This window comes from Typopeltis vanoorti, chromosome 7, assembly GCF_054136105.1.
Source record: "Typopeltis vanoorti isolate ZY-2024b chromosome 7, IOZ_Tvanoo_1.0, whole genome shotgun sequence".
Lineage (NCBI taxonomy): Eukaryota > Metazoa > Arthropoda > Arachnida > Uropygi > Thelyphonidae > Typopeltis > Typopeltis vanoorti.
The window spans coordinates 42891034-43179391 of NC_143555.1; the positions used below are offsets into that span (position 1 = coordinate 42891034).

General features: G+C 36.7%; 2 protein-coding genes across 5 annotated transcripts in view; both read right to left on the minus strand.

Annotated features, from left to right (window-relative positions):
- Window positions 1-780: 780 nt before the first annotated feature.
- Window positions 781-157387, minus strand: LOC150104629 (homeobox protein Meis1-like). 4 transcript variants are annotated; one of them, XM_090395231.1, is made up of 11 exons: window positions 156476-157387; window positions 142616-142757; window positions 126540-126590; window positions 125456-125507; window positions 121204-121448; window positions 103587-103722; window positions 59176-59339; window positions 49101-49177; window positions 17176-17234; window positions 5687-5785; window positions 781-1929 (listed from the first exon to the last, which is right to left on the minus strand). In XM_090395231.1, exons 1-11 carry the CDS (start codon window positions 156694-156696, stop codon window positions 1688-1690), a joined length of 1488 nt encoding a protein of 495 aa, XP_090251357.1. In that variant the 5' UTR covers window positions 156697-157387; the 3' UTR covers window positions 781-1687. The 4 variants fall into 4 exon arrangements, with proteins under 4 accessions (XP_090251357.1, XP_090251359.1, XP_090251358.1 ...); XM_090395233.1 differs by having other exon boundaries at window positions 59176-59315; window positions 156476-157379; XM_090395232.1 differs by having other exon boundaries at window positions 121204-121440; window positions 125457-125507; window positions 156476-157378.
- A 35906-nt stretch (window positions 157388-193293) lies between these two features.
- The window catches only part of Rrp46 (exosome complex component Rrp46), a 121039-nt gene continuing 25974 nt past the window's right edge, over window positions 193294-288358 (minus strand). Inside the window, exons 3-6 of the mRNA XM_090395827.1 lie at window positions 284324-284437; window positions 254073-254194; window positions 245787-245927; window positions 193294-193538 (exon numbers count right to left, since the gene is read on the minus strand). Coding sequence (XP_090251953.1) covers window positions 193350-193538; window positions 245787-245927; window positions 254073-254194; window positions 284324-284437 — 566 coding nt within the window. The 3' untranslated portion in view covers window positions 193294-193349. The remainder of the gene's footprint in view (window positions 193539-245786; window positions 245928-254072; window positions 254195-284323; window positions 284438-288358) is intronic.

The window sequence follows — 288358 nt, forward strand, 5'->3', positions numbered from 1 at the left end:
TGTATGTACATAAGAAATTATTGTAAATTTGCAAACGCCCTCTTTTTTTCTTTCCTACCACTTAATAAATGCACATTGTTTTAAATTGTTGTGTTCTGTATATATATAATGGATGTAGTTTTTAATGACATTAATAACGGTGCAATGTTTCTTTAGAACACTTGAGTAAGAAGGTATCTCGTAACTTAAAAGGGGGGAAAAAAAGCTTCCTACAAGAAATGTTCTGAACATTCAAAGTTAATGCATCTGCCTACGCTCTGTGTGTCCTGTGGATCTAAACTAAATGGAGCAAGTAAGTTTTGAAACATTAATTAGCGACCTCAAGAGGTTTAAAACTTTTTTCTTGTGCGTGTGTGGTCGATGGATGGTGTTGTTTAAGAGTCTGCGATAAAAGACTATCCACTGACAGCCGTCAAATGACTCGACGTTGGAAACTTTTTCTTCTAGCAATGTAGGAGTAGAGGCCTTTTTAGCCTCTTAGAGAAAGGATGCCGCATGGCCTTGGTTCGACCTCTTAGTGACGCCATGGGGATGTTTGGTTCGTTGCCAATGTTTACTACGTCACACGCATTACAAGGATCCAGAGAGGTCAGATGAAAGGCGCTCAATATAACTTTACTTACGTAATAGTGCTTTGGGAGAGAGTAGTACTTTATGTAATCGAAGCATCCTCCCTATTATACTCAAAAATGTAAGGGGTGTACACCAGACGTCATCGCAATACAATATTTATATAGAAAAGGTAGCATGTGGTGAGTTGAAATGCATTAAAACAACGAATACCTTTTTTTTTAAATCCCAATAATCACTTTATTTAGGTACAATACATAACAAAGTACTGGTCTGTATAGCTGACAGCCCAGTGACTATATTACACACATTGCAGTGCTCTATTCACACTTACCCTGTTAACCAGAGAACAGTTAATCTGCTTCAAGTCTGTATGTTACTTGGATCCTGCGTCTTGTTTAATATCCGGGCTACTGTAGAGATGTATACACAATAAAACAGGACGTAAATACACCGAACACACGAAAAATAATTCGGCATGTTAATAGAAATTGCTGTGCCATCCTAATATTTGCTTTGTCGGTCAGGTGAATCCTCTAAGTTCGGGACAGCGAGTACTAGGACCCATCACGGCAGTAACATAAAACCAAAAAGGGGTGGTTAGTTTAAAAATTAGACAGTCCCGGAAAAAAATAATTTTAACTTTCTAAGCAATTGACTGCTTATGTTGCTATCGTCACGCACATTGTTCAATATGACCAAAGCTGGATTCTGTCATTCCTAATATACTTTGCCGAGATGTTACCCTTTTCGGGTGACCTGACCTCGGGTCACACGAATGGCTTTGAAGCAACCTGTCTAAGAGATTAAAAAACAATAATAATGGAAGATATATATGCACATGACTAAGATGTTTGTCTCTTTTCTTTACGACATCGCCAGTACTCGCTCTCGACTACTGGTGCCTTACACACTTCAACAGTGACCAGAACTTTGCAGTCCTAAAAGTTCTTGTTTTCCGTGACTGATGTACACAGGATGCGTCGTGGTCCCCCGTTCAAAATCTCGAGCGCAGAAATCATTGCTGTACAGAGTAGCCACCTGGAGGGCGCTGTTTCAACGGCTTCCACACATGAGTAGTCCCGGCTGCTGTACACACTCTCTAACGGTCCAGCATTTAGCTGGCGTGAATATCCATGATGTGCTGACCCGATCCGTCGTAAGGTGAACCTTGAGGAGGAATGCCAGGATGAGCCATTGGTGCATGTGCTGCCATCATCATCGCATGAGGGTGACCTGGTAAAAGCATAGCTTGCGAGTGGACGGGAGAGCGCAGCTGAGGCATTTGAGAATATCCGCCCATACTTCCCATGTGGCTCATTCCCATCGATCCTTCAGTACAGGGAAGGTTTTGCATGCCTGTGGAATAAAAACAGTTTCATAAGAATATCATTTTGCATTAATTGTAAAGAAATTATGAATTAATAACCTTAATAATCATTTTGTACCTAATCTGATTCTTTTTTTTTTTTTTTTTCAGAGGAGTTCCACATTACTACCTTCTGATGATTCCCGAGGAGACTAGATTTGAAAAAAAAAAAAACTAAGCTAACAAATTGAACGATGTCATCGGTAGACGCTTAAAAATTTTTTTTTTAAATCTTATTTGAAGGGCTATATTGTAACTCACTTAGTCACGGCGACATCTGCATCACAAATCGAACTCCGGCACTGTTTACGTTGCGCAGAGCAACCCTTTCATACAAACTAACGCTGACGAAAGTTCCGGCACGCACCTATGAACTCCACGTTGCGCGAATTCATTAATGCCTTACGTAAGAAACGTGCTCCCCCTTCCTATTACTTTCTGAAACTTAACGTTTTGATCTCGAATACTCTAATGATACTACAATTCCACCCACATCAGACTAGTCCATTTCTGATAACAGCTCGTTAAATTTTGCAACACAGTGCACTCTAATCTGCATATATGATCCTTTTATATTGAAGAAAACTACCACTATGTAAAGTTTTCGCCATATGAACAGCAAATCACCAGACTCACTATTCCAACAAAAATTGGTAATTGAGTCTCCAATCACAGCAGTACATCGTAAACGGGCCATCGCGATAGGAAATTTAAGATTCTTGATAATAGAATAACTATCACTGAGATTTTGTGTTATATCTACAGTAGCATATGGACTGCTCAGTAAATTGGCAGCTTCCTCTCTTTGAGCTCCGCCACCGATGCAGAAGCGCTTCAGAAGTCCATTCTACCACCCACCCTCTTTCTCATATAATAAATTGCCTACTCTGTTACCAGTAATCATTTCCACAAACCATGCAGTGCACAGACATTCCAAGCTTCAAGATCATCTTCATACCATCCCTTCAATACGATGAAGATGTACAGAATATGATGGTAAGACATGAAAAACATCATTATAAACTTCCTATCAACAATTTTCCTCCAATATTATCAGATCTTACATTTCTGTCTTCTAAAGCACTTTTACCATGTTAATCCACCTATATCTTGGGATCTTTTTCCTGCCAACCTGGCAGAGAGTACTTATTTTACTAATCTTTCCTCTCCCATTCTGTTTAAGTGACCATACCACCTGAGATGAGCTCTGCTAACAATATTAAGTTCTTTCCAAATATGATATTGTCATTGATGCCATCCGTTCACTCCACTAATCTTTCACATGACTGACATATCTGTTGTATCTAGTCTTTGATAAAGTGTTTTATTTGTAACCTAGCTCTCAGATCCACAAGTTAAAACCAATTTTAACATTCCTGTATACAGCTCATTTCTCTCTTATTCCATATTAAATGTATTCAGTTGACTTCCTACCATATCAGCTTTATTGGTTCTGTTGTCTATTTTCCCATCTTCACTAAAAATTGTGCTTAAGTAGCTGAAATGTTTTACTTATTCTACAGGTTCTCCATTCAAGATATAGTTGATATTTTCAATGCTATTTGTTATTGCTGAACTTCATACCAAATATATTGCAACAGTTATTCAATTTAGTCAGGAAATCTTGCAGACTTGTACCGGCTTTATAACACCATCCGCATAAAGCAAAGAGCTGACATTAACATCTCCAATTCTGATATAATTTTTAATACCACTTTCTTTCATAATGTGATCCATATAGATAATGAATAACAGAAGGGATAATGTACATCCTTGTCTGTCCCCAGATTTAACATCAAACCACCTTCCTGTACTTCAATTCTAACTGCTGACTTACAACTCAAATAAAGACTAAGTATTGCTTGATATAATGCCCCATTGACACCATACAACTGTAGTGTTTTGAATAACTTTTCTCTTGGCGCTTTTTGCAGGTCAACAAAGATCTGTATTTAAGTTTTGTAATGTTATATTCCCATGATTTCTCAGCTATAAGCAAACAAAGTTTGCTCCTGAAGTATCTTCAGGACCGAGGCAACTGGTAGCAAAAGTGGACAAAGCTTCACATCACTTGCCTTAGTATCCATAATGCAAAGCACATCTTCTTGCGGACATGTATAATACTATGCATTAAGGGAAGGGTCATGTTTCGACCTTTATTGGTCTCTTTGGTGGGACCCAGACCCACTGAAGTTGAGTTGCCAAAAGGTGTCACACCTTATTATTAAGTTGCTCTGGATTAGAGAAAGATGTTGGAAGTTTTTTTCCCCACTGGGTTAGACTATAAATTATATATTTAGTTTAATCCTTTATCCAAGTGTAAGCAAACTTGCGGACATGTATAATGCATAGTATTATACGTGTCCGCAATTTCCCTTTTTATATATGGGTACTACGAGAGCTCTACTCCAATCATCTGGAATTCGTACCTCTGAACTATGCAGTGCAGTCATTGTAAGATTTCTAGACCTCCACACTTGAGCATTTTTGGTCGAATATCATCTACTCCCACTGCATTTCCACTTTAAATATGGATATATATTCCTGACTGCATGCTTTTTACCACTGTGCTGTCATCACTGCTTGTTTCAAATAATTACTCCGTACATCAAGGATATCTTTTTCTCCAATTTTCATGTCTCCTTTTGCAGCACACTTAATTTCTGAGCTTTTTCAAAAGCCTCCAGAATATCTTGCTACTTTCTTCCCATGACGTTTGTTTAGATAGTTTTACATAGTGTTTAGCGTTTCTTACATTTGTCTCTGTGTTCTCTAAGAGCACAAGCTGACTTAGTCGCCAGGAACGTTTGATATACATTCTTCTTTTCCTTCGAACCTTCTTCTTCCTGTCCTCTGGAACAGCCTTTCAACTCTTCAAGAAAAATGTCAATATTCTGAACCCTCACCTGCACATATCAAATGATGTGTTATACATCTCGTTTATAGATCGATATGAAAAAGTTTAAACTACCTTGCAAGAACATTCAAAAGCGACGGAAACTGGTATGCAGTATGTTCTAATAGTTTTTCACAACGATTGTATTATAGTGATCTGGTCTGTTACTACTACTTTACTGAAAGAAAAGTTTAAACTATTAAAATGTTCGAGTTTTTTTGTCCATCTCATGCATTTTTTAAATGTCCAACGTCGTTAGACGATCTCCACTCGGTAAGTGGAAGACTGCAGCTTATATAAGCTGACATACCCAACCATCCCTGTAATGATCGCTTCTCTACGATGTTAGGCAACACACGAAATTTGATATTTTGAGACCTTTTACTAGTGCATGTTTGACTTCCAAAAGTCAGCTCGTCGATTGTGAACAGTTATTGCAGTAAAATAAATTAGTATGAGATGCTTAAAATATTGATTACTTTTCAAATCTGAATGGTAGTTTTCATTAGGAGATGAAATTCAAAGCAGAAATTGATATCTTATAATCATGGACAGGTTCTCCTCCGACTGATATGAGTATGTCAGTGATTTTCAGAGAGCTAGGTACAATCCTAATCGATGACACGGCTTCTCTCTTTTATTTGAAGTACACCGTCTTATTCCAGTGTCTCTGCATGAACAATGACTAAAATCAATACAGGTACTGCAGAAAAAACAACCATAACTAATAATCCAACATTTATTAATCTTCAAAATGGCGCTATACTCATTGGAAATTTACTAAATCATGAACTTTGGAATGGCTCAGGTAATGAGAAGAAATTATTAATGTCATATACATAAAAATGTACCTGGTGGTCTGATGTGCATCTGTTGGCTCCCGTCCATCATGTAGCCCATACCCGAACCATCTGGACTGTAAGCGGTACTGGCACCTCCGATTGTACCTCCTGCAGAGACGAAAAAAAATATAAAAAATAATTTTGTGATAGGAACTTTAATAGGCGAGATAACATCATAAGTGTTGGACAAAAAGTATGATAATTAATGGATTTCTATCATTTCTGTGCAACATTGCCAATATTTGATTTAGAAAAAAAAAAATCAATTGCGAATCTGACGATGTGTTGCTCTCACAAGAACAATGATCCCTGTGGGTGAGAGCGATAAACAAAAGAGATGGAATTTACTGCATAAACAACCAAGGTTCTGAAGTTAAGAGACACACATAAATACATTAACAGCGTGTGTTCTGTGGGATGAAAACTCTTCCACAACCGTATATGAGATCCCCTAATTCATTTTCAGTTGGTTCATTGCGTCCTATAAGAGATTTGAGCACTTACAAATTATGCTATTTAAGATGGAAGCCTGATGAGTTTTTTTTAGAGTTTGGTGAATAACTGTTGCCATTTCTGATGATGACCTTGGGAAGAAAGAGAACGGAATAGTGTCGAGAGATGGATCGTTAATCTTTTTTTCCATAGTGGTAGGTAGAGAAAGAATCTTCTACGGACACTGTCCCAATTGTAAGGAAAGTATAAATGGTTTGTGTAGAGCTGACGAAGTAAAATCGAACGAAAACAAGAAAAAAAAAAACCTTGAATACAGAAGGATTGTTATTGATTTATGTATGTTATGAACGATTAGTCCTAAGAAGATACTTGATGACATTGAGTTGACAAAATGACTGTTGCAAGAACCATCAGTAAGGATAAGAAGCAATAAAACCAAAGGGAGGATTCGAGAAAAGTTATTGCCCCCAAAATGCATGAATACTACAAGTTTTCAGTTTATTTTGGAATTATAGTATGGAGATTTTAAATATCCTAGCCCTGGCACTTAGATTAAGAACAAGAATTCGTTAAAGTGGAATGAATATTTTCATAGCAATATATAGAAAATTATTAGTCTTCCTCAAGCTGGAAAATGAAGCACTGAACTCTCTCAAAATATTTTTCCAGTTGATGTGCTTATGCTGTTAGAATCACCATTAGAATGCGATGTGTACTGCTTATAGAACAGATGTAAATAGTTTGCGATAGATTCATTTATTACGAACAATTAAAATCTCCCGAGAATATGAATTCTCTCTAAGGAAAACATTTAAAAGAGTTGGTAGCAGGGACAGATATAAATCCATCTCCTCGCCTCCTTATGTCAAGGAAGATTAAAAAAGAGAATAATTTAGACATGAGTTATCAGAATGACTTGTGGGAAATCCATTCCTATCAGATGGCGGAAGTCCTGAAAGAGTTGCTTGCATAAAGAATAAGAAGCAATGCTACATCAGTGGTCACACAGGATCTTGTTTGAAAAGTATATATATTTACAGTTTCTAATACAAAAACCTATTAATGAATGAGGAGACACGGAATTAATCTCATTAGTGAACTTTACATAGGCACACGACATGTCCGAGAATTCAGATGAGACTGTCTCATTTGCATGGAAGGGGAAGGACATTTCAGGAGGCAGGACGGAGAACAAGTTGTTTATGGTGGTGGTGGGGGGTGGAATTCCGAAACACCATGGGATAGTTGTGGTGCTGAGGAAAGATCAGGCAAAAATCCGTTCTTGATTGTAAGGCAGTAAATGGCAGGTCTGATAAAAAGTATCCTAAGGTTCATTCTACCAGTGTATCGATTGGGGGTATTTTATGCGCCCCACGCAGATAGACCTGATGAAGGGAGTGAGAAATTCTACGAAAATCCACAGCCTGGTTTGAACTGCTTGACAAAGAAAACTTTAATGCATACAATGGGAAAGAGTACGGCAGTTAGGCCTAGAAAGATATAACAGCCTTGCTGCAAGACTGCTTGAATTTGTCCATGATGACAGATTATTTATTAGCAATGCAAAATTTTACAAATGAAAGGTGCCAGCAGGAATAAGAACATAGTATATATAAAATAAGTGAAATGTATGCGGTAATTTTTAATAAAAATTATTACTTAGACACATGGGCGTCTGCAGAGAGGAGGAACGGGCCACTTCCCCCCCGGGACCTACTTGTGAAAAAATAAATAATTTATTTTCCTCCAAGATTTGTTCCCCCTGGAAAATTTTCTGCGGACGCCCATGCTTGGACATCAAATATTGACTACATCATGCCACCGCAATGGTGGAAAGACAAGCATCTTGTGGCACAGATCATAAAGTAGTAAGATCATTCCAGAGTACCCTCCCCCCAGAGGGTTCGTGGAAGAAACCTCAAAAAGGTTACATACTCTTTGGGAGAACAAACATGAAATGCTCTGGGATCCAATTAGAAGAGCAAGAGAACCACAGATCTGTTCGTGAAATAAAAACTACATAGCATAAGATTTATCCTACCTAATGTTTTTCTGACTTTTCTTAGAAATGCCACACAGTTACAAAAAGAATGCTTGGGTCAACTTGTGTTCAAGTTCACAAAACCAAGAACGGGATGAAGCAGCACTAACTACTGCGCGTAACTGTATAAGAAAGAGGCTGAAGGAAACCCTCCCCGGTGGACTGTTGAGTTGGAACCAACTCCACTTAGGCATGAGGTTGAAAGAGCTTAATAAAGCTCCAGGTGCCGATGGAATCCATTCAGTGAGACTTGTGAAGTATCCATAACTATAGAATCACACGCGTATCAAATTTATTATGCAGATATTTCGTCTTACATATCATAAGACGAAATATCTGCGTAATAAATTTGATACACGTGTGATTAGTTAATTAAGGCTACAGGCGATAGAGGGACAAGAGAGTGTTTCATAGTTTGATTATAAAAGGATGTGGAAGATAGGAAGAAGTCAGTATTCACGCCGCTGCAAAAACTATTCAATCTCCCATGCAAGCACGATTCTACTAAATAGGATTAAGGCCGAGATGGGTACTGGATCATTTTTCTTAGAGACAAATCGCTGAGAAGTATAGAGTTGGTAATGTGCTTCACAGTCAGTCTACTCAAAAGCTTTTAATTGTATTCAACATGTGAGCAAGAAGAAGTCGGATTAATCCAGCAGTTTAAGAAGAGCATGGGGTGGCCTCTCTTTTTTTATAACACACAATTATACTTCATTTTTGATGGTATTCAAGAAGTGTCTGCTTACTTCTCTGCACTTCTAAACGTTTAGCTATTCTTAATCTACCAGTACAGGAACAAAGCTGAAGATTCTACTGTGCATGCAGTCGTTTCTTCCGCAGGTACTCATGGAACCTAAAGAAATCTGATAGCAAAAGTATAGCTGCTTGTGAGATGTGGTATCATTACAATAAAGTGAGGATCTCATAAACTGAAAGGAGGACAAATGGATGGGTTCTGGTAAGGAGCGATACAACTTGAAGACTCCTTAAGAGCATCAATGGAAGAAAACTGGAATATTTTGGACAGGGTAAAAAGGAAGTCGTAGGTGGAGTGATTGGTTTTGGAGAATTGAAGTCTCAAGAAACACCTCTAATAGGATCATCTGGCGGGAATTCGTGAGGCACCACGGGCCATTCGCTGATGCCCAGTGAAATTATAGATATCTGAACGAACAGAAGTACCACCTTTTAAAAGACGAAGCAAAACTTTTTCAAATCACTTCATGCCTCCACTAAACAAAGTTACCTCCCACTGGGCCATGAGAGTCATCTATAATTATCTCTGCCACAGTACACTTCGAGTCTACACACCCTAAGCGTTGGTGTGGAAATTCTATTAGTTTACCAATAATGGATTATTTACTTATCTCTCTACATCGCAAACTTCGTCCAATTCTTCTGTGAATTTCACTTGTAACCTACAGTACAAAATATTTTAAAAACGTAGCATGCACTTTTTTTAAATGTTTCATATCACAATATTTTGACAAAAAGTTCTCAGAAGCTGCCTTAACTGCAGTGTTTTAAGAAAAGATGTATCGTATCCTCTCTACGTGGATGAAAGTTGCATCTCAAGATGTGTAGATTGCTTGCAAATGTCATTTCCAATGAAAAATTCAATATGAAAATGGAAGGAAACCTTTGCATTTGTAACGGCATTGTTCTCGGAGATGGATGCACTAATTTTCGCTGGTGAAATAATAAAGATCGATAGCAGAGAGTCGAATGTTTTATATTCTGAAAGCGAAATTATTCTTCAAGCTGCTGGAAATTATTGGTTCTGCGCAAGTTCAATATTTTTGCTTTCTGAAGTTTATCTGCTTTTGCCGATATGCAGATTAAATAATGACCGACAAATGCAAGCCATAAAAACAGCCACTGCTATTAATTATTTAATCATGTCAGCGTTGAGGGATTAATTTAAACAGCCTACTTTTTTTTTTAAATCCTGATGAGAATTTTCCATGAAAATCAAATCTATTTCGGTGATGCATCATTCATTTGGTTAAGAGTGTGTTGGGGGTGAGGAAGACGCTCTTTTTGGAACTACGAGCATCGGCTATCTGTCCTATATTCATGTCATTTTAACTTCAAGGAGCTTTCCTCTGCCCAAAGGACTTAATGAGAGCTGCCATTTCCTGGCTGACTTCCATGAAACGCAGCGTTCTATGAGAATTTAGTCTTCACAGACAACTCGGGGAAGCTAACAGCGCTACGACCGGATTGAAATGCCATCAATCACCCGCTGTCAATTTCTGATAAAAATCCCGATAGAAGGCGGACGGAGTGCATAGAAAAAACGGGCAAGGCGCTCAGCTAGCGAGCTTTAGTCCCCCATCCACACACTCATACAGTGAGAGAGAGAAACTCACACAAAGCCTCCTGTTATCAGTTGGTCACAGAGTGAAGCTTTCAGAGATCCAGCCAGAGTAAAAAAAAACTGCCTGTCTGATTGATGGCGTTTCTAATGAGCCCGATAGAGTTGTGAACTTCTCTCGCACTCTGTAGCGCCACCTAGAGGCGAGTATGTTGCTATGCGAGGCATGAAGTTTAATTAAAATGACCAAGAACTTTTGTAGAAGATTACTCACTTTAATTATGTTTCGTTCGTTGCAGAATAATTATTAGTTTTGTTTCCATTCATTTTTTTGTGCCAAAATAAATGCAGAAACTTTTAATGCATTAATATAATGCTTTTTTTTTCGTCAACGATAGATAAAACAACAACGGGGAAAAAAAATCATCAGTAGCAATTCTCTGAATATTGCAAATCACATCAGAATTCGACTGTGCTGAGAAGAAAGAAAACACTAACGACGTAGTAATGGCAAGAGAACCATTTTGGTTTTGTTACTTAGCCTACGGTTCTCCTGGAGATTGGTGAAGGAGAGCAAATTTTAAGAGTCCTCTTGCAAAAAACATAACTCATAATAAATTACATCGTTCACTATTCTAAAATTGCGTGTTAGTTAAAATCCAATAGTGGACCAGCAGCAGATTAAATTTTTTTTTTGGTTAAGATCTTAAAGTCAGAGATATATTCCGTTATCGAAAGGGGAGAGATTTACATCTAGATATTTAATTGCAATTTGACAAAGAATACAGTGGATAATTTAGTAGTGCGTGCTTTCGATATTATGCATATATAACTATGAAAAAATCAACTTATTTAATTTATGGCACAATTCATTCTTTCCCCACTGTCTCCTTAATTATTATCACTATTAGATCAGTTCGACTCGTTGGAATATGTATAATAGCATTTGTCGGCAACCCAAGTTCATTTTTTATCGATTAACACACAAGCACAGATGGAGCTGTTAATGCATGAATTGTAATCCTCACTTCCGATACGGCATCATAGCGAATGCTTACATGTAGATCCATAAAAACATGGATACGACCAGTACTGTTTCAACCATAAACGGAGTGGCCAATTTATTAGACGTACTGCCTAAGGACGATCGTGATTATTCGTCTCTTTACCCTCCAGAACATCCTCAATCCGTGGGAAAAAATTTCCACTAGATGAAAAATTTTGAACAGGGTTGCAGACTCAAATTCTCTCAGATTTCATTGGAATGAATCCCTCTCAGTAGATCCACTAATTTATTTTGCTTGGCGCAAAGAGCTTTACCATGCAATCAGCTTGAACCCATCACTGACCTTTTCTCGTGTCTGAAGTATCGACTGTAGTAGTTGCTTGTGTTTAGCCGACAGGAGAATTTAATGAGATCATTGGCCTGTCGTACTCCATTCTAGACCGAATTCGACGTGTATCACGCTACTATTTCACTGATTATGGCTAATAAACACTCGAGTGTTGACTTACAGAATAACCAAAGCTATCTCCAGCCAGAAGACGTGAACACCAAGCTGGACAGCCATTTTCATTGCTGTGACTATCATGTCCCTTCCTGGTCACTGACGTCGTAAGATAGATTAACACAACAGAGTGCACAGCTCCATACACACTGAGCAGCCATTAATATCGTTGAATTGAAACTCCATCTACCTGAAATAATGAATATATTTTGATACTGAAACGAGGACTCATCAGAACTCGGTTAAAAATATTACGTGTACGATATTACCTATTCCTTTCCGTTTATAATTTGCACAAGTCATTTAAGTTTTTTTTTTTTTTTTTTCCCTCTTGACGCTAAGACAGCATCCAATAGATGGTCATATACACCCCACCTGAATAATGACGTCATTATAATCATGTCTAGAGTGGCCGTTCAGGACTTAAACGATGACTTATAAGAGGACGTCCTGGTTTTCTTTTTCCTAAGGGCTTGTACTTTACCAAAACAAGCCTTAATCTTTCTGTTTTCATTCTTTGAACGTGTTCCATCCACTTACGTTTATATTTTTTAAATTACTGATTCAATAATGACTTATCTGCTATATTCCGTAAATGGTCTTTTCAATAACAATCTGTCATTAATAGATCAGTTTGGAAAGCATTGTTGACAGAAAACTTATTTCATTCTAAAGCAATCTTGACTGCACCAACTTATCAATGCATCCTGGCCTATTCCTTAAAACACCTCTTAGAGATTGGTAAGAGAGACCGTTCTATGTTCGATTCTAGCTTTTTCTAATAATTTTTCCGACCCGTTCCCGGCCTCTGGCACGAACACTTGGGGTTTCCTTCCCTGAACTCAAGAAAATCAACTAGAAATCACACTATTTGAGACAATCTATAGCGTTAGAGACCACGAGGTGGCAGCTGTTGTCTGCCATATTCTCTTACTCGGATGCTAATTAAAAAGTAGTGATAGCTATCATGTGACTGCTCTCCTCTTTACCCCCCCTCCTCCATTTGCGACGAACAGTATAGGTTTGGCGCCAATTTTTCGTAGGGGGGTTTCTCAAGTATACTTGCCTAAATCTTTCTTTGGAAATTCTTCACATTTAGTGAGTTTATTAGTTTATTGCTAAAAGGTGTTAATAATAATAATAATTTATAAATGGAGTAGGCATCTGCCTATTTGAAATCGGTTCGTACCCTTCAGTCATCGCTGTTAGAAAGCAGATTACGGCAGACAAGTGCCGCGATCTCTTAGACTTTTAACGCTAAAATAGCGTCTGTTCTACCCTTTTTTTCCTTTTAACTCCTCAATCCAAAAAACCCCGAGTTCCCAGAAGAAAACTTCCTATGCTAAACATCGATGAACTCGACAGCAGACTTAGAAAAAGCTCCTTTGTTTAGGTGACTAGATTCGAATCTGTGATGGTCTTTCTTCGTGCGATCTTGTGCTGTGAAGGTAGTGACACTTTCACAGTGTAAGACATTTATAGATTCATATGGAGGTGTTATGACCTCCATGTGAATCCATAAATGGTCCGAACTTATCCTTTCACATACGTAATATCAACGTGAGTGAGGTATTAAATGAGGACAGAGATCTACAAGTTGTCTGACTTGGAGACTATAGAGGTGAGTACACAAAAAGGCCTGGAAGTATTTATAATCTATAACACAGATGCCACGAGAATTAATAACAAAGCGGTAGAGTTTATCGCCTTAGTGAGATCTGGCATCGTATGTAAATGGTACAGTATTTTTAGGAGTGTGATGCTAGTCATATAGGATGGAAAGCTGTGGCAGCAATATTCTCTTCAAGCTGACTGCTACATGAAAAACCATCTGGTGTGGAGTCGTAGGATCAACTACATGGTGGGTTGTTGCGAGATAACTTTCTAAAGCAGCATGTGACAGAAGAAAATCGAGATCAAAGAGTATTAGACCTGGTTTTAGCGTCAGAGGATTTCAGTTAAACTGTTCTAAATAATTGATGTTAGTGATAGTTAGCATACCGTACAGACCAGAGAATTGTTTCGTAAATATGTTGAACTATAAGGTAAGAAATTATGATTAATTGTAGAGAATACCCGGATGAGAAGCATTAAAAGAAAAGACTTAAATGGCCGGCCGGGTGGTTAGCGTATCCGCTCTCCAACCAAAAGGCTTCGGGCATGGACGTTTGCGATTGTCTCTGGAAAAACTAGTGGTGGTCGGTGGCGTTGGTGGAGACAGATGCAGAGCAGGTGTCCTCCCTCGATGAGCCTTTGGACTTCGTGGAGGTGTCAAATAATAATAAAATGATGCAATATTGGAATGCGTACTTGGAGCACAGCAAGCATCTGAAGTGGAAGCAGAACTATGTGCATGAGAATGATATAAAGTGCAGATCAGAAGAGTCACAACTATTGAAACCAGCTCTGCAAACTAAAGACAACTTCAAAGAATTCAGGAAATGACGAAATATCAGCGCACCGATCCTAAAAGAGTGTTTCATCTGATTTATCTATAAATACTTTGAGCCTTAGCACAGAGAAGGTTCCACAGGAGAATAATTATCTTGCATATAAGTAGTGCAGAAACTGATATGAACTATGGACGTATCAGTATCTTGGGAGTGATGGTGAAGATTTTGGAAAGTTTATAAGAGAGCTCGCATACAAAAATAGTTCCTCAGATAATCTATACTTTGCAACGAACAGCATGGATTTACTAAGGGAAGGTCATTTATGAGCAATTTGCTTGCATTCTATAATAATGTTACCACTGAGTTAGACAAGGGAATGGATGCACCATGATACCTTTGGACGTTTTTGAGAGGGTACAGCATGGCTACCTGACTGACAAGTGATGAACCCAGGATTCAGCTGTTATTCAATCTTTACATAAATATATGTTGGACAGGAGACATGCAGCTGTTTGCTTATGACGTAAAGATCGTCATCGTATGCTACGCTTTCGCGCAGGCCTACACATTTTACCGCGTAAGCTTCCGTAACCGATAATCCCGCGCAATAGGTTCTTCGACAGACATGGGATACTACCGGGAATAACCCATGTCTGTCGAAGCGTGTGTTCACGGGGAAAAAACTCTGCTGTCCACGCCCAAAACCGGCTATGGCTGAGGAAAATCCTTAAGCTCCTCACGTCATCGACGGGAATCGAACCTAGGACACCCCTTCCTCAGGCATATGGTTGCGAAGCGTGTAACCACTAGCCTAACTGCGCGGACACGTAAAGATTGGCAGGCAGGGCAAATCAGTAATGTGACAGTGCACTTGCAGACATGTGAAAATGGCTGTCAGTTCAATATTAGTAAATGCAAAGTCATGCACTCTGGTGTGATGAGATATCCAATGGCGTATTATATTGGTGGGGGTATGCTATTAGAACTGACCAGGTTAAGGCTAGATAGGAAGTTCAAGGGCCATATAGCAAAGACTGCGAATACAACTCAGAGGATAACTGCAGTGATGAAACGAACCCCTAACAAAATCATTAAATCCTTTACTAGGCTTCGATGCGGCCTCATCTGGACTTCTGGTTTCCGTTGTAATGCTGATGCAGTGAAGAGTGTCAAAGATGATACATATAGGGACTGTGGAATATGAGGAGAGATTGAGAATTTCTGGAATGCAGATACTAGGAAATCAGCGTGGTACGACAGGGACATACAAACTTCTGAAAGAATCATCCAGGATACCAGTAGATAAATATTTTCATTTTATGGAAGATGAGGAGAGGACATAATTGGCAATTGAGGAAGGATGAGAGCTAGATCTTTCTTTCACAGATCAATGCGTGACTGGAATGGCTCGTCTTTAACTGTTTTGAGTCCACAGTGTAAATGAACCAAGGGAAGGTATGACAGCTGGATTCCCTCGATGGACTCTGGTGGTAATAATATGTAATCATTTCTGGTCCAACAGCATCTGTTCCAGCTGCCTTCTATAATTCCTTCTGGATGTAAAGTCAGGAGTTCATATTTTCTACGACTCTTCTATTATAATCCGATTTAACAATTTTTAAGTAATTACTCCAGATATTCCTGGTATCTTTGACATTAAAAGTGACCTTTATTTTTAAGAATACCATACAAGGAATCAGTGATGATAGGGAAATGCTCATTCTTAGTGACCTCCATGGTATTTATTTCTGTATTTTCAAAAAAAAAAAATAGATGATTGCTTCTATGACTTCCTGTTTATCACGGAATTTTTTTTTTTCCGGATTTTTCCACAATATTAAAATTTGCTGTTCATATATGCAAGCTGTTAAAGCTTGGATTACTTTCAATGGAATATTCATTCCGATGAAAATCATTGCATATTCTTCAGCTGGTCACTGTTTTGCTGATTAAAAACTCCCATTTCCTGACAATAAAACCTTCTCATCTCTGTGAGCGCCTAACCCATCTATAATTAAATTTCTCTTATCCTAGTTGTGATCTGAACCAAGGTCGCGCCATCCATTCGAGTGACAGATAGGAACCGTTTTCTAAATATTGGTACGGAAGCTATTCAACACTTTATTGGAGCTTCCTTAATAAAAAAAAAAGTGGTGAAGTAATAATATTATAATTAACTAATCCGTGCAATGAATTATAGTGAAAGGCGATCCATCCTGCTTGTGGTACAAGTCCCAATGAAAGGCTGCCGGTAGACAGGAAAAACAGAGGTCTCCAGTAAGCCTTGTAAGCAAGCTGATGGCTTGAATTATACGTTGTAACCTTCCTCTAATTCACACCTTAAAAGGAAACATAATTAGTTGATTTCTCTTTAATCGAACAAGAGATTGATGGCCAATATCAAATCCAGAAACTGATGCATTATTATTCACTCAATTCTTAGTTTAATATTTCTTTCTCTTCTTTTCATTTGTGGGGAAGCCAGTATCTTTGGAAATCATCACGATAAAGATGCCAAGTCACCTGCTTTGTCTTAACATATCTAGAAGAGATCGAAATAACCCTCTTATTAAAAAAAAAAAAAATCTCCAGTTGTCCTCTCACATATCTTAAAAGATGTGCAAAAATAATACCGGATCTTTGTTGAAGTCAAGAAAAGAATGAGAGCAATCTTGGATTAGGTTTTTCCATTTCTTGATGTCAAAGAAAATAAAGATATTGTTGGGCATGCGCTCTTACTGCTCACTACTGAAATAAATTCAACTTTTTACAGTTGCACTTACCAGCTCGATTGGACTGGTCAATCATCGGCTGCACAATTCTTCTCCTGGCATTAATAAACCTATAAAGAGAAGAGAATAACCAATTAAAACTACTAGGAAAGGATTTATAATAATGTTAGTATACAGAAAAGAATTAACATGCGATACATTGTTTAACTATTGTTACGTAGAACAAAGCTCTTCATGGGAACAATGATAGTGTAGTAATTTTGTGCGTCATCAGTTTAGCTCTCCATCTTCCTGTTCCTCCCTGACAGTATACGGTAATTTATAATAATTGGATCCTCTTCTTGTGCACGCAAAGTTTTGTCTTTCCACTCGAAGCAAAGGGGAAAAAAAAAGTTCAAATAATTCCAAGTAATGCTATAAGCAGAGCGCGCACTTTATACTTGTCTCTGGACCAGATAGCAGACCTACATGGCTCCACACTTTATACCAACAAACATAGAAGGGAGGGTTTGTCATCACTTGCCAGACTGGGGTGGCCATAAATCACGCTAGGCTTAATAGCATCTAAGTGATCGTGTGCAGCTACAGTAGGTGGCTTATCGTTTCAAAACACAAGACAAATTATTGCACTTTCTCGGCAACTTTAGCATAAAATGTCGTTAAACAACGCATCTAGAAGGTATTCAGAGTTGAGCAGGGAGAGAAAAAAAAAAAAAAAAAGGAGAGAGAAGGAAGAAAGAAAACCGCTTATCTTGCGATGACGGTGAGCCAGGACGACACCAATACTTTCTCCCGGAGGTGCTCTGGCCAATCCCATCACAGTGGAGACTGACAGAGGTAGGGAAGAGAGCTTATCTAACCCTGGAGCAGGACTTCAAACCGTCAGGGCAGGAGAAAAATTACGTCCCCATGATGCGACTTTGATTCGGCAGCCCGGAGTGATCAGCAGTCATAAATAGCGTTACCATGGAGTTCCTCGGGGATGTCATAATGCCTGTTTTAAGGACGTTTTAATGCAATACGGTTGGGAGACGATAATAGAGTTAATGAAACATAAGACGACAGAGATAGACGGGCGTTCGCTGCAAGCCGCACCGACTAACCGCTGCGGACAAAGCCTTCAGTTGTTCAATCATTATGACCATTCGCCTGACAATTTTTCTTGAGGAAATCTTCCACAGCCGTTACCGGATTAATAATAGATAACGCGGCTGAGTAAATTATGCAGAAGATCGGTGGAGCTCGTACGTATCAGGGCTGCGTCTGTGCCTGAGATACGAGCTGTTCTGTGCTTATGGGTCCAGACACGTCTAATTCCACCCTCGCTCTACCTGGGATTTAGAGGGTATTGATTTTGTAATTTATGTTTCATGCCTGGCCAGAAAAACACAAAGGATGCATTAATTTGGTGACCGATGAAGAATGAGGGATAGCAGACGAAGCCGCTGCTTTCAAGTTACCGTTTTCTGGTCCTGAATGCGAAGAAATCACCATTGAAACCGAATGACGTTAAAAATTTCAGTTGGTGTAGTTTGATTTCACGATCCAGTGTCCTTTTTTGCTGTTTCAGTTTCGAATATTAAGGTAGAAAGTTAGAAAAAGCAACATTGATTTGAACTCGCAATTTATTCATAAGCTTGTAACAAATTTTGATTTATCTAAAACTTATTATTCTTTGTTTATGTCGTAATGGATTTTTTTAAAGTGCTTATTTAAAAAGGTAAATTTATTAATTAATTTGATACTTAAAACTCCCTAAATAATTCTTAAGCCTAACTTCGTGCTTACCAACACACTTAATTTGGTTTATCCAAAATATCTGCGACTAACTTTTTTTTTTAGTCATCTGTAATGATTAAGCAATAGATGGCGCCACCTCATGCTAATTGTAATTACATCTCGTTCACGTGAATTCGACTGCAGACGTATACATCTGTAATAGTTCGCTTTTCAAATAACACAATTTCAACAATTGCATAAGTCGCGTGTCTCTGTGGAGATTCTCTTAGAATAAAAAGCAAATATTGGATATATAACAGGACATCTGTAATAAAATTATTTACATCTAGATATTAACGTTTTAATTTCATTATTTCTTTGCTACTTGGAGCACTCACTGCTTACATAACCAGATAGAAAAGCCTTTAGAGTTAGTTCCTTATCGATCCGCACAAATACATAGAATAAAAACATAAAAAAACACCACTTTTGTCTTCTCCTTTTCCTCCTCCTATCACCTCTCTCAACCCACGTGGTCGGATGAATACTGATCACTTCCATTAACACCATCTGTGGCTTCCTCATTTTCTCCCTGTACCCCATTAGTTTGACGTTAACGCCACGCAGGTCGTATTTTTGATGCTTCTTCAAATTCTTGTTTCGTACCAACCGTGACGGCCTCTCCAACAGCTAGACAAAGCATTGCTTTTTCTAATATCGGGTACTATGTCGGTGTAATTGTGCATGTTTATATATTTCAGATGCGTTCTCAGGATATTACGCCTGTGGGAGGAGAAGGCGCGCGAGCGCGTTTTGGTTGAACAACTTTTTTAGCTTCTCGTTATCATAAGCGAAGTAATAAAATGTATGTCGTGAATGTATCCGACAGAAAAAACGCGCTTCCGGTTTCTGGCAACAATGAGAAGTTCAAATCCTAGTTAGCAGTTAGCTTATTGTTGTTAATCTGAAAGCGTTAACAATGACAATTTTTGTTTATAGAATTATTCTTGGTTTAATTGTTGTTAATATCCTCGAACTCAAGGATGATAATTAATGTTAAAAGTCCAGTGTGTTCCAGATGTAGGCTCTAATTTTTAGTAACTGAGGTTTTATGTTTCAGAAAAAATTCCCAAATGCCTCGCAGGTGTTAGATTGATGATCTTAAGATGTTCAAGCTACATAAGTCGTAACCCTTGTACGATATCATATTTCGCATCTTGATTACTTTATGTTATAGTTAGCTAGTTAAAACGTTTCCAGTTACACTTCCGATTCATATCCGATCTTATAGGCTCTTACCAAAAAAAAAAAAAAAAAAAAGGTCTAAGGGCACTCCGATTGTTGTAGGACGTAAACAAGGATAGTTTAGTTGCTTATACAGGCTCCTTTGCATACCGTAGAATTCAAAAGATTCAGAGAAACCCACTTATAGCTTCATGAAGACTTAATTTTCAGCGAAGTCATACTATGAATGCAATTCTGGGCCTATCTTCCAGGTTTCTCTCCATTTAGGATTTATTAAAGAAATCCTAAATGGAGAGATTGTAATGTCGCAAATTTATAGTCTTATTAGTTATTAAAACTTGCAATGTTACTTTTTTGGGGGAGAATATTTAATTAAAATGCATTTATACTAAAAACTCTGGTAAGATAAATATGGCGATCACCTCAAGAGGGAGCCACAGTAATGCCACTGCGAAGATTCTGAATATAGAGCAAACTCACTTTATTTCACTCTTCTTCTTAACTCCCCCACCACAAGAAGGAATTTTCTTTTTGTCAGTGCTGCAAATAGCACTAAAGCGTCCCACGTTGTGATTTGTAGAAACCAATTTACCTTCCTTTTACTTTACATATTAGGCGCGAACTATTACAGAATAATGTATAAGAGACGCATCAAATCTCTGTGGATTTGCCAAGTCCGCTGTGTCTATACAGCTTATGAATGGAAGGGGGGGGGACCTCCTACAGAATAGCTTTTCTAATCGGTCTTTTGTGGCCGCTATACCCAGCACAGCCATCGGGAACACTTTCTCCATACATTGGGTAAACTGATTACCGAAGTCGGTGGTTTTCATGTTAGGAAATGGCTCAACGCAGGAGGGTCGGACCCGGAGTAACAGCACACAGTTTTCGTGGTCCTGAACATGCGGAACGACCTCCTTGGTTACAGCGGCAGAAAATAAGAAACAAGACGCGTGCCCCCCTCATCTCCATGGCAACGGGAGAAATCACTTACAGTAATGTGCCGCTTCCCTACCCGTGGTCACAGTAGGCTTAGTTTATGGCACTCGAGGGAGCCGCAGAGTTATTTTTCATAATTTGGACCTGATGCGGGTAATCAGTAATTGCAGCTGCAGGTATTGATTTTGCAGTTCGCTGCTCCCAGCGGGAAGAACGCTAGGGAACCGCGTGTGGGTTGGACGCCTGCCTGTTACGATTGATGGGGTATTCTCACCAAGATGATCTAGTGGAAGACAATGTTCTCAGTAAATTTTTCTTTTTTTTCTCTCACTTTATGCGCGATCCATAAATACAGCCACCCACCTGTTCCAGCATCCTCCTAGAAGCAGCCAAGTAGAACCGGGAGGGCTGGCGGAAAGCGCCATGGAGAATGAAGTAGAATCACGCCACTCGAGAGACCAGACTTTCTGCTTCGTGTAGTTCAAGAATTATGGCAAATTTCTTGGGGATTCTGCTGAATATTGCAGCAGGTCCTTAAGCGTGGAACATGCGAAGAAATTTTACGGCAGATCTTGTTCTTGAGAAGCAAGTTTCCTTTTAAAGTTCAGAAGCAAAGTAAACACTCGGGCCTTTTGCATGATTTACAAGGTTTAGTAAGAAAGCATCGACTTACTTAAGAGAGACTGCTCGGTTCCATTTTCATTACAGGAATGTTTTCAAAGATATCGGAGTTTGCATCGAAAGTCGACCTATTCCAGTCCAGGACATCAATTTTAATTTGACCCTTTACTACTCTGTGACCTTCTGAAACTGTTTTTTTTTTCCCCTTCACTTACCAACACACTTACAAATTGTGAAATCATCGTTTTTTTTAAGTGAAAATGCACACCAGTGACGTCACCAATTCCCATTATTAAAATGGAGCTCAGAATTCAACTCTCCACTACACACGTGCAGTTTAAAAATAACGTTTAGTTGTAAATGAAGAAAGCCTTCGTATCTCACCTGTCAAACACGGCCCTGTTTATCGGGGGTGGGAGACACTGTGTGTGTGTGTGGGGGGGGATTTTCCATTCAGCCCTACCCCTACCATCCACCATCCGGCGCATCTATGATAAGAGGTTATTTAGCGCACAGTCGTGTGTCTCCTCCTCGCCGCTGCTTCGTTACGGGCATGACGGCATCTACCTGCTGTTTGACGGACAGCTTTAATTTCCTCTCCCAATCGATCTATCTCTCTCTCTCCCTCACTAAAATATTAGTGGTGTAGATCACATTCACCCCTCGGGCAGGAAATTCTGGAAATGGCTATAGAATGTTTTTAAACACCACACTCCGTATGAAGACGCCGTCGACGCATTCATACTTTAATTAAATAACTTTAAGGTTATCGCAGATGAGGTTATGAATTCCAGTGAAAATTATGAGACAATTTCAAAGCAAGGGACCCCCCACCCTTCCTCGACTGCATGTTAGTTAAATTTGTTTGCATTTCCACTCGACGCGGCGGCCCCGTACACAATTTTTAATGTCGATTTTCTTTATCAGATCCACTCCGGAATTGAGTTTCGGCAAAAAACATTGATCACGTTTCCGCATGCAATTATACCAGATACACTCATTTCGTGTGGTAACAACAGTTATTGATCGCCAATTTATATACCCCCTTAAGAAGGTAGTGCCGAAGGAATTTGCGAAAGGGAGAGAGAAAAAAAAAAAAAAAAATTTCCAATTTGACGAGGAAAATTCACAACAGTTTGACCTGTCATTGAAGTTCCGGAACTGTGCATATTTCAGTTTTGCCATTAACAGGAGTACTAAAAAAATAATGAGGGACATTATTCATTGCGTGCGTGCTTTTATTTTTCGGTACGTCCTGAATTTGATGTAATTTTTTTTTTTATCAATCTCATTTCACGCAAATAGGAATTTTGCTATATCAGCTTAGGAGAAAATTATGCAAAGAATCTTTCCATACGCGTGCCCCCTGTATGGTTCATGTGGAGAAACCCTTTGCATGAAGAAAGGCGGTTTGTCTGCCAAAATAGAGAATATAAATTGTTAGTATTAAATAGTTACATTGTGACGTCATAATACTTCATTATTATATTATTCGGAATTTAAATAATTCAATAAAAATAATCACAGCTGCAACCTTCTGAAACAGCATTTGGTTTAGCGTAATTAAAAGACTGCACCGCGTCTTAAAAGGGTGTTTTGGTTACTGTTGTATGTAAAGAGCGCCCTCTGCTATTTCAAACAACCATCTAGTAAACCGACAGTAAAGATGAGAGGGTGTGTTAACATCACAACAGCTACTTAGCAGCCATCACACCTCGCTGTTGCCACTTCTCAAGTGGATTATTTACAAAACACACGTGGTTTGCTTTAACGACCAAAGGTAGACGTAGGCACTTTGCGGCGGGGCGCGTGGACGTTAGACCTACTGTAGGGGCCTATTCAGCGGTGCCATTCGAGTAATAACTGGGAAGAAGTTGCACATCGTAAAAGATGATGAGTTCGGCAGCTAATGTTGCGGAGCCACCGGCTTCTAACTGGGAGACGCTACGGTATACGGGAGGGTCGGATGGCAGCTCGTGCTGATGATAACTATGTTGCTTTGCTGGGACACTCGGCTTAAATTAAACCGAGTTGGTTAAAAGTTATTGTCTCCATCGAGTCATCTTGGCGTGAAATGGGTTAGACGCAAATGTTCAACCAAGAAACGGTGGCAGCCATTTATTAAAAAACATGAAAACTAGTCCTATTTGTTTCCCACCCATCCCCTCTCCAAGATCTAATTTACTATCAGAGTAATGTTATTATTATTACTTCCGATGGCGATATACATGTATGTTTTGCCCGCAATAAGATGTTTGGTGTTTTCATGGCCAAGTGGAGCCGTACTTTGGCTAATTTACTTTATGATATCTATATTCTTAAAAAAAAAAACGTATGGCGACGACTGTGACCTTCGTTGAAAAGACCTGGGTTCGAATCCCGTCTAAAATTGGAAGGAACATTAAAAATGGACAGAAAAAAAATAAAACAAGTCCTGAGAGAGATAAATGAAACAAGAACTCTAGTTAAATGGATCAAAATTAGAAGGGATAGGTGGTTTGGACATATACTTCGACATGATGGACTTGTGAAAAGAATAACTGAAGGCAAAATAGAGGGGGAAAGTTAAAAAGAAAGCCAATGACAGAGCGGAATGGAGGAAATTGCTGCTGAGCTACCAGTCCCAAGACTGATGCAACTGCTGATGATTAATAAGGGAGTGATAGAGTTGACTTCCACACCCGCCACTCTTGCAAAACACACGGTTTCATCCTTCATAGCTTTTGTTTGGGAATGCGTCAGAATTTTCTGACACGGTGTATGTCAACGTAAATCGCTATACTCCCTGTAAGGCAGGTGTAGTTGGCATTATCACTGAAAAACCTCCACGCAAGTTTCAAGAACGTGAACTGGTTCCATTCATCGCAATGAAATTTTAAACAGGTAGGACTTCCGTTTGGGTATGACGTGAAATCTTCGATTCATTTCAAGCCTCATAAAAATCTATTTTATAGACTGAGATGCAGCAATCACTCCATTCTACCATACGTTAAAGACCGACTATGATGTAATCTAACAATCTAAAAAGCCATAGCTCAAACTTAACACTGTTTAGTTTATCTTCTAACAATGAGAGGATTTTACAATTGTTGAAACTCGTCAAACTCGCATGAGTGATCACATGATGTGGATGGATCAAGAGCTGAAAGCTTCGAGTACAAGACGCATCCGAAGAACGGAGTTATAGGATTCGACTAAATAAGGAGGATGACCCTGCGAAGATAAGACGCAATAATCTAGCACGGATTCAGAACAGAACTAAAAGGCTTTGTTGTTATCGACCGATGAAGTCAAGATTCGCACTTTGACATGCAGCTAACACCCACTTATCAGTACCATGCAGGAAAACATGGCCCAGTGGACGATACCATTAAGGGGTAGCGTGTGTTTGCGTGTCTACCGAAGCGAACACACACACACACACACACACCCCTTGTCTCTTTAGCACTTAGACACTTCCCCTGATTATTTCTACAACAGTCTCTTTGCTGCTCAGCGCCAAATAGACACAATTACCGTGAGCGGTCCCCACTGGGGGATGAGAGGGGGGGACCACACCTTACCTCTCCATAAATAGGGCAACTTTGGAGCGTGAAAATTGCGAGGGTAACTGTGATCCACGACTCCCGCCGGGACGCTGTAGTGGTGTGTGGGTGCGTCGTAATGCCTTGTGCCATCCCCAGATCGGAGAGGAACGCTGTAATTACAGCTAAAGGGCCGTCACTCTTGGCTCAGGTCAGCGCACCGGAGGAGTGCAGCAAAACGCCATTAGGGCAATGACGGCAGGTGATTATGTCCTCGGGTAGCGAAGAGAGAAAATGCTGCCCTAATCAACTGCTCGGCGGACAGCGACCGGCTGTCGAAAGACCCTCGCGAGAATGTCCTTTCTTACTTGTGTAGGATTAGCACTTCGACAGATCCTCCAAATATTTCATCAGTTGCACTCACAGCAACGAAATAAAGTTCTTCAGTTAGGTTTCCCCTTGATGCTTCAAATCAGTATTTGTTCTACACTCTTTAAACAAAGAAAAAAAAAAAACTTCATTTTCACTTCCAATTTTAAACACTTCTCTATAACGGTCAATAGTTTATTCAAGCAAACATTAAATAAAAACCGGAGTTTCCCCACAGACGGTCCTCAGGAAAACTCCGGTTTTTATTCTATATGCATCACTCTGACACGTATTATGATTCTTATGTAAACCTGCTAATATTCCAACTATACGCAGTCTTGCAGAAGGAAGTTTCCCCAAAAAGTATCGCTTCTAATACATTAGATCCAATGTGCGTTTAATTTCTCGGAAGCAACTGTGATTTTCATGTGGGTGAATATGCAGAAAATATTACTGGTATCTGTCTGTGCTGCAAACAGTCAGCACTAAAGATGCAGGTTCGCAACCAAGACAGAATGCAACACCTTCTAAACCAATGATCGGAAGAAGGGTACAATTGAAATTAAAAAAAAAAAAATCGTAACGTTAGGTACTTGCACACATACAGACAAATCAGAGTCTGTTCTCTCTCTTACCCAAGTCAAGAAATGAGGCTCCTCTGTTGGTGTAATCAATGTACCGTACTTTCATGAGGAAAGCAGGCGGTTACAGCTGCTACTTATTCGCCATCGTAAGGTGTCAACCGAAGCAGATCCTCATAATTTTCTACTGCAGTGTACTTTTCTGTTTATCATACGCGGGACCAGCGGATGCTTTTCTTCCCCTCCACTCCCTAACCTAATAAATGGCTGTCCACATAAAAACTCGTGCAGCATTCGTACACACACTCAAGAAACAAAGAGTGATGCTGTATCCCTTGGAGACGTCAACGACGTATCCTCTCCCGCCAACCAGAAGTTCGCAGGAAAAAAAAAGCTGCGGTGTTTTTTTCGTACACCGTAAAGGAAACACCGGCTTGCTTTTAAGTCTAAAAGGAGTTGGCTATTCCGACGCTTGTCTTTACGGTGAAAAAGTTGTTTGTGAGCGCTCTTCTGACGGAGAAAACAAAAACGAGGTGCTGCATCGAACCGAACTTTGGCCTTTGCTGAGAGTTCCTTAAAACTGCACAGTCGTAAGCAAGATACGGAGAGAAAGGTCACCGTCATTGGTCAGTCGCAATAGACGAAAAATTATGTATCCGAAATAAGTAAAATCGTAACAATGACACGCGCTCAGAAATCGGCGGCGTTAAGCCCAAGTGACACGATACAATCGCTGCCTGTCCGGGCGCCACGGATGAAATTACCTGCCAGTGATTTTCGATGCATTTCGTTCTTTGTCGCAGAAAGCCTCCGATGGCCATTTAGCCTGTCATCCTTCCATGTTCCGACAGTAGCCTTGTCCGTATGAAAGCAGCTCGACCGTACCAAGATTGCTACCCATGGACGGCAAGAGGTCGTCGATAATCGGATGGCGCAAAGGCGGTCGTGGGTAGAGGAAGTTTTTTGGCCTTCCGTCAATAGCGCGCCCGATGATTTCCTCCCGCTGCCGGTGACAAATGGTCATGACTACACACAGGAAGCATCGTATTGCACGAGGGAACTGGAGAATAGATGACAGTTGCGACCGATGGACTGCCCGCCAACCGGGGCGGGGTGGGGGAACGGAAGGACGCCGTACACTATCCGGGCGACTTGGCTAGCCGATCACTCTGCCGCCAAATAACTGTGTAACAGGATGACGTCAGAAGTCTCATCCGACTTCCTCGTGACTTTTCCATGACACAGAATTTCTCTTTTCCTGAGTTTTAGGATGTGGGTGTGCTCTTTGAATCCGGTATGTCACCGAGCGCGAGTCTTTAGTCTCCTTGCTCCAAAGAAGTGTCGTTTACTTCTTTGGTATGATGAACGCGTCCTATAAGGGCGCTTTCTTTCTTTTCCTTTCCTTGATGGACTTGGGTAAGGTTTTTCGACTCAGTTGATGTCTTGAAAGGCTTCTTTCTCACCAAGAACTTCTTTGGTCTCATTTTTGAGTCTGAAAAATAAAATGATTGCCTGAAGATACTAAATTGAACTTCCTTAAAGCTTAGCCACAATCCCAGCCTGTCTTAGTGTTAGATGCAAACCCCCTCTTACGAACTGTTATAGTTAATGGGCGATGAACAACAAAACGCAGTCTTCCCAACATAACATTGCAACCTTGGTCCAGTTCGACACACAATTTCATCCCAGCAAACTTTTTACAACGCAAAACCATTCTTCCAATCAGAACAAATCAAGTGTTCCCACACACAAACAAACAGCATCCTCCTTTCAAGCCCCTATCTCCCTCCCTACACACATGGTTTTTGTTACACAAACCCCCCCCCCATTCCAAGACAAGTGTAAGTGAATAAACAGACCGAAAGATTTTCTTGTCGCAAATGCCGAATCTTCAATGATAAACGCCTTCTGTCTAGAACTCTACGTGCGTGTGTGTGTGGTGCATGCTCTTGTTTTACCTAAATGTCCGTGTGTGTTCGATAGGAACCACTTTGTTGGTCGATATAAAAACGAGTTTATCCTCTCGCCATCCCCTCTCACCCCCCACCCGCTACATGCCACTGCAGAGGCAGCATATGGCGTCCGATAGACGAGCAGTTTCTCACTACCTACTCCATCCCACGTCCGTCTGCTCTTAAATCGATTTGTTCAAAGACAATTTCATTTTATGATGAGAATTCTTTTAACACTTCTTTCCGCTGAGAAACGCAGAAATTCGAGGGACCATCTTCCCTCCCTCCCCCATGATGTGTGACTGAGATAACGTGTTTCTAAATATCTACCCTCGAACTAAGGACGTTCAAAGTCGGAAAATTTGTGCTTCGTAAGCACGTACTGTAAAAATGGTAATTTCGGATCGTCAAAGAGGAAGTCAGCAATATTTTGTTAATTTGGCCGTGCGTGGAAAAAGTCTTTCTTTGTAGATGTCACAAAAGAATCTTTCAGAGTTAAGAAAAGGGGGAAAAAAATGGATTCCAACGTCAGAGTGAAAGGGTTTGTGTTTGAGATTATACAAATTGAATAGTAACAGGGAAAATGTGCTTAAAAGACATGAATACCCACTGCTGAGAGCAAACAGGTTTATTCATATGAGGAAATTATGTAGTCGTATATGTTTAGTGAACAGTGTAGGCCTAGCTAAACAAGTTTAGTTTTGTTAGCAATAATTTTTTTTTTCTTTTTTCTGCTTACAGTTTGTTGGCAAAAAAAAAAATAATTTTAAGCCGTTTAAAATCTGTAAAATACAAAAAGACTAACATAGTTATGATATATATATATATATATTCAAGAGCTACACTCAGTCTTCTACGCCGATATTAAAATAAAGTATATGAAAATTTCAATTCTTTCTTAAATAAACTCTACATTACAAGAGATTTTTTACAACTTAGCATGTGTGCATCTCATGGTACAGTCTCCCATCACAATTCAACATTCGCTCATTTATGGTCATTCGATCCAAATAATTAGCATTCAGCTTTCCCAAGAAATACTTTTAAAAGACAGCCAATTAAATTTTCATAGTTGTTTGCGTGTTAGGAGATATGCCTCAGTAGATGCCCAATATCAACAAGATGTAAAAACAGTCAAATGTTAGTTTGTGCGTAAACCAAAGAATACAAAATACACACGAAAGATGACTAATGCAAAATAAAAAAAGCTTCAAATCAGTTGATAAAAACTTATTTGTAGATGTAATTAATGCGTGTTCTGGTCTAGAACCAGAACATTTGTATACTAATTGAATAAATATACGAAGTTCAAGCAATATGAACAGTCAGAAATACAAACCTGGAGGTGATTGATCGCAGCTATCAAAAGATTTGGCAGATAGTGAGGTCACTGAACACAGGAGTGATATCGATATGTGTTTTGGGTAAGGGGAAGTCGGTGTGTTGACATGCTAATATCGACCACATGATGAAAGTCTCAACTTCCATGGACTGAGAAAAAAAAACAAAAAACTTCGAGATCAACTAAGTTTATTTTTTACTAGGGAAATGTTTGCCGTAACATTTGAATCTTTCTCCCCGCTTTGGGTGACAATCTTTTATTTTAATATTTTAGAATACCTGGACCAGATGCTCCTTTAACAAATAACAATCCTTTCCGGTTAAGTTGCTCAACTTCCGGTGACAGGCAAGGCCGAATTAGAGCACTCAAAGCATGAGGTTATTATACATTATCACCATCGCCAGACAGAGGTGTCCATTAAATGATCCTGCTTTTGGAACAAACTAGGGTGTTTTAAAATGACGTCATCAGCGTAGCATATTTCCGTGTTCGTATGGAAAACAAGAGAGGATTTTAGTCTCCGTGTCATGAGGAATGGCTGTTCAAGAACCACTCAACCAACAGAAACTCGCACTGGGAAAATGGGGGAAGCCCCCAAATCTATTTACAATGAGAATATATTATGAAACAGAATATTAGAGTACTCCGAAATTGCTAGCTACTGGAGGGAGGGGGGGGGTTCAGATAGGCTTCGAACATGGTCCCCCTACAACAGGGACCCTATAATTCTTCAGCCGTGATCTTGACATCTTTCCCAGACACGTCACACACACAGACTCGATCCTCGTACCTTCCCCCCCACACACACCTCCCCTTCTGCCATTAATGTAGCGTTTCACTTGGCTGCTCTCTCTCCGCTTTTGCTGCTTTCATACCTCATTTATTCCATCAAGGGAAATCGAACGTCATCGCAGCGAAGGCGAGAGACAGCGATCGAGGGTGACCTCCGTTTCGGTGTCGGGGCAACAGTGGACGACAACCTATCGTAAAAGGCAATGGATGCTGTGCAGCAGAAGAGTCTCCTGTACTTGCCTAACTAACTCAAATTTCCTTTAATAAAATTATCATGCATTGTCTCGTGGACAATGAAACTGTCCCATGGAAGCCATTTAATTCAGCATTGGAAGAATAATATCAATAGCTCTCGTTATGTCTATCATAGCGTGTAAACCTTCTCTTATTCCACTTTATTTCTCAAAGGGGACACTTGTTCAATATCTACATTCAGTTCAGAAATATTTAAATGTCGATGTCTTAATTACAATGCTTGCAAAGCCGAACGGAAAGATTAACATAGCTTATTATTACAGTCAATTTTACAATACATATATACCTACTCGTATTTTCATGTTTACAAATGTGAACGAAAGAGGGCGCTAGCATCCTAAACTTTTCACATGCATGCGATTCTAACCGAAGTAATATTAATCTACCAGAGTATGAATATTCTTTTTGGAGCTTTTATAAAGAACGTATTAAATACTAAGCAACCTTTTATGAATATCTAACGAGCTCCTCCCTCTTTCTCGCTGCTAGCGACAACGAGGCTGTCGCGAGATGAATAGTTGAGGCAATGCGCACCATTTCCATTGTCAAGCAATCGGTTGTAGCTGGCACGCTCTTTGGCTGTATTTTTCTCGTGTACAGTTTGCAAAAATATTCTCTGCATGTTTTCATGAAGTATACGAGATGCGGTTTATAGAAACTGCTGTGTGCACGTGTTTGTGAAAAGAGAAGACAGAGAAAGGCAGGCCTTTTACAACACTAGTTGTGGTGCATTTATAATGTTCCAGCTGTTATCGTTGTCCGAGCTATCTCAGTGGTTCGTGCTCTTTACGTCACAATAGTGCTTGAGACTGCAGAGATCGAGTCAGGTGGCGATGACAGCCTACTTGCTGCTTGTAATGAACATCAGTGCCACCTCCTAGCCACTATTCCTCGCGCCCGGCTGCTAATGACAGGTGCCTAATTTATCAAGCTCGCCTTCAAACAGGCCATCTCTTCAAGTGCTGGGAGCTCGCTGAAGTGGTTCCACACAGCATGCATCCCATCTTTGTCCTATCGCTGGGGATGGGATAGAATAGCGTAATGCAGCGGGGGTATTCGCAAACTACTGAGGCTTCAGCCACGTAATTACACCACCAGATACTTTTTATACATCGAGGGGGACAGCGCTGTGCACGAACAAAATCCAATTATCAGAACTGGAAAGTAATCGACCACACAAACATACAATGCACATCGAGAGTTGTGATTGGTCTGTTGGGGTAAAGCACGACCCCTCCTTAAAAAAACAGACGCTATAAACTAGTTAAATATTTATCGTAGCGTCACGCATATCTTATGTATCAGCGGTTGGAGTGCAAGTTCCTGAAGACATTTCGAAATTAAGCAAACCCCTCTTTGAGTCATTTCAGAATAATCTCCATTCATCTGAGCACGTGCCTTGGGCTTCCATGGATCGATTGTGCTATACTTGAACAGTTTTGTTTAATATCATAGGCAATTTATGTAATATCAATAAGTCTAAGTAACATTAAAAAAACAGTGCTGAGTACAAATAAATATTTTTATTATTCCTGAAGTAATCCAGTTTGTTTCATATGCAGTATTAAGTTAGTACTAACTTATTTAGCTGTAAATATTTGCTTTTGTAATGCATGAGTTCCTTGTTATAGCAGAATTGTCACTATAATACATTTTGTTACTCAAAATCACACCATTGAATCAATTGTCTGACAAGAGAAACAGAAATAAAATATGACTGATCTTGTTGTTAACAACATTGTTACGTATATCTCTGATTACAGCTAAATGTTGCTAAGAATCAAGGCTCGCCGAAATCAGGCTACCCGTAAATAGTGAAACGTCAGACGCTTTTTTCCAAGAAGTAGGCTAAGAGAGTTAAAGATCAATTCTAATTAATGTCGAATTGTTAAGCCAACGAGATAAGTGCACTGACTGTTGAAGTGAGTGTGTTCTGCGAGACAAATTTCTTCTCTTCCTTGATGAGATTAAGATCCGTGGATCTTAATCTCAATCAGGGAGGGGGGTCAGCTATTTCATAGGGCTGAAATCGGCGTCAGTAGAATACAGAGTTATTGTAATTTGGACGCATGTTCTAACAGAACAGGCTTGGTAATACCATCAAAAGAATGGTGTTACATGTGACCCTGATTGGAAAGGCTTGGGTTCGAATTCCGTCCAAAAAGCAAAATAACGTTTAGAACAGTTTTGATCCTAAAATCTCTGCGTATTGAGGGCTGAATAGATTAGTTTTTTTTTAATTTAAAATACACTAATTATTACAAATTACTAAACTGAACGTTCAAAACTGTAACGATAAAGGATATTTAATTAGGTTTTTTTTTTTTTTTTTAAATATATTTCGAACTATTAGGTGCTTAAAAATATCCGCTGTCAAATGTCTTCACAGCCGAACGGTTATTTTTTCCCTCTGAAGACAAACTTCACCCTTCTTCATAGTTTTATGTAAACCGCCTTAACAGTTTTTTGTTGTTCTACTTGAATTTTTTCTTCCAGCTAACTTCATTTTAAAAAATATTTTAGACGCTTCATAAAAATATCTTCAAAATTAAATTCAAGCGCTAAGTATGACGAACATGAAGACCTTTTTATTCAAACTTATTTTTCGATTAGAGTTTATACTTCCAGTTCAGTTTTAAAAAACTCTTCGAGGACAATAAATTATCATTCAACTAGAACCAAGTGCGCGTCTGAACATCTCGTTCACTTTGAGATGAAGTCTCAGCGGCCAATAAGTGACTGCCTTCATGTAAAATTATATTCATTCTTCTCTTCACACGGTAACTTCAGTGTTCTATCAAAAAGAAACCAAATGAAAATGTAAAAAAAATTGCATTCAATGGTAAAAATTAAGACTTTTTCTATGGGATCAATGTTCCACTATTTTACTAACCCTCTTCATTTAAATATAAAGGAAAAAATCTTCTTGTAACCTGACGCATCTCATCTGTTTCAAGTAACTAAGGAGTAGTCACAATTCATCTCCATCATGAATCACAAGTAGGCTTAGCCGTAACATAAAACTTGATTTTGTTTCGTTGAGAGTTTTAAGTCATTCTTGGTTTTCAAATACTGTTTCGCATCTCATCTTAAATAATTTGCGTTTTTTTTTCCCTCCCCGACAAATTGGCGGAAGAAAGATGTTGGTGGTTGGAATTGTAATAGAAGCAGCTAAGTCTACATGGCCAATATATTATTGCTAATTGTGTGTGTCTTCTTTTATCCAATTTGCCTGTTTTTGTGAGAAAAACAAGTTTTCTGGAAGAAAGAAAGCAACAAAAAGTGATCTGCCTTCAGAAAAGAAACGCATCTTTTATTGAAAACATTGTAATTTTAAGAATTATACATTATTATCTACAGGTATAACAACCCAAAAAAGTAGTAGAAAGAAAAGTGTGTAACATAAGCAAGAAAGATCATATATGGCACACTGAAATAACGAAAAACAATCTGGATTCAAAGATGTGATAGTAGCTATGACAACAACAAAAAAAGTAGGCAGGACATGTCGCATGCAGTTTGAAAGAAAATAGATGAACTTCGAGAATAACAGGCTGGTTATTATCCCACACGTAAAAAAAATCTGGTGGACCACTTAGGAGATGGGAGGATCCTATATTGAAGTCAGGAGGAGGGAAATGGAGATTGGCTTGGAATACAGAAAGTTGGAATCTTTGCGACCTGCAGCCATGGGGAAATTAAGACTGAAAACACATGTTGACCATGTGTGTTTTCAGTCTTAATTTCTTTCTTCAGTCATTTCTTTGCATTAAATGTGGATTTGCCACATTTAATGCAAAGAAATGTAACATTAAGAATGTTCAAATGGGTTAGCTAAATCTATTATATGGAAATGAAACGCTTGATTATCCCAAGCTAGGTTTTTAAACCATTATCTAATTGAAAAAATTTCAAACTCGGATATTCAATAAGTTGATGTCGTAAGCAATGATGTAACTGTCATCTATCCAAACATGGCAATTCGGAGTGCTTAGTAAGTTCCACAATAATTCTTGGCATCTAAAGCAACATTCTAACACTAAACAAAGCAAGAATTAAGTTTGATTTCTTTTTTGTAGTTTATTATAAATAAGAGAACTAAATAGCGTTGCTTGCAGGAGAAGCAAAATGATTATTGCCCACAGGGAAAACGAAGCATGCGGATTGGCGGCAACAGGATGAGCCTGATGATGACACTCTGCAACATAATTATTAATGATCATTTAAGAGTTCTTTAGACAGATTATTAACATATAATAAGCCAGACACAATTCTTTGGTTTAATAAGCGCTATAAAGCAAGGCGTTCAACTGAATTCATTAAAAACGTAGGACACACTGTTGATGTTATTTTTGAGGTGTGGATTGATTATCTCTTACAATTTGGGACGGGAAGGGACTAACAATAATAAAAAAAACCTTAGCTCAGCGATAGCGACCAGAAAAATATACCCAATAATAGTGGCGCTGTAAAACAGATCTGAAACTGTTATGTATACCCAATCATAAAAGACCACGAATTTCTGTTTAAAATCTTGTAACTTGATAAACATTTATCAACTTTTTACCACTTGCAGCAGTTCACACTCAAGTCTGATCGTAATAGATTTCTGTTAGTTTCTAAACACCCCCAAGATTCTACCAGTGCTGTATTAGGTAACATTTTGATAAAATGCATGCCACGATACTTGGGAATCATCCTTAAAGGATAACACTTTTCCACATTGCCTCCCGGTGCGTATTAAATCGTCGGTCCTCTCCAAAGCGTCAAGCGTATATTTTTCAGTCATGTAAATTTGCTTTTCTTATTTCCATGATTATATATCGTGCTTCATAATTTCAAAATTAGATCGTGTCAGTAAATCAAGAACTAGATTCGGCTTACATGGAACAATTTTCCTTCGAAATGGTTCTTAAAGTATGTTATCGTAGCTTTTCTAATCTAAAAATTGTCTAAAAGAAGGGTTTGGACCGCTTAGGATTATGGACGAGGCAACGAAGACGATTAGGCCAATATATTTTAATTGAGTGAGCCTATTTAAAGGGATGAAAAATCCTTCCGAGACAAGATAACTCTGATTCAGTTGGGATTCAATCCCAAGTTTATTTCCCAACCACATCGAAAAGATCACATCTACTTCTTTATGACATGACACCATTCTGATATTACTCACCCACTCCTTTCGTAACAAAATGTCACATTTTCTAGAATCACTACTCCCATCCCACTGAAGATCAACATGCAATAATCCCCGTTGCACCTTGTTGGTACTCATCAGCAAATGCAACTTGCTATTGTAAAGGGAAAAAAAAAAAAATCCTGACCCACAATTAAAAGATGCTTACCAGGATGGCTAGAACTTAGTGCCATATTTTTGAGTCATTCCACAGTGTTACCATTATCTCGGAATTCTAGAATTATTGTATTAAGGTTTTACTGATTAATAGGTGTGGACTTTCCACTTGATTTCAGTATAGAATGTGCCAAGTCCACCCCCTTTTAAATGATAGTAAGGTTAATGAATGCGGACTGCAGGGTTCTTGCAATATATAAAAAAAAAGATAACCTCAAGAAGCACATGAAAGGTTGGAAACTTATAGCATATTAGTACCATAGATGGCGCTACTACCTTGTAGTTTAAGCTGTCATCCTTTCGTGTACATAAGTTTTAATGCTTTAGATGGGATAAAGGTGTCCCTCCAGACAGTGTTTCTCAACGTGGGGCGTACTCCCCACAGGAGGGCAATTAGAAAATGTACATATTTATATTATACTTTTTCAGAACTTGGCTGACTATTATGCTAGAGGGGGGAGGGGGGCATCAAAATCTTTGAGATTGAGGAACACTACTATAGAGCAAATACGGTATTTTTAAACCAACCTAAAGCCTCCAAATAAGCAGGGTTGTTGATTCATTACCTCCTGAAGACTTACATATTATGCCATAGTGGATTCAGCCAGCAGCCTGCAAATAGGAAACACTCAATAAGAAGGCGCCAGATCTCGATCATTTAAAAATGATAAGAAACAGGAGTTCCAAATCATGTGAATATGCATTTTATCGGGAGAGAAAGAAGTCATCTTCATTAAAAGATATCCAAGTTCATATTATGACTCGTCTCGGAACCTGCCAAACACATGGCTTGAGCGGGTTTACGCACTTTTTCCCTTAAGCGACGTTGTTTATAAATTAAAAAACTTTATTTTTTTTTATGAAGTGCAAATCCCTCATTTTGGAAGGCATAAAATCCTGTTTCGGCTGATATCTTATTAAATATCTCTTTTTTTTCTTTTCCATGACCTCAATGATGAACTTATCAAGCAAAGGGATGATGCCACTTAATATAATTTTTTTTTTTTTTTTTTTTGCAGCGTTTCCTTTGTTAAGTAAACATTGCCACCTGCATTTAATAAATCTTTTAATTGTTTACGAACAGTTAAAACTCATAACAAGCCAAACTTTTCTTAGAAATTAATAGGACATCCGAAATTTCTACAAAAAGAGGAGACTACTAACTGTTTTGTCTACAGATTTTAGAAAGTTAAGTGGTAATATCCCCCCCCCCACAAAAAACAAGTTTAAAACATCTAAAAATACAAATATGATTTGAAACCACGGTTTCTAGTTATTTCGAAAATCATTAGAGTGCAGATTTTCGAGTCTTAGCAAAAGTAGTTTTTTAATAACCGTAATAAGACGACTTTGAAAATAAAATATTATTGCAGACATGGCAGTAATTCATTTCTTAAAAAAAATTCTTATACGCGCTTTTTTTTTCACATATATAAGACGTTATAACTTGCCAAATTTCATATATCTGGAACATCGAAGCATGTAATAAAAAAAAATAAAAAATCGCGTGTTTTTCGAAAAATCCTAGCGAGAGGAGGAAAATTATCCCGATCACACCACTCTATATCCGCTTATAAATATACTCCCTGTGGACGTGATCATTTTCGTTGAATACTGATCTATTAGGAAGTAAATGAATATTTAAGTATAGTAACTAGTCTCTTAAAGGAGAAGTTGGCCGTGTGCTTCATTTCCCGTCTTCAGACGTCTTATTAAGTTGTCTATACTTTTCAACAGATGCATAAAACATGCAGTGTCATTGCATATAAAACGATTGTATTCAATTAACGAAGGCGTGGATGGGGGGGGGAGTAACTAAGGCCAATCATTATTTTAAACAGTTATACGAGGGTGGGTTCAAAATACTGTAGAATTGCCTAATATTTTGGAGTTAACCTAAAAGCTTCGAGGCATGATTAAGGAATTCACACTCTAATCTGTGATTGGTAATTTTGATTGCCTACTTAATAATTTCAAGACCGCAGTGGTTGAAATTGACATTCGTTCATGATCATTTGTTGGGATGGACGAATATATGATCATGTGGTCCAAAATAGTGTTAAGTTCAGACGTGATGAAAGAAAAGTAATGAATTTTGTAGTTAACAATTTCCTTCGTATGAAAACCTGCAGATTTTATTTTATGTAAGGAGAGCATATGTTGACCTAAAACACAACAGCCTACATTAACTGGAAGGATAATAAATATTTAAAATTTTGTTTTGTATGCCAAATAGGCAAAAAAAAAAAAAATATATATATATATATATATATATTGATAAGTTAGTGGGTCTCATATGGAGATGGCAGAGCTTCCTCTACCGGAAACTAGCTTTCCATTGCGCAAAACAGAAGAAAATAGGTAATTAACCGACTTCAGAACCTTAGGTGCTTCGGCTATAATCTATTGATCACTTTCAAAGCTCAAATATTATTTATCTATTCAAGGAGAATAACCAATGAATATTTATTATCCTTTATTTTGATAAGATTTAAATAGCAAGTGGAACCCTTTTTTATTATCATCACGATCATGTCCACATGATACTGAGATGTACGCAGCTAAACCTAATTGATGTACTTCGGTAGCGGTCAAAGAATTCCATGACACTCTTAAGTTTTGCCGCAACTCTTTGTCTAGACGGGTATTTCTTGTCAGGTAAATAACACTGATACGTGATACTCATTAATCAAGAGTATTTCTGTCTGCTACCTTAGTGAGCATAATGACATTCACCCTCGACACTACAGCATTCCAGAAAAATTTTTAACACAAGTATCGATGCGAGGATGACTTTATTTGGAAGCAACGACAAAAACCAAGCATAATAAGATTAACACAAAGATATCGCCAATTAAACAGCATGCACTTCGAATTCAGAAATAAGTTACTAATATATGCTGTTTAATCTGAAACTTAGATCGATCTCAATGTTGATGCATTGATCTTTTGTTACATGTTTTGAATCGAGCGAAATATTGATTACAATGTTATTGTTACGTAATAACATCCATGATGCTTATTGTAAATTCAAATTTTGTACTGCGCATGATAGGTTTTTCAACAATGGCAACAATAAATGACTTTTATCATTAACATTGCAACCAAAACTTGAGCGTGATTTCGCCTTTACCAATGCGTTTCTAGTAACTGTAACCACTGCTGTCAGATCCCCTTCCAGCAGCTGCCATCGTGTGCAGAATACAGTCGAGGAGGATGACATTGCCCAGCAGGCCATCTCGGTAATCAGTTACTGAATAGCAGCGATGACCGGAACAGATCCCACGTCCCTTTCTCCAAAAGCCAGCCATTAAAGGGAACAAGGAAATCACCACCTAACTAGTAATTTCGAGCTATGTGCTGTCCATCCGGTCAATAGACGCCGCTGGCTTCTCCTGTTTTCTGTCCCCCGTCGTACTGATATGGTCGGCAGAGAACACAGAGTGCTTGTAAATCACTGTTAGTAAGACAACTGTGAGAGGAAGGGGAAAACTTTAGATATATTTCTTTTCAACCTCCCTCCTTTCTTCGATACTTGGAAATACATAGAATACAGTAGCGACCTCTCATGGCCAACATTAACCGTTCAGTAATACGATAGGAGAAAGACCAACTTCTTCAGTTGGGATCGTAATTAAAATTTAATTTAATTGCTGTTTGAAGTTTAAAAGAACGTATTGAAAAAAAGGTGTCCTGAAATACATTTATTCAGGGCTAAATAAATATTTTCTTTTGTTTTACCACGACATCTCGTGTCAAAAGAGATAAAAATTATTTAAACACAACAATAGTCATATCTTTTAATGCCCACGAACAGGAAATGGAATAGCCTCAGAACATACGTTTCGCTAAAGAACATCAGTCTGGCCAGGATTGAACCGAAGATTAGTTCCTGACTACAGCTACTTTGAAAGAAGTAAATCAACTACATTACAAGAAATTCCCAAAAGTATTTAAATATTATTACCGAAAAAAGATTGACGCAAGTAGCTTTCCTGAACAAAAATGCACTATTTTCTAATCTTTCTCTCTTACAGGATTCTTTGCTGATAAATGACGCGAAAATTTAGCTGGCAGGGATAAGTACAGTTTGCGTGCAAGCGGACAGGAAAAAATAAAAGGTTCCGTATCCCCTAAGGATGATTAATAAGGTAATCAAGAATTAGGCTTAATAGGTACAAAGTTATACGAACACTGGCAATTAGGTGAGAGATGGGATGGATATGGAAGAAAGGTTCGGCAGGCTGTTTAAAAGTATCCCTCTCTTGCGATTGGTTAATTACAGGGTACAGAGCAGAAAATCTAATGATTATGATAGGTTATCCAAATGCAAGTAAATTATTAAAATTATCACTAATACTACATTTTTCCATACGGTTTCTGCCCTCATTCATACCGCACCTTCAGGCTATAGAGAGAAATAGCCGACAAAAACAGGGAGGTTAAGAAAGAGCACACAGGTCACAGTGTAGTGGAATCTGTAGACCAACCATATTTGGACCGAGACAACCGATGTGAAGTTGCAGGACCGAACGCTGGCATGGGAGGAGCCACCGATGAAGGGGGGGGGGTGAAATAGAAGTGGGGTGGGAGAAAACACAAAACTTGGGACACGAGTGGCAAACAAAGCAGAGGCTCCGTGCTTTGCCTGCGGCATGATTCACAGTTGGACGCAGCCATTATCAGCCGTATGAAGGCCACCACGGAAAACATTGCTTGTTGCTCACTTTGCTGCCCGGAATTCAGCCTTTGTTCCTTCTACCATCGTCTGCAACAAGCTAATCCCGCTACTAGCGTATCTTCAACAATAGCGAACCGTAGGTAAAAACTAGGGGGTCACGTGACGTGTTACAAGAACTGTATCCATGTTCTTTGAGGCAGTCTTAACTGCCACGAGACAAGATCCAAGTTGGCGGTTAAAAAAAAAAGGGGGGGGGGGAGAGAAGCACACAGACACGATAAAATTATTTCCACGCCAATTCTTACTGAATAATGGACGACCTCTTATTTATAGCGGTGCTTTGAAACCCGTATGTTGAACCATTCTTGGTTTTGCGAGCCGGAAAGAATAGAAGACTTTTTATTTATTAATACATATCTACATTGTTCAGTGAAACGGAATTCTTACTTCGATAACTTAGTGCAGATAAAAGTACCACACACGTAGAGCGAGTATACAATCAACTTAAAATTCAGCTCAGGGAAACTCAAATAGTCTATCGTCAATATTATTGAAAAGTTCAAAATTACTTTTTTTCCCCCTGATTTAAGTGAAAGGCCGAGATTTTCTTCTTAGCGTAAACGAGCCTTTTCTCATGAAAACGTAACTTCTACTTTGTCTCTTCCATTGGGAAAATTGGTTTCAATTGAAGTGTTTCTTTTCTTTCCCTACGCAGAATAGCAACAAATGGGGATGGGAGTGCAACGTGATTGGAAGGAATTTTTATTAGCTTTTTTTTTTTAAACTACTAAGAACCTGCTATCGGTAGGCATATAGATTCTTCTCAGATTCAGTTTGTTTTTATCGACTTTTCTTCAAAGAGTCGTGATTACAGAAACAGCACTGTAAAAGATAAGGAAAGTCTGTATTAGCTTGAAAAGAATGACACTTTCTTCATTAAGATACAGTTTTCTGAGCTGTAGAATGTTTATTTTTAGTCGGGGTCGGTGAAATAAATTCTACACGCCAAAACTTGAGAATATTGGGATCCTACTACTACAAATAGAAGGATTTCAAAATAAGAAATATACAGTCACTTTGTCTGCGCCTGTAATGCTAAATTATTAAAATTCAAGAGCTTTGTGATCCTTCTGTTCCTCCCAATTAATTCTAATCCACGCATTCGTGGCATTAAGACTACACACCCAAACATATATATATGATATGAAAAGTTTCATTGCATGTAGGAACATTGGCATTTCTCGCTGATTAAGACAAAAGGCTGTTGAATCCGATAATTAAAATATATTTCAAGTAAAATCAAAACTTACAAATATGTAACTATATGTTGCTATCAGCTCCATTAGCTGCACTGCTATTGAAGTCTTTTTTCAGACAACTTTTGTTTACACTGATGTAACCGCATGGCAAAGCCTACACTTTTTTCAGACAAACTTGCCATTAGTGGAATTTAATATAACAATTTTAGCGTTAAAAATGGTGTGTTTTATACTTTTAGAATTTTAAAATCAAATACGAAAATTTTGAAAATTTGTATAGGGAATTAAAAGTAATATATAAAATACATTATTATTTCTGAGAATAATAAAGAAAAAATACTATGTATAATGGCGTTTCAGAAATTATAATGGAAAACTTTAAACGCTTCATAATTGGGTTCTTATTTCATATGCAAACATCAAGCTTGGAATTCTTGATAAATTTAAATCACAACAGGAAGGGGGCGGGCAGTATTTAAACGCGACTTACGTTGAGATAGGAAAAATATTAACTTAAAATAAACAGTGATCTATTTTTAACTTGTCTGGTTTTACACTATTGGTTCTTAAATGTCATCATTACGAACGAATTCAACAAAACCACTTTCCAATCTTTAATTATTTCTGCTATTCCATTATCATCACTCTGTTGAACATCCAATAAAACATGAGTTCCAATAGAAGGAAGGCCGTTTATGATTTCGATAGAGTTGTGCTGGTTCGTCTTACATATAAGACATGACCAAGGTTTCAGTATTAAACAAATTTTCAGACAGCCCCCACTATTCTTGATACACTAAGACGGGATTTTATTTATTTATTTTATTTTCTATTTTTTATACGCATTAGAGCAAAGCTAGCTTTTCTCGTTTCTGTTGTTTCTGGACTGGTTGCCGCGTGTTCAAGACCACAAGAGGAGGAGGGTGGCGACTACTTCATGGCATTCTGTAGTTTGTAACGAGAAAAGTGACACCTCGCCATTCCCTCCATCGCTCTGATTACACTCCGGAGCTCGGGAGAGTTGATTTCAGGCAAATTACACCATTCTCCTTTCATACGAGCGACTTTAAAACGGCATTATTAAGCAGTTGGTCGGCTTTGAAGCGCGAGCATTGCACGATGCGTCTCGAGGGAGCAATTGGCCCTCTGAGCTCTCTGAATAAACAGCTCTCTGGTATTCACCAATAAAAGCTACGTATTAGAGTTTCCCAAATCTAGTAGTAAGCATAGCCTGCCAGGGTGGTGGGTAGCTATGGAAACTGCAGGAATTAACTCAGAAAGATACATGCAAGGAACTTGTAGGAAGAGCCAGAATTTGATCAGTGCGCGGTGGTCGTCACTGCTGCTGAGGTTCCTGCGCTACAGGCAGCGGCAATTTATCATGAAGCTGGCAATTAGAGGCTCAGTTGAGGGGAATCTTCACTCTCCTGCATGCGTTCCAAATGATCGGCTGTCTCCGGTTCGAAAGACACCCAAGGAATGGGTTCAGTGATGCCACATCCACCTTATAAAGCCTTCAATATCTTATTGATAGAAGGGCAAATGGAAATATTTCCGATGCATGCTTGTCTGAGTGGTTATAATACAGACTTTAAGGCACACATCGCAGGATCTGCAGTATGTATAGGTACAATAAAAGGGGATTATATGCAACCATCTCTGCGACATTTTCGATGACATTTAATAAATACTAAAATGATTTTAGAATTTCTTTAAAATTCGTCAGATCAGATCAGAGCAGAGAAGGTTCTTTAGCAGTTTCTTACATTTAATGACGAAAATAGCAACACATAGATTTAAAAAAAAAAACAATTAAAACACACATTTGATATTCCGCATGTAATTCTTTCAGAATACGACCAAATTGTTTTTTTTTTTCCCTTCTCGGAAAGTGTTCGGTGTTTCTGAAATAAAACATCAAACCCTGGCAAAAACATTACTAAGATTCTCCCGTTTGTATAATCATGGATAGGCGGTGTCTTAATCTTAAATATCGTGGGTTCGGCCCCGGTTAAATCGCTTGAGTCCGCAAATCACATGGGAGCTTTACCACTCTTAACTTCCATATGCAACATGAAGTTGCTTTTGTGTTCCTGATCAGCTGATGTTACAGGAATAGTGTCTAGAGACATGAAACTGTTTCAGGTGGACTCAGTACTCATAAGAGCGAAGATTCATTTGCCAATCTACCCAAGGGAACTCATATTGTATGATGAGTATACTAAGAGCATGTTCTCATTACTTTCTCAATTTCCTGTACAGTATATATTATTTGGATTTTTCTTAAGTATATAATAGTGGGAATCCTTTGAAGTGAGCTGCTGTTCCTGTACGAATATCTGACTACAATATATAACAACCCTAACACTACGGTAATAAGACTCGGTAAATTGGAACAGCACTTTGCATTCAGTATCCTATTTCATTGTTCCGTACTTTTCTTGTTTAAACGTCATTTCTGAAAATAATTCCCCCCCTTCCCCAATCTGTCACTCGATTAGATCTGGAGTAAAATGTCTATCTGCATTCATCATGCATGTAAACGGATAAGAAGTGTGTCAAGGATAGAAGTAAACCACTAGAATCATTGAAGATCGGAGAATAGAGCACTTCATGTTTCAAGGTTATGTATTGCTTGCTGGTTGGCCACGACTTTTAAAATGTAAGAAAAATCAATACTAAAGTTCTTTAGAAATCATTCTACCCCTCCCTTGCTGGATTCTCTATGATATAAAAATTGTTCGGAGAAACTACAAGGTCATATATGAACTCTGATTTTTCTTAGATGTAAAATACATTCTGAACGAACTCAAGAAGATCTAAGAATAATTTTCTTTTAATTTCTTCTTTTACCTCTTCCTTCCTTTTTCCTGAATGTTGTCCTTACAGACAATACTCTTATGGGTTTTATATCCTTCAATTATCTTAAACTAATATGCTAGTGTCTTGAATTTCGACCAAGAAACAACCAATGTTATGGATGCTGCTATATACACAACACATTGCCCTAGATAAATAATACCGTCAAGGAATTAGAGGTTTGGGTCACACACCCCTTTAAATGCCCATCCCTCAAGTTCAGCTAATGTTCCCTCTCCAAGAACATCTTAAAGATAATGGCCTGTTAAGGTTGCCAAGTCTAAAAATTGATGTGTTAGGGGAGGAGGAGGTGGAACAATTTACCTGGCAAAGAAGGAATGGAATAGCGCGCAGGAAGCTGACCCCAAAGACCCCTCTTCGCTGTCATGGTGATTGGTTTCCGTAATGACAGGTTTGTAAAATTTCACAGTAGCCATTTCGAGGACCCCTCTACTTTCTTCGGCCAACGCAGGGCCTGGTGTGTGTGTCTCTAGGCGTTTCTCACGGTATACACAAAGGTCAAGCTGTCTGGCTTCGCCTGGCCATGCCTACTCAGCTATACCGTTACGTCAGAGCGATTTGAAGTTTCTACGGTTATTACACAAAGGGAGCGCGCGATTATACACTTTCACAATTATGGTTTTGGTCTGAGGAATGGTTTGTGTTGTTATGACAAGTCGGCCATCTTTTTTGAATAGGGAAGGAGATTGGTGACGGCAGGAAGAATTAATTTGAATGTCAAGAATTAATAAATAGTCGCCATCTTAGTCTTTCCGCGATATCCTTTCAAAGTTTTGACACGTGATATAAATAAGAAACATTTGTTAGAAGAGGATGGATACAAAAATGGCAATATTGAGCATCAAACGCCAAGTAAGGCTAATGGCACATCTACAGCGACCTCTAACAAAAACCAGGAACTATAGTTACTCAACATTTACAACCATTCTTCAAACATATTTCCTGACACGCAGCCATCACACTAAAGGATAACGCATAGCTCACTCTGAGCATGCGCAAAAATTACATAAAAGAATATTTTCGACTTACTGATACAAATTCTCTTTTACTCTCCCACCGCACACAAAGTCCCCCCACCCTCTGCCAGCAGTGTATGTGTGTATGACGTATAGTCCCAGCAAGTCACCGGTGGCTCGGCAGCCGCACCAGACCCGGTATATCATCTGACAACTGTGACAAAAGGTACATGACAGTAACGGCCTTGGAACTCTGCCAGCGGGATTGGGGAAGGCCAAAAGGGAAGGGGGGAGGGCAATGAATGCTACAAAAGATGTCAGAGGGATGCATGTGGGTCAGAAGTCGCTCGTGTAGTAATCATATCCCCTACGTATACAATTATGGAGAGAAAAATCCAAACGCAATGCGTTCCTTTATGTAAGATATCCAACAGATGGACAGCATGGATGAGTATTGTGCTTTAAAGGGTCCTCATTGTGTTCTTGTCATCTTGATGGAAGCCTTTGGATTCAGGTGAAGTAACTGCGTGGCTGGTGCCTCTTTGTGCCATAATGAAGATACAATAATCACTGTTCAAACATAGTTATTTCGAAGCCTACATTTTGTTTCCCACAACAACTCACGAGGTATTTTTACAGTCAGTTTTCATTAACACTCAACTCACGTACTGACAGCCGGAACCTTGGAAGTTTGGGTTTTTTCTTCACTGTTAACCTGATCACACTATTCGCTGGTTTTGGAAATTGTAGGACTTTTACGCAGCCAGTTCTATCGACGTCATTCATGCAGTTCAAGGTAATGAGTCATAAGAATTGTATTTTACATTTCCTTGACCTGCAGGGCTTGGGACTCAATATTCTTGTATTTTATTACTTAAAAATGTAACTCTAAAATGTCTTATCATTGCATGGATTGTTTTTTTCCTCCAATAACAATCATGAAGTATCGAATTCAATGGTATAACACAATTCTTCTTTATTTAAAGCAATATCTCAAATTACCTCTTTCAAATGCAATTCAAATGTTCAGTACCTTAAAAATAAAGAAGAAAAAATGCAAATTTTTGATGCCTACCGGGGTTGAATTACTCCAAGAGATAAGAAATCAAAACTTCCCAAGTGTCTTACATCTCTGTCGGAGGTCATATGCTACCGATAAAACTTTTTTTTTTTTATCCAATATTCTCTGGATTCCTTCCAAACACACACTTATATATATATAAAAAAATGCACGAGACCTCAAATGACACGGCACCGAAGGGCAACAGTTCAAGCGTGCGATTCAAGTCGCACCTGGTCCGCTTCACTGGCTTTGTCAGCCACGCAAATAGTGGAACTACAACACACCTGTACGAGTGTGGGAATGCCAGCATCCTAAGACAAAGGAATGTCCCTGACATGTAGAGGAATGATTTTTTTTTTGCAAACTTTAAAAAAAAAAAAAAATCCGATGGTGACCCGTTATAGTACTTTGGTTGCCATGGTTCCTGTAAATATTGAATAGCGATCATAAACCAACTTCAAAGTACATCCTTATCCAGCATAGCCTTTAATCCCAGTAGCAAACTTGTTTTCTCCTATCTCGCAATGCTGATAATATTATCATACATTTTTTACCTTTCTTTCAATCCTCGGGAGAGGATTTATTTAAGCCAGTGTCTGCAAGATAGTTCCCTCTTACGCAAACCTTTGATTTCCGCTCCCCGGTCTCTCTAGCGTTTTTATACGTTCAGAATTTTAATAAAAACAGGTTAAACGGCTGTGTTTGTAACAGCTTGGTTTCACTTCGGTGATACTAAGAGGATTAGGTTACAAAACTCATCTTATTCTATTTCTTAGAACTTTGCAATTACTCTACGTCAGTTGATAAGGTCCGAATAGTGAGCTCATAAGTTTGTTATTTAAAAAAAAAAAAAAACGCTGTTGTAGAATAGAGTAGAGAAATGAGATTTAATGTTTTTATTCCTTGCTGTCAAGTATGTTTTAAATTTTACTTTATGTTTGAACCTTTTTTTTTTAAATGCATTTAACAAAAGTTGACTGGCTTCGAATACTTTGTGCTTCTCGGAGAACATTTCACGAGCCTCTCTCGTGTTTACTGTCATGAATCAGGAAAATAAACAACAACAATGAATTTGAGTTTCAAAAAAAAGTAGAGCAAATAACTACGTCATAACTGTTAGACTAAATAGGGTTTTTTCCAACAACCAAGAAAGTGGTTAGAGATGGAATAATCCCCTAAGATTTCCTGATGGCATTCTAAGAACGTAAATGACGTTGCAGGTCATTCAAAAATAAGAAAAAATTCTATTAGGCTTTGACAAAAAGCAAATTCGTTTCAAATTCAGGCTCAGAGTTTCAATGTCCTTCGTTACCATCAAGTTATCTTGTTATTTTCCGTATATTTTGGGGCTATGCAGAACGTTTTACAGGACTCCTCCTGCATGTTCGAATCTTATCGTGAGGAGAAGTGTATTAACATTAAAATATCTTTCAGAACGTAGAAGGTCACTGGTTCTCAAGCAAAAGAATCACCTATAGGGTAGCGGTGTAAAAATCCTTAAGGGTTTTCGAATAAAGAAAACGTTGCAATAAGTCAGATGGCGAACTCTTATATGAAAACTTATGAAGTTTAATGTAGGTTTGTCTTCTTGGAAATCGGCCATAAAATGCTTCACATGATCATGACATTGAGCATAAAGAATCAAGAAAAGACATTCAAGGAGGATCCCACAAAGACTTGTTTTCCTCCCCCTTTTACAGATTATAATGGTTCTGGGATGTTACGCCTCCCTGAACACGAAGAGGATGCCCAACAATAGCAGAAAATTAGTAACGGAAAGAGTAAGTGATGTGAACAGTATCAAACACCACCCACGCCTCTGGAGCGTAAGTAATTTGGGCTTCAAGATTGAGGGATGACGCAGAGAACTATTAATTTGCACAAAACAGAAAAGCTGAACTTTGTGAAAAGAGTTTGACTGAATTATGGAGAACAGTTTGCAGTCGTTTGAAAAGATATTCATCGTACACTTATGGATAGAAGGAAGAAATGCATTTGTTAGTTCCATATTGAAATAGAAATACCAATTACTAAAATAAATTATCAAAAAAAAAGTCATCTGCGCTCTAAGTCAAACCACTTGAATACCACCAACTACTATCTATAATGATTAGTGGTCCTTCAACCACTTATCTCATTCTAATTATTCCATTGCAGAACCATTGGGAAAAGTAAATGTAACCATCTCTGGGAAAAGTTACATTTACGAGAAATTTCATAACATAAAAGATTAGCCTCGCAGAGCGATTTTATTCCCTTAAAACTTCGGTTGCACGGAATAGCAATCCAAAGAAATTATATATATCTTCCACTTGCGAATAATCTAGCGAGGTTTTAATCTCGAATAAAGATGAATTAATCATTAAAAAATCCGAAACAACTTTCAGAACTAAATTTCATTATATTACGATGGAGTGAATCATCTACCAAAGGGAAAATACTCACCAGTTATTGACTTGTAGAATGGTTAAGCCAGTGTCTTGCGCTAACTGTTTCTTCTGGTCCTCAGAGGGATAAGGATGCTGAAAACAAATTTAAGTAAAGGAAAAATTAACGAAAAGAGACATTGTTATAAAATAATTCATTAATCTAAAGAATCAATTGAAACCTGAGTTTTTTGAAGAATTTAATTAGGAGTCTGGTTAGCGACTTCCACACTAAAGTTGATAATCAAAACATACCTCCTGATGTCGCAACCTTAGAGATCCGAGACTCGCCACAATCGACATTTTCTTACGCTTTCACCATTTTCCTTGCCAATGCGTCATCCCTTTGACTAGCACAATGGATACACATGTTAACATCTGACTCATCCTCTTGAAACTCCACGTTTCAATATGGTACAATAACTTACTACGGGGAGGGGGAGGTAACTCAGTGTGTAAAGGTCACTGTCGCGCACTCCAAATGTAATAAACGTGCAATTTCTTTTCTCCAAGTAGAAGCCGAGTTTCATGAAGAAAATAATGACAAGAAGAGAATTCTTTGTCCATCGGTGAGCGTCTTGTAGGAGACGAAGAAGCATCTTTTAGTGTACATAAAAGATGCGTTTTCAATGGAGCTGATAGCCCTGAAGGAGATCCAGCAGTAACCACCATCACCTGTTTATTGTAGGGTAAACAGCCGTAGACAGATTTAGTACTTGGCAACAATTTACATTTCACAATCACACACTAGTGGGCTCCCTTAGAGGCCAAGGTGCCTTGTTCAACGCACAGCCTTTAATATCAGCACATCGGAACAGGATTCATGCTTGTAGCCTCCTCTTTACAGCTCATTTTATGTTCCGACTACTCTGCAAGTGACAGCTTTAGTATTCATAAAATGCCCATATTTCATGAGCGTCAGTAGGGCTCTTTTGTACTTGGAGCCCCTCAACTGGTGTCCCGAGACAGTCGTAATAAATCACACTCAGATAACAGAAGTGATTTCGGACAGTAATGACGCATTCCGCCGGACCTCACCACGCGATAGGAAGTGCCTTAATACCACACGTGTGCATCCATCCGTTTTTTGACCGTAGTCTGCATCGGTTAGGTGCCCTTTGAACCCCTTTTTCTACAAACATAAAAGTGGCAAAAGACAAAAGCCCTCATATTAAAGTTCCATAGAGGACGCCACCATTTGTTTCGCGATTGCGGATGTGTGGGCAGACAGGATGATGATGCTCTCTTGTTCTCCGCGCATAGTGAAGTTGAAAGGTTAACTTTACGGAGCAGTTTCCAAGAATCCAATCCTGCTTTGTCAATATGCCTTTAACACCAAAGCATCCTTTAGCACCTTGCAGTATGGACTATAGTATGGAGTTGGGATTTTCCAGGAGTCCTCGAAAAATTTGAAGTCGTTTTGCTTTAGATTCCTAAGCTTCACATTACTATGCCCTATCTGTTTATTGTTAGTTGTAATGAGTTGTTTTCTACTGGAAGGCTTTAACCAATTACAGCAAAGTGTCCGGAGTGGTTGGAAAATTACTGTCGAAACAACTGAGGCTGAGAAAACGCGATATTATGTCTATTTATTGCGTGTTCTTTAATGAATTTGCCAAATTTAGAACAAAAAGAAAATTATGATTTAAAATGTCAAAAATCCTCAACAGAACCTAAATCATTTATCTCACAGCGTAGGGAATAAACATTGCTTCAAATCTTAAATAAAACAGGAACGACATCCTCTTGCAGGTTAAATTTAAACTATTATCGGTAACAATTGCCATTATAATACTGTATTACCTAATTGACTACACGTGTATTTGAGACAAAAAGCATGCAGTAATTGTTAAGTATGATATTGTCATACTTATTGATGTCATTGATTACGTAACACAAGGTTGTTGGTTTTTCTAGTATGAGGTAAATTAACTTAACAAGAACGGGATGATGTAGTTTGCTAATAAAAGCATGTCTTTAGAAACTAATACAGTTACTGTGTCAGATTAAGCGAACATAGAACTAAGTGGTTTAAACACTTAGTTCTATGTCCATTATAAGGTCATAAAAACGACAGTTTTTGCTGTTGTAATTATGGCAGAAGTAATTGTCACCCTTGTTATATTAAGAGTAGCAGTTCGTATAGGTGTTCTGAACTACTCGTAGAATATGACGTAAAATCTTGGCCCGTGTACCGATTTTACAACCGCCACAGTTCTGTCCCTCTTTCCCTTTTGAATTCGCTACATAGATTGTGTTAAGAGTTGGGAGGAAAAAAAACAAACAAGAACAGAACAAAACAAAAGGATGAAATGATATCAATAAGGTTTAATGTTTACTTCTTACAGAATCAGAAGACATTCTGCTCCTATGAGACTTAAGTAAATGGGGAGGGGGCTGAAAAAAGGAACGCATCAGGACATGACGGGTCAGCAATGCCGCTGTTCCAAGGAGCTGACACCCGTACTGTTGCCAGGCTCCGAGATGTAACAGCGAGTTCGGTGCTGACAATTAGTGTCACTCTTGAGTCTCCTGAAGTTTTGGCGCTCTCAGTATATCGCGTCAGTTGGCAGCGGCAGCTCATCGAGCAACTCACACTGTCACCTAAGCGGGTGTGCAACGATGGCATGTTCACGGAACGCAACTACCAACACCGTTGCTGGCCCAATGATTGGAACTTGCGTCTGACATCTTTATTGACATCACGTGTTTCGACATTACTCCCGAGACTCGACTGACATGTGCATGAATACCAGCAAAACGACACGCGTCGCGTACACCTATTCTGGCTGTCACGAGCCTCCCGTGCAACCAGTCAAATCCCGGCAAAATTGAATAACCGTACACCGGTTCCACTGTGACATGTGAGTGCCGGTGGTTAAGAGCGGAAACATTTCTGCACGCTTCCTGCATGAGGCGTCGAAGTCCCCACAGGTCAAGGCGACTTGTCAGGATGCCAGGGGCTTAGTCAACCAACAGCAAAGTTCATTCAGCCACATCTATAGGAACTCCGCACGTCGGAAAGAGAGACAGAAAAAAAAAAAAAAGCTGTAGAATGGAATTTTCCCTTATAAGGTAAAAAAACTCAAAAGGACTAGCCATTCTTCTGAGCATGCGCAATTAATACTTTCGTCTCACTTTACACAAGCACCCTCTCCTTGCTCACGGTATTATCGTTTACTTTTCATCTTTTCCTTTAGTAAGGATCTACCGTAGTGTTACACGCACACGGATACTGGAGTATTTCTAGAAGAGAAGGTTATATAAGGTTTATACGACATTTCTTTGAATCTATTTGTTCAGTTCATTACGTTTTGTTGACGTCACAGGTAGAAAGTTATGCGAACCACGTCAACAAAACGTAATGAACTGAACAAATAGATTCAAAGAAATGTCGTATAAACCTTATATAACCTTCTCTTCTAGAAATACTCCAGTATCCGTGCAAAAATCATGACTCATCACACAAAACACTGCGAAATCGGACACTGTTGGTAGCTTCTTCGTTTCTTCATCCATAGAATACACCCATTCTAGATGTGATGAAGTCAGTGATGTAATTTAAGAATATTACAACCACATCCCGACAGATAAATGAAACACGTGAAAAACTAACTACTTACATTCAAAATTTCAACGATTGGTTAAGATAAACTACTGTACTTTGGGTTACTCGTCTTTCAGATACCTTCTGAAGATGACACACACTTGATGCAGTAAAAGTCTTTCTTTGGCTCACATGAATTCAAATGTTAAAAACCTTGTGGAGACTTTTTTAGTTGTTTTTCCAGTACCATAACCGACACACTTAAGGCCCACACAAATGTTTTAATTGTAATTCAACTGTCGCGTGCAGTCAAACATTTCGCATTCATCCAAAAAGAAACTTGAACGCACAAAGAACAAACCAAAAGTTTTCAGGCAAGAGTATTTATCACTTTTTTTTTTTTTTGCTTCTTTTTTAAATGCAGCATAGTTTCAATCGATGCAACGAAATTACAGTGAGAGCCGGGGGTCTAACAGAGCGTGGCGGATTACCAGAAGAGAGGGCTAATTTATAAACGTGGCGTGGACAGGCCTTTCGGGAAACAAAGGGGGAGGAGAAAGGGGGGATGCGTCGATGATTTATCACCTGCTCGACAACCTTTTGCGAGCCCTTTAGAGAGAGAAATTTTAACACGTTGGCCACCTGAAGAAAGAAAAAAAAAAAAAAAAGACTCGAAACAAAAGAGGAGACTTTGAAATTCGACAAATCTCCGCAAATAAAAACCGTACGAATACCGATGGCATGTCCAAGACGTAGTTTAAAGTTGCTACGAGTAATCAGCTACACAAAGTGACAGTTCTCTTTGAGTGTCGTTCCCTCCCCCCGTCACCCCTCGACAAACCCCCTCATCTCGACGTTCCGTTCTGTATAAAATTCCCGCTAAGTGTAGAGCACTAATGCCACTCATTTATGCAACTGCCTACACAAGTGACAGACGACACTGTCCTCAGGTCCCGTGTTCCGCGCGCTGTCACCCCGCTACATTGGGCCCTTTTCATGTGGAAGCCCGAGGCAAGTGCACGTTCGATATTTCAGCTGCCAACACCGGTGAATAACAACACGGGCAAATAAGGTTTTATTCAATTCATGAGGTTTCGCAGCTCAAATTACTTACCAATCATCCTCACCTCGCCCCGAATAATTTAATATGCACGTGCGAACGAGCCCTTGTGTAGACAGCATTTTGCCTGAATCATTGCCCGAACATCAAGATGTAAAATGTCGTCAGCCCTGGGGAAACGACGATTGGGGATGGAGGGGGGGGGAGAGTAAGCAGTGCCATTGCTTTCCTTAATGTCTCCCGAAATGTGCTGTATCTAAACCACCACTGCGAACAGAAGCCTCCCAATAAAGTGTTCTGCCGAAAGGCAATTTTGTGCCCATTGCTGGTCTGCCTCCAAGAAGGCGCCTCCTGTCTTTCTAAGTTCTGCGTCGCTGACGGCGCACTCCACAAGACTGATGGGATATACAGCAGACACATTAATCATTCTTGTCATTTAAATATGGTGTGCATGGAGGAAAAATGGAAGACTTCTGTATCGCGTTCACTTGTTTTGTGACGTAATCACCGTCGTCACTGATTGGTCAGTTTTGCGGAGACATTTTCCACAAAACTGTCATAGCGACATGTCTTCGCAACACAGTTAGCGCCTCTTCCATGACAGAAACAACAAAATTTCGCATTTTACGAAAAAAGAAAAAAAAACCAATCGCTTGACGCTTTTTCGCGTTCTTCTCTACAATCGTATCATCCTCGTGTCAACAATCCTAACTGGTGATACGTCACCTCCTTTTGTTTTACAGTTCGAAAACTTATTCTAAATATGCAGCGAACTGTGTGGTTGATGAATGACTTCATTGTTGTATACATCCCCCCTTCCACCTCCCCTTTATGGTGCGCATCTTATTGCTGTGTGTGTGCATGCCTCCGATGATAGATGTAGCTTCATTTTCCATGTTAACGTAAATCTTTGAAAATCCCCGCATTTCTGGAACATCCATTACGTTGTGCTGTTTTCCAGCAAGTTAAAAGGCTCTTTCATAGTCTATAAAAACCCCACAAAATGGCATTCAGTTTCAAACTGCTATCAGATAATTCATCATTTCTTTCTGAAGTGCATTCCTCTTTACTTTTTTTTTTTTTTTTTAATCCCTTTCAGGAATTTTGCCTGTTCACAATTTCGTTTGCTTAGTGATCCGTGGTTTTACAACTCTCACTGGTCTGAGTGAAATCGTATTCTGTTTTGAAGCAGCCAAAGTGGCTTCTTCTAGAAGGCCACTTTGGCTGTTTTAAGATTTTAAAACCCCTCCACCTCCGTACGAGATCGGCTAACTCACCTTCAAATGGAACGTCCTTATTTCATTCTAGACTGAATTCGAACCTTGTCGTCAAGGTAGAGTTCCGAAAAACGAGATTGTGAACAGACGAAACCAGCACAAATGGACACCTAATACACACTCTTAGCCTTAGTTGCCTCAGCATCATTGAAAAATGATGACGAGAGAATTTTTTTTTTTTTTTCTTTGTAAATAATCCATTCAGATATCACCAAAACCAGCTTTTCAGAAAATTAGCCACACCTTTAATCGTCTGGGCAATGCGAATCGTCTGAGGGAGACGCATACATCTGAACTTTTCCATTCGCCATCTTACCCTTCCGTGTAGAACGGTAAATATAGCTCTGGTGACCGTAAATACTTGTTAAAAGTAATTAAGAAAATGTATTTTCGGATGCACATCAGATAAGCCCTATAATAAGGTGTTCTTCGCGCTTTACTGGGGATGATATTTTGGACGTTAAGACATTATTGCGAATTAATTTCACTGTAAGAACCACGAATTTCTGAAGATTACAAAAGGCAATGAGAAGGAGAAATAAGGATATGAAATGTGTTAAATTGTTGAGCCAGAAAGATTTAGGATAACGTAATCGTTTTCACTGAATATTTCTCAGGATTTTGATCCGATTCGAATCCAGAAGTTGTGCTGTTATGGTAGGCCACGGAGACATTGGAATCGCTCTGAATTTGGACCAAATTTAACTTGGTTGTGATAAGAAGCAGGATTTTGAATCACGTGATTCGGGCTCCGTACAATGCTTACTCTTAAAAATAAACACACGCAAAAAAATAAAAAATCTTTTGGTCACTGTACTCAAGTGTACCTAATACCGTGACACCTAACAACATTCAGCTGGAATTTAGATTTTTTTTTTTGCCATAAACATACTCAGTAAACCAAAGAAAATTAATCTAAAGATGTTCCTCCTTGAAGCAAAGTTCAGTGACAGTCAGAGTTGTTTGTACTAGCAAAAAAAAAAAAAAAAAAGCTTCTAGAAAGCCCCTAAATCCTTTAAGGGGCGGGGATATTCACTAGATGTTCCAGATTTACGATGGCGACGTTTGTAGTAGGCCAGCGAAAGTAATAATTTCAGCGAATTTTTTGACACCCCTCCCCTTCCCTTCTTTAGTTTTATAAGACACCAGAACTAGTTTGGGTTAGACTCCTTGAAGAGTTCTTTCTACGAGAGACAAATACTTCCATCATTTGTGACAGGAAGAGACAAATAGGACAACTGGATACTGCACGAATGGGTGAAAGAGCCAACTGCAATAACATTAGTCCAAATATACATTCCCGCGTAGGTCCTTAGCGCTTACGATAAAGGTGGTAATTACATCCTCGTGTTGGCGAGGCCTTGTAGATCAAAGATACTGCTACTGATAGGGTCCGCTAATCCGCCGTGCACCGCTGCTCTGATTAAATCCGACATCACCTATCACCTTACTTTCAGAGGGAAGCTAGTGACGAGGCTAGATAATGGTTGTGTACTTTCTCACTCCGACGCAAATGGGGCTACCCGGAAAAGCTAATGTGCTCCAAGCATTGCGAGCCTCACTATGTCACAGATTATTGGTTCTCTACCCAGAAAGACACCGTTATCTGTCCTGCTCTTACAGTCAGCCTTGTTAATTCATTCCACCCAACAAATCTAATGGATGTAGTAATGAGAAGAGACTTTGCCTCGTGTGCTCACCATGAAAACTTTCACTTCACTTTCCGCATTGTTAGTTGCTGGAGTAAAACTTTGCACTCTCTCGGTGAGTGTGCAAGCATGCATGAATCCATAATGCACTAGATGGTGATGAATTACGATAGTTTATTCCGTTGAATAAAGTTTTCACTTAAATCTATACTAAATTAGAATAGCAGTTAATGTAGTCGGGTTATCTGCTTAAAGCACAGACGCATGTTCGTTTCTCTGCTATCTGTGCATACTCTTAACTACCCGAGATGGATATCTTTATTGGATACGAAAATACCGAATCAAAGACTGAAAACAAATCAATTGTATTATTAGCTGTTTTCAGTTGTAGGCCTCGAGCTTAATTCTTATAAATGTATTGTTGAGGTTTTGTTTCAAAATGGATAGTACTTGCAATTCTTGCCTAAGTAGTGTTGAAAATTATCATCACACACTGATGCATAATCAGTACCAGTTAGCTAATTGCGTGAACAACAAACTAGACTAATTTCCACTGTATAGATGTACGCCATATTTTATTTGAAAAATATTTTACGAGAGACAAGAAAATATTTTTTTAAAACCAAATTCCTGCGATAAAATCATGTTACTATGCGAGATGAAAATTATCCCCCCTCCCATTTTTTTGCGTGCAGGAAAAAACTCGAAGGAGCAAAGACCAAGATTTCAAATTGGCCACACCTACTTATCTATAAGACTAATTACATTTTTTCCATATTTTTAATACTATCGCATTTAGGGTGTTGCCCTCTTAGAACTTCGGTTTTCGATGATGCTGCAAATGGAAACACTTCTACATTCAAAACTTAAGCGACGAACAAGGCGTTCCCGTCGTCTTCCATCACTAACTGCAGGCAATCATTCGAGGTGGGGCTAACATGCTGGCCAGCTGCTCGGAATCAAAAATGCACAAGAAAATAACCTGCTAATTGGATTCAGTAGGCAAGAACTTTGTCGTAAATAGGAGTCACGCGCATAATGTTCTTGACCCGAACAAATCCACCTGAGGGTTTTTAAGAAAATGGTTACTTTACAGTAGGAGTAACCACCCACTCTTACAATGCTAACACTAAGTTAGGTTGAATGCTGGATATCAATCTGTTTGTTGTTCAGGATAGCCACCGAAGAAAAGCGCCATCTAGCTATCATCCCTGATGTTCTTTTAATCATGCATTGATATAAAAAGTACTATCTCAGTCAGAAAAACTTTTTACAGTTAAAGTTAGCGTATAATTCAACACTTCTTGTCATGCTTACTTGGTGTACTCTAAGATTGTCATGCCTCACTTACTATTTAAAACCCAATTAAAAAACAAGAGTTTCTTGCGGACATCCCTTTCGATGGGCTTGACTTACAAAAAAAAAAAAAAAGAAGTTTTTTCCCCTTTCTGTGGACTATCGTAATGCTTCCTTGACTTAGATGATTTTGAGATTCTGTATCCCTTTAATGCACACCTTTTAGTAACAAACCATTTGTAAATAAGATCAGATTGTTGGAAAGAAAGTTTTACTATTCCTAGAACATCTTTTTTTTTCTACCAGTTGCATAAATCAGCTTTTGAGATGCCCATTATGAAAACAATTTGTCAGTACCGAAATATATCGCTAGAGGGAGCTCAGAAACTTTCATTCTTCGGAATATATATATATATATTTTTTTTTTTTTTTTAACGCATCGTAGTACATTCGTTTGTCTGTAGTGCGCATGTATCGGATCTATTTATTTGATTTTATTGAATTTAAATTTGCTCAGTTTTGGTAGCAAAAATTAGCAAAATAATGGTCCTTACAACCTTTCGTGAGTGGGAGTCGCTTTAAAAATAAATAATTTTTTTTATCATTCTAATGCGAAATTAGAACTATCAGCCAACGAAAAATCATTACAATATACGAAACAAATGCTTCGATCATGCAAATTTACCAAGCACTTAAAAGGTCGTTTATTTCGATTTTTTTCCCATTAATTTGATTTTTCCAAAAGCTTTTCTGCATATTTCATTCAGCATTCTTTGCATGGAAGGCTCTTCTAGTGTTACGTATGTGTAGCACTTGGAAGCAGCCGACTGGTCCTAGCGATTCAGATGCATCTTTATCTTCATCCAGAAATCCTCTCAAAGCTATAACCTTTATACCTGCCGATGTTTCCCCATCCTCTAAATGGACTGCTGCCGCCCTTTTCCAACTAGCATTCAAACCGAGTGACTGATGTTCTCCCCTCTTGCACGAAGGATTGTTTGAATATCCTAAGAGGCTCTTTGCATATATATTTTTCTCACGTTATTTTAAAATTTCGACGGGAACCATAAAATACGCAAACGTTCCTTTTGTTGAAGCCCTTCAATGGGGTTTGGGAACGTGCCTAACTATTTTATTTATGCTACGCTTTCTCGCACGATTCCCAACGATATAAACTCGCCAGTAAAAATATTTCAAAGCTAAAACACAAATCAAACTTATATTGATCAGTGCGTTAAAGATTGATTAGCATTTAAGAATCTTACCGTGAGATGTTGAAAAAGCCACGCCCTCATGATGTTTGTTGCAACTTTTGGGAAGATTCCCCGTTTCTTTTGTCGTTTTTTCCCTCTCTCCTCATCTTCATCTTCTCCCGTACCATCACCAGATCCAATACTGGCATCACCTAAAGAGTACGTATCGGAAAAGACTACGTTTAAGTATAGAATAGTATTTTAGATTCATTCTTTTCATTACATGTTCTAAACAAATAAATTACAGATATTTATTGTTGGAAACAACTATTTTACTAAGAACAGAACTTTTGGTTTAGTTTCAAAACACTATTTTTGAATACTAACAATATAAAAGACGAAATACAATCGAACAACAATTGAAATTATAGCTCGTGATTGCAATACATGATATTCATAAGAGCGTGATATAATGTTCATTGCTTGATCTCTTTTAATCAATCTAACTCATGAAACCAAAAAGTAGTTTTTTTTTTATATAAATCTTGGCTCTCCTCTTGGGATCAACAGAACTCTTGTTAATATCTTATTCTGATCATCAGATTCTGAAATTTCAGTGCCATTTAAAGGTTTATATTTCGCCGTAGCGCCGAAAACCATTTTCATTGTAGTTTACATTGATAAAGGACTTCATAACGTTTTATATCGTAATGTAAACGGAATCCGATTCTATGTCGATTTTGTTTAAGTCAGTACCTCCTCGTATCAAAAGTACTGCATGGAACATCCGGGACACTTACTATCTTCTCTCCTAAGCTTTCTATATAGTTGCGATATGTCGACGACATTTTCATAGTCTAACTCTTTTCTAGCTGAACTCCGTAATTTTCTTCAGAAAATTCATGGGTTAAAGTTACTCTTGAAACAGAAGATAAGAATCGCCTTCTATTATTCCTAGAGACAACCTAATGGTATTCTTCCGTTTGCAGTGTATAGAAAGAAAACAAGTGGAGGGGGAATGCATTGATGCTGCTTCATATCATCATCCATCATAGAAGTCGGGCATTATCAAAACCTTGGTGCATCGTACGCACTCCTTATGCATCGCCGACTCCCTTATTGAAATAGATCTCTCTTTCATTAGAGCCACTTTCATCTTCAATGACTAAAACCCAAACATTAAGACAGAATAATTGTTAATTTTAGTCTTCATCCCCTTCCTTTTTCAGAGGTGGTTTCTAGAGTCTCCATTTCTTATATGAAAGATGTGTGTGAGAAGCTTGGCAGACGTCTACACAAGAATAATCTTCAAGTCCGATTCGCGAACTAAATTCTTTCCCTCACCTAAGGATGAATATCTTTCTGATTGCGTTAAATAATTGAAATTATCAATTAATAAATGTCCTTTTTTGAATCTGAACAGTTACACAGATCAAGCTCTCCTCCCTCCTCTTGCAATAAATATTACATCACGCGCTATAATTTTCAATTGTTATTTATTGCATTTTCTCTCGTTAACTGTAAATGGTTTTGAAACTAAATCGAGAATTCTGCTCTTAATATTTATTCCCAACCTAACTGAATTCCGTAATTCATTTACTTTAAATGTGTTTTACTCGACGTTTCTATATTTTGTAATATTCCTATCATCACATTACTTAATATAGTTTAGTAAGCATTTTATAGCACTATCTGTAGATGGAGTACCAACAATGCTGTGGTAAACTCAACAAGCAAGCTCATTCTAGTAAGAGTGCACGAGACATACCAATTGATAGCAATTTGTATTGGTTAAAAAAAAAAAAGGAAAACAATAAAGATTTGATTCATTGTTGATTAAAATTTATTCGAGAAAACCACGAATTCTGTATTTATCGTTCTGGATTTTTTTCTGTTCACGAAGAGACGCAGCCTTAGAATTATGCAAAAATCTTTGATCTTACTTGATTCTATCCTAAAAATATCTGGATAGTAATTTATTTACTTTTTTAAATCCTAAACATCAACAGAAAACTAAGTTGATAGTATAACTTCAGTGTGCTTTAACGTCCGAATTTTTTTTTTTTTTAACCCCATACACCCTGACAAAATTGTAATCAAGAAATTGAGGTGATAATCTGTCAAAGCCGAAACAAATGACATGACCTCATCTATTATTTAACAGAATGACGACTGTTGGGCTGGTTTCTGAATTAAGAGAAATGCGTACTTCTTTACCCTTCTTTATTTGTCAACCAATTGCGGGAGAAGACGTAATTGGTTCACAAAACAAATGAAATACGGAAAGAACTAGTTTTGAACTAATGTCAACCAGCAAGACTGCTGGTAGATGTGGTCCAATTATTATACACAGCCTTCACCCGCAGGGCGATATCTGACTGTTGGTACACAGGAGAAGGGGACAGGTCAAGGCTGATACAGATAGAGACAGAAAATATAAACTGACAACTGCCTGTAATATCTGTCAACGCTCCAGAGGAAGTCGGAGGTCAGCTGGTATGTGTGGGTGGGCGTATGACCAACAATACCTGGACGTTCACGCGGAGAAATTCGAGATGTACTGTAACCGAAGCTGGAGGTTTAACCCTGAAGTGTGAGAGATAACTTTAGGCGTCCTTGTGTAAAGAAAGGAAAAACTGTACAGGGTTTTGATTTCCTTGAAATGGAACATTAGAAGAATTACGTTCACTTAGATAAGAAAGTGGGAACACTGGTGTTGTACTTACACGACAAAAAAAAAAAAAAAAAAAGACCAGAGTTCATTTCTTTGGCGACTGTAGTTATCTTGATTAACTAGAATAATAATAATCGAATTCTTATTATCATCAATGTCAAGGATAGTTAAATTTTCAGTATCAGCCTTCTAGTTAACAAAAAGACGGTAATTATCAACCGGAAGGATAACATATTAGTCTTCCGAATGATATTTACTCTCTTATTGTTAACTGGAAGACCGATACTAGATATTAACTGTTAACCTGAAGACCGATACTGAAAATTTCAGAGGTTCTTGGCATTCAGTATGCAGATAGAAACACCGTCCGGATGTCTCATTTGCAGAAAATCAGTATTCAAATCCGTTTGCAGCAGACAGCTTTACGTTGAAATGGAATATTCATTGGGAGGATGAAAGCAAGGACAGTGTCTTTCTGCACTAAACAACATCGTAGATACGAGTGTTCTTGATTATTATGCGACATTTCTATTCTATAGACATCGGGAACAGTGGCTGGAAGTGGGATTTGCATTTCATACGTAGATGCAGGAAATGCGGAGGGTTACGTAGAATACTAAAGAAGCTATTGCAGTCACCAAACACATTTGAAAGTGAGACGAGATTGAAGTAGAGAATTCTGAGAAAATACGTACCAATTGTATGGTTAACAGAGTTAGCTCAGTTTAGGAAAAAATCACGAACAAGCTTTTATAAAATCGGAATAAACTCATTCCTGATATTGAGGATAAATGGGTGACAAAATGAATTGCAATTCATTGTATTCGTTGCATACATATCTCAAATATAACGATTTCTTTTTTTTTGGATAGTAAGACGCAAAACACTCCATCAAAACTGCTTAACAATTCCACGATATCGTCTGCCTAACACAGATTTCTGTCTGGTGTGTTTCACATAATGCATTGATTCCTTGATGGCCTGTTTATCGGGCCGAGTATTCTAATGAATAAGCAAGTGGGGCTAGGACTTCATTCATTGCCTGGAATCATTGCCGTCACCTAGTGAGTGGTCTCTCTCTCTCTCCGTACTATGTTTGTGTCCCCCCACGCGAGTTTAGCACTCTATTGTGAAATATGTGGCGCCTCCCATCAGCGATGCATAATGGTCTTAGCTGCATTGTTCGGAAGGGAAAAAAGCCTACGACGTTTACAATCAGTACTTCGACGAACAGTGTTCCATCCCCACATTGATGCATTAGTCAGTGATGGCTACTAGCTGGTTTGTTAGGACTCCGATTATTGCTGGAGATCGCAAATTTTTTTTTTTTTAAATCAAATTATAGACTATGCGTGATTATGCTAACAATTAAAAAGCGCGCTGCATTCAGTGTACAGTTAAAGTTTAGCTTTTTTTTTTTTTTTGAAATTCATGACGCAACAATATTCTATTCGAATGAAAAGTAACATTAACACATGCCTAATAACTAAGTGATTATCTATAAAGTAACTATTATTATTGAACAAAAACCAATAAAAATAATGCTAGATCTTAAAAGATGCTAATCAATATTTTTGACACTCAAATTATAAGAGGAGAATACAATTTATCGGTTGATTATGCTGATGGATTGAATCTGCGATTCAAACTAAAATTGTCAAGATTTAAGACGATAAAGGTCAGACAAGAAAATTGCTAATGCAGATGAGCACAGTTGACGTGCTATAAGGGTTAATGCGAGTGGAATAACCGTTACTGGATGTCAGCGGATACCATTAAGGCTTCCTTTTGGTCAGTATTGCCAACAAATGTTGAAAGTCCGAGTTATCTATTCATTCCTCTGGATGACATAAGATACCTGGTGCGTTAGTAACATTTCTAGGATTCTATTAAGTGCCATTTTTAGCACAATTCATACGTTAGCTATCTCGAAAGTTGACTTATGAACTTTACTTCCACGCATAGAGTGACTTTTACCCCAATGGCCTTAAATCTTAAATGAATATTACGAAGATTTTTGAAGAAGTGGGAAATTGTCAAATATAGGCTGTTTGAATACTAATTAATATGAGGTAAACAAAGTAACTCTATTTCATTTCTTTTCGTATTCTAAGATCTTTCTTATTCAGTCTTAAAGATATATGATTACGAACAAATCAGCTAACCTCAAACTATAGTCTAGATATTCATATTTCACACACAAATCGATAGCAAAGAGTGCATCTCTAATTGCAATCAAAATCTATCGAATATATTCTCCTGAATGTCCCCATTTCAACCAAAAACTATTCAGTTATATCTTAGGAGTGTTATGAACAATATCCCGAAATTTCGTGAGAATCGGATCAGAGAGAGACACTAAATTTAATTAGTCTCAATAGATAAGCCCCGGCAGTAACAAACAGCTGCAACACTAAACACCTTTAGAATCAACCTGCTAAAGAACATCCGGCAAAAATATTTTACTGTCGTGTGAAATATTTTTTCAATTTGACCTCTGGTGAAGGGGGGAGAGGAGGTGTTTAGATCCTGGGTTCACGAATGTATTACATCGAAATGCCACAAGAGTCCAGCGAGCCGTGAGACTAAAACAAGCTACAGAAGGAAGGGTGGTTTGGCATCAAAACATGAGTCTCTGCCACCTTTCTAATTCCAAGCAATACATCACCATGACAGTTTAATAACACCTGTGGACCAGTCTCCAAAAGTTTTTCCTCGCAAAAGGCAGCACTGTAATACCGGAGCAGATAAAGATTGATTGACAACTTTAAGCCGTATTAACCTTCCACAGGTTGCGGTTAAGAGGTTGCCACGAAAGGTGGTTAAGTAGATTTGTTGTCCTGGACCATTGCTCCACGTGCACTCTGCCTAATCAGGTACGCGTGAATAATCCAGTCAAGTCCTGGGAGCAAAGTTCCTACAACTGCTAGAACCAGATGCGTGACAGCGCTGGAAAAAAAATGGTATGACTTCTCCCATTGTGTGCGTCTGAGTGTATTGTGGGTAGATAATCTCATTGCTGGCAACCTTCTCTAGCGTATACATTATAATGGCAGTGATCGAGAAACGTGAGAGATAAATCTATCATTGCCAAGGGTGTATCCAATTGCTCCAATATAATACAAATAGGAATTTTGGAAAAGGAAAAATATGCGAGTAGCCAGCAAATTTCTCGCAAAAACGCAACCATTGAGAATTTTGACTGTACTCAGCAAACACGTAATGCATGGGTGCATAATTGTAAGCAATTCTACTTTATGAAACATTTAAATAGCAGCTTTTTTATTGTCAATCAATAAAATGTTCTTATTGGTGTTTAAAGATTTTTTTAAATATTTTGAGCCATTTCAAGATGTTACTTTTATATTTATGGTACTATATTATTTTATATGAATTGTATTATTTTGTTTCTATACAGAGAATTATGACCGTCAAGTCTATATCTCGAAGCCGTTATCCGATCAATCTATTATCACCGAAGTTGAGTTTGAACTCTAAAATTAATAATACTTTAGAGTTTAAGAAATTAGCACTCGAGAAGGATTTTAATTGCCTTCAATACGGGAGTTCTTTTCAGAATTGGAATGTGTTCATGTTTCCTGAGGTCGGAGAGTTGCATCCTTGTGCGTGTTCTTAGTCATATTAAAGAAGGTGACTTTACTTAAGGGCGTTTCTGTTTGAAGCCATTCATGAGGGTGAGTGAATGAGATCAGCAGTTCTTTTTAGGTAAAAGGGTGTAGGGGGAAATTACTATAGAAATTGTAGCCAATCATCTTTGGTCACTTTTTTTTGTGTCGATCTATTAACTAATGCATTGCCTAAGTTCAGATACTTCTAGTTGGTGTCAGTATTTTTGCCATGCTTTAGAAATACTTTCACTTGTGTGTGTTATTTGCTAAATAAGATTTCGACTAAAGCCTAAAAGAGAGCTTGAGCATTTAAAATAATTCATCTCATTAGTAACTTCTATAAACTTCGAAAACTTTTTTCCCTATCTATAGTTTTTCACCGATAACATAGGCGAAAGATGACGCCTGTGTGGCGTAGTCGGTAAGCCTCACTTTTCTTGGTTGTAAAGATCAGAATTACTGTTCCATCGAGGACAAGAAGAACTCCAGTGTAGCCATAGTTTATTTATTTTATTTTACTCTAGACTTGGCTTTATCTTTCGATAATACAAATAAAAAATCATGCTTCAGAAATTGAATATGAATAGTTAATGGCAAATACTGCAAGTGCACATTCTCTTGACTTTTTACAGGAATATCTACAATTAATGGTCAGTGCCTCCTTAAGGCTTTCTCCATACAATAGATTACAAATAGTCATAATAAGTGGGCGATGTGGAATTTTTTTTAAAAAATTAGACTTATTCATGGGCTAATTCAAGACTATGCTCCGAACTTCCTCTTCGACGCAACAAAAACAGACCTTTAGAATATACACAAATTACAGACCCCCCCACACACAGACGTTCTCAAGTTACGTTGGCAAACTGTATAGTATGTTAATAACAGTACGAAGCGATGAGTTGCGGGATTCATTCACACGGAGAAGAACGAGATGCGCGTGCACAATTTGCTTGTTCCTCTTTTACTATTTCGGTGTTCAGGCTTGCCATTGTTTTGAGTGTTCAGAATCGCTGCTTCGAACACTCATTTCTAATATTAAAGTTTTTAGATGTTCAGCAGAAAACATTACATCTTAAATGTGTATGTTCGTTCTGAAGAATGTTGCGGCAAGTCTGGTGTTGATTAGAAATTTAATCCCACGTAGTTCTGTTTACACTTTGGTACCCTTGGCCACTACCTACTTAAAATAGTTTTGTGGTGTTGGCAAACTATGCGTTCTCCCTTCCTCCCTCCCCACTCTTGATAGAGGAAAATACTTCCAATCATGTCCCAGCAACATATTTCTCCTGTTTGTAGAACCAGAACAAAATTTTAGCTATATCTAGGCATCTTTCGTAATTTTAGTAAGAATTATATTTCGAAATAGATTAAAATTGCAGGTTAAGATGGAATGTAGATTCTAATTATTTCATACGAAGATGTTCATTTAATTTGCGATATTAGCGAGATGTAAATATCACCAGCCAACTTGCAATTGAATATTTCGTGAATGAAATATTCAATTATAGTCGACAATTTTTAACTGGTTCGCGTGGAGAATTGACTCAGATATACCGCAGATTGTACTTGCATCCAGAGGATGTTTGGAAATTTTCAGCATGCAGAAGATGAGCATGTTTGGGATTCTACTTAACCGATGCCAGATTTTGCACTGGATTTAGTCTACATTTGGAGACGGTCTCATTCGTTCAACCCTAGATGCTTCAAGAAGCATTTATGCCAGTATGTGATTGAGTTTTTACATAGAAACAATTAAGCCTTAGTTATAAGAGCGCATCTAACAATTCTAATTTAGTTAGAAGAGGGAATTTGAATTATCAGACTCAACGAACTTAGGATTAGTGCAACAAAATAAAACTAGTCCACCAAGGAAGCAACCGAAGCAAGATCTTGCACTTATATTAAGTTTCGATCAAAAATAACGGTTACAAATACGCAAGTTGTACTATTTGCCATAATTCTTCAAAAACAAACAAGACTTAGAAGATTTGGACTGTTAAATCTTTTTCAGCAACACCGAGTATTTCAATAATAAAATTTAATAACAATGGAAAAACAGTCGTTTGCTCGACAAGATACTCCAAGTCTCCATGGAAATCAACTCGAATACGATATGTATGGCAATGGTGTATGCGATTCAATTTAAATTAATTCATCTTCTACAGAAACTTGGGATAGCCACAGGATGTGTTTCAATGTGTCCAGCTTGCACGCCTTCGGTTTATCACTTACTTCACAGCAGTCATTATCCCCCTCTTTCTCTCCATTCCCTTTATGTCACGGCATTCGTGAAATCTTTAGAATCACTACTAAATAAGAACAGATTTTGTCCGTAGCGTGTGTATACTGCTTAATGTGTATGAAACAGCCTCGTTCTCAGAGACTCATAAAAGGAGAGTGATATGTTTCTCTGGGCCGCAGTTTGCGCAGAGACTCTATGGAGCCTTCATGGCTATAGTAATGAGCAGTAAAGCATGCATGGTTATGTTGGTCCTAAAAAGGAGCTGCAGACAGAAACAAAATGGTACATTTCCCTTCTTACTAGTGGGCGGCCACCAAACAAACGGTATCTTCATTGGATTTATATCACAAAGCCACTCACTTCTCCCCATCACATCAGACGTTTTTCTGCTAGCAGTTTCAGCATCGCACATTTGGGAGTTATTGTTAGTCATCAATCTTGTGTCTGGGCAAAGAGCTCGCATAACTGTCTGCCTGCCGAGATTGCGCACAGCTTTTCTTCGAGATGCATTCACTTAGCTCGGGAAGGGCAAAGGACAAAATTGTGTTTCTATGGTGATCCAGCGTGGTTACTCACTGAACAAGCTACGGGTCGTTGACTGCCTAACTTCCCACATACCAGAGAGTCGCAGTGACAGGGACGGATGAGAAACATACAAGAATCTCACGCACATGCGTGATGAATTAAAAACACAAGGAATACAGTCACATCAGAAAAGAAAAAAAAAAAAAAAAAATTACGAACACGTGGCATTTGGGGGGGGGAGGATAAAGGTTGAGGGGCATTGTTCAAACTTTTATTCTTGGGGGTCAAGAGATGTCCATGTAATAGTTAATGCTATTTTCATGATCGCCAGACAAAATATTTACTGTTTACAAGTGAACAAAACACGTACACTGTCTTCATCATTTTTTCGTATTTAGATTGGCAATTAAAATAACCACATAAATTAATAGAAATTGGCAGAATTCCCCCTTGATCCCTCCACCCCCTCCCTAAAAAAAAACTATCGAATTGGACAGTGTGAAAAAGTAACTATGGAAATCACTCAGTAGGTATGGTAAATTCATTCAAGACATACGTGTGTTATACATTTTCCCTGTTATCAGCTTTAATTTTAAGACGTCAACAATAATACAGGGCCAAAGCTATCACGAGTGAAGGTCAGAATCAAAAATAGTTCGATAATTCCTTTTGAACTAATTCATATTTGCACTTTACATTGGTTTGTTTCGGTTAACTGCATTAAAACATCAAATCATTCGTATTTCAAGTTTCTTATATGGGGGGGGGGGTTCAGCCTACGTAGCTGTCGGTTTAGACTATGTGCTTTGGGTGGAAAGACTCGGGTTCGAATCCCGTCTAGGCCTGAAAAACCTTTATCAGGATTTTAATTGAAGCGGAGTTTAGCCAGTCTCATGGGGATGTGGGATTTTTTTTCCACAGAAACTCCCATTTTTCCTTCCGCACAACAGAAGAACATACGCAATTGACAGCATGGTGAAGTCCTGCAATGGTTCAAACAAAGTGACCTTCGTCGGCACGCTCTATTCCGTTTACCCCCCTTTTTTTTTTTTTTTTTTTTTTTTTTTAAGACCAGAACAGTCACCATCACTCACTATACCGATAGGATTAACCACCCTTTCAAAGCAAAGTTACTTGCCTGTGACAGGCCATCGAGTCTAACACGTAAGGGATAATGAAAAAGAAATACGGATGAAGCAGCAGAACTTACTTCCCCGCAAAACAGACAAACCCACCGGAGAACACATTCAATTAACAAACATGGCAGAATGATCTTAACATGCCTGTAATTCCAATTAATCTCGGTTTGTATTACGCGAAAATTACAGGGCTGCCATAATGAAATTTCTGGTAACTTTAGCGCTGCCATATTTCAATGATGGGTGATTCAATAAGGGGTGATCAATCTTTCGTCGTGTCTCAGTAAGTTATATACTTCAGTCATTGTTCAGCCCTCATTCTTTTCCTTCAGTCTTTCTGTACATTTTTATAGATGGAAACAAAATGCGCTATGCGAATAATTTTATAATTTTCTTTTTCGTCCCGAAGTCTAAAAGGTTTCAACTTCAAAATTCTCTACAGGAGACATGTGCAGCATGGCCTCCATACATGCAACCTCTGAAACTGCATTATCTACTCCAGTTAAACAGGATATACGCATTCCTGTCAGTGATTATTCAGGAGTTAGCGATGATTCACAGAGCAACACAGTGGGTGATGACACAAAGACCAAAATAAGATGTTTATATAAAGGCTTGAAACTTTATATCACAACCAGGTCCAGAGAAGAATATAAAATATGCTGAGAGCATCAACACACACTGGATTAGAATTTAAGTTAGACACGTTAACCTGCTCTACCCCTTCCATAAATCATGCGGAGGCCTCACACAGAAGTGATACATATGCGTGTCGGTTGACGAGGGGGAGCTCTTGAGACTATGAAAATCAAGAGAACAAAACACCCACGAAAAACAACAGTTGCGTGGATTGGGAGTAACAGTAGAAACGTGACTGTCCTGTTCTTAAAAAAAGGTGGAACGGAATAGCGCGTGCCGACGAAGGTCACTTTGAGCCATTGCGAGACTTCACCATCCCTGAAATGGAGCGGGAAGAATTGGTTACTTGGATACCGGAAATAATACAACGTGCTAGCTATAAGTTAATGTTTTGGTACCTGAACTTATTCTCAAATCTTAGACACCATAGGTCAAGGGTCAAACGTCGAACTTGAGACCATCGGTGCATTATTTTTCTCATTTGAGCCAAAAAAGGGAATTGTCAACTATAGACAAAGCATTTCATAGTAACTAATCTTAATACTACTGTATAATAACTGTTTTTAATCTTTTCCACGAGGGTAGTAACAAGAATTCCATTTGTAGAGGATATTGGTTCGGTACATTGCCTGAGTATGAATCAAACCAAGAGACGAAACAACATAACATTTCTCCTCACTAACTTATTGAAAATTTCTTATGTACAGTAAATATCTTTTGCGTTTGCATTGCTAAGGAAATTATAAGAGATTTTTACCTTGTCAGTTTCTCTGACTATTTTACACATTCATTCACTCTCAAATTCAAAATGTAGACAGAAAACTAAAAAAAAAAAATTGCATTAGATTTGAGCTATTTAATTCTTACATTGTTTCTATTCGCATCTTTGCCAGAAAATACAATCTTTGGGATATGTTTGCGCATCTGTTACGCTTAATCGTGATTTTTGTGAATATTTAAGTGTATTCAGAAGATGGTGCGATCTATGACAGAGACATTAATCAATTACATCCCATCCTCATAAGCGGATATCCCGATATCACTACATCGCTAATTGGTACTATTCTAGACATGTGCACGGCAGTAATCCACGACTTACCGAATGATAATTACTTCAGTGTAGAACACATCCTCTCTCTCATACAGATCTATTACTGTCGACTATGTAATGTTACAATTGAGCTAAAATAGCACCGAATTTAAGGACTTCTAGTCCGATAGACTAAACCGGACATATTCTTAAACTATTCTGGTATCTTGCATATCAAAACAGGTTGACAGAAAATACCGAATGTCCGCCTCCGTCAGCATCCGATAAGTTCACTCCAACTGCTTTCGTTATATAATTTTTTATTCATTATTTGGAGATGTGAATATACAAGACCGATCCGAATAGTCAGCAACAAATTTTGCAGCAAATTATCCTCTGACTTTTCGCTGAGAAAGATTCCCCCCCCCCCCATACACACCCAATTCTCTCCATCCCTCTGCCCTGTCTATCAGCGCGTGCTGCACGCGCGCACGATGACCTACCCCTCCGTCGCTACACGATCCAGTCTCCCACAACAAGCCAGATACACGAGGAGTGGTAGGCGGAGCTACTCTGCCGAAGGCGGGACCAGGGCTGGCGGAAGGCACCTCTCTTGCGGGTAAGGTCAGAAAAGTCAGTTGATTGGCACCTGGAAACTGCATATTAATTACTGCAATGGAGACATGGCCCTGCATGGTCAGTTTACGTCGACTCGATGGATGATACTTTTCAAGAACCAACCCATGTCCCTCAATAGTTTGAACCACATAAAATGAAATGTCCGGAAGAATAGCTTTATTAAAAGCTGAATTCATATAAGTAAAAAGTAGGAAGGGGAATTCCATAAGAATAAATCCCTATTATTTTTTTTTTTTCTATGACAATCAAAAGAGTCTTATAACTCTTCAGAAAATAAAAAATTCTAACAGCAAATTATCCGTTTCAAACCTTTCTTCCTTTGATATAAAGTTAGTACCATTAATCTAGCACCTGTATCAAAAACTATATTTTATAATCATTGTGACCACAGCAACAATGATTATCTATGACGCAACAATAACTGAAATCATTATGACAAGAAATTCATCTAGGCCAATAGAAATCTGAATTTAAATCGATTACATTCCACACAGTTTTTTTTGTACCACTGCTTTTGGAGACTTTTGGGTGTCCGATTTTTTCATCAGCAAAATATTCTTTGGTTCTAAAGTAAAAATATGCAGTTTCGAGGATATTAAACCAATTTCTGGTCTGATGAAACTGGAAAAAAACACCGCACAGTTTGTCCTTTATTAATATCTAAAGTGGAAAAAATGAATGTTATCAGCGAATTGCATAAATACGTCGGCGATAGCATGGTGCAAACCAAGAGCTGTTCCCTAAGAAATAATTCAAAGCAGGCACACAATATTCATTAGGCTTAAAGGGATCGACGTATGTAAGCCTCAAAGAAATGAAGACAGAAGAACGTGTGTAGACGGACTGTAAATGCATGAAGATTTAATTTATTAAAGTTATAGCGTTCAGGCAATAGAAGTGAGAACAGATACTTTCACTGACCTGAGAGACTCAACATAAACGATGTCAGCAATACAATTCTGCTGTAAGGCAGCAATGACTATAAAATACTAACGATAGCTTACATTGCCTGAGATTTTATAGAATGAAAAAGAGCTAACAGTAATGTAGTAACGGAATTAATAACAATCGTATTAAAACAACAAAAACGGAATACGAGATTTGAAACAACATAAGTTTGGCTTTAAAAAAAAAAAACTTTTTTTTTGCGTGTTTTCAATGTCGAAAAAATTTTCTGGGAAGTGATGGTTGAATGCAGTATTATCGTGTTCCTATTCTGGGTGGTTTTCCTTTGTTTTCTCCTTAAAAAAATTTATATATATATATATATATATTTTTTTTTTAATGACGTGTGACAACACTAACTATATGCACCCCACCCCATTTTTCTATTTTTTCCCTTTACCAAATATAAGTTACAATCTGTGATTGACATCTTGCAGATTATCTGCTACACGTCAGCAGGTGAAGATTTTTTTCTGTGTTGTATCTATTTATTTATAGGACTTCAAGCTAAAGAAATTCTAGTTCGCCGACACACACACACATATATACATACATTAAAAATCACCTCGAATAATCTTTTTTTCACTTTATTACATTTATAAATTTTCCTATTCTAACGTTATAATAAAATAATGATTCGTATTTAGGTTAACATCTCAGGTTAATTGTTTAGATTTCTTAACACAAAGAATATTAGACTCCATAATAAAGGAAAATTTAAGTGCATCTAACTAAAGACTGTATTTATCACAGTGATTTCAAGGATATAATTAAAGTCTTTATTTTAATGGCATGAATGCAAAACAGCACTTAACACTTGAACTTAAAAAACTAGCATTGGAATGTTCTGATTCCAGACTGGGCGTCATGACTGCTCTTTCCATGGAGCGTTTGGCGCAGCTGTTGTCGAGGCTACTGTGTATTGTTGTTCCTGCTAGTGATCATTGTTAGTAACCAACCAATACATCCTTTGTTGGCTACAACAATAACAATGCATTTAATTCTGATCATTATTCAACTGTTGGATTGTTTGCGATTTACAGCTGGATTAAATCTCGATAATTTGTTATATCCAATGTATGTTATGGTACCGCTATGCTAAAGCATTTGTGTTTCGTGCATAACTGAATATGCTATGAGCGTTATACAGTTAAATTCTAGGGAATATCATTGTTTTTAGCTATGAGTGTTCAAATGTCGTAGGATCGTATTCAATCATTTTAAAATAATGGTCGGAATTGACATGAAAAAAGTTACATGGTTTGTTCCAATTTCAGCACACACACACAGAGAAAAAAAATCTAAGTTTTATGTGAATGAGACTTGCGACAGAAACTGGTTAGTGTCTCAGTCTTGATCGCTTTTTCAACATGACGTACTTACCCACACTCTAATATTAGAACGGTTGCTTTTTTTAACGTTAATAGACAACACTTACTTCGTGGTATGGGTAACGAGACTGCCGTGCAAAGTGTCACCTCTGACGTTAGCCCCTCCCTTCTCTGTCTCTCTCTCTCCCCGCCAGCCCATCAACCAGGAACTCGCGAAAATGAAAAAAAAAAAAAAAAAGAAGAAGAAGAAAGGAAAAAAAAAAATGGAGGCAGCAATGCACCAACCCTTAGTTCGTAGCATCGCGCCGGCAACAAGCAAGAAGTGCTAGGAAAGGAATCTGCCTGCATTCCCGCCAGAGAAGGGATAACTGAGTCATCAATCATGCTCAGGTTGCTGACAGGATGCCGTTTCCATGGCAACACTAACAAACTGTGTTTTTGAAAACAGCACAGCACCATCTCTCTCTATTCCACTGTCACAAGGACCTCCGCACTGTCTCCGTCCGAGAGAATTATAGCTTTCTTCTGATACCAAGGGAACTTTGACCCTCGCAACCCTCGCTTTTCCTCTCTCTGAGAACACATTCTCAACAGAAATGCTCTCATTTCTTTAACGAAAGAGAGAGAGAGTTGGGACTTCACACAGGAGAAGGGAATGCGCCTGCTGTCTAGGGTAACAGAGGCGAAAGCTATTCCCCGACAGTCTAAAACTCCACTGGCTCTCTCAATAATTCTGCTGTGGTTTTCCCGCTTTCCCCTTATGTTCAGTTTATTTTTATGGGGATGCAGAAAAAAAGGTCATTGCCCACTGTACGAAAAAGATTTTGCACTGGCACATAATTTTCACTTCTTGCACGTGAATTTTTAACACCCCGTTATTTTCTGCGAGTCATTATTTTCGTTCAAGTCTGAATCTTAGTGGCTTTTCTTTCTGCATTACTCCCCCTCCTTGAAGGATGATTTTTTTTCTTATTTCGTGCGAGTCTGTGCTAATGACTTGGCCCAGAACTTGTGCTGTGCTCTACCTATTGACCAGACTGCCCCGTATTATTCTGTAGCGTCCATACCATGCAGTAATAGCCACAATGTCAGAATAAACATGAGCAAGCAAATCCCCAAGCATGTGCTGGTTTCCACGGCGCACACCTCCGATGTGACAAATACTTGTGCAGGAGGATCAACGGCGGGCGAGCGTCCGAGTAGCTAAGCAGCATCTCGCTCACCAAAGCTCAATAAACCCTCATCATCCCCTGTCTGACAGTGACAAATTACCGCAGGATTTGGCCGTATTAAGCGCCGAGGGAGAGCTCAACCGATCCTGTTTGCTTCGTCTCGAACGCTTCTAGCCGTCTTTCCGGCCCAGGGCCCCAGGAGACGGGAGACGTTCCACCACTTTACTCCATGCACAACGCGCCTGTGCAGCGGTTTGTCTGTCCCTACGTGTGAGTGTGCTCGCCAACCGTGAACACGGCAACTTTACCAACTTATAAACCCGCAGTGAACTTTTCAAACAACTGCAGCTGAGAAATGGACGAAAACTGTCGTTTTCTTAGAGCTTTTTCTTTTTTTTTTTCTTTTTAAGGTTTAAAACGAAAAGTTCATATTTGATAGACTCACGTTTTTAAAACACAATCCTCCTGTGCCCTCGCATCACCGTTCAGACAACTGCAAAAAGATCTGATTTGATTTTTCAGATCAGATTTAGTTGTTTGCAGATGGTTTGGTAAAACAATGAAGAAATCTGCTCAGTTACAACAATACAATATATTAATTGTTGGCAGGCTGCGAGTCAACAATTAAAACGTTCTGCATTATTACAAAACAAATAATATAAGAGGAAAACAGTAAGCTATACTGGATCTACGGACCTTTTCTAAACAAACAATATCTACAGCTCAGAATCATGGAGACGAAGTTTTCCATTGCATATGAAGAAAAGCTCAAAAGGCGCGATCTTAAGGGCCTCTAGGGCCATGTCTCAGGAGCATTATATCTGAATAGCAGTCTCGAAAGATTATCTTTATTGAAAAGAATACAAAAACGATCCTTCGGGAACTAAATTCGGATCATTCACACGCTATTCGATACAATAACTGAAGTCATCTCCTTAAAGGTCATATCATCAGAGCTTTCATACAAATATATATTACCCACGCACGCTTTAACTTGTTTTTCAGCAAAGTATATAAAAAAGAGGATTTTGATTCACTCTGCACTTCTTTAATACGTAGTAATACCATGACGAAGCCTTTCTTTGTGATGAATTTTAGTTAGTCGCCGCTGTATTGATGCAGTTAATCAAGTAATTCAACTAATCTAAGGCATTTGCAGATTAAAAAAAAAGTGACATTTCTCCACATAGTTTTTTTTTTTTGTAACTAAAAGAACAAGAGTTTCATCCATTTAATTTTGTTCTATGTAATTCCCATTACGTAAAATTTTGTTTCGAGTAATTCCTCATATAACATCTATATATAGTACGCTAACACTGTAGGGAGTTTGACATTAAGCGGAAGAGTTTAACTGACAAAAAGAAAACTGCCGATTAATTACTGTGAAACTGCAGAAAGAAAAAAGCTTCTCCCCATAGACTGGGGAGGAAAGAAAAGTTTGGGGATGGGAGAAGCAGCAGCAAAAAAAATTCTGGTTTCTCCCCATTTTGTCGACTTCATTTTTCACTTCAATTTTAAAAATATAATAATAAAATCTTAGATTTGTATTTTATGAAATAAAAAAAAAATTCATACCACTCATATTAGTTTTAATGTCACCACAATTACAATACTGAAGAGTCGGGAATGCCAACCCAAACATATTTAAGCAGAGCTTGTTTTGTTTTGCTCTGTCTAAATATGGAAAAACCCAAAGAATATTAGTGTGTTTATTAGGCAATTGAATGAATGGAGTTGATACTCATTGCAGAAAGCAGCAGTACGAAGAATTGACAATATAAAAGTCATCTTCTATGTACTGTGAATGCATTTATCAGCCAAGAATGACTTTCAGTTAAAATCTGGCGATGGAAACCTTGAATTAACTGAACCAAAAAGAACGCCACCTATGAATAGCTAGCGATATCCAATCAACATCTCGATCAACATGCAATAGGTATCTACTCCATTCTTTCTATTGCCTAATAAACACGCTAATATTCTTTGGATTTTTCATATTTAGGGAGAGAAAAACAAGCTCTGCCTAAATATGTTTGGGACGGCATTCCATATTTCCCGCAACTCTTCAGCATTGTAATTGTGGTGATATTAAAACAAATATGACCGGTATGATTTTTTTTTAAATTCTCAATCATGCGTGTTTTCGTTCTGTTTGCTTAGAAATTATAACAAAGATGGACACCTATTTACTTGGTGTTTAAGAATTCTATCGTTTCGAAGTCTCACGAAGTGAGACTTCGAAACGATAGAATTCTTAAACACCAAAGTGCATATTTAGTTCATCTTCGCTGGAGGAAATATTGTGGTTTCTATCTATAACAGTTTGAATATCATCAAATATGCATTTTATTGGTATGGGAAGACCTCAATATCTGACAAAGATTTCGGCCATCTTGAACAATGCGGCAAAATTCACACCATCGTCACGTATAATGTGGTAGATCTCCCGTAAACTATGAAATACGGAAGCGCCGAACTTAATTTTTGGAGAAAGACAAATATTGTAAGATATATACCGAATATTTCTTGCACGTGAACTTTATACAGACTAGAATGATGGCTGTAACCCGAAATACGTTTAAAATATCTCCGCAGTTCGTTCCAATACGGACGAGTTCTGCCAGCCGAAGTAGTAAATCTTCAGTAAACGAATAAATGCGAAAACTATATGGCCGAATAACCTCGCTAAAACGTCTTCCAAATATAAGTTAATATGCGTTTCTATTTCGGGTAGTTGGAAGCGATCGTGTCACCCATAAAAGTATAAAAAAAGCTTGCACTGCTGTGATGTTCAAAAATCTGCACACGGGCTAAAATCAGGGGAATGCATTTTTGGTGCTGATAAAATATTTAAGGAACGCACGCAGATTTCGGCAGCATAAAAAAAAAAGGGGGAAGAGTTGCAGGTTAAAATCGTCAAATCTCAGATTTTGAAGGGTCATGAAAAGGCACGAGATCAAGAAAGGGGTGAAGTAACCAATCCGGAAACACGTCCAAGAATCGACTCCGTAAGCACTGAAGAGGGGTGGAGTTCTGACCGAAACAAGCAAAACTCCGTACGTAAACAAATACATTGTCTTATTAATTTTAAGAGTGCCGTGTTATTTGTCCACGACACAGTGTTAGAGACTTGATGGATCACCCCCAGCTCATTCGGAGAGAACGACTGCGCAAGGGAAGAGTTCCCATCTTCAGGACTGTAATTTCGGCTAAGAATATCGATCACTGGAGAAAACAGCAAGCGTTTATTGGGGTGGCCCGAGCGCGTGAAAGTAACAGACACGTTTTACATCTCCCGTCACTATCGAAAGGTTAGCGTTCCCTGTAGTCGAGTGCTCCGCCGCCCTACAGGACATCGCACGGAGGGGTGTGTACGCATCCATAGTGTAACTCACACCCTTTCTTTAGGGGCGGACATCTAGTATTGAAGAGATCGACCCGTGCTGGTCATTATTCTTATGATGGGATAGTTACTTGAGGCATTATCAAAACTACTCAATAGAAAGGTCGCTCCGAACCTCTACTGCCGTAAAGAGCACACAGAGGTGCATGTAGTTAGGACGCTATTTTAAAACAGTAGCTTAAAACCGCACGGAGAATTTCAGTATTATTGATGGTTTTCCGAAATTGAGCAAAGAAAGTTATTCCCCCCCCTTCCCCTAGAAAGAGGGTATGAAAGAGTAGGCAAACATCTAGGAACGTCATATTAATATCACAAAAAAAAATGTTCGTATTTTAAGTAATAAACACACTCGCTACCACTACAATGTATTTTCAGGGGTTTTGCCACCCACAAGAGCATCTGTCTCCTTCATTTCTCACGTTCCCAGCAGTGGTTATTTCTACGAACCTTTTTTTAACACCATACGATTGACTTCTCCAAATCAGTACAATAGCATTGTTGCGCCTCTAACAATAGGAAGTCGATTTCCATTTCCAGCACGTTCAGATAACAAAATATATTCAAATAGCCTCAAATAATGTACTCCTTGGTTCTCAGTTCATTGTCCCCCATGGGGAGAGTTCGAGTGCAGGAATACTAATCGCTCTTCAATGCAGGTGGTTTTCGTGTAGGTGTGGCAAGCGATGTGGAGTTCAGATAAGAAATATAACACTCGAAATATAAATCATAACATGGTATGTGACCTTGTACGCCCCATTGTATCAAAAAATACCTCACACAGTCATGTAGTCAGCACCGAATCAGTTATCATCTCGAAATGCTGTAGATTTCGGCAGTTCAAAAAAAGAAATAAATTAGATCTCGGATATAATTATTGAAGTTAACAGTAATAACTAATAGAACTCCTATATAGTTATAACAGTTATTAGAGGGATTTTTCTTAAGTCTACAGATCTGTAGACAAGAGGCCTTAGGAAGGCAATAAAGCCCTGTCCGAATAATACGGAGTATTTAATATCACGCGCAACGTAATCAGACATTTACTTCCAAATATGGCAGTTACAAACTCGCATCACTTTGCTGCAGATGCTGCGTGGTATGGTGACTGGATGCATGTTAGCTACACGCAAACAGGTAAACATCACCTCCGGTATATCACCTCCTTCCTGGCCGGTTCAGGCTAGTGACCCAGATATGTTTCTCGGTACGGGGAGACCGAAACTGTTTGTACATGTGGAGCTGCCTTCACCTCCCTCTCTGTAGCGGAAAGTTTCTCCCCGGAATATTTGTCTCGGGACGATTAATCTTTCTCATTCGGCCGTCAGCGGCAGGAAAACGGGGGTGTCAGGTCGGCAGCTGAGTCCGCGCCTCCTAATAACGGCAGAAGCTCGGGTTTCGGGAATGATGTATGGGAAAAGAGAAAAGGGGGGGGGTCACAAGTTTCATGCGCTGCTCTCAGAAGTGATTACATTCGGCGAGAACTCCGCATGCTATCGGAAAGAGAGTGTTGTGGTGCATACACGGAAATATGGAGAGCGAGCTGCTAGTTTATCCTTCTGATTTAGGATGCATGCATCCCGGCATCACTCATCTCACTTTGCCAGCTGACTGAATATTATTCGTTATTAGGTCCGGTATAATGCTGTTCACTAACTTGCGATGTGGTAGTATTCATTATCAAGGGCGACTATGACTTGTTAGTTCGACGTTTATCATCAACAATTTCAAATAGTTAACTTTAATTTGGCCCAGCCTCCTAACTAATATGAAAAGAATCATAGCTGTTAATGATAAAAATGAAATTCAAACAGAGCTACGCGACTTCAGTTCAATTGTTGAAGCATGCGAGAATCAACAACTGAAAGCTTATTGTTGCTATTGCTTTGATTGTTGCAGCTTGAGTTGCAACAAAGGTATACAATCAGAATTTTGTTCAGAATATTTTGCAATACAAATTCGTAGAGGAAATTATTTATTCCGATGAGCACTTTCTTCATTAGTGGCACAACTAAAAAAAATGTTTCAACTTCTGCACCTGCATATAAAGATGCCTCCTAATTATAGTGTTGAGAAATTTTGCATAATCCCACAACGATACGAGTTCATTCACATCTATACAAGTAGTTTTTTAATCAGTTAACCGACACAATAATTACTAAAACAATGACACATAAAATTGAGCTTCAACTATTTTTTTCTTCTTCTTTTGCCATAGTTGTGACGCTGGTGTGAGTCACATGGAAACAGATTGTTTCTACCAGTAATATTGACCGTTAGGCAATTGCGTTCTGGCTCACAGCTGCCACAGTGTTCCAAACTTCATACACTACTACTAATTACAGCAATGTCCAGGCCCCTTAACTCACCACAACTTGTCTCTGCCTTGACCTTGAAACCTGCTGCCACTCTTGTCAATGCTTGCAGCCGATGCAACCGGTCAGACAGAGCATCAGGGCCCCAGAGAACAAAACCAGTCATGTAAAAAAAAAAAAAAAAAAAAAGAAGTTTCTGGCGCAAATTATATGAAACTGTACGTTTATAAGTCAAAGTTTTAAAGTAAAAAAACTCACTATTTATGTGAAATCCCTTTATTTACTGATGATATACTTTTTAACTCCTTTATTCAGCCAGTAAGAAAGAATTAAATAAAACACAATTAGGAAATAAGGCAAATGCTAATTCCTGAATTTATTCTGTCTAGTAGGGTGCTGCCAAGGAATGATAAGCCAGTTGCATTAAATTGCCTAAAACCCCTAATAAATAAGAGAGTCCGCCCGTCTTGCATGGACCAGAATTCGTTGGATTCAGTCTAGTAACTTTTTTTTTTTTTTTTAATAATTGCACGAACCTCCGTTTCTATGATGCTGTCTGATTGGTAAGTCTTTGGTTCGAAATTCCATCTGGGACACAAATAACCTTCCCATGGTCTTTTCAACTGAAAGTGAGTTGGCCGGTCTCATGCGGTAGAGTTTTTTTTTTTTTTTTTTTTTTTTTTCAACCTCCTTCTCCTTCCTAAAACTCGGGATTTTCATTCTGCAAATCCACCAGAAGAATATGTGTGTATATCTACATATACGGGAATAAGGATTAACCAACCCTGTTCCGTTGGATCTGATTTCGAAAACTTGCTTGTTGTGGTGCGAGTCTACGTGTAAGCCTAAAACAGAATAAGATAGATTAAATCGTATTCAAGATACCAAGTAATTTTGTATAAACTTGGTTTTTAATCCTATTTCCCAAGTGGGCAAACAGACAAGTAAGCCAAGTTTGCGCCTGCACGTAGCGCAAATTTCAATCCTATTTCCTCCCACTTGGGAAATAGGATTAAAAACCAAGTTTATATAAAATTACTTTGTATCTTGAATACATAATATACCCAAGTTAAAAAACTTTCTACATAGGATAAATCGGTTAGAAAAAAAGATGATAAAGCGTATGCTGCTAGCATGAATGTTTGCGAAAGTCTTTAGTAGGTGGTACATGATCTTCATCGCCCGGTGTGACATCACTGGGGTGAAATGGCTCGAAAAAAAGACCCTGATAATTTAATCGCTGGCTCACGTGCCGTCATCTTTATGTATATATCGTAACTTAGTTTTATGAATATTCCTTAGAAACCTAAGTATTCATCTGGCTGCTTTTTTTTTTTTGCTAGATGGGTGAAGCAAGAATGCTTTTCATATTCTCTGTTATCTGTAGAAGAAAATGTATGGATCGGGTGTTATTAAGCTATTAGCTCTGGTCATCGCGGAGTAACGGAATAGCCGAGCCTCAGTTAAAACTTCATTGCCATCTGTTACCCTCTGGAATCTCCATCTGAATCATGTATCTTCCTTATCTCGCTTTGGGAATAGTTACAATTCTTAAACTTATACTGAAAAGTATTTGGTGTACATAATGCACTTTCGAAAACAATGAAGATATTAAAGAAAATGAATAATAAAAATTAGAACTCGAACAGAAATAATATTTCTTTAATATACCTTTAATAATTTATTTAAGAATTTACCAAGTGAAGGTTAACAGAATGAAATATATGGTGGGGTGTTGCTACAGACCTGGCGACTCAGTTGTAGGGGACGAAGAAATGCACCGCCAATTTAGCCTTATGGGTACCAAGCGAATGATCATTATGGGTGACTTTAATTTTCCAAATATTGATTGGGTAGAAGAGAAATCTCATGATCAGAAAGAACAGGAATTTATTGAATTGTTGCGGGATAACTTTCTCAAGCAGCATGTGAAAGAAGGAACTCGAGGTCAAAGAGTGTTGGATTTGCTCATAGCGTCAGAAGGGATCTCCGTCAAGAATATGGCTATTTTACCACCAATGGGTGACAATGATCATGCTGTTCTTTCTTGGGAAGTATCTACTTGTATTGAAGCTCCGATTAAAACAGGCTACATGCTGAATTACAAAGCTGGAAATTATGATCAACTTAGCGAAATATTATCTTTGGTTCCCTGGTATCAGTTACTGAATGGAAAAAATGTCAGCAATCCATGGGAATCTATTTCAAAGGATTCCCATGCGTCATTCAGATATCGCTTGAATGAGGCGGTATCTGAATGTATCCCTAGTGTTCGAAGAATAAATAGGTTACTAGTGAAATGGATGTGCAGCCTTATTAAGCTAGAGATCCACAAGAAGAAGGTGATGTGGAAAGAATATCGTGAGAGGAGTTATGAAATATTTAAAGCTCAGGCCAGAAAAGTAAAGAGTATTGTGAGAAAAGCTAAAACGGAGTATGAAAAGAAATTGTCCATGCAAGCTAAAGGCAATCCAAAAGAATTTTATCGTTATGTCGCAAGCAAAAGAAAGAATGAATGTGGAAGAATAACTTTATTGAATCCAGATGGTACACGAATGTCGGAAGCTAAGGAGATTGTTCAGTTAATGAGTGCTCACTTTGCTAAGATATATCATCCAGGTGTATGTAGCATAGTGCACAGTGCTACTGCTACGTTGGATGAAGAGTTAGAGGTTCATGAAAATGAGGTTGAAGAGCTCTTGCATAACCTGGATAAGAATTTGTCAATAGGGACAGATGGAATCTGCCCGTTTATTAAAGGAATGTTCAGCTGAATTGCCTAGGCCTTTCACACATTTGTATAACTTGAGTCTCAGCTCAGGAATGATACCACAGGAATGGAAGGAATGCATGATAGTTGTATTTGTACAAAGGTGGTGCTAAAACTGATATGTCTAACTACCGACCTATTAGTATCTCTGGTGTGGTAGTGAAGATTTTAGAGAAGTTGGTAAGAACTCGTATACAGAAATGGGTAGACAAGCATTCTATACTCTGTAGGGAACAGCATGGGTTTACTAAAGGAAGGTCAGTTTTAGTAATTTGCTCATATTTTATAACATTACGGCGGAGTTGGATAAAGGGAATGGATGCACTATGATAATGTTGGATTTTTCTAAGGCATTTGATAGGATACCACACGATAGGCTGTTGTGTAAACTGGAGAATATGGGACTGGAACATAATCTATTGACTTGGATCAGGGGATGGTTGACAGATAGATATCAAAAAGTGGTATACAGTGGTGCGAATCTGCCAAATTTAAGGTAACCAGTGGTGTACCTCAGGGTTCAGTTCTTGGGCCATTATTGTTTAGTCTATACATTGATGACATCAAGCAGGGTCTATCATCATATTTGCAATTGTTTGCTGATGATGCGAAGATAGGCAGGGCAATCAAGGTTGCTACTGATATTCAGCAATTACAAAATGATTTGAACAGACTGGCAATCTGGGCAAACGAAAATTGCTGTCAGTTTAATGTTAGTAAGTGTAAAGTTATGCACTTTGGCGTGATTAGAGTTCCTGCGGCATATTATATTAGCCGGGTTATGCTACATGAAACTGAAGAGGCAAGGGATCTTGGTGTATTGGTGGATAAGAATTTAAAGTTCAAAGGTCACATAGCAAAAGTTGCAAATACAACTCAGAGGATAATTGCTATGTTGAAGCGAACCTTGACATGTAAGGATAAGGAGGTAATTTTGCCTCTTTATAAGACTTGGATAAGACCACACTTGGATTACTGTGCGCAGATTTGGTCTCCCTGGTTCCAAGAGGATAAAGAAGCTGTGGAAAGGGTGCAAAGAAGAGTTACAAAGATTATATCTGGATCATGGGATTTAGATTATGAGGACAGATTGCGAGTATGTGGATTACAGACTCTGGTTAACAGGAGAAAGAGGAGTGATATGATAGAGAACTATAAACTTTTGAATGAGTGTTATAGCATTTCAAATGATGAAATTTTTCGTTATATGGAAGGCGGGGAGAGAACATGGGGGGGGGGATCCCTGGAAGTTAAGGTTGTTCTCAGTCAAGAAAGGGTTAAGAGCTAGGTTTTTTTTCCCAGAAAGCAGCGAGTGACTGGAATAATATGTCCTTAGGGTAGTGAGTGCATCTAGTGTAAATGAATTTAAGGGAAGATATGATAGCTGGGTTGGGTAATTTACAGCCTCCCTCGATGAGTCATTTACTCCTTGGAGGTCTCAGATAATAATAATATCTGTATATTTTTAATTCTTCATCCTTCTCGGGATATGACGTCATTTACAATTCATTATATACAGGACTATAAAAATTTTAGGAATTACTTTAGGTAATTTTTGGATGATAGATTAAAGCAGGGTTTCCCAAAATGTGTTCCACTGAAATTTGTCATTTTAGTTTTCTAAGCATTTTTCATGAATAAATATTCCGAGGAGAATAATATTCGTAAATATGTTGAAAAGCTCAGATCCAGAATGTCTAATAACATCTGTGTAGCAAATGTTAGTGACCAAACCATGTATTTTTAAACGTGGAAGTATTCATGAATTATCGTTAATTTTCACACATCGAAACCTTTCAACATTTGGGAAAGGGAACATCGCTGTTTATGACCGGTCATAAAAATTGCCTGCAAGCGGATTACAACAATGGGCGGCGTATCCTCTGTTCTCAAAACTGAAAGAAATAACATCTGTGATGCAAATGTTAGTGACCAATCAGCAAGGAAGTATAAAGAAAATTTTCCCACTAAAATTGAAGATCAAGGTAGTCTGTATCCGGTTCTCAAATCTAGTAATACTGAATACTTTCTTCGCAAGTTCGTATTGTAGGATGAAAGTTTCGAAACCGTAGGTGCCGTGATTTTTTAAAAGTAAAAGTAATTTAATAAAAGTAATTTAAAAGTAATTTAAATTTTAATATGAATAAGAGACAAGGGACTTTGTTAAATTTTGATGTTAAGAAATCTCTTATTGAAGGTGTTTGTGATGCAACAGATAGTGAGTCATCCACCACCAGCCTACAAAGCGATCTCCAGGATGTACAAAAGGAGGGGGGAAAGCTACCAGCACACACGAGAAAAAGTCTGCATTCACTCGTAAGTACTTATAATAATTGTACCACTCAAGTGTTTGCTCACGCTTGGACTCGCCGAACTTTTATAGTTTGCTATATTCGGCATGAAACTCTTTTATTTCTATCTTAGAGTTTTCTTATTTGGCTTTGAAATAATGTGGGATTAAATATCCCCTTCATTTAAATAATACTAATAATAATAATATAAATTTTTGGTGATCAGAATGGGATATGTGAATGAAAATCAGCAGAAATTAATTTAATGATGTTTATGTTTAATTAATAATCAATTATTAATTAATAATAATAAATCGGCTAAATTAACAATTATTACTTAATACATTACAAAATAACCGAGGTGTTCCGTGAAAATTTCGGGATTTGTATAGTGTTCCGTCGTAGGAAAAGTTTGGGAAATGCTGGATTGAAAAATCCTTCGAAGTTAATTTAAAAACAAACTTTATGATGAATGATTGCGACGTGTGAGAGTTAGCTATAATATCGTAGCAATTTAACTACTCACTAAGCAAATAACTAAATAATCTACAGACACGCACGTTCTGATTAAACCTTTTGGAAATATGAATCTAAAAATTTGTACGCAAACTCATCCTTCAAGTTTCCGAGTAACGACATCATTCTACTAAACTTTCAAAACCGATTATTCAAGCTAACGATAATAACACTGAATGATGTTACAAAAGGGAATGAAGAAGAATCAACGAAAATAATGCAATTGATTTGGGATAATTTTGAAAGTGTGGAACTCTGAATGCACTTAACCAGGGGAAAAAAAAAAAGATAATTCTGACAGAATGGCTTCCTTGCAAAGAAAACTAATTCGCTTCAACTTCTCAACCAGAATACCAATTCAGGACTGCTTTTTTGTTGCTGTTCCTTTTAAAAATGATCGGCATTCGACATGACATTTTAATTACAGTTTCATCGGCCCAAGCTAAATAACTGTAACAGCAGCAGCAACCTTAACCTTCTACTCAAGTCAACACTAAAGCTTCAACCTCAGCTGAACAGCGTACAAAAAAGCAGCAATTACTTTTCTGCTGATTAATGACCCGTATGACTGCTGCTATTGGTTGAAAAGAATAGTACGTAGATCTATGTTATATGTGCCATAAACACTTAAACCTAACCAATTGGTTTAACCACTTTTGTCATTTTTATTTCAAAAAATGCATTTTAGACAGCTTTTAACAGTTCCACATGCTTTTGGAAATTTCATTTTAAGTAATTTATTAAAGTATAAGATTTTCTAGAATCTTTGACACATACTTTCTGAGTTTCCTCACTAGCAGACACCACTTTCCCAGCATTCAAGTATCTACTGACTTTGGTTCAATTTAAATCTAAAACCAGTTTCTTTAGGAAAAAATTCTAATCAAATTTTGAGTTAGAATTAGATAATCCTTAATAATTATTAAGGATAATCCTTAATAATAATCTATTATTAAGGATATCGTGTGTTTTTCTCAAGGAGTTTTTTTTTTTTTTTTTTAATTTAAAAATGGAGATGGCTTCACTAGTACTTGTCAGAACTATTCAAGTTCAAATTCGGTGTTTACAACTAATGTTTGCTATTTTTTATTGTGGTCTCAGGACAGGAAAAAAAAGTATCATGTTTCCTTGGCATTCCTTTAAGTTCCCCTAATAACAGCAGATCAGAGGATCCAACAATGATGCCTAACCCAAACATTGTTGGCCGAGAGATTAGCGTATCCGATCGCCAACCCATCAGCTGTTGTTAAAATTCCACTGTGGGTATGAATTTTTTTTTTTTTTTTTTTTTTTAACATTTTTAGGTGGGAGCGAATTATTTTTTGCCTCTTGATTTTCTAATTTAGAAACTCTGTTCTCGAGTCCCAATTTGGACTCGAGAACAGAGTTTCTAGATTAGCTAACCGAGCTGCCCTACGCATAATAGGCTAAAAGCTTCTTTGAGTGAGATTCGCATAAACTTGACACTTACATTTTCACAAGCAAAATGCTGCTTTTTCGATATGGTGAAATGAATATACGGTATGTACTGTGATGTAGTATTCTCCAAATATTTCAACAATCTCCGTTTGAATTACCTCATATCTCATATTTTTGGGCAAAACAAACAGAGTAGAAATGTATATACGCAGTCGTGGGTTTCCTCCAAATTAGAAGCAGTTCCTCTAAAATTGTTCATGTCGGGAGGGTAGTTTTAATCTGGAAATTGTCTAGGGGTTATTTTTTTTTTTTCCCGCATATATCTAGACGATATGGTGAAAAATTCTAGGACTTCGAACGAAAGAAGGAAAAATATCTATACACATGTTTGTTGTTATTATTATTATTATTTTAATTCAAAATATCTCTCTACTAGCGGTACACTCTTAAAAACAGAACTTATCTTCTACACTATTTAATTCTCTTGTCATATCATTTTTGGATTTGAGTAGTGTATGAAAAGTAGTTTACTGAATTATTAAAAACGATGTCAAAGTAATCCGTGTATGTGCATGGCAGAAGGAAACCAGCTACTGGGATTTCGAAACTATGGTCGGATGTGTTTTATTTTTGCCAGAAGGAATTTCCTAACCTCTACATGAAATGCCACATTCACTGCCTGATGTTAGTGGCATATTAAGGCACGGCAATGTTTTAGTTTTAGAATTTTGCATTCTCGATCTGTTGAGTATTTTGTAAGGTTTTGATTTTCCGTTGAGTGCTTTGCTGTCCAGTTTCAGTGATCACATTCTGTTGGCTAATAATTTTCGGTTAGAATGAGTGTTACTGTATCCCCTTAACATCCTCCCATTATTCTTGAAGTCAAATTCAAGTACTGAATCAATAATCGTCCAAATTCGGTTCCATGAAGAAAGTCTTGAACGTTCATCATATATTCAATGCTTATGACCATCTCAGATCATCTCGACTATTTAACATATTTGAGAATGCAAAAAAAATTTCAAGGCTCTATTACGAACTTACCCACTTCGAAACAGCTTTTAATATTGACTATTTTCTCTCTGACATTTAACCAGTAATAGTTTATGGATGAATAAAAACAGGATGCGGGAAAAGTGACTATAAAATATGTATTTTGTGGTGGAACTATATCAGATGCAACTGCCAGATGATAGGAGGAATGCAATCACAAGAGGTTTAGAAATTTACAAATACATTGCACATAAAAAAGGTAATGCAAGTGGTACTTATATAAACAACGCACGTGCACACACACACATTCAAATATTTATGAGTATTTCTAATGATTCTAATTAAAAAAAAACAGTCAAATTCTTCGCCAACTCCGAGATTAAATAATCGACACCCGTAGATTAAAGAATTCGAAAACACTGCCAACTTGGATGTTCCAGCCCAGCATGAACAGCAGATATATTGTTCATAAAATACCATGGCCCAATGAACTCTTGGGTAGGATTTTGTTAGCCGAGCTTTTTCCTGGAAGACTGCAGTTGACATTACAGCGTGCAGATTTTTTCAGACGGATTGGCCTGGCATATGAAAGGTGCTGGATGGAACCCCTCAACGGACGAAAGTCATGATCGTATTTCAACCGCATTTCGGATTTAAATACGTTCATGGAATTCTTTATCGCACATTTCTTTGGCTGCCTGAAACTCCTCATTCCATGACTGTCTTAGGAATTCAGATAGAAAACTCCACTGTACCGGACGCGGCCTCGAATCTAGATTGAGGCATCGATGCCTGATCTGGGCGAGCTTGTATTGCTCTGAGTTTATAAATTTTCTCTATTTTTTCTTATTTATTTCACACTCTGTAATGTTTTGGAGTAGGAAATTAACAGCAGAATGAATACATTTTCCCCTCTCCTGCGCAATACATTCTCCTCTGAGAGAGAAGAAGCACAAGCTTCTTGAATCTACATGAGCTTGAGCAATCGTCAGTGCTGATCTCGATACTTATAAGACTATCCCAAAGATCGAAACGATCTCTTTTGTTAAATGGTAGAGCAAAAAGTGATATGCACGCCCAACACATAAGATGAGAGCTTTTCAGTTTGGTGCCTCAGAATTTGCGCAATCAGAATTTATAGAAACGCTTAAGCCAGAAACGAATGAATTTATTTCTGTTATGTGTGAAGTGATCGTTTCTAAGCAGAGCTTACCGAAGCCCTGTTTTTTGTGATTCGAATTTTAACCGGTACTAAGTTAATCCAGTTTAATCATACTGATCTTAATTGAAAATGTGCTAGCAAAAACAATTTTTAAGTCCTTTGTTTTCTTCTCTGACTAAGCCAGTAGATTTTCAAAATTAAGCCATCGAATCAAGTTAAATTGAATAATTCCAGTTCAGTTTGTTTTCATTTTTGTAGCCATGTCTTCATTTTTTCTCCTCCAATGCAATAAATTGTAATTATTTGTTGAAGTCAGGACCTTTTGCATTTCAATAACTGGATTATGGAATTTTAACTCCGACACTTAGACACTGTTCATTTCATTTTTAAAGAGATAAACAAATACGAAATCTCTCTCTTTTTTCTTTCTTTTTTTTTTTTTTTTTTTTTTTTTGTTAATGTCAATCCCACTTACGAAATACTGAAAATGTACAATACACTAGTACAGTGGTCCTTTATTGTGTAGTACTTAAACATACTTTCCCGCTATTTCAGGCTTATATGAGCAAGTGGAATAGAACGAGTGGGCGCGCACACGGAGAGAGAGAGAGAGGGGGGGGGCAATGAATATCATAGGAATATTACTGGACATATAGGATTTGCGATGTCCTGTTCATGTTGAGATTATTATATATATTTTTTAATGCCAATCCCACTCACGAAAAGGTCCAAACTCAGATTAGTGTTATCGTGGGTGAATTCCGAATTATATAATCTTGAAATCCTCGCTCAAGAGAGATTAAACAGGGAACTGTTTGAAGTCATTTCGGGACTGAAATAAGCAAGATGGTCTCACAACGGATAATGAAAATCGTCTGTCATCTAAACTTTCATTAATTTATTTGCGTCCATGATATTATGATTTCAACAAATTTTCGTGTTTAGAATTGTGATAAAAAGTGACGCTAAATTAAAACACGACCATGTTTATGTCCAATTTCTTACTTTTACACACTTCTGGATATAAATGCTAACTAAATCAGTTTAATAAAACATTATTAGGCAGATAAAGCTGAGAATTTTTGTTAGACAGAACTGGAAAAATGGATTTTTATTTTATTTTTTGTGCAGTTAGCAAAACGTGGCGAAATTTGACTTTAGAATTTGAATGAGTATGTATATTAGATCTATTTATATACTAATTCCAAACACGAAAGGCTGTAAACCCGAGTACCTCAGTATTATGGGTGGGTTAAAGGCTGCTAATTCCTTTGTAGAGTAGTGAGACCCTACTCTACAAAAGGAATTTTCTCCATACAATTTGGATGGTCTCTCACGGAGCGAGGAAATTCATCCCCCATTTAAAGACATTCCCAACATCTATGGCCGTGGGGAGGGGAAGGGTTCAACCCTCAGCGTGTTGTTGAACGGATGCGCTATCCACTCGGTCAGCCAGGCCGACACGCAGATAATTATTAAAACAAACTAAAACAGTAATTACTGTAGAATCAGCCAATTAATCAAATCGAGATGTGTATCTTGGAAACGCATCATTTAACGACATGATAACCTAAGGAGTTAAATTATATAATATGTCGCACTGTAATTATAATTTATGTCGCCTTAGAATTTTATTCGTAATATTAACATAATCGTCATACTTGGTATTTGAATAAGAAGTTAAAAGAAACTAATCTCAGAGTTAACTATACTATTTTTAAGCTCTGAGATCACTTTCTTTGGATTTCATTTTGTCTGTTATCAAACACGATACAGTATCGTTCATGACTGCCAGAACTGGTGTGGCAATAAAAATGTATTTCAGCTTAATGTATCCTCGGGAATTATTCTTTAATTAAACGAATGCCTCTCCCCACCCCTCACTTAAAGGTTCCTAGAAAGTCTTTCATTATAATTTGAGACGAAGGGGCAAGAAAACTCTCGTTGAGATGTGCTCTACTAATTCTAAACATTCCTGTCTTTGAATGAATTCTAAAAAGGAAAATTAAAACTTGCATTTAAAAATTAATACAACTAACTGAAGTAAATGGCATTGTAAATATTAGTCTGCATCACTTCGTTCCGACAAAAAATGTAACAAATTTATCGATATGACGTTTAGTGCATGCAAAATTTCAACCTGTCATTTTTGTATAAAAGTGATTTAAATACAGACTATTTTTAAGCTTTTTTTTTGAAAAAATCTTGGTTCGAATCCAATCTAGGACGCCAAGAAACTAAAAAAGCTATTCAACTAAAAGGTAGAGTTTCCGGTCGCAGACGAACTTGGTAGTTTTTCATCCTAAAAAAAAATGACAGAAGAACACACGCAATTAACTAACAATAATAAACTCGTCTCATAGCTTTAGTTACTTCAGCTGTAAATGCAAACGACCCAACCTAAATCGAATTCTTTAAAGAAAACAGTTGACGGGAAGAAACTGCACTTATTTCCATACTTGTTTTAGTTTTAAAAGAGTTTCATTAAAAAAAAAAAGTCGCCATATAATTAAAAATAATATTGATTAGTGAAGATTAGCTCTTTTTTTAAAAAAAAAAAAAATCTGGATTAATTTTGTCCAAAATTAATGAACAAAATGCTTTGCTCAAATGGACAAAATTTTTGTCTATTTGAACAATACACGCAAGAACTTGCAGAAATCTGAACATTATATTTGGATTGGTTCTCTTCTAACTTAATGCAGATATAGAATAATGCTGCTACATAAATTAAGAGCCTCCGTAGCTCAATCGGTACAGACAAAGCCCTTAGGCCGGAAAGCCCTGGGTTCGATTCCTGTCAGTGACGTGATAAGCCTTTATCTGGCCTCTTTCTACGAAGGGCGAGTTAGCCGGTCTCATATGGATGTAGGGTTTTTTTTCACCCGGAAACTCGGGATTTTCGACCCCAAGAACAGGTAAACCGGCTCCGTGAACACACGCATCTACAGACATAGGAAACACCGGGAGGAATAGGGCTAACCACCTTATCCTAGGGACGGGTATGGTTTGAAGGGCTAAGGACAGCTCCGTAACAGGCCACTACGGCTGAAAAGGAAGAAAATAAATTAAGTATTGAGAGAGAGAAATTACAAGTTAGAAAGATCTCTTCACATGGTCGCAAGCAGCGAGATTTTACTCAATAAAATTCCTCTCTCCACCACAAAAAAAAACGGTTGCGTGTTTTGAAACTCGCACAATCTCTCTCTCTCTCTCTCTCTCTCTCTCTCTGAAAAGAAAGATCAAGCGAGACGGCGCAAGTTCTCAAAACCAATGTACCCACACTATACTTCAGAAATCTCGTAATGAGACTCAAGCAGTTGTCGATACAGTTAAAGTCTTACGCAATTTCCCTTCCCACCATAATGTTGAACACCTCATTTAGACGTGACAGAAATCGATACAATTACTTGGTTTGTATTCATGTGATGTCACCAATAATTCAAGCAAGCAGGCTCCATTATCGATAACTTCGAAGAAAAAAAAAAATTGTGCGGAACGTCTTTAGGCTTACGGTAGAAATTAGAATTTATTGTCTTCATTGTCATTTAACGGAGTTGAACCCAGAGGCATGGGATTGATTGCCGTTCAGCATTTTGTCATCAGATTCCAAAAGGCAAACGAATCTTTAACTGAAGTATAATTCATTCACTTGACGGTCTCTTAACGGTTACAAATATGAAAGCATATAAAACTTCCTCTGAAATTAATAAGACAATGTTCTTTATTCAGTTAAAGGGACGCACAGTTCATCTCTGGTATACTATCGTAAACAAAAGAAGACATTTAGGAAACGACCGACAACAGAATATATTGACTACTAAGAACACAACCGATGAATTAGGTTTGCCACCATATGCTGCGCTGTTAAATTAAAACATCTAATGAGTAAAAATATTTAATGAAATCTATTTCCTAAAACACTCACAATTTGTTTCAATAAACGAAGGTTAATTTGAATTTTCACAAGATAAAAATCTTGTTTTACATTCGTCCTTTTTTACCCAAACAGAAATAAATCAGTTTCCATAATTTTCATCATGTATTCAGGGCGACCACTCAAAAATATTTAGTACCAACTTATGCAGGAAAAGGTACTAGATCTAAAAAAAAAAAAAAAGTACTAAATTTTTATTTGCTTTCGTGTCATTCACTCTATTACTACCTTATTATCATAGATGAACTCAATGTAAAACCGCTGAATTAACAGCACGTACGACAATTATGGAAAAGAAAAAAAAAAAAAAACTCACCTCACTGTAGTCATCTACAAGTCCAAGAGCTGCAGTTGTCATTCATCATAACAGAAGTCCCAATTGTAACTCTAGCACTTAACATGTGTATTAATTTACCATATAATTTTTGTCTCATTTTAGTGTTTAAAATAATGTAACATTAAATTTTCAGTTATTTAACATGCTATTTACATATATACAGGGGTTCCCATTCACAAGAAAAACACTGGTAGTATTTATTCATTATTTTTTAGGAAATTTTGCTAAATTAACTCTTCAGAAATAGTAAAATCGGTAGTTGATAAATGTTTCAATTTTTCTTTTGTCAAAAGGAGTCCATTCATCAAGGGAGTTTGTAGTTGATTTCTAATTTTATTCTTATTTATTTTCCCCTGCTGAAAATATTCTTTCAGTTGCTGCTGATAAATGAGGGAGGCACAGTAAAGCTTTCACTAATGTTGCTAAATTAGGAAACATTTATTCTCTTCTCCTACAGCATTTTTCATTTCAAAAACTTTATTCCAAAAAACCATGAATTCTCGACCTTTCAATGCATTTACAGTCTTCAAAGTTGCCATTCTTTATATACATTTTCTATGTCTAAAAACTGACCATTGTCGGCTGGATTTATCTTTCCAATGGGGTATAAATTACGCTGTGTATCAATAAAAAGTGGTTATTCTTATTAAAATATTTATTTTTCCACTTGTTTTCATTGTTGTAATGATCTTATAACTCCGAGAAGTATTTGAATAGCGAAGAATATATTTTCATTGGCTAATACCTGTTGGATTGCGTGAGTATGGGATGGTGGGGGGAAGAAGGTTAGCGAACAGTGAGAAAGAAAAAAGAGAAATCATGCTTGCGTAACTGAATGTGACATATGGGTGTGAGATAAGAAAAAAATTAAACTCATATGTCTAACTCTCATGTTGTTGTTATTATTACTATTATTCGGAAGAAAGAAAGTACTAGATCTGTTGGTCAACTTACTAGAACACTAAAAATTTGTAAAAGTACTAGATCTAGTGCGAAAGTACTAGTGGTGGTCACCCTGGATGTATTCTGATCACCCACCGCGTAAGTACGAAGGAAAAGAAATAAATCAATTTAATGAAACTGACTCCACATTCAAAATCCGCTTTAATTAAAAAGTAATAGTGATATCAAAAAATGTAAAAGGTGTATTTTACATTTTTGAAATTTTAAAAAATTCCTTAAAATTTTAAAACATATTTTAAAATTTCAATTAAATAAAATTTCTTTTATTATTTTTAAGAAAAACGTCATATTGGTAAACCGTGTTGAATACTAAAACTGGGGTTTAATCTCTACAGTCATTCTTAAGTTTTGTCAGCCATTTTATGATGTAATTATAAAAGAATGATATTTTTAATGAAATATTCTCTCAACTTATAAATTAACAAATTTTTTTTTTTAACTTTATTAAAATATTCCATTTCAGGATAATAAATAAGTCTCGTGGAAATACCAAACAGCATACTTGAAATGTTTACAAAAGAGCTGTAAATTTTAGCATATATTCAACAAACACATTTCTCATCATCACTAAAAGAATGTGATGACTTTGCAATGCGTTAAAACTTGCAAACGAAGTAAAAACAGAGGAACATTCAACGGATCTAATATGTAAGAAGATCATGACTTAGGTATTTACAGAGAAGATTTGGTACGAGGAAGTTCCGTATTTCATAGTGCATTAATTTCCATAAGTCTTAAAGTGAAGAATGGAGCGATTTGGGCTGACAGATCCGGTTTTATTAAATACGACTTTATTTTTTCCTTTACCAAAGAGACAGCTAAAGATCCTACGGATATAACTCCTGACCAATCTAAAAAAAATCGGTAAAGTTGCTCACACAAATTCTCCACCAGTTGAATAGTTGAGTGACCAGAGAAGCTTGTTCAGAATCAGAAATTGTCATGAGGTAAAATCAATAGTTTAGTTCTAATACCGTAATAGGAGGATATCTGTGTACAGTAGTTGGTGGCATTGCTTCTCTCAATGGACTGTGAACTTTGGACAAACAGTAATTGGTACTTGAAGAGATAAGATGTATCATTACATCACTGTGCAGGTTTGCAGATAAACTTATTGGTAGTTCGAGTTTGTTGACAATACACAAGAAAAATTTAGACCCCCTCCCCCTCTGGTGATTAAACGAAGCAAATTTGTTCTTCCTTGGTGGGAGTAAGCGGTTCTTTCAGTACTGATTAATCGAGCGATATCCGACACTATACGAAACAAACTTATAAACGCAATCCATGTTTTGCATTCCCCCTTAATAACGTGATTACAATTTTTCTTCCCCATGGCTCGAAATAGATATTATCCAGGGTAACTTATTTCGGTAGGCGATATTTGTATGGTGAAGAATTATCAGAGAGATAGCGTAAACCGAATGACTGCTTATCAGTTTAAAGCTTAAGGTGTCGCTAAAAGCGATTAAGACTGCTTTGACATTTTGTACCGGTCATCAATGAGATAATTTATGGCGCTAATAGGAAAACTTAATTAAAATAAGCAAATAGATATTTCTCCCCGGAATGGCCTAAAATTTAGGTCAATAGTGGCAAAAAGTAGCCGTTGCCAAAGTGACTTGATTTGGGAATAATATATTCGGCTGTAATGATTTCCTGTCATTGCTAACAATGACAGGAAATCGCTTTCCTTGACGCACATGAAAACCCATTCGAAGAATTCCTTCAACCCCACTAACCGCGTAATGTGTTGAACCAATATACACACACACAGTAGTATTACCGAAGACCACACCGCATCGACGTAGCTTTTCGAAAGAGAAAATGTTTACTTGTGCAGTTAACAGATCCCATAAGCCCGATTACTGAACTCAAGCTGGCAGATTACCTCTGACCCCGTGTAGTACACAGGACGGAAAGAAATGCGTTTCTCACACAAAGGTTAACATAAACTGCTCATGCTGCCCGAATGCAGCTGAACAAAGCGGCTGCCAGGCCCCTGACCCGTAGTGGGTTGCTGCAGAGCAAACACGGAGCAGAAAAAGGGCAGCCGTCGTTGCAGTGAGGCTGACACAATGGCCGTCTCCCATCCTTCCTGTAGCCGTACACGGACGACAGAAAGAAAACAGGGACGGTCTTTTGTACTGTGTAACCGGAGTTAGTCAGAAGTGACCAGATCAAGGAGCAGGTGTGGTCGGAAATGTGTGCGGATATACACGTGTTCAAATAAATACTTTTGTGTCATAACAGTTCGAAATGTGGTGTATTTTCCCGTTTATAATACTTGCATGGACACTTTACAGGGTCGTAACAGGAACCAAAGCATTATTTTTCCAAAGGTTTCACAAAATAAGTTCCCTTTGAATACCTTACCGATGTTTCAGTAAACGAGCCTGCACTTATAGTAATGTTCAGCTAAATGTCCACTCAATTCACGCATGCGTGATACTCTCCGTGTTTTGTAAGCGTAATTAGGATGTTATTTTGCTTGCATAGCGAAAATACGTTGATCACTAGGACTTAGTCACTCGAAATGTTTACAAATGCTGACGTGCCAGCATTTATATGTTTAAAAATAACTACGACTTCAATCTTAGTTATTTGTAAACATTTAGAAAACTGGCATCGGGGCTTGTAAACATCTGAAAACTGGCATCACTGCCAGCATCCCATTAGGCTGAACACCCAAGATACAGATAAGAAAATTACCCACAGAATATTAATGCTAAAAAGGGAGCGAAAGGAGCAACAAGAAAATACTTTTCTTTTTCTTTCAGACATCACGGTGCTTAGCGAACTGCAAAACATCCCCATTCCACTATTTTTCTTTAAATCCCGTCTTGCGATGCGTCACGAAGTATCAGACACAAAAAAAACGCCACCCGTAACGGGTAACTAACAGAGCTCAGGAATTGGGATAAGCAACCGGAGGCCTGATCGACTGCGTAGTGGCGACCAATCAATACGCGAGGAGCAAGTTACATCAAGAGTTACGTGTAGCAGTCTGATTTGAATATAAATGCGATGTCACGTGGAGAGAAGCGAAGTGTGAACTACTTGGTGACTTACGAGGCCTCCCGACATCGTGTTCTGACATGGCCCACGAAGGGTGCGCCATCTCGAAAACAGCGGACCGTAAAATTTCCATTGTTACAAGGCCTCGCTGACCGCCGTTTCGTTCATGCTAGAGCAACCCTGTTATTAGGCCTAACAATGTCTCCATAATCTATCGCTTCCCCCCCGTTAATGAAAAATCACTACGTGTTTTCGCGCGCGAGTTCAGCACAGCGTGGTTTTAAGAATAACTGTTTGGAAAGTTTGAGTGCAGAAAAGTTTTGCTGGAAAAACCGAGATGTATTCAAGTTTTCCAGCACTGACAGGAAGGAAAAAAAAAAAAAGGCAACTGCCTTATGGAGCACGAAGTGATTATTTTCTGCACTAATTTGCATTTAGCTCTAAGCGAAATGCACAGTCACAGAAGGGAAAAAAAAAAAAAAAAAACGTGTCTGGCCCAGTAACCACAGTTAAATAAATTATTCTAACGCGATCCATCTTCTGAGCACACAATGCAAGTCAGAAGGAAACCGGCCAGTCCCCACGTTGCATCAGAGGTCACATAACAAGTTGCCTTGTCTTAATTAGGATTAATTAAACTGACAGGGGTATGCTTGTCCGGTTTACAAGGTTTGGGAGGATTATCCTGGAACACAATGAGCGCCTATATATGTAGTAATTGGACGGTTCTACGTGGATAACAAGTCATAAATTAAAATGAAAAAAGGGACATTTCTTTAATGTAATCACTGTTGAAACACTGGAAATTCTACGCACCTCAAAACGATAAGGAATCTTCTAGCAAACTAATACAAGATCATTCAAATTCACTGGATTCCTATCATGAATAACTGTTACCTAAACTTGCCTTACGCAACTGGTGTGTTGATCATTTGAAGGTAATTGTAAGACAAAAGATTACATTGCTCCGTCGCAGTCATATTTTTGTTCTATAATAATTAAAATGCGAGTTGCTTCGAATAGTAACCCGGACTTTTAATGCCATCTACTGGTTCGGGGAATGGCCAACCAGTAGATGTGTTTTTAGTGGCAGGGTTTTTTCCTCAGAAATAGGCAAACCAGAAGAATGCATGCTGTTTACAAGCATTTGATTCTACAGGAATAAGGATTAACAACCCAATTCAGTCGGATCTGGTTTCGAAAAACCTGTATTCTGTACGTATAAGTATAAAACAGAAGGTAAGGAAATCATATGTTTGAGGGATCGATCCTTAGTAGAGAATTTTTGTTCGAATCCCACTGCGGCACAAATATGTCCTCAGTTGATCTCGAAAGAGAGGTGGATTCGTGTAGTCGAGAATTACGTGAATTTAAACTTCGATCTACAATTCCGATAGTCAACTAAGTATTTCCTGTAAATATAACATTAGCTTTTATTTGCAAGCGGCATGAAATAAAATAACATTCGGAGAAATTCAATTTTCCATTCCCTAAAGAGGATGCAGCAAAAGATTCACTTTCAAGATATTTCTGTATGGAAGTTTGCCAAAGGATGAATGTTATACAAGAAGATCGAACCAAATACCACGGAAATAACCTTCAAGCACCGTTTTAAAACAAAACACAGGGAGGAGATAAAAACTGCTTGTTACTGACTGCGTAAGATGGGTTATTTGAGCAATCTTCACCAAAGCGGTTTTAGTCAATTCTCCTGAATCGTCTTTTAGTATTTCAAACTCCAATAAGGAAATTTTGGTCATAAGACGATGCATTCCAACGAATGTATTGTAAAAAAAAAAAAAAAAATGTTATGATTTCCATCGCATATCTCCGGGATAGAGATGTCCGACTTAGAAACACAAACACAGGAAGAAATTCCGTCATTTGATCGTTCAACGGGATTGATTGATCGATGGTGGGATATTTGAGGCCAATAAGCGCATTACTTATTCATCATTTTTATACCTCGGGCAACAAAACTTAACTTGTAAACAGCAACAGCAGGTAGTTCTCTTCTAGTCGAACTAGTTCCTACTTGTCCCTGTTTTTAATTTTTATTACTTTTTCATCTCTTAAGTTGTGTTGGGCATTGAGATGCTATCTGTGATTAGCATTCTGTAACAACAAGACTGGAGGACAGGTCACTAGGTGCTCCAGGAAGCTCAACTTATAACTTAGTGCTACTCGTATTTTATAGGTCAGCAACGAAGAGAAAAAACACTGATGAAGAAAAAGAAAACAATTTATAAAATATACGTTAGTATCCATTACCCTTATCGCTTCTGTTGGTAAACAGAATTGTGAATAAATACAGTAGTTGTCAAAAATAAAATGAAAAACACTAACGCTGCCTACTGCAATAGTCTCACTTATTGCTCAACTGCCTACTTTTTAGTTTTAGGCAGCAAAAACTGTGAATAAAAAAAGTATTTCAGATAACATCTATTGATGGCCGACGCGCACTTGAAATTTGCAAGTGAACATTAATAATTTTCTGATGGCAGTCTGACACTCGCCCACACTAAACCAACTGATTCAATGCGCACTTGTCAGTATTTCCTACATGGAAGCAAGGTTTACTCATGTCCCTTGGTAATAGCTGCAATATTATTAACTCACTGCCTTTCTCGTAATTAGAATAAAACTGCATTGCATGCTGTCGGGATGGAGACCGTGACGATACCGTAGGGGGAAGGGAGGAGACGGAGGGAGGGTGGAAGGAAGGAGAAACACGTGACACAGCGAACTGACGGAATAACCAAGCCAAGACCATCTCGCTGCTGGTTGACAATGGCGCTATTCACAGCCACTCTGGCAGTATAACTCCCGTTGTCAACCATTTAGTCCGCGGACTTAGCGTATACGCCACAAAAGGATCAACACTGGCACGATTTGACCCAGAAGTCGGATAAAACGTTAAACACATACAGAGCAGAAATAACACCTGATCGAACTTACCCTTCCTCCCCCCCCCTCCAAATGGGAACTAATCTTTGTTTCCGTAAACAGTAGTCGTGCCAAGTTGCTATCAAACTAAGAAAATGTGCGAAAATCGAAAACGGTGGACACATAAGTGCATTTGATTCGTATTCAGCACACATTCTTCAACTATAATTTGACCTTTTACTTATGACACTTACAAGATATAAGCCCCCCCCACACACACACGCTATTCCTAAATATACTTCATTATTGAATAAATTTGTACAAACAAGTTGTAAGTCTGTTAAACAGTTAAAATTTTCATTGTTAGGAGTCTATCAACGACTGCAATATTAAACTCTATATCCATTGTTGTTGTGCTGTGTTGACGTAACAATTAAATATAGACAAACACTGTCGCATACAAAGTTATGGCTATAATAGAGCAATTTGTATTCATTGCTAAAACAATGAGAAGACTATTTTTGTCATAGTTTGCTAATTGAGTCTCATAGATATTATTGTTGCGATTAATAGTCGATATTCAATTTTTAAGAAATTATTAATACAATTTTTAAACTTCGAAATGAATTGATCAAGTCAGAGATTATTCTAATTATAATTTCATAAGGAAATTTTGTCGATAAAAAAAAAAAGTAAAACGGACTTTTCTCAACACAGAAGTACAGTACCGTTCTTGTATTCAGATAAACTTCCCTTGAGTAGCTAAGTTTCGATTCTCGCGGTGGCAATTTGGAAGAAGTGAGTAAGTACAATTTCCCAGAAAGTGCAATGGGAAAAGCATTAAAATGTTGCCTTCGGTAAAAATTTTATGTCTTCTGCTTAGTCTTATGAGAACGGCAGACAGTGCCCTCAAATCACCCCGCGTTTCGTTAATCGCCAGCCCACCAGTACGTGAGAACTAACACCTCTCCCATCTCCAAAGCCTTACCTTTGCGAAAATCTCGCGTGTGTGTTTTCCCCCTCCGTGTCCCCCGATGGGTGGTGAGTATTTCTACTGCCAGAAACGTATATGTGTATTACGCATACGGCGATAACCCTCTCGAGCACGCGCCTTTTCTCTCTAGTACTCTACACCTGTGTCTGGTTTTAGGAGGACGTAGCTCATCTAGTGTGCAAATGTATGCTAGTGATTGGATTAAGTGTGGAGCGTACGGCGTTCCGACTCTGCCTCAAAACGAAATTCTAGTCTAACTCACTTAATGCAGTCTCCGTTCCCTGTGAGCAGTAATGGGGCCATTCAAATGGGTTAGGAACAAAGTAGCTTAGAGCACATGGCACTAGAATTTCCCCGCTGATAAAATGAGGCTGTTTTGTAGTCTGATTATGGTTGCCTTTCAGCGCAATTTGGAGACCCCCTCATTTTAGCATTTTACAGCACCCAGACCCCTCGACTTACCTTTTAGTAATGAATACACAAACTCCTAACTTTCACTGAAAATTTTCTCCGAGAAGAAAAGGGTAAGGAACCCGCCAGGTCAGAAGATAAACCTCCGTAAATCGTAACTTGCCAACCGAATGGGAAAGAAGCATTTATTTCGTAAAGCACGCGACAGACTTTTGGGAAGGGAAATGGTAGGACGGTATTGTGTGAATACCAAACAGTCGACGAAATATTCGGCGTGGAAATCTTTGTTTATAAGTGAAGTCCTGCACTTGGAACATTTCAAATCTTATTCTTTCATTTTGTAAGAAATAATAAAAGAAATATTGATCGATATTTGTATAAAGATCACGTGGGAGAACTGAGGTACTTCTCAAATCTTCGCTCAACTAATATAAAATAGATTAATTGAATTTAACAAATTTTAACGAAAAATAATATTCGAAAAAAAGATATTCTCCTTAGGGGTTGCTGCCTGTCAGGAGAATAACTCTGTCGCCGGCGGAAGACACGCCTTCTGTTGGGGGAAATCCAGTATTATAATTATCAATTTTGCGTTTTACTTAAATATAGATAACTCATATAATATTCTATGTATATTATTAAAGCATTTTTGGATATCATGCAACACAATTCCCACTGTTAGTGCATCTCTGATTTAGATTCGCTATGATATCTTGTAGCTTTCACTGCTCAACAACAATGGAAATATTTCATTCAAATCAAGTCAACAGAAAGATCACAGTATAGAAGTATCACAAATCAAGCTTTTGTTTTAGACAACAATTTTGCCATCAAATTACGTAGCCTCAAATCAACTTAGACGGATTATAATCAAGGCAATTTATACAGTACGTGAATTACACGCAATAAATGACTTCACCAAGAGGCAACTCAAATTGAACTATTAGTTCTTTGATTTCGCTTGATTAAGGAGCTGCTTATCAATCAGCACCCCCTCAATCACGCGAATCTTGTCCTAGAGGAGGTGCCGATTGAATAAATGCTATTCAGTGACATTAAAGCCTTGATTTGCCACACCAAAGGGAAGTCAAGATTTAAAAACTTACCTGCTTCGCTGTTGTTATCGGTGCTTTGCTGGGAACTGGGCTGTTGGGAGAGAGGACCAGGTGTTCCAGTCGACCCAGCTGGGGATCTCACATCTTCACCACCTGTGCTATAGTTTAAGGACCGGGAAGGTGGCCGCTAATAAAAAAAGAAAGAAAATGATATATTTATGTTGCGTGTTACATGATATAGTCAAAGAAAACTAACACTCACTTATACTAAGTTAGAAAGGTCTCATAAGTTATTCAAATAAATATTAAGGTCACACAGTATCTAAGATACTTGGTTAGCGAATAAATCTCGTGATAATAAATAACACATACATGATTCAAAGTCAAATATAATCGTCTGCATCACGAAGGGATTTTCGTAATGTCTGCATTCGATATATTCGTGTCTTCTGGTCGAATAGCGGCGACATTTGATCTGGCTAATTCTCAGATGAGGATTAGCCAGATACACTTTAGGTGTATCTGGCTTAGGATTAATACAAGATTAAATAAATCCTCTACATCAGCGGCGTATTTCAATTTTTTGAATCACCTCGCAACATACTTATTATAGATCTGAAGGTCTGCCTTTTACGCACAGTCTACTTAACGTTCCCGTCCCATTCCTCATCAGGGGTATTGGTACTAGCTGAAACTACGATCGATGCAAATTAGTGTATGATACTAGTGAATTATCTGTTAACTGCATGTGTTCTTCCGCCGATGTGTCTGTTTTGCTGGAGGAAGAAAATTCTGGTTACCTCTGTATTACTCCGTATGCTAAGGAATCTCCTTTTGAGATTCCTCAGCATGTTTTATGCTGAGAATTACCGACAGTACATTGGTGATATTAATTCCTTTGGGGGGGGGGGGGGGGGAAGAGTTGGACAAGCCAGGAACTGATCTGAAGTCAATCACATTTATTATATCACTCCGAATGACATATGCTTCTACTAAGCAACGTCACGCCGTATAATAAAAATCATCTGTAATCTAGTGAACCAAAGATAAAAAGTTAATATATTAGTAATCGCAGCAAAACTTTGGAATTTAAATGTTTGCTAACATAACGCGATGGAGAAAAAATAATTTCAGAGTTGAAACCAACACGTTACTCCATTAAGAGTTTAATAGTTGTAGAGAGTAGGAGGCGGGGGATGTAAAAAAAGTAAGTTTTGTTCTTCGAAACAAATTAGATAAAACTATCATACTTTCACAATTTATTTTAATTCGTATCTATTTAATCGACGTTGCCAAATCTGGTTTGCAGGGGTTAGTAGCATTTCGCTCAGAGACTCAAATATTATACATTAAAAATGTGCTGGAGGTTCTCCGGGTGCTCCGGTTTTTCACCTTATAAATAAAGCCGAATTTGAACACATGTGATAGTAGTTATTCGTCCTATGTAGGTATAAATAAAGGTAATTAGTAGTTCATGCCGTTGGCATTCTAGACGGACTTAAATCTCCTATGGAAGGTCAATAAAATTCAGAGGGTGGATATGCAAGATCCTGAAGAAAAGAATCAACTTTTTTTCTTTTCTTTTTATCAGATGAGATTTTATCAGCTTCATGAGGCTCAAGTAATTTGCTTTTACAGACCGAACACAAAGTTGAAGTCACGTGTCAAGAAACTACTTGGATGACAAATATCTAGCACTTAAAAGATGCCCTTTTTTATGAAAAGGACCAAGTGGAAGATAAGGGAATGTGCCAGGCAGAAACTAACAAAGGGGACGTCACTCATCAGTGTACCTTTTGTCAGCCAAGAAAACCTGTTTCGACCATTTCAGTGGTGACGTACTTCCTTGCTTAGCCACACCATGCTGGGTGGAAACAAAGCCCAAATTTGTAACCTTCGAGAAACCGCGTTCAAAAGAATGACGGACTGCCTACGTTACCGGGTCACTTCCTGCAGGTAAGCGGGAGATAATATAGGTTTCGCAACTCTTGCAGAAATGCCAAAGTGTCAAGCAGGGCAGAGAAGATGACATCCGTCCTTATCTTGATAAATCCTATCTAGTAAACGAATGGTCAGACCACACAGTAGAATCCATTAGCGATAAGTACCAATCTCATCTTCATCTTATTTGTTCCTTTTAAAATACATGTAGTGGCAGATGGCGAACAAATTAACGTCATTTAAAAAAAAAAAAAAACTTTACAGGTGGGTGTATAGGTGGCGCTCTTCCATTGTCTTTAAACAGTAATAGAACCACTTTAGCATACATAAAGTTAATGCGATCATCCCAGTTTCCTCTTCGGCTTCCTAAATGGTTTTGATTCTCTCCAACAGTGGCTGCTTGCAACAACAGTTGCAAGCAGCCACTATCACCATATGACTACTTCAGCAGCTGTCATTACCTCCAGTGGTTTTCTACTTAGTAATCTTGACTATTAAGAACATTACAGCGCCCGATGGCAGAACTTTACATGCTTTTAATTGATGACTTTAAATGCCCGCCAGTTAGATTACTTGGACTAGATTAAACTCGTTGTAAATGTCATCAAAAGGAAATGATTTAATGCTCGTATGTGTTTCGTGGTTGTTAATTACAGGGTTACTTAAATACATGAACGTAATATGCAGTATAATCTTACATGTAGCGATGTTAAGATAATAACACTGTGTGTGTGGTAGCTGAACAGAATGACTGTTTGGGCTTTAGATTGACTTTTAACCGTAAGGGGGAAAAACGTCTTCTTGACGGTTAAAAACCGGAGAGAAAGAAAATGTTTTCCAGTTCTTACCAATGAAGGCCGATGTTCTTCTTAACTTTTTTTTTTGTGCATATCAGAATTTTACCGCCAATTTCTCTATCTCCACTTCAAAGAAAGAAGAAAAAAAAATCTGTAAATAAGAAATACGGGAAAAAAAATTGGTTTGAAGGAACGCAACTTCGTAAAACCTAAGCCTAATTATATTTAATTCGTCATCCAAAATTATTTCTAAAATGATATCAAAACTGAGGTTTCCAAATTTGGTAGTATTAACGATACACCGATTGAAAACTCACGTCTATCATTATCCACTGACTTTTCATTGAGCATTCCGTAAGGTCAATATGTTTCGCTCTCCATGTCAGTTATCTTTTATTCATTGATTCTTCGCTGAATTCAATTCTGTATCTATACTATACACATGCTATTTCTCTTCCCAATATCTAACCTCCGAATACGAGTTAATAACAAAATCAATAAAATAGAAACATCACAAAAAATAGAAAAAAAAAATACATGCAATAATTAAAAAAACATGTCACAAAGACTCATGTTTAATTGTTGTATTTCGGTAACTGCATATTTAACACGAGTTGTGATTCAATTGTTGCGGTTGCTAGGAAACAAAACACGTTTCACAATTTTCTCCCACACAGTTTTTCAGGCTAAGGTAGCAAACTTTAATTGCGAAATCAAATCCTTGTGTTCAATGGCACTCACTGTAATATGTGACCTCCATCTACTTATCAATCACGACTAAAGACTTCTCCTCTGCTACCTGGAAATCCAAGAAAACGTACTTGTCAAGGTCAGAACACGGAACTGCGTTCAACTTGCGAAAACAATTAGAAACCTTGATAATTCAGCGGGGCTGGTCTTAGAATTCTAAACGGGGAGCAACTGGTTTTTGGGAAACCATGCTGTATTGTCACAATTCGGACAATTACAAGTATTAATGTTTTTCTTTGTTTATAACTTATTTCCAAAAGAAAATGTCCCTGTAAATGTAATATATGGTATTTCTAATAATATATACAGTAATTCATCATTAACATCGGTTCTCTGTTTATAATGTTGTTTATCCACTTAACTCTTTCGAAAATTTAAAACATGATTGTCGCAATTTGCTGTTGTTTCTCATCTCTTTCCACAATCATATTTCTCATTAATCATGCATCCTAGACGATGATGATACGAAACAACTGCTGCAAGTCATTGTTACAACATTTAGTATGAATTGTAAATCTTATTTCAATTGTTAAGATAGTCATTGTTATGTCTAAAACTTAAAAATACCCCTATTGTCACTCAGTATTGTTGCATTGTCACGTTGCTTTTGCATGACAATTCAATAAAAATATTTTTTGAATATCAGCTGTTTATGACTATGACTATCATTCCGATTATGACTGAATTGTTTAGTTTTGTCCATTTTTTCCTATTATTGTTGAAGAGATTGTCCTGTCCTCTTGTTCTCAATCCCACTTTGCATCCTTTTATTTCTGTGTAAGGATGGGAGTGTGTTGAGGAGTGCGCCAAACATTATTTCGCACACCCAACCGACACGTCTCGTGCTGTTTAAACGGCTGTAAAACAGTTTTATGCCATGATAAAACGTACCGTAAAAGCGTGATGATGGTAGTCTTGTGAACCGAAGTTTGTCAGCTATAATTATATAGCAAGACAATCCGGAGTTTAGCGTCAAAGAACCTTCCTCTTCCTCGGAGGCAAATAAATCCAGAAGTTGGCTCTTTTGTAGGTACCTTAATAACTAATCTAAACACGTCCGAGAACATGCACAAAAAGAAGGGAGCCCTTTTGTCCATTTACTGTTCACCTACGTTAAATTTAATGTTTGGTGACGTATGTGATGTGTCGTAACAAGTCATTGTTACGACATTTAGTAATAATTGTAAGTCTATTTCAATTGTTATGATAGTCGTTGTATCTATTAAATGATTTGTCTTCTGACCCAATTAATGATTTCAAAAATCATCACAAACACCTTAATCATAATATCTGAAGTTACTTTCAATTGGAAGTTGCAGAGGAAGTTGCTGATATTGTCTGGACTTTGTGTTCTTGCCCCGGAAAGTTCCTATCTAAAAGTCGGCCGACTGACGAGGGTGACAACAAACATTTCAAGGGTATCCTTTTGAGATGTGACCCGACCTAACAGGAGATAAGAAGCGAAACACCTTCAACATATAAAAATGGCCGACGGTCAGCGTAAGAAACTGTTGATGACAGGCTCTTGTATTGTTAGTCAGGCAGATTAGAAGTGGGAAGTTTCTCACATTCTCTTAGGGACTTGTAGCAGAAGGCAAAGATCGAAAACTTGGAAGATAAGATAGTGGGTCGCTACGCCTAGAAAGCCGCAAGGTTAGAAGTACTTCTACTAAAGGATGTTTGGTTTGGGGTAGAGATTAAAAAAGGACCTTCAGCAACCACCCTCGCAAACCTTAAAATGCTGCTTTAGGGCGGATGTGGTGCTGCTATTAACCAAATACAGATTACCTTATTAACAGAGCGAATGCAGTGGAATGAAATAACAAGAAATAAATCATTAGCAAAATAAGTTTTCTTTCTTAAATTAAAAAATCAGATAAGACGCATTTATTTGAGATCTTAGGTACATTGTCGGCCTGATTGACCAAGTTGATAGCGTCTCCAGCTTGTGGATTCAAATCTCATTGCGAATGTCATAAAATATTTCGATATAAATCTGAGTCCCAAATTGAACAACACGATTAGATTTCGAAAGCTAACCCTTGTAAGATACGAAAGTTCTTGTCCGTCCGCTATGCTGGAAGAAAACTCCTCCCTTTCTGTAAGGCTGATTAACTAGACTTAAGAAAAAAAGTCAAGAATTTACATCAACTGAATTTCAATCCAGTTCTCTTTTCTACCGAAGGGACGTGGCGGAAACCACTAGGTCATGAAGACAATGCAAAAACGAAACCGTGTACCCTATCAAATGATTGGCTGATTCCAGACGCTTCTTTCTTGTTATAATCTTAACGCAGTTAGGTTGTTAAGCACTTGATAAAACCCCGAACGTGGAAAAGATGTAGCCAAAAATTTCAAATTCCTCCCATCTATGAAGATGAAAATCAATGGATCACAGGTGCGTATCACACGATACCTTTGAATAAATATGGTAGTAGCGGGAGCTATCTAATACAACACAAAAGAATATGAATCCAAGAGAGCTTCCAAACAGAACTTATCATGGAATTGGAGGAGTATTAATAACGAAATCAAGAGCTTTACGTCTCTTTGATATATGACTTGCTAGTGGTTCAATTCACACATTCTTGTAGTATCATATTGCATAATCTGTAGCCTTGGTTCTTCATGTGAAATTTGGTGAATCGGAGACTCAAGTGAACTATAAAAAAATGTATAGAGATATTTTTAAACGGGAATTCACGTGCATTTTTGAAGAAAACGGAACACTAGACATCCTCTTTGGATGGTAGACACTATTCAGATAGCACTCTCCTGTGAATTTTTTTTGGTGTGCGCGCGCCAGATTCGGAATATCAAATAGACTGTAATTTATACGGTGGTTTAGGGAATCTTTACACCAGTGTTGGTTCAAGAATGGTAAAAATATACCCATGTAAGCACATTAGGTTGTGTAAATAGGGTGAGGACTAAGGATATGCGGTGAGAGGATGACAATGTACAATCCGTTTTCAGGATTGAGGGAATAGCCAGAAATTTAACTGACTCTTCTGTTTAATAATCAAGAAATAAACGGATGTGAGACTACTGGGTACTTCCGGCTACACCCAAAGAGGTTGGCAATTTGTAGTACACCACCACCCGCTGGATTCGAATAACATGCAGTTGACTTAAAAGTATGAAATGGACTTCCTCTTAGTGCTAACCTTCGATCTACATCCAAATGAAAACAAAATATTTTGGAATATTTAATGTCAGACTTATCAAAACTCCGACTGGAGGCAATTTCACAAGGAAAATATAGACGGTGGGGGGGGGGGGGTAGAAGAAGGAATAGGCCAGAAATGAGTCTAATATTCCAGTATAATTTGTACCACGCCTGTTCAGGATGTCTAACATATTATTAGAGAGGTGTCTTAATACTTAGCCACACCCTGTATACGTCTTATAGACAGACCTTAATCTAGTATAACTTCCTTGACCCAACTGAATTTTGACACAAGCCCTTATTGATAAACTGTTAACAGCAACGCTAAAATACCAAAAAGATCATAATGCTGAATCTAATCATAAGAAAATCAGCCTGCGATGGAATACGTTCTTATTTACAGTCACTACTAGGGAGGTTTTTTTTTTTTTTTTGAAGGAGGATTGGAAGTTGATCCTACATCGAAAAAAAAAGAAAACCATAATTCTAATTTTCATCACAAAAATTTTCAAGATTTGCAATCTCAAACTCCATATCTCTACCAGTCCGATTATCATGCGGCCTTAATATGCCAGTTATAAAATATTCTAGAATCTTTCCAAAATTATCCGTTGTCCTAATTCAAATGAATATTTCGAATATGATCATGTGTATTTTATTCATTCAAGTATTTTTATATTCACAAATATCTCGTGTCCCTCACCATTTTTTGCTTCAAATGCATCGAACGACACATGCCACATACGTGTTTACAACTCCACAGTCAGTTAATACTAAATTTCCCTCCCACGGCTTTATCAGACACTTAAAGATGGGGAGGGAGTTCCACATGAAAGAATTAAGAAGGCGATACCGTCGTTTCTATGAGGTCATTCAAAGACGCTATTGTATGGCAGACTGTTTACTTAACCGATCCACAATATAATGCCGAAACTAAAGGGATCTGGAGAAGTCCACGAACAAATGCCCGCTGTGGTGTTCGGAGCATGCATCACGGTTTTTCCAAGCGATGTGGGCACTTGGGACATATTTAGAAGGCAAGGGAGTGAAGGGGGGGGGGGTACTGCCTTGTATACATGGGCGAGAACCTAAGAGTTCAGGAATAAGCTAGCAGAAACGGAAGGTCGTCAGAGAAACGGTGGCGAAGGTAAGGAGAGAGGGGACGGAATGCTTTTCCCTCGCTAGAGCAGGCGAATGTGTCAAAAATAACACTTCCAAGGGATGCCTGGTTCCACTTCCTCGTGCATGTCTATCTCGGGAAGCTCAGATCTCTAAGATTGTACGCCCTTCTGGCTTCCCTTAGAACGGACCACACATTCCTAGCATATCGCCTTTCAGTGACGGATAGAAACTACTTTCCCCAACTAGGGGGGATAGGTTCCCACCCCTCCTTTAAACGGGCTTGTGTGCGTGCGCTACGTAAGATAGCGATTAGTTTAAATTCTACAATATCATGCAATACATGCATTTTTTAAAAAAAAATCTCTCTTTTGAAAGTGTGACGCATGTTAACAATATTAACTGCATTTACAATCGCATATTTTCGTGATATGTTTCATATTTACAGCTATAGAGGGATGGTCGAAAACGCTATGCAACGAAAATAGCATTGTAAGTAAATTTTCGTTTCAGAGATGAATAGAAAATTTTAATCTACCGTTCAAAAATTAAACAATCAACAAAATAAAACATTTTAATCAGTATACATTGACATGTAGATCCACACAGTATTTTATTTTTCATGCATTAAAAAAAAAAGAGTTCCATTCACTTCTGTGTACTTAAGGAATACTTGCGTATTTAGCAACTAAAGATGAATTATGCATCTCATATGGAATAGCAAGGTTTCCTTTCAGCATAACATACAAACTAGCCGTGGAACACCGGCGATTTTTACTCACAATGCACTCCTTATAACCTTAGTTGCTTTGGCATACCGTACCCAATCCAATACTCTTCTTCTTTTTTTTTTTTTTTTTTTTAACTGGGGTAGCTCTGCTATTTCTTCCGTACATCGTTCTCTTCCGGAGTCCGTCAGCAAATATTGGAAAATAAAGCTTCCCAGGATATTGACATAAGTTCTCGGATTATCCATGGGCGGACAAAGAAAGGCAAAATTGAGGCGGCAGAGCAGTTGTCACCTAGGGCTAATATATTTATATGTACATTTTCTTTCAGTAAAAAAGCAAAAAATTACAAAAAACTAACAAAAGGTAATGTTGATCACGATTGGTATTTAGCCAATGCCAGCTGCAGTGCAATAATTTTTTATTTTATTTTTTACAGTTAAGGTTGAAAATATGGAACAGCCTTCTAACGAGTCATAGAAGCAATCAAGTTATGTAATATAACGGAAAAAATTGTTATGGTTGAATGGATTAATAAAAAAAGTTAATTATAATGTCAGTATTGTTATAAATATTTATGTAAAAAATAAAATGCAAAATAAATAAGGGATGTGCGAAAATGAAAGACGTGGAGAAGATAAGCTAGATGTGAATGAACATACACAAACCGACCTATACGTACGTGAGAAGGATAGTGAATTTCGTGTTTCACGTATTAGTTTGCCATAGTAGCAATTACTCACTATATATGGTTCAGTTCTTTTTTCCGCCTTGTAGTGAATCAGCCAGTCTTTGTGCGTTTGGTTTTCCTCCCGGTGCTCCAGTATAGGCTACATAGCGAAAAGTTACATCAGTATTTGTTATTAATGATCCAAAGATTTGGATTTCCCTGTTAACCATTTAATTTAATGTCACAAAAGAAAACAAACAGCGCCATCTATTAAGATGGTTTAACCATTACTATCTATAGTACAGCTGGTGTATAAAAGCACTACAATGAGTCTAATCTAAACAGCTATTGGAAAATTTCATACTTCGGAGATGGTTCAGGTAATTTACGAGACTTTCTAGAAGAAGCAACTACTTAATTCAGGTGCAAAAGAAGGTAGCCAAGGAGGAGACAAATAAGGCCGGAGTAATCTCATTTAGATAACTGCAACTCGCCCTCCCTGTTTTCGCCGAAAGGGAGGGAGGGAGTTGCACGAAGCGAGGCTCACAAACCCTAGAGGAACAGTTCACTGTGTGTGTGTGTGTGTGTGTGTGTGTGTGCGTGCGCATAGAGCGAGGAAGCTTCATTCACTGAGCTAAATGTTTACAAACGGGTAAAGGATGCAGAAAGAGAAAAACAGAGAGAAAGAAAACAGATATCAGTCTAGTAGCACCTGCTACCGTTTACCGTAAGACTGAGTCATTAACTGTTAGAAAAGCATTGCCCCTTGCCGGCCCCCTACAACAGATGAAATATGAGCTGTCTCAGAACAAAGTACAGGTTGTGTAGAAAATTGTAGCCTCGGTTCCGTAACCCTGCAAGCCACTAGTTCGGGAACAGCCCGCAATGAAATGCTTTGACCCTCCTTGCACCGTTCAGGCTAGCAGACAACGCTACTTAATCACTGGGGACTTCACTACTTTGCCGTGTGATTAATGGTTGCTAGCTAATGGGGTTTTTTCCTACCGGTCTTGAAGGTAGCCCTCACATACACAGTATTACTCCTTCTCAGTAAAAGCTCTGCAAACACACCCTCAGTCTCCCATCTCAGTGCACCAATATACAAATCCCCTCCACTTATTAAACAACGCTTCGTTCCGTCCTGCCCCTCACATATTCAAACTGTGGGCATCCCACAAAGTAATCCACGGAAGATCGGGAGAGAAGGTCCAGTGACACCTCCATAAGCGCCCACGCGTACTCATCTGACCAATGCATCTCTTTGTATACCTCAACAATAAAAAATTCGTGCCTGAAACCGGTCCTCGGACTAAGGAAAATGAAGCAATAACCTATTCTCAAAACTTAGCAAAGCTGTGCCCAAAGACTTCGAGACTTAATGGCCACCTAGCGGCTATTAAGCCCTTGGATTTCGTACCCACAAATACCTATAAGTATTCTTTATATGTAAATTGTGTGTTCTCCTAGATAGTTTGCCTGATTGAGGGATGAAAACTCCTGTTATCTCCGTTGGGGGTATGCAAAAGAGATGTATTGGTCTGGATTCGAAGATTTCCAGAAATTGATAAAAAGTGTTAAAACAATTCGGTAATTGTTGAAACACGTGTTTCAAGAATTACCTAAGTTCTAACAATGTAGAATGCAATTGTTGAAACACATGAAATCAAATCAGGATATTCACGTGGTAAAAAACAAATTAAAAAAAAATTAATTTAAAAAAAACGCGAATATCTTATTGGTTCCACCCTTTTTTTCGCCATTCGAGAAGTATTATTTGTTGTGTACAAATTGAAATGTCAAATATTTATACTATGTGTATTTTTCTCACTGTGTCTTTGCAGCGTGTTTTCATTCATAATTTTTTCAGCATTTGATTTTTATTCACCTTTAACATTAAGGAGAAACGTCAGGAGTTGAATTGTTTTTTCCACCGGAATGTTGAAAACAGTAAACACCCGTTTTACGAAACAGGTCTGATAAAGATTCTTCGCGTCTAGACAGGATGCGAACCCAGGTCTTTCAAACCAAAGGGCTTCGTTAATATTGACTGAGCTACGGAGGCTCTTTACACACACAACCTATTAGACAATACTTTATATTTATTAAATGCAAATATGCATACATAACATCCTCTCAATCATTTTTGCATGCATACGGTTAACCCACCAACAGTAAACAAAATGTTAAGTTAAAAAAACAGATTAATTAAAAAAAACATATATGAATGATATTCCTGATAGCACATCAGTGAATAGAATTCCACTGAAATACAAGTGCTTAAATATACCGAGAGAAGCAAAAAAGAAAATGGAGAATGGTAGGAGAAAGAAGGCAGCGTTTGTAGGTGAGGAAATTGTTTACTAGAGAACAGCTGGAGCTGTCGTTTTCACATATTTAAGTCTGCGAAGAAAGCTTCCTGTGTGTGTCTGCTTACAAGCTAAACGCCATCGACTACGCTCTGTCAGAAAGCAGTAACGCAAACTCGGAATGAAATCGCGAGATGATTCGGAAAATTGCAAAGAACGTGACGTGGTGAAAAATGAACCAAACAGTACCACCGCACAAGAAAGCAAGACTTGTTTCGTAAAACGGGTGTTTACTGTTTTCAACGTTCCGGTGGGGGAAAAAAAATTCAACTCCTAACGTAGTTCCTTAACGTTAAAGGTGAATTCAAATCAAATGCCGAAAGAATTATGAATGAAAACACGAAGCAAAGACACGGTGAGAAAAATACACATAGTATAAATATTTGAAATTTCAATTTGTACACAGCATATAATACCGCTCGAATGGCTAAAAAAGAAGTGCGAAACCAACAAGATAATTCGCGTTTTTTTTTCTTTTTTTCACGCGAATATCTTGTTGATTTGATTTCATATGTTTCGACAATTACAATTATTGCATTCTACGTTGTTAGAACTTCGGTAATTGTTGAAAGACGTATTTCAGGTGTTTCAATAATTACTGAATTTTCAACAATGTAGAATGCTAATCATTACGTATGATTGCATGAAAACCGAAATCTAGATAGATATTTCATATACAATATCATTAGGTGCTGAGAAGCCACCCTAATTATGACTGCCTAAATCATTGATTTAGGCAGTCAAAAAGTCAGGCTGTTCGCTGACAATTGCAAACTAACTTAATGAAACCTTCACTTTTTTTTCTTCCAATACAGCGGTTGCATTTAATATATATTTCTCTGTACTTTGAATTATACTTAGACCGACAATGCAGTATTTATTTTTTTATTTATTTCTTCTTCTTTTTTTTTTTTTTTCTCGTTTAGAAAGCATTGTGCTGAGAGACGGATGGGAGAAATGCCAATTCATCACTTACAAAGTCAAGTCACCAGTGACGGGCAATGAGTGCCCCTTATCGCTCTTTCCCTCTGCCAGACGACAACACTCCCAGCATGATGTTCGAGCCAAATGTCTAGAATGGGTGACCGCGCGTATGTGGCAGTCATCTCTGGACTCTCAAAGGAATTCATATCAAGTTCTCCTGCCTTCTAGATGAGAGAAGCTGGCTTAAAAGATTTCCTGTTGTGAACGAACATCCATAATTTATGAAGGTGGTATCGCGGCTTTATCCAGAGGAATCTCCGCCAGCTGACCCCAAACTCATCACCCTTCCCGACAGTAGGACCACTGAGTGACCTACTGGAGGGCAAGATACGTATTCTTACAGAACTTCTCGCAACGAGTTCGCGCAAGTGTGAAGTTTACTCGGAGATGGCAGTCGTAAGAAAGCTGCAAGCTAATCAGTGCTATAAGAATTTAGATTCAGTTCTTTACAACCAAGCGCGATCCTGGAATTGTCATAAAATGTGAGTTGTCACCGTCGTCTAAGTAAATATATTTGCCTGTAGTGCAACACACTAACGTCTGTTTGTGCATTCTAAAAATATTACGTATAATATAATGATATAAAAAAAATTGGATATATATAATAATAGTAACTTTAATCCCACTCCATTTTCAATAGCTTCAATGTTGACTCGTATTACTTGTTTACAGTAATAGATAATGAATTAATGATTTTAATTGATTATCTAGGTTAATTCATTATCAAATAAGTATATCCAATAAGGCAGGTTCATTATTTTGAATTAAAACCAGTAATTTCGTGTAATAGCTGTCTAAAACAATACCTACCTGCTATACTGTCAGGTTTAACAATTAACAGCTTCATTGTTGGAAACTGAGGTAGAAGAATTGTCAGATTCTAACAATTAAACAATTGTTTGAAACAACTGAAATTTAAAAAATATTGATTCCAGTGTTGTCTATTCCAAAAAAACGGCTTCTTTGATACGGCAGAAGTTTAAAATTGGGATTAAGAGAAAAATACTAGACGACATTGATGATGAGCAGTATACCTCGAATGTTGATGTTATACTGTAATATTGATATTCATCTTGCCACACTGCAACAAGAACTGTCATTAAATTGACAAACACACACATTTTTAGAGACAGCAGGCTATCAGTGACAATATTAATACGCTTATTTCACATAATTACGTATCAATAAACCAGAACAGAAAAGTAAACTGAGTGATGTCTTAAATCACGCTTGTAGTTTCATCAAATCTGAAATACGACAGCTGGATTGAAAACATGTGCGTGAACGTAATGCAAGCAGTCTCATACCCTAAGAAATAGATTTATAAAAGAGTAAATATTAATTTTGGAGTTTCAAGTAACTGGCATGTTTTGATTTTCATTTTAAGAAATAAACAATTTTTGATTATGCAGGTGTGTACCGGTAACAGTGCATAATATTGTTAGGGATAATTATTTTACCAACAGTTAAGCTTACAATGAAAAGGTATTGTGATGTGTAAAATTAATGGTTTAGTGACACACAAAACTAGTATATGACTCAGAATCCATCCCTCTGTTTCATATTCTTTAAAGCAAGGTTTAGTAAATTATTGTTCTTCCTTATTTTGATAAATTAGCCTTCTCACCTTTGCGTGACCTCGACTGAAGAAGAGAGCATTTTCCCCAGTCAACACCTCCATTTCCGGTACCATTACAGTATTCGCGTCCCATCGGCAGGAGTCCGCATAATGTACAAATGGTTGCTCGTCTACTAAATCAAAGCAGTAGAGACGAGGGGGCAGTTTTCTTCCCTCGCCCGACTCGGAAAAACGTTCGTTCTAAATGTAGAAAGCAGACCCTCCCTTAGAATCCCTGCCGTGTAGTTTTGAGGGTGTGTAACGAGTGTAGTAGTTCCTCCTGCAGATACGAAGCGAAATAGTCAGCGAGAGATCCGATAACGCGGGTTTCTGGTGGCCATTCTACGGCCTCTCCACTGTGGGAATGGATGGAAGGCGCGCCCACATGCTCTCTGGGTACACCTTGTTACGGAGATAAGATCATGACCCTAAAGGAGAAAGGTCAGATAGTGGACACATGAACGACGGTGTTAATTTACAGGGGCCTCTGTTAAACAGAAGAGCGGAGATGCTTTTCAAGGATGTGGAGTGGAAGCTGTAGCGTGATATATATGACAACCAGTCGCTGGAGGGCAACATCAACCTTTTCCCCCACTCTTTTATCACCAAAACTGTAAATGGTCATTGTAGCACAATCTTTTCCCGTTACTTAAAGTGTTTCAACCTCAAAATAGCGCTAAAGTTGTTCAATGAGTGTAACAATGGTAGTTTGAACAATGAATGGCTTGAATCGTCTGCCAAAGATAATTTATCTTAACAATTGGAGAGGATATCTTTCTTATAACTGGATTACTCTATTATAAAATTATTTCCAATTTTGCAATGGAAACAGACTATTTCTAATTAAGGGGATATTAAATCCCACATTGTTTTAAAACCGAATAAGAAACTCAAAGATTGGAATCAGAGTTTCATGCCGAATATAGTAAACTATAATTAATATTTATTTTAATTTTAAATTTTAATTAATTTTAAACTATAATTATATTTAAGAATATTTCTAATTTAAAATTGTCATATGATTAAGCGTGAATAATACTTTTTATCTAAACGTTCAAATCTTATATATAATGCTAATTCTTCCCTTTGTGGAATACTGATTTACAATGACTAACCATCGAGAGCCCATTAAATTATAGAATAATCATAGGCTACTTTTTTTAAATTTTTATATATATATATATATATATATATATATATATATAAGGCAGTTGTTGGATTATAGCACTAAAAACAGTTTTTTTTTTAATGCATTTATTAGACTTGCTCATCTCTATTAGAATTAAATAATATCCACCTTTCAATATTACAACCTATTTGTAATGCTGTTTGGTGCGTAATGCTAGTATACATCGTTGTCAACTTAATTGAGGTTTGATTGTCCAAATGAAATCAACAAACAGTGCAATTGAAATCTTATTGTAGTGACGTCACAGTTTTATTGTGATTGAACCTAGAGCTATTTCGCAATCGTAGCATGTAATTCAATCGTTTCGGGTTGTTTTCTTTAATTTTGGCATGCAAAATAGCCCGATTGAAGCAAAAATCGAGATTTTCATTAAAATTTGATTAATGATTAAAAATGCCAAATTTTCATTAAAATCTGTTATGTCACAGTTGAATGTAGAATAGATGAAAAAAAAAAAAAAATAAAGAAAGAGATGCTGACACTAACAACACTTGTAAACGTAACTGATAGTAACAGTAGTATTTATCACGTACGTATGGAAAATATCGTTTCTTTTTTTTTCTTCTTCTTCTTCCATTTCGGAGCCCGTAGCGTAAAATTGTTAACCAAGCAGCCTAGTCCAACAATTTTCCCACCTTCATAGGCATAAAAACACGCCAAAAATAACCGTTCGTCGAAAACAGTAATAAATAAAATAAAATAATGGCCATGACGAAATTAGTGGCAAACGAAATACTATTGGCGAAAAAAAAAAAAAAGTTTAATCAAACAAACAAAAACAAAAAAAAAAATGCCGTTCTTCGTTCAGGTGGCTGACTTTCCTTACGGTGTGGTCCCAGGTTATTGCGACAAGTTTGTGCAGGAGTTGCCGTAGTGGTGTGTTTAATGGGGATGTTGGTAATGTCGGCCTCAGATGTCGACACGTATTATCGTTTTTATGTGAATGACTTCCGCACTCTGTAAGTAATGATTATGTTCGCTCGGCTCCATGTAACTCCTTAGTGTTTTTAATGTTGGGTGGATGTTGAGGTCATTCAGTTTCTCCTCAAAGCCAAAATCTGTGTAACAACTATTAAACCTTCGGGTGCACTCGAGTCGTTGTGAGCACAGGGAGAAATCTGTTCTAAGTACTTTTGACGGTCTTTAAATTGACAGCCCTTTAACGAAGAACATAAAAACGCGCGCGCGCGCACACACATGCACAGAAACGTTTATTAAATCATGAACGCTAATGGGCTTCATAAACGCTACTTAAATGTCAAACTCATCTCGAAGAATATAAATACAGTACTTGGAAGTTGTTGTTCCTCCTCCCAACGCAATTTTGGCACGTTCATTTTCCACGAATCTCTTTGGAAAGAATGTAACTGTCATTATTTAGAAAAAGAGAAAGTACATTATCCTCTTAGGGAAACTCGGTTTGTTAATTTTTGTATTATCCGAAAAGAGAAAGATATTAAAAAAAAAAAAAAGGTCTCTTAAATGTGCAAACGGAATATAATTAAAACATCACAGTGAAACACGCAGCCGACAATCAAATAAACATATAAAGTAAATATCTCAATAAAACAGTTCAGAAAATTAGCTAAAATCAGCTAAACAATGGCATTTGGATCAACAATGTTGGCTCATCAGATATAAATATATTCATTTACATTACAAGAATACTGTAACGGAACACCATTGTTGTAGTAGGCACAACGTTAATTGTTGTTGGTGGCTTATCTGCGCACATTGTCATTCAGCAGCATGATATCATTGTTGTATATACTAGTTGTTGGTTGGTCAGCCTGCGTATGTGCATTGTTGACTTCACGCAACAGAATCTTGGAACAATAGCAATATATCATTATTGCACATTTCATCTAGCATCATACCATCTAATTAATATATCCAACAAGAGGCTTATGCTCTAATAGAAATCTTATTGTTATAGGTAGCTATTAATTAATCCTTGACTTGCTGCTTGTCGTACTGTTGAAATGGTTCTGGACAACAATCATTGAAAAACGGATAATATTGAATATATTAGGTACATTGTAAATCTACAAAGCTCGAAATTGGATTACAAAATTATATGCATCTTTCCGTCCACCACACACACACACACACACACACACATTTGCAGCCATCAATGTTATTATCGCGAACATTTAACGTTACTACAGCTAAATAAAGATAGCTATCACTACAAAGCAGAGACACACAACCTTTAGCCCTTGGAACCCAATTAACAATGAAATTTTCTTCAGAGAGTTAAGTTATCTTCATATTAACATTTCAGTAGAGAGCCATAAGGTTGGATGTCACTCCTTGTAATCCGTGGTTCAAACTCACCTGATCAGGTGTGGAAGCGCTGTCTGTGCTATGACCGGAAGTGTCCAAAATGCCTCTACTTCCGCTTCCTATACTGGGGCCATTATTTGGAGCGCAGTTACTACTGCTGTTACTGTTATTGCTGTCCCCTAGCTCTCCAGGCTTGGTGTCCCGCTCATCAATCACCAGATCTATAGGCATTTTACCCTTCAGACAGCTGATGTATCGCTGGCAGAAATTGTCACACAGTTCGTGCACCTGTGCAGCCAACGAGAAAGTAAAAACAAAGATTATTCTATTTAGTTAACAGTTGCAAAATATAATGGAAATATACTCGTATCTACTAAATATTATATAGTCTAAAAAATATGTTAAACACATTGGCTACCATTACCCCAAACCACTAAAAAATGCTTAGTGGTTTGGGGTAAATGCTCTACAAGAAAAACCTCACTGTTACGATGCTTTGTTGTATGGTAAAACATCCTTCATGTCACAGCTTTGTGACCGTCCATAGTAAAACGTCTACTGGAACGAGTGCGAAATACGAATCCAAATGTTTACAGAACTGTAGGAAGACTAGTCATGTGGAGCCCAGGGGATAAATTGGTACATTGTATTGTAACACGGCTATAGGATGGCAATGTTAATATGAGAGGCGGTAACTCGCTTAAACGATCCTTTTAATCCCAATCCTAAACGCCGGTTTTTTTTTTTTTTTTTTTTTTTTTTTTTTTTTTTAACCGTTCGCTCGGTTTTACTCTTTTTATTTGTTCATCTTGCACTACAGAATGAAGTTCAATGATCATTATAATTCCCACAATCTATTGTTTTTCTCTTCCTATAATACTAGAGAATGGAAAACTCCCATTGTGAGCTCTCATTATAATAAACTTCTGTAGCCACATTGCGTCACCGCGTCAGAAGGGGTGGTGCAATGTGGCTGCAACCCATTTTGCAAACTACCGCAGATTAGAAACGTTGCAAACCTCGTTAATATTTGAGACTACCTTGCTATTCAGATACTTGTCGCACATAATGTCCTCTGAAATGAGACGTTTGTTCGAAATAAGGCTTAACTTTGACAACCGCCATTTTGTACAGATACGCAATTTGAAGAAGTGATACTCATAACAAATGAGTATCGCTTCAAATTTACTTTCTTTCATTCTTCCCACTTGTTTTTAAAGCCCCCCCCTCCTTTTTTCAATATTTACTTCGAAACATCCGAAGATTTCATTCTCTACCCTCCCACCCGTCACCCACCCCAAGTGCATGCCACATCCCTTCCTGAGGCCCTATTCTCCCATAGCGGATTCTAAGTTTGATTGGAATAGAGCGCGAGTAATGCTATTCCGTCTAATAACAGAGGGCAAAGACGGTTGCGTTGTGGACCAGCCGTTACGGACAATTCAGTCACTCAACGTGACAAAGACTATAATCTCCGGGCTAATTATCAGTCTTGCGTCTACTCCCAGGCTAAGTGCTGTTCCGTGGGACAAAGTGCGGAGCCTGGAGGTGGAGGCTCGTCTTCCCAAATACGGGACAGCCGTGAGTATAACTAACGCTGCATTTGATGAGGATTTGACATGAAAATGTCGATAATTAGAGTCCGTGTCTGCCAAGAAATCTTCGGTAAGTACGGAGTGGACCGCCACCAGAGCCTACCATTCATCAAATAACAGAGTACGCAGGGCAAGCCACCCTTCCGTTGCCGACACTTGTGGACGCTGACACCTTAACAACCAGGCAGACCAGAGTAATAAGCGGATTCCAAGTCCCGCCAACCACATATTAATAGCCGTGCATAGCGAATTAATGGGTATCAGCAGAGAGCGGGAAAGCCTTTTCCGTCCGAGGGCCCTCTTTCATCGCTACTAACATGAAACTGTCAGAAGACGTAAATACACACAATCGACAGACAGCTGCAAGCCAGCATGCGTTGTCAGTTTGACCAACACCTCCATATCGACAACACGACACTTGACAGGCAGTCAAAGAGTAGTGTATGAAGTCATCGGAAGTAGGAAGGCGACCAGACACATCTTAGTAAGGGATTCTTGACATGTCTTGGAATTTCCTTCTGTCATCTGTTACTAATATCCCTTACTTACAGCTTAATTGTTTGGTGGACACTTCATTCCTGTACAGTTCTTTTTCGTTGTCGAGTTTCAAAAGTGGATGACTGCTATGGCTTTCCAGAAGTGCAGCTGCTCTTGCTGGAAGTTGAAGATCAAGGACAACCCAAGTGCGGTTTATGAGTTGCAACGATTTGCTGCAGTACAAAAGCCAAGTTTACGGAGTTTTTTGCTTTTGTTTTGCAGTTTATAAATCCAAGTTTACATAATTTTTCACAGTTTAAAGGCCAAATTTACTGGGTATTTTTTTCTCCCAACACGTTTTAAATATAAAATTGTATAAGCTTTCTCAATGGATTTGGTAAGTATCAAGCAGGAAAATTCTAAAGTCGCATTACCATAGTTTGGAAAACAACCTGCATACGTTGTTAGTTTGACCAACACTTTCATATCTACAACACGACACTTCACAGGCAGTCAAAGAGTTGTATTTAGTTGCAGTTTTATTCTTAAAGCTATTTTCATAATATGGAACCTGGCAAAAATAATATTGAATAAATCGGTGGCATCACTGTTGGTCGGGGGGGTTGCGGGATTTCAAAACTTCGCAAAGACCTCTACTTACGAACTAAGAAAAATAAACTCTTATTTTAGGAGTGGGCAATGTCCATTTAAAAACTGTTCGTACAAAAATCTTAGGATCTCGCATTACTGTGCCACTGACGCCACTAGATTAAATCAAGGTTTATGAAGGTGATATTCCCTCTTGTAAAAATTCATTGGTGCGCCCTAGTTCGTCAAGGTTCAGCGGAAAAAAAAAAATTCCTCATCACACCAATCGGATTCTGTCCGCAAGGTGACTGCACTAACCAGTACATCACTGCTCGGTTCTGACACTTAATTGTTCATTAATGTTAATACAAACCCGTAGTCATGAATTGTTATCGGGCGGGGAAGCGAAGCATGTCGTGAGATCCCATCTGTCTCGGAAGGAGAGGCTGCTAATCATTATTGCATATTACATTATATGTCCATTATTTCGGTGCAGCTCGAGCCATAAGAGAGCCCCACCCCTGTGTATTAATGTGCAAGGAAGGCCGAGGGATAATCTCGACCCGACTCACTGCACGGGGAAAAAAGCCGCCAGTTTTGCGAAGGCAGCTGGTATCCATAGCCCTCTGAAATGCGAGTGACATTTCTTTACCCTCCTGCTCCCCTTAAGGCTGCATTTATATAAGAACAGAAAATGTGTGCAGGTTTCTAGTAAGGTCGGGGGCCAGTCAAGTAACGTGGATTTTTATAACATGGCCAGCAAAAAACGATGGTCAAACATACCAGTAAAATAATTCCAAAAAATAAAATGGTTCCAAATTGTTGCCGAAAGAGCTCTGCAACTAAATGACTACAGTTGAAGATACGTGTGATTGTTACTACAGGAGCTGATCATAAAAATTCGGGTGATGACAACAGAATGTTTATATGGAGCAAGAGGATCAACTATTTCAAATCTGTGTGTAGTAATATCTAAAGCAAGTTTCTGCATTTTTTTTTTTTTTTTTAATTCGAAGCAAGTGCAGTATATTGATTTTTGGCAAAGATTTCAGATGTCTGGAAAAAGGAAAATGCAAGAATATTATATTACTCTATATGCGTTTTTGATATTGATGAATACGTGTGGCGAGAAGTAAACAGAGTGTTTACATTTAAAAGAAAAAATATTGTAAGAAAATTTGAAAAAATTATAAAAATTTCAGAATTTAAAAGAACTACTAAAATATAATTTAGAAATAATTAATTTAATATCACAGTCTATAATAGCTGCTCATTAAGTTCCTATAGTAATTCGATTTTCACATATTTCCATTTCAGAAACCATGCCACACCTATTCTGCATACGTACAAAAAAAAAAAAAAAAAAATGAAAGTGTTGACGCCATCTTGTCTGTGATATGTTGCACGTGGGGGGGGGGGGGGAGAAGAAAGCTGGGACTAACAATGATATATATAACAAATTACAAGCAGACACGCCGAGAAAAAGTATTTTAATTAAAATGTCATCCCGAACATGAACGTCTTGGTTACAGGTAAAGAATAATGACTTGCCCACCTTCCAAGGGTTCTTTAATCATTTCACTGTTTCAGATGATTAATGATTAACTCCGGCTGAGGATATTAATAACAAATAAGGTCACTTACCTTCTCTAGCTCCAAGAGATGAAATCTTAGCACCTGAATAGCTTGCACCATCTGAAAATATAACGAAAAATGCTGTCAACTCCGTGAACTCAGAAGCTTTACTTTTCAAGATAAGTAACTTCGTAAAATTTATCTTCTACTTATGTTTAAATTAATTTTTTGAAACTACATTTTAGATTGTTAAGTCAAAAACGATACTTGACACCAAACAAAAATTCAAATACCAGTTTGATAAGGAAGCAAACTATATGTATAATAAGCAGCAAAGGAAAAATAAAGCACTTGATTAAATAAATACAGTTCTGGTTAAACTTGTGACAACCTATGGTTAAACTAGACACCATTAATCTCCTTATAAATGTGTTATTACGTAAGCAAATTATCCTTTAAAAGGCGATGCAGATCAAAAGTTATTAATTAAGTATTTATTCCTGTAACTAGAAGGGAATGATGTGTGACAGACGGAAAAGTTGTCTAAAAATCTTGGAAAATGTAATTTATGGAAGGCCCCTAGGTAAAATCCCTTATGTGAATAGATTTAGATAATATATTTAAATGCATTTAAAAAGAGAATTAACCAAATAATAAATATTAAGGAATTGGGGAGATAAAATTTCAAATTTTATTCAACTTAAAAAGCCTCCATTTTAATACTAAAATGCACAAAAATGGAAACAGTGTACTTATTCGTATTTGCTCAGAAAGTTGGCCCATAAGAAACTCAACTGTACTTTGAGTAAAAAGACATGCAGTTGCATACAATACTTGAAGCACAGATGGTGCAGTAGCTGTATACAAAAATGACAGAGGCTATTCTGTTGTCAAAGTTATAGACGATGGGTTAGTCGGAATCACAAAGAAACTCGTCATTCCAACTCTTTGAAAGCAGTCCACACAAAAAGATTCAAGTGGCAGCAGAGAACTGTTAGCGTGAGATGTTTACGATTTCTATAAAGAACCGATGTCGGTACAAGGAAAGACAACCAGTCTCTACAAATAAGAGGCTATTTTTGATGCTTCCATTTTAGTGTCAAAGTGTGTTTGTGTAGATTGAATTAATGGGATAAAAGCATGCATACTTACTAGGCTGTCCAACTCGGGATTCGGTGAATAGTAGGGCTTTTCTTGTCTAATCTGGAATATTAAACAACTGTTTTGTACTGCAGAAAATAATATAAACATACATACACAAGTCGGAATAATAAAATATTTACTTGACATAAGACAAACTGATATCCCAAAAAAATTAAATTAGTTGAAGAAATTTGTATAATTCATTGTTTAATTTTGAGTCATGCATCCACGCAAATATGCTCTGATTAGATCTATTCTGTATCAGCAAGTTACGAGTGCAGAGAAGCTCGTATTAGTTTGCGACTCTGAACACACATAGTTCAGTATGTATTTACCAAAGGGATGCAAAGTCTTTGGAAGAAACATGTTATTCATTCGTAGTCTACTGACCATTGTTAACAGTCAATCTTCAGCTGTGGCGCAATCAGGATCACCAACATTTGATAACCTTTAGGCTTGAACGATCAAACCAGTTTACTGATTCAGTAATGAAAATTCCAACAAGAAGCATCGATAAAAGTCTGAATATTTTATGTCATTAAAATATCTTCCTAAGGAATAGAGAAAAGAGAAGAAAGATTGTTTTTTTTTGAAGAAATTTTGATGAGCTAATCTTCCGATATGTTATTGGTAGATACAAAAAGATACGAAATATGTTTCTATCATACTTAAACCATATTATGATAAATAGCATATTAAATAAATACATATATTTATTAATGAACAGCTTAGAACACTTTGAAGCGCAGTCTATTAGACTCCCGTATCACCACGACGGCAACAAAAAATGTTTCGAAATAGCTGAAAATTAAGCTAACGTTTTTTTTTTGTTTTTTGTTTTTAATCTAGTGATGAGATGTAAAAGTATGAACACTCATTAAAAAGAGAATATATGTTCCTGGAACAATTATGTAGTAAACGTCACAATAAAGAAAAGGTCATGCGCAGAGTACTGCAGCTTCTGAAGATTTTCTTCAACCTTTGAAACATTCAGTTGCACTTCTGATAATTTCGCTGAAGCATCATTTCAGCAAATTCTGATCATTTCGATGAAGCCTTTTTTGATCATTTTCGATAAAGTACTTTCTCGGCAACGTCTGATAATCATCAGAAGTGGCGTTTTTCATTGCAGAAAATACTTTTTTTTTCTGCAATTCTTGATCATTTTGATCAAGAGAGAGAGTTGCATTTCCTGCAATGTATGATGCCTAGAATTTTACGCGATTTTTCTTTTTTAACTTCGTCAAAACATTTAACCGTATTACTTTCCTATTGAACTCACCTCTAGCCCCATCTCTTTTAGCAGTGAAGCCACACAATAAGATTCAGAATAGAAACAATTCCAAAACCTACCTGGTTATAGTAGTACACCTTGAGACATACGTGGACGGCCTAGCTGAGAGTGTGTTGCATGGTAGAGAACATCTAAAAGATATTTTCCGTCTTGCGCGATAAAATTTTGAATGCACAAAAACACCTTGAAGTGTAATTTTGTTTCACGTTCGTACCGGCATCATGCCGGAGCTCTGCTTTCGACCGCACAACTACGAAGCTGCAAGAAACAGAGAAACGCATCCCACCACGCTTTCCGTTATACTATAAAGATTTTCTGGATATAATATACACCGTATAGTCGCGGTTAGCTTTTCCTCATCGATTACGGGAATATCATCGCTTTCGGCTAAAGCCAAATATAGCAGAGAATATTTCTCTCGTTCCTCCCCCCCCTTCTTTCCCCTTGAAATTCTTTAGGGATTTTCCCCCCAAAAAGAAGTTATACGATTTATAACCTTAAAGGTCGTAATGATACGGAGGTGAATGCAAACAATTTGAAGTTATATCCTATTGCAGAAACGACGAACGGCACGTGACGGAAGCAGGGTTTATCGGCTTATCTGCTATCGGAATGCTCTGCAATCTTAGCAGGGGTAGCTATGGGTATTAACATTGTATTGATGTATGGGCAGTATGCGAACTCCGGAAATGACTTTGGTACAGCACAAACCGTCGCTTCTAAAATTACCTTATTATTCTTCACTACGGACTATCTGTTTTGCGCGTGCAAGTCTCTCTCTCGGTGTTCAGAAGGAAGAGATAAGCAGTAATCCTTTGTTATCCACTATTGTTATGATTAAAATCAATAGACAGTGTAATATTATTCAGGTAACACTTAATGTTTTCGCAAAAGAGCATAAACTACCAGTGGAATAGTACGGTGGCCGCCATGGGAAACTTTCCGATGTTGACAAATAAATAATGTGCATTTTCCGCAAAAAAAAAAAAAAAAAGTTAAAATGCCTCATTTAACATGATTGCATTAATATAAAATTTTTGTTGTACAGAATATTTTTCGTATAATGCGAAATAAATATTACACTTGGTACTTATGAGTTCTTCAAACTGTTATTATGAACTGAATCATATTCCAGTGTTTCTTTAAACAGATTTTTAAGGTTTTAGGGTTGAATATAACGGTTCAGATCCATGGGGAAATGCTGATATAAAAAAAAAATAATAATAATAAGTTTATGGTCACGTTACTAGTTCAACTTGTTAATTCAACAATTACATGATGGTTGATGAGATTTCTTAAGCTTCAGTTTGTGTCTTGACTATGAAGAGATTGTCTCAACATTTCTTGCCATGTAGCAGACTGACAAATATTTAATGACGCTTTAAATGCCGAGAGAGAGAGAGAGAGATTTCACTTGACAGGTTTATTAAATCTGCAAGGCAACCATCAGCTGACGATCAAAATGCTCGTCTCATGAACTTTGCGCAGGGAAAATATGTCCCCCGTATGACTCCATCATCATCCTCACATTAGGATCCTGATGATCCATCACCCAAGATTTCCAATAACTCTTCTCTCTCTCAACCTACACTTCTGTCAACCACCACAGCCAGCAAAAACTATTGCCATTTACAGTACGTGAAATAGATTTATATTTAGTCATTTTTTTTTCTTATTGTATGATGCTCTTTGCACAACATATTCTAAAAATAAACATTCAGGAAAAGCATAATTTGAGTTACATCGTGGAGAATACGGGATTTTCGCTTTACGCGAAACTCTTCAAGAATTTATCTATTGCGTTAAGCGGGGAGTTACTGAATATTGGTAATAGTAAACTGAGCCGATAAGCTAACAACTTACACGTAGATTTAAACTTATACCAATTCATGGAACTTTTTCGTGTTTTTTTTACTTCAGAGTTCAATGGTAGAGAATGTTAAGGAAGTAAATAAAAGACTAAAATCGTTATTAGCTAATCAGATTCAAATCTAAACATTTACTAAAGTGATATGAATCAATGATTAATGAACTCTGTCTGTGGGTCTGCATTTTAATGTAGGAAGATATCATGCGGAAAAGCAATTATTATTAATAGCAGGAATATATGGTTACAGCAAACCGTGTTCATTTAAATAGCTCAAAGAAACGCCACCCACCTACCCTCTCTTTAAGTTGTTCTCAGATGTAAACAGATTTGTACGCATGACAGCAAGTAAACGTGTTATGTAATCCCACTAACATTTGTCAAGATCAAAAATTCTGTAAGAAGAAAATTACTTATGTGTTGAAAGGAATTGCAAACCGTATAGCAAAGAAATGTTTTAAAAGGCATCGTCTGGCAATATAATAACTATATTATATAGGGTAAACTTCGAAAACAATCAGCTATTTTTTTTTCTTCATTTTTATCCTAATGCCATGAATCTGTATAAGGATTTTTCAAATAATGGTATATTTGCCGATCTCTACTCAGACGGAAGGATTTCGCATTACGGAAAGGAGGCAAACCATCCCGAGAACACACACAATAATTATTTGATTAAAATCAATTGTTACTGAAATATTTTACTATAATTAGTTTTTAATATTTCATATTTTAATCGTTAAAAATATGAAAAATGTTATGAACTACAATGTAGTCCCTTTGATTAAGAAGCTCGATCCCCAAGTACTTTTATTTAGTGCCCACTGCTTGTAGTTTAGAATTATATTTATCCCATATGCTATAAATACTTTTTCTCTCCCAGTGTGTTTCTAGGCTTAATGATATTGCAATGCATCTCATTCAGTTGCATTAAAAATACTATAAAAAGCAAAGCTCAGAGTTTGAACATGGATAGATACTCCATGTAGAATTTAGGTCTGATTCCAATTTTCAGATTTGTAGAAAACATCATTCTCGTATGGAAAGCCATCTTGCACTGTCAACCCGCTCTGCATCAGTAGAGATTTCAATTAAAGTTACTGCTCAGCAACAAAATTACGGTACTTATGACGTTAAACATGATTGTTGGTGTATGGCTGGCATACACAAACCATTACAATAGATTACATTTGATATTATAAACTGGACATTGTGAATGCTTATATTGTTTGATGGGGAGCCTTCTTAGCTTAGTTCGTCTCTGCGGACAACTTGCGTTACGTTGCTGAACTGTTTACGACAATATATTTAAAATTAAGACCTTTCTCTAAAGCAGTACTACAATAGTAACAATAACAATACTACTAATTATTATTAAAAATAATTAGTAACGTACAGAAGTCCTGCTTTCTCGGTAATTTTTTTTTTTTTTTTACGTAAGAGATATTTTAGTGAAAAAAAAAAAAAATTAAAAATATACACAATCATGAAACAAGTAAGACGTACCTTGTATGTACGTTATAAATTATAACAGAATTAAAATTTTATGCGATACTAACATTCAATATAGCAGAAAGTTTTTGCGCAAGTTAGTAAGCGGCATAAAAAAGATCCGAGACGATAGGAGTTGTCCAAATATAAAATGGTAAGAGTAATGTGAGAGATTGGCAAATATTTCCATAATAAGAGACATATCGTAATTTTAACGTCTGTGGAAGGCATTTATTGTAGACGGGCTTATTGCAATCTGAACAATGAGGTCATCGGATGATTGGAAGAAATATACACGTAAGACTAAATTAATGAGGTAGGCAAGCGATTGAGTGGGTCGGCGTGAATTTGGTCAGAAGGTCCTAAAGCAATTCATTTTTTTAAAATTAGATTTACTAAAGAAACTATTCAGGGTTTCGAACAAAAGGAGATATGAGAGAAATATATCGAATTTCATCAAGTATTGTGTGAAGAAAGCTCATCTGACTTAATTTAAGAAATAATAAATTTGGCAAAATTATGCAAATATTAGTTATTAAAGATGCTTATCTATCTAAAAGAGATTGAACTGTTTAATATGTGAATCGAAATGCGGCTTGTTTCATTTCATATGCGGAACAAATACAAAGAGACTTAGGAGAATATTTTTTTCCCCCCATAAAATTGGGTGCCTTTCTAGGTGATATCATAGATACGAATGTAATGTCCAAAATAGCAGTCTTAATTTTATATTTTCATTTGTTTATTGGAGGAGAATTGATTAACAAATATATGAGTGAGTATTCCTCAATTTAGACCCGCTTGGTTGGCGCCAAGGGTTAGCATATCCGTTCTCCAACCAACAGGATGCGAGCTCGAATCCCACCACGGGCGTGAATGTTTGCGAATGTCTTTAGGTGGGAGATGAATTTCATCGCCCGTGTGAGACCACTGCTCCGCTTAGTAAAGGCCTGATGTAGCTTGGAGTTCCAGATCAGGTAAAAATAAATAAATAAAAATCCTTAGCCCACCCAACAGGCGAATGTACTACACATTTACAACAACCTTTCATGACATTTTTTCAATGTCACGAAAAAAAAAAAAAAGCAAGAATCAGTCCATGTCAACAGTCAGATCAGAATCATCGTAAATATTTCTGTCTTGCAAAGCGAAAAAGATCTTATTGTAGACACTAAGGAGGATACACTAAATACTGATCAGGCGGCCACGAAAACCCCATCTCATACATGTGGATTGTCTAATAAGCAATCAGTCGAATATACAGTTTATCATCAGCTTACTACTTGTGACGAAGAGAAAAATATATCCTTGATCACGCGACTTGCGTGTCAAATTGCCAATTCTAAACTGTCGGTTTATCCAAAAAAACTTATTTCATAATGTGTCCTTTTTCTTGATCCAAGTTTAAGTCTTGATAATCTGAAACTAGTTTATTGACAAAGTGACAAACTGCTTTTGGTCAACAATAACATACAAAATGCTACACTTCAATAACTTGATTCAAACATTTATATTTTATGCATCTAAACAAAAAAAGTATTTATTTAATATATACAGATGCATTCCATACAGATATGATACAACGAGGACTCGTAAAAAGGCAGATCTTGATGAAAATCTTCATCATCCAGAAACGATCTTTTATTAATCTGGCCTTTGATATCCTCTACATCCCGAAGGTGGTACACAAAGAAATAATGTCAAATATTTAATTTAAAAAAAAAGAGCTAATAAATCTTTTCTTTTTTTTTTTCATTTAGGAATCATGAATGCAAATACCAATGCTCTATTCTTCGTTGATCTACTCTTTAAACTATGTGCAGATTGAACGCATAAATTTGAAACAATTTTACATTGATCTCTCTTCCCCTCCCCCCCCCCCCTTCCTGGGAACGTATCTAAGTTATATATGGCTCGTCAGTTAAAACAATAGTTCGTCTACGACTGAGATAATGGTTTGCCTCATTCTTGGAAATGCCGTAAGTTATTCGACTGCAAAACACGAGAGAGAGAGACGTGTAGTGGTATAACCAATTAAACTTCGAGGGAAAAAAAAAAGAATAAAAAGATTATATCTGATTCCGATAATCATCCAATAAGAATGTTAAGCATGGGGTGCTGACATGAAAATATTTCCCTACGCAAATAAATATGGAAAAAAAAATCCATCTGCTTTAATTTGTTACATCAGTAAGTGAAAAAAACATAATTAAATCTTTCTTTTTTTTTTTTGACACCAGTCACATGAATCAGGATGGCATTTTTTAAATACACTTCTTTTCTATACAGTACTAATGAACTTTTTTCCCATCTTTATTAGCTCGATAAATTTACCTCAACTTGAAAACTATAGTGGCTAGGGAAGAAATATTAATAAATTTAAACAGGCAATTAACAGCACCATTAACAAAGATGATGGCTTGTTAATGTGCCAGTAAGGAGTCAACTTTCCACACTGCAAACAAATTTTACTAGCAGTGCACGCCACTTTCTGTAGGAAATATTCTGTTGAGCATCCCTTTGGCCTCATCGATGCTATAATAACAGGAGTTACCGACTCAGCTTCCTTACCCCACTACTGCTCAAACATAGGAAAATCACCCGTTCTCTCATTTGCTAAAGCAGTTCTTTGTATTGACTTGACCAATCAAATAGAACACCTTTCCCAGGATTCTCACCGTATCTAACAATCGGAGAAATTCAGTTACATCCACTATCTTTTTTTCTGTTAATTAATCTAACGAATTAATCAACGATGTGTTATATGTAATAATAATTCGGTTGGCACAATATTGAGCCAATTAATTATTGACGCAATACGGAGCATAACAGCTCAATTCTGCGGCAATCATTTTGGCGCAATATTGAATCGCGTGAAGAATATTGCGCCAAAAGAAGAAAAGCTTGTTTGACTGGCAGATGAGATGGCGCCTCTCAAATTTCTTGTATAATGAATCTCCTTAGGAAGAAAGACTTTGGCTGTGTTCAATCCTGACCAGCCGGTTGGTGATTTATGTTGCCTTTTCTGAAAAGAAGAAAGATTCTTGAGAACTATTGTGTTTATTCAAGACCACGCCACACGGGGTGGAGACAAACAAATGCAACTTGTCCAGCATTGTGTGTGTGTGTGCTGGGGACTGGAATGGCTCGTAAAATGATATTTTAGGGGTCTTCGAGGTTTTTTAGCTCTACTCAGCAACATGTAAAAGATGCTTATATTAGTCATTGTTTTGATCCAAATAATGATTACGCATATCCATAAAAATGTAAAATGAAGTAAATTTAAAAATGTTGTCTCTGATCGAACAGTTTTTAACTATACGGACCCTTAAGGAACTCAATTGCGAATGCTGTCATTAATGAAAATCTCTCTGCTTCTGATCAAAGCCTAGTGTTGATGTTTGGATTCTGAAATTAGTTTAGCAATTGCAAAAACAAAATGATCTACAAAAAATAATACCCGTTTGTTTGTACACTAAACTGATAAAGACCTAATAGTTATAAGTATAGCCTCCTGACCAAACGACAAACCAGCTATAATGAAAACATCAAACAATTACTTGAATTATTTAATTTTATTTCAACAATTACTATCACAATTGCTTTGGGGCATGAAAAAAATCGACTGTTTGTTACGTCATTTTATTTATTGAGTACTTCTGCGGTTCTAAATTTCTCCAAAACAGAATACGTGGGCAATAAAGATCATATGCCTGTACAAACGGTAATGGTTCTTCAGTGCGTATAGGCATGGTGTTACTATCGGTTCAATCATTTAGACATGTTTAGTTTGTTTCTTTCCTTATCTCAAGGTGAAGGACATCCATCAGAAGCTACGTGAGACTGCATTTAATAGTGCAGTGAATGATTGAAAGATTAAAAAAAAAAAAAATAGAGGGGAAATTCTTCAATGATTTCAATAACAGTTTAAGATTTGTGGTGAAAAGAAGACTGTATTAAATAAACAGGAAAAAAAAACGGACAAATGCCTTGTGTAAAAGCACCAAAACTAATGATACGTAAAAGAATCAAAATTAATCCGATTATTTTCTCAGAGAGGTCGTTTAATTTCTTACTGAAAAAAAAATGATTATTTTAAATCCAATACAAATAGAAAATACTGAAGTCAGACTTTAAATTTCCATTGTATAAGCGAAATAAATACTTGAATTTAAAAAATAAAAAAAATAGAATTTTATTGTGGAACAACAGCGAAAGAGCTTTCTTATAATTTATGACTGTTGTATTGTGATTAAGCCAAAAGAATGAGGACCTTATGACCTGTCGTAAAGTATCCTTATGTTGTCAACTTTTATTAAGTGTCGAGGGCAGCTTAATCAGACCACCACCGTCCTCTATTGCAAATCTTTCAACCAGAAATGCTTTAAGTCAACAGGTTGAAGCGGATCACAATATTCCAAAGACCTTAGGTATTCCAATAAGATGCTTCTTAACTTCTTTTTTCGTCACCTTAACTACGGACTTCTAGTGGACCATAATATCCTCATCATTCAACTGTACTTTTTTTTTTTTTTTTTTGCACGTGCAGGTGAGCACTCCTGCCTGGACCTATGTCCAAAGCCTTTCATTCTCTTGCCCAGGGATTTGTGGGAAGCATTACAGCCAGGTACCAGCCACCGCTTGCACTAAGAGTTACTGAGCTCCGCTTACAAGCGCATGGGGGAGAGAAGTGGGGGAAGGAGGTTACTTCAAGGTCGTCCTGGTGGTTCTTAAACTGTGTTGAAAGTTGGTTGTGTCTGTAGGCGTAGAAATACCTTGAGTTGAACTGGCATTCTGTGTATGTGTTTGTGTAACGTTGAATTATAGAAGTTTATGAAAAAACACGAAATGGTTGACAGCTTAATGTTGCTAATCATCCGACCCAGTTTCTCTATAAGTTAAAGAATTACACAGGAAAAATTTTTCCATGAGGGCACTTGCATTATTTCTTAAAACTTGTAAAAGTATAACAAAATATTGTTTTTGTTTTGGGTAGACTTATAACTGGACTTCGACCAATTGTATTACGTTCCTGAATTGAGTTTTTTTTTTTTTTTTTTTTTTGCGGGGTGGGGAAAGCACATTTTGATTCCAAAGTAGCAAACGTTAACATCTCCAGGCCGAAATAAAATCGTTCTTCCTGGTTCTGATTTATTTATCTTTCTAGAAGTATTTACGGAAGTTTTAGAACATGCAACGTTACACGAATCTTGATTCCAAGCTCGCTCACTGCCATAACACGTATTCTACAGTTTTTATTATTTAAATATATCAAAATACTTTAATTATACTAGTTATTTTTAATTGAGAATATTATTTCATTTATTTATTTTTTTATTTATTATTTATTTCAATTTTTCACTCAATAACATTAATTAATTTACAGTAATTACTTCATAATAAACTAACATTCAGTCTAGATTTTCATCCTTATTTTACTTTTAAGTTTATATTTAGAAAGTCACTAAAAAGAAAGACGAAATCAGCAGCTATAATTTAAGGCTATTTCTTTCTAATTGTTACAAACTTTATTCATCTATTGGTTCCTTGTGTGAGAACCTCTTTGGAATTAAAAGTTAACTGCAATTTTTTTTCTTTTTTTTGGAGGGGCTAGATGGGTGAAGCAAGAATGCTTTTCATATTCCCCTTTATCTGTAGAAGAAAATGTATCGATGGGGTGTTAATTGAGCTATAAGCTCTGGTCATGGCGGAGTATAACAGCAATAGCCGGCCTCAGTTAAAACTTTATTGGCTACAGCATTGCCATCCATTACCCTCTTAACTGCACTTAATCCTTATAAGGATTGGCTTAAAGGGGCGAAGCAAGAATGCTTTTCATCTTCCCCATTATCTGTAGAGGACAGTGTAGGGATAAGGTGTTAATGAGCTATTAAAGCTCTGATCATGGCAGGAGGGTAACAGCAATAGCCGAGCCTCAGTTAGAACTTCATTGGCTACAGCACTGCCATCCATGAAGGTAAAGCAGTCTCTAAAAATTCGGACGATCCCTAGGTCACTGAATCGTGGGCGAAAGACCGTCCACCTCAGCGTTGGCTCCACTCAGTGATGGCCTTCCACCCACCACCACCGAGCAGAACCGCTCATATTCCCAAGAAAAGCATTCACCGACAATGCCCCTCACCTGACCGTGCTAGAGAACGCTTTCCCCGGAGACTCAAATTGCTCCCTTAAGGCAAAAACCTTAAGAGAGCGAACTCAAACTCTCGAATCTCTGCGCCCCAGGGGATAACAGCAACAGCCGAGCCTCAGTTAAACTTCATTGGCTACAGCATTGCCATCCATTACCCTCCAAGGGTATTCATCACCGCATCTCACTCTTAACTGCACTAACATTAACATTTCTGGCTAGATGGGTGAAGCAAAATTGCTTTTCATATTCCCCTTTGTCTTGTGATGAAAGAACTTTGAATGGAGTGTTTGTGAGCTATATGCTCGCCCATTGAGGGCAGTGAAGTTAGTTGTGTTCAGCTGAACTTAAGATAGACTTTGGTCTTTTATATTTGTTGATTTCTACTTCATTATAGTCCGAGGATTCCTTGATTAATGGGTTTGGATGGTTACTTGTCTTGGTAAAGAATTTCTCAGCTAGATTTATGAGAAAGGAAGAGATATAAGGAATATTAACTTCTCTATGGATCTAGGTGTTTCTTATAAACCAAGGCATCCAGAATCATCCTCAGGCACTTATTCTGTAATCTCTGAAGTTTTAGAATTTTTGAATTTGCGGTGTGGCTCCATGCTGGGGATGCGTAAGTGATAACCGGTCGAATTACCATCTTGTAAATTGTTAATTTTGTTTGCGTGTCCAGTTTACTTTGTCTGTTGATCATAGGGTAGAGCTGTGCTATGACGTTGGATGTCTTTGAGGTAATACAACTAATATGTTTGCTGAATAGGAGTTTACTATCAAGAATCACTCCAAGATATTTAACTTCAGTCTGCCATGAAATCTTTACTCCCAATAAATAAATATCCTCCATGATATGGATTTTCTTTCTAAACAATATAGCTGAGCTTTTCTGGGGGTTAACTTGGATCCTCCAGTCTGCCATCCACTTTTCTAAAGTGTGTATGCTAGTTTATAGTCTTTTAGTTGCCAGTTTTGGGCTCAGTGATCTTGCCATCAGTGCAGTATCATCTGCATATAATGCAGTGAATGTTGTTCTTGGGTTCAGAGGGATGTCTGCTACATAGATTGAAAACAGGAGAGGTGCCAGAAGAGATCCCTGAGGTACGCCTGCCGAGATCCTGCGTCTGGTCGAAACCGTTTCGCCAACCCTGACCTGCATATATCTGTCTTTCAGGTAAGAATGTATTATTTTTATTAACTGGACTGGAAAGTTAAATTTTATCAGTTTGTAGAGAAGGCCTTGATGCCATATTTTGTCAAACGCCTTCTCTGCGTCGATGAAGATGGCAGCTGTATTGAGTTTCCAGTTGAAACCGTTAGTAATGATTTCTACCAGCTGGTGCACTTGTTGAGCTGTACTATGGGCCTTACGGAAGCCGAACTGTTCATTAGGCAAAATTCCTAACTTATCTGTTTCTGCTTGGAATCTAGAGAGGATCACTTTCTCTGTCACCTTTCCGAGGCTGGACAATAGGCTTATGAGTCTGTAGCTTTCGGGAAGGTGAGCATTTTTTCCTGGCTTCTTCGATTGTGGCTGTTTTCCATGTAGTAAGGAAATGCTGGAATCTAAAGATGGCATTTGTAATGTTGATGAGATGGACTATGGCCTTTATTGGAAGTAGTTTTACTATTCTGTTAGTAATGCCATCCGGTCCTGGAGCTTTTTTATTGTTTAGATGGGAGATGATATTTATCATCTCCCATCTAAACCGCACCAAAAAGCAACTCATACCCCCTATACCAACCCTTTCTTGGTTGGTATAGGGGGTATGAGTTGCTTTTTGGTGCGGATTGCTCTTAAGAATTTCCATACAGAATGATCTTCAGTATTGATGTTGGCCAATTTGGTTTCCCATTGATGGTTTCTGTGTTTTTGAAGAGCTTCTCGGACCTGCCTGTTTAGATTGTTCAACACTGTTTTATCTCATGAGGCTCTGGTATTGTGGTATCTCTTCCTGGCTCTATTTTTTGCTCTGATTAGATCCATGATTTCTTCAGGGATACCGTTGGTTGGGGTGGAAGACATTGGATTGTCTGACTGATTCTATTGCTTTCTGAATTTGTATGGTTAAGTTATTTATTACTGTGTCAATCTCTTCCTTTTTACTGATATTGGGTACCAGACCAATATGATCGGGAAGAACCTTGGCTAACTTGTCCCATGGTATGAATGTGTGTAGAGGAGAGAATTGATCCGAAGAACCTAGATTAAGCACTATGGGACTGTGGTCAGAAGATAATTTGTTGACTGATTCCAATTTGAATTGGTATCTTAAATTTTTAAAGATGACAATGTCCAGCACATCCGAGCCACCCGAAGGGCTAAAGTGGGTGGGCTCGGTAGGGCCGGCCACAACAACAGAGTTGAGCATTGCATAGTTGAAAAGTGTGTGGCCTTTGGTGTTAGTTGATGAGCTGTACCAAGCTGTGTGTTTTGAGTTGAAATCTCCTGCTATTATTATGGAGTCATTTGGACCAAGTATGGATTCCAGATCTGTTGTCAGCAAAGGAATGCTTGGAGGGTTATAAGCAGCATAGATCTTGAGACTCCCAGCATTGAAGGTATGTACCTCCACACCGGTCACCACCAGGTTTACTGTTTTGGGCTTGTCTATTGTATTATGATTCAAATAACTCTTAATATATATGGCTGTGCCTCCACCTCTTGTGCCAATTCTATCGTTTCTGTACATAGTGTATCCACGGATTTTTGGGTTATTAGCTGGTCTTAGGTGTGTTTCACCAATCAAGATGATATAAGTACTGAGACTAGTTGAAAATTCTTGAAGTTACAAAATCTTATTCATCAATCCATTTGCATTCCATGCGATTATCTTAAGAGCTTTTGATTTGAATTTATTATTCATGACAGGTGGCTGTTATAATGTTTTGAGTGCCTTGCAGGAATCCCTTTCTGGAAGATGTTGAGGGGCATGTCTTACTGAATTCTTGCAGCATAGTGGCAAGTGATTCTGTTAAAACGGATGTTATGTTGGATCATCTAACTCGAGAGATGTAGGAGGCTTGGTTCTTGCAGCCTCAGTATATGTTTTGGTCATGGTTGTTCCTTCCTGTGTAGTAGAAGGCAAGGTGTTTCGGACTGGAGGACGATTTGTTTGGTTGCTTAAAACGTTGTTACGTGGAGGAGCAAGATTGACTTTTGTTGGTCCTCGATTTTTTGGATTGGAAAGGCATCCCTTGTAGTTGGCGGGGTGAGGTCCTCTGCAGTTTGCACAGCATGCTGGAGTCGTGCGTGGTTTGGTGTCCCTCGCCGCACTTCAAGAACCTGAAGGCTGCCTTACATAACTTTTGGGCATGTCCAAACCTTTGGCATCTATGACACTGACCTGCAGATGCTCTTTTCCTAAGAGGCTCAGTTGAAATTTTGAGACCGCATACTACAGTCAGTTGATAGATCTGTTTTTGTGTGTTGTTTATTTCCACCAGCACCAAAAGCATTGGTCTTTTATCTGATCTGAGCATTCTGCTCACTTTAACTGGGGACAGGCCCTCTCTGGAGAGATCAGTGGTCACATCTTCAGGAGTGATACCTTCAGCTATTCCACGTAGAACAACCTTCAGGTTCTTTTCGCTGGGTAAAGTGAAGGTGTGATATGGGACGTTAGCATTGTCCATAAATCTGGTCATCTGTCTGTAATCCGAGACAGTAGTGGGTTGTTGTATTTTAACTCCCTCATCTGAGTTTTTAGCCCATGAGAATGAGATGTTTTGTTCTCTGAGGGCTGATGAGACAGGGATTAATTTTTCCTTATCCCTTAATATGAATGGTGGTATCTTTTCTTTAGGATCATCGAGTGCTTCTATCCCTGTTGTTTTGGATTCTTCCACATTGGTGGAGATTTTCCTCTTCTTTTTGACCAATTGGAACTCTGTATCTGTTTCCAAGGTATGATAACTGCTGTCTTGGGATGTAGCATCTTCCATACTTAGGGAGTGTGCAAAATCTGATTGCGTCAGAGTTATGGGCTCTTCATTCATGTCATCAATATTTTCCTCTGTGACTGCTGCGGGGGGGAATGTGTCAAAGAGCTTGACTTTTTCTGGCCAATTATCACTCAGCAGCTTTCCTAGTCTGAGGAATTCCATGTATACTTCCTCAAATTTGGCCTCATTCAGAAGTTTTGCCATGACAATAATTTAGAAATGTGTTAAGACACAGATGGAGAAAGAGTAGAGATTGCTCAGGTGTTCCGAGCAGGTAAAGATTTGTGGTAGCAAGTTTGTGGTAGCAAGCAATTAACTGCTATTACTAATGAATAAGCATAAATCTCTAAAAACATATCAGTCAAATTCACAATTCACCATCAATAATACACGACACGAAACACTAACACGTGAGCTGCCATACTTCTCCTCCTGTTTGTTATGATTCCACAAGTATCACGAGCAAAAGCTGAACAAATAATGACCGTTAACTGCACTTAAGTCCTTAAAAGGACTGGATTAAAGGGGCGAAGCAAGAATGCTTTTCATCTTCCCTGTTATCTATAGAGGACAGTGTAGAGATAAGGTGTTATTAAGCTATTAAAGCTCTGATCATGGCAGGAGGGTAACAGCAATAGCAGAGCCTCAGTTGGAACTTCATTAGCTACAACATTGCTATCCATTACCCTCCAAGGGTATTGGATTGAATGAATCTCCCTCTCCAAGGGGGAAGAAAAAAAAAATCGATCCACGTATTGTTTATTTATATAGTAAAGTTATGTATATTATTATATGGTGTATCTCTTATTTGTTTATTTATGTGGTGTGTTTTTAGTATATTGCTAAATATTTTACAAAATTAAAATGGTTCTTTCATATATTTTGATTATTTCTAAGCCAAACATAAAAAATATGTGTCGCTATTCGAATAACTAATTCGATCATAGGAATACGTGAACCCTGCAGATGTTTTCACTAGATGGAAAAAATCTCAACAATGAATTTCCATCCAATAGACAAGATTTTAAGCAAATAATGCATAAATTTGCATTATTATTAACAATGACAATATTGTTAATAGTTGTAATATTTACAAAAAAAATGTTTCTTGTTAATTATTCTTGGGAATTTATTTTATTGTCATTATTTATCTTAGTTGTAATTTGAATAAAAAAAGAGATAAAATAACAAATCTGTGATGCAATCACAATAAAATAAATTTTGAATTATAATTCAACAATAACAAAAAATACATTTATTGAGAAAAATATAAAAAAGAACGTAAAAAAATACACTCAAAAAATTATACAAAGTTTAGATTCAAAAAGTTACTGCACCTGTTTTGCGAAGACGGCGATGTCCTCGTTGAAGGACTCGGAGGAACACACGTCGCCCCCTGCAATACCAGGTTCCCGGGGTGTGCAGGTTGCCAGCTCACATTTTTCAAATATGAGAGCCAGGAGCGGGAAGAGAGGATGACTGCAACAAGAAAAACAACAAAGAACAAAATTCAGACTCCAGCTCCTTTACGTTAATCAACTCGTGCGTTCAGTCCCGGTGGCGACACCGGGGCGCCGCTGCTGGCGGTCGAAAAGGATGCCGTAGTCCTGTTGTCCGTTCAGCCGTCAAAGCCGCTCGGTGCAGGGAGGCGAGTGACGGGAATACTAAACATCCTGCTGCGGCCAGGATTCAGGTAAGGTGGGGGCCGAGGGCCACAGCTGAGCGGTCATAAATATTGATTTTTGACACTCCGCTACGCTGCTGTATCGCGGTACAAGTGACCTGCTTTGTTACTGCGATAAACTATGTAAAAGTTTCGGGTACCGTACGGCCCATTGAACGTTTAGTAGGCCATGTAGCTCCCCATAAAACTGTAACCTCATTAGGGAAATTAATTATTGTTAGTTTTTCCTCTGGTTCGAGGCTAAATTTTAAGCTCATCTAGACCGTAATCGAGCGTGAAACTATTTAGGCTTTCCGCTACCAACTTGAACGAAATTTTGCTTGTTTTAAAACTTCGCTATCATCGAGGGGTGTGCGTGGGGGGGGGGAGTTCGTTGTTCCTTTGTTTTGTGCAGAAATGTTCGTTTTATTCGGAACGCTGCTAACCGATTTTATGCTCAGGCATCCGAGCAGAAAACGTACTTTAAAAAATAATAATAATCAAAGAGTGTCCTTCCAAACATTGTTTCCTGCAAAATATGGCGTGTTTGTAATACGAATTTGTTTATATTTAGCAAATCGTAGGGAAAAATTCAAAATAACTGCCATCGAAAAAGGTTTGTAGATGTCTATCACTAAGCTGATGTAACATTGCATGGCTATCGATGTCCGAGGATCAATGGAAATTACAAATTATGCACCATTTAGTTTCAGCAAGTAAAATGACGTCGCTATTTCATGGTTAGCTATCAAACCCCCCCCTCCCCCCAACACACACACAAAAAAAAAAAAAAAAAAAAAGCCGGAAGGATTAGAAGTGCATTCTTCTTATAGGTTTAGCAGTTAAGCTTTTCGTTAAACTGCATGCCATAGCTTGCTATGTACTCAAACATAGGCAACCTCTTTAAATTCTGTAAAGAGTCAGGATGACCCAATGTAAAAACAGCCTTGATTTCAACTAATAGTGATGGGATATCATCGGTTCCTAATGGCAGCAAACCGTTGTCAAAATAACCAATCTAAAGGACTCTGCGCTATTTCGAATCTTTTTAATTTTTTCTTCTGTCAAGTTAAAAGGAATGTTTTTCTCGCCAAAAGTAATTTTTGTAAAAGGGGGGGGATCCACTTTTTTCTATCTTTTGGTTAGCATGAAATAGCTTTCAATAAATGGCATTCCGTTGTATTCCAAGCAAAACAAAGATAACTCTGCCCTAAAATGAAGCTCCGAGGTTAAAAATATAGCCTAAAGCAGATGACTGACATTAATACAATACAAGATTGATCGCGACACTTAACCAAACCGACAGTACGGTAATTAATGTTGGACACTCAATTACCGCAGTAGCAGTTACTTGATAACAGTTCAGGGTGTCGAAAAAAAAAAAAAAATAGTATAAGGGAGAACACCAGTAGAGCAAGTTCAAAAGTCGTAATTTTTATTGTGTTTTTGTAGATCTTTAAACACATTCATCTTAATTTGTTTACTTCGAATAAAGTCAAGGGTAAGAACAGCGTTAAAAAAAAAAGTTAATTTTGGTTATTTTTAGTTACATTTCTGCATGTATTTATTAAAATAAATATAAAAGTGAGTAGCTTTTTTTTTTTTTTTTTTTTTTTTTTTTTAAGTGTTTTATGACTTTCTCTGCAACCCAAGATTCGTTCAAGTGGTGACGTCACATCTCTTGTATTCAGGTTGCTCATAATTGAAGTTCATTTTCCGCTATGATTAAGTTACTCAATTTGGAATCCATGTCAGTTAGGACTGTCACTCGTTAAAATAAAATTACCACAATCAGGACGAAGGCATCCTTTACAACAATAAAATTGGGAGAGCGCATGCACATACATGTATGCAATATCAAACCTAAATTTCAGCCAATAATGATATTTTATACTGCTACCAAATAAAATGTTCATAAATTATATGAACATTTTATTTGGTAGCAGTATTTGATAATATTAATTATTAAAAACAGCATATTTTAAGTTACACAGGAAGCAGTGGTTTCGTGAAACTTCCATTGCAGTTACATATTCAGAAACCTTCCTAATATCGAAGTGGCAAAAAAATGCGATACCTGTAAGAGTTCCATGAATCATTCGGTATTGTTATTCCCCCCCCCATATTATTTGAATGCTCAAATCAAATCAACATTGCATTCTTTATAAAATACTGACTCAACATTTGAACATTCTTTAAAGTCGGCTGAATTCTAAGAAAACTGGTCGATGGGGTTGCTTAATTTTGCAGCTACTTTTAGTCCAAAAAATGCATATCAATTGAGCTAATCAAGTGCCCTGTTAGGGTAAAACCTGGGTTCCAATACGGAAGTAGTAAGGCGTTTTACTCTCGAACACTGGGGATTTCAAGCTCGTAATACATGCAAACCTGGCTATTGAGAAACAGGTAGGATTAACTACCCTATCAGAGGATTATTTAGGTTTCTATGAAGCTAAGTTATTTTGACTTGACAAGTCACTGGGCCTAATACATGCATGCATCTTAACCTCACAGATAGACATCCTAAAGTAAGAACAGATGACTAGGAGGTCCTTTTCTATCCAACCAACCACCTATTCGGGGAATGGAAATCAAAACAGTTTTCGAAATGCAAGGTCGCTCAACAGAATACTCAGTACTGCTTCTTGCAGTACTTTTTTGCTGAACAGTCGCCATCTTAACATCTGCTGACTAGAATTGCATGAGTGCACATGCATACAAATCTAAAGAGATGAACAAGATCTTTGGTTTCGTAATTTTCAATAACTTAATGTAAAAAAAAATATTTTCATTTGAAGTATCAGCATTTTTTCATATCGGTCTAAATTAAATAAGTGTTTTTGATATTTTAATTTAATCATAGTTTTATGTAAAATTAATGGTGCGTTATGAATGGTATAGTGATAGGCAATTAACGCATCTGTTATGGAGAATGTTGAAATATTTAGAATTCTAGGTATTAAAATTCATCGTTTCCTACGCCACTGGCGAACAACAGGTCCCGCAACAGACAGATGATATTCAGGTTAAATTATTTATTCAATAACTATTCTGTTTCGTAAATATATTCCGCGACCAAGATCTTGCTACACATTGGAGCGACCTGATGTCTATGTTCATGTCATAATAAATAACATGCGGTATTTTAAATAACAAATGAAGAAGGGGTGCAAGGGAAAGCAAGATCTTAAAATATAGCTTTCATTCTGTTGTTGTTGCTATGGTGCTTATTCAGAAATTTAAAACCTTATTTTATGTTTTCGGACCGACACCAGACCGCTAGCTATTTGGTAACCTCTACTTTAAGTGCGTTCTGTAGAACGTGCGAGCGGAATTTTGGAACAGTTCCATAGTAAATATCATGAATCAGTTAGCTTGACGGACGGGTCGGTTATTTTGTTAATCTCTTTGAGCGTTACATTTTTTAAATATTATTCATTGCATTATTTGAAACAGAAATCATTTTTTGTCTGGTGAGTTCTGAACCCTCTTTTATTCAAAACTTTCAAATGTCAACCTTCCCACTCCTACCCACAAGATCCCTTAGACGAAAAAGATTTCTGCCCAACTTTACCATTGACACCGAAAACATGTTTGCTTTGTTGAAGCGAACAGCAGAAATACTTTGTCGTATTTACTTTACTTGCAATTCTACAATTTCTGTTTGATAAGCACTGCAACCAGGTGGCAGGCAGTGCAACAATCACCGTTTGTGTATATACGCTGGCCAGTTAACAACATTTCCTATCGTACATAAATACTTCGTTCGCTAGAAACAACCCACTTGATTTAACAGAAGAAAGAAGTGCAGTAATTATATTAACTGAAAAGTCTGTGTACTTTAGGCGATGAATAGAGCTCTTAAAGGACGTCGTCTAGATTCAATTGCACCGCCTAACCTGGTGGGTTGTTTATGAGGGTACACCCGTGTTAATTAGAAGCATATAAATGAGTCTTGCCAGCGGTGAGAAAGGACAACCAGAAAATAGAGTTCACAGCATTGCGCCTACCCACCGCTTTTCAATGCCATTTACGAAGGATTCAATAAAATTAAAAAAAAAAAAAAAATGAAATTTGTGCTTACATCTTTATTGGAATATACCCGCTAAGAAACCTAAAAAGGTCGCAGCTAAAATAAATCAGCTGTAAACGTTCACGTCTGCCTCTATAATGCCTGATCTTTGTTTTCTTCAAACAGTTCATTCCACCTACATGGACAACCCTCATAAGACATCTTACCATCAAGGTAGTCTGCATTATCAGATAGGTTAGAAATCAAATCTTGACAAATGTTCCGTAGAAATCCGATAGTTTCCACCCATCCCAGTCAATTAACCTCCGAGAAATGCGCTTGTATATGTCACAGAGAGTAGCTTTGTTTCAACAGTCCATCCATACATTCAACGCCTGTTTGATAAGCACTGCAACCAGGTGGCAGGCAGTGCAACAATCACCGTTTGTGTGTATATACGGTGGCCAGTTAACAACATTAGTTCGTCTCATTATGAATTCAACACTGTATATCGATGCTAGAGCATGCATTCTCTTGCTAATGTTTCACATCTAGAATCAACAAAAGGCCTTTTACAATATTGGTAATATTCATCGCGCAACCGGATTTCTTGGTGTACATGAAGTATGCATTTGTGAATGCGGCTAATTTTAATGTCTGAACAATACTGGTGTTTCTTTTCCCCCTATCTTCCCTAGGACAAGCCTGTTCGACATCAATTTCTCGTTAATATCTACATTATGGATGCTTGTAATAATTATTGGTTGCCTTTAAGTGACTTTGGCAAACAGTTCGTCATTACATACTGTCTGGCCTTATTGTCATTCATTTTATCTCGTTAAAACAAACACTGTGACGACAGAAGATTAGCAAAGCTCTCCGAGTCCTTTGTCTCGTCCAAAATGAAGGGTTGACGCCTCTGTCGCCCACAAGAAATCAAACCAGCAACACCTATGACTGTCGCAGCGACACCTACACTCACAAGCATTCTCATTATCACTATAAATTTTTTTTTTTTTTTTTTAACTGCTGATGAAGATGGTCCAAGTGGTTCCACGCTGCGTCATAGTTTGCTTGAATCGGTGAGAAAGGAGTAGGAACACCCATGTCACGTGACTTGAGGGAATTTTTAAGCACGCATAAGCGAGTTATGGGTGTGGGAACGAAAGTGGTTTAAGAAAGGGTTCTTATGTAAAATGGCAACAAAGGCGAATAAATAGTCCAAGTAATGATAAATAATGTGATCGTATTTTTATGCAAAGTTAAAAGGGAGAAAAATCATTAAATAAATTACCCAAAATACGTGAATGTGACAACTTTTTTTTATTATTATTGTGTTAATCCAAGTAAGGAAATTCGAAGATGTCAAAGAAATAGTCGAAGAAATATTCATCGGTTTACAAATATAATAAATAAAATAAAAATGGTGTCAATCTTATTTATGCTAAATGCGAATATCGATCTCTTTAAGATTATAACTGCAAATTTGCTATTAATATTGATTTTTGAAGCCATTTTTGCTTGTGCTTAAAAGCAAAAGGTTACTCCGTAGGAAGTTTTTTCGTAGAGCCCTGTAGCTTAGTACAGATAAGTCTTTTGGTTAGAAATACCGAGGTCAGAATCGAGTCAATGAGTGAGGAACCTTCATTGGGTCTTCGTAATCAAATGGTAAGTTATTCGGTCTCATTGGGGGGGGGGGGGGGTAGAGTTTATCTCCCTGAAATTCGGATTTTTAGTCTCTCAGACCAGACAATTATCCCTGTGAACACATACATATACAGAGCAATCCAAAAGTTGCGCACATCAAAGTGTTTCAATTCTAATTATTCATTTCGTCATAGATGGAACCTAGGGCTATTGGCCACTATCGTGTAATTTATCCTCCACGTGTCGGGTATTGGGCGTCCATTGCGCAGTTTTGTTTATGAGGAAATCGAAAAGGTACTTTCCCAGGAGTGACGAGTTATTTTGCCTGTCGTTCTTACGCAAATGTTGTGGAGGAGATTTTTTAGAAGTATCCCGACTAAGCTGTTCCTCAAAATTCGACAACTACGAGATTAATCAAACACTTTCGGGAAATGGATCAGTTGCTGACAAACAGTGGCATGGAAGACCTTCCATTTTGACTGAGGCAGACGACATGTTGCAACGTTCACCTTCAAAGAGTCTTAGAAAAACTCTCTACGCAGACAGATATGAGAGGACTTGGAGAACCACCAAACAAGGCTTCGTCCATACTGTGTTCACTCAGTTCAGGAATTAAAGCTACTGGATTAGGAAAATCGTGTTGGGTACTGTAGGTTCGATCATTTGTTCAAGAAAATGGAGTTAACGAGTTGGACAATGTTTTTCTTCCGTGACGAAAGCTTGGTCATCGGAAAATCCTCATGTTATTTCCATGAAACACTTGCATTCTCTGAAAATTGGAGTGTGGTATGCAGTATCACGCTGTCGCATTGTCGAACCAATTTTCTTTGAAACGACATTGAACAGCGCACTGTACCTAGACATCATCCAGTTCTTGGCTCCCCTAGAGATTGCTGTTTGCAGCAGGATGGTGCCACTTCCCATACATCAAATGAAGCAATGCAGTTTTTGCAAGCGTTGTTTTGATGACAGACTGATTTCTAAAAGACTTTGGCCTCCAAACTCGCCAGATTTGTCACCTCTGGATTTCTTTTCATGGGGGATTACCTGTAAAGGATAAGGGTATAAAAATAATCCTCGCACATACTTGTCTCCAATTTGGGTAAAAAGATCACGTGTTTGCATTCAACAACAAGGCGGCCATTTTGAACATTTGCTTTAGTAAATGTTCAAAATTACAGTTATGCTCTGTAGCAATTTCGTTCTGTAAAGGTAGTCATTACTATTGAAGTTTATTTTATGATGTGCGCTTTTGAATCATCCTGTATATCAGTAGACATAAATACTTGCCCTTTAAAATCTGTAAGCTGGTCTTCCTACATAAGTTTACGCGGTACAAATTTAACATCGGAAATATCAACATCGAACTTACTTCCTAATTCCCTCCACAGCCAACCAGTGGATATTCCCCCCCCCCCCTTTTGCGTGTTCATGGAAACAGGAGAATCTCCGGAGAAAAATCTCACACCGCAGTCTCGGTCCACGAACTTATGAAAGAAAAAAAAGAAGAAAAAAAATCGACTGAATACGTGGAGCAGTGACTCTACCTGCTAAGTAAGAACGTGCCCTTCCCATTGGACCATCGTGACACTTGCACTGTTGACTCGTTTCATTATTAATGTTTTAAGATACCAAACTTTAAGTTGACGATAGAAGGAATCACTTAAATAAGGGCGAAGATTCTGATTGAAAGATAGTGTAAAATTAAAAAATTTTAAGAGTATAATTACAACTCTAAGAAATAGGGTAAGGGAGAAATTAATCAGCTACATAATTAAATAGGATTTTCTTTCCCTTTCTAGGAAAGGAAAAATTGAACTTGTGTGGGCGTATTTGGTTGCAGTATGTTATCAGTTTTATCGCGTTGCATACATTTACTATGTGGGTCACGTAAGATGATAGCATGAAAGTGCCAAAATAATACGAGTACATTTCGATGACTAGATTATGTTAAATAGAACACGGATATTTAAACTGATCAAAAAGAATGGGGGAAGGGGGTTGTCTGTTCTGAATATGGGAGTTACTTGGAAGAATTTAAACGTTTTACTCTATACGTTGATTACAGTTTCAGATGCAAACAGTGTCGTATTTAAAACTGTGAGAAAATTAGCGACAGGTGGCACCATAATCGCATATATTATTATTATGTGTATGGATATTAGTGATCTTCTTTGATTATTAATTCCAGATTTTTTTTATTTTATTTATTTTTTTTAACAATAAACGCACGAAATAGCCGGTGTTCAGCAATCTTCAACGTCAAAGGTTTATAGTAGTGACATATAAAGAAATGCAAAAGGAAGACGAGCATTTAAGAATTCTACAGTTAAAAACGTGGGAAAATGAAAGTTGTGTGGCCGTTGACGTCCTACCAGTTAAGAGACGTCTACAAAACTGCGTTTCTATGTAGTGCGTGTGCTGCACACACATCAATGTAATGCTAATCACGTGTCACGAGGCTGTACTAGTTCACTATCTCCATAAATGCGAACAGATAAAAGTCTAATTCTCCAAACAGAAGGTAGGTGAAGATCTGTTCCTCCCATCCCTGTTTTCGAGGTGTCCCCAAGCATCCAAATTGCATTAATCATAATACGTGAATGTAAAAGGCCAGGAAACATTCCGAAGTTGGCCTCGTTAAACATTCAGATAATGATTCACTGGCGCGATTTGATGTGTTGTTGTCATGGAGATGCGTGCTATGTGTCATGGATAACACTGTCGGCCACAAACTGGCAGGCAATGGTTTAGCTGCTTGACAGCCTTTCAATGATGATCGAATTCATTGACGCGTGACCTTTAAATCACTCCGTATTTCCAGATGGTTTGCGAACTACTTTGCAGTTTACTTGAGCTTATATCGTAATAAAACTGATTCATTTCTCTCGGGCGATAACCAAAATCTGTGGCAAGGAACTGCACTGCATGCTGCCTAACACGCTTCAATCCGACATTTTGGAATCCCGATTTGAATGTTATTCCATTAGGAGGGGAAATAGATAAATGTAATACCGAGCATCAGTCTTAATATCCACCATCACCCACGAAGAGGGCTTTACGAAAGATGGCCTGTAGACAATGTAAACAATCATAAGTAACCTACTCGATAAGTTGTAGGTGCCAATCGGCTGCCTTCCTGCTGGTCAGTGGTTTTCAAATTAAGATGACCACGCAGCTGAAGATTCTTCATAATATGGTTCTTCCTTACGCAGTATAATCAGTGATGAGCAGAATTGTATAGCTTAAATTGCAGAATTAAGGTGACATATAAAGATGACTACAATAGTGAAGGCAGTTATGAAAAGAGATGCATGTGCCAGTAGGATTGTTTCTAGAAGATCGGGAAAGAAAGGCAGTGCTTACTGAGAAATATCTGTTTTGAAAAGGTTGGTATAACTGGTTTGGGACGTGATGGTAGGTGCTTTTAAAAGCGAAAGCCGTGATAAGCATATTTATGACACCAATTTACGAGACAACTTTCCCCGCACACACACATCAAGAGTTTCTTTTATTATTTTTTTATTTATTTTTTTCTTTCTTTTCCTCAAACGGTCATCAAACAGATGCTGGATGGAATAACAATCTACATTACCATCATCTTACCGAAGGAAAAAAAAATTGGATTTGGTTGCAGTAATCGCCGAACAACTAAGGGAATGTGACACACATATTAATTGTTAATTTTCTTCTGAGAAGTTAGCAGCCACTTGTCAGTCGGATAAAGAGACGGAATTAAGGAACAGTTCTCCGATCCCACACGAAATACCAGGTATGGTCTTCCCAATGCATGTAAAAGCGCAAGACCCATTGAAATGATATTTAGAAGATATTCTGCTAAACAGATAAAAAGAAGTCCCCTTCTTTCCAGTAATTTAGACTCTGCTGACGTTTCTTTAAAAAAAAATGTTATGCAAATTAATTATTTTCCAACAATAGATAATCATGACAGTTGCATACGACATTGGTCGCAAAGCAGTTTTACATTAATAATGTTATCTGCTTTATTACTGAGTAGAACCGCCATTTCCATCCCATCTTATCTTCCGTGTTAAGCTGAATGGCACATCATGGCCAAGTAACTTCGCTTCTTATAAACATGTTTACTGCTTATGACAGGACAGTTAATCCTGTTTGCAATGTCTGCTAATTGCGTGTGTTCTTCTGACCGGTTTATCTGTTTTGCGGGATGAAAAACCCCAGTTTCAGGGAGAAAAATATTACCTCAACTCCACTTGAAAAGCCCTGATACGTTTTTTTTCTGTAGCCGGGATTCGAACCTAGGTCTGTTCCTTCGAAGGACATCGTCGACATCGATTGAGCCACGGAGGTTTTTATTTAACAAGTTTCAGGGAGTAAATATCTTTTAGAAAAGAATGCATCTGCGATGACAAAGGCTAATCTGCAATTAGATTAGCATTAGTGTACTGTACAAAATCGTTTTTCTTAGTTCTTTTTAATCAATTCCTAGTTACGAAGTGATTCAGAATATTTACCACCCCTTCTGATGTTTCTAAGCCACTGAAAATATGGCAGAATTTGAATCAAAGAGTTTCGAAAAAATTTAAGTTCAGTAAAAGGAACTTATTACTTTTTAATAGTTTACGAAAAAATTGAAACTGCACAAAATGTCGCAGTTAAGTCAATGAGTTTTGGGTAACAGGTTCAGTAGATCAATTTGATTATCTAATAGCTGCTCGGACTTTAGAAGGGTTCTATTTTAGGAGGTTAACGAGCCAAAAAATTAGTTTGGGGCGACTGAGGCAGGAATATGACTGTTTCTGAAAGATTAAAATATCTACCACTTCTTATGAAACTGGTGACTTCACCTGCAAGGAGATAAAAAGATGCAGGTGAAGTCACCTGAATTTAGAACCATTGACCAGAAGGAAAGTATTCGGTCGACATCCATGCAATTCTTCCACCAGACAAAAAAAAAGACACAGATCACATATTTATAGCCTCAAAAACCATAAACAGCCATTTTTAACCGAAATTAATTCCTGATGGATATATATATATATATTCATTTTATTTACAGCACTGCTAATACGTAATTAGTCCTGTAACAAATTTTCCATTAACAATCGCAACTGTAAAATTTCTTTTGCTTGCAAATCCCAAAACAAGGTGTTTGAAACAAGGATTAGCGCTCTTATAATTCTGAAAAACAAAACTTCAATATATTAAACGAACTACGAATCTCCCCTGCTAGTTTGGTTACATGATTATCTCAATAATGAATTTTAGGTGAGATTAACAACGAATTATGAAAGAAAGATTGCGTTGATATTTTCAGTTTGTTACAATCACTTCGAATTCATTATTTTTATGACATTTGTTTCCTTTGGGAAACTTGTGAAGAATTCTGCTAACAGTTTCTCAATATTAGCTTTGTTTATCGACAATGATGATTCATTGCGAGTTTGAAAGTGAATCACATCGCTTTTTTTTTTCTTTTTCCAAAGTGGAGGCGAAAATAGTTGGCCTAAAATGGCCGATAATTCAAGAATACTGCATCCTGAAAATACTCATCTTTCTACTGGCAACAATACTGGTCACGTGATCCGAGATTAAGACTACGTCATCTTATGATTTAATTCAGAACTAATATTTTTTTTTTCAGCACATGGACCTCTATGAAATGATCTAGTACAACATGGGCCTCCTCAGCTTTTATTCAATTCAGATGTCCTCCACTTTCAAAATTAATCTAAGGAGTTTCTCATTTTCTCATGAGTGTAATCACCATAAAAACAGTGAACAATTTAGGCCATGGATTCAGAATCGATAGTGTTCGTTTGAAACTTCTTGAATTAACAATGGATAGGAATTTTTCATGTTAGTGATGGAACACGAGATGCGCTAGCTTTTAAATTGATGACTTTTAGTATACACTTTCACCTGGAAATAAGAAGTGGAAAGTAGTTTTAATCACGTGCATGAACTAGATGTTCACATGCATTTAAAAATCTATTTCACAAGAAAAATGGCTACTGTCGACACAGAGAAACAAATTTAAGCAAATACGGAAACGAATAGGCATGATTAACAGTTTAAAAATCTGGGTCGACATTGACCAGGTTTTACGGTTTCATTTTGGTGTGCATGAGGTCATGGTACGGCATCGAAATCTCAGCAGAACTAAACGCTAAATGATTCACGGCCCTTACCACTTATCGTCTAGACCCTAAAGAAATTGATAGCAGTCATGCAAAACACCTAAATATATTGAAATCGGTAGGAACCGGTCTGTTTCCGACGAATCTTGTTACGATCCGTAGAAGTGAACTCTCCGCAATCGAATAAATTGCTAGACTGCGTTTAGCATTACATACAACGAGCAGAGAAAAGAAAAAGAATCCTCATTTATGTAAGGGAGAGAGAAGTTTTTTTTTTTTTTTTTTTTTTTCAGGCATCTGTTTTTCTTACCGACTTTTAAGTCTTCAAAAGGTGCCAAACAGTGACATGACTGCAACTTAATCTGAAGCTAAAGAATTGCTATTCTGGCAAAATCGTACGTCATCTTGCTATTGGTGAAATGACGTAAGATTTGGCAACGTCCGTGATGTTTGACAAAAAAAAAGATTAACATCTATTCTGAAGCCTTTCTGATCCCAACTGTGATTAGACAATTTATTTAGCAGCAAGTGGGCGATACTGCGAAGGTTTGCTTTTTTTACGAATGAGAGCCGAGAGTATATGTTGGTTTCAGTGCGTAGAACCTGGTTATTGTGATGTAAGGAACTAAAGACAATTACATTATTGTTTATCCGACATGTTTGTTTAGACTGCCTTACAATCTCCAGGCAATAAAAAGAACCCTTTTTGGGGTAATAATATTGCCCAAAAATTTAATTCATTGACTACTGAAGAACGTACAAACACAACGTAGATTCAAATATACACAAATACTTTGAACTTCTCAATAAAATTTTCATTTCGACAAATTCTGATAATTATTAAAATACTGCATATTAAAATTATAGCAGTATGATTGCAAACATAATATAAATATCGACGAATCATAAATTCGCAGATTGATTCACAAAATAAATCTTAATTTGAGAATTAAAATAATCTAATGGCTCTGGGGAAGAATCCAAGAGAGATCTGAGAAAAAAAAAAAAAAAAATCTACTAGGGAAAATAAGGAAGAAGAGGCGATAAAACATTGGTGGAACAGAATTAAGCCGCGACATAAAATAAAAGGATGTGTGATCAAAATCCTTGTGTCGTGTTTATTACTATACTGTAGCTTATATTATTATTTCTCTTAAACAGTACAATATACGGAAACAATTAAATTTAATTGTACACCGATTCTTTTTAACAATGAGGAAAATGTATTGTTAGGAAGAAATACGCGTACAAAGTAATTGTTAACAATCAAAATACGCAAATTGTGAATAAAAAAAATCAAAATAATCCTGCGTATTTTTTTTAAATCTAAAGTACGTATGAAAAGAAGAATGTCAACTAATTTATCACTGCTTATGAAGCGTGGTTTAAGGCGTTTAATAGACGGTCTTGGTAGAGTGCGTGCATGTGTGTCATTCCTGCCGATCATGTATAAGTTTCCTTATATAAAAAATAACCTTCATACCCTCATCAAAACAAAGTGCGAATCAATTCAGTTGTTGGCATTGTTTCTCCCCCCCCACCCCTCCCTTTTCACACAAGTAGAATTTGTAGTCACGGTTACGTAACGACGCAATCGAGTCCGAGGTTTCTCATTTACAAGTTGGAAGACAGACGTCGCTAGGAATAACTCTGCATACAGATCACGATCGTACGGGTTACAAACAGCTTTTCAAAGCGAACATTGTCAAGTTGCAATTATGTGGCAAAATAGTAAGAAAGGAAAAACACTTACCCGTAAATCGAGTCTTTGTCCCGTTTGTGGACATCCGGCACGGAGCCCATTACATGGTTGGTGATAACCCCAGAAACGTGGTTACTGTGATACTGGTGCATGGAAGGAGTGTGATTCATGTGTGGCGTGTGGGAGAGCGTCTGCATGGACCGGTGAGGGTCATACAAACTAGCTGGCCCATCCATAGTACCATAATGTGGCAGGCCATCATCGTACTGCATTGCCCGGCAACCTGTAAGGCCTCGCCACTAGCACGCAAACTTCATAAATCACAACCAGCTGACACGAAGACCGACACTTTCCATCAACCGCCTCATTCACATTACACACCAGCTCTGGGACGTTTGGTGACCAGTGCCGTAATCCTTCGCTTTATGCTCACTCTAACTCTATCCCGCTTACGAAACGGGGAAAAAAATTAAAGAATAAAATAAAACCACAGTGAAAGCAGTTAACCGAAAGCTGCGTGTCCCTTAGGCCGGAGCACCGACGCAACACTCGTGTTTCAGGCAGGCTTGGCTGTCAATCACGGAGCTGTTACTATAACAGTGATAATGAATGAGCTGTCACTTGTCCGCAGTCTCAGGCGAACGTCCCGTCTCCAGCCAGGGCTCGAGAAGCAGCCTCATACACTTCTCACAAGGACCAGGCGGGAATGGAACGATGGCGATATTCGTGAGTCGATGTGGCTTCGCTCATGACTTTTGAGTATTCGAAGAAGAAGGTGAATCACTCGGACGACCTATTCGACACTACGGTGGGTCTCGTCTCCACATTGAAAATCAGTCGGCGCTCCTCAGCCGTCAAAGCCAAGGAATACACTCGCCCTGTACTTAGGAGTGTCACTGTTTGGACAATACCACTTTGTCTCGGGGTTGGCTCGGCAGATGGCGTGCTTTCGCCTGCGCTCTTTCGTGATCGCATGGAGTTTTACGCCGCCCTATCCGATTGGTTGCTGATGAGAGAAGGCTGCTTGTGTCGCCCATGGCATTCAAGATCGGCGCAGCAGGGAAAACAAGTCCGACTCTAGCGATTAGGGAGAAAGTAACAAGTGGGCCAAAACATTTTGTGTTCCGTTAAATACGAATGCGTAAGGTCAGAAGATAAGTGTTAGTAGAAGGTACTTCAACTTCGCACATAAAAAAAAAAAAGAAAGATAAAACTTCTGGTTGGAGACTATGCTGCTTTTCAACTTTTTTTTTTTTTTTTTACGTTAATAAAGCCATTTGTATCGAAATACTTTTGCTTCGATAGTTCTCGTCTGCATTCCACTGCAACAATGCAATCGATTGTTGTGACCAATATTGTTATAAATAAAAACAGCAAAAACTACGCGTTGTTATTTATGCACATAATTAAATTTTCTGCTTTTAGCTAACATGGTTATTAAAGGATATTATCTGTTAACAGTATAAAAGTAGTCTCCTTCGATGCAAGAGCACATATGTGCTGTCTTTAAAGCGAATTAATTATTCTCCTTTAAGGCTAAGGATACTTTTCCAGCTAAATTACTTCTATAAAACATAGTTAAGAGAACAATATGCTACATATTTTAGTTTACTTTAAGAGCATTTTTTTTAAAAGCCATTCCTCTTTTTCGATTAAATAGAATCCATGCGTTAAAACAGAAGCGAAAAGAAAAGCAAGCGGAGACGCTGTATTTCTCGAGGGCATGAAATAATAATTTAATCATAAATTTGCATTACTGTTTGGAATTTGAATTGAGGTTTTTTTTTTTTTTTTTTTTTGAAAGGTTAAAATTTCGTTTTGATGAAGGAATGTCAAACTGAAAATCTGCGCTGAGAAATCAGTTTCTGGTAGTATTAAGGATTGTTCCGCCTTAACACTCATCTAATATCGTACAGTAACTCCCTCAAACTCGGAAAACTGCTACATTTCAACAATTTACTTTGGTGAGAATATTTCAGTACAACAGACTTCCTTCACAAGCTCGTCCAAAAAAAAAAAAAAAAAAAACTAAGCTTATAGTCTTCATGGTTCGAGGATAGGACCTCCTGGAACCACTTTTATATTATCTTGCTGTCAACATACAGAAGCTGATCTACAATATGTTTATATACGCTGCTGCTATGCCTGGATCTACTGGCATCCTGAAAATCTGCATTCCCCCCCCCCGAAAACATGTCCAAATTCTGCGATTCTTTCACTACTTAGGTTTGATCCATGGATGGGATCCACTTCTCTCCTGCACAGTGGGATCCCATCCATAGTGTTGTTTGCTGTTGTGTACACATCCTTACCTTCATGGATATTCGTTTCTTCGGGTCACATGTATTTCGTTTATTATCTATGGGGTATTCTTGGACACCATGGTTACCACTAACCGTGAAAATTCTTAACAAGGAATCTCTCTCACACACACGCGCGCAGTGCAGTGTTATTTATTTATTTAATGTACGATTAATATTTCAGAGATAACTGCGTTCATGTAGGACGAATATGTTCCCCATTACGGTTTGATTATATATTTTAATTCGGTCATTATCGATCCCAAATAAGCTAATATAAACTGCAATGACCTACACACATTAAAAAAAAAAAAAAAAAAAAGATTTGAGAGTACTGTATGTAATTAACTTAACAGTCTATTATAAACATCACACGCTTTTACGGGAGCGAAACTCATTACTGGATGGCATGTTAATGACTGAGCAATTGTGGATCTTTATGTGTGAGCTTCACTTCTTCCTCCCCTAGTGTTAATAAAAGAAAAAAAAAAGGAAAAAAAAGTTTCGAACACTAAATCCGGAGTTAGTGTTAGTTCATCAACGCCAATTGAAAATTGTAAATCCTGGAAGTAAAAAACAAACAAACCCACATTGATGCTACTCCCAGGGTATGGTATGGAACCTCTCGACGATGGCACACTTGCCCCATGTTGGGAAGAGTGGATTAGAATCTCGTGTAGGGTGCAAGGAACCTTTATAAGGGCCTTTCAACTAAAGGTGAGTTAGTAAGTCTCGTACCGCGATGATGGGGATGTTTCATCCGCCGCAACACGACAAATTTATTTAAGTATATTAAGTTAATATTCATTAAATGTTTTTTAAAGACAATTATTTTAAGTAAATAATTATATGTTAACGAATTAATTAAATATGGTTTCATAACATGTTTTGAATTCCTTTATTCTTTTCCTTGGTTTGTCCAAATATTGAGTCATACAATTATTTGAATTCCGTTTGTTTTTGACGCACAGCAAACATCTCATTCAACTCACAAAAAACGGAAGATAGTTGCGCAGAAAACAAAACAAAATATATATATATATATATATATATATATATATATATATATATATATATATATATCAAGAAGGAAGTGAGGTACGGAAGTTGGCAGATAAGTAAATGTGGCTTACGAAAAACGTAACAATGAGTGAAACTGTAAATACAACATGAAGAAAGAACGAACAAAAAAAAAAAAAAAAAAAAATACGCAGCTCTTTCTGCATGCAAAAATTTATAGAAAAAATAAAAGGTGAAAACAAAAACAAGTCAATTGAAAATATCATTGCAAAGATTTATTTTATTGTCTGTACAGAAAAATGTGTCAGCACTATTTTACTCTTCTTTAGTCATTAAACTGGCAACGAGAAGTTAGAAGGTTTGTAAAAAAAAAAAAAAAAATTAAATATTGCTTTAAAGAATGATTTTGCGGATTCTGTTTGTTGACGTCATCCACAGGGTATTTTTAATGTCTTGTTGTTTATAGGTTAATCTTGTATGGCAAATTACAAATGGATATTTTTTTTCCAAGAAAAAAAAAATCCATTTGTAATCTTTAGACGATTCACCAGAGATGTATTCTGTGCTCTCCGTAAAATTCTCGTATAATTTTGTCTTAAGACATATTTCTCTTTCTCTCTAAGACGCTTGTTATTGGCAGGTGAGAAACAGTTTCAGCGTTCCACTTTAAAGGTGTATCGTTACCATTCCCTTGTTTAACGGGCCAGGTGATGAAAGGTGTGAGGAAATAAAGTGAGATACATTGGTGTTGTTTCTCGTTTCCAAAGTAGTTGTTCCGACCACGTAAGATGATAGCTTTCGCTATGTAAGTAAAGAACGGAACGTAGTTTATTTTTATTTATTTATTTTTAAATCCAGCTAGTACTCCCCCCCCCCCCCAGTCTACTGTTTCTGGTTGTGATGGAACAGACAGTCACTGTAGATCACAGTTACTACAAAACGTGTTTATTCAAAAGAATTTTTTAATTGTCATTTAAAGGAAAGAGTAATATTTATAACTAATTCCAAATCTTTTTCCTTTAGTGAAAATTATAATTTTTTCCCTTTAAAGACACTTAGTGATAATTAGCACTTTCTTAAGATAATTATCACTTTTTCCTAAAGACGCCTTTTTCTCTGTGATAATTATCTTAACGCCGAGTTATTTCGTTTATCAGGATGTCATCATCAAGGAAATACTTATTTTGCTTAGAAGAATAAAGTTTAAATGCGATTTTACTACAGTTCACCTCATGAAATTGCACTTTTTAATAAAGATTCGTAACTGATTTACGGTTCTTTAATTTCTAAGCCGGATATTTTGTCTTAGTTTTTAAAGATCTAGAAAATAAACAACAAAAAGCAAATCTTTATTAAACCAGACACAAGTGGTGTGTTTGAATGCATACAGATTAATCTGATCAAAATGATACATCTGGAATTCAATGCTTGATTATTGAAAGACAAAAGTATATAAATTTTTAATTGGTTATACGTGGGAAGAATGTAGACAGAAATAGATTAAGATATTCGGGACAAATAGTGGGCATTACAAATGGATATTACTACGTTATGGCAATAGTTGCATATTGAAGTGTGAATTGTTAGTTGTAGTGAAAAAGTGAAGTCAGCGGGCACTACTTTTCAAAATATCTTGTAAATAAAACTTCTCAGAATTTTACTGTCATCAATAGACTTTAGAAAAATAAGTATTTTGTTGACCGCGTAAAGGATCGAAACAACAGTTCGATGGCATAATGTACATTTCACGACCTAATTGGTGATTAAAGCGATCACTGAAAGCAATAATTAATTACATTAAAGTAATTGGATACATTAATATGCATTGTATGTGATGCCTATTATTGTATCCTGAAAAACAGCAACGTTTTGTTGATTTCTGTGCATATTAGGCGATTTTTTTTTTTTTTTTTTTTGCAAGTACCAACAGAAACCAGGCAGAGACCCATTGGGTTGCTCAATATCTAATCAATATTTCCATACCATAAAATTGCCTTGTACAGTGTGAGATTAAAATGCGACTACCATCCTAATACAGTTCATAGAACATTTCTTACTGATAGAAATGCGGCGGAGTGGCATGGATTCTATAAAACATTCGATCTCCGAGTCTGGATCTCGAACCATGTAATCCCACAGATATTCTATGGGATTCAAATCTGGTATAGTCATAGGTAATACCTGGAAATCGCAGTCGCGTTCGATGAACTATTCTCCGATGACACCGGCAAACATGTTCCAGCATATTATCTGAGTCTACCTAGTATCCTTCCAGTCTTGGAACAGCTTACCTACAGAACTAAGCAAACAGTCTACAATATTCGCAGTTTCCTGGATATTACTACCCTCAGCTGGTACCTTACAAGCATGCATTTTTCGAGATCCATCGGCTCACGTCCTTTGCCATGTCGATCAGCAAATTCGAATGAACAGTACATCACACACGCACACCTCCTTTATCATGGATACAGAATTTCGCCGTGATACGAGCTCCACTGGCGAGATCAAATTGCGATTTTGAAATAACGAGAATAGTCAGTTTTTTGACTGGACTGTATTCCTTTTGACCTCGAAATCCGAACTCTTCTAAAAGATGAGAAAGATGAGTGAAATTTGCCGTGATGACTGACTACAGACCAATATGCAATTCCTGCAACCTACAGTACATGAATATTACTAACATTAATATCAAAAGGATGCCTTTAAAAAAATGAAAATATAGTCCTTATAAGGACTGGCTTAAAGGGGCGAAGCAAGAATGCTTTTCACATTCCCCGTTATCTGTAGCGGACAGTGTAGGGATAAGGTTATTGAGCTATTATTAAAGCTCTGATCATGGCAGGAGGGTATCAGCAATAGCCGAGCCTCAGTTAGAGCTTCATTAGCTACAGCATTGCTATCCATTACCCTCCAAGGGTATTGGATTGAATGAATCAATCACCGCATCTCACGGTCGATTGATTACACGTCCTATACCAAAAATGAAAATATATTTCGGAAATACTTAAAATATGCACATTTGTGCTACAAACGGTTTTGGAATTTGAAGATATTTAGTAAACATCTCTCCTCCGCCCAACAGTAAACATGCATTCGCAATAAACTTGAATTTAAATTTTCCAAAGAAATATAAAGGACATTTATTGAAGATTTCTTTCCGGTTTTTTCATGTGAGATTTCTTTCTAGCGGTAACAAGCTTTCAACATTTTCGGCATTTCTAGTTGTAAGATTGAAACTCGACGAGATTGGTTGCTGCTAAATCCTACTCATGATAAGGTCTGACACAATGCGCGTTTTCACATGCTCCTTTTCAGACCATTGTTTTATAATATTAGCATTTATTCGGTCCATTGCCATTGAACATTTCTACGATACAGAGAACGGAGCCATCATTATACCTCAAAGTCACTTTTAATATGATTTTTAGTCTCATTATCTATGAAATGCGCCTCGGTAGCGTAGTCGTGACATGCGATATTTGGTTAGAAAGACACAGGCTCGAATCCTGTCTAAAACGTCAAGAACCCTTAAAGGATTTTTTTATCTGAAGGTGACGAGTCTATTGTACTATAGCCACTTGCCATCTGAAGGTGACGAGTAGCCACTTGCCAGAGAGTCTGGGATAATGGAAAATGTTGTTCTAAACAAAAAATATAGGGTAAGTGTTGGGCATGTGACTGGCGGTTGATACAACTGGCAGACAAAAATCAAAAGGGATTGCAAAGACTAACAGGTGGCGTGCTGAAATTGGAAAAATGGCTGCAACTTCATACCTGAACTCATGATGCGTCAGATATCGTCTCGAATAAAGTATAATACCAGATGACCACTGAGCTAACACGATGTAAAAAAAGTATCCGGAGGGTGGGCTAAGTAGTGCAACCAAATCTGAACCTCGTTGCAGACCAAGACTGTGCTATGTATGACTCTGCATGGATAACACATGTCTCATGCCATATTTCTTCCAGGAATGGCTATAGGAACATGACGGTGACGTTAATGGATCTGTCCCACATTCAGTGAAGAATGCAATGCGGTGGAAGTCACCAACAAAATCTGATGGAATTGCGAGAATTCGTCGCTTACCCCCACTGCGGAATGGTTCTGGAATCATATAAGAATGTATACAATAGAAATTAGAAAAAGTAAACAGCAAAAAATAAAACTGAACCTTTCGAAAAGGACATGAAATATAACTGTCCAAAGTCAAAAATGATGTATAACTGTCACAAATGTTGTTGCTGTAGGGTTTATATGTACAAGCATTATAGGCTATAATGGAGCGGGGAGGGGAGAATAACTTAATAAGATTGCTCTAGAATAAATTTCTTAAGATTCTGCAACATGTAGTGTTTGCTATTAATACCAATGAAATGAAAGAGAAACTGCTTGGTCTTTATAAAATGTAATGCAGATCACTTTACGTGCAAACGACAAAATGTAAATCACAGTCATTACGAAGCGAAGATGTCATGACACGAGCTTTACAATTTCATGCCAAAATGGAATATTCCCCTCTCTATATGAGGCTGGTCATGTCTAAATGGAATGCCTCCCTCTCTCTCTCTTTATGAGACTGGTTATCTTTCAGTCGGAAAAGTCCTTATATATAAGTTTTTTTGCCAGACAGAATCTGCATTGAGATATTCCCGAGAAAGGACATTCAATAAGCAGGGTGGTAGTCTCGCACAAGAAAATGAAATCCGTCTAACGCGTAAAGATATTCACACGCATTTATGATCTACGAACCCACGGTGTATTGATTTTGAGAGCGAAGAACAATCCTCTCGGACAACCAGATTAAGAATAAATCTGACAAATCACCTCATTTTCTCCTTAACTTAGACTGAATGGCTGTCACGGCCGAATAACTTGGCTTCATATTAAAGTGAAGGGCTAATCCTATGTGCATAGTTAAAAGTAAGACTGTTTGGTGGATGAAAAACGAGAAGAAAAGACCTTCCACCTTCGTATCTTAAGTCAGTGCACCTTCAGTTGATATAAATCCTTACAAAGGTCCACTGAGTTCTAGACGGAATTCGAACCCAGTGTTTCCAAACAAAGGACATCAATCATTATCACTGTCCAAGGTACAGAAGGTTTCATCAAGATATTTTCTATATCTTGATCTATTGTATGCAAATTATGAATTGTATTGACAAATTGATTTTTTGTTAAATTAAATCAACTCCTACCAATTGCTTGTGTCTTCTAATTTATGTTCATCTCGAATAGTTGGGCAAGGGATGTGGTCAGTTAATCGAAGATTATTAATTTGTTTCTAAGACATCGATATCCCTGTTGATCTGAACAGTTCTGAATTGTTCAAATGTAATGCAAAAATAAACATCTTAATTCCTTTCTTAAGTGGAAAGTGATTCCTTTACCCCCCCCCCCCTCAGTGAAAAGGGATTTGCTGTAGAAGTTTTTTTTAAACTAAATTCTACTTATCCGTGTAGCTGATTTACTTTCAATTGGCCTGAGATTCTATTTTGAATAAATCTAATAAAGAAATTGTAGTTATCAGAAATAACTAATCTGCCTGCAGTTACTTTTTTATGTGAATCTTGACGATGAAAGGTCGTAAACTATCGTAGATTTTATAATGGATGGCCTAATGTTAGATTATGAGATGTCCCTAATCTAGACACTAAACATGGTGCTCTAAGTCTTCCGAACAGCTTTCATATTGTTCGTAATCTATTTCAGTTACTAAACTGTCGGTAGAACATGATGTCCATGATATTTTAGAATAAATTCCTGTTGAAAAAAAAAATAAAAATAAAAAAAGAATTTGTGAACTAATTATGAACTGAACCAACTTTTTCCCTTCTAGGGTTTCGAGCTCCAAGTTAAACTATCTGATCATTTCCTCTTCAGATGGGAGCCTTCTTGCCTATCGCGAGGTTGAGGTTTCCTATAACCACTATTCGACTGGGATTTTCTTCAGTTACTGCATCTACTATGTTGTAAAAGTAGTTAACTTTAACTGTGCGAGCGTGCTAGTGGTGCATAGATATCGATTATAGTCACTGTTGTACGTACCTTCAGATTACAGCTCTTGCAATCTGTCAATGTTGTCACATTTAAAGTTAACAAATATTTTTGAAGCTTTAAAACAAAATTTTCTGCCTTGACGATTTATTCAACAAAAACACAAACTTCTCTCATCGTAAACACACTCCAAAAAAGAGCAAATATTTTAGAGAATTGTTAAAATTCTATGAAAAAGGATGCTTTGCCGAGAAATTAATATTCTGCTTCTGTTGCAACAGTTCGAATATAAGCGTTGAATTATTTCTATTTTAGACGAATGATTTTCCTGATGCGAACTCTCTAATTTGCACCGAAAGAATTTCTGGAATATAGTATCGAAAAATAATATAAACTTCACACAGTAATCAAATTAACAAAACCATTATGAATATACTCAAAAAGTTCAAAACTTTATGATATAAGATTACGACAGATGTCTGGCAGAAGTTCACGCGGAGGTTTGTTGCCTTGAAAGAACAACCCGGTACTTGGGCACATGTTTCCCGTCGACCGGAAGCGTTAACGTCAACTCTATGAAAGATCCTGTAGCTTTTATGTTTCCTTACGAGGACAAGCTTTAAAGGCCCAGCACAAAAAAAAAAAAAAAAATGTCCCATTGATTATGCGTTGGGATTTTTATCGGGAATAACAGTTATTGATTGACTTGACAACAATTTGAAGTAGATAAATGCGATCAATCAGCCATAAATGTCGATATGAAGTGGTTTGGCTGCACTACGTTTACTATTATTTTTTCTTCTTTCTCTCTCTGTGTCCGCTCCCTTAGCTTATTTTTATGGAAATCGTTTTTATGAACCACACAACACCACGCACTGCTACTATAAAATTGGAGCTGTTACTACACAAAATGCTAGTTTTGTTAGGTAGAATACAAGACTGAAAGCACTGACATAGAAGGAAAAACCCGAGATTCCCAAGGATAAAACTCGGACTTCCGTATGAGATCGACTTCAGTTTTTTTGGGGGGGAGAGAATTATTATGAATGTTTACGTATATATTATGACGAAAATCGTCATATGCCTTTGCAAACCAAAGGCCCTCGTCTGTATTAACTACGGACCCGCTGGAGGATTTCACAGCGAGCTACTTCTCTGCTATTCTTTCTCTCTCTGTGTTGATATACGTCGCTCTATTAAATGGATAAATGCCCAATCGTTAAGATTTTCTCTGTTTTGGAAAAGCAGTTGATCTACTCCATTCAAGGATACGACGTCTGGACTTGGCGTTATGTCCATAAACATGATTTTGGTTTCGACAAAAAACTGAAGTACTATCACGAAAGAACATCTTTTTCAATACACCACGCTGTTAAAACAGTCTTAATGCTGAAGATATTCCTACTTCCAACTATAATCCATCACGTATTTCTATTTCTCAATAAAATCAGTGATTTTATTGAGAGATATTAGAGGTTAGGAGAATAAGGGGACAAATTCTTGATTCACAAAATCTAGCACACGCTTCTGTGAAAAAACAAATCCTCGAAACGAAGAATCTTTAAGATCAAGAAATATAGTAGAAACCCCTATATTCCTTCAAACGCAAACAGTGAATAACTTGATAAATTCGCTTGGTCGTTGACTGAAGTAATTAGTGAGATTAATAGACTTATGGTTTTGTTTTCATTCTAGTGGCATCGTGATTTCTACTTGTCATTTTTAATGGATGGTGACAATCACTCAAGAAAGGTCCAGCTATTCAATTTTTCTTAAAAATAAAGGTTAAGCTTAGATTATAAAATTATTTACATTCTAACTGTCTTTAGTATACTTTTTTTTTTTTTTTTTTCAGAATAAACTGATGGGTAGAAGGATTACCCTCCCCTTACCATTTTTAGGAAGCGGTGTTTCAACAGCAATGATTTTTTTCGGTCATTTCTGTTGAAACATGCTCTTTTAACCGATTCGTACGGATCTTTAACTCCGGAGTGATGTCCTTAATGAAAATTAACGTAGCTATTGAATCTGTAATTTACTAATCACAATTTGCTAAATGAAGCAAGGATACTAATCGAATAATGATGGAGGGAATTAAACTTTAAATAAAATAATTTACAAGTTACAGTCTGTTTTGTGATTTTTTAAAAGTCAAAATACGCTGTAATGTAAGTTTAACTTAATACGAAATAAACAGTTATTAAGACTGTTTCTAGAGTTGCAGATTCCCTCCGTCTATCTCGCCGTGCTTTATACAATAAAAATCACTTGCAAAAAATTAAATATCCAAAATTCAAATTACCACGAGGCTACACGTATTTCATTTAATGATTCCTACAGTTCAAAACTGTAGGAATCATTAAATGAAATATGTGTAGCCTCGTGGTAATTTTAAGAAGCTAGATTTGCAAAAGAAAGACCATTATAGGTTTGATTTTGTTTTCGCTGACTAGAACTCGTCAAGAACGGAATCAACACCCACAGATTTCCTACAGTAGATGCCTAAAGACTTCCAAAAATCATTAAGACTAAAAGATTATCGCCTAATCCTTTGCTGAAGAAAAGAAGCTAGAGATTTTTATTATTATTATTATTCATTTATTATTAAATATAAAAATTATATGACGATGCGATTTCTGAACAGAGCTCCGATATCCAGCATATGCAATATACTGTCTCTTTATTTCACTACGTCTCCCGTGTCACTCTGCGCTCAGAAATATGTGACGAGTCGAATGATGAATCAGCTGTCATCTCTAATCTGTCTCTCAGCTGACGAATCTGGCAACAATCAGATGAAACAAAACTGGTAACAGTCCTTTCATATGTTAAAAGGATAAGGTTTTTTTTTTTTTTTTTTTTACAAAACGCACCAATTTGGCCATTTTATACTCATGACAATCATTCTGTTAAGGTAACACCGAACTTCCTTTCGCGATTAAGTGCAACTTAAATATTCCTTCCAAGTAATGAAGTTGGATTTAAGTTGCCGATTTTTATGTTTGCAGCATTAGCTAGCAGTGAAGGCACTGAAACATTCGAAATCGCTTCTAAATAATAAAGACTTCGGAGGAGAGCAGAGTTACCTTCGAGTTTAGCTTGTGAGTAATTTGTAGTCTGCATTATTGGTCAGTCTTAAGCTCCTCCTCTTCACGTCTACCAATCACAAAGCTCTTCGAAGCTCTGTGCTAGCTTCTCCAAGAGGGCAGGAAAGAGGGAGAGAGAGAGAGAGAAAAAAAAAAAGACCACAGTTTTAGAAGGAGCGTTACTAGCCTGCTGATATACACAGAGAACACTTACAACATTGTCACTTCGTGTAGATAATGTATGTGTAAAATGATATTACTACAACGGTATCGCACAGAAGTATAATTGGAAGATCGAATGTACACAAAATAAAATTATTATTAAGAACGATTAGCCTCATATATTTAACATTCGGTGAGCTGAATGTTAAATATACGAGGATTTGGTTTCATTTCCTTCCCCTCAAATTTTAAGATGATTGAACTGTAGTTCTAGTATAATTTCACACGTTGCTATGTATCCCAATAGGCTTTCAAATCTAAATTTCATCTTATGTACAGCATTTTATTAAAATTCTGTCTCCATTATTACGACTAAAATCTCGTATATACCGGTTCTCACTTACAGTACTCTTATCATTATTCTCAAGCATATATTTAAGGTCAGAGTCTAATCTTATCAATCATTCGAACTGTGTATGTGAGACTACATAATAATTGCTGATCTTCTGTATCGCCCTCTCTAATCAATTATCAGGAATAATAAAGCATTTTATTTATCATTTGTTTCCTTTTTCTAATTAATTTAAAGGAGTTTTGAAGTTATATTATTCATCCTTATCAATTTATAATAAAATAATATAACTATGAAAAAAAATTAGTGCAAAATTTTTCAATGCGTTTTTTACGATAAAATAAATATAATCAAGAGATATAATTTATATCAGAATTGATAAGTTTATATTAGAAATTTAGCAATTTTTGAAAAAGCACGCCTAGCGGCAAGTATAGAAATCTACACTGAGCTCTACCCGAAATATGTTAAGAGATTAAAATTGACCACATAATATTTTTAACAATGTTAGGTTAATATTTTTCGGAGAAAGTCGTATTTTAGGTAAGTGCATTCAACTAGAACAATTACGTTATTGCTCGAGTCGCACTAATTTTAAAAATTGCGGTATTTTCACTAAAATTAAAAACATTATATGAGTTATGGGTCACATAGGAGAACTAAAGTTACCGCTGTATTTGAAGACCCGTCCATTATGAGCAGTAATGCAATTACAGTATTTACTATGCCCTTGTGGCGACATTAATAGACTACAGTTAGACGTGGATAGCTCTATTAACTGTGGAGAAAATTCAGGGCGGCTCCCTGCGATGATTTTTCCTCCTCTCCAGAGACTTCATTTTTTTTTTTTTTGTCTTTTTATTTATCACGTATTAAGGAGCTGCAAACTGTTCTCAGTTATAATATATTGAAGGAGGACAAAGACCTCCGCATCGCAAAATAAAACAAATCCATTATACAAATTATGCCTACATATTCGCAGAGAATATAAAGAAATGTGAACAATCGTAATTAAAAAAAAAAAAACTTTTCAAATTATTTTTTTCTCTCCCTTGTAGCAGCTTACTTAAATGCGACACATATAAACTAAGGTGTCCATTACTCACAACAAAAAAATTCTGTGTATCTCTCAAACTATCTGAGTTTGATCTGTCTGGCTCGGTTTAGGCTCACTTGTAATTCTCCTCGTCTTACTTTTGTCAAACTTGTTTTGAAACGATTGAGACCAGCATAGTATTAGAGCACATATTCCGACTATTTAATAATAGCATACAAAAAAAAAAATGGTATTACATTATGCCAGTATAGCAAAAAAGCAAAACGCGAAAATCTTCTAGTTATCGTAAGTTATCCAACCTGATAAATGGATTTTTATGTATTCTACAGCGCAGGCATTCCGCACGCCCTCTAGCGTGCCGTAATTGACTGCCATATTTTTTGTGTGGAAAGGGAAAAAAGTAAATTAACATGTAAATTAAAGATGTCAACCGGGGCAACGGTCATAACCACCACAATTAGTAAATGCCACCCGTTTTCGTGATAAATGACGACAGCTCGGTTCACACGATTTATAAATAAGATGTGCACTATCTTAAAGCAACTAGAAAGTCATAATAATTGTACAGAAATGTAAAACAGCATACACGTAACAGTAATGTTAATATACTATGTTGTTCATATCCAAACATTTGCCAGTTTAGCTCGTGTATTGAACACAGTTTCGAATCGTTTTGTCTTTGAAAACAGTTCGACTTAAACCAAAAAAAAAAGAGATTGATCAGCATTCTTAAATTCCGAAACATGCCATGTAAAATTTTATTTTACATTTTATTTTATATTTTAATTTTTTTTAAAAAAAGTATTTAAGATGCCATGATCGCAAACCAAGTAAAACATAGCATTCACATTTCTCTTTATTGTAGTAGAATTACACAATGAATTATTTAATTCATTGTGTAATTCTACGAATTATTTAATGTAATTTGGAACAAAATAGTTCGACACTTTTCAATTTTCAGCTGCACCTTTCTTTAAAATGACGAAATCTGAGTTATTAAAATAATAATGGCAATCAAGACTTTTCTTTACTGTCCCCGACTACCTACCTATTCCCTAAAAATAAGCAAAGGGAATAATCCGTAATCTTTATATAGAAACATGGAAGGTGGAATTGGAGGGAAATCATCCAACGAGTTGGTGCACCTACGTATATTCAGTGTTCATGTTCAACCATTATGTATTAAGTTTCATATGTTATGTGCTAATTCGTTAAGTGTCTTCCTGCCTCTTCGTAACAAAGTATTAGCGTTTTAACATTGGTTTTTAAACTTTTGACTACTCAGAATTTGAAATATCTTACCAGCTCCCAAGAACATCAAAATTCTCTTAGATTTATAACAAAATATTAAGTTAGGAGAGTTGGGGAACAACAGAGAATTGCTGTTTCTTAAAGTTTTTTTTTTCTTCCCTTCAAAGATAATTTTACTGTACCTATTAAGATACCACTTCAAGCTTCCAGTACGTGGAGTGATGATGAGGATTCACAACAGGATTCGCACCCACAACCTGGAGATTACAGATGCAATCTACTCAGCCATTGTTACATGAACAGAGCGGCAAGTGCTAATTTGAAAATGCAGTGTTTGCTGAGCTGACTGACACTTTTTTTCATAGTTTAAATTCGTTTGGTTATTTTGTGCGTTCGATGTCCATGAGAAGGACCTCGCTGGTCTTAATAGTATTGAAAAATAATTTCTCGTGAATGTAGCAAATTTATTTGCACTGCAACAATACAGTTAAATTACTGGATTTCCCTTCAATTTTATTTTTGCCTGTCTGGTTGGCCGAGCCTTTAGCGTATGAGTCCTCCAACCAATAGACCATGGGTTCGAATCCCATTTTGGCCATGAATACTTGCGAATGTCCTTAGGTGGAGGATGAATTGATCGCCTAATGAAGGACAACTCCGCTTATTGAAGGTCTTAAGTGGCTTAAAATCTTTCATGTTTGATCTCTATAACAATTTCCAACTTCACCTTTAGCTCTTCCACGTTATTAATACCAGTGAAAATAAAATAAATAAAAAAACTCACACAAACTGGTTTCTATCTGAATGCAAACTTTTCTACAGATGTTACCGTAACCATTGCCCATCCCCATTGACTTCTATTAGTTTATTGTAATTCAAAATTGCAACAAACGGCTGTCATGTGAAGTCGCAGTTCATTCTCAAACTTTGTTCAACCTCATGCTTTCTCCTTTCATTCTTTGGAACGACCTTCCTTTGTAACTCTTAATCATTTGGTATATGCATTTACCACAAAAGATACAACCCAGTACAAATTTATAATTAGGCAGTCATTGGGGGGGGTAGAGAAAATGACTAAACATTAGCAAAATTATTACCTGAAAGCTAAGTTGCAACTCATCCCAATCGGATGAGTTGCAGTACGTCTCTGTGAACATCTAGAACATGATGAGCAGTTTTGCTAGAGTCCCTTCAGTTTCCGTAAAGCCTCATTACCACTTTCAGGCCTACCACCGACAACCATGGCACTGCGGTTTTACGTCATGAAAACTATACCACTACGCTACAGAGTTCGAGATGTTGGCCGAATATCTAGATATTAACTTAGTTACAGATTTAGGAGTTATTTTAAAATGGCACTGAAATAAATAAATGGAATTAATGTAAAAAATAAAAAAACCCAGTACGCTGAAAAAAAAAAGAGTAAAACGTTTTTTAAAAAAATGTCTCGCTCATTCGTATTCATATTTCCACTGTCCCCTATTATCTTAAACTGGTGTGCCCCTTCAGAAGCAAGTTTATTAGGGATGTCTTTGTAATAAGGTCTTCACCTGCCTCTTTATGACGGGAATAGATAGGTTTTTACAGAACTCAGTTAGAAATGGGGAAGGAAGTAGTTTTCACTCTCACTAAGTATTTGTTGGCAATTTGAAGTGGTATCTTACGGAAACATGCTACAGAACTCCATTAACAAAAATGAGGACGAGTTATTTGCTTTTCCCAAATCGAGCTAGGATAAAAAGTGTTAATATTTTCTTCATAGTTCTAAATGTCTGCAAGTGTTTCTGTTATTACAAACTCGGAAAATTCCTCTTAACACTGATTCTAATGCAACATCTACGGGTTCACTTAGGAAGGAACCCTTTATTGCTCTGTAGTTCATTCCAAGTCTTTAAATTACGTTGGAACTAATCAAATAGGATACCTTACCAACATTCTGATCGCACAGTTATCGGCAAAAAGAACTACAACAGTCAGAAAAAGTGATTTCTAACTAGAACTTGGTGTAATTAGGAATTAGATGGAATATTAAATTTAGCGGAAGCTTGAAGGAGGCCTGAAGCCTTTTCTGAAAGGTAAACTGATTATCTTTAAAACAGTTGCAAGAGGTGCAACTGTTTTAAAGAATGGCTTATCAGCAATTAAAAGAAGGTTGGAAAATTTGAAGATAATATCCCTGGGGGAGAGGAGGAACAGGTCATATTGAGATTGATTTTCGATTCAAGATGAACTATTATTTACGAGCTTCTTCAAAAGTATATACGGTGATTAAAAATATGCCATATGAAAGTATCAACCTGGATTTCGGATAACTGTCGCAGCTTGACAAATTCTCGGCAACAGACTTATTTATGTTTATTTATGTTTACAACTTCAGTGGTTACTAGACTTCCCTATGTGATTTTTAACACTTTCTAAAAATTACATGACAATGAAGGTCAATGATTTTCATCACGAAAGAGGTCAGTACAATCCCATTTCTCGAACGGCATGCTCTTGAATGCTATTCAAGAAATTGCAGAAATAGTAGATCAAAATCCTGACCTTGTTGGCCAGTAGGTGCTTCACTTCTGTAGACTGCACTGAATTTTTGGCTGAGTCATGACCGCTGGGAGTGGGGGGGAGAGGGGAAATAAATAAATTAAAATAAACAAAAATCCCTATTCGAAAGTAGTCTTCGAAAGGTTGCATTTCTCTGTTTAATGGTGCATCTTTATTTATTTATTTATTTATTTATTTTATTTTTTTTTTTACAAGTTACAATTTGTATAACTCGTTATAACTTAATGAAACGGTTCCTGGAAAGAAAATTACCTCTTGATGAAACATCAAACATAGTATTTAATTTTGTTTATATCACCATGTACAGTATATTCCATTTATTTCAATTAAATAGTGTACTTATTTTACTGAAAATTTACACTGGAGATATTTACGCGAAGTTAATAATGACAAGATTTTACACTTCAAATATATTACTGAATGTAATTTAATGATTGTTAAAGAAAGAGCCTTTGGTATAGTAAATTACAGAAGTAAAATTATATTAATATCTTTTTTTTTTCTTTCCAATTTCATAGCTAAATAATTGAATTGAACCAATATATAGTATATATAATTACTAAAAATAGAAAAAATCCTTAGTTCACTCACGGTACAAATGTACTGTAGGTTTACAAAAACTTTCCGTAAGTGGGAGCAACATTAACATCCTCTTTATCTTATTAAGTTACAAAACTGACCGAAGAGTTGAGGCGAATACAACCATCGTCTTAATTTGTCTTTTATTAGTGCTTTTAATTAAGGTTTCACTCGCCTTACAGCTGTTTCTAAACGTTGGTTATCGAAGATCCAATTCATAAACTCTCTGATCACTTTGGTTATCATATAAAAATCGATTTTTTTCTGACATGGGATGATTGCTAAAGTATTCAAGAAGTTTTTAGTCCTCTTAATATTACTGCCTGGTTTCTGACGAGAACCAAGCTTGAAAAAACTATTAGGCGAATGAAACCAATGATCAGAGCACTAATAAAAGACGAGCATAGTAGCTTCCGTAAGAGTTCGTATCTTGTAAGAAATACAATACGAAAACAACTCCAATGCCACTGATTATATTTCTCATAAGTTCTCCAGTTAATTTTGAATCTTTTTCAGTTTCAAATTTAATTATTCGATTTTTCGTGGATGTGTAGCATTCTTTATTTCTACGAAATAATAGTCGGTATAAATCATGGGAAAGTCACCTTCGTTCAAATGCATTTTATTATTCTGATGCAGTTTTGAGCACCTGGCATTACGAAAGAAAGGAAACGTCAATTCACTGCCGAGATTGATTAATGAACACCAATTTGTTATGTAAGATAAACAAACACAGTCAAATCTAATGAAACATCGAAAATAAACATACTGTAATTTGAAAAACGTGATAAGCCGCTATGCGCGATTACAGAACAGTTCAACACAGTCCACGTAGCAATTCATTCGACTAGGCTACTTGTATTATTTATTCAACTGCAGCACGTTACAAAGAAAATAGTATAATAGCTCTCTCGTTATAACCGAAAAAAAAAAAAAAGATTATTACACTGGCTGTGTATTCAAGAACGCTTATAAAAACCGACTGCTTGTTTATACTCATCATATCAGAACTTCTGCAATTGAATGAATACTTAGCCATTTTTTTCCCCTCTCATCTATGTGGCACCAGGTGAATAAATAACAATTGCATTACATAGTATGAATTTATATGGTACTCAACTTGTTCAGCTTGGACACTTAAAAATAAACATGAAATCTTGTATGCGTTTTCATTCTTCAAAAGGCACTCTCTGACTTTTTTGTTGATCAACTGCTAGCCAGTTTCCACCACCATCGTTGTTGAAAAATGCACTTTCAAGCTGACTTGCATAGACGCAGCAGGTAAGGATACGAAAGACAAATATCTCGTTTTGCTATTATAAAAGAAGCCGCTTGAACATTATTTCAATTCCCGTACTGCGAAGGTATTTTCTGTGTCTGTTTCAGTAACAACGTCACTGCTGATCGCAATAAATCCCCCTCGGCCCCAGAAACAGATTCATCCGTTTCATTTAAATAACCAATGTGAAGACTAAAATTTATTTTTGAACCCCGAATAGAAATTTTTACTCTTGGGTTCTTCTAGCAATCCACTCAGACGAAACAATAGATAATAAAAGCAAATGATAATCGAATACATGAGAACAGTTTTGTGTTTCATTAATACTTTTTCAACAGGGTTTCACTAGTCGAAGAACCGTTTTCAGAAAATTTCGTTCTTGACGGAGTAGAAATCCACAATGTAGACTAAAATAAGAGTCTACATAAAATAATTTTAGAGTCTACATAAAATGTAGACTCTAAAATTATCTTATTTTAATTTGGTGCTGGTTTAATAAAATTTATAGCAAAGTACTAAATGGACATTATGTTTAATAAAATTGGCGCTGCTATCGATTGAAAAAAAGTGAAAAACAAGCGCAGCTTCAATTAAAATTAACTTAATAATTTTTAAACTAAAATAATTAAATAGGCATGCAGCTCTGTTGAAATGACGTTTTCATTCATAACGCTAGGCTGCCAGAAGAATTTTAAGTCACCGACTGTAGGAACTTTTTCTAAGCCTTTCTTCCACTGGTTGCCAAATTAGTCAATGTCTGACACAGCCGAGAAGGTTTTTACCTCGGAAACTCAGGTTTTAAATCCCACAACTCAATAAAATCATCGTAGAATTCTCACTATTTCAGACGATATATATATAGTGTTAAGTACCAGGAGGTGGCAACAGTTGTCTGCCATGATCTCTTCTCCGGAAGCTAATAAAATCACTGCTAGTCTTGGGTCAGCTATCTGTGATTGACTAAGGATATACCATTTATCCTACCATTTACAAAAGGCAGGGTAAACGGCCTTTGAAAAATAAAAGGTTTTAGTGTAATTTTTAATAATTAAAATTTTTTACATTAATTAAAATGGATTGAAATTTATTTATAGAAAGCGCTGAATGATATTTTAATAAAAAATTAGGCACTAATTTATATAAAAATTATAAAGTGATAAATCATAAAATTAAATTAAAATATTAATACAAAAGAGGCAGAAATATGAAAAAAAAAATTAAAACCGTCAATTTACCAAAAAGTTCAATGAACGAACTAAACTTAGGTAATTTTTTTTTCTTCTCCCTCCAGACGTGTTATAAGTGTAGCATCGGTTCAGAAGCTCGCTCTTTCCTAATACTCCCACTTTTTGCTTACTCGATATCTCATATTAATGGATAAAAGCACGATTGTTTCCTCTGTATTTAATTTTAGTTTCTCATTAAGGATGATAAATCAAATTAAAGAGATTCTAAAAAAACAGATGAGCATAACCAGATATTCTTAAGTACCCCAGCTGGACGTGTTGGAATGTTATTACCTTAAGATAACCTTTTTACCAAATTCAGACTTCATATCACGAGCTAGAAATTGTTCTTATCAATGGGTTATTCGGCATCAAAGGGATAGGAGGAAGAGGAATGTAGACCGACGGGCAGCACATTTTGATTACCATGGCTAGGAAGTTACAGCCGCTATGGAATATTCTATTGACCCTAGATAACCCTTGATAGCGGAATTTCCTCTAGAGTTTGCAGGTTACGGTTCAGTCAGAAATGCCAAGAATCGGCGCCTGAGGGCGCGGTCTGATGTAATAATTTAGCTGCAACTAGTGTCTTGTTATCTGAAAAAAAAAAAAAAAATCTCTAGTAGCGGCTGGGATTGCTCGTTTGAAATCTGTGGCGACTTGCCGCCCAAGAAATGAACAGTGGCGCCACTCAACATGCGGGGTTTTTGTTAAAAAAATAAGAGAGGTCAAAGGGCTACAAAATGCTTAAACTCCTATTACTTTTAAAAATAACTGCTGATCCCAAATGGATAATGATCTTGAAAGTGAAAACTGCGGGCTTGGAAAAATGACAACAATTAATAAAGTTCCGATTTGCTTTTAAATAACTCGAAGATTATTTTAAATTAATTTTAAAATTTAAATTTAAACTTCGCAAAGTTCAAAGGGGGGGGGGAGTTTCTTATTCATAAATTGCATAATGTTTTCAGGTGGAAGAAGAAAGAAAATTAATTAAAAATGAAAACAAAAAAAGAAAAAAAGAAAAGAAATACCAATATATTTTAAAAAATGTCATTGAATAATTTTATTTAGTAGTCGCCGATACGTTCATAGTTACTATATTCGGCATGAAACTCTTTGATTCCGATCTTTGAGTTTCTTATTCGGTTTTGAAACAATGTGGGATTTAATATCCCCTTAATTTAAATTAAAGTAATTGAATAAGCTAATCCAATGACATAGTTGGGAAAGATAAAATGCAAATTGCGAAGTTGAATTGACTCGTGTTAGGATGACTGTATAAGCCACACACACGCACAAGCAACTGACGGGGGGAGGAGGGTATGAGAAACAGACGATCCTTCGAAAAGGTCTTCTAGAAAAGGGGGGAATGAATTTAGTAATATAATTCAAACTATATACATTTTATTAAAAATTTAATAAAAAACTGCTTAGTAAAAAAATTTGAAGTAAATTATATTAATAAAATATAGCTTACCTTCAGAAATGAAGGTAAGGAGCTAGCAACGTACACAACTGATAAACATCATATAAAAAATATAAAACACAATGAACCAAAAGTTTCTGGACAGGCAGCAATGCCGTGTGGAAGTCAGTTAGTACAAAGCTTCTCCGCTTGGTTAGGAAGAGTACAATATATTAGGTTATTCGCTGTTTATATCAAGTTTCAGCTTGCGTTATTGGGAAGTAAACCAGTAAAATAAGATTGTCCGCTTTTTCGATCTTTGCTCCATAAAATGGAAGATTTTAAAGAACAACGAGTGTGTTTCAGTTGTTTTTTTAAACTATAAAAACCAAAGAAACTTCAGAGTGTAAAAGCAATATTTTTAGATAACATCTTTTACTTTTGTTTATTGTATTTATTAGTTTTTTCACGTTCAAAGTATAGAGTATAACGTGTTGGTTCTTTGTATATTTAATTCTGCATTAATTACAACAGTTTCTGTCAAACTATGTCCATATTATTATTTAGGTACTTTGTAGAGGGGAGGGGGAAAAACGATGTTTGAGTGCACATACAGTAAGTAGAAAGCATAACATCCTGCTAACATCGTTGTTCTATATGTAAAAAAATTCTTTTCACTGGACACTTTAAATTCCACTATTACACTGAACAAGCAGTGGCTGATTCGGGAAGGTTAGGTCTTCGTTTTCGATAGAGCACTTGCACACCATCGTATCGACGATGTCCTTTGATTGGAAAGGTTCTGGTATGGCTCCTGTCATAGTACATAAGCTTAATAAGAACTTTTCAAATGTAGTTGAGGAGATCCTCACACAGGTTGTAGTTTTTGCTCCTCCCTGAATCTCGGATGTTTCAACCCGAGTAATATAAGAACTGATCAGGGTCCGGACGGGCATAATGCATTCGACAAACCGCCCTTGATTACAAGTCAATAGTTCATGATATTTAACTGGCAGTAGGTTGCAATAAGAAGCCGGTTAACTCTAACTCAATCCTGTAAGGCTAAAAACTGATTTAATAAGGAGAACGATGAGAGCTACCGACATTTATCTAACAACGGAAAAAATCTTCGAAAAAACTCACGAATAAGATACCAGAATCAATAATTTCTTTATACGATTTGGCTTTAAAATTTCGACCAGTTTTTACAAATTTAGGGTAGAGAGACTCCCTTGTTACGTGTGCAGTCTAAGTTTTCACAAACAGCTTTCTTTAGTAAAATAAAACGGAATAACGTACCTGAAATGCGATTTACCTATTATCTTTTCATGGCGAGATTCTCAGTGGTTCCTTTCTAGAACATGGAAGATAAACACTTCTCTGATAGCTGTATTTTCTTGATTTCAGACGGACTCGATTCCATGATGAATACACCTATATTCTTTTTTATTTTCAATATACACCTTACATATAATCCTACTTCCCCTCACTCACAGTCTTTTTATGCCACCTCCCTCATACACACTACGAACAGCTTGATCAAATAATTAAGTTCAAGTAGTTTTGTTGTTCGCTTCTAACATGTTCACTGATAGCGTGCATAATATAAAAAGCTAATCCAGTGTGAAAATTAAAAATAAGACGTAAGCAGCTAAGATAACGAAGTATGAGACAAAAGGCAAATCACATAATAATGGATATCTACGAATAAGGTAGTAGAATTCCTCGAGTGTTAGCATGTTCTCATTAATTTTGCCTCGTTGAATTTATTTCTAATTCGAATATTTTATTTTCGATTATTTATTTGAGCTTGTTCTTATTCAGTTCATCTTATAAAGTTTTACCTTTCCACTCATGTCAAGTTAAATGTTAACCAATATCCTACTGTGTCCATCACAACTAAATTAATGATAAGAAAAGAATCAAAAGACACCGGAAGCCAATTAAACTGTAATATTAACTATATTCTTCCTTATAGAATATAGTTAATATTCTATAAGGATATTATAGTCTCAAACTCTGGGATGGCTAGCTGCTATTTCTTTGCTAAATGTCATAATTCTCACAGGTATATGGAGCAAATAGTTGGTAACAATATTTCAACATGTCACATAAACACGATTGATTACGCCCCTGAGTATTAGTTGATCGTTACTTGTATTTGATGTGTAGTGAGTGGCAAGAAAATGCATGTCAAATGCAAAATGAAGAGAAATATAAGGTTTAATAGAAAGGATGAGAGCCATTCAAAATCACACACACACATATATATATATATTGGATAGAAGAAAATATAAAAGTGATGTCAGTTGTCGTAGTTAGGATAGCATTAATGAAAATAAACCACAGAGTTAACAAGTCTGGCATTTGTTAGCTAATGGGTTTGACACTATTAGCTACTCTCTCAAATCTGAATTAGCGAATTGAGGACCATTTCCCTACTCATACAGCAGAGCCTTCATCAACAAACGAAAATTGATTACATCCGTATTAAAGTTTTTAACACGGTTGTAAATTCCATAAAAAATTTAAAATGAATGCTGATCACCGTGTAACCCTAAAAGAAAGCTAGGTACCCCTATTCCTCCTCATCCCAGAAGGGAAGAAACTACGTTTCTGTATATACAGGTGGTCATACACAATGGTCTTATGGCTCAGCATCAACTGTGGCCTCTACTCGAATGAGCGACCATATGTCATGCTGGAAAGAGAGCGTGGTATCACTTACAGTATAGTACTTACAAACTTCTCACTGTTTAAATCAAGAACGGTACATTGCATTCCTTCACTTCTCCCCTTCTAAACTTCCACCAAAAAACTCTGCTGAAAGGCTAGAAGCAGCAGCAGATCTTTTGTTAAAACTGCTGCTGCCAAACTTTTTTCCCTTGCTACCACCTCAATGTTTTCAAAAATGGAAGCTGTCAATAGGGAACTTCTTAATCACATGCCAATTAATCAACAGCCCTGATTCCGCCATTTTAAGTCCATGTAGTAGTTCAAAGTGGAAACAATTGACTAGGAATTCAAAGCGTGTATAGTTACTACTAAATACAGGTTAACAGTTAATTACATAAGCCATGTCAGTCAACGCAACAGTACACTCGTGTAAGGAATATGGGGATTGGTCTAAAGAAAATGGAAAGTCCACGATAGAGCAGCGAATAACTTTATATACTTTTACCAGCTGGATGTGTGGTGGCTACCTGAGGGATACTTTATACCTAGGTGCATGATCCAAAGGTGTGATGATGTGAAGCTGTTTCTCCTGTGACTTTGAACTTTGGTTGTATCACATGGAGGAATGATTATGTAGAACTTGGACAACGCAATATTTCTACATTGTAGCAGTCTTACAAAATAGTCCATATCTCTTTAACACAAGATGATGCAACATTAAACCGCGAGTTCTACTATAATTTGAGCAAAATACCGCTGAAAAACTTGTGTGGCTTGCACAGACTCCCGACTCAACAGAAGAGAACACCTTTCAGTTAAACTGAAAAAAAAGTTGGTACTGTCTAGACTAGTCTTTTGCATTACAACAATTGTACATAATCTGGAGATTATGTTCAAAGAAGCATGGGCCAAAATGACTGATTCATCACAAACTAGTGGAGAATATGCATTGAAAATTGGAAGGTTTGAGCAGGGTTAAAGATTCACATGCTACTGTGATGTGTGCAATTTAGGTTTCTCTGAAATGTAGTTCTACCCAAAATTATTTCAACATACATCGTTTACAACCGAATAAAATCATTAAAACAGTATATAATAATAATAATTATATTATTATTATAGTAGTAGTATATTTGAGAACAACCATGCTCTGTGTATGAGGGACAGAACTAAAGTAATGCCTCGATTTGAGCGCGGTATAAATTTTTACACGTCGCAATGACCAGTAATAGTCGTTAGTTCCACCACGGTAATTACTCATACAGTTCAAAACTGCGGCTGTAGGGAACAAAGAGTGGGAATTGAATTCCTTAATGCGGAAAAAGTCAGTCGATGGCAATATGTGAACGGAAAATGTGTATGGAGACGATATTGCTGATATGAGCAGATTTAGAGGCTAGGTCAGACATTTTAAGAGTGGTGAAACTAACAGGGAGACTTGCATGCCGACATTTTCAAGAGAGACGTCACGATCAGTTCACAACAGTTCCCAAAGACATTGCGATAATTGAAAGAACGCATCCGTAGAGGTTCGACCCACCAGATATATGAGATCCTCCTTTTTCACGAAAATGATTGACCTCATATCAATGGTGCAGCTAGTGCTTATGCCGCCCCTAGCAATACACACCAAAAATACTACAAAAAGTCAAAATGACATATAAATAAATTAAAAACGCTATGTTTATTTTTGAAGTAAAACTTTAATTCCATCATCCAAAATGTTCTTTTTCTTGCTTTTCCGTTAGCAAAATCGTCGATGACATTGTCGAAGTCTATTTCATCAGTCAGTTGATGTTCTATAGATACTATGGCAGGATTTCTTAAGCGCAAAGTGCTGCCGGGGCGGACCCCCCCCCCAGCTACGCCACTGCCTCATATCAGTTTACGCACAAGGGTGCGAAAACTAACATGGCGCTGATCTACTGCCTCCTGCTCATAGCCAAGATCGGGCACTCTCTGATTACCACTCATCTTCCCCCCACCACCACCACCACGCCCAGAAGGATGTATTCCGAGGACAACAATAAGCTGAAACAAACTGTTCGTGAAGTTCGGAGTAAAGACTTGACAAGGTCGGCATTCAGTGATGCCAAAAGTGCATAGAGAACGATAGAGGCTTTATTGAAAAATGATGGAATGATTGCAAAAGATGGAGGGTTAATCAATGTAAAAGCAAGTCATTTGTTAAGTAAATTATATTATCTGAAGAAAAATAAAATAGAATACATTATTTCGTGTCTCCCCTCGTGCCACGAAAGCATCTACCATCTTGTGAAAGAACATTCTAAACATAAATTATCGATTTTCTTCAACGAGAAGGAAAATCAGGGTTTCATAAAGTATGCAAGAATGGTTAAAATATAGGAAGAATTGTTTTGTCTTGATACCCCCCCCCCGCTCTTTTGTGGTAAGAATGCTTCGTATTTGTCTCATTGTGCTTAAATTTTAGTAACGAAGTATGTTTTAGGAGTTTGTGCAAAGGTTGCGGTTCTCTGGAATTCTGGCTAAAGGAACCAAGGCTAAGAGACCGTGTATTATGTCTGTAACCAGCCAAATTGCTAGTTTTCATCCCAAAGGAGGGTAAACCCTACCCTCTCATACGAGCGCGATTAACTCATCTTCGGATGAACCTTATATGAAGACTTATGTACAGAAGCTGGTCACATTTTGTTATATCTGTAAAGATATAACCGCCGAGAAAAGAAGAGGAAGAATTTGTCAAAAAAAAAAAAAAAAAAAGAAAGAAAGAAAATTACACATACCTTAGGAACCAATATTAAAATAGACATCGCATAAATTCCGCCACACACGTTAACCAGTTGACGAAATAAAGAAGGTAGGATTAACCTACGCCCTCTTTTAAAATCTGTCCAGGCTTGTTTTTTAAATATGTAAAAATTTTCCGGTTTTTGACTTTGTTTTTACGTGAGTACGCCCTCTTTGTCAACTTCATAAATTTATATTGCGAGAAACAGATGTATTTGGATGATTGGCTGAATCGGTATTCAGTTCGATTCAATTGTCTTCCGTGGTCTTACGTATTGCCAATTTCCTTTGATGTTACTACTAAACGACTATCCTCATAAATAAACGACTCCAAAACGAAACTGCAAATTCGGTAAAAAAAAAACTAATTAGCAATTTCCCGTACTTTAAAAAAATGGACTAAATGTGTCAAGCCCGGATAAGTATTGCTTATTTCAAACTCATGCAGTAACTGAGAAACACAAGAAAGTAGTTTTATGTGAGAGCAATCTCTCTCTCTTAATAACCTTTGGTCCATGAACAGATAAAGTTCCCTTTAGTTTCATTTCATTCATAGGTTTACAAACTAATATTTATTTGTTATTAGGCTAAAATAAATACATTTGTGAAAATAAAGCAACGCGCATATTTTCCTATTACGTGAAAGTGATTTCTGAAATATGCAATGCTGAAAAATTAAGAAAGCCGCATCAAGTTTGCAAAAATATGAACCTCTTTTTTGAAGAAAAAAATGATCTAAGATGACAAAGTTGAACCTTCGTAGCTCAATTGGTTTCGACGATGTCATTTCATTTTAATCCTGTCTCCGTACGTGAAGAATCTTCATCAGGGTTTTTCAACTGAAGGTGAGTTAGCCTGTCTCATAAGGAGGTGGCAGAGTTTTCCCCTCCCAAAAACTCGAGTTTACCATTGGGTAAACCGGCTACACCAAACACATGCAATTGACAGCCATAATACATAACGCATATAGGAATGAGCTCTTTGAGTTTCAAAGTTTCTAATTAAGTTTCAAAGAAGTCAAATTACTTGGCCGTTAATAGGCTTCTTTGAAACCGATTAATGATATTTGTGATAATTAATGAACTTGATATAATAATTTATATTTTAATCATAATATATTTATTTATTTTGTTAAAGCTGCTGCTTCAAAGGCAAAAATGGATATTTTTAAATGTTGTAAAAATAGTTTAATTTTGAAACTCGTAATAGTATATTACCTCGGGAATTTCTACCGGGAAAATTTTCACACTGAATTATTTGTAAAAAAAGGTATTATTTTAGTGATACTTTTGTTCCAACATATTTCATGATTTTTTACTGAACGCTAATTACCATCATTTAACTCGATGTCCTCAACTGTTTAGCAATTAAGTGTACAATGTATTTGGCTGGAGATTATTAAAGTTTCATAGCTGGAAATTTAAATTAAGTTAATGAACAGTAGATAATAATGTTCACAAAAATTTCCCTAGATTAAATTTTAAAACTATGAAACTTTGATTTCTTATACCCCCCCCCCCCCCAGTATTAAAGTAGTTATATGTCATCGAGGGAGGGGGTGCCAACAGCATCGAACGATTGATTCCCTTCTAACTACTAACCGCACTCAAACTTACTCAACCATTTGCGTGATTAGTATCAGAGGCTCTACCAATTAATTATTGCTGCCAATTATTCTGCTGTTTTCTGATTAGTTTCGACAAAATGGGTCTCTTAAGTGCACTTGACAAGCATTACGATCATAAAATGATGCACAGTTAGTGGATCTATGGTCTGAGTTTGATGGATCGAAAGATTTACATAATGCTGATGTGCTGCACTTCAACAGATTCGGTGTTCGATATCCAGAGAAAGCTTTGCTCACTCAGAGTATGGAAGCAAAGTCAGGAAAACTAAAGAAATTAGACTGGATGCAGGCTAGTGTGTATGAAGACAAGACACCCATGAAGTGAATGTATGTGGATGGAATGAACAAAAAAAAAAAAAAAAAAAAAAAAAAAGCGGAATCTAATTTCTCAGACAACAATATCGAATAAGGTAGTCAATACAGAATGTAAAGGTGGCTGGAGGAATGTAGTTTCTATATACTAACGCAACAAGCATCAGAAATAAGTTTTTTTACCACTAGCTAGTTCCGCCTCGCCAAAAGCATATGAGAATTAGCTACTAGCAGATGACGTAGTTACAAGGAGAAAATGTGATGGATTTAATATTTTCAGGAGAATTGAGTAAATAGGGAGTACTGCTCCTATCAGAGGAATTGCAGCCAACAAAAGTAGATATCAGTCGGGCAGATAGTTCTTTTGAGATAATCTGGTGTAAGATTGAGGCCTACAGGGAAAAACATAAAATTGGTTGCTGCTGTAGACCAGGGGTGATGTGGATGTCATGCATCAGCAGATTAGTATGAGTGCAAGTCGAGTAATTATGAAATGGAATTTATGCACTTATTGAGAGATAATTACTTGAAGCCCATGTTATGGAGGGGATTCGGTATGAGTGTGTCAGAAGACCTGTCCACAACTATGGTGGCTACACCGCCTCCAATTGGGGACAATCATATGGTTTTGCCCTTGAATTGGGAAGTAGCGATAAACATGGAAATTTCAGTTGAGGTATATGTGGAACTTGGCAAGTTATGAGAAGCTTAGGAAGAAGCTTTAAGCATTACCATGACATAAAGATGTGAAGGGGATGCATAGTCAATGCACGAGGGCTATCTGGAGGAAGCAATATCACACTGTATACTCATGGGCCAAAAGAAATCCCAAAGTGGTCTTTTGTTATGTGCCAAGCAGGAGAAAGAATGACTATGGAAGGATAACCTGAATGATTGCTGATGGTAGAGAGGTGACAGAGACAGACGAAATTGTTGAGCTACTGAGTGACCATTTTGAGGGGTATATCATGAGAGTGAGGACATTTTATCCTTTACAGAATGGGATGATCATCGACTTTCCTTTATCATGTATGTGATGGCGAAAGCTTGACTATGGATTCCAGGTTTACAGTTCTGCAAGAATGAGCCCGTCCTGATGACTCTATCCATCATCAGGGTATAGGAATAGCTGCTGGTACTTTTCGTACATCGTTCAGTCATCATGCTGAAGCGAATGAACCTGCTCTATCGCTCAGACGAAAACAACTATGTATTAAAATAGTCTTCCAGAGCATCCTACATGGACTAGTATCTTTTCTGTTGGGAAGCTCAATATCACACATCACTTTGGTATGCATATTAAACAGATTATGGAAGTTACTGGCATGAATGCTGAAATTACCTGCACTCAACATAACAGCATTCCTCCATGGCAATATTTTCCACTCCATCCTGCAACCTTTTACTTTGTCAATACAGAAGGCTCATATTCCTACCTGCAATTGTTTAATGCACAGAGCAGTCACTGATCAATGTTTTGATTCAAGATCTGAGACCTCTGTTAGTGCTGTTGCTGTTTCCTGACATTGCTATATCCCACTTAATTGCAGTAATTATGTAGCAGAGTTGCATGCTATTAGCTTGCATTTGCACATATAAAATAAAAATGTTGCCAAAAGTAATTTATAGATTCACTGAGTTTGTTTACAGACCATCTCATCTCCTGTGCATAATCCACATTCAGATTATGTGGATTATGCTTTCTGAGGTTTTTATTGTTGTATAATGACCTTTAATTTTGATGCTTCATTTTGCTAGATTCCCAGGCACGTTAGAATAAAAGGAAATGAAATTGCAGCTGAAGGATCACCTCATACCTTTTCCATGTAATATTTGACAGTCCCATATACACACTTCAGACAGCTTATAAGGTCAAAGCTAATTACCCAATAGTAGTTGTCAAGGCAGGAAGCACTGACAAACTGCATGAGATTAAGATTGAATTAGGCATTGACAATCTAGTCAACATAGAAACAAAAGAGAGGAAGTTGTAATTGCTTACACATTATTTACAAGGATGATGACCCACCTATGTAGGAAAAAATTTAACACACATCTATTTGTCATATTCTGATGGATTGCCAGCATTTCACATGAGAGGGGTGGGGATGGAATTTTCCCTAATCTAGCTGAGTCAGATGTTATTAGACTCAAACAAATTGCATAGTGTTTAACTTTACACAAAGAAGTTATAGCACATATAATTATGAATTCTATTTTTGTGTAGATACTGAATTGCTTAATTTATAATTTTTAAATTTGCTTTTTGTGCAGCATATATTTACTGATTTATCACTTTATTACTATTTATTATTACCTTCTGTACTGTTGTAACCTTTGCTGCCCTTGCACAAATAAATCAACCAAGTGAGGATACTGTTATGGTAAAAGTAACAGGGGGACTGATGTGAGAAGAGAGGCTGATGAATTGCAGATACTTAGGATACTGAAGTATTTCAATGCAAATATAGCAGTGGGATTAATGCATTGTATGCTAAGCTGTTTGTCTTGGCTCTAGCAAGGGCAAACTAACAAGGGAGTGGAAGGAGGACAAAATAATTCCTTCACATAAAGGAGGATCTAAGCATGTTGTAGCAAATTATAGACAAATTATCTCAGGAGTGGTGGTAACAGTACTGGAAAATTTGATCAAAAAAGAGAATTCAGGACTGGGTGGATAAGAATGTTATGAGGGGCAGTACGATTTTGTGAAGGGTCAGTCATGTCTTAGTAATCTGCTAACTTCTTATAATAAAGTGACAGCTGAGTGAGATAAAGAGAGGTTGGCCATACGATACTGCTGCATTTTGCAAAGGCTTGTGCATGAAACTCTATTATGCAAAGTAAAAAAAAAAGGGGGATGGATACAAACTTGGCGTAGTAGACAGGAGGATGGCTGATGGAAAGATAATAAAAAGTAGTACAAGATATTGTACTACTTTTTAGTTGTTTGCTAATGATGCACGTTGGGTAGAGTAATAGTTAATCAGTGTGATGTAGAGAACTTGCAGGTTAACTGTTAGCCTATATAAATCGCACAATGATTTATATAGGCTAACAGTTAACAAAACATAATGGATATTAATTTAATATGGAAAAGTGTCAAGTTATTGATTTTGGGATACAAATATTACAAGCTGTGTACCAAATTAAGGGAACTGTACTCCAGGAATTTGATGAAGCCAGAGATGGTAATAGTAGACAGAGTTGAAGTGTAGAGGGCATATCACTAAGGCAGCCAAGATAGTCATAGGATTACTTTGTTATAGAAGACACAGTAACAAGTAGAGATAAGGATGTTACTATTCTTCTTTATAAGGTTATGATACAACCACATCTGAATTCCTGTGCTCAGGTCTGGGTCACCTGGGTTTCTTAGATGAGAAAGTGGTAGAGAGCATCTAGAAGTGAGTGGTCTATAGAATGTTCCATGAGAATAGATAAAGGGTTGCAAAATTTAATTGATAGGCAAAAATGAGGGGATATGATAAACATTTAAGCTACTAAAAGTATTTTATTAGGGTTAATACAGAGGAAATATTTCAGCATTTGACTAGAGGGGAAAGGACAAGAGGTCATCCCTGTAAGTTGGGAAAGAATGTGGACTATATTTTTCACTTGGAGAGCAGTGAATGAATGGAATGGGTTGGTGCTTTATCTGTTAATGGTTTCAAGGAGAAGCATGATACATAGTGTTGATAGTTTGCCCCCCACACACAATGAGTCTTAGGACTTCACAGAGGCAACCATGTAATAATAATAAGTACATTTTTAGTTACAGGAAATCCCAACTAGACTTGGCAGTAGATGATGATTATTGTCTGGCAGAACACAGTACTGCTTTGTTGATGAAACACAACAAAAGCTGTTGTGTTTGATCGTGGAACAGATTTCTGATGATCACACATACTCCTCCAGCTCCCAGCATTCTTACATGCAATATGGGTGATACCACAGAAGGGCATGCCAAACTGCATTGGGGATCTAGAACTTCATGAATCCTAGATGACAGCAATAAAAGAGTTCTGTATGCTGGCCACCAGATAAATACACAAGAACCAAACCTGTTGGAGGCTTCCTGCCAATCTAGAGAACCCTACTTTCACACTGCCAGGATCATGTCTAAGCAGCAGAGGGAGGGAGACATATCACAAGATTTTTATCTCCATGCTGTTAAAAAAAAAAAAGTGAAAAGAACTAAATGTAAAAAATTTGCCTCATACTCTACTGGCAGTCAAGTCTTATCTGGCATTGGATGCAATTTCTGCACTTTCATTCTTCCACCTCTCCCTCTCTCACATCCAGATGATACATAACATTTGCCAAACAATAAATCAATAAAATAAAACAATAAAACAATAAATCAAGCAAGAATCATTTTCTTTCCTTGAACGTCATATGCACACAGCACAGGCAAATTTCCCACAAGGTACCAAGAACAGTTTTACTGCATGTCTCTTGTCTTTTGCCAGAATGACATCAGAAGAATTTTGCACAGCATGAATACCAAAATCTTATTATAATATCTACAATTTGTGCTCCACAATTAAACGCTATCCCATTTCATTTTTAGAATCTATCATACTCAACTAGCATCTATCTCAAATTATGGAAATAAGCTTTTGCTCAGCCCAATCCAAAAACAATTGTGCCATCAAATCACAATTGTTTTTGGATTGTGATATATGCACCCAAGATCACCTTATTATATCCAATGCTCTCCGTTAGCTATTTTTTTAGTCAGAAATAAATGCCAAACAAAAGATAGCACCTATGTACGAGGGCTGTTCAATAAGTAATAAGACTAATTTTACTGTCGTGAAACCACTTATCACAATATTAATTTCTGTGGAATAAAGAAATGTTGCTGTCTGTATTAACAAAAGAGGTTGACAGATGGCGTATATGGGCTGCTGATGTGCCAGTGTTTAGTCATGTGACACTCTGCTGATGTGCCAAAGTGTCACATGACTAAACACAAGCTTCTTTCGGCGTGCCTACGAGCCACGACCAGTTGTCGAAATGGAGGCGTCCTTGGAACAGTGTTATGCGATTAAATTTTGTGTGTGTTTGCAAAAATCAGCATTGGACACTTTTAACATGATATGCGAAGCAATGTCGAGGGCAAGTGTTTTTCGCTGGCATAAAACTTTTAAGGAGGGAAGGCAAAATGTGGAAGATCTTGAACGTCCATCAATCACTTGAACATTCACTCAATCATGGCTGAACATTTGGGACTGAAACGTGTTTGCGCCCGATGGATTCCCAAACTCTTGACACCGGAGCAAATGCAGCATCGAGTGGATGTATGCACAGAATGGAAAGAAAGACTGGAACAAGAAGGCGACAACTTCTTAAAATGCATCATTACAGCAGATGAAGCTTGGTTGTATCACTATGACCCTACAATGAAACAACAAAGCAGTGAATGGAAGCATCCGTCTTTGCCTACCCCAAGAAAGCAAAAACTGTAAAATCGGCTGGTAAAGTTATGACCATAATGTTTTTTGACTACGAAGGCATTGTTTACCAACACGCTGTAGAACCCGGGAATACTGTAAACAGCTCATACTATGCGGATGTTTTATGGACAATGGTACAGGACGTCAAAAGGAAGAGTCCATTGCTGAAGAATGGCTTCTTATTGCACCACGATAATGCAAGGCCACATATTGCTGGTTATGTAGTGGACGTTTTGCAAAAGAACAACACAGATATCCTACCACACCCTCCATAGAGTCCTGATCTCACACCGTGTGATTTCTGGCTGTTTCCTCAGCTCAAGAAACCACTAAAAGGCCGCCATTTTGAAAGCAACAAAGCATGTGTAAAAGCTGAGGAGGCGGTTTGAAAGAACTCTCAAAAAAAGGACTTTCACATGTGTTTAAGAAGTGGATGCAACATTGGGACAAATGCATCGCGTCTCACGGTAGTTACTTCGAAAAAGACCATGTAAATGATGACGATTAAAGGTAATCTGTTTTCTGTATAAATATAGTCTTATAACTTATTGAACAGCCTATGTACAAGGTAATCTGTGATTACCATACTACCTCTGGAGACAAAATGTGGAATTAAGTGTTTTTACTAAAATAAAGAGTCAAAAGGGTTTAGTTCAGTGATGCAAAATTACATAAGCAAAGTGGATATTAGATCCAGCATTATTTTAAAGTCGAATGTAGAAACTATGTAGACCAACCAGTTCGAAACAACTGTCAGGTCAGTGAAACTTAATCAAAAATAGTGATAAAAGACAAATATATAGATGCATGGGCAGTGCTATGTCTTTTAAGTAGTCCACTACGTAGGATCTAATATCCACTTTTCTTATGTAATTAAGTGTTGTTTTTGACTAGATTTCTTTCAAGCTCAATGAAATTTTTGAATCTCTTGGTCATGAAACCAGTAAGCAAGATGGTGGTTTTAAACCAGGCAATGAAATTCATCTAAGATGAATGCCTTTTTCATAATTTCAACAAATATCCATGCCCTGTTGGTTGGGGAATGGAAATTATCCACCAAGCCAAAAGGAAGGCATTTTGTTTTCTTCTAAAAATTTCTAATCCAAAAAACTGAAGGTAATAAGTTAGTGAAACTAATTTATTCAAATTATCCCATTTGAAGCTTCACTTTTTCAAGCCTGCTTGCCTTCCTGGTGATCTCTCAAGTTGAAAAATTCTCCTATCCCAAATATAACAAATGCTCTCAACTAGGATTTAAACCAGATACTTTATCAAAAAAGGGCTCCAAAGATATGGTCTTTGGAGTTCTTTTGGATTTAATACTGAGTTTACACATTAAATCAGGTTGGATTGCAGTTTAACAATACAAAACATTTTTCATTCCTTCAAGAGCAAAAAAAAAAAAAAAAAAAAAAACACACATTTAGAAAAGGGTTCTGTAGATAGATTTCTAGACTTCAGCACCACTAATCCTGAGTGAGTACTGTTTTGATTTTTTTTAAAATCTTGATTTATGTCTTACCTTCACTAATATTCAGATCTTCAAGAATAGGTTTCCAAAAACAAGAACATTAATCACCAACAAGTAATTAAGGAATCATTTTTAGTTTATATTTTTTTGCATTTTCTAGTTTCTGTTGTTTTTATACTGAGTGTACTTCATATGTTAATTACAGCACATACAATTCTTTGTATGAGATAGTGTAATAATACAAATATATCAACTAGAATTTTTCTTAAACTAGAAACATTTCTCACTATTAATATTTTATTTACAAGCATTATACATAATAAAAGAAGTACTACAATTTTTCTTTACTATATCTTCTTTTTAAACTGGATCTGTAAAATGAAAAGATTTGTGTAGAAGCAGTTTGACAGAGTTTCAAACATTTCTGTAGTTCATTTTCAGTAAAGCTTCCTTTAGTTTTCATTCCAACCACACTGTGTTCTGTGCTCTCAAAAACAAAAGTAAAACCAGCCTTCGATGCCTACAACAAATAATTAAAATTATTATCAATTGAATGATATACAAAACAGGGTATCAGAGAAAAGTTGATTTTTATGTAAACAAAATTTTGCTGTTTCTGTATTCATTTTACTTCTTAAGAAAATTTATTAGAAAAACTTTCTGGAAGAAAATAAAAAATAATTTCATTTTAAATGAAATATTCAAATTGTGCTTTCCATCATTTCTTGAAAGAAAAGATGCAGTTTATAGATTATGAAAACATCTGACAAGGTAAAAAAAGAAATCACAAAGACTAAATATACCTAATATTTTATTAGAGGCAATATATGAATATCCATAAAGATATTGAGATAAAATGTATGAAAAAATATCTGAAACACAATCCACAAACTAAGGTTAAGATAGGAATGTCCCTTTTTCCTGAAACCAAAGTGGTCTCCAACACTTTTTGATATATATATTAAATATATTAAAGAAATATTAATAATGAAACACTTTAAATAACTCCAGCTATAGAAATTTCCATAATAATAAATGTTATTATATTATTTGCAGATGATCAGATAATAATATCATGAAAAGAAGTTAATCTACAAAAAGCAATATATAATTTAATCTTCAAAGTAGGGTTTGGAATGAAAATATCTATTGATAAAACTAAAAGAATGGTATTTGTATAAAGACCTCAGTTAGAAGTAATATAGTTAATAATAAAACAGATAAATATTTTATCTTGAATGTGAAATATCATGTGAGGAAGAAAATGACATATAGGCTTGATAAATAGAACTCTTAATACAAAAAGAAACACACTTAAAAATATGCATTATTATTTATCAAAAAAAAAAAAGAAAAAAAAGAAGGTATTTAAAAAGAACTAAATAAATATAAATGACATATATAGGCTTGATAAAATCAACAGAAAAAAAAAATCTAAATAAAAATAAACAAAATGGCATAGAACATGTAAACCAAATGGTTAATGCTCAATTAATAAAATTAATGCTTATGTTTTATGCTAAGGTGACAAATGTAATGGATAAGGGAGAATCATATACAATGATATTCTTGGACTTTGTAAAAGCATTTGATAGATTATCACATGATAATCTATCAAATGCTTGTACACCAACTTATCACATGATAAGTTGGTGTACAAGCTGCAGAGATAGGAATGGATAGTATATTGGTTAGATGGGCTGGAGACTGGCTCTCTGAATGAAACCAGCAAGTTGTATACGATGGAGCTGTGTCTCAGAAAAGGAAGATGACCAGTGGCATGCTTCAGGATTCTGTTCTTTGGCCCATACTGTTTAACTTAGGTAGGTATAGTCAATTATATATTTGGTTTAATCCTTTATCCAAGTGTAAGAAAACAAAGTTTGCACCTGAAGTATTTTCAGGACTGGGGCAACTCGTGGCAAAGGTGGCATAAATTCTCATTACTTTCCTTAGTATCCCATAATGCAAAGCACATATCCTTGCAGACATGTATAATGCTATGCATTAAGGGCAGGGTCACTACCCAGACCCAGAGGTGGTGATAGTAATGGAGAAGTCATATTTCCATATGCCAGTTGCCAAAAGGTGTCACACCTTATTAAAATTCCTTGGATTAGAGATGAGTTGATGGAATTTTTTTCACTTGGCTATGCTACCAATTATATATTTGGTTTAATCCTTTATTCAAGTGTAAGCAAACAAAATTTGCACCTGAAGTATTTTCAGGACTGGGGAAATTCATGGCAAAGGTGGTATAAGTTCTCATCACTTAGTGTCCCATGATACAAAGCACATCTTTGCGGACATGTATAATGCTATGCATTAAGGGAAGGGTCACGACCCAGACTGGTTTCGACTTTTATTGAGGTCTCATCAGTGGGAGCCAGACCCAGAGGTGGTGATACTAAAGTGAAAGTAATGAAGAAGTCATATTTCCATATGCCATGTAGTTGCCCCAGTCCTGAAAATACTTCAGGCACAAACTTTGTTTGCTTACACTTGGATATAGGATTAAACCAAATATATAATTGGTAGCATAGCCAAGTGCAAAAAACTTCCATCAACTCATCTCTAATCCAGAGAATTTTAATAATAAGGTGTGATACCTTTTGGCAACTGGCATATGGAAATATGACTTCTCCATTACTTTCACCTTAGTATCACCACCTCTTGGTCTGGCTCCCACTGATGAGACCTCAATAAAGGTCGAAACTGGTATGGGTACTTCCCTTAATGCGTAGCATTATACTGTACATGCCTGCAAGGATATGTGCTTTGCATTATGGAATACTAAGGCAAGTGATGAGAACTTATACCACCTTTGCCACGAGTTGCCCCAGTCCTGGAAAGCTTACACCTGGATAAAGGATTAAACCAAATATATAATTGGTAGGATAGCCAAGTGAAAAAACTTCTATCAGGTGTAGTGCTGATGTTAATTCTCTACAGGAAGATTTGAATAGGCTCTTAGCATGAACAAATGAGTGGGGGTTGCAGCTTTGCATACCACCTCGGTATGTTGCTTCCCATCTCCCACCCTCCTACAAGAATGGCTGTCTGCTCAAAATAGATAATATCCAGTTTTAGTTATGCTTTACTTGCTAGCATTGGCTTTTGGATCTTCATTCATCAGTTGAGAAGTGCTATTCATCTGAATTTTTCTATCGTTTATTTTTTATCATTATAATTCAACCACATTAAATCTAGATTTTATACAGGTTTTAATATACTTCAGTATCATTTATTGTAAAGTGTTTTAAAATGAATTGAAACTTTCAAATATTTATTGCTCATATTGTAAAATTTTTCGTAATATGATTTCGTAACTTATAAAGTTAATTTTTTTTTGTTCAAGAGAAAGTACTCGGAGAAATGTTAAAATTTGACTGTCATAATCATATCTGTAATAATACCGTATCAAGTCTTTGTTTAAATAATGTGGCTCATGACGTCATCATGTAACGATATTAACTCATGATAAATCAGTAAGTCTAATTATAAAAATAGTGAAGAATTCCAGGAATTGTCATAGATAAAAATTTCCAAAGCTGTGCAAAGAATGACATCAGCACGACTGAAGGTCAATATGTGATCATTTTCGAGAGAAGCACGCATGCACAGATTGGAGGTCAGGTTCTATATAAGGCAAGTTGTGGAAAGGAATTTTGTCTTAGGGTTTTTTAAACCTTCTTTTACCTGGATCCACCATCAAGTAAAGTTGTTGTTGGAAATTAAAAAAGAAGCATTGCAGGTTCTGAGTCTTTTATCTGGGTTTGCTGCCACATGAGAAATATTGTTTCGAATTGTCTTGAAAGGAAAGAGCTGCACATCGCCACTATGTTGAGGGTCCTATAGGGCAAGGCATAGTTGACAACTCAGACAAGAAAGAAATTTAGCAGGAAAACAGGAACGTGTCAGCAAGTGGAAAGAAAGGCATGAAGAAGGCTTACACGTGAACAATAGGTTAATGTGAAAGACTGTGCTGAGCAAGAATTATAAGTAGTTATATACTGAACAAGTATATATGTCAAGTGTCTATGTTTATGAGATAATGTATATTAATGTTGATTTAGGCTTAAACAAGATATGCCTTATATTCAATTAATGTATGTAAATGTGAATCATTCTGTAAATATTTCTTTTTTTGACTTAAGTGGTTTGCAAACAACACACTGGACTGATTCTGTCACCGTACTATCCTAAAAAATTCGAACCTGCATATGATAGAAGTTCGTGGGATTTATAATTATGACATGACTAGTTTAAAGTAAGAATAATATAAGAAGAGAATAAAAAACAACATCTGCTTTGGCTTAAATTTTTATAATTTCACACTCAATATATAGTGTAACTGGTGCAGTTATTAAACAAATAAATTTGTTAGATTATAGAGTGTGAGAAATAAGATATCGTAGAAATAAATAAATGGTGGCAGTCAACCATTCACTATAATTAAGTAAAGAGAAAACAAAGGCAAAGCAGGGTAGTGGAAATACGAAAAACCGAATACAGAATGTAATATAACAAAATAGTGCAGTCCATCACATTATTACAATATGAACATGTTAATGTTCATATGACATATAGTAAGTAATAACTATTTGAACGTATTCAATTAAAACACCCTCTATACCAAGACTAATTTATAACTAATTTCTAATCAGAAAAAAGCATCATTCATTTAATTTAGCATGTTCTCACCAGATAGGATTAAATTATCTTGTGCTGTACTTGTCTTGAGATGGGATACAAGACTGTCTCATGCTTCCTATTTACAAATCAGGCAGACACCCACAAATAGCGACCTGTGCTCGATCAAAACCAAAACTCTGTGTGTGTGTGGGGGGGTGAAAAAACATTGGGATATATCACAAACCAATAATTTAAGGGGAATCCCTATACAGTCGAACTTTCTTGTAATGAGCATGGAAATAACGAGATCACTGTAATGAGCAAAAGGCCATGATTATTTTAATTTATGCATATTCCCATACAATTTACTCACTTTCATTGCGAGCATACTACACGATATACTATACAAATTTTGGAAACTATGCAAACATACAGGGTGATCAAAATTAAAGTATCCCTATTTAAGGCCTTGTGGAGAGCCATCCAATGATGATTCATTGTGTATCATGCAGAAGAGAAATCTAAAAAATCACCACCAGAGACGCTGTATGATGTACCGTATGTAGATGTAGTAATTTTTCTGTATGTGTTAAGGAGAAAAGCAACAGAAGCATAAATAACACATTTTTATTCATTTTCATTATGTATTCACTGGCTGTACTGTTCAATGAGCCACCCTTGCTGGTATGTCACAAACTGCATCCTTTGCACAGTGTGTTCAATGGCAGAACACAGCTGGTAAGTTATTAGAATGATCCCGATAAACTCTGTCATTGTGAAATCCCCAGAGTCAGAAGGCACAGGAAATCAGATCAGGTGAACGAGGTAACTATGCAGTCCGAAATGCGCAGCTGATCACTGTGACTTCGTGAAATGTTCTTGAAGAACCTCCTATATGGATCAACCGATGTATGCATGGGTCCCATCCTGCATAGAATGACTGAATCCATGAACAGGCATTGATGTAGATGAGGCATAACAAAACTGTATATGATATTGCAATACTTATCAGCAGTAACTGACGTCACAAGACCCAACTGGAAAATGTCCTCAAAGAATGTAAACCTACATCAGACAGTAATTTTGAGTGAATGCAAAAGGAATTTGAACTGCATATGGGTTTGCATAGTCCATGCTCGGCAATTGTTGGTATTCACTGTTCCGTTCAGGTGAAAGTGAGCCTCATCTCCCCACGAAATCATCCACCAACATATAGCATCCAACTCACACTCAAGCAAGGAATGTTAAAGAGAATGCCAGTGGACTTTCAAAGTCCTGTGGGCACAGTTCCTGTATCAAGGTTATCTTGAATAGGTATAAATGCAGAATCTTTTGTAGAATTTTCCAGCTAGTTATATAATGCACATCCATGTATTAAGACACATGGAATAGAGTGGAGTGGAACCATCTCCACTCTACTTCCTTCTCTAATATCCAGGCTCTGGTCCTCCTCACTCACTTTACCCAAATGCAGCCATGATTGTAAAATCAGATAAAAACAAACTCTTCCATCGAAAATATGTCTACTAAAAGAAAATGCCTCTCGATTTGTGAAAAGGTCAAAATTATTTGCGAGTTAGAATGTAGTGCGAAAAATGTTGAGGTGTGTAAAAAATTTCCCTTGTCCTCTTCAAAAGAATCAACACTGCAGAAGAATAAAGATATGTACATATCGGCAATGGAAAAAAAAACATAACCAAAACAAAATGATTTAGAAAATGTGAGAAAATTTAGAAAATCAATTTAGAAAAAAAAAAAGCAGTTACTTGAACAAATCTTAAAACACACCCCAACTCAACATCACTAGAGTTCAAGATTGGTACTATCAACATAAGAAGCCTGAATGGGAAAGAAATGGAGCTAGCTGAGAAATTGGATAAGTACCAGATCGACATAACAGGGGTGACTGAAACAAAAAAAGACTGGTGAGATCTTTCTGAGCAATAAATACAAAATGTTATATTCAGGCAATGAAAATCAAGAAAAACAAGGAGTAATCATAGGTATTCAACACAAAATACAAGGCTAATCTTTTTGAATGGCAGGCAGTCTCAAGTAGAGTGATGAGGAACTGGACAATGAGACTTATTTATGCTTATGGTCCCACAGAAGGTTCTACTAAGGTAAAGTGGAGGAATTTTTTGAGGCTTTAGAGCAGAGGTGGGGAACCCCTCGCCCGCGGACAAAATTTTGCCCGTGAGTCTATTCCAATTCACCCCTTTGCTGATGTACTCGTATGTACATGTCAATAAAATTTTATAATAATTTAAATTTATTATAATTAAATTTATTTAACTTTAAATAAATATACAAAACTAAAAATAGCTATATTACATATAATATGATCATCATAAGTCTGGTAAGATATATATTGCACACTACATACACTATATATAAGAATTAAAATTTACCAGTCACCTGCAGAAATTTTTAAATTAGCAATTTTTGCCCTTATTACTAAAAAGATTCCCCACCCCTGCTTTAGAGAAAGCAACTGACACAATGAAAAAGAAAAAGTTGGTCCTTGTTGGGGATCTAAATAGCAGAGCAGGAAATAATACATACAAAATATATTGGAAAAATTTGGAGAAAAGTAATAATGGCGAATACCTGTTGGATTTCTGCTCAGGACACGGACTGGTTATTATTAACACATTTTATGTGAATTTGTGCACAAATTCACATGGAAAGAAGAGGCAAAGTCTCATTGACCATGTTATTGTCAATAGTGATGTTTCTCACTGGTGCAGGATACCAGAGTGTACAGAGGATTTGAAATTGGAAGTGATCACTATTTAGCCTTGAGGAGGATAAAATTGAATTTCATATTGAAATGAAGAATATGTAAGAAAGTTTTAAAGCAAATAAAAGTTAAGCACCGCTCAGATATGAACTGTAGACTAAAATACACAAAGATTATTGAAGAAAAAATGAAACAGTTTGAGAACAGGAACCAAACCTTGGAGATTCAGTGGCAAGACTTTAAGAAAACCCTGATTGATTCAGCCAGAGAGGCATGTGGTGAGGTTGTCTGCAAGCATAGAAAAGTCAGAACTCCATGGTGGACACAGGAAGTTAAAGAGGCAGTGAAGGAAAAGAAGAAAGCATATCAAAAGTTCCTGGCAAATAAGTAAGCTTGTGCTCTTAGAGAATACAGAGACAAATGTAAGAAAGCTAAACACTATGTAAAACTAGCTAAACAAGTCATGGGAGGACTGGTAAGAACAATGAAAATAAATACCAAGAAGGTGGCAAGATATTCCGGAGGTTGTTGAAGAAGTTCAGAAATGGAGGAAAGAGTGCTGTAAAAGGAATTAGAGATGATAACGGCAACATGAAAACTGGAGAAAAAAAAATCCTTGAAGTATGGAATAATTACTTCAAAGGATATCTAAATGAAACAAGCAGTGATAGCACAGCGGCAAAATACTCAACAGGCATGTAGTCAGGAATACATATCCATACTTGAAGTAGAAAAAGCCATCAAAGGCAGCAAGAGTAGATGATATTCAACCAAAAATGCTCAGGTATGGAGGTATAAAAGTCTTACAGTGGCTGCACTGCATACTTCAGAAGACCTGGACAGAGGGACAAATTCCGGAGGACTGAAGTAGAGTTCTCATAGTACCTATATATAAAAAAGGAAATAAAACTGAATGTGAGAATTACAGAGATATTTCTGTAATGAGTGTTACTGGTAAGATTTACAGAAGTATATATACTTTAGAAATGGCCGAGAAGGATTGTGGAAGAAAAGCTTAGTGAAAAACAAGCTGGATTCAGGCCAAATATAGAAGCTGTCAGTATAAGATCTTCACTTTATGACAAATAGTTGAGAAATCATAGGAATATAACAAAGATCTATATTTAAGTTTTGTAGATCTGGAAAAGGCATATGACAAGGTGCCAAAAGAGAAGCTATTCAATATACTACAGTTATATGGTGTCAACGGGGCATTATAACAAGCAATACTTAGGGGTTGTAAGTCAACAGTTAGAATTAAAGGAAGTACAGGAAGATGGTTTAATGTTAAATCTGGTGTCAGACAAGGATGCACATTATGAAGGAAAGCAGTATCAATATTATACTATTTGCTTTATGCAGATGATATTATACTTCTAAATAAATCCGCTACAAGTCTGCAAGATTCCTGACTAAATTGAATAACTGTTGTAATAGACATGGTATGAAGGTCAGCAATAACAATAGAAAGAGAATGAAAATAGGCAGAAGCATTGGAAATGTCAACTGCATTTTGAATGGAGAACCTGTGGAACAAGTAAAACATTTCAGCTACTTAGACACGATTTTTAGTGAAGATGGTAAATTAAATATGGAAATAGACAACAGAATCAACAAAGCTAGTATGGTAGGAAATCAACTGAATAATTTATATGGAATAAGAGAGAAATTGATCAAAACAATAAATTAGTTATATATATAAGACGGTGTTCTAGCCAATTTTGACTTATGGATCTGAGAGTCTCGAGAAAGATTGGGGCATGAACAGATGGCCTCAATGGCAATATCATATTAAAAACGAGGATATTAGGAAAGAACTTGACATTGTCAGCATCCAGGAATGTGTTAGCAGAGCTAATCTTAGGTGGTATGGTTACTTAAACAGAATGGGTGAAAAAAGATTAGCAAAACAAGTGTTCTCTGCCAGGTTGGCAGGAAAAAGACCCAGAGGAAGACCAAGATATAGGTCGACTGATATGGTAAAAAGTGCCTTAGATGATAGAAATATGAGATCTGATAATGTCTTGACAGGTAACAGTTTGGAGGAAAATTGTAGATAGGAAGTTAGTGATGATGTAAATTTTTTATGTAGTACTATCATATCCTGTACACCCCTTGATGATACATGGCAGGAATTTGATGTTGATGATGATTTAGAAAATATTCATGAAGCATTCTTTCATTGGCTGACTGCACTATTACAAAGTGTTGGATTCTCAATTATCTGATCTTGAAGGTTCAAGTGGAAAAATTTACTAAACAATTTGGAAGTGACAACCTTGTATGTAATAACAGTAGACTGGGTAAATGAAATCGTATTTATTATTAATTAGTCATCATCATCAACAAAGTTCCTTTTCCTCCAAATCAGTCTGTTACTTGTCAAGACTCCAACATTATCAGATCTTATATTTCTATCGTCTAAGGCACTTTGTACCATATCAATCCACCTATATCTTGGTCTTCCTCTAGGTTGTTTTTCCTGCCAACCTGGCAGAGAGCACTTGTTTTGCTAATCTTTCCTTGCCCATTCTGTGACCATTTCACCTGAGATTAGCTCTGCTAAAGCATTCCTGGATGCTGACAATGTCAAGTTCTTTCCTAATATCCTTTTTTTAATATGGTATTGCCATTGATGCCATCTGTTTATGCCTCTAATCTTTCTCAGGACTCAAATATCTGAGGTCTCTAGTCATTGGTCAAGTGTTTTACTTCTGACCCAGCTCTCAGATCCACTGGTTTCAACACTGTCTTGTATACAGCTAATTTAGTGTTCCAACTAATTTCTCTCTTATTCCATATGAATTTATTCAACTGACTTCCTACCATATCATACCAGCTTTGTTGATTCTGTTGTCTATTTCTATATTTAATTTACCATCTTCACTAAAAATCGTGCCTAAGTAGGTGTAATGTTTTACTTGTTCCACAGGTTCTCTGTTCACAGTGCAGGTGACATTTTCAACGATTCTGCCTATTTTCATTGTCTTTGTCTTTTTATTGCTGACCTTCATACCATATCCATTAAAACAGTTATTCAATTTAGTCAGGGAATCTTGCAGACTTGTAGCGGATTTATTGATAAGTATAACATCGTCTGCATAAAGCAAAAAGCTGACATTAACATCTCCAATTTTGATATCATGTTTAATACCACTTTCCTTCATAATGTGATCCATACAGATTATGAATAACAGAGGGGATAATGTACATACTTGTCTCACACCAGATTTAACATTAAACCATCTTCCTGTATTTCCTTCAATTCTGACTGCTGACTTACAACTCAAATAGGGACTAAGTATTGCTTGACATAATGCCCCATTGACACCATATAACTGTATCATATTGAACAGCTTCTCTCTTGGCACCTTGTCATATGCCTTTTCCAGATTGACAAAACTTAAATACAGATCTTTGTTATATTCCCATGATTTTTCAACTATCTGTCGTAAAGTGAAGATCTGATCCTGACAGCCTCTATTTGGCCTGAATACAGCTTGTTCTTCACCAAGCTTTTCTTCCATAATTCTTCTCAACTGTTTCTCAAGTATACTTGCATAAACCTTACCAGGAACACTCAGTAGGGAATTACAAATACCTTTGTAATTCTCACATTCAGTTTTATTTCCCCTTTTATATGTGAGAGTATTATGGTACTATGAGAGCTCTACTCCAATCATCGGGAATTCGTCCCTCTGAACTATGCAGTGCAGCCACTGTCAGACTTTTATACCACCATACTTCAGCATTTCTGGTCAAATATCATCTACTCCTGCTGCCTTTCCACATTTCAAGCCTTTGATGGCTTTTTCTACTTCAAGTATGGATATGTATTCCTGACTGCATGTCTGGTCAGGGTTTTTTAGCACTGTGCTGTCATGAGTGCCTGTTTCATTTAGCAACTTTTTGAAGTAATTACTCCATACTTCAAGGATATCTTTTTCTCCTGTTTTCATGTCACCTTTATCATCTTTAATTCCTTTTACAGCACTCTTTCCTCCATTTCTAAGCTTCTTCAACAAACTCCAGAATATTTTGCCACCTTCTTGATATTTATTTTCTATGTTCTTGCCAAAGTCCTCCCATGACTTGTTTAGCTAGTTTTACATAGTGTTTAGCTTTCTTACATTTGTCTCTGTATTCTCTAAGAGCACAAGCTTACTTATTTGCCAGGAACTTTTGATATGCTTTCTTCTTTTCCTTCACTGCCTCTTTAACTTCCTGTGTCCACTATGGAGTTCTGATTTTTCTATCCTTGCAGACAACCTCACCACATGCCTCTCTGGCTGAATCAATCAAAGTTTTCTTCCAAGCTTGCCACTCAATCTCCAAGGTTTGGTTCCTATTCTCAAACTCTTTCATTTTTTCTTCAATAATCTTTGTGTATTTTAGTCTACAGTTCACATCTGAAAGCTGCTCAACTTTTACTCACTTTAAAATGTTCTTACATGTTATTCTTTTGAATATGAAATTCAATTTTATCCTGCTTAAGATTAAATAGTGATCACTTCCAATTTCAAATTCTCTGTACACTCTGGTGTCTTGCACTAGGGAGAAAACATCACTATCAACAATAACATAGTCAATGAGTCTTTTCTTATTCCTTACCTCTTCTCTCCATGTGAATTTGTGCACATTTTTATGTTGGGACATGGTGTTAGTAATAACCAGGCCATGTACTGATCAGAAATTCAACAGGTATTTGCCATTATTATTAGCTTTGCTCTTTTCTCCAAATTTTCCAAAAATATTTTTGTATGTCTGACAATCACTTCCTACTCTGCTATTAGATCCCCAACAAGGACCAACTTTTCCTTTTTCATTTTTCTTTTTACTTACTAATATAGACAAAGAGATGAGGGTAGCTATATCACATAATAGACCTGATATTGCTGAAATCTGCAAAAGCCGACAAGCTCAAGTATCGCATTAAAATAAGTTCCATTTTTGTAAAAGACAACTCCATGCATATTTTTGTTGTTAGTTCTATGATCTTAATACTTTTGATGTTCATGTTAAAAAACGTTTAATTTTCTTGACCAAAAATCTCTGGAAAAACTTTTATTGGGATTATATTGATCAAGTGTATATAATAAACAACTAAGTTATACCAACTAGTTTCACCAACTAAGTCTGTTGGCATATTCAGGGTACATAACTGATGTAAGGCACTTTTGGGAAACATCAAAAGTTTTTCCAAACTTTTGATGTTCCCCAAATTTTTCTTATAAGCGAAAGTGTTCTGTGATCTCACAAAGGTTAAAATCCGTTTGGGCATTCTCTATGTGTGAGCTATGTACAAGTCCTTCACCTCAGATGCATACCTCTGCTCTGTTTCCAATGCTAAATCAACCATGAGATAACCCAAAAATAAGCATCACAACGGTTATAAAAATATCGTATTGTTTTTAATTAAGGTGAAATAAGCTATGCTTATATCAAGTGTATGGTTTTAAAATTATGGGCAAATTGCTTTAATATTTAGTGTACTGTAGTGTATATGAGCATATTACTTTCATGGACCTGTGATTTCAATCAGGATTTCTCCATGACTGCTGACTGCAGGTCGTAGAGAGTCTAGCTATTCCTATCCTGAGAGCCTTTCTTTTCCATTTTGTTCTAACTTTCTTGATGTTTTGGTCTTCCTACCTTAAGGCTAGTCTTCCAGGTTCCTTTTGGCTTCTCTTGGATACCAATTTGTGACTCTGATTGTCCATATGTTTTCTCTCATTCTAGTGAGATGTCCTACCCATCTACTTTTGCTGTTGTAGATTGCTTTTATTACATATTTTGAGTCCGGAATTATTCCTGATTTCCGTGTGTCTTATGGGTCTATTTTATTTATATTGCACATTCTTCTCTCTATTGCATGTTGAGATGTTATTAAGCTTTATTCTTCTTTTAAAGCTGTGTTCCATGTTTCACTGCCATCAGTTAATGATGGTAGGGTGTGACTATTGAAAAGATGGACTTTTAAAAGCACCTTAGAAGATAGAAATATGAGATCTGATAACGTTGGAGTCTTGACAGGTGACAGACTAATTTGGAGGAAAATTGTAGCTAGGAAGTTAGTCATGATGTAAATTTTTTATGTAATACTATCATATCCTGTACATCTATGGTTTGGATGGTAATTGTTGATGGCCATCCAAGCAGCTCTTTTTCTCCTTGCTATTTCATTTGATTTGTCGTTATTCATTTATATGGACTGTCCAAGGTAATCTTCAAATTTTCCGATGGTGTGGGATTCTACAAAGATTGTATAATCTTTACATTATTTGTTTTTCATCCATCTTATTTTGCTCAGATGCATGTCCAATCCAATTTTTTGGCAGTTTTGGCTTATATCATTCAGCACTGATTTTAAGAGTTTTGGAGGAGGGGGGGGGGATATTAATACCGCATTCATGCAAATTAAAGAATATTTAACATTTCACCATCAATGTTTACTCCTCCTTTCATGTCAGTTTTTTGAATGATGCTGTCCAGAGTAGATGTGAAGAGATTAGGTGATAAGACACCACCCTGACGTACTTCTCTACTTAAAATAATTTTAATTAGATGATTGAAAAGAGTGATATATACAAGTAATAGCATATGCATACAAATAATATCTAAGCGTGTAATTGCCGTATTTGCCGGCATATAAGACACACCCCTTATTTTGTACACATTTTTTAGGAAAAAAAACTTTATCACTGAATATTATAATGAATTTACAGTATTTCAAATATAGAGTAATAAGTAGGTCTACTTTCAACAAATTCCTAATCTGGCTAGGAAAACGTACCCACCTTTTAATCTTCTTCGTTAAAACCCAGAAATTCATCTCCAGAGCTAAATGAAGAGCACTTAAAACCTATTCTAAATCAGAATCTGAGTCCTCATACAACAAATTGTTCTCTGTACCATCCAGTGCATTACTAATGCCACACTTCTTAAATGATTTAACCACTGTCTCAGTTTTCACAGCATCCCATGAAGCTTTGACCCACTCACAAACTTGCGAAATGCTAGGCCTCTTCCTTTTTCCTGATGGCGTAACCTCATAATCTGAAGACTGCATCCAGCTGTTCCACTTCTCCTTCATAAATCCCTTAAATGGTTTATTAATAAAGACATCTAAAGGTTGAAGCTGACTAGTTAGACCTCCTGGAATTACAGCTAAATGAGTTTTCAATTCCTTGAGTTTATTTTTAACATCTTCTGTTCTATGAGAACGAAACTGATCCCATAGTAGCAGGGCAGGCTTCTTCAACAGTCAGGCAGGGCACCTACACCAAATTTTATCTGTCCATAACTTCATTCCTCCTCCATCCATCAAACCTTTTGTGTGAACATGTACAAACACTCCTTTAATCAGTTTTACTTTGGGTAGCGTCTTCCTTTTAAAAATCAATACTGACGGAAATTCTTTCCCATCAGCACAGGGATAAAACAACCGTGTAGTGATTTTTTTGTGCCCCGAAGCTTTAACAGTAATACTTTTTGTGCCCTTGGAATCTACAGTTTTGTTTTGAGGGCACATCAAAAGTCAGCAGAACCTCATCCATGTTTCCTATTTGCGCAAGAATAATCATTTTTGTAGACTGAAAGTCCCGCTTTTCTGTGGTCTAAAATCTAAGTATTCAGTTCTGCCTCAAGTTCTGACCATTTATCAATTCCACTTTGTAGGTTATGTTTATTTTGAGTTGCTTTTTTAAGATCCTCTTCATGATTCCGCCAAGTTCTTATCATTTTCTCAGTTGGGGGTGGCCCGAAATGCCTCTCTGCAACCCTGTTTCAATGTTTTCATTATTCTTTAGCATATGCAATCACACGTAACTTGTATGTAATATTGTAGCAATGCCGATTTTTCAGCCATAATTTACCAAGAAATTTAGAGAAAATTTAATGGCAGAAATTTATCACCGTTCACAACAACCGTGTCAACAATTGGAAAGTTTAAACGAATAGGAACACAGCTGTGATCATCAATGACAGTGCATGTGCATCCACCGAACTCTATGTAGACTGGAATGCTTTTCCAGAAATGAAAGTAATAAAAAACTGAGTATTGGCGTATAAGACACACCCTGTTTTTCAGACCTATTTTCAAAGAAAAAAGTGCGCCAGCAAATACTGTATATTATTTTTCTCTATCTAATGCTTTTTTGTTATTTTTTTAATCTAATTTTATCACGTTACTGACAATTAAAAAAAAAAAAAAAAAGGAGGCAGATTTAACTCATCACTGATATATTTAGTAACACTTATAATGAGGAACGTTTGTCAGCCACCTGGTGCTTGTTATTACTAAGTTTGACTGTGTTTCATGTATATATTAAAATTACTTAAAAGGTCTAAATATGTGACCAACATTAATAAGAAATGAACCTTGTGGAAATGAGTGGCATGCATAACAAAGACAAAGAATAGGCATGAATAGAAGTTTATTAATTATATGAAGAGCCAAAGGCTTCAATTCGGCGACATAAACTTATTTAAGTTAAGAGATATTACATCCCATATTGTTTCATAGCCGAATAAGAAACTCAAAGAGTTTCATGCCAAATATAGTAAATATATAAAGTTTGGCGAGTCCAAGCGTAAGCAAATACCTGGACAGTGCTACAACTGACCCTTAAGGGAGTGCAACACTGAGGCAACTCATGGTAAGGGTGGTGCAAGCTCTGATCACTATTCTCGATATTTCCCTATAATGCAAAGCCCAGCTCCTAGGAGCTGTATTACTGTTCTACATTATGAGTGAGAGAAGGTCACTACCCAGACCGGTTTCAACCTTTATTGAGGTCTTATCAGTGAGTAGGTAGACCTAGAAATATGAAGTTTGTAGCAAACAGAACTTACACATACCCTACTATGAGAATTGCCAAGAAGGTGTCCTAATAATTTATTAATTATATGAAGAGCCAAAGGCTTCAATTCGGCGACATAAACTTATTTCAGTTAAGGGATATTACATCCCATATTGTTTCATAGTAGGGTATATGTAAGTTCTGTTTGCTACAAACTTGGTATTTCTAAGTCTACCTACTCACTGATGAGACCTCAATAAAGGTTGAAACCGGTCTGGGTAGTGACCTTCTCTCACTCATAATGTAGAACAGTAATACAGTTCCTAGGAGCTGGGTTTCACATTATGAGGAAATATCAAGAATAGTGATCGGAGCTTGCTCCACCCTTACCACGAGTTGCCTCAGTGTTGCACTCCCTTAAGGGTCAGTTGTAACACTATCCAGGTATTTGCTTATGCTTGGACTCGCCGAACTTTATATATTTACTATATTCGGCATGAAACTCTTTGAGTTTCTTATTCGGCTATGAAACAACATGGGATGTAATATGAATAGAAGTACTTCCATTAGAGCAGTGCTTCCCAAACTTTCTGTACCCCCCCCCCCCCCTTCCATCTCAGGCAAAGGCAATTTGGGAGAAGTTATAATATTTCAATATAACAAATTACAAACACGTGAAACAATTTTTTAAAAAAATTAGGAGATTTAAATGGTCACTAATAAAAAAAGTTTAATTAGATGAAAATTTGAATAAAACTGTTAGTTTGGTGAAATTCAGTTCTATATCTTATCTTTAGCTGTGGATGGGACTGTGCTTCAAGAAGAAACTTGTGATATAGGCATGATTAAACAATCGCTGAGAACCATTACAATTTAAGATATGAATGCTTTTGAAATTTATTGGAAAGTTCAGACTGAGGAAATGCTCAGTATGAACTTTTTTTAATGCAAATGATCTAAATTCAAACCACGTGGTTGAAAGCTATCACGCTGTCAACAAGATGCAGCCACAGGTCCATGCTGTTTACAGCACGAAAGTCAATTGGTACATGCCAAGAGAGAGAGAGATATTTTTTATAACTGTCTTTAGATGTTTTATTTATTGAAAAATTGATTATAGAATAAATCCATACTTATCTGTGACAATATGGTGATAAAAGTATAAATATAAAAGTAAAAAAAAAGTAATCAAAAGGTTTAAAGTGTCTCATACTCCCTAAAGACCTTCTGTATACTCTGGGGGGGGGGGGAGATACCACACTTAAGTAACATTAGAGGGATACCATACTGCATTAGAGGAATATTTATAACAGGCATTATTAAAAAAAACCTATAAATATTAACAAACAAAATACAAATAACTAACCAATAATAAGCAACATTTGTATAATTGGTAGCTCAGTAAATTACTACAGGGAAGAGGCACATCCACCAAACCAATAATGTTGAAGATCAAACAATCCATCTCAATGTGGAATGAATTATATGCATATCGATGGAGGGCTAAGCTAGTAAATTATCCAGTATAGTCTGTTGTGCTTGTTTTTATATATATTTATATTATATGTTTCACACACATAATTTCAGAATGATCCCTCACTTGAGAAATCACAAGTACTACTCATGTGCAGAACATTACAGCAGCATGTGTGGCCAAATAATTAAGTAAAAAAAGAAGTAACCTACTGGCAAGGTTCTAATAAACCTAGGGCAATACTTTTTTTTTCTTACTGGAAAAAAAAGAGTATGGGGGGAAAGCTGTTCAAAGAACAGAGGTATATGGAATGAAAGGAAGAATATAAAAAGTTGATTGATAATATGCATTAAGATGGACTGTGTATAGATGTTGACTAATGATACTGCCTCGGTTTTTATATGATTAGAAAAAAGTCAGATAACAGTAATGACTAGTTCAGCAAAGCAATGCTCATAAATATATATATATATATATATATATATATATATATATAGTGTTTTAATAGTATAAATAAAAATTCACTAAGTTGTCATCACCCCACCTGAGAATGGCAAGGAGATCAGTATTTAAGATACTTTTTATGGCAGATTTTGAAGATTCAGTTATTTGAGTATTCAAGTATTTCTCAAATGAAAAAGAAGGATAGAGAGTACTACTCATCAACAAAACAATGAATATGGTGTGAAGTCAGAAAGAGAGGTCGCTGATGTAAAGGAGGAAGAACATATATTTATATCTATTTTGTTTTATAAGAATTTTCTTTTATTCAGTAATAATTATTATGTACACTTTTTTTACATAATTAATCCTGGATAGACTTACATTTTTCTGACAATCGCCAGACAGTCATCTTCTTCGAAAACATTAATTTTTCTTATAAAACACTGGATTCATTTTTATTCACAGGAATAAATGGATTTTTTCTCACTATATCTTTCCAGAGACTAGAATCAAAATGTCCCTGCATAGCAAAACAAAAGAGTATTCAAGTCTGCATGGTGTATTTAGTGACAATTAGAGACAAGTGGAATGAAAATGATCCAGCACAGTGAAAAATGCCTCACCTGCTGCAAACATTATAATGCACAGATGCAAGCAAACAAAGCAGAAGTTTTATTTAGCAAACTAAACGTAATGTTCTAATAACCTATTTCAAATATTCATTTCCTGAAAATATGTGGTCACGCCTGTTGATAATATAGTCCTAGTAAGTGTAGAAATATCGATTTATCAGATAACCAAAAACGTTTGTGTTGTTTTCATAATAAAAATTAAACTGCAGAAATTTTCATAGAATGCTTTATTCATTAAAATAAGCACCTTCAACCTACAACTCTTTCCCAGCAATATACAAGTTGGCAAATTCTGCTTTTGTAAAACATTTTGTCTTTAGAAGTAATACACCTAGCAAACTCCGCTTCAAGCTATTTTATTGCAAAACTGTCTATTTATCATGTGATTGTCTAGCACCAAAAAAAAGGTGATAATCACTTGGAGAAATGTCAGGAGAATGTGGAGGATGAGGGATATCTCCCATCCTAAAGCACCAATCTTCTCCTGGGTAAGTTTTGCATTGTCCTAAAAGAATAGCCCTTTCTCCCGATTAACTAGTCCTGGCTGTTTCTGAAGTAATGCATCCTGCACATGCTTGAGTTGCATCGAGTAGATCTTGGCCATAATTGTTTAGCAGGCAGCGAGAAACTCATAGTGGACAATACCGGCTCCAGTCCACCACACACAAAACAAAGGCACTGCTTCTGGGGATGAAGCAGTGCCTTTGAAGTACTGGATCGTTTGGCAGCATCCAATGATAAGTTTGCTTCCTGTTAGAGTACAAAATCCATTTTTTTTTATCATAAGTGAGCAAGTAATCCAAAAACAGCTTGTTTTTATGATGTGAAAGAAGTGAAGAACAAACTGATAGCCTTTGAAGTTTGTCATCTGATAATGCATGTGGACCTCATTTGTTTAGTTTCCATGATTTTCCCAGCTGATGCAAGTGTAAATGAATTGTTTCACTACTCACGTTAAACATATGCCACACATATCTTATAAGATGCTTCTGAAGCTTTTGAACCCAGTTTAAATTCGTTTAACGCAAACAAGCCTGAATTAGACCAGGTTAAATTGACATTTTAAAAGGGTACAAAGTCAGAGAAAAGAGTACACACCAAGTTAGAGCACACAGATTGCCTGATGCATATCTGTGCCTTATGAAGCACATAAATTTCCCTCGATGAGTCTTTGGACTCCCTGGAGGTGTAAAATAATAATAAATAAATTTCGCTCTGTAAACCACTAGAAAATAAAACAAGTCATTGCAACAAACTCTACAGAAAAACCACACACAAATCAGGTAACCAAAAAACGAACTTTTTTGGTTACCTGATATATAACTGGTAATTAGCTTAAGGAATTAACAACGCATATAACAGATATTAATTAAAGCAAACTTTAATGAATACCTTCAATATTTCGGCAATGTTACGTTGCCATCTTCAGGAACATACAAATATGGTATGTGCACTCAGGTACTAACAAAAGCAAACGAGGAAGAAGGCAGGAAACTAAAATTGTTCCTAAAGGCCTAATGGTGCCCCCTAGCAGGCTAATTGGGTTGTCTTGGCCGTTGGGCTGAAGTTCTCATAATGTAGGCTTCCCAAATTTGGGGTAGTTTCATGTACCCAAATTTGTTGAGGTTTGGAAAATTTTTTAGAGCTGTTGATGATTCCATGAATAATCTTTCGTACTTGAATTTGCTGCGGTGTATTATTTTAGTTTTCTTCCAACGAATTCTATGGCGGGTATCTAAGGTATGGTCTACCAACCCAGAGTGGCTGTACTGGTGAAACTGGATGTAGTCTTTGTGTTCTGAAATCCTGATATTCGCTGTCCTGCCTGTTTGGCTAAAGTAGGGCAGTTTACACCTGTAAGGCAGGTCTAAAGGGAGTGGTTGGTCTCTGGTAGAGCGGATAAGGGATGCCAACTTTTTATATGGTCTATAACAAGAAATATTGAAGGTATTCATTAAAGTTTGCTTTAATTAATATCCGTTACATGCGTTGTTAATTCCTTAAGCTAATTACCAGTTATGCATGACCAACGTCATAAATAAAGAATTACAATCATCCATGGAGATTTCATCACACGAAAGGCCCGCCAATACTGCAAATTGAGGTTGAAGATATTGAGATAACTAAATCATCTGACCTTCTTAAAATGCTGCCGGGATAACAAGGTAATCGCAAATTGTGTTAAATTGAAGCACCGTTTTACTTCACTGAAAGCTCTTCGTATTTATAGCCACACTAGTTTCGCCTTATTAAGAGAACAAATCACCGCAATGCGCTTTCTCCTTGCCGACGAAAACAAAACTTTACAGGCACTAGAAGAAGCACTTTCAGATACTCTCAGGCATCTTTGGACGATTCTTTATGACATCTCATGCGCTTCGGCAAGAATTCGAAAAAATACGTAGTCGGCACTTGAAAAAAATGAGAATCTGATAAAGAATTCTACTTCCTTACCACAGCCACCACTCAACATGGTTGTCAACCTCTCTTCCACAGTTTTAAAGCCTGAAGCACTCACCGCACTTTCACGCAGCCACAATTTCGCTCTAGCTCCTAAAAGAATACCTAGCGAGGAAATCATGATCCAAATAGAACATGGGATTCGCAGCCTTCCTAGCCATATCGCCAACAATGTCAGACTGGATGTAGCCGTGTTCCCACCAAAGCAAAACCTCTAAAAACCAACTTATCCAAAGACAAATATGCAGCTCTACTAGAAATGAAAAAAAAAAAACAACAAAAAAATAATAATCACCAAAGCGGATAAGTGAAAACGCCACTGTGGTTCTCAACCAAAAGGACTACACAGGTAAGCTTAATGCTTTAGTATTAGACTGTACTACCTACCTCCCTATTGAATATAATCCTACCAGCTCTCAGATTAGAACTCTCCACAGACTCCTTAAGAAGGTCACTTCTTGGCCTGTAGAAGTCACTAACAAACTAAAACCTTATAACTTTAGACCCCCCCCCCCTCGATTATATAGATTTCCAAAAAGACATAAACAAAATATGCCATTACGTCCCATAGTGGATGGCATTGATTCCTCCACATACAAATTAGCCATACATTTAACCAAAGTGCTCACACACTATATCACACATAAAAAACTCAGCCCGCTTCAAAGAAAGTATAGAAAATCTCTCACTCCAACACACTGACATAATGGTCGGTTTTGACGCCTCCTCCCTTTTCACCAATGTCCAATGTCAAGGAAACCCTAGACCTCATCCAAGCCAAGTTTCTTCCCGATATCTCAGCCCTATTTCAGTTCACAATGAAGTCAGGCTATTTCATTTGGCAAGGAAAATTCTACAAACAGATAGAGGGGACATCCATGGGTTCACCACTTTCCCCACCCTTGGCCAACTTCTTTATGGAGACCTTTGAAGAGAAAGCCTTAAACTCTGCCCCACAAAAACCCACTATTTGGCTTCGGTATGCGGATGATGCATTTGCTATTTGGTCACATGGCTCAGATACACTCCACTCCTTCCTAACACGCTTAAACAACCAACACCACAGAGTCCAGTTCACCTTAGAAAAAGAGGAAAACAACACCCTCCCCTTCCTAGACACTCTAATCACTTGCCAGCCTGATGGATCTTTGGTTTTCTCTGTTTATAGAAAACCCACCCATACAGGCAGATACATTCACTAGCAATCCCCCCCCATTCACATCAATATGGAGTTATAAAAACACTATTCAACAGGGCAAAATTAATCTGCTCAGATCACGATGCCCTAACCACTGAACTAAACCACATCCTCAACACTTTCTTAGCCAATGGCTACAACCCCTAAAAAAAAAATACTAAAACCAGTACTTTATTTTGTTATAGACCATATAAAAAGCTGGCATCCCTTATTCGCTCTACCAAAGACCAACCACTCCCCTTAGACCTGCCTGGTGTATAACAGGTCCCTTGCAGCTGTAAACTGTCCTACTTTGGCCAAACAAGCAGGACAGTGAATATCAGGATTTCAGAACACAAAGACTACTTCCGGTTTCACCAGTACAGCCACTCTGGGTTGGTAGACCATACCTTAGATACCCGCCATAGAATTCGTTGGAAGAAAACTAAAATAATACACCGCAGCAAATTCAAGTACGAAAGATTATTCATGGAATCATCATCAGCTCTAAAAAACGTTCCAAACCTCAACAAATTTGGGTGCATGAAACTACCCCAAATTTGGGAAGTCTACATTATGAGAACTTCAGCCCAACGGCCAAGACAACCCAATTAGCCTGCTAGGGGGCACCATTAGGACTTTAGGAACAATTTTAGTTTCCTGCCTTCTTCCTCGTTTGCTTTTGTTAGTGCCTGTGTGCACATACCATATTTGTATGTTCCCGAAGAGGCAATGTAACGTTGATTGAAGGTATTCATTAAAGTTTGCTTTAATTAATATCCGTTATATGCGTTAATTCCTTATGCTAATTACCAGTTATGTATGACCAACGTATAAGCCTTGCTACAAGAATTACCTGATATATAAAGCATATTTTAAATAAAATTTAAAAGATTAAATTAAGATTTAATAAAGATTTATTACATATAGAATAAAGATTTATACATATATAGAATTACATTTGAGATTTTCTGTAGCATCAAGACAGTTCAAGAATATTAATTTTATGCATAAAATTCTATATATCTCCAACAGTGGTATGAGTAATGAAGGTAATGCGCTAAGTCTGTTTGAAAGAATGCACAGTTGGATGCTGGTGCAAAAAAACAGCTAAATCTTACGGATACAAAGGAAACATTATGATGATTACAGACAAATTTCAACTAGAGGATACAGAATGGAAGGAGGAGAAAGCATTGAAGCTGAGAGTAAAAAAATAATATATAGAATTATTCAGAGATAACTTACTTAAGTAGCACTTGATGGAAATTTGCAGTACATGAATGCTAAACCTAGTTTAGCATTCATGTACTGCTTGAGATAGGATAATTTCAGTATTAGCTCACAGCAGGTAGGTGTTTGGGTCAGAAGAGCAGAAGCAATAATCAGACCACAAAAAAGGAGAGTAGAAGTCCAGAGGTCATCCCATTTGGTTTATTTTTATAGAACAAAGGAGGACAAAAGGACTGGCTGGAGGGAGGGCACCCTATGTGGGAGAAAACTTGGATTTTAGGTAACATCCTACACAGAACTTAAGAACCAGGAAACTTAAGCCTCTACAGCAGAAAAATTTTGTTCTGGATGAGCACCTGCAACTGGAACAATAAGTCCTTTAACCATTGTACTAGCCTTATTGTGTGTATATTATATCCATAATTACATGGATGTGTCCACTGAAGTCAATATAACTTTTGGATATTATAGATACGAAGCATAGATTTTTGATATATTTTATGCATCTGCCCGTTTAGGTGGTTAAGCATCTTGTAACAATATAGATACAACAAAAACTTATTAATCTCCTTAATAACATTGACAAGTGACCAACCTCTAAACTTGATTATATGTATACCACATTCCTTCTTTATGTAAAAGGACAAACACATAAATTTAGCTACCTTTAAAGACATCACATGCTTAAATAGAGTACAAATAACTGAACAAAGTTTCTACTCACTTGAGAGAGATTGAAGACTGCTAAGAACTGGAATCCTCTCCCACTTCTGCTTACAGAATCACTTGATGGTGCAATACCAATTTGGATAAACAGGATAAACTACCAGTGTAGATGGAAAGAAAATAAAAATATACACAGAATGGACAAACCAAAAGTGGCTAGCAGAGGATAAAAATTGCTTCAATAGATGGAAAAAAAGCTAAGTTATTGCACAAATAATTTCCAATCACAATGATTGTTCTTAGAAGCAGCTGAAGTCTTACAGAACCATGAAAATTATAACAGAGCAGCTGTTTGATTTTAAGCAAATTTTGACACATTGCTTCTTTCACCCAGCATGAGCACATGACCTTCCTAGTTCTCTGCATCACTTCAGTTACTAGTTTTGTTAAATGCATATCTTTCCAGTACCTTCATAATGTAAGGCTAAGCTATTATAATCAACGTACTATAAGTTGATTAACCAACTTCTTGTGTATGGGCTCAACATTAAAAAAAAAACAAAAGTACTATTATAGTATACTGTACATGCTTGCAATCCAGCCATGCTTAATGAAAACTTGACATGCCAGTCCCAAGCCCGGATAAATGGGGAGGGTTGACCAAAGGGCTAACAACCCAGTCTCAGATAAAAATCTTTGCTATGCAAACTGAAACCTTCCAAAATGTGATACCGGATGAAGAAAATAGAACACGAACTGCCATGAACAAGTCACCTCTGTGAAAGCCCTTCTGGGGAAGCAGAGGTGCAGAAGAAAGTGACAGACACCTTACCAAAAGACAAGTTTAGACTGGGATGCTGGAATGTTAGAGCCATGTTTGAAACTGGGAAGACATACCATGTCGCGAGAGTTCTAGAAAAATACAGACTAGAAATAATGGGATTAAGCGAAATGAGATGGATAGGAACTGGAAAAATCAAATTAAACTCTGGTCACTACTTAATCTACTCTGGGAACCAAAATACGAATGACCACACAAAGGGAGTTGCACTAATGATGACAAAGAAAGCTCATGGTGCACTAATGGAGTGGAACCCAATATCCGAAAGAATACTAAATGCTAGATTTAAAGCCGGCAAGTAGAACATGACAATAACTGCTATATATGCACCAACAAATGATGTGATCCAGGAAGAAAATGATATTTTTTTATAACATGCTACAGAGAAGTATACAAACAACAAATAAAAAAGATATGCAACTTAATGTATGAAGATTTTGAAATTAAAGTAATACATGGAAATACTCTCTCAGAACCATTTAAAACAAAGACAGGAGTAAGGCAAGGTTGTATACTCTCCCTTACTACATATAGAACAAAACACAACAACACTTGTAGAAACAGTCAAAAAAGTTGGTCTTAGGATAAATAAAAATAAAACAATGTTGATGAAAATAAATGCAAAACAAAATAAACAAATAACAATAGAAGAAATACCGCTTAAAGAAGTAGAACAATTCATATACCTTGGTTCAATAGTATCAATAAAAGGAGGAACTACTGAAGATATAAATAGAAGGAAATAGCTGGCTTATTCAACTTTCAACCAACTTAGAAATATTTGGAAAAACAAGAATTTGTCTATAAAAACTAAAATGAGCATATTTAACTCAAATGTAAAGGCAATACTAATGTATGGATCAGAAACTTGGATGTTAAACAAAAAGATAGTTAAAAGTGCCCAGGTCTTCCTAAACAAGTGTTTAAGAATGATACTGGGAATATATTGGCCAAAACAAATATCAAACGAAGAACTATGGCAGAGAACAGACCAGAAACCCATGTTTTGCAACAGATACGTGAAAGGAAATGGAGATGGTTGGGGCATGTGTTGAGGAAAGAAGATAAAATAATAGTAAAACAGGCTCTAGATTGGAACCCACAGGGTAAAAGATGATGAGGAAAGCCAAGAGAAACATGGAAAAGAACAATACAGAAAGAAATAACAAATATTAATAAAAATTGGAACCAAATAAAAGCAGAGGCAAAAAATAGAGTCCGGTGGAAAACCTATGCTCCCAGGTGGAGTGAAGAGGATTAAGTAAGTAAGTACATGCTTGCAGGTATGTTTTAAAACCGAATAAGAAACTCAAAGATTGGAATCAGAGAGTTTCATGCGGAATATAGCATAATAAACTATAAAAGTATCGGCGATTAATAAACTATACTTTTATAGTTTATTATACTATATTTGGCATGAAACTCTCTGATTCCAATCTTTGAGTTTCTTATTTGGTTTTAAAACAATGTGGGATTTAATATCCCCTTAATTTAATAATATTTATATCGCCGAAATGAAGCCTACTGGCTCTTTATATTTAAGTAACTTAATGGATGCACCTTTTTGACAACTCGTATAGCAGAGTATATAAGTTCTTTTCGCTATACCCTTTGGTATTAATTTGGTCTAGCTACTCACTGATGAAGCCTCAATAAAGGCTGAAACCGGTCTGGGTAGTGACCTCCCACCATAATGTAAATAACAGCATACATTTCCTAAGAAATGTATTTTTACATTATGGAAAATACCAAGAATAGCGATCAGAACTTTACCACCTTTGCTGCGAGTTGCCCGAGTTTGTACTACGTACCAGGACTACTTGCATTAGCTCACACTAGTAATCATCGATACTTTTATAGTTTATTATAGTATATTCGCCATGAAACTCTCTGATTCCAATCTTTGAGTTTCTTATTCGGTTTTAAAACAATGTGGGATTTAATATTCCCTTAATTTAAATAATGTTTATATCACCGAAATGAAGCCTATTGGCTCTTTATATTTAATTTAAGTAAACCGTTTATATGGTGTAACTTTGCATGTGGCTAATTCAGTTTCTTCATCAAATTCCTACAGATATCCTTTTTTTAATTGCTGATTTTATACCAAACTATTTGCAACTGCAGTTGCACATAGTTCAGAAATGGGAATATGACAAGGTACCATGAGAAAAATTAGGTTATGTTCTACATTATACAGTAGTTGTCCAGTTGCAAACTGTCCTACTGTGGCCAAACAGGCAGGCAAATATCAGAATAACCGAACAAGGACTATATCCAGTTCCACCAATACAGCCGCTCAGGACTTGCTGACCATGCTTTGGACACCCACCACAGGATATGCTGGAAGAAGGTCACTTTATTACACCACAGCAAGTATGACAAACTATTCCTTGAATCTGCCTCAGCTCTGAAAAACTTTCCAAATCTCAACAAATTTGAGTGCACGAGACTGCCCCAAATTTGGGAAGCATACATTCTAAGATCATCAGCCCAACAACCATGACAACAGAATTTAACCCACTAGGGGAGGGCACCATTTAGCACTCTAGGACAGATTTCTGTTGCCTTTCTTAAGCCTCATTTGCTTGGTGAGATTGCCTACGTGCACATATCATTGTTTTGTGATCCCTGAAGATATAAGTAGTTATTAAAGTTTTTATAATTAATCTACTTTACATTGTCATTTCCTAAAAAATTAGAAGCTAGTGCCTTCATAGTGCAATTGAAAGAACAATGGGAGGTTGCATCCTTTGAATGGAATCTTTATATTGGCTTTTTCAACTGAAGGTGATTTAACTAATCTCATACAGCGGTAGCAAGTTTTTTCATTCTACATAGCAAACCATTGTGTATAGTCTCGTGACAAATCGGCCATGAGTACATACAAGTATTGTTGTGATGGGCAGTAGATAACACTGATGGTTGTAGTAGTATTGTTATGTAAATAGTGGAGGCGGTGAGTTGCATGTAGTTAGAAGATTAAATAGTAGAGTAGGAGTGCCCCTCTCATGATGAGTCCTTGGAGGTGTCCCATAATAATGTTATTATTATCAGCACATGGCACACCAATGTGGGCAAAGGCATCTCCCAAATTTCTCCTCTGTTCCCCCCCCCCCCCCAAAAAAAAAAAAAAACACACCCCAGACCATCCTCATCCAGTCATTTCCATGTTATTCCTATGATTTTATCTTTCCATTTCTGTCTTCCTCAGAATCATTTTCTCTCTGAGAATCCAAACTCCATCTATCATCCTAACTACATGGCCAGCCCAGAATCCACTCATGTAATTTTTTTAAATAATATCAATAATTTTTTTGATCTGTATTAGATAGATCAAAAAAATTGTATTAGACAGATCAAAAAAAGCACAGAAGATAAAAATTCAGACATTAGGTCTGAATTTTCATCTTCTGTGCTTTTTTAATTCTCCAAATACGTTTTTTCCATTGCTCACTGGCATGCCATAACTTTTTACTCTTGTTTTATCAAGGACAAAGTTTGGCACCCATATATCAGTGTGGGCAATATAAAAATAATATCCAACAATTCCTTTTAAGAGTGATGGGCAAATCATACTCCTACTGGCACAATCTCCGGTAATGATTCCATGCTCTGGTTACTACAGACTATATTTCTAGGTCTTGTCTATTGTTAAAGGATATTATTTGTCCTATATAGACAGACAGACATATTCAATGCTGATACCATCTAGCAAGACAGAAATTGCACTATTAGTCGTGATTTTTGTTTTTTAAATTTATTTCATATCCTACCAATATGCTTCTATTGTTCACTTCATTACCATCTATCCAATGGGGATCTTCTGAGATGACAATGAGATTATCATCAAACTGAAGACTGTTTAGTTTCATTTCTAAGACATTGATACCCTATTGGTCCAGTCAAGTTTTCTGAAAATATGTTCAAGTGTAACTGTAAAGAGTCTAGGAGTTTCTGTTAAATGATCGTGAATGCTCACATTCTGATATTAGACAATGCAGGGCATTTCTCTCAGACTGTTCAATTTCTTAAACCAATTAATATGCTAAATGGTTTGACAGAGATTAGCAATACTCAGGTCAAGACTAAAAAGGTGAAAAAAAAAAAAAAAAAAAAAAAAAAAAAAAAAAAAAAAAAAACAGCAAACCGTTAACAACGGTTAGGCAACCAAATTTGACAGCCCGAGTGACAATGTATGCATGAAGCGAGATGCTTCAGTCATTATTGTGAATATGCGTTACATAGTTTTTGGTGTACTGTAGTTCTGCTATACTAAATGAATTAATCAGATTTTTCCATGTATCTTTCAATACTGCTCCTTGATTTCTGTTCAGGTTATTACCTGTTCGTAGGACCACTGCTGCTTCTTTGAAAATTCGGCATCTGTAATCATCCTCTATATATGTCATCGAGTTGTTTTCCCAATCTATTGCATGGTTACAAGTTGAGAAGTGATGCGCCAAACTTGTGGACTTTCCTACATAGGCCAAACTTCAAGAAGCTTGGAAATTAGACAGAAAGAACATGTTGGAGATGTAAATCACAACAGGCTAGACACCTCAGGTTTGGCACGTTACTTCTCAACTTCTAACCACAAAACTAGTCAACGTTCTTGTACATGTGTATTAAACCGATGGTCTTATAATCAGAATAAGTTTTTGTGTTTATGTAAATATTTTGTCTTTCGTATCATAAGACATCGTCAGTACAATTATCAAATAATAATAGGAAATTCTTCTTCTTCTTCTGCAGCTTCTCCCACTTAAGTAGAGTCACTGTTGATAACGAGTCTCCTCCACACCTTCCTGTCTTGGGCTATCACCACATCCAAGTTCTTCATCCTCAAGCCCTCTTCTACCAGCTCCCTCCATCTCTTCTTTGGCCGCCCATGCTTCCGCCTTCCTTGCACATCCATCTGCATGACCCTTCTTCCTACATATTCGTCTTCCCTCCTCATCACATGACCAAACCATCTCAACCTTGCCTCCTGTATTTTCGCTCCTTAGTTCATAATTTTCACTGTTCCCTTGACATAGTCATTTCTCAGACGATCCTTTCTGGTCACACCGCACATCCACCTAAGCATTCTCATCTCTGCTACTTCCATCCTGCTGATGTTATTTTTCCTCAGGGCCACAGTTTCTATAGCATATGTTATAGCTGGCCTCACTATTGTCCTATAGATTTTGCCTTTCAGATTGATCGGCACCCTCTTATCGCACAACACTCCAGCCATCTCCCTCCAGTTCCTCCAACCCGCTTGTATCCTGCATCCCACTTCCTGCTCAGCTCCTCCATCTTCTTCCACTGTTCAACTTAGGTTCAACAGTGGAAGAAGATGGAGGAGCTGAGAAGGAAGTTGACATTTCCTTCCAGCTCCAGATCTGTCTCCTGTCCACCGCCCACTGTACAACACATATACTCTGTCTTACTTCTGCTCAGTCTCATACCTCTCTCTTCCAGTACTTTTCTCCATCTTTCCAGTTTAGTTCCCGCTTCTTCTCTTGAATCTGCACACAGCAAGATGTCATCTGCATACAACATTGTCCAAGGCGCATCTTCTCTCACCTCCTCTGTTACCACCTCCATCACAATATTAAACAGAAACGGACTTAATGCTGACCCCTGATGCAAGCCAACTGTTACTTGAAAACTTTCTGTCTGTCCCAGACAGGTCCGAACACTTGTCTTCACATTTCTGTATATTTCCCGCACCAACCTGACATATTTCTCTGGAACCTTCTTCTCCCTCAGACACCTCCAGACTTCTTGCCTTGGCACTCTATCGTATGCTTTCTCCAGATCAATAAATGCCAGATGTAGCTCCCTTTGTTTCTCTCGATACTTTTCCATCATCTGCCGTAACCCAAAGATAGCATCTGTTGTTGATTTACCAGGCATGAAGCCAAATTGTTCCTTTGCAATCTCCACCTTCTCCCTCAATCTACCATCAAGAACCCTTTCTAGGATTTTCATTGTGTGGGACATCAACTTTATTTCTCTGTAATTTTTACAGTCTTGTGCATCCCCTTTACCCTTGTAGATGGGGACAAGAGTATTCTCCCTCCATTCCTCGGGTATATTTTCCTGTTGGCAAACTTTCATGAACAGGACCCACAGCAGGTCAATTCCCTCTTCCTCCAGTGCCTTCCATGCCTCCACTGGAATTCTGTCGGGACCCACTGATTTTCCATTCCTCATCCTCTTCATGGCCTCCATCACTTCCACTCTACTGATGTTCTACACCATCCCCTCAGAAGGCTGCCCATCTTCTCTGTGAGTCCTTGCATTTTCCTCATTCAAAAGTCGCTCAAAGTATATTTTCCATCTGTTTCTTATGTCCACATCCCTCCATAATACTCTTCCTTCAGCGTCTTTGATCTGCCTAACATGTAAGATGTCCTTTGCTGCTTTATTTCTACATTTCGCTAGTTGATAAATTTTTCTCTGTTCTTCCTTTGTTTCTAATTGATCATACAGATCTTGATATGCCATGGCCTTTGCTAGTGCCACAACTCTCTTGGCTTCTTGCTTTCTCTCTCTGTCCTCTTCCACTCTCAACTAATCTCACTTCTGCTTTGCCTTCCTCTTAGCTGTCACTGCCACTTGTACATTATTATTTCACCACCCCTCCTTCTGCTCTCTAATCTTTCCAGATGTCTCACCAAGCACTTCAATTGCACAGCTCAGGATTACTTTTGAATTATGTTTCCATCAATCTTGTACACTTTCCAGTCCATCCTAAATCCTCTCTAACACCCTCTCCCTAATTGATCATACAGATCTTGATATGCCATGGCCTTTGCTAGTGCCACAACTCTCTTGGCTTCTTGCTTTCTCTCTCTGTACACCTCTCTGTCCTCTTCCACTCTCGACTAATCTCACTTCTGCTTTGCCTTCCTCTTAGCTGTCACTGCCACTTGTACATTATTATTCCACTACCAACTCTCCTTCTGCTCTCTAATCTTTCCAGATGTCTCACCAAGCACCTCGATTGCACAGCTCAGGATTACTTTTGAATTATGTTTCCATCAATCTTGTACACTTTCCAGTCCATCCTAAATCCTCTCTAACACCCTCTCCCTAATTGATCATACAGATCTTGATATGCCATGGCCTTTGCTAGTGCCACAACTCTCTTGGCTTCTTGCTTTCTCTCTCTGTACACCTCTCTGTCCTCTTCCACTCTCGACTAATCTCACTTCTGCTTTGCCTTCCTCTTAGCTGTCACTGCCACTTGTACATTATTATTCCACCACCAACTCTCCTTCTGCTCTCTAATCTTTCCAGATGTCTCACCAAGCACCTCGATTGCACAGCTCAGGATTACTTTTGAATTATGTTTCCATCAATCTTGTACACTTTCCAGTCCATCCTCCTAAATCCTCTCTAACACCCTCTCCCTAAAACGATTCCTCACACTCTCCTCTTTTAAGCGAAATCACTTAATTGTCTTCATCCCATGGCATCCAGAGGTTCTTATCTTTGATCTTATTTTAAAGCCTGCACACAGCGGTTGGTGTTGCTGAGCTACTTGATCTGTTGGAATTACTTTACAATTTGTCACAATCTTAAGATGTTTTTTCCTAGTCAAAATGTAGTCAATTTGTGAACTGTTGTTACCACTCCTAAATGTTATCAAATGTTCTTCCCTCTTGTAGAAAAACGAGTTCACAATTGCCAGATCAAACGCTACTGCAAAATCCACAACCCTCTCTCATTCCTGGTTCATCATTCCCACTCTGTGGCCATCATGCACCCTTTCACAGTCTCTATTCTGTCTTCCCATGTGTCTGTTCAAGTCTACTCCAACAATCACTATCTCATTTTCTTCCAGTTCCCTCATTTCTTCATCTAACACGTTCCAGAACTCTTTCTCCTCTGCTGTACAACCAACTTGCGGGGCATATACACATAATACAACCACCCGCTCTTCTCCAAGACCCAATTTCATTCACATGATCCTGTCGTTCTTTCTACCCACTTCCAGTACTTCGCCCTTCATTCTGCCACACACCACAATTCCTACACCATTTCTTCCCTCGTTATTCGCTCCAGAGTAGAACAATTTATATCCATCTCCCAGTTCCTTTGCCTTCCTCCCCCCTCCACCTTGTCCCCTGCACACATAAAATGTCCAACTTCCTCTTCCTCATCATGTCTGCCACATCTCTTCCCCTTCCAGTCATGCTTCCAACATTCAGTGTTCCCACTCGCAACATCCTCTCCACCTGCTGGGCTCGCTTCTTTAACCGCACTCACCCTTGATGCGGTAGCCCTAGTCCACTTCTCGCAGCTGTAGGGCGATGTGGCTGCGCGTCGCTAAGGGATACGCCCTAGCCCTTATATCATTTTCTTGACTCATATCATAGTTTGAGCTGGGATTGAAGTTTTACGGCCAGATGCCCTTCCTGACATCAACCCTTGCCATTTATCCGGGCTTGGGACCGGCACCTATTGAGGCTGGCTTGCTTGCTTCCTTCGGTGGCTGCACAAGATGAAATGACTTAGCAAGATAGGAAAGACTTACCCCTAGCCCTCGAATACTCTAATAGCATCAGGGGGAAGGAGCAAGGAGAGGAGAAAGAAGAAAGAAGCAAAGAAAGAAGAGGAGGGACCAGTCTACAGAATAATATAACAGATGTATATTACATGAAGTAAGGCATGGTTCAGCATCTGGTACCTCAGGTTTGCCATGCCCCTGCTCACTAAAGTGAGCCCTTGAGGCAATAATAGGAACTAAATTAAAAAAAAAAAACCACACATTAGCATGCATACTTACATTAGAATCTCTCTACATGTACTGGGTCGCGTATTTATGGATTAAACACAATTAGGGTGTAAATTAAATTAAAATATAAAAATTTATTTTATATACTTGAGGATAACAATTTTCCGGACTTTTGGAATAGTGACAGAGTCGTGCTGATTAAGATTAGGTCTACGACATAAGGCTTCAGCACTTTCTTTACATACAAGTTGATGTTTATATATGGATCTTGAGTGTTTTGCTATTGGATACTGTGATTAATGTTTTCAACTCCAAGTTGTGCAAGGCCAGATTTGTGATGTTTGATGAGACGGATGTGGTCTTGATGTTTAGAGATGCATTTATTTACAGATCTTCTTGTTTGTCCATAGCAAGATAAGTTACAAGAACACAGTACTTCGTATTTAAGAATGTGTGCTAATGTTTTTTTGAATTCAGTTCCTATTGTTCTTTGATAATTGTACTGATGATAATGTCTTATGATAAGCAAGACAAATATTTACATATTAAAAAGTTATCAACTATGGCATACATGTGATTTATAATCACCACACACTGTTTGGAAAGAAGTCAACAGACACCCTCATGGGCAAGGCACAATGTGCCACGTAATAAGTCAAGTGTTTATAGTTGGTATAAATTAGAGGACTATGATGCTCCCAGTTCGGTGCACCTGTGTCAGAATGAAGCGGCTGTGAGAAGGAAATTTACGAAGTTCAAAAGAGACATTGTAATAGGATGTCATGTTGCAGGCCCATCCGTTCAGCAAATTGTTGACAAATTGGGCTATCCCAAGTCAACAATCAGTGATGCCATACTGAGATGGAAGCACAGGGAGTCAACTGAAAGTGCTACTGATAGTGGATGACTGATCACACTCACTGCATGTGACTGTAGGGTGCTATGAAGGATGATATGTAAAAACCGCCATTCATCAGCCAACACATTGAATGCAGTTTCAGGCATCGACTGGAATACAGATCTGCACAAAATCATTCAGAACCAAGGCTCACAACATGGTTTTCCAAGGTAGGATGCAATATGCAAGCCCCACATTACCCTACCAACATGCCATATCATCTTCAGTAGTGCAGAGAGCTTGTACAGTGACATGCGGAAAGTTGTGTTATGGAGTCCCAAATCATGCCATACCCTCTACTGAGCAGATTGACGCGTGTGTGGCAGATGCCCAGTGAAAATCGCTTACCATAGTGCATAATCCCAATTATAAAATTTGGAGGTGGCAATGTGATGGTATGGTCCACAAACGGACCTGTTTGTGGTGCCATGAACATTCTAAACAATGTTCAGATACTTCCTACTGTTTCTACGGAACTGACCATTCCATTGTCTCTTTCAGCAAGACAATGCACCATGTCATGAGGCTGCTGTAACTGCATGGTTTGTGGACATGAATGTCACATTTGACTGGCCTCCACAGTACCCTGATCTCAATGCTATTGTACATCTGTGAGATGAAATGGAGCATCAGGTGAGGTCAAAGGATGCCCGCTCTACAACAGTCCAGGACCACATCACATGCCTACAGGAAAAATTGTCCAAAATTCCCACAGATCGCATTAATACGCTATTGGAAAGTATACTCTGCAGGACTGCTGCAGTCATCACAGCAAAAGGAGGTCAGGACTATGGCTGTTTGTTCCTCACACTATGGTGTCCGTCGACTTCATTCCAAGCAGTACAGTGGTTAATTGGTTTTATATTCAGGGATTGTAAAATTTCTTCATTTGTTTTATGGTCCCAATTTGTGCATCCACCTGTTTTTCTGAATTCCATTTGTGCTGTTTGAATCTGTTTTTCAATCTTCTTTCTATGGTCCATGTTTCATTATAATATAATAATTATAATAATATAATATACAGTAAAACCCTGAAGTTATGCGGTAGGTGGGACCAACAAAAAGCATGCAAGTCAAATTCGCGTAACTCGGGGTATAATTTTGCATGTAATTTATATATACAAACATACAGTTGGGACCAAAGGTTTACAAAAACACCTAAATTTTTTAAGAAATATAACCATAATTGTAGTTTTTCGTACATAAAAAAAAGAGAAAGTTATTTCGATGTCGATGGTTTCATAAAATCTAATAGATTCGTCTGACGGCATAATGTCTTTTTCTTGTCACGCAAAATTTCTTCATAGCAAGCTAATGATTTTTTTATTCCTTGCCTTGTGGTTACAATTCGTTCCTCGTTAGAATCTATATCCTCCAAAATCTGTAAACCTTTCTTTTATGATTGTTCTTACTGTGGATTCCTATAGATCGAACTTCTTTGCTAGCTCACAAATTTTCATCCCGCCTTCAAAATCCTTAATAATGTTGAGTTTTGTTTCCAAAGTCAATGTTTTTCTTTTCTTGCTAGCTGTAGAAGAATCGGACTTGCTTCTTTTGGATGACATTATTATTTTTTACATGATAAAATTTTTATCAAGAACATAACATTAAACAATCACAGGTTTGTAGACTATAAAAAATCATGTATGAATGGAGACCGTGCAAAACATGTCAGTGCTTGTTCACGGCATGTGCGACACTGGCGAATGCGGCCAGCAATCGAGGATATGTTGTTCAAGACCTCAATCACCACTCCAATTTGTCCCACAGGTGTTCGATGGGGTTGAGGTCTGTGCAGGACTCTGCACAGGCCAGGGCAATCATTTAACACCCATCCCTTCATACCATTCCATAACATCTGAAGCTTTGTGGCATGGTTCCAATTTCATTAAAAACTCCACAGTGTAGGCAGCACCTGATTATCCAGAATACTGAGCTGCCTTTGGAACCATAGACAACGACCAATGGTACCACTTCAAACCAGCTGAATGCACCCCACACATTACTCCTCCACCACTAACCTTTACTGTAGGTACAGCACATTGTGGTAACAAGCATTCACCAGTCAATCAGCTGGAAACAGGTGAACCTTGATTTATCGCTCCAGAGTACCATTTTCCACTAGTCAATTGTCCGCTTCACACACTCTTTGCACCAGGATAGACAAGCTGCCTTGTTTGTGTTGTGATGTTCGGCTTGTGTGTCCTCTTCGTGGAAGCCCAGTAAACGGAGTTCTTTTCATACAGTATTAATGCTCACCATGGTATTACTTGCATTCTGAACTCATCGCGGATGGTCTGTGCCAATTGTAGCCGGTTTTTGTGTGTGTGTCCTCCACTTTAATACTCTCCTGTCCCTCTCAGTCATTTTTTGCATCTGCCCTGGGTGTTTTCCTGCACTAGTGATGCCAGAATGTCTCTATTTGTTGATCACATCACCGACCTCTGATCGTGAATGCTCCAGTTGAACGGCAATGGTACGTATGGACATGCAGCAATGTGACAGCCCATGATAACACCTGTATTCAACTGCTTCGATGATATACTGCTTCCTACTATCTTTACACCGGTTTTTATGTTATTAACAAACCTGGAATGTTCCGTAACTTCAAATAACAGGAGTGTGGATAATTATTGGTAGATATTGTATTTGTATATAGGTATGGAGGTATAACCCTAACACTAACAGAGCAAATGCTATTACAACTGCCTTCCCACAGGTATTAAGAAGCCTAATTAACTGTTATGTTTTATTTTACTTGTTCTATGGATTCTCTATTCAGAATGCAGTTTAAGTTTTCTGTGTTTCTACCTCTTTTTATTCAATTTAGTTAAGTAATCCTGCAAAATTGTAATGGATTTATTTAAGAGTATAAAATCCTATACATAAAGTAGAAAAGTAAGTCAAATATCTCCAATTCTGATATTATTGTTATTATTATCTGAGACCCCCCCCCAGGGAGTCAAAGGCTCATCAAGGGAGGCCATACATCACTCAAACCACCATAGCTGCCAATAAATTCATTCATATTAGATGTACTCATTACCTCTAGAGGCAAACCATTCAAACTCACTCACTGCTCTGTGAAAGAAAAACCTAGCTCTTACCCTTTCCTTAACTGCAAACAAACTTAACTTTCATAAAAGCCCCATTGTCTTCTCCTCACTTTCCATATAATGAAAAATTTCATCATACGATATCCTATAACACCCATTCAGAAGTTTATAGACCTCTATCATATCACCCCCTTTTACTCCTGCCAACCAGAATCTGTAATCCACATATCTCGCAATGTCCTCAATCTAAATTCCATAATCCTTATATAATCTTTGTAATTTTCTTTGCGCCCTTTCCACAGCTCCTTTATCTATTTGAAACCTAGGAGACTAAATCTGCATGCAGTAGTTAAGGTGCAGTCTTATCAAGGCTTTGTAAAGAGGCAAAATTATTTTTTTCAACATCACAATTATCCTCCGAGTTGTGCTTGCAATTTTTGCTATCTGACCTTTGAACTTCAAATGTCTATCCCATTACACGTCAAGATCTCTAGCCTCATCAGTTTCTTGTGGCATAACCCTGCTAATATAACATGCCACTGGAAATATCATCATGCATAATTTTATGCTTAATTGAAGGCCATTTTCATTTTCCCTTAATAAGATTGTACACCCATTTCACTCCCATGCCATCTATTTCCCAAACCCCAGGGACACATTCAGACACCGCCTCACTTAAGCACTTTTTCAAAGATTCCCGAAACACATCACTGACATTTTCCCCACTCAGTAACTGACATCATGGGGCCAAAGATGGTACTCTCTCTCTCTCTCCAGCTCTGCAGTTCAGCATGTAATCCATTACAAATGCAACATCAATCTAACTAGATACTTCCCAAGATAGCATAGCACGATCATCACCAACTGGTGTTAAAATAGTCATATTCTTAACAGAGATTCCTTCTGATGCAGCTTGAAAAAGTTGTCTTGCAACAACTCAACTCCCCTTCATTCCTATGACAAGATCTCTCCTCCACCAAATTAATGCCTGAATAATCAGTCACCTACAATGATCACTTGTCTGGTATCCATAAGGTTAAATTGGCAATGCATTTCACTACCTCCTGTAACTGAGCCAGCAGGTCTGCAGCAACATTCCAACCATATATTTCATTCTGTTAGCCTCCACTTCACACCAGATAGCCTCAACCTCACTGCCACATGGGACATTATTTCCATCATCACCTTCCTGCATTTCTACCCCCAACTGGACTCAAGCTGATATCACTAGTAGTACTGCAACCCCTCCCCTCTCCTATCTCTTCTGTTATTCCTGAAAATAGTATACCCATTACACTTGATCCCAATTACTATATTTGATTCTGATAGCTAGACTTCACTAATGCTAACAATACTAGGCCACAACACAATATATCAGGAATAATGCCATTTTCCTTCATAATGCGATTCCTATAGATTATGAATAACAGTGGAGACAGTGTTTATCCTTGTCTCACACCTGATTTTACATCAAAACATCTTCCAGTACTTTCTTCAATTCAAACTGCTAACTTACGACTTAATTAAAGACTATATATTGCTTGGTATAATGTCCCTTTTACATCATATAATTGTTTTGAACATTTATACTGCTGTTCAAAATCTACAAAATTTAAATACATATCCATGTTGTATAATTTCATATAATTTCTTAATCATCTGTCTTAAAGTGAAATTCTAATCTTGATAACTGTTGTTTGGCCTGAACTCAGCTTGTCTTCTCCAAACTGAGTACAGGCTTCCCTTCTTACCCTTTTCTCAAATATAATTACATTAATCTTACCAGGAACAGTCAGTAGGTAAATTCCTCTGATTCTCACAGTCAATTTTATTTCAGTTTTTTTTATAGATAGGTGGCATGAGAACTCCACTCCAATCATGTGGAATTTGAACTTCTGAATTACAGTGAAATACGACAGTAAAACCTTTATACCTCCTTACTTGAGCATTTATGGTCAAATATCTACTCCAGCTGCCTTTCTACATTTCAGGTTTTCGATACTTTTTCTACCTTCAGTACTGACATGCACTCTGGATTGCATTCCTCTCGAATATTTTCAATACTGTTCTCACGCTTCTTGTTTCATTTAGCATTTTTCTAAGTAATTAGTCCAGATATGTAGAATGTTTATTTTCAGTTTTTATATCTAATTCCTTATACAGTATTCTTTCCTCCATTTCTTAAGCTTCTATGTTCTTACCAAACTATTCTCACAACTTTTGGCTAGTTCATTTTACACACACACTGATTTCTTATATTTTTCTCTGTATTGCTTCCATATAGATAAATATGCTGACATATTTTGAAAAATTACAGATGGAAATTAATCTGCTTTTATGAAAAATGGCTTTAATAAATCCTTTACCTTTAACAGCTTTGGGCCATCAGTCTCTAGATCTTCTGAAGATATCACTTGGATTCCACTGTCATATATTAAAGGAATTTCTGAACGTACCACTAAAGTTCTAAAACCTCTTAATATTGGAATATTGTTTCACCCTGTCAAGAAGATTTCAAGCTTCCTTTCTTCACCAAAAGACAAGCTTTCTCTACTCAACCTTCCAGGTATCAACCAGATCCCCTGCTCCTCTGGTTTGTCTTACTTTGGAAAGTTTGGCAGATCTGTCATGAAGAACATAAAATCTTATATGCAGTCTTGAACCTGAGCAGTCCTGCCACGTAGAACATGCCATCTTGACTAAAAAGAGTATTTTGAGAAAAACCTAAACTTTTACATAAAAGATTTCTTCTAGATGGTTATTATAAGGAGAGCTGTGAGGCCTTTCTACACCAAATGAACTTAAACAGATCCGATTGCCTTCAGTTATTCCTTTTATGGGAAATATTATTAAATCATGCTAGGAATGTGTTCTGGTAATTTTCCACCAAAACAAAGTATCACATAGAATAATAAATTCTTTTTATTATTTTCTCAACTAGTTCCATGAATAAACAAACATACAAACATCAAGTAGTGTGGCAACAAACAAAAATGCACCACATAATTACTATTTTTTTCTCAAGGGGGTTCAAAGAATCTGTTGAAACGATGAAACACGCCTACAGTGCAAAAACAAGGGATAATTTTACATCAGGTTTGGTCTTCACTTAATTCTTCACAGCATACTCGTGTCTACCAGTAATATTCAGCAATCCACAAACAAGCAGCCAGCATAACAAATGCACACTTTCTAGTTTTTTTCTCTCTCATTTATTCGTGTAATTATTATGATGAAGTGAAACAAAAGAATTTCAGGAGAAACTAGTCAGGAAAATAATAAAAATAGTTTCTTATTCTATGATATTATATAATTTTTATCCAAATTCCTAATTATTATCTTACTGTATTTTTTTTTATTTTTAATAATTGGGAATTTACTAGTGATGTAGTAGCACTTTTTGAAATTGATTCTTTCATTTTAATTTTATTTTGCTTCTATTCTTGTTATTGTATTTTACAGCTAATAAATTTATTTCACATAAGTTTAAGTTTCCATCATTAATTTCTCTGTATTCTCTCAGTGTGTATGCTGATTTACTTGCTAGGAACTTTCAATGCATCTTTTTTTTTTTTCTCCCTTTTTCTTTTCCAGGACTACTTTTTCATGTCTTGCATCTACTGTAACACATATGATACACATGAAATCACATTAAAAAGGCAAAAAAGAAAATAGCCTGTGGGATGAAAAACCTGTGTTATTTGGGAAGGGGGTGAAGAATCCTTCAAAGCAGTTATTATCTTGGGGAAAATCATGGAAGTGAACAGATTGCTTTTAATAGTTCTACCATATTACAAACAATATTTTAGAAGGGAAATAGATATTATTGGTATTCAAGAATTTGTTAACAGAGCTAATCAAAAGTGGTAGCATCACTTAAACAGAAAGTGACAAAAGATTAGCATAACAGTGTTCAAAACAGAAATAGCAGGGATATCAGAGTAAGATATACACAGACTTTAGAACAGAAATTAAAAAGCTGATAACACTGAAGAGAAGACATAACAAATTTACAAAAACTGAAGCTATCAATAAATATTTAAGGGATATACAATATCTTATACATCTTTGAAGTTACATGTTGGGTCATAATGACGTATTAATTCAATTTGAATCAGAGGAAAATTCAAATATTTGCCAGCTTGCAGATTCTGAGCATGTTTATACAATGATATTTCATAAAACCACACTTCTATATATGCCATGCAAGACTCACAACAACATAAGATGGTAGAGAGGATCATATCCTTTTCCACATGTTTAAGACCCATCATATTAATACAGAAGCTTGAAAAAGTACCAAGTTTGTCAGGCTTCCTGAATTATCTAACATGCAAGCCGTTAGTGGTGTAAAATCTTAAGTGGCACAAAACAGTTGATTAATTTGTTTTTATGTTTAATGAGACATCAGCAATTATGACTATGTGCCAAGTTCATGCTTAAAAAAATGATTACACTCATTAGAGAAACAGCAGAGTATTAAAAGATGATTTAAAAAAGGGTGATGGTACTCACACAAAAATATCTCATCATCTCTTCAATAAGGAGTGGTTGAGATGAGTATGGTCTATGTGGAGTCAAGCAAAAACAGCTTCATCTCTATGATTCTTGAAAAGACTAGACCTGCAACAATTTAATTTCAGGCTTTAACTGGTATAGTTTATTGTTTATCTTTGTATTCCATGATGTTTACCCCACTTGGATATTAATCCTTCAATCCATAAATGGTGTAGGGAATGAGAGTTAGTCTACATGCATTGTCTATAGCCTCATTTCCCTTGATCCCTAAACAGCTTAAGGAAATAATAATTGTCCTTTGTAGACAAGTATCTGAAAATTCTTTCCTAGTGAAGACTGCACCATAGAGGATGATTAATGGATGATGATGATGATAGATGCTTGACCATTGCATAGAAACCTGATCAACACTGAAGCAAAGCAGTTTCAAGTTATTTTTTTTTTGAATGGTCTGTTGCACAGTTACAGATGGTTTGAAGAGAATAAAATTCTGTGTTTTTTTCTGCTGTGCTCTTTAAAGGCCAAGAATTTGGGTGAGTAAGAATACACTATTGATGTTTTGGCAAAATTCTCCCGAAGGGTATCTGCAAATTTCTAAGGGTCAGCAACTGCATATCTACTATTTTATGATCAAAAGTGAATAAGTGATATTGTTCATTTTTCTGGATCTTGTTCCAGTGTGCTTTGGTGTTGGGTAATATGGTTATAGAAGATGTATGCTCAATCCATGAATCCCATTTACTCTGATGGTAGCTGCAACATGCTAAAGTGTGGGCATGTTTGAAAGCAATCTGTTCAACATTTTTTAGGACTGTAACCAATATTGGTGAAATTAAATAAATATATTCTAATTCTTTTAAAAATAAAATGTAATTTGACATATGTAAGTCAGTTTAGCTCTTAAATGGTGTAATCAAATGTTTAACTTTTTATCCCAGTTGAATAACTGGGATAAAGTTAAACATTTAAGAACAGTAACACAAATAACTTCATCTGCAGAGCAGGAACAGGACATAAAAAGTCTATACCAGAATTGCTCAGACAACGAACACAAATAACTGAAAAGGAATAACAATGGTAAGTGTGCCAGGTATTTGATAAATGACCTGAGGTAGGAGGATCATACTTTGTTTCTTGTTACACTGATGTAGATTTCATTAACACTTCACAACTCTTTGAATGCTATGACGAAGAAACTGTAGTCGATGTAAGCCATTTTTGTATTAAAAATTTTGTACACTTTTGTACAAAAATGGCCTGCACACTGATTACAACTTTTTTTTTTTTGTCAGGGCATTCATTGGAAATGTTAAAAAACCTACATCAATGTAATGACAAACAGGGTATGATCCTGTATCAGGTCATCTTTCATCAAAAAATGTGGTGTGCAGATCTTGGACACTTATCAATTAACATCAAAATGGAACATGAATTATGCTCACCATTGTTTAGTCATTTCTAACTATTCTTGTTACTATTACCATTAATTTGCTTGTCATTGTATTCTTTTTCCCCCATTTCACTCTCCTGATGAAGAATACTACAATGCGTGCATAACCAATAGATTCAAACTCAGTTAAAATAACTGGCCAACAAACAGTCTTCATGAGGAAAATTATAGCAGACTTAAAATGTTTAGCATATTTCTCATCAACAGCAGAAATAACGCGGATAAAGTCTGTGTGCATATTTGCACAACAAGCACACTATAAGGTTGAAATTAATTAGAACTGCAGCCAAAGCAACTTAGGCTAAGCTGCCAATGTATTATACAGGGTGTTCGGGATAAATTTGACATATTTATAATTAATTATATTTTTCCGTAAGTTACATGTATTAACACACACTTCTCTTCATTTAAAAGTTTGGACCCTTCTTCATTCATATACAAGATGTCAGAAAGGATGGATAGCTGGAACCCACCTGAATCATGGAAGAGAATAACTTGTATCATGATGATTCGTGCCCGCCATCAAAATAAGGATATTACGACTGCTGCCCAATGCTCCCTGAATACAGTAAAAACAATCAGGCATGAACTAGAGACTTGCAATGGTGACTACGAGGATGTAGCAAGAAGAAAGATCCCTAGCAGACGATCTGATTGCGTTCGTACAGCAGAATTCCTCGCAAATCTGCAGGAACAGGTGTTGAAGAACCCTGGCATTGGAATTCGGGCTTTGTTCGTGGAGTTGCTAACTGTAGTCAAGCCCTGGATAACAAGGGTAGCCAATGGTAGGCCGTATGTATGGCAGCAGGATTCGGCCCCTTGCCACACCTCTGGGAAAAGTCAAAAATGGTTGTCTGAAAATTTCTACGACTTCACCAGTCCAAATGTTTGGCCTCCAAACTCCCCAGACCTTAACCCCATGGATTATTTTGTATGGGGCGCAGTTGAAAAAGACACCAATCGCACTTCCAGTAATACAAAAGCCCAGTTAATGGATAAAATTAAAACAGTTTTTGCGGCCCTTCCCAGGGAGACTGTAGCATCAGCTTGTTCGAGGTTCCGAAGCAGAATTGAAGCTGTGATCGATGCTAATGGTGGTTATTTTGAGTAAATCTTGTTGATAGTATTGTAATTAACTCTGCCTGTAATGTTTTTTTGTCAATTCATTAAATTTAATAGATACAAAGAAGATTTTCTTTTTCCTTACGAAACTGTCAAATTTATCCCGAACACCCTGTATCTGTGAATTGCATGCATTCTTTGGCTAGTGCTGGTCTGCCCGATTTATGATACGAAAAACCCTGCCACCACTATGAGATCAGCTAAATCACCTTCTGCTGAAATGCCATTATAAAGGTTCCTTACATCCTAATATGAAATTTGAACTGCCTTTCCAAACAAAGAGCAAATGGAGTGACATCTTTGCAACTATGCTATGGATACCAAGATTCTGGTAGTTACATGCAGAAGTCGTGGTAAGATTTGGGAAAGAATATAGAAGATGAATTATACAAATTAAGTGGATATAGAATCCAACATTATTCCACAGCCGAATATAGAAACTACAAGAGTTTCGTGCCGGATATCGAAACTATAAAAGTTTCAGCAGATACAAGCGTAAGCAACCTTTCAGGACAAGGTAAAGCGAACTTACTCCACCTTTACTAACTCATGGTAAAGGTGGAGTAAGTTCTGATCAGTTGGAGATGTGCTTTACATTATGGAAAATACTAAGGAAAGTGATCAGAACTTACTCCATCCTTCATCAAAACTTTTACCACAAGTTACCCCTGTCCTGAAAGGTTGTTTACGCTTGGATCTGCCGAAACTTTTATAGTTTCTATATTCAACATGAAACTCTTGTAGTCTCTATATTTGGCTGTGAAATAATGTTGGATTCAATATCCACTTAATTTGTATAATTTTGAATTGCCGAAGCGAAACCTTTGGTTCTATATTTCAGTAATTCTTGTGTTGGATTCTGAATGAGGAGAATTGGAAATTATTAATACTTCATTCAGAGTCCAACATAATCTGCCATTCCCTAAGCCAAATTTGCTCATCAGACTAATAATCTCTTGTTAATAGTATGCTATTCATATGATTTCTTTCAAGTTATGTTTATTAATATTTCTTTGTTCATTTATTATTTTGATATGAAGTACAATTGTAAAAACTATTATTAAATATCGCTTGTATATTATGAAATTAATATTACTAAAGCAGAAATAAATACTGTAAAATATGCAATCTTATTATGCTATTAATAAAATCTAATATTCCAAGATTTCTTCAAAATAAGACTTGATTGGTTGTTGTGAGATATTATGTTATTTTTAGCCAGCACGTGCTTTAGCGTGGTTTATTACAACAAAACCAGTTAGAACCAGATTTTGGTGGGAAAGGAGAGTAGGATGTCATGAGAGTACATGAAAAAGAAGTAACACAGGAGAGAAAAATAACCTGGGGTTGAAAGGAGTAGGAAGGACTGGGAATTGCTCTGTATTTTGACTTATCTTTCTTTGAGCTCTTATTCTTTTATGAATTCCTATTGCCTCGCAGAAGGATAGCATTGGACGAAAGGATAATAAGAATGACTAGGAAATATTGAAAGTTAGGCAATTACGAACAAGAAGATAAATTCTCCCGAGTTAACTAATCAGGTTCTATAATATTTGTGTGCTCTCAAAGTGAAAGTATTCAAGAGCCAAGGAGCGTTTCTAGGATTCTCGATAATGAGGAAGCCATACTGTTTATACGAGTAAGGATATCTTTTCTATGCCTCGTGTGAAGAAGCGAAGCTTGTTTCTAGAGAACATGATATAGTTCATATTGCTGAAATTAGCAGTCAAGATTGAATGTGTGATATAGTGAAACATTTCCTCGTAAACGTAATATATGAAGTATCTCTGGATTAATAGTTCATATTTGAATGTGTGATATAGTGAAGTCTGTTACATGAGAACGTAACGTAAAATTGAAACTGAATTTTCTGAGGACTATTGTGTTAGATTGATAAAAGTTGCTTTAAAGTTGCTGAAAGAATGTCTGATGACTTGTGCTTTGTGATTGTTCTGAATAGTTAAGCTGAGTCAATATTTAAGTACATTGAATGATAAATTTGTTCCGAGTGAAATTGTGTTTGGAATCTTGATAAGAAGAGAGGAATTTATATGCATAAATTCTAATCGTAAATGATATCCTCAGCTGAGTAAATTACTAATGTCTTAATGAGAACTTATTCATTTTTAATTGTATTATCCCTACTAGAAATCCTTGTTTTAATGTAAATTTATGTGTTAAAGCATTAAATATTTTTATTTGAGTTGAATCCCGTGTTTGCCTGATCTCTTTCATTGCACCACTATTAAAATTCGAATTTTAGCAGGAGCCCTATATATAATAAGGAGAATTTCGGCCTGAATTAAGTTGATAACAATTTGTGCTAGCTGATGGTTGATTTCATAAATGTTGCTTATGCAAATTAGAAGATAGAGTGGCACAGTTAAAAATAAATTTTCTCTGTGTTTGAATGTGGAGTCAGTCAACAGCTAGAATATACAACATAGTAGAAAGTAGGATCCAACACTTGGTACCTTTTAAGATGCGACACCTTTTGGCAACTCATATGGGAAAGAATGATTTCTGCATCACTTCAACCTGGGTATTTACATCTGGGTCTCACTCCAGCTGATGAGACCTCAACAAAGGTCGAAACCAGTCTGGGCAGTGATCCCCCCTTCCATAATGCATAGCAACATGATGTCTACAAGGAGATGTGCTTTACATTATGGAAAATACTAAGGAAAGTGATTAGAACTTACTCCACCTTTACCACATGTTGCCCCTGTCCTGAAAGGTTGTTTATGCTTGTATCCGCCGAAACTTTTATAGCTTCTATATTTGGCATGAAACTCTTGTAGTTTCTATATTCGGCTGTGAAATAATGTTGGATTCAATATCCACTTAATTTGTATAATTTTGCATCGCCGAAGTGAAGCCTTTGGCTCCATATTTCAGTAGAAGATGAATATTATGAAGGTGGCAAAATATTTCATAAACGTTACGAACGCTTTGAAATGAAAGAAACACCACCACAAAAGGAATCAAATATCATACAAATGATTAAAAAAACAGATATAAGACTTTTATAGTTTCTATATTTGGCTTTGAAATAATACTGGTTTTAATAGCCACTTAATTTTTATAAATTTGCATCACAAAAGTGAAGCCTTTTGGCTCTTTATTTTAGTAAATACTTTTATGCTCCAACGGAGAGCTCACTCACGAAAAATATACTTCTCCAATGTTTCAAGTTATTTAGTACTGAGAGTTTTTGCTCTCTTAAGGTTTCTGCCTAGTCTCTGATGAAAACCGACCAGTCTGAAATAGCTGTCAGCCTAATGAAACCTTTTCAAAATGGACTAATAGGAGGGAAATATACTGATGCTTGGGCAGCGAGCTTGTCTTCTATAAGGTCCGGCTATGGCAACTCGTAAATGCCGGTGAGTGTATTCCTGTAAGCTCTCTGGTCAAATTTCATATGAAACTTTTATAACTTTTATAGTTTCTATATTTGACTTTGAAATAATGCTGGATTTAATATCCAATTAATTCTTATAGATTTGCATCGCCAAAGTGAAGCCTTTGGCTCTTTATTTTAGTAAATAAAAATATGCGCTCATGAACAGAGGGAGCCGAAGTGACGTCATCATGCTGGCGGGTAATCCTGGAAACTACATTGTAGTAACTAAGGATTAGTGATGATATAAAAGAGGACTGAGATGAACCAGCAACATTCTCGATTTCAGCATTCTCAAATTTTAGATTCCAAGTTTCGCCCCTTCCCCAGAGAACGGAGTTCCAGTGATTGTGTAGGTGAGGCTGTTATTCGATGGAGCTCCTGTTTGAATGTATGGATGTGCTAGGAGAGTGCTACTACCTGCGGTCATAACGGAGACTTTGGCAGTTCCTTTCTAGTTACTGATGGAAGAATCGCAGTGACCTTGTCTGGCAATTCCCAGAGCGAGAACTGCTACATCGTCCAAGCAACAATCGTAACTTATGGTGAAGATGGACTGAGGTATTGTGCAATTGACCGAAATGTGAATGTAAAGGGCTATTGTAAGTAGGCACAAATTTTGTTAATGCTTTGTAAAGGTGAAACTGGAATTATTATATGTAATGAGTGTGCTTACAGATATTTGTTAGAAAAGTGGTAAGCAACGAGTTTTGATTACAAAGGGGCAGATTGATTGTAAATTTGTACATATAATGGAAGAAATTGAGCTAAGATATAACTCGGGGAATAGTTACATGTTTAATTTCAATAAGTTTACATTTGTATGTAATAGAGTCAGTTGTATGTTTCCCCTATTGTATTTTGATAGGCTGAGAGAGAGAGAGATATCATTTCCTCTTTGATGTGTACATTGCACATTCTTTCTAGGTTTAAATAAAATGTTTTGTTTGTTTAACTACTTTGCCTGATCAATTGCCAATGCACTATCTCTAAAAAAAACTAGCAAACATGCGTGCACTATGACTGAAAATCGCCACAACTTGATATAGAAAAATATGTGTATTAACTAAGATCTTGCCTGAATTCCTTATCTTAATTCTCAAACTACATTAGTTCAATTAGAATGGTGCAATTGTTAAAAAAAAATTTTTTTCTGATTGATTGGTAACCTGCATATCGTAGATAGGCTGATAACTTAAAGTCTGTTTGCTAGCAGTGGGAACAGGAAATAAGATTAAGTAGGATTAACAGTGAGCTATATGTTAAGCAGATTAAAGTTAATCTAAGAGTAAAGTAGCATAGAGGTATCTAAGGCAGGTGCTGGGAGTGCAGCACGTAAAAGGTTAACAAAGGCACAGTTGAATTTAAGATATAAGAATAAATAAATAGAATATTACAATGCCACAGACGATGACTATAAAATATAAAATTTAGCACAAGGGTGTGTAAGCATAATTAATCTAATATGTTGCAGTCATTTGCAAGAAAAATGGTAGATAAAAGTCTCAGGGGAACATAAAGAGGGATCATCAATGCAATTAAGATTGCTTTAGAGCAGTGGTTCTCAATCTTTTATGCTTCGCATATCCCCTGGAAATGTGTATGTAACTGGCATACCCCTTGTAGACAGATAAAACTATAGTTATAGTATAACAATGGGAATAAAATAAAACATATATATATATATATTGTCATATGTTTCATGTAGGCCACACATTTTACTGCGTGAGCTTCCGTAACTGATAATCCCGAGGAATAGGTTGGTTGCTTCTTATTCCCGGTAGTATCCATGTCTGTCAAAGTGCATGTTCACGGGGCCGGTTTTCCTGCTTTGTGGAAGGAAAATCCCTGCTGTCCATGCCCAGGACCAGCTAACCTGGCTATGGCTGAGGAAGATCCTTAAGCTCCTCACGTCTCCAATGGGAATCGAACTTAGGACACTCCTTCCCCAGGCATATAGTTGCAAAGCACACAGCCACTAGGCTAACTGAGCGGACGGACACACACACACACACACACACACACACACACACACACACACACACACACACACACACACACACACACGCACGCACACACACACACACACACACACATTAAATGTTGTATTCATAAATTACATATATCGATAAACACAAAGAGTGACATAAATAATTAAAGAAATCTTATAAAATTATAAACATCTTACTGGATAATCAAGTGTTGCCAACTTAGCGACTTTTGAGCTCTCAAAGCATACCTCTAAAAATTTTATCTCAACCTGGGGTACACATATCCCCAAGGGGTACATGCACCATAGGTTGAGAACCTCTACTTTGGAAGGTCAACTGTTAAGAGAGAGAGATTAGAAGCTTATGTGTGTTTACACACATACACACTAATCCCATACATGAAAGCCAAAGAACATATAAGAACTTCAGTGAATGCAGATAATGGCTGAGAAAGAAGATTGGAAAATAGTTCTAAATCAACTGTGTTAGAGTGTCATAACATGTGTTAGATCCTATTAGGATATACATCAGAAAATACTAATTTTCTGATATATATTTGGGTATAATTGGGTTCAAGGTTATGTTGTGAGTGGTCAGTGTAATTTAGTGCTCATGCAAAATTGGTGATTTTTAACTTTTTTTGTGTTTTTCCTTAAAAAATTTGTGCTTTATAGTACATTAGAGTAGATTTTCATGTTTTTAGAGTATTTAATGTTTTTATAATATATTTTATTGTGATATTTTAATATTAAATGAGCTGTAAAATTGAGACAAAAGTGCAGAAGAAACGGAATGCTAACAAGAACAGCAAAGTAGTGAACAGGAAAGTTTTGTCCACTAAAGACGATATGGTAGAGGATATTGAAAACAATTTAACCTCCAAGACTGAACGGTTAAAGAAGATTATTAGACAGATGATGAGGGAACTACAGAAAGTCGAGTGGCATTTAGAGGAACATACGAAGAATAAAAAAGCTCAGCAGAAAAATGGAAAACAAAGCACAGAATCAGGTAAGTTAATGCATAATAAGAAAAATCTGGTAAAGTTGATTATAAAAGGAAAGACATTATTTGGTATGGTGACTCTATCATAAAGCATGCCATTGATGGGTGGGTTATAACGCCTAATTTTCTTGGAGCAAAAATTAATGCAAGCAACTAAAAAACAGAAAAGCAAAGCAAAAAAGGTCTTAATTCTGGTAGGTAAATGATTAACTTGGGATAAATTAAGTATAAAAGAGGACATGAAAAGACTGTTGGAAGAATCGAGAGTGAAGAGTGAGAAAGTAAAATAGTTCGCATATCACCTAGACATGATGGAAATGAATTATGAAGAAGGGCTATGATGGCAAATGATTTGATGCATAGGCTGTGTAGAAGGAGTGAATGTAAGTTTTTGGATGTGTGGAGTGAGTTTGAGGGAATATTGTATTTGTATAAGAGGAACGGCCTACACTTGAATGCATTTGGCATCAGGAGTCTTGAAAAATTATTAATTCACATAAGACCAACATAGAGAGTCGGGGAAAATGAATTCTGATGGGAGGAATCATGCAAATCTGTGTGTAAGAGTGACAATGTTAGATAACTGTGATATGAGTGCTGCTGATATGCAGTACTTGCATATCAGCAGCACTCATTTCATAAGATTTGAATAAGCTGGAATTGTCGCATATGAAGAAAATGGCTGTCATTTCAGTGCTAATAAATGCATGTCATGAACTTTGGTGTGATTAGATATCCAATGTCATATTATATCGCAAGATTATGCTAGAAGAAATGAGGCTAGAGATCTTGGAGTTTTAATACACAAAACGTTGAATTTCAAGGATCATATAGCATTGTAAATAGTAATAACATAGCATAGATCAAATTGTAAATACAACTCAGAGAATAATTGCAATACTCAAACAAACCTTGACATTTTGCCTCTTTACAAGGCCTCGATAAGACCTCACTTAGACTATTGCACGTGTCTGGTCTCCTTGTGACTGTGGTGATTCTGATACGGTGGAGAGAGAGTGTCAAAAATGATATCAGGATTGGAATACTGATTACAAAGACAGATTGAGAATTTGTAGGCTGAATATGCTGAATACAGGAGAAAGAGGGCTGTTATGATTGAGATTTAGAAACTTCTAAAAAGGTCATACAGAATTTTAGCAGATGGAATTTTTCATTTTATGGAGGGTGGGGAAAGGATGCAAGGGCATCAGTGGAAGTTGAGAATGAATGCTGTCAACAAGAAGGGGGGATTAGGGCTAAATTTTTCTCTCATAGAGTAGTGCATGATTGGAATGGATTGCCTTTGGATGTTGTTGTGTGCAAGTAGCATGAATGAATTCAAGAACAGGTATGACAGCTGGCACGAATAGTATGGCCTCCCTTGATAAGTTCCTGACTCCCTGGAGGTCTGTCTTAATAAAAATAATAATAATAACATATTTTGAAATAATTTTCAAAAATTTTCATCAGAAATTTAAATTTACTTACTTTTTCTTGTTTGTCATCTGGATCTGTTACTATCTCATTTTTATCTGTTATAACACAAGAAACAGATGCAAGCAGGCCCTTCATATGTATGCTGGCGTCTACCAGTGCCATACAAGCTGAATTGATACATGCTGACAGTAACTGATTATACAAATTCAGGACTTTTTATTCCTCCCAAAGCTCTTTACAAGGTAAGTGATTCACATTCTTATATACATAACTATAATATTCAAAATATCTATATTACTTTTTACCTTTAAGTGGAAGAGAAAACGCTCTACCCACTTACTACTTTCATTACAAATTTAATTTATAAAGCCATCTAAAATCTTATTAGGAATCTGATTTAGTATTTCTTGTTTAATTCGCCCTCATTATTGTAGCAAAAAGGGACAACTGTGTAGTGTGCATAAAGTGTACTTATTATTTTGATGGTAATCCCAAAACAAGAAAAAGCAATATGCACTGGCAATATAAGAAGGATCAAGAAGAATAAGCAAGTTTGTTAACATCAAATGGGATAAATGTGGATATTAATTAAGAAACAATGAAAAATTATTTTCAGTGAATCTAGAGCTGAATGGCAAAGGAGTACATGGATGCTGTACATTAAACATGCACTGTTAATGACACCATGAACATAATCAAAAACTGTTTTTCATTTTTTTTAAAATACACTTCTTATCATTAAAATTTATTTCCAGATGGTTAATTCAACTCTTCAATGAGAGGATGTTATAGAGATATATTCGTTTCCAGATGTGACCATTACTTTACAAGGAATTTGTTCTGAAATGATTCAGCCAATTAAAATTCTTTATCCTCACCATATATATTTAAGCTCTCAAGAAACTCATTACCAGGGAACTCAATTTTAACTGGATAAGGCAGTTAGTAACGTGTCCAAGTTCTGTTTACCTCTTTCAAATGAAATGGATTCCCAAGTCATGGTGTCTTTTGTGAGGGAAAAATAAAACTACCATCTCTTGGAGAGAAAGTGACACACACACACACACACACACACACACACACACACACACACACACACACACACACACACACACACACACAGCAAACCACTTAGGGATGGAGACATTCATACTGCTATAAAAATTCTCTCTACAATATAAATATGATAAAAGTTAAGGGTCAAAGCTGTATAACTGAGAGGAGACCTCCACATAGCCTTTAAAGGAATGCGGAGAACCGACCAGGGCTTCTGACCTAATGTCCAATCCTCACCTTCTCGTGGTGCACCTTGTTAGGATCTACTTGGATACCGAATGAATGAGGATGGGCTAGCAATTTGGGATTTAGCCGACCAAACTGTATTCTTATTGGCTTAAACCAAAATACAAAATGGTACAACATGAAAAATTTCATGCTGGCTGGAGCGTCGCCCGGTTAAATAAGGCACCCATTACTTTCACCAGAGAATCAGGGTGAACAACAAAAAAGTCAGCTACTGGAACAATCTGAAAAAACACCCCAACTCAACATCACCAGAGTATGTTGAGTTGGGGTGTTTTCATATGTTGATAGGTACTATCAACAAAAGAAGCATGAATGGCAAAGAAATGGAGCTTACTGAGGAATTAGATAAGTACCAGATCGACATAATAGGGATGACTGAAACAAAAAAGACAAAAACTGGTGAGATCTTTCTGAGCAATAAATACAAAATGTTATAATCAGGCAATGACAATCAAGGAAAAGAAGGAGTAGCCATTGTATTCAACACTAAATACGAGGGTAATCTTCTTGAATGGCAGGCAGTCTCAAGTAGAGTGATGTGGGCAAATATCAGAATGGGGAACTGGACAATGAGACTTATTTGTGCCTATGGTCCCACAGAAGGTTCTACTAAGGTAGAAGTGGAGCAGTTTTTTGAGGCATTAGAAAAAGCAACTGACAGAATGAAAAAGTAAAAGTTGGTCCTTGTTGGGGATCTAATAGCAGAGTAGGAAGTGATTGTCAGACATACAAAAATATTTTGGGAAAATTTGGAGAAAAGAGCAAAGCTAATAATAATGGCAAATAACTGTTGGATTTCTGCTCAGGACATGGACTGGTTATTACTAACACCATATTCCAACATGCAAATGTGCACAAATTCACATGGAGAGAAGAGGCAAGAAATAAGAAAAGTCTCAATGACTATGTTATTGTTGATGGTGATATTTTCTCCTTGGTACAGAACACCAGAGAGTACAGAGGATTTGAAATTGGAAGTGATCAATATTTAGTCTTGAACAGGATAAAACTGAATTTCATTTTGAAAAGAATAAGATGTAAGAAAGTTTTAGGTGAATAAAAATTGAGCAGCTTTCAGATGTGAACTGTAGACTAAAATACACAAAGATTATTGAAGAAAAAATGAAAGAGTTTGAGAATAGGAACCAAACCTTGGAGATTGAGTGGCAAGCTTGGAAGAAAACTTTGATTGATTCAGCCAGAGAGGCATGTGGTGAGGTTCTCTGCAAGGATAGAAAAATCAGAACTCCATGGTGGACACAGGAAGTTAAAGAGGCAGTGAAGGAAAAGAAGAAAGCATATCAAAAGTTCCTGGCAAATAAGTCAGCTTGTGCTCTTAGAGAATACAGAGACAAATGCAAGAAAGCTAAACACTGCATAAAACTAGCTAAACAAAAGCTATGAGAGGACTTTGGCAAGAACATAGAAAATAAATATCAAGAAGGTGGCAAAATATTCTGGAGTTTGTTGAAGAAGCTTAGAAATGGAGGAAAGAGTGCTGTAAAAGGAATTAAATATGATAAAGGTGACATGAAAACAGGAGAAAAAGATATCCTTGAAGTATGGAGTAATTACTTCAAAAAGTTGCTAAATGAAACAAGCATTGATGACAGCACAGTGCTATAAAACACTGACCAGACATGCAGTCAGGAATACATATCCATACTTGAAGTAGAAAAAGCCATCAAAGGCTTGAAATGTGGAAAAGCAGCAGGAGTAGATGATATTTGACCAGAAATGCTGAAGTATGGTGGTATAAAAGTCTTACAGTGGCTGCACTGCATAGTTCAGAAGACCTGAACAGAGGGACGAATTCCCAATGATCGGAGTAGAGCTCTCATAGTACCCATATATAAAAAGGGAAATAAACTGAATGTGAGAATTACAGAGGTATTTCCCTACTGAGTGTTCCTGATAAGATATATGCAAGTATACTTGAGAAACGTTTGAGAAGAATTGTGGAAGAAAAGCTTAGTGAAGAACAAGCTGGATTCAGGCCAAATAGTGGCTGTCAGGATCAGATCTACACTTTACGACAAATAGTCGAGAAATCATGGGAATATAACAAAGATCTGTATTTAAGTTTTGTAGATCAGGAAAAAGGCATATGACAAGGTGTAAAAAGAGAAGCTATTCAATATGATACAGTTATATGGTGTTAATGACACATTATATCAAGCAATACTTAAGTCTTTATTTGAGTTGTAAGTCAGGAGTTAGAATTGAAGGAAGTACAGGAAAATGGTTTAATGTTAAATCTGGTGCGAGACAAGGATGCACATTATCCCCTCTGTTATTCATAATCTACATGGATCACATTATGAAGGAAAGTGGTATTAAACATGATATTAAAATTGGAGATGTTCATGTCAGCTCTTTGCTTTATGCGGATGATGTTATACTTATCAATAAATCCACTATAAGTTTGCAAGATTCCCTGACTAAATTGAATAACTGTTGTAATGGATATGGTATGAAGGTCAGCAATAAAAAGACAAAGACAATGAAAATAGGCAGAATCATTGAAAATGTCAACTGCGTTGTGAACGGAGAACCTGTAAAACAAGTAAAACATTTCACCTACTTAGGCATGATTTTTAGTGAAGATGGTGAATTAAATATGGAAATATACAACAGAATCAACAAAGCTGGTATGGTAGGAAGTCAGTTGAATAAATTCATATGGAATAAAAGAGAAATTAGTTGGAACACTAAATTAACTGTATACAAGACAGTGTTGAAACCAGTTTTAACTTATGGATCTGAGAGCTGGGTCAGAAGTAAAACACTTGACCAAAGACTGGAGACCTCAGATATGAGAGTCCTGAGAAAGATTAGAGACAAAAACTGATGGCATCAATGGCAATACCATATTAAAAAAAGGATATTAGGAAAGAACTTGACATTGTCAGCACCCAGGAATGCATTAGCAGAGATAATCTCAGGTGGTATGGTCACTTAAACAGAATGGGTGAGGAAAGATTAGCAAAACAAGTGTTCTCTACCAGGTTGGCAGGAAAACGACCCAGAGGAAGACCAAGATATAGGTGGATTGATACAGTACAAAGTGCCTTAGACGACAGAAATATAAGATCTGATAATATTGAAGTCTTGACAAGTAACAGACTGATCTGGAGGAAAATTGAAGATAGTAAGTTAGTAATGATGTAAATTTTTCAATGTAGTACTATCATATCCTGTACATCCCTTGAAGATATACATTGCAAGAATTTGATGATGATGATGATAAAAGTCAGTCAAAAAATTCATATGATTTTGGTAGCATAAAAAGGGAAGAGAAATCAAAACTTGTAGTGCAATCTTTTGGCCAGTGAATTAGCTATCTCACTTTTTTGTTTGTTGTTTCAATTCACACACACACTCATGTACTATGTTCTTGCTATTTTGTGTGGCAAAACACTTTCTACACAAGAAGGCACAGCCATGGGTAAACAAAAACATTATCCTCCCCAATTGCTAACTTTTACATGGAATATTTTGAGTAACATGCTCTAGATTCCTCTCCTTTAAAACCCAAAGTCTGGCTTAGATACGTCGACGATGTTTTTGCTATCTGGCCTCATAGCTGCCACACATTAGACACTTTCCTCAGCCACCTAAACAAACAACACAAATGCATACAATTCACAATTGAGATTGAAAAGCAGAACACACTTGTCACACGTCTTCCCTCTGGCAGTCTTTCCTTCAATGTTTACCGGAAACCTACATACTGGCCAATATATACACAAACTCCTACCACCACCAACACAAAAACTAGGTGTCATTAGTACACTAAAAAACAGGGCTTTGGAGATTTGTTCCAATGAATATGCACTAAAAGATGAATTAAACATTATCAGCAATACATTCCTTAAAATATGGCTACAGCCAAAATACTATCAACAAAATTCTTTGCAAGACCTCACTTAAAAACAAAAATAAACTAAACTACAATAAAACTGTAACCATTCCATACATTAAAAGGATATTAGATAAAATAAACAGAATACTACAGAAATACAACCTTAAAGCCACCTTCAAATCTCCTGCAAAATTAAAGAACTCACTCAACTCATCCAAGGATCCATTCCCTCTGCTGGATCACCCTAGAGTATACCATATTCATTGCACCTGTAATTTGTCCTATATAGAGGAAACAGGACACACAATTCCTATCAGAAAACAGGAACATAAATAACACATTAAATATAATCATCATCATCATGCATTTCAAGAATTTAGGCCTAGCATGGCCTGTTCCAGCATTAGAAGTCATCGTTGAATCGTTTAAGAGGACGTCCTGGTTTTCTTTTTCCTAATGGCTTGTTTTGGTAATCTTTCTGTTTTCATTCTTTGAACATGTTCCATCCATTTATGTTTATATTTTTTAATTTTTTCTATTACTGGTTCTTGGTTTAATTCTTTCATAATTTCTTCATTTCTTTTGTGATCAAATAGGGTATACTTTGCAGTTTTTTGTCATAAACTTCATTTCTGCTATTATTAATCTTTGTTTGTCTTTTTGTTTTATTGTCCAGATTTCGCTTCCATACATTAAGACTGGTAGGGCTAATGTATTGTATATTTTTAGCCTGGTTTGTTTTTGAACTAGGTTTGGTTTAAATATAGAGTTAATTACACCTGTTATTTTTAAATATTTTGCAATTTTTACGTTTATATCTTTTTCATATGTGATCATACATCCTACGTAGTTAAATGAATTCACCTGTTCTAAGATCTTGTTATCTATTACTATTTTAGTTCTTGCTGGATCTTGTCCTTTAAAGGCCATAGTTTTTGACTTTTCTGTTGATATTATCATACCATAATCTTTGGCTATCTCATTTAGATCTAAAATGGCTTTCTGTAAGTTATCTTCAGAATTTGTAATTATTATCTGGTCGTCGGCAAAAAGGAGGATGTTTAAGTTCACTGTAGGAGAAAGTTTAATTCCTCGATGTAGATTTTTATTCCATTTTATTATTATTTCATTTAAGTAAATATTAAAAAGAGTTGCTGAGAGTGGCCATCCCTGTCAGACCCCTTGGTTTATCTCTCTGGTATATGATAGCTTGTGATTTAATCTTATTTGTATTTGATTATTTTCATATATACTTGTGATAGCTTTTAGGATATTATTTGGTATATATTCAATATAATAACTATGGTAAAGCTGGCCTTTCTGATCATGCCTTGAAACACTTTACATAGAATTGATAGGAAAAGCACCTGTTATTTACATCACACCAAAACATGGAAAATGAACGTACATTTAAGGAGGCCTGTGAAATTTCCACATAACCTTTCTCCCTAAGAGTTACCTAATAAATAGGACTATAGGTAATCCAGAATCTTAAATCTAATATAACAATTGTCATGTTAAACTAGGACATCATTTTTGCTGTAATAAAACTGTCTATATGAAAGAATGTTTCTCTGATGTTGTCTTAAATAGAATAGCTCTGATGTTTTTATTTTATTTCATTTATCGATTTTAATTTTATTTTCGCTAGAGGTCAGGCCAGTAGAATAACCATTGATCAAATCACTGTCTCTTTAGCATACTGTGTGAAATGTAACATAGCTTGTCTCTGTATAATTTTTTTTTATATTTCTTTAATTATTTCTAACATGGTTGTAGAGTCCATAATTTATCTAAAATGAATGCTCAGCATCGTATAACACTAAAGGAAAGGATTTTCACTTCCTCAAGTCCCATCTGTTAGTGGTCACTAGTATGGATTCCACTATTCTAAATTTACAGTTTATTTTCTAGCCTACATCACCTACCTATGGAGATGGAGCATGAAAATGTTTGGTGTGCTAATAACACTTGATATTTCCAGGGCATTTGATCAAGTCTGCCATTGAGACCTGCTCTGCAAAATGCCATTATTTGATCTTCTTTTCACTCTTTAATTGAATATCAGGTTTTCTCTAACAAACCTGTAGTGAGCAAGCCATCCACCATATTGCTTAATTACTATAACCTCATAGTAAATGGCTTCTTCTGTTCAGACTTTTCCAACTATGAATGCAGGGCTCTGTTCTATCACATGCTATTTCTCTCATACATAAATGACTTTCTCTTGCTGACTAGTAACCTTATCCATAGTCCTAAACATATCATAAACAGATCTTAACACCATTCTTCAATGGGGATATGGTAACTTAGTTATCCATATCCCGATTGAAGAATAGTGTTAACAGCACTTGCTCTTCCTCCACACACACAAATGAGATCAAAATTTATTTCCCCCTTAGTCTTAACATACAAATCACAAGACAGGATCAGATCTCGCTTTCTCTCTCCCTCGCTCTTCTGGGGTTGACATTTATCTCTAATCTTTCCTAGTATAAAAAACAACACTATGTATTTATTACTGCTGTTATTCTATTCACTAAAAACTCTGTATCCTTTACTGCTCAAGACAGGAACTCTGAATAATTCATGCAACCTTGGTATACCACTTTCATGTTTATATTTAAGGCAGTACATCAAATCTTCCTAAAAATTCTTCATGATGTCTAGAGATGAACAATTTGGCTGAGCAATGATCTCCCTCTCAATACGAACTTAAACAGCTATCTCACAGATAGAATGTTTTAGCCTTATGTCTTTACTACAGGAACTTTCAATATCAGTGCTTCACTGAACTGGTATCACTCTTCAACTTTCTATTAAGTATATTAAAATATGAATAGCAGCTCACCAAAGTTCTTTTACAGTTTAAAACCCACTGAACCAGTTTCTCCTGCCTCTATTCTCTGGAACAACCTTCCTCATTAAGTATTCTCCACAGACCACAATCTCCAGCTTTTCAAGAGGAATATCAGTGCATTCCTTCTCCCTGAGATTGGGCCTATGCATAACATCAACTTGCTACAGCTTGTGAGACCTCCTATGGGTGTGAATCTCTCTTCTCTCTCTCACACACACAAACATGTGCATGCACTTCAAAAATGAGAATGAAATAATATATGAATAACTTACACTAACATTGTAAGTAAACTTACAATAAAGGATACGCTCCCAGAATTCTGGATTTCCTGAATTATTATCATAATCGATGTTCGTGGATAAAGTGTCACCAGTATTGCATTTTCGAATATATTTCTAATTTCACTTTCCTTGAGTCTTTCAGCACAGCCTGCAATAAATTAGATTTAACATTCAGAATGATAACATTTTTTAGTTTTAAAAAATAATTTTCTGTATGAAGTGCTACAATTTTAGTATAAATGAAATGTATATATCTACAGATGTATGGATACAAAACTTCAGCAATTCTTCCCCAGTTTGGAAGCATCACTCATTAAATCATGGATAGCACTGTTTTGCCCTCTTTCCACCCCAGTAGCACCTTCCTGAAGAAAGTGCCAATGGGGTGAAAAGAGAGCAAAATAGTCCCACTATATTAAGGAGGTTCCAAGACAGAAGTAGCAAATTATAGGCCAATCAGTATAATCCAGAGTGATGGTAATGGTATTGCAAGGACATTTTGACAGGATTCCACACAGAACACCGTTGCATAAATTGGAGGAAATGGGGAAGGATATGAATCTGGTGATTTGGATTCAAGGAGTGGTTAACGGAGGAGTTGAGTGCAGGAGAAGGCAGGATGTACATCAATGACTTGTCATATGATGTACATCCATGCTCTTCTCTATGCAACAGAAAAGCATGGTCACCCTTCTTAATATAGCTGCACTTATATACTTCAAAAATTTGTCAAAGTATTTCTTAAATTGAGAAATTTTACTTCCAGCATGGTGCCATAAAAAATAATTGGTTTTGATATTTTTCTAGGGAATCTTTTATCCCTGAAAGTACAGAAATTATCGAACAAAAGCAGCTGGCAGAGAGCATGTGACATAAAAGGAAGCAACATAAATCTACAAGAATGGCAAAACTAATGAATCTTAAGAAGGTCCATCAGCCCACAGAAATGAGAAGAATAGGATGTGTTGTTTAATTTTCACCTTCATAGTGATGTTTTGAAGACAAGAAGTAACATGATGCAGTTATGCAATATGGGCAAAAAAAGGTGAGAAAAAAGAAACCCTTGTTAATTATTAGATATGAAGAGTAAGTCTGTATCTTTAGGAAGTAACAAGGGAAGATTGTTTCAAAAGATAGCAGTAGAAGGAATGAATGAATGAATGAATGAAGATACGGAAAAATGTGTTCTGAGTTTGGAAATGAATTGAGAAGTAGCTAAATAGCTGCAGCAAAAATCTTAACAGATTTTGCAGAGAGAGTAATTGAATTATGAATGCTAATTCTGATGATGTCTCCATGGAAATAAATCTAGAAAATATACAAAACAAAGAACTGACCATCGATGTGTAAGAAAGTGGAGTGAAGTGAATTAGTAAGAAAAAGGTTAGTACTCTTCTCACATTTGGGGTGGTTTTTTGGGGCCAGCCTGGTTGGTCGAGTGGTCAACGTATCCGCTCTCCAGCCCAAAGCTTGTGGGTTCGAATCCCGCTGTGGGCATGGATGTTTGTGATTGTCTGTGAAAATACTAGTGGTGGTGGTCGGCAGTAGATGGCGACGTTGGTGTAGATGATGAAGGTAGTTGCGGTTGGCGGAGACGGAGAGTTGTGGAGTAGGTTCCCTCCCTCGATGAGTCTTTGGACTCCCTGGAGGTGTCATGTAATAATAATAATAATTTCCCCCTGCCCCCAAGTATTTTTGGAAGCTCTTAGGGGACTACTATCCCAAATGTGAGAAGAGTAATCCACAGCTAGACAAATATATAAAGTAATGCTAATGCTTTTTATGCTAATGAAGCAATATTTGCAATGTTTCTGCCAACAGGGAGTTGAGGTCTGTCAAAAATAAGATTAGAAAATATGTTACTTTGCAAGAAATAAAACAGGACTGAGTTTTACTAGAAATGAAATTAACTAGGTTATCAAAATTGCATTGAAGAATGGTTTTGGAGTTAGAATTTACAATTGCAGAACTTGATATTCTGGTAGATTTAATGATTTGTTTAGTGCAAGGCTTGTAACTAAATGAGACACTGGAGTGCAACGTACTCTTATCAGCAAAATTCTGTATTCAATTTGCAGTAAATTAGAGAAGGTTATTGATTTGCAGAAGGATAAACAGATGTGGATCACCAGCTTAGTAAGCCAGTAGTAATTCAATACCTCTTGTAATTTTGCACATTAAAATTTAGTGCCTACAGCTGATTAGGACTTTTCTCTTTGTTTTTTAATATATGCTTAGAAATCATATATTCAGTATACTTGACTACTGATCTGCTTATTAATTCATTATAAATATTCTAATATGCAGATAATCAAAACTTATTTTTTCCCCACTATCAGAGAAAAGCTTATTTAGACAAAACATTCAGCTCACTTGAATGGCCTTCCACAACTCACAGAAGTCTATAAAAAGAGTCTCTATGACAAACCAGTAACTGATGATGGAGAACTGTCCATCCAACATAAATTTTAGTCAAACATCCAGCTAAAATTCTAAAAGAATAAAAAGTATTGCTGGCCTGGTTGGCCACACAGTTAGTATACCAGCTCACCAACTAACAGGCTGTGGGGTTAGAATCTCACCATTGGCATGAATGTTTGTAAATGTCTTTAGATGGGAGATGAATTTCAGTGCCCACCGTGAGACCACCTCCCCACTTACTGGAGGCATGAAGTGGCTCGAAAAAGTTGCATTCTTGGTCTCTAGACCAGGGTTTTGCGCTATTTAAAAAATAAATTCAAAATGTAAAATATATATATATCCAATTCTCCATTTACACAGTAGATTGGTTCCAGAAAAATCCATGTAAACGAAAACCATGTTAAAAAAAGAATACAGTGGATATGAAAAAATAGAAGAATGGTTGGAGATGTGAAAACCCAATATGAACAATAAATTATTTTCAAACAAAATACAGGAATACCTTGATTATCGCGATTCTCGATTTATCGTGGTTTATAATTTGATACCAAAATTCCAATTATTGTGGCCACGAGATGTAGCCCACTACATATGCAACCAGTTCGAGTTGCCACTCTCCAGGTATCGCTCTCTTGTAGCACTTCGTTTTTATCCGAAGGCGCCTTCTCACCACTTAACTATCTGCCCTTGCCTGAAGTACATGTGGATATTTATTTCTCTTGTTATTTACCTCTACTAAGGATGATTTCAAGTCTACAGCTATCAAGAAGAAACGTAGAGTGATCAGCTTAGAAGATAAGTTGCATATGATAAATAAGTATGAAGCAGGCATAAGGCATAACCAAAGCCAAAATTGCAAGAGAGTACGGTCTAAATGAATCAACTATTCGCCATATTTAAGACCAAGCTGCAAACTATCAGCAACTAGGACAAAGTGCATCGACCTCGTCTGTGTCCCAAACTACGAGAAACAGAAGCCATCTTATGATTGAAATGGAAACGCTATTGTTAGTGTGGATAGAAGATTGTAACCAAAAGAGAATTCCTTTTAGTCAAATGACTATAAAAACAAAAGCAATGAATTTGTATGAAACTTTTAAAAAGAAAACAATTAGAAAGCGAAAATGATTCGGCGTCAGTAGTGGAAAAAAACTTTCTCTGTAAGTTCAGGGTGGTTTGATCGGTTCAAAAAGCAATCGAGCATTCATAGTGTTCGTGTACAAGGTGAAATTGCAAACGCCGATGAAAAAGCAGCAGCTAGTTTTCCTGGTGAATTGCAACAGATCATTGAAGAAGGAAATTATACCGATGATCAGATATTTAATGCTGACGAAACAGGCTTATTATGGAAAAAAAATGTCCACTAAAACATTTTTAGCAAAAAATGAAAAATCACAGCCTGGCTACAAGGTTTCGAAGGAGCGTGTAACACTTTTACTATGTGGCAATGCTTCTGGAGATTACAAGATGAAGCCTCTCTTTATTTATCATTCACAAAATCATCGCCCGCTTAGAAGTTTGCTTGTGAAAAAGTTCTTCGTAGGTAATATGCCTTAAAGGATGCGATTACACCTTGATCCATTGGCTGGATGATGTAAGTGGTATTAGTAATTTGTGCGAAAATGTAAATAACTTTTACATTTTCGCACAAATTATTCAGTTGGATGACTAGGTGCATTATCTAATATCAACAAGATTTTAAAATCGAGATTTAATGACTTGCAGGTACCTTTCAGCTTCAGGACAAAAACAGTTTTTAAACTTCGGCAATCCTAATCTCGAGCGATCACTGAAAATTCCATCCGTTACTACCGAGTTTTATGTGAAGAAAAAAGAGAGAAAAAATTCCACCAGACAACTCTACACCAATTTTTATCCAAGAAAGAATAATTGTATGTACTGTATGTACTTGTTATATATAAATAAAGATTAAAGAATACTCTTGTTTTTCTTAATGAACCTTCATTTTTTATTATATAACACATTTCTTTTTTACTTGATATATAAAATTTAATTAATAGATTTGAAAAATCCTTGACATTGATCACCCATTTTACATGCATTATTTATAACGATTATCGTGGATTCGATTATTGCGGTATTTTTCGTGGCAACAATAACTGCGATAATCGAGGTATTCCTGTATATGAAAATCATTGAATAAAATACTATTTAATTTTAATGGAATATTTTTTATTTTAAATACTTATTTAATTTATATATATATGTGTGTATATACATATATATCTTTCTTAAAGAAAATAGTGTCACTAATAAAACAGAAATTCGAAAAGGCCCAAATACACCTGCGCATATGGTTATTAGTTATTAAATTTTATTTGCCATCACTTTCTGATAGTAGCCGCATTCTTTTGTGTGAGAGTGGAATTAAATCACTCCCATCACTTGAAGCACTTTGGCTGTCCTGCTCATACTGCAATGGCAAAATATTTTCTTCAGTAAAAGAAACTAAATTAGCACTAATTTTCAATAATTCTGAATGTTGATTTTTTTTTTAACCACAAACTCTAATTAATCACTGATATCCTGTTTTGACTAGATCTTTGTATAATTCTTCATATCACACCATACATGACTTCAGTTCACGTTTAAACTGTTCAGTATTTGGATCATGTGTAAGAAAATGACTTTGCAATTTACTAGCCAACTGAAGCCCTTCTTTAATTACTCTTGCAGTAAGTGGAATCTCTTCATCATCATCACTTTTTCTTTTTCACACATTTTGGCCAGGTAGCTTTCAAGCATTTAAAGTTGATGGTTTCAATTCTGATAGCACCAGCTTAGAAAGTTTGATGTAATCCAAAATAGAAAATTTCTTCCACACATCAATAACTGTCAGTAGATTATTCTTATCTACTTTATCCAAAATATATTAGAATGTTCTTCTTATTTAGTAAGTTTTGAAGGTAGCGATCACACCCTGGTCTATTGGTTGTATTATGTGGCAGAAAACAAAATTCCACATTTGGGTATTCTAAAACAGGATGGCCAGGCGCATTGTCTATAATCAATAAAACTTCGAAGTCCAGATTTTTTTCCCCATCAAATAGCATTTAATTTCCAGAACAAAATATTTTATTGCCGTGCCCATGGTCTTAGAAATGAACTCTATTGCACGAACAAAACACAAGACATGTAACCATTTTGAATTGTAAACAAGAAATAAATGTTTAGCAAACAGCTTAACTCCTTCCAAACAGCTTTATTTAGGTGAGCCTTCCGTAACAGAACAACTTAACTTCAAGGAATCAGCATAGCACCCTTCTGCTTCCAACAACCAAAGGCGAGTGAATATAAAGGACCATCTTGAAAGTTTATTTTTCACTTTGTTAGACTATAATAAATTTAGTTTAATCCTTTATCCACGTGTGAGCAAACAAAGTTTGCGCCTGAAAGTATCTTCAGGACTGGGGTAAGGTGGTACACTTTATTGCCCAGTGTTGTACCACCTTACCCCAGTCCTGAAGATACTTTCAGGCACAAACTTTGTTTGCTGACACTTGGATAAAGGATTAAACTAAATTTATTATAGTCTAACCAAGTGAAAAATAAACTTTCAACATCTTTCTCTAAATCTAGAGTAATTTAATAAAAAGGTGGCACACTGTTTGGCAACTCCTGTAGGTAGAGATGACCTTGCTAATGCTTCTGCCTGGTATCTCCAATTGGACTTGGCTCCCATTGAAGAGACCTCAATAAAAGTTGAAACTGGTCTGGGTAGTGGCCCTTCCCTTAATGCATAACATCATACATATCCAGAAGGAGATGTGTTTTGCTGGGAGATACTGAGATAAGAGTGATGTTATCTTGCTCCACCTTTGCAACGAGTTGCACCACCTTACCCCAGTCATGAAGATACTTTCAGGTGCAAACTTTGTTTGCTCATACTTGGATAAAGGATTAAACTAAATTTATTATAGTCTAACCAAGTGAAAAATAAACTTTCAACATCTTTCTCTAAATCCAGAGTAATTTACTAAAAAGGTGGCACACCGTTTGGCAACTCCTATAGGTAGAGATGACTTTGCTAATGCTTCTGCCTGGTATCTCCACTTGGGCCTGGCTCCCACTGAAGAGACCTCAATAAAGGTCGAAACTAGTCGGGGTAGTGGCCCTTCCCTTAATGCATAACATTATATATATCTGCAAGGAGATGTGTTTTGCATTATGGGAGATACTGAGATAAGAGTGATGTTAGCTTGCTCCACCTTTGCAACGAGTTGCACCACCTTACCCCAGTCCTGAAGATACTTTCAGGTGCAAACTTTGTTTGCTCACACTTGGATAAAGGATTAAACTAAATTTATTAAAGGATAACCTGTCAGCTTAACATCGGTGAATCGTAACTACAAAAATTGATTTTTTTTTTTGTTTTTGCCACAATTGTCTACATTCTGTGGCTTAGAGTAATCCCTGATATTTAAAACATTGAGGGAGTTCCCAAAATTCAAGTTTAAGTACATATGTACCATTCTAGGAAATGATAATTATAATGGAAATACCCTATTTAACAGAACTGAATCCAAACAGAAATTTTAAAAATAAGCACCATTTGAACTGTTAAATCAAAATATTCCATGTAAAAATAGAATTGCTTTTGTTTTCTAAACTGTGTTATTTCACAATCATGTAAAAAGAGAATTAGCTGTATATATAAAATTGATAAAAATAGAAAAAAAATCCTTAGCCCACCCACAGTATAAAATGTACTATAGCTTTGCAAATAACCTTTCATGGGTGGGAGCAACATAAAAGTAAAGCTCCCTTACTTTAGCAAGAATTCTCCTGACTTGAGAACTTATTATTATCTGAGATTTCCAAGGAGTCAAGGACTCATCGAGGGAGGCTATCACCAAAACCAGATGTCATATCTACCCTAGCTCTTATTCCTTTCTTGATTGTGAACAAATTTAACTTGCATGGATGACTCCATGTTTTCTCCCCACCTTCCACATAACGAAAAATTTCATCAGATGATATCCTATAACATCCATTCAAAAGTTTATAGATCTCTATCATACCACCCCTTTTTCTCTTATTAACCAAAGTCAGCAATCCACATGTTAGCAATATGTTCTCATAATCTAAATTCCATAATCCAGATATAATTTTTGTAACTCTTCTTTACACCTTTTCCACAGCTTCTTTTTCCCCTTGGAACCCAGGACACCAAATCTGCACACAATAATTCAGGTGTGGTCTTATCAAGGCCTTATCCTTACATGTCAAGGTTTGCTTTGACATGGCAATTATCCTCTGAGTTGTATTTGCAACTTTTGATATGTGACCTTTGAACTTCAAATTCCTACCACCATTATTATTATTATTTGACACCTCCAAGGAGTCCAAAGACTCATCGAAGGAGGGAACTTGCTCTACAGCTCTGTCTCCATCACTCAATCCACCAACTGACCACAACTACACCATGCCATCTATCACCGACCACCACCACCACTAATTTTTCCACCGACAATCACAAAAAATTCATGCCAACGGCAGGATTTGAACCTGCAGTCTTTTGGCTGGAGAGCAGATACACTTACTACTTGGCTACCCAGGCCGGCAAGATCCTTAGCTTTATCAGTTTCTAGGAGCATAGCCCAGCTAATATAATATGCTGCTGTAAATCTCATCATGCCAAAGTGCATAACTTTACACTTACCAACATTCAACTGACAGCTATTTTCATTTGTCCAAATTTCCAGCCTATTCAAATCATTTTGTAAGTTTTGCAAGTTCAGGGATGCTGCTGACATCAGCAGCATCCCTGATTGCCCTGCCTATCTTTGCATCATCGGCAATTAACTGCATGTTTCTTGTCAAGATCCTTCCTAATGTCATTAATGTATAGACTGAACAACAATGGCCCAAGGATTGAACACTGAGATACACCACTGGTCACCTTAAATTTGGCAGATTCACACCACTGTATACCACTTTCTGATATCTGTGTGTTAACCATCCACCGATCCAAGTCAATAGTTTAAAATTCAATCCCATATACTCCAATTTATGCAACAGCCTTCTGTGGTTTATCCTATCTAATGCTTTTCAAAATTCAACATTATAGTGTATTCATTCCCTTTATCCAACTCGGCTGCAACATTGTTATAAAATATGAGCAAACTGGTAAACCGTGGCTTTCCTTTAGTGACCCCATGCTGCTCCCTGCAGAGTATAGCTTGTTTGTCTACCCATTTCTGTATGTGAGTTCTTACCAAAACTTCTCTACAATCTTCACTATCCCACCAGAGATACTGATAGGTCGGTAGTTTTTGCACCACTCTTGCATAACTGAACTATCATTCACATTCCACCCATTCCTGTGGTAACATTCCAGAGCTGAGACTCAAGTTATACAAAAAATTTGGCTGAATATTCCTTTAGTAAACATGCTGATATTCTATCCATCCCTATTGCCAAATTCTAATCCAGTTTATGCAACAACTCTTCAACCCCATTTTCATGAACCTCTAACTCTTCATCCAGTGTAGCAGTAGCACTGTGCACCATGTTACATACACCTAGTTGATATATCTTAGCAAAGTAAGTACTCATTAACTGAATTATCTCATTGGCTTCTGACACTACGTATCATCTGATTCAATAAAGTTATTCTTCCACATTCATTCTTCTTTTGCTTGCAGCATAATGATAAAATTCTCTTGGATTGTCTTTGGTTTGCATAGCCAATTTCTTTTCATACTATTATTTAACTTTCTGCACAATACTTGTTCCTTTTCTAGCCTGAGATTTATATATTTCATAACTCCTCTCACTTATTCTCACGATATTCTTTCCACATCATCTTCTTGTGGATCTCTTGCCTAATAAGGCTACACATCCATTTAACTCTCAACCTATTTATTCTTCAAACACTAGCAGAAATATTCAGATAAAGCCTCATTTAAGCACTTTTTCAAAGATTTCCATGCATTGCTGACATTTTTCTCATTCAGTAACTGATACAATGGGACCAAAGATAGCATTCTCCTAAGCTGATCATAGTTTTTGTAATTCAGCATGTAACCTGGTCTAATGGGAACATTGGTATAAATAAGATACTTCCCAAGAAAGCACAGTATAATCACTGTCACCAACTGGTGGTAAAGTAGCCACATTCTTAACAGAGACCCTTTCTGATGTTATGAACAAATCCAACACTCTTTGAAATATCAAATATATTTATCTAATATCCAATTTCTTTCAATGAAAAAGTTTCTTAGACACTACTAATCTATTTGTGCACCACCTTACAGTCTCTTTGTCAATAACATACTAATCAAAAATTTAATTACTTTCATTGAACAAGTTTTTCATCACCAGTTTACAACTTAATTGCTTCTATGGTAAAACAAAGCACACAAGTGTGTACACATGATCCACAGTTGACCTACTAGTTTTCATCACCCACTTCTGGACTCAAGGCATGAAAAAATTTGTAGAGACTCACGTGGTTGCCCTCGGCATTTTAAAGGCATCTGATTGTGTTTGGCACAGAGGCTTGCTTGCTTTCCACACACTGCAACCTCATTGCCAACTTTCTCACTGGTTGTTTTCTACACCATCTGCCATGATGTAGCAAGATGGTGTTTTCTCTTCTCAGATTTCCCCCAAAATGCAGGCGTATCCCAGGATTCTGTACTTTCATCCACTCTCTTCTTGTATATAAATTACCTCTTCCAGACTTCCAATGCTATCTACAGCTTTGCTGATGACAACCCGCTTCATTCCTCTTTTCATTTAACAAACCTAGTAGTGCCCAATTGTTAGATCACCTCAAGATCATCACAACCAGTGTCCTGAACTCCTACCTCCTAGCTATATCTGCCAATGCCACCAAAATTCGGTTCTGTCTGACATCTCACATCCCTCCCTCTTTCGATAATACTTATATATTTATAAGTATTATCGAAAGAGGATAGATATTCAAACCCAATCAGATTTCTCCTTCTTGGACTGACCTATACCTCCAACCCTTCCTGGCACAAACATTACAACCATAGCCCCTGCAACCAAAAAGGACACTACTTCACACCTTTACAGTTGCTAAATCTATACAAATTACAAATCTGTCTGACCATGGAATACTGCTCATATACGACAAATCAGCATGCAGCAATGCAATAAACATTTCCACCATGGAAATGCAGAGTATAAGACAAGGTGACACAATATTTCCAAAAATATTCATAGCATGCCTAGAAGAAGAAATATTCAGATCGTAATTGGGGGAGAAAAAAAGGTCCAAAGATAAATGGAAGATATTTAAGCCATTTACACTTTGCGGCCAACATGGTTTTCTTTACTATAACTGCACACAAATTACAAACTCATATCCATGAACTGTAAATTACTAGCAAAACAACTGGCTTAAAGATAAATCTAAAGAAACTATGTAAAGTCTGAAATAATAAAAATCAATAATGATGAAACTGAACAAGTGAACCATTATACAGAGTCCATCAAAAAAATGTATAGACATTCAGCAAAAGAAAAAACCCGTATAAAAATTGTAATACTAAATAATTCAATTCTTGAAAGACACTTGTGACATTAAGTTAAGAATTATAAACACGTTAACACTATTCAAAGAGAGTGCTGAGGCTTACTTCAACGCCCTAACTTGAATCGAAATGACTGCATATCCTTGTCAAAAATATGGGAAAGTTTAATCCCGATAACACACTAAAAAAAAAAAAAAATTTTTTTTTTTTGTAAATTGAGACCTTTAATCCTTACATTAGTCTAATGTTATCTTTAATTGAATTTATAAATTAAGACTGTTATGTGAAATTGTGAATTAATATCAATAATTTATTCATCACTCTGATGAAATTTACCGCTCTTTAATGCTTAGCAATGTAACATCATGTGGCTCGTTTTACTTTTGAATGATCAACTGCTTGTAAAAAACTGTTCCTATCAAGCCACTGAGGATAGTCTGTTAGTTTTAGACTGAAATATTTGGCAAACATTAAAATATTCTTGGGTTAACATGCTTATAATTCTTAATTCTAAATTCATAGACATCAAGGGATGAATACAAGTTACCTTTGACTTCTACAATTACATGAGGTGCTTAAAGTGGTTACCATTAGCGTCCTCACACCTATTGTTATGGCAAACTACTGCTTGGGCAATGTTGGCTAAAGTGTCCAGTGGGATTGCTGCATGGTACCATGGGTCTCAAACTTATCATGAATATGTGCAATTGTTGGCGTGTTGGAGGTTATGTTGCAAACTCACAAATTTGAAATGGTCTTGTGTTCCTCGAATGACAATCGTGCTTCAGCCATTTTGTTTGAAGGTCCTACCGGTCACATGTTGATGCTAGTATTTTCGCGTGAGTAATGCCATCTTTTGAGAGAACATCATACTACACTTCGTGTGTATAAATTTTTTTGATGGTCTCTATATACTTAGCACAACAGATATCACTGGATCAAAATATCATGGAAGAAAATAAAAGACAAATAATGCTTCAGTGGAAAACATCTGGAAAATTACATCAATATACAAAAGCCAATTACCATTATGGCTGAAAAGGAAAGTTTTTAACTAATGTATTACTCCTATACTGATATATGAACACTAAATGCAAAGGATATTCACAAATTAAGAACACGTTTCAGTATGGATAGGAGTATACTTGGTATCACAAGACTGGATCACCAAAGGAATACATGGATAAGAAATCAAACCAGTCTCTGACATCATAGAAAGATGTGAAACACGTGAAGTGACAATGGGCTGGGCATATTGCTCAAAGCCACAATCAACAATGGACAAAAGATATACTGGTCTGGATTTACAAGAGGAAAAACTACTATAATGCTGACCCAAAATTGCAGTGGATTGAAGATATCAGATTTGTAGGAGTGACATGGGGAAGGAAAGCTGCTGACTGTTCTAACAAGCACAGATAAGAAAGTAATCATTCATATTCATAAGGTTTTGATACAGCCACATTAAAATTATTACTGCTGTGGTCACCTGACTTTCTTGCAGATAAGAAAGTGGAGAAGATCCAGAGGTGCAATCTATAAAATGATGAATGGTGTGTGGAATGCTCATACAGAGCATTCCACACACAAACTTATGTGCTACACAGTTTTGTTGATAAGTGGAAAAGAGGGTGATATGATAAAAATATTAAGTTACTAAAGGAATTTTGCAGGACTGATACAGAAGAAAATTTCTGGCAATTGGCTAGAAGGGAGAAGAACAAGAGATCATCACTGGAAATTGAATAAGATATCAGGACTGGATTTTTCACTTGGAGACTGATGAATGAATGAAATAGATTGCCAGAGTATATTGTAAGTGCTAGGTCAGTGAATATATTCAAGGACAGGTATGATAGGTAGGTATTGTCTGAATAGAATGGGCCTCCATGATGAATTTGAACATTATGGAGATTCTTATGTAGTAATAATAACATTTCTTAACTTCACATGCAAGGTTGCCAAGTTAGAAAGCTATATAAAATGTGAAAGTCCATAGAAAATTATATTAAAACTTTAAGATGAAAATTCTAAAATGGTACATATTGAGTATCCAAAAACCATCAGCAAGTTCATGTTGATTGCCGTGTTTATCCATAATAGGATAAACATGGCAAAGCAATCAACATGCCAGTAATAAGGAAATGTAGAATCAGACACAAAATGAAGATATGACATTAGAACAGGAGAGCCCAACAAGGAAGAGTGATTGCACTGATTGGCTAGTTACATTATTATTGCACAGGTACCTCAATGAAGCCTGAAGATCGATCCATCACTGGAGTCCCAAACTAGGCACACAACGTCTATTGTACCTCTCCTTGAATCCACTGCCAAAGTACCCAAAACTGGCTTTACCAACCAATTCCACTAATTTACTACTCTCACTCATATGTCCAGTCACTCCTACATACTGCCACGTCACTCTTGTGTGTTTTACCCTTTTTCAGCGGTTTCATCTAGGTCTGTGCAGTAAGGATTAAAGGCTAGGCAAAACTCATGTTAAAAGGTTAATGGAGTGAAACAGCACTAGGAAAGGATTAAAAATAGTATTTAATTCTTCTAATATTTCATCTCAGTTACAGAAACATTGTCAGAGTACAAAATGAGATTTGTAACATGTGCACAAAGGCAGCACAAAACTAACTGAAATATGTGGACAAATGACTAGTCTTAACTAGGTGGGGTGCCCTCTATGAACAACTGTTGGTGACCTAGGAAGTAAACTGGGATCTTCAAGTATTAGTGTTTGCCGCATTTTGGGAAGTTTTATGCAACCATATTTATTGAAATTAGTCTAATTTTTAAGAGCAACAACATATTCTAAAAATGTTTTTTTTTCTCTTCTAAATTTACTGCGATGGTCTTTTTCCAATTGATTCTGTTGTGAGCTGTATCCAAAACATAGTCTGCAAGGCCAGATTGACCATAGTCATGACTGCAGGTCTATATTTTTTTTTTATGTTCTTCCATGCAGATGGTAGCTGACCTCCCTGTCTGTCCATAGTAGGCCAACTTGCAGGAACAAGGAACTCTATATACCTGGAAATGAGAGGGAAAAAATCCACATTAATGAATGACACCTTATTTCTAAAAAAAAAAAAGTTTTTCCTCTTGATATCACTGACCTCTTTTCCTTTACTATCCATTCTGGGTATTTCTCTTATGAGAGCTATTTTGAAAAACAAGTTCTTGACTCAGCCCCTCTCAAATCATCTATCTGGTTAAGATATGTAGATATGTTTTCTATTTGGTTTTATGGCCCAGACATATCTTACACTTTTCTCTGTCACCTCAATAGTCTCACCTTAGAATCCAATTTACAATGGAAAAAGGAAACTAATAATAGTCTAGCCTTTCTAGACACGTAAGTCACCCACCCACCTACCTAATGGTAACCTGTCTTTTCAGTATATAGAAAACCCATCCACACAGGCAGATACATTAGCAAACTATCTCATCACCCACATCTCCTCAACAATATAGTGTCATAAAAACACTAACCCATAGAACCTATAACCACTGTTAAAATTGAGATCTCTCTCTCACAGCAGGACTCAATCATATACAACTACACTTTTTTCTCTAATGGCTATAGTTCCCACAGTATCAAAAAAATAAAATAATAATTCTTCCCCCAATCCAAGATCTTCTCTTCAGAAATCTTTCAGAAATACTATCACCATCTTCTATGTATGAGGCATATCAGAAAAAATATCCAGAATCATAAAGAAATACAATCTTTGTATTACTTTCAAGCCCCACTTAAAACTAGCTACACTTATCCACTCCATTAAAGATAAACTCCTTCTACTCTCCATTCCAGGTGTATATAGAACTCCTTGTTCCTGCAAGTTGGCCTACTATGGACAGACATGGAGATCAGCTACCATCTCTGCATGGAAGAACATAAAAAATACACCTGAGTCATGACTATTGTCAATCTGGCCTTGCAGACCATGCTTTGCATGCAGCTCACAGAATCAACTGGAAAAAGATGATAACGCTCCATCACAGCAAATTTAGAAGAGAAAGACTGTTTTTAGAATATGCTGTTGCTCTTAAAAATCAGACTCATTTCAAGAAATACGGTTACATAAAACTTCAGAAAATGTGGGAAACACTAATACTTCGAGATCCCAGTTTACATCCTAAGCCACTGTCAGGTGTCCATTGAGGAGGACTCAAATCTTTTGTCCACATGTTTCAGTTAGTTTTGTGCCTGCCTTTGTGTATGCATGCGTGTTACAAGTCTCATTTTGTACTCTCTGATGATGCTTCTGTTAAGATGACATATTGGAAGAATTAAATACTATTTTTAATCCTTTCCTAGTACTGTTTCAGTCCATTAAATAAACTGAAACAGCAATGAGTTTCATCTTTGTGGTGACCTCCACAAAAAGCTTTTGTAATGGCGACAGAGTTTACTAAACAAGTTTTTCATGTGCACTTTCATAAAGTAGTAAGATTATTATTATTGCATGAGCATATCAGTAGTCCAAAGGTTCACTGTGGGAGACCCAAACTATTCACATAATATCTATTGTACCTCTCCCTGAACCAATTAATAGAAAAAGCACTCGCATTGACTCTGGCAGCCCAATCCATTCATTCACCACTCTCCAAGCACAGCTGGTCTTTACACACCACTGCTAATCACAGTCTTACTCAATTTCCAGGGAATGATCTCTTGTTCTGTCCCCCACCCAAGTGCCAAAATATTTGTTCTGCATCAATCCCAATCCTATTAAATAAATGTTTGACACATTCTCTCTTTTTTTGCCTATCAACCAACTTTTGCAACCCCAAAACCCTCAAATCTATCCTCATAGAGATCATTTACAGACCACTCACCATTGTTTTAGTTACTCGCTTCTCACTTCCTCATCCTCAAGAAACCCAGTGACCAGACCTGAGCACAGTAATTCAAATGTGGCTATATCAAGACCTTACAAAGAGAATGGTAACTTTATCTCTTCGAGTAAAAAGGCTTGTGTTGGCACTTCATGTCAACTTGATAGTATTCATTTATAACACTGAATAATAAAAAAATAATTTGTGTTTATTTAACTTCTTTGCTGATATTTCAATGGTATTATATCCAGCAAATAAGTTAAATATATATTAATTATTTGCATATTATTTTGTGTTGTTTTTTTATCTCTAATTGTTAAAGTGTCCTTCAGTAAACAAGTTTGTAATACTCATAGTGAAGAATTTATGGAGAACACAACACACATGTTAGAATAATTACTTTAGTTATCATTAAGGAAGCAACATTCGAAGTTTCAGCCTCAGTATTGAGGTCATCAAGAAAACATACATATGTACAGGATACAAAAGTAAGATGAATCTAAATGTTGGTTAATCATTTACCATAGCCCGACCTCTGGTGAGGGGAAAAAAAAAAAAAAAAAAAAAAAAAAAAAAAAAACTACATTAAACAATTACTAAAGTCCTCTCGTATTAAGTTTTTTTCTGTTTGGGGTTGTTCTGGATGCTATATGGGTTGAAGATGGGTCCTCCAAATTCTTGGAGTAATTAATCCATCATTCTTGTTCAGATTTGGATGATGTTTCAGCATTTCACAAGCTTCTTTGAATTTTCTTTCAAACCATGTTTTGTTGCAGTGAAGGGAGTTGGTGCCTTTCCAGTTTGGAGTGCGTGGTCTGACAGGCCTATTTCACCATGCAGAGGTATTTAATGTGGCATTTGTGTTCATCTTTTCTAATTAGGATTGTGTGTCCTGTATCCCCTATGTAAGTCAGGTTACAGATACAATGAATTTTGTAGACCCCTGGTTGGGGAAGGTATGGAAGAGGATCTCTGGAAGAGATAAGTAATTTTTTTAATTTTTCCGGGGATTTGAAGGTTGTCTTAATATTGTATTTAAGTAGCGTTCTATTATTTCTGAAATGTCCCCAAATTTATAGCATGGATTTGGCATTCTTGTAATCTTTTTTTGCTTTTAATAGCATTTTTATGGAGGATCTTGTGAACTGTTTTTTTATTGTAGTAATTTTTTACAAACCTGTGGTTAATAATTATCCAAACAGTACTATCAACATAAGCAGCCTGAATGGCAAAGAAATGGAGCTAGCTGAGGAATTGGATAAGTCTAGATCGACATAATAGGGGTGACTGAAACAAAAAAGACAAAAACTGGTGAGATCTTTCTGAGCAATAAATACAAAATGTTATATTCAGGCAATGACAATCAAGGAAAAGAAGGAGTAGCCAGAGTATTCAATACTAAATACAAGGCTAATCTTCTTGAATGGGAGGCAGTCTCAAGCAGAGCAATAATGTGGACAAATATCAGAATGGGGAACTGGATAAGGAGACTTATTTGTGCCTATGGTCCCACGAAAGATTCTACTAAGGTAGAAGTAGAGGAATTTTTTGAGACTTTAGAGAAAGCAACTGACACAATGAAAAAGGAAAAGTTGGTCCTTGTTAGGGATCTAAATAGCAAAGCAGGAAATGATTGTCAGACATCCAAAAATATATTGGGAAAATTTGGAGAAAAGAGCAAAGCTAATAATAATGGCAAATACCTGTTGGATTTTTGCTCAGGACATGGACCGGTTATTACTAACACAATGTTCCAACATAAAAATGTGCAGCACAAATTCACATGGAGATTAGAGGAAAGGAATAAGAAAAGTCTGACTATGTCATTGTTAATAGTGATGTTTTCTCCCTGGTGCAGGACACCAGAGTGTACAGAGGATTTGAAATTGAAGTGATCACTATTTAGTCTTGAGCAGAATAAAATTGAATTTCATTTTGAAAAGTAGAACATTTAAGAAAGTTTTAAAGCGAATAAAAGGCCAGCAACTCTCAGATGTAAACTGTAGACTAAAATACACAAACATGACTGAAGAAAAAATGAAAGAGTTTGAGAACAGGAACCAAACCTTGGAGATTCAGTGGCAAGCCCTGAAGAAAACACTAATTGATTCAGCCAGAGAGGCATGTGGTGAGGTTGTCTGCAAGGATAGAAAAATCAGAACTCCATGGTGGACACGGAAAGTTAAAGAGGCAGTGAAAGAAAAGAAGAAAAGCGTATCAAAAGTTCCTGGCAAATAGATCAGCTTGTGCTCTTAGAGAATACAGAGACAAATGTAAGAAAGCTAAACACTGCATAAAACTAGCTAAAAAAAATTCATGGGAAGACTTCGGTAAGAACATAAAAAATAAATATCAAGAAGATGGCAAGATATTTATGGAAGTTGATGAAGAAGCTCAGAAATGGAGGAAAGAGTGCTGTAAAATGAATTAGAGATGATAAAGGTGACATGAAAACAGCAGAAAAAGATATCCTTGAAGTATGGAATAATTACTTCGAAAAATTGCTAAAGGAAACAGGCAGCGATGGCAGCACAGTGGCAAAAAACACTCAACAGGTATGCAGTCAGGAATACATATCCATACTTGAAGTAGAAAGTCATCAAAAGCCTGAAATGTGGAAAAGCAGCAGGAGTAGATGATATTCGACCAGAAATGCTGAAGTATGGTGGTATAAAAGTCTTACAGTGGCTGCACTGCATAGTTCAGAAGGCTGGACAGAGGGATGAATTCCAGATGATTGGAGTAAAGCTCTCATAGTACCCATATATAAAAAAAAGGAATAAAACCGAATGTGAAAATTATAGAGGTGTTTCTCTGAGTGTTCCTGGTAAGATATGAAAGTATACTTGAGAAACGGTTGAGAAGGATTGTGGAAGAAAAGCTTGGTGAAGAACAAGCTGGATTCAGATCTTCACTTTATGACAAATAGTTGAGAAATCATGGGAATATAACAAAAATTTTATTTAAGTTTTGTAGATCTGGAAAAAGCATATGACAAGGTGCCAAGACAGAAGCTATTCAATATGCTACAGTTATATGGTGTCAATGGGGCATTATATCAAGCAATACTTAGTTTTTATTGAGTTGTAAGTCAGTAGTTAGAATTAAAGGAAGTACATTATCCCCTCTGTTATCCATTATCTATATGGATCACATTACAAGGAAAGTGGTATTAAACCTTATATCAAAATTGGAGATGTTAATCTCAGCTCTTTGCTTTATGCAGATGATGTTATACTTCTTAATAAGTCTGCTACAAGTCTGCAAGATTTCCTGACTAAATTAAATAACTGTTGTAATAGATATGGTATGAGGGTCAGCAATAACAATACAAAGATAATGAAAATAGGCAGAAGCATTGAAAATGTCAACTGCGTTTTGAATGGAGAACCTGTGGAACATGTAAAACATTTCAACTACTTAGACACTATTTTTAGTGAAGATGGTAAAATAAATATGGAAATAAAGAACAGAATCAACAAAGCTGGTATGGTAGGAAGTCAATTGAATAAATTCATATGGAATGGGAGAGAAATCAGTTGGAACACCAAATTAGCTGTATACAAGACAGTGTTCAAACCAGTTTTAACTTATGGATCTGAAACCTGGGTCAGAAGTAAAAGACTTGACCAATATGATATTGCCAATGGCAATATCATATTAAAAACGAGGATATTAGGAAAGAACTTGACATTGTCAGCATCCAGGAATGTGTTAGCAGAACTAATCTCAGGTGAATGGGTGAGGAAAGATTAGCAAAACAAGGGTTCTCTGCCAGGTTGGCAGGAGAAAGTCCCAGAGGAAGATCAAGATATAGGTGGATTGATACAGTAAAAAGTGAATTAGAAGATATAAATATAAGATCTGATAATGTTGGAGTGTTGACAGGTAACAGACTGATTTGGAGGAAAATTGTAGCTAGGAAGTTAGTAATGAAGTAATTTTTCATGTAGTGCTATCATAGTCCACTCATTGAGGGTGTATACAAGGAATTTGATGATGGTTAATAATTTCAAATTCTTGGTTCAGAGTTTGTTCACTGAAGCAAACTGTTGGGGCTTTGTGTTTGAGGGTGCTGATGACTCCTAATTTTTGTGGTGGATGGTGATATGATTTTTTTTTGAGATAGTAGAGAAGCCATCTCACTGGAAAAGGAAAAGTTGGTCCTTGTTGGAGATCTAAACAGCAGAGAATGACTGTCAGACATACAGAAATATTTTGGTAAAATTTGGAGAAAAGAGCAAAGCTAATAATAATGTCAAATACCTGTTGAATCTCTGCTTAGGATATGGACCAGTTATTATTAACACAATGTTCCACCCATAAAAATGTGCATAAATTCACATAGAGAGAAAAGGTAAGGAATGAATAAGAACAGTCTCATTGACTATGTTATTGTTAATAGTGATGTTTTCTCTCTGGTGCAGGATACTAGAGTGTACAGAGGATTTGAAATTCGAAGTGGTCATGGTTTAGTCTTGAGGAGGATAAAATTGAATTTCATATTAAAAAGAACACATAAGATAGTTTTCAAGTGAATAAAAGTTGAGCAGCTCTCAGATGTGAACTGTAGACTAAAATACACAAACATTATTCAAGAAAAATCGAAAGAGTTTGAGAACATTTGAGAGGCATGTGGTGAGATTGTAAGGATAGAAAAATCAGAACTCCATAATGGACTCAGGAAGTTAAAGAGGCAATGAAGGTAAACAAGAAACCATATTAAAAGTTCCTAGAAAGGAAGTCAGCTTGTGCTCTCAGAGAATACAGAGAAAAATATAAGAAATCCGAGTTTTGTAAAAGCTGCTAACAAAAATCATGGGAAGACTTTGGTAAGAACATAGAAAATGAATATCAGGAAGACAGAAAATTATTCCAGAGGCTATTGAAAAACACTCAGAAATAGAGGAAAGAGTATTGTAAAAGGAATCAGAGATGATAAAGGTGACATGTAAACTGAAAATCACTGCTAAATGAAACAAGCAGTGTCAGCATGATGGTAACAACTTACAACAGGAATGCAGTCAGGAATACATATTCATACTTGAAGTAGAAAAAGTCATTAAAAACCTGAAATGTGAAAAGGCAGCTGGAGTAGATGAAATTTGGCCAGAAATACTGAATATGGGAATTACAGAGATAATTTCCATACTGAGTGTTCCTGGTATGATTTATGGAAGTATACTTGAAAAACAGCTAAGAAATATTGTGGAAGTGAAGCTGAATTCAAGCCAAACAGAGGTTGTTAGATCAGGTTTTCACTTTAAGACAAAGAGCTGAAAAATCATGGGAATATAACAAGGATTTGTATTTAAGTTTTGTCGATCTAGAAAAGGCATATGACAAGCTGCCAATAGGAAAGCTCTTCAAAATGCAACAGCTATTATGATGTAAATGGGACATTATATCAAGCAATACATAGATTTGAAGCAGTTGGACTTGAAGGAGGTACAGGAAGATGGGATGAGGTAAAATCAAGGGTGAAAATTATGAAAGAAAATGGTATTAAATCTGATATCAAAAGTGATGATATTAATCCTAGCCCTTTACTTTAGGCAGATGATGTTATACAGTTGACCCCTTGAAACAACACGGAGAGTTAGGGACATGATCCCGCCTGTGCAGTCGAAAATCCATGTATAACTGTTGATCGGAAGCGTTACTGATAACATAAACAGTTGATTAACACATATTTTGTATGTTATATGTATTAAATACTGTATTCTTACAATGAAGTAAGCTAGAGAAAAGAAAATGTTATTAGGAACATCATAAGAAAGAGAAAATACATTTACAGTGCTGTACTGTATTTATCGATACTATAAGATTAGGTCATCTGTTTACAAGATGAATAGTCTGTCTGTCAGTAGCTACGTCAATATTGTATTATATGATACAAAACACTGAAGATGTTATACGTGTCACTAACACTAGACATCAAAAATGAAAAGATAACGTGAAAAAGAAATTCATATTTATTTACAGGTATAATGATTCATGCATTGATAACAAAGAAGCAGCAATATGACTGCTTTATGGTAGCCTAACGTATGTATACGCTAATGAATGAATCATTATAAAATTTTTATTTCATGCTAATTAATTTAACTAAGTAATAACAGTTAATTTTATGCAGTTATGGTTCAATACTGTATCTTGGCATTTTTTTTACATTTCTCTCAACTTCAAATGACACCATGTACAGTCTAAGTATTTGTGTGCATAAGTTTTGAAACGTTTTAACTTTTTTATAATAGATCTGTGTATATTTTATGGTAGTAAATAATAAAATAACTGGTATCTACATATATTTTATTCATTCATGACATACCTAACTTTTTCTTAATTTTTTTTGGATATTTCTTGACTATGTAGTTCATCTGAAAGTTATTTCAAATTGTTGCAAATCTCCAAAAAGTTTCCAAGATATTTATTGAAAAAAAGATCCGTCAATAAGTGGACTTATGCAGTTCAAATGAGTGTTGTTAAAGGGTCAACTGTACTTCTGGATAAATCCTGTACAAGCCTGCAAGATTCCCTGACTAAATTGAATTAACTGTTATAATAAATTTGGTACGAAAATTAGCAATAAAAAGACAAAGAAAATGAAAACAGGCAGAAACATTGATAACATGAACTGTATCCAGATGGTAAACCTATAGAAGAAGTAAAACATTTCAGCTATTTAGGCAGAATTTTTAGTGAAGATGGTAAATTAAATATGGAAATAGACAATGGAATTAGTAAACATTGTATGGTAGGAAGTCAGCTGAATAAATTTATGTGGAATAAGAAAGAAATTAGTCAAAACACTAAATTTGCTATATATAAGATAGTGTTCAAACAAATTTTAACTTATGGATCTGAGAGCAAGTTAGAAATAAAACAACTGATCAATCAAAGACTAGAGACTTCTGATATGAGAATCCTGAGAAAGATCAGAGTGAACAGATGGCATTTATGGCGGGAGGTAAAGATTTTCACTACATAGGGTCATTTTCATTCCAGTATTATGCTAATAATATTCTGTACACCTGTTTGTTATTATTGTTTATTATTGGTTAGTCATTTATATTTCGCAACAAATTTCTCTGTGTCTTCCTATAAACTTTCCCCCATATTATGTCTATTACAATGCACCAACATGTCCAGAGATTATAGGATGACATATATCATCCTATCATCTGTCCCACAGTAATTTATTGGACACAAGTGATACCAAACTATTAAATACTTGGTAATTCATTTGTTTCTAATGAATGCCTCTATTCACATCTATTCTTCTTTACTTAACCCTTTAACTGCTGATTTTATATTCTACTGACATTGTAATAGACATAATATAGGGGAAAGTTTATAGGAAGACACAGAGAAATTTGTTGTGAAATTTCAGAGTATGAAAATCTTAAAAATTTAGCATGGAATGATATTTTTCAAACCAGGGCGGTATAAATTTTGCAAAAAAATTTATAAATAAAATCAATTAAAATTCTTACTGAAGTAAGAAGTCCGGACAGCATCATATACATTCTTGATATACACTTGTTCACTCACAAAAATGGCAATAATAGTGTTTTATAAAATTTGCATAATCAAGGGTGTCCACTTGATTATGCAAATTACACACATTAATTTATGTAGAAATTAATCAAAATATATAAAGAGCACTATTATTTACAACACAGTTATTACTAAGCCTATCAAGTACCAGGGTAAGAAAATCTTAAAAATTTAGCATGGAATGATATTTTTCAAACCAGGGCTGTACACAGAGTCCAATGTCACATTTGGTGCACATATACCGGTTTTCGCAATGCTTCTTCTCTCAAGATTGGTTGGAAAAGACATAACAAACTCGAGCTGCATTCTTCTTCTTCTCAGTAGAAGGTACAAGAGAAGGGAAATGCTTTTCTCTGAGACGCAGTGGTTGATCTCAAAGTGATGGACGTCCTTTCAACCTCCCTCTTGTTCTGGGGATATGGTACTTTTGAATTATTTCACTGATAAGCAAGAGTTGATAGTCTGCTAACTTTGTGTTTTTGCCAAATTTTACATTATAGAGATAGTGGAAATTTAGTATGGTCATATCCAGAAGATGGAAAAATAGTTTTTTGTAATAGCTAGAGAAATGCAAAGTTCTTGAGGTGTGGTGTTTTTCCACTGCTTTAGTTGTGAAGATGGTCTATTATTTGTGGTGAAGGTATGAAACTTGTTTGTTTCGTCAGCTATTGTTGTCATTAGTTCTATGGTAAAAAATTGTTCAAAAATATCTAAAGCTGAAGAATAATAAGTGATATTACCTGTGATTATTCCTGAATTACTGCTATCAAATTCGTGTACACTTGGAGTAAATGCATCATCACGCCACTTGAACAATACATCTTTGGTACGCATTCGCTTACGTACATTCGTATGGAGACTTTCGTCACTATCTTGCTCGCTTGTGACACTTACATCACCAGGATCTTCTTCATCTGAAGTACACAATTCACTTAACTCAGACAATTCTTCTCCCGACTCATTTGTTGTTAACAATTCATCAATTTGATCATCAGTAAGATAACAAGGATATTTACTGGTAGACGCCATATTGTGACATCCCTGAAATCCCCGGAGTCACGTGGTTTATGCATCATGCTGCACCAGTTCAAATTTTTCTCTTTAAATGTCACGCAAGGACAGAAACCCAAGTCAAATAAACTCCGATTAGTTGGCAATAGATGGAGGAATCTACCCATGAAGTTTGAGTATCTTACGACAATTTTTTCCATACTAAAAAATTGTCTGAATATGGGAGGTGCAGCAACTGTACGTTCATATGATGTGTACGTCATCATATGAATGTACAGTAACAAACATCTGTATTTAAGTTTTGTAGATCTGGAAAAGGCAAATGACAAGGTGCCAAGAGAGAAGCTATTCAATACGCTACAGTTATATGGCGTCAATGGGAAATTATATCAAGCAATACTTAGTCTTTATTTGAGTTGTAAGTCAGTAGTTAGAATTGAAAGAAGTACATGAAGATGGTTTGATGTTAAATCTGGTGTCCGACAAGGATGTACATTATCCCATCTGTTATTCATTATCTATATGGATCACATATGAAGGAAAGCAGTATTAAACCTAATATCAAAATTGGAGATGTTAATCTCCAATTTTGATATCATACTTTTTACTTTACTTTAAACTTCTATATAAATCCGCTACAAATCTGCAAGATTCCTTGACTAAATTGAATAACTGTTGCAATAGATATGGTATGAAGATCAGCAATAACAAGCAAAGACAATGGAAATAGACAGAAGCACTGAAAATATCAACCGCATTGTGAACGGAGAACTTATAGAACAAGTAAAACATTTCAGCTACTTAGGCACGATTTTTAGTGAAGATGGTAAATTAAATATGGAAATAAACAACAGAATCAACAAAGCTGGTATGGCAGGAAGTCAATTGAATAAATTTATATGGAATAAGAGAAAAATTGGTCAAAACACTAAATTAGTTATATACAAGACGGTGTTCTAGCCAATTTTGAGTTATGGATCTGAGAGCTGGGTCCGAAGTAAAACACTTGACCAAAGACTAGAGACTGATATGAGAGTCCCAAGAAAGATTGGGGGGGGGGACATGAACAGATGGCATCAATGGCAATATAATATTAAAAATGAGGATATTAGGAAAGAACTTAACATTGTTAGTGTCCAGGAATGTGTTAGCAGAGCTAATCTCAGGTGGTATGGTCACTTAAACAGAATGGGCAAGGAAAGATTAATAAAACAAGTGTTCTCTGCTAGGTTGGCAGGAAAAAGACCCAGAAGAAGACCAAGATATAGGTGGATTGATACAGTAAAAAGTGCCTTAGAAGATAGAAATATAAGATTTGATAATGTTGGAGTCTTGACAGATAACCGACTGATTTGGAGAAAAATTATAGATAGGAAGTTAGTAATAATGTAAAATGTTCAGGTAGTACTATCAAATCATGTACACCCCTTGAGGGTATATGCCAAGAATTTGATGATGATGATGATTATACACAACAATATTTCAGGTAAGAAAATCTGCCCAGAAAAGTGAAAATGCAGGTAAAGTGGTGTTATATTATTATCATCCTAAGACCCCATGGAATCAAAGATTCATCCAGGAGGTCCTTTTACACAGCTTATCATACCTTGCGTTAAACACGTTAAAATTTCTCTGCAGACACAACACTATCAGGCAATGCATTCCAATCAACTCGTCATGCAAAAAACCTTATTTCTCACTCCAGAGATGACCTCTTGTTCTTCCTCAACCCCCCTCCCCCACCATTTTATGAAAATCCTCTTCAATGTCCACTAGAATCTGTAAATTACATCTTCTCAACCTTTCTTCATATTCAACATTCCAGAGATGAGAAACTACCTTAGACAATCACCTCTAGACTCTTTCCAACATCTCTTTGTCTTTTTGAAAACCAGGTAATCAAATCTGTGCACAGTAGTCCATACGTACTTAGACAATGGAACCAGAATCTCCTTACTTCTAAGGAGATTCTGGTTATCAGAGGACACGGATAATTCCCAAAATTAGTTGTGTCCTCTAAATTTCAGATCCTTATCCACCATCACCAAGATCTCTTATTTCCTTCACTTCCAACAATATATCCTCAACAAGCATAAATTCTACATCCCATCTATGTTTCCCAAATTTTAAAATCTCGAATTTCGCAATATTGAACTGGAAACCCCACTCCCATTCACTCAATCTATTCAAGTCTTCTGGTAAGGCCAGAACATCTGCTCTACTCCTCATAGTTTGTCCGAGCCCTTGCATAATTTGCAAACAAGTGAATATCCTTATCCAAATCTTCTCCAATATGATTAACATACAGGTTAAACAGCAATGGCCCTAAAACAGACCTCTGAGATACACCACTAGTGACTTTCCTCTTCTGGGATATTGCCGCCCTATACACAACTTGCTGATACTATCAGCAAGTTGTATAATTGTCATGCAATTGCTGGAATATGGAAGTATAAACATTTTAGCAAAAATAAAAATTTTTAGCAAATAAACAATTGAGGGGGAATGCGACATTATCCAAACAAGACATTCTTATGGGATTTCAATTAGGGCTTTTATGGTAGTTAATAATAGCACACTTCATTATAATGGTGTTCACTAAAGTGAGCATCTAGTATAAATACATATACTGTATTTGTAATTATTCTTCCCCTGAAGATGTAAATAATGCATTAATAGTTAAATATAGATTTAATTTAGTTATTGATATGCATTTTCATTCCATAAATGTACATATTTGAAGTAACCAACACCATCATTATCAAATTCCTGCCATGTACCTTCAACGGGTTGTGTATAGGATATGATAGTACTACATGAAAAATTTACATCATTACTAACTTCCTATCTACAATTTTTCTCCAAATCAGTCTGTTACTTGTCAAGACCCAAACATTATCAGATCTTATATTTCTATCATCTAAGACACTTTGTACTGTGTCAATCCACCTATATCTTGGTCTTCCTTTGGGTCGTTTTCCTGACAACCTGGCACAGAACACTTGTTTTGCTAATCTTTCCTCTCCCATTCTGTTTAAGTGACCATACCACCTGAGATTACATCCAGGAATGCATTAGCTCTGCTAATGCATTCCTGAATGCTGACAATGTCAATTTCTTTCCTAATATCCTCGTTTTTAATATGATATTGCCATTGATACCACTTTCCTTCACAATGTGGTGCATATAGATAATGAATAACAGAGGGGATAATGTACATCCCTGTCTCACACCAGATTTAACATTAAACCACCTTCCTGTACTTCCTTGAATTCTAACTGCTGACTTACAACTCAAATAAAGACAAAGTAATGCTTGATATAATGCCCCACTGCCACCATATAACTGTAACGTATTGAACAGTTTCTCTCTTGGCACCTTGTCACATGCCTTTTCCAGATCTACAAAACTTAAATACAGATCTTAGTTATATTCCTATGATTTTTCAACTATTTGTTGTAAAGTGAAGATCTGATCCTGACAGCCTCTATTTGGCCAGAATCAAGCTTGTTCTTTACTAAGCTTTTCTTCCACAATCCTTCTCAAACGTTTCTCAAGTATACTTGCAAAAATCTTATCAGGAACACTCAGTAAGGAAATACCTCTATAATTCTCATATTCAGTTTTATTTCCTTTTTTATATATGGTTACTATGAGAGCTCTACTCCAATCATCAGGAATTCGTCCCTCTGTCCAAGCCTTCTGAACTCTGCAGTGCAGCCACTGTCAGACTTTTATACCATCATACTTCAGCATTTCTGGTTGAATATCATCTACTCCTGCTGCCTTTCCACATTCAAGCCCTTGATGGCTTTTTCTACTTCAAGAATGGATATGTATTCCTGACTGCATGTCTGGTCAGTGTTGTTTACCGCTGTGCTGTCATCACTGCTTGTTTCATTTAGCAACTTTTTGAAGTAATTACTCCATACTTCAAGTTTTTTTTTTCTCCTGTTTTCATGCCACCTTTATCATCTCTAATTCCTTTTACAGCACTCTTTCCTCCATTCTTAAGCTTCTTCAACAACCTCCAGAATATTTTGCCACCTTCTTGATATTTATTTTCTATATTCTTGCCAAAGTCCTCCCATGACTTTTGTTTAGCTAGTTTTACACACTGTTTAGCTTTCTTACATTTGTCTCTGTATTCTGTAAGAGTAAAAGCTGACTTATTTGCCAGGAACTTTTGATATGCTTTCTTCTTTTCCTTCACTGCCTCTTTAACTTCCTGTGTTCACCATGGAGTTCTGATTTTTCTATCCTTGCAGACAACCTCACCACATGCTTCTCTGGCTGAATCAATCAGTGTTTTCTTAAAGACTTGCCACTGAATCTCCAAAGCTCAGTTTCTGTTCTCAAACTCTTTCATTTTTTCTTCAATAACCTTTGTGTATTTCAGTCTACAGTTTACATCTGAGAGCTACTCAACTTTTATTCGCTTTAAAACTTTCTTACATGTCTTCTTTTCAAAATGAAATTCAATTTTATCCTGCTCAAGACTAAATAGTGATCACTTCAACTTCGAATCCTCTGTACACTCTGGTGTCCAGCACCAGGGAGAAAAAATCACTATCAACAATAACGTAGTCAACGAGACTTTGCTTATTTCTTGCCTCTTCTCTCCATGTGAATTTGTGCACATTTTTATGTTGGAACATGGTGTTAGTAATAACCAGTCCATGTCCTGAGCAGAAGTCCAAAAGGTATTTGCCATAATTATTAGCTTTGCTCTTTTCTCCAAATTTTCCGAAAATATTTTTGTATGCCTCACAATCATTTCCTACTCTGCTATTTAGATCCCCAACAAGGACCAACTTTTCATTTTTTATTGTGTCAGTTGCTTTCTCTAGTCTCAAAAAATTCTCCCATTTCTACCTTAGTAGAGCCTTCTCTGGGACCATAGGCACAAATAAGTCTCATTGTCGAGTTCCCCATTCTCAATGTCCACATCACTCTACTTGAGACTGCCTGCCATTCAAGAAGATTAACCTCGTATTTTGTGTTGAATACTATGGCTACTTCTTCTTTCCCTGATTGTCATTGCCTGAATATAACATTTTGTATCTATTGCTCAGAAAGATCTCACCAGTTTTTGTCTTTTTTGTTTCAGTCACCCCTATTATGTCGATCTGGTACTTATCTAATTCCTCCATTTCTTTGCCATTCAGGCTTCTTATGTTGATAGTACCAATCTTTAACTCTGGTGAAGTTGAGTTGGGGTGTGTTTTCAGATTTGTTCCCAACCAACACATGATCACAAATTAAAAAAATGCAAAATAAAATAGCTGATTAGACTAGACAAATTTATATTTAGAATGTGTAAGAGCTAATGTTAGATGAATGATTATAAAGACAAGCAAATATAAAGTAAACTAGAAAAGACTATCAAAAAATACCCGAAAGATTTTTTTTTTGTTGACACAGGGCATTGATTTGCTATAGGCTTGCACCCTCTTGTGTGTGAGTGAGTGACATAAAAATAAATACGAACTAATTATTCCTAAAGGAATATATATCAGCAATGACTCACCTTTTGGTTTCATAACCAGAAGCTTCTCTACAATATCATTTATACAGATTTCTGTCATATAAAATTAATGATTTTATATGACAGTATTAAATCTTTCATATAAAAGCAATGATAAATATATATGAAATGGACAATAACCATGGAAATAATATGACATCACAGCATAAACACCCACCCACCGATCCATCCATACGGATGAAATATATCAATCAAATTTTTGCTTTGTATCCATGTTATTTCATTTATATTTGAATGTAATTTTAAGGACACACTACATCCATGTTTGAAGTAACATAAAAACAAGGCTAGTAAGGTAATAAACACCAAATGTTGATAATTCATTAAGCTCCTAAAAACGAAAAGTAAACCTTACCAGCAATACCAATTTTGGGTCTATATATGACTTCAACTAATGCTCGGTCAGGCAAAGCTTTTATATGTCGCATTTCTGAGGGTCCATATACTGCTGAGAGAGCCACAGTATCTCCTTAAATATAAAATAAAATCATAAGGAAACAGGAAATTTAGAGCAAATTGATTTCTTCTGCAAGTTAATAAAAGTATCCAATATTCCTTCTAATGTCCATTAAAATTACAAGCATGATAAATTTCATAGAAGTAATAACTGACAGATAGCTTAAGACTGAAGACAGATTGCTGACATGGTTGGTCAAGTGGTTGGTGTATTTGCTCACATTACATTACAAGCATAGTTGTATGTGATTGTTTTTAGATGGTAGATGGATTTCATTGACTGGTTATCATCCCATTGTCCTCACCTTAATTTTCTCCACGAGACGGTTATCAACAATCAGCTTCTTTGCTACTTAGAGACTCATCAATTAATTGGTCATTAACATGGATTCTCCAATTCTTGTTCTACAAATCTCTGTTGTTTACCGTGGAACATAATGGACTGTTCATTTCATTTGATTTTTCCACCAACACTGCATGATGCAACAGTCCAAGGCTGTGTACTTTCACCTACACTCTTTCTCCTATACATTAATAACAATAATTTTCTCTCACTAACTGTGTGAATGGTAAATCCAATCCTGCTTTACCATTCACATTTACAAACCTTGCAATACTCAGATGACTCAAGCTTCAATCTTCTGTTGTCAATATCTTAAACATTGATCTCCTGGCCTTTTGCACGTCTGGCAATTCCCATTTCAAGATCAGTGATTACACGTAGAGACATTCTTGGCTAGTGGCACATTCTCTGATGCTATCACAAGATCCAGTACACCTGAACAAATAGTTACATACATGCTGTATCACAAAATTGTCTCTTAGCAGCTGAATAAATTCTATTTCCTTGATCTGAAATTCCCATAATAATTACTCACCCTGCATTTGTTCTTTGTTGTTTTTGATACACTTGTATCATAATGATGAGAGCTGTATACACATAGACAAAGACTATACAACTCAAACATTTCAACACAAGAATAACACATCATCTTCAGTGACAAGCGAGTATGTAAAAGACAGAATGTTAACAATGGATTATTTAAAAACAATGTGAGTTGTGGGATGGTACAAGGAGCAATGTAATGTTGTGGGCTAGATATAACAATTAATACTTAAATACGCAGAAAACTATTGATGGCTGATAAAAATTACTTTTGGGAGTTGTTTTCATAATATCCAACTATCGGAATAAAGAAAAAACTGAGAAAATAATTAAATTTGTCACTTCTTGGCTGTCAGGCACTGTTAAAAAACTTATACCCCATTATGGGTATAAGTTTTTTAACAGTGTTTTGCCTGTTCTCCCAGAATATATAGTGTTCCTAAAGTACACAAACAAAACATTCCGCTTCGGCAGATAGTTGAAGGAATAGACATCCCTAATTATCACCTAGCCAAAAAATTAGCGTCAACACTCAAGGAGTTGGTAGGTCATTCCCCCTCCTATATAAAGAACACACAACAACTTTATAAACAAAATTAAAAACATAACACTCGGCAAAGATGATTTATTAGTCATTAGTCAGTTTTGACGTTTCCACGCTTTTCACAAATGCCCCAATCAGTGACACAATTCTTCTCCTACAGAACAAATTTCCACCTGACATTATGGCCCTCATTGTCCACATACTACATTCTGGTTACTTTGTGTGGCAAAATAAATTTTACCTCCAAAAAGAAGGTACAGCCACAGGCTCTCCAACCCCCCCACCCCCCCCAATTGCTAACTTTTATACGGAAGCTTTTGAGTAAAGTGCTCTTGATTCCTTTACTCTAAAACCTAGTGTGGCTTAGATACGTTGATGATGTTTTCATTATCTAGCCACATGGTCGACAAACATTAAACACATTCCTTAGCCACCTGAACAAACAACATGAACGCATACAATTTACTATCGAAATTGAAAATCCGAACTTGCTCCCATTCCTGGATACACACGTCTTCCCTCAGACAGTCTATCCTTCACAGTTTACCACAAATTGACACATACTGGCCAATATATACATGCTAACTCATATCACCACCCATTGAAAAAATTTGGAGTCATTAACTCCAAACTATAACAATTTGCTCTAATCAACAAGTTCTTAAATGAGAATTAAAGATTATTAGCAACACATTTATAAATAATGACTATAACATAAGTACTGTTAATAAAGTTCTTCATAAAACTTCATCAAAAAAGAATATAGATTACAGTAAAACCATAGCCATCCCATACATTAAAGGGTTATCAGAAAAAATCATTAGAATCCTACACCATTACAATCTCAATGCCACTTTAAAGCCACCTATAAAATTAAAAAACATATTCAACAACTCTAAGGATCCTCTCCTCTCATTGGCATATCCTAGAATTTATTGCATCTACTGCACCTGTAACTTAACTTATATTGGTGAAACTGGACATACAATCCCTATACATAAAAAAGAACACAAAAGACACATTAAATATAACAATTTTGGTGAAGCAGGCCGCTCAGATCATGCTCTCGATACCCTACACCAAATTGATTGGAAAAGTACCTGCTCTTTACATCATACAAAAACCCTGGTATGAAAGAAAATTTAAAGAATCCTGTGAAATTCTGATTAACCACCCAAATCTCAACAATAATGGTGGCATAAAAATTCCAAGAATTTGGAATTTTTATGCCACCATTATTGTTGAGATTGGAGAGTTTTTATGCCACCACTTAGGCTAAGATATTTAGCCTAAGATACTAAGTAGGCTAGCATACTTTAGGACTTTAAGCAATTTTCAGCTTTCATTGGAAATTATTCCATACCAATTGGTTGAAACGTATATGTATAATCACATGCATGTTGCTCTCCAGCCCAATTTAATTTTGTAACTTAATAGATAATAATAATAATAGGACTCTAGCTTTGATGTAGTAAAGGTTTTTTCCCACCAATTGATGTAATGGTTGATCAGTAACTTTAGCAAAATATGTAAAGCAGCTTGTTTCTGTATATATATATATATATATGTGTGTGTGCTCGAGATGATGACCTTGATATGAAGGTCGAGTGTTCATTTTGTTTTATATTAAACTAAAGTTTTGCTCTAACATGGTAGTTGTCTCCATAATTTTCCATAATGTATAGAATGTTAACCATGGATTATTTAAAAACAATGTGAGTTGTGGGATGGTACAAGGAGAAATGTAATGTTGGGCTAGATGTAACTATTAATATGTAAATAGGTGGAAAACTATTGATGGCTGATAAAAATGACTCCCAGATTTTTGGCAAGGAGAAGAAGTCATTGCAATTTAAATTAGAATGATGTAGTAAGGTTTCTGCACTTACTTTACATAAACATTTGAATTTGATGCAACATGAGTGAACTGGCATGTTCTAGACCAAATTGATCATTAAAGATGTGTGACTGGTGTTTTTTCACAGAATGTCCAGTGTTTGTCCAAAGTAGGAGAGGCAGACAAGGAATCTAGTAAATATCAGGGAGGACAAGAACACACTGTTCATCTTTAGAATAAGGTAGCCATAAGCAGAGATTATTGAGAGGAAAAAATGTTGGCACTAGGCTTGTACCTCTTGATGATTTTGAAATCATTTCAGAGATACCTGAAGTGGTATCACAGCTGTGGGATTAGATGGTATATCAGCTGGTTTTTTGCAAGACCGTGCAAGGGGTCTGGCAATGCCTCTGACTAGGCTATTTAAGTCTCAAGCTCTGGTAGAGTTCAAAGGGAAAGAGGGCAAAATAATTCCTTTACATAAGGGAAGTTCTAAGACTGAAGTAGCAAATTATAGACCAATCAGTATCTCAGACATGGTAGTAAAAGTACTGGAAAAATTGGTCAAAAAGAGAATTCAAGAATGGTTGGATAAAAATATGATAATGTATAAAGGACAACAAGGCTTTGTGAAGGGTCTGCTTGCCATAGTAATTTACTAATCTTT

Bases quoted from the DNA above. Each gene is read 5' to 3' on its own strand.
- LOC150104629 (XM_090395231.1), bottom strand. From the start codon at position 156,696: ATGCAGTACGATGATGGCCTGCCACATTATGGTACTATGGATGGGCCA. The intron at 125,508-126,539 runs GTAAGTATGCAT...TTATATTTTCAG, and splicing joins ATCCCGAGTTGGACAGCCTA to ATGGTGCAAGCTATTCAGGT. The intron at 59,340-103,586 runs GTAAGTTTTTAA...ACTTAAACGTAG, and splicing joins CGATAACAACAGCGAAGCAG to TCTTTTCCGATACGTACTCT.